The 284,751-nt window shown below is 34.8% G+C and overlaps 29 protein-coding genes and 1 long non-coding RNA gene across 59 annotated transcripts; 16 read left to right on the forward strand and 14 right to left on the reverse strand.

Moving 5' to 3' along the window:
- Positions 1-11,023: 11,023 nt before the first annotated feature.
- LOC126757377 (little elongation complex subunit 1) lies at positions 11,024-16,867 on the forward strand. Its single transcript, XM_050471240.1, has 3 exons — positions 11,024-11,101; positions 11,164-12,970; positions 13,022-16,867. Exons 2-3 carry the CDS (start codon positions 11,269-11,271, stop codon positions 16,621-16,623), a joined length of 5,304 nt encoding a protein of 1,767 aa, XP_050327197.1. The 5' UTR covers positions 11,024-11,101; positions 11,164-11,268; the 3' UTR covers positions 16,624-16,867.
- Positions 16,868-17,335: 468 nt separating this feature from the next.
- Positions 17,336-24,182, reverse strand: LOC126757378 (myosin-11). Of its 2 annotated transcripts, XR_007666729.1 has the most exons (9): positions 23,979-24,182; positions 23,651-23,747; positions 23,422-23,594; positions 23,156-23,359; positions 18,709-22,836; positions 18,567-18,638; positions 18,207-18,329; positions 18,041-18,142; positions 17,336-17,983 (listed from the first exon to the last, which is right to left on the reverse strand). XR_007666729.1 is itself a non-coding variant. In XM_050471241.1 (8 exons), exons 1-8 carry the CDS (start codon positions 24,048-24,050, stop codon positions 18,125-18,127), a joined length of 4,887 nt encoding a protein of 1,628 aa, XP_050327198.1. In that variant the 5' UTR covers positions 24,051-24,182; the 3' UTR covers positions 17,336-18,124. The 2 variants fall into 2 exon arrangements, 1 of the variants encoding a protein (XP_050327198.1); XM_050471241.1 differs by having other exon boundaries at positions 17,336-18,142.
- A 349-nt stretch (positions 24,183-24,531) lies between these two features.
- Positions 24,532-33,889, forward strand: LOC126754476 (pre-mRNA-processing-splicing factor 8). Its single transcript, XM_050466454.1, has 16 exons — positions 24,532-24,658; positions 24,833-25,518; positions 25,578-26,006; positions 26,074-26,199; positions 26,511-26,930; positions 26,993-27,210; positions 27,276-27,502; positions 27,570-28,394; positions 28,551-28,743; positions 29,023-29,596; positions 29,659-29,809; positions 29,873-30,049; positions 30,119-30,410; positions 30,486-32,101; positions 32,200-32,931; positions 33,028-33,889. Exons 2-16 carry the CDS (start codon positions 24,872-24,874, stop codon positions 33,622-33,624), a joined length of 7,224 nt encoding a protein of 2,407 aa, XP_050322411.1. The 5' UTR covers positions 24,532-24,658; positions 24,833-24,871; the 3' UTR covers positions 33,625-33,889.
- Positions 33,890-34,459: 570 nt separating this feature from the next.
- Positions 34,460-36,131, reverse strand: LOC126756307 (dynein axonemal light chain 4). The gene is made up of 3 exons (XM_050469282.1): positions 35,514-36,131; positions 35,292-35,375; positions 34,460-35,031 (listed from the first exon to the last, which is right to left on the reverse strand). The coding sequence occupies exons 1-3, from the start codon at positions 35,583-35,585 to the stop codon at positions 34,867-34,869; spliced, it is 321 nt and encodes a 106-aa protein (XP_050325239.1). The 5' UTR covers positions 35,586-36,131; the 3' UTR covers positions 34,460-34,866.
- A 269-nt stretch (positions 36,132-36,400) lies between these two features.
- Positions 36,401-45,429, reverse strand: LOC126756304 (small RNA 2'-O-methyltransferase). 2 transcript variants are annotated; one of them, XM_050469279.1, is made up of 4 exons: positions 45,187-45,429; positions 45,024-45,101; positions 37,417-37,586; positions 36,401-37,358 (listed from the first exon to the last, which is right to left on the reverse strand). In XM_050469279.1, exons 1-4 carry the CDS (start codon positions 45,340-45,342, stop codon positions 36,527-36,529), a joined length of 1,236 nt encoding a protein of 411 aa, XP_050325236.1. In that variant the 5' UTR covers positions 45,343-45,429; the 3' UTR covers positions 36,401-36,526. The 2 variants fall into 2 exon arrangements, with proteins under 2 accessions (XP_050325236.1, XP_050325237.1); XM_050469280.1 differs by lacking the exons at positions 45,024-45,101; positions 45,187-45,429 and adding an exon at positions 37,658-37,838 and having other exon boundaries at positions 36,402-37,358.
- Positions 37,949-43,505, forward strand: LOC126756295 (uncharacterized). 8 transcript variants are annotated; one of them, XM_050469256.1, is made up of 6 exons: positions 37,949-38,052; positions 39,071-39,939; positions 40,250-40,405; positions 40,471-41,129; positions 41,186-42,499; positions 42,560-43,505. In XM_050469256.1, exons 2-6 carry the CDS (start codon positions 39,561-39,563, stop codon positions 43,169-43,171), a joined length of 3,120 nt encoding a protein of 1,039 aa, XP_050325213.1. In that variant the 5' UTR covers positions 37,949-38,052; positions 39,071-39,560; the 3' UTR covers positions 43,172-43,505. The 8 variants fall into 8 exon arrangements, with proteins under 8 accessions (XP_050325213.1, XP_050325217.1, XP_050325212.1 ...); XM_050469260.1 differs by having other exon boundaries at positions 37,984-38,052; positions 39,393-39,939; XM_050469255.1 differs by having other exon boundaries at positions 37,990-38,088.
- Positions 45,430-45,777: 348 nt separating the features above from the next.
- LOC126756309 (uncharacterized) lies at positions 45,778-48,030 on the reverse strand. 3 transcript variants are annotated; one of them, XR_007666570.1, is made up of 5 exons: positions 46,822-46,936; positions 46,531-46,638; positions 46,303-46,359; positions 46,007-46,130; positions 45,778-45,842 (listed from the first exon to the last, which is right to left on the reverse strand). It is a non-coding gene; the product is annotated as an uncharacterized LOC126756309 (long non-coding RNA). The 3 variants fall into 3 exon arrangements; XR_007666572.1 differs by having other exon boundaries at positions 45,778-45,953; XR_007666571.1 differs by lacking the exon at positions 45,778-45,842 and adding an exon at positions 47,947-48,030 and having other exon boundaries at positions 45,960-46,130; positions 46,822-47,806.
- LOC126756306 (lysosomal aspartic protease) lies at positions 48,027-49,556 on the forward strand. The gene is made up of 2 exons (XM_050469281.1): positions 48,027-48,126; positions 48,226-49,556. Exon 2 carries the CDS (start codon positions 48,239-48,241, stop codon positions 49,397-49,399), a length of 1,161 nt encoding a protein of 386 aa, XP_050325238.1. The 5' UTR covers positions 48,027-48,126; positions 48,226-48,238; the 3' UTR covers positions 49,400-49,556.
- Positions 49,557-50,401: 845 nt separating this feature from the next.
- LOC126756303 ((Lyso)-N-acylphosphatidylethanolamine lipase) lies at positions 50,402-52,789 on the reverse strand. Of its 3 annotated transcripts, none has more exons than XM_050469277.1 (2): positions 52,507-52,789; positions 50,402-51,769 (listed from the first exon to the last, which is right to left on the reverse strand). In XM_050469277.1, exon 2 carries the CDS (start codon positions 51,701-51,703, stop codon positions 50,549-50,551), a length of 1,155 nt encoding a protein of 384 aa, XP_050325234.1. In that variant the 5' UTR covers positions 51,704-51,769; positions 52,507-52,789; the 3' UTR covers positions 50,402-50,548. The 3 variants fall into 3 exon arrangements, with proteins under 3 accessions (XP_050325234.1, XP_050325233.1, XP_050325235.1); XM_050469276.1 differs by having other exon boundaries at positions 52,164-52,789; XM_050469278.1 differs by lacking the exon at positions 52,507-52,789 and adding an exon at positions 51,856-52,133.
- A 778-nt stretch (positions 52,790-53,567) lies between these two features.
- Positions 53,568-57,092, reverse strand: LOC126756301 (activin receptor type-1). Of its 2 annotated transcripts, XM_050469273.1 has the most exons (11): positions 57,005-57,092; positions 56,632-56,755; positions 56,461-56,496; positions 56,120-56,195; positions 55,858-56,062; positions 55,577-55,803; positions 55,296-55,510; positions 55,008-55,230; positions 54,757-54,944; positions 54,471-54,696; positions 53,568-54,405 (listed from the first exon to the last, which is right to left on the reverse strand). In XM_050469273.1, exons 1-11 carry the CDS (start codon positions 57,063-57,065, stop codon positions 54,256-54,258), a joined length of 1,731 nt encoding a protein of 576 aa, XP_050325230.1. In that variant the 5' UTR covers positions 57,066-57,092; the 3' UTR covers positions 53,568-54,255. The 2 variants fall into 2 exon arrangements, with proteins under 2 accessions (XP_050325230.1, XP_050325231.1); XM_050469274.1 differs by lacking the exon at positions 56,461-56,496.
- A 403-nt stretch (positions 57,093-57,495) lies between these two features.
- LOC126756298 (mitochondrial intermediate peptidase) lies at positions 57,496-60,303 on the forward strand. The gene is made up of 6 exons (XM_050469269.1): positions 57,496-57,680; positions 57,765-57,887; positions 57,939-58,345; positions 58,415-58,721; positions 58,782-59,483; positions 59,549-60,303. The coding sequence occupies exons 1-6, from the start codon at positions 57,540-57,542 to the stop codon at positions 59,984-59,986; spliced, it is 2,118 nt and encodes a 705-aa protein (XP_050325226.1). The 5' UTR covers positions 57,496-57,539; the 3' UTR covers positions 59,987-60,303.
- Positions 60,057-60,580, reverse strand: LOC126756308 (uncharacterized). The gene is made up of 2 exons (XM_050469283.1): positions 60,423-60,580; positions 60,057-60,337 (listed from the first exon to the last, which is right to left on the reverse strand). Exons 1-2 carry the CDS (start codon positions 60,485-60,487, stop codon positions 60,241-60,243), a joined length of 162 nt encoding a protein of 53 aa, XP_050325240.1. The 5' UTR covers positions 60,488-60,580; the 3' UTR covers positions 60,057-60,240.
- A 403-nt stretch (positions 60,581-60,983) lies between these two features.
- LOC126756297 (calcium permeable stress-gated cation channel 1) lies at positions 60,984-66,466 on the forward strand. 4 transcript variants are annotated; one of them, XM_050469265.1, is made up of 3 exons: positions 60,984-61,215; positions 62,965-63,983; positions 64,203-66,466. In XM_050469265.1, the coding sequence occupies exons 2-3, from the start codon at positions 63,042-63,044 to the stop codon at positions 65,577-65,579; spliced, it is 2,319 nt and encodes a 772-aa protein (XP_050325222.1). In that variant the 5' UTR covers positions 60,984-61,215; positions 62,965-63,041; the 3' UTR covers positions 65,580-66,466. The 4 variants fall into 4 exon arrangements, with proteins under 4 accessions (XP_050325222.1, XP_050325223.1, XP_050325225.1 ...); XM_050469266.1 differs by lacking the exon at positions 60,984-61,215 and adding an exon at positions 61,266-61,409; XM_050469268.1 differs by lacking the exon at positions 60,984-61,215 and adding an exon at positions 61,587-61,780.
- On the reverse strand, positions 65,533-69,679 carry LOC126756300 (peptidylprolyl isomerase domain and WD repeat-containing protein 1). Its single transcript, XM_050469271.1, has 10 exons — positions 69,196-69,679; positions 68,937-69,120; positions 68,642-68,874; positions 68,376-68,589; positions 68,113-68,305; positions 67,945-68,054; positions 67,768-67,886; positions 67,479-67,599; positions 67,204-67,423; positions 65,533-67,138 (listed from the first exon to the last, which is right to left on the reverse strand). The coding sequence occupies exons 1-10, from the start codon at positions 69,560-69,562 to the stop codon at positions 66,992-66,994; spliced, it is 1,908 nt and encodes a 635-aa protein (XP_050325228.1). The 5' UTR covers positions 69,563-69,679; the 3' UTR covers positions 65,533-66,991.
- A 520-nt stretch (positions 69,680-70,199) lies between these two features.
- LOC126756296 (uncharacterized) lies at positions 70,200-74,554 on the forward strand. 2 transcript variants are annotated; one of them, XM_050469262.1, is made up of 8 exons: positions 70,200-70,673; positions 70,895-70,988; positions 71,542-71,978; positions 72,046-72,227; positions 72,739-73,404; positions 73,465-73,869; positions 73,930-74,121; positions 74,178-74,554. In XM_050469262.1, exons 1-8 carry the CDS (start codon positions 70,348-70,350, stop codon positions 74,315-74,317), a joined length of 2,442 nt encoding a protein of 813 aa, XP_050325219.1. In that variant the 5' UTR covers positions 70,200-70,347; the 3' UTR covers positions 74,318-74,554. The 2 variants fall into 2 exon arrangements, with proteins under 2 accessions (XP_050325219.1, XP_050325221.1); XM_050469264.1 differs by lacking the exons at positions 70,200-70,673; positions 70,895-70,988 and adding an exon at positions 71,030-71,219.
- A 41-nt stretch (positions 74,555-74,595) lies between these two features.
- On the reverse strand, positions 74,596-77,561 carry LOC126756299 (unconventional prefoldin RPB5 interactor-like protein). The gene is made up of 5 exons (XM_050469270.1): positions 77,393-77,561; positions 77,036-77,334; positions 75,544-76,978; positions 75,314-75,484; positions 74,596-74,773 (listed from the first exon to the last, which is right to left on the reverse strand). The coding sequence occupies exons 1-5, from the start codon at positions 77,420-77,422 to the stop codon at positions 74,639-74,641; spliced, it is 2,070 nt and encodes a 689-aa protein (XP_050325227.1). The 5' UTR covers positions 77,423-77,561; the 3' UTR covers positions 74,596-74,638.
- A 193-nt stretch (positions 77,562-77,754) lies between these two features.
- LOC126756302 (nuclear pore complex protein Nup50) lies at positions 77,755-79,568 on the reverse strand. Its single transcript, XM_050469275.1, has 3 exons — positions 79,255-79,568; positions 78,260-79,197; positions 77,755-78,200 (listed from the first exon to the last, which is right to left on the reverse strand). Exons 1-3 carry the CDS (start codon positions 79,466-79,468, stop codon positions 77,862-77,864), a joined length of 1,491 nt encoding a protein of 496 aa, XP_050325232.1. The 5' UTR covers positions 79,469-79,568; the 3' UTR covers positions 77,755-77,861.
- A 412-nt stretch (positions 79,569-79,980) lies between these two features.
- LOC126754437 (arfGAP with SH3 domain, ANK repeat and PH domain-containing protein) lies at positions 79,981-109,007 on the forward strand. 7 transcript variants are annotated; one of them, XM_050466391.1, is made up of 17 exons: positions 79,981-80,761; positions 81,088-81,347; positions 101,022-101,094; positions 101,176-101,321; positions 101,400-101,654; positions 101,795-101,880; positions 102,043-102,485; positions 103,109-103,268; positions 103,328-103,603; positions 103,669-104,152; positions 104,215-104,334; positions 104,406-104,778; positions 104,843-105,358; positions 105,415-105,494; positions 105,855-105,902; positions 106,218-106,463; positions 106,522-109,007. In XM_050466391.1, the coding sequence occupies exons 2-17, from the start codon at positions 81,216-81,218 to the stop codon at positions 106,717-106,719; spliced, it is 3,636 nt and encodes a 1,211-aa protein (XP_050322348.1). In that variant the 5' UTR covers positions 79,981-80,761; positions 81,088-81,215; the 3' UTR covers positions 106,720-109,007. The 7 variants fall into 7 exon arrangements, with proteins under 7 accessions (XP_050322348.1, XP_050322349.1, XP_050322350.1 ...); XM_050466392.1 differs by having other exon boundaries at positions 79,981-80,312; XM_050466393.1 differs by having other exon boundaries at positions 79,981-80,179; positions 81,069-81,347.
- A 605-nt stretch (positions 109,008-109,612) lies between these two features.
- On the forward strand, positions 109,613-114,331 carry LOC126755356 (cullin-4A). Its single transcript, XM_050467867.1, has 13 exons — positions 109,613-109,935; positions 110,087-110,616; positions 110,685-110,923; positions 110,990-111,114; positions 111,180-111,515; positions 111,576-111,762; positions 111,827-112,019; positions 112,098-112,234; positions 112,294-112,683; positions 112,744-112,851; positions 112,911-113,081; positions 113,148-113,300; positions 113,393-114,331. The coding sequence occupies exons 2-13, from the start codon at positions 110,226-110,228 to the stop codon at positions 113,486-113,488; spliced, it is 2,526 nt and encodes an 841-aa protein (XP_050323824.1). The 5' UTR covers positions 109,613-109,935; positions 110,087-110,225; the 3' UTR covers positions 113,489-114,331.
- A 638-nt stretch (positions 114,332-114,969) lies between these two features.
- Positions 114,970-117,362, forward strand: LOC126755018 (tubulin--tyrosine ligase-like protein 12). Its single transcript, XM_050467276.1, has 2 exons — positions 114,970-116,421; positions 116,486-117,362. Exons 1-2 carry the CDS (start codon positions 115,045-115,047, stop codon positions 117,032-117,034), a joined length of 1,926 nt encoding a protein of 641 aa, XP_050323233.1. The 5' UTR covers positions 114,970-115,044; the 3' UTR covers positions 117,035-117,362.
- A 57-nt stretch (positions 117,363-117,419) lies between these two features.
- Positions 117,420-123,850, forward strand: LOC126755019 (steroidogenic acute regulatory protein-like). Its single transcript, XM_050467277.1, has 12 exons — positions 117,420-117,589; positions 118,223-118,449; positions 118,631-118,779; positions 118,844-119,002; positions 119,768-119,821; positions 119,917-120,049; positions 120,125-120,261; positions 120,890-121,042; positions 121,739-121,843; positions 121,916-122,565; positions 122,668-122,791; positions 122,872-123,850. The coding sequence occupies exons 2-12, from the start codon at positions 118,329-118,331 to the stop codon at positions 122,962-122,964; spliced, it is 1,878 nt and encodes a 625-aa protein (XP_050323234.1). The 5' UTR covers positions 117,420-117,589; positions 118,223-118,328; the 3' UTR covers positions 122,965-123,850.
- A 1,948-nt stretch (positions 123,851-125,798) lies between these two features.
- Positions 125,799-126,424, reverse strand: LOC126755027 (neuropeptide SIFamide). Its single transcript, XM_050467293.1, has 2 exons — positions 126,180-126,424; positions 125,799-126,103 (listed from the first exon to the last, which is right to left on the reverse strand). Exons 1-2 carry the CDS (start codon positions 126,304-126,306, stop codon positions 126,015-126,017), a joined length of 216 nt encoding a protein of 71 aa, XP_050323250.1. The 5' UTR covers positions 126,307-126,424; the 3' UTR covers positions 125,799-126,014.
- Positions 126,425-129,124: 2,700 nt separating this feature from the next.
- Positions 129,125-130,965, forward strand: LOC126755279 (testis-expressed protein 9). The gene is made up of 2 exons (XM_050467728.1): positions 129,125-130,030; positions 130,100-130,965. Exons 1-2 carry the CDS (start codon positions 129,243-129,245, stop codon positions 130,692-130,694), a joined length of 1,383 nt encoding a protein of 460 aa, XP_050323685.1. The 5' UTR covers positions 129,125-129,242; the 3' UTR covers positions 130,695-130,965.
- A 13,949-nt stretch (positions 130,966-144,914) lies between these two features.
- Positions 144,915-237,937, forward strand: LOC126757426 (uncharacterized). Of its 4 annotated transcripts, none has more exons than XM_050471327.1 (10): positions 144,915-145,150; positions 148,529-148,878; positions 198,230-198,279; positions 200,834-200,882; positions 213,033-213,249; positions 213,397-213,463; positions 235,520-236,079; positions 237,196-237,355; positions 237,479-237,637; positions 237,734-237,937. In XM_050471327.1, exons 3-10 carry the CDS (start codon positions 198,235-198,237, stop codon positions 237,929-237,931), a joined length of 1,455 nt encoding a protein of 484 aa, XP_050327284.1. In that variant the 5' UTR covers positions 144,915-145,150; positions 148,529-148,878; positions 198,230-198,234; the 3' UTR covers positions 237,932-237,937. The 4 variants fall into 4 exon arrangements, with proteins under 4 accessions (XP_050327284.1, XP_050327285.1, XP_050327286.1 ...); XM_050471328.1 differs by having other exon boundaries at positions 148,729-148,878; XM_050471329.1 differs by lacking the exons at positions 144,915-145,150; positions 148,529-148,878 and adding an exon at positions 186,293-186,385.
- On the reverse strand, positions 210,536-211,671 carry LOC126757429 (apolipoprotein D-like). The gene is made up of 5 exons (XM_050471336.1): positions 211,611-211,671; positions 211,436-211,550; positions 211,238-211,368; positions 210,886-211,067; positions 210,536-210,829 (listed from the first exon to the last, which is right to left on the reverse strand). The coding sequence occupies exons 1-5, from the start codon at positions 211,616-211,618 to the stop codon at positions 210,669-210,671; spliced, it is 597 nt and encodes a 198-aa protein (XP_050327293.1). The 5' UTR covers positions 211,619-211,671; the 3' UTR covers positions 210,536-210,668.
- A 4,243-nt stretch (positions 237,938-242,180) lies between the features above and the next one.
- Positions 242,181-243,540, forward strand: LOC126757428 (uncharacterized). Of its 3 annotated transcripts, none has more exons than XM_050471333.1 (4): positions 242,181-242,435; positions 242,498-242,665; positions 242,725-243,073; positions 243,131-243,540. In XM_050471333.1, exons 1-4 carry the CDS (start codon positions 242,273-242,275, stop codon positions 243,294-243,296), a joined length of 846 nt encoding a protein of 281 aa, XP_050327290.1. In that variant the 5' UTR covers positions 242,181-242,272; the 3' UTR covers positions 243,297-243,540. The 3 variants fall into 3 exon arrangements, with proteins under 3 accessions (XP_050327290.1, XP_050327291.1, XP_050327292.1); XM_050471334.1 differs by having other exon boundaries at positions 242,181-242,441; positions 242,755-243,073; positions 243,131-243,496; XM_050471335.1 differs by having other exon boundaries at positions 242,181-242,441; positions 242,725-243,166.
- Positions 243,541-243,578: 38 nt separating this feature from the next.
- Positions 243,579-246,161, forward strand: LOC126757425 (nucleolar GTP-binding protein 1). Its single transcript, XM_050471326.1, has 4 exons — positions 243,579-243,730; positions 243,920-244,194; positions 244,280-244,610; positions 244,680-246,161. The coding sequence occupies exons 1-4, from the start codon at positions 243,683-243,685 to the stop codon at positions 245,979-245,981; spliced, it is 1,956 nt and encodes a 651-aa protein (XP_050327283.1). The 5' UTR covers positions 243,579-243,682; the 3' UTR covers positions 245,982-246,161.
- On the reverse strand, positions 246,078-248,139 carry LOC126757427 (putative odorant receptor 92a). Its single transcript, XM_050471332.1, has 4 exons — positions 247,356-248,139; positions 247,091-247,292; positions 246,295-246,450; positions 246,078-246,222 (listed from the first exon to the last, which is right to left on the reverse strand). Exons 1-4 carry the CDS (start codon positions 248,102-248,104, stop codon positions 246,175-246,177), a joined length of 1,155 nt encoding a protein of 384 aa, XP_050327289.1. The 5' UTR covers positions 248,105-248,139; the 3' UTR covers positions 246,078-246,174.
- Positions 248,140-250,244: 2,105 nt separating this feature from the next.
- On the forward strand, positions 250,245-251,125 carry LOC126757430 (dynein axonemal light chain 1). Its single transcript, XM_050471337.1, has 3 exons — positions 250,245-250,492; positions 250,556-250,667; positions 250,730-251,125. Exons 1-3 carry the CDS (start codon positions 250,341-250,343, stop codon positions 251,030-251,032), a joined length of 567 nt encoding a protein of 188 aa, XP_050327294.1. The 5' UTR covers positions 250,245-250,340; the 3' UTR covers positions 251,033-251,125.
- A 30,520-nt stretch (positions 251,126-281,645) lies between these two features.
- LOC126757626 (antichymotrypsin-2-like) lies at positions 281,646-283,300 on the reverse strand. The gene is made up of 4 exons (XM_050471674.1): positions 283,276-283,300; positions 282,127-283,208; positions 281,898-282,009; positions 281,646-281,782 (listed from the first exon to the last, which is right to left on the reverse strand). Exons 1-4 carry the CDS (start codon positions 283,298-283,300, stop codon positions 281,646-281,648), a joined length of 1,356 nt encoding a protein of 451 aa, XP_050327631.1.
- Between the last annotated feature and the right edge of the window lie 1,451 nt (positions 283,301-284,751).

A 284,751-nucleotide genomic window follows, 5' to 3' on the forward strand; every position in this document is an offset into this window, starting at 1 on the left:
GTGTGCGCGAAGATGGTCCCAAAACTGACGACCAGTGCACACCGCCTTTCTTGTGAACAGTTACCTAACCAAGACCAACGCTTCCGCAGCCGCCCTGCAGCCCAGATATGGCGCCCGGACTTTTATTGTTTCCTTGCCTGAAAAGGCCGATTAAAGGCAAGCATTTTCAGACGACAAAGGGGATCCAAGCAGCATGCACCCCGGCCCTCAAGGCTATTCCGGAGAATGCCTTCCGTGATGGCTTCAATGCTTGGAAATCGCGCTGCATCGACACAGAAGGAGCCTACTTTGAAAGTTTTACAAGAATTGTAACGATTGGTTCAATAAATTTTTTTAAATTGACTCAGTCCAATTACTTTCTGGACAACCCTGTACTGAACTACTACTGAACCGAAGCTAGAATATCTCTGAAACTATTTGCTGGATAAACTTCAAATTTTGAAAGAATATTCTCATATACATATATACATATGTGTATATTATTGAAAATTATTAATAACTGAATATTATATAACAATGGTTAATCATCCATTGTAGAATTGATTAAATTTATTTAATAAATTTTATACATTAAATTAAATATTATTATACCCTTTCAGCATGTATTGTTAATACATATCTACATATGGATACGACTAACTGCGCCTTGCATATAAAGTCCAGCACCGTTACATACTCGTCAGTGCACTTACATATATTTATTTGGCAATTTAAAAAGCTTTCAATAACGTTTCTTTTGCCTATAGTTATTTGCTCTGTGCAGACGTCGAGTAAAAGCCAATATTTTTTGGCGCAAAAGTTTTCCACTAGCTTTCATCACTTTACTAGCAGGGCTCCCACATCGACCTCCTCAATGCGTTTTTATTTGATTGCACCCCAGTTGGCATCTCGTCGAGTGTAATTGACTGCGACTCGTCTCGGGTCAGTTGGTTCGAGCAACGAAATGCAAAAATAATACAAATAACAACAACGACAACAATTACAATAAAAACTAAACGTACGTACGGTGTATGTACACATACATTTATATGCATGTAGAGTATGAGCTACATAAATATTGAGCCAAACTACAAAGAAATGAGTGTATGCAAGTATGTATAATAAATATGGATGCGTACTCGCGTGTATGTTTGTATATAAAGTATGTGTGTATTTATTGTGTTGGGAATTATTTATGCATGAAAAGGGCTTCTTTCGTCCATTTCATCGGCACATTCAAACAGCTTTTGACTGCATACGCAAGTGTTTTTGCTACACTTGCTATTGTATGTACATAAATATATAAAATTAAACATAATGTATATTGGTTGTGTATGTGCTTTTAATTTACGGACATTTTATGGAAAATAGTCTACAGTATTATGAAAAATAAACGATATGTGAAGCGAAAGCGCGTATAGTACCTGTATCTACTTGTTCTGTCTAATCAAAATTGACCCGGACTAACCTTTTTTCGTATTTTAAAACAAAACTTTATTGGCACCTTCAGCCAATTCAACCAACGCCAACGCTAATTCCAATTTTCCACACACTTGTTTTCAGTTTTGGTTCGACTGAATTTCACGCCCTACAGCGAAATTTGCTTTTTTCGGGCTCGACTCATTTTTGGAGCGACATTCGCTAGTCACCATTAACGATGCATTTGATGATATCCTTTACAATATTTACTCAACGACGTTTTTCCAGTCTAGCATTGACGCGATCATACCAAAATGTGGCAGCAACTGTGGCATACTTAATACAAATGACGATGGACCCACAGACTGATTCCGGACAAACATTCGGGGATAGATAGACAACATGGGGACCTGGATTTTCACCTGACCCAAATACTCAGTGGCCATGGGAGCTTTAGAAGCTACATATACAAATATCGTCAGTCCATATTGTCCGACGTGTACAGAGATTTTAGAAGAGGAGGAAGTCTCATGATGGAAAATTTGACTGCACTTTTGTATGTGCGAATCCTTTTTAAAATGGAAAGCTGTCAGTGGAGCAGCAGCTCTAATTATGACAGATTGAGACATTTACAATAGATTAGGCGTCAGTCATTCCGTACAATAGAGGAGACTTAAAAGTCTTCTTCTCTCCCATGAAGTAATACTGTATTCCTATGTGTTGGAAGAGACATGAGATGGGAAGTCCCGCACTCCGGCTTTCAATGCTTCCTTCCACCATGAAGAAACCCAGAACATTAACCAAATTGTGTCGATTTGATTCATAGAAATTTTGTGGTTCTTTGCTATCTCTCTAGTGCCAACGCGACGATTTTCAAACTCTGTTACTTTAACTTATTCGAAGCTATCGTCATTAACATGTATGGATAGACGACATGCCTGAAGCAAGTAGTCTCTCCATTGTTGAGATATCAATCTGAAATTTTGCACATGTCCCACTGTTATCACTTGTGAAAACCGCAGATATCAGGCATCTATAGCATATTGCTGGCATACAAACTGTACGATTGGAATCAAATGCTTACATGGAAAACTGTTTCATTTAACGGGATATCTTCACGAAATTTGACATGGATTATTATGGGGTACATGGGTTTACGGGTTTCAAAAAATCGATTTTTTTTATTGGCTTATTAAATTCTACAGCACCTCTAGAATATTGTCCAAAATTTTCAAATTGATCCGATTAAGAGTTTTGGAGATACAAGCTTGAGAACTTGTGCGCTCCTTAGTGCGCCGACTTTAAACACGTTTTTCTCGAAACTGTGTTTTAAGTCGGTTCGCAAAATTTCTCGAGAACTACACAAGCGATTTTCATGAAATTTTACACAGGTCTTTGCGATACAATACTTAAAAACTTAGACGAAGGTTTTTTCCGATTACAATTATTTGAAAAAAAAAATTGTCGCGAAATTTTAATTTTTTTGAAAAACTGTCTGCCAAAAATCCAATTTTGAGTTTTTTTTGCCTTTGTCCAAGTTCTAAGTTAAGGTTTGAACTAAAGCACGTATTTTTTCACTTTAGATGATCCTGTAAGGAGTTACCCTGCCAGCGCGGGCGCATTTTTTTTCGAGGGGTCAAATGGCGTCGCAATGGCCGAGTTTTTCAAGGGTAGAAATGTGATCTCCGAAGAAATTTTTCAGATCACATCACTATAACAAATAGCTGTCATACAAACTGAACGAACGGAATCAAGTGCTTGTAAGGGACCTTTTTTTGTGAAGGGTATTCTAGCTTCGGTTCAACAGAAGCTGCGAGCACCGCTCAGTCTTACTGCTATGAAACTCTCTATCTCTCGTAGACATTTTTGACATATGACTATGGAAAATAGCTCAGGTTTTTATTATTAATTTGCATGTTCATAAATGTAACTGATAAACATATTTACATGAATTGATTTATTGTAATAAGCCGCGACATTTTCATAAATTCAATGCAAATAAGGCTTTCAACAAAAACTCAGCCTATAAATAACTCGCAAACCTGCAAACATGTTCATTTATAACTGTATTGGGCTCAATATTTCGGCCGGCGTTGCATCAAAGTAGGCAACAACGGTAAATATACACTTATGTCAATCATTAATCATACAAAAATACATAAGTACGTACAAAGTACGCCGCGCCTCGGTGGAAAAGAGTCATAGCGAAAGCTGCAATTATTGTGGCAGTCAAGCACGGAGCGACGAGGTGCGCGCCGCTGCCAACAACTAAACATAACAGCACTTCCGCTATTGCGCTATGGTCACAGCAACGCGGTCGAACGGAAGGTCTAACAAGCGCGCAGACACGAACGCTTAGGGCATTTGAGCGACACGACGGAAATGAGACGACGACGACGTGCAACATTTCGCCTTTGCCTACCTCAACACCGGACGCGGCAAGTCTCCAGGAAATTCACTATTCCAGTCGTAATACTTTCACCGGCAGCGACCTAATTCACGAAAAACAAGCGACCGCAAAACATGCGCTCATATTACTTATATTTATTATTGTAAATTAGTGTACAACTGCTTAGTGGAAGGTTTAATCGTGGGTATATACTTATCCACATATATATGTATATGTATATATATATATATATATATATATTAATGTTTATGTTTGAGAATTGGTCTTTCGTAGGCGGCAAACTCGTGCTTTTGACCGTTATCCAATTACATATGAATATGGCTCTTCGCATAAGCTCCATTAGAGAGATTGCGCACCTCAGCCTTCATTGGCCAAATAGTTGCGGTAAACGGCGCTGTCATTTATATGCCCCGTTAACTCACTTGCAATGTACATATGTATGTGCTGTGGTGGTTGTTGTTGGCATTTCAGTTGTCACTACGCTCGGTTTTATCTTCGCCAGTTAGCATATTTGCTTCATGTGTATAAACTCTTGTGTATGTGGCTGCCACCAATGTTGACGATGACAATGACAGAGTCGCAATAACGCAGCACAACGTCAGAGCAAACGTCAGTTGAACATTAGCGCAACGGCCGTGTGCAGCCACAACCGCAGGTGGTACAGATGATAATATGATAGGTAGGGAGCACAGTGGCGCTCATAACTGACTGCTCCAAAATTTTTACTGACTCAATTAATGAATGAATGAAGAATAAATCGATGTGAACATTTACTATGTCAACGATTTTTTCAGTCCTCGAAACAATTTTCATAAGCACTTTTTGGGACGACCTACAGCTTTTTCAGCGAATTTTGTTTTATCTCTTCGATCGACTGAAAACGGGTTCCACGAAGCGGCAATTTCAGCTTGGGGAACAAGAAAAAATCACACGGGGACAAATCTGGTGAATCGATGGTATTTCATAAGTTCTGACTCAATGCGATGGTGCTTTACCGTCTCCACAATTCCGGATGTTCTCACGCATTCCTCTCAATCCGGCCAAATAGAACTTCATATTGACCGTCTGCTCCTCCGAAATAAATTCATGATGCACCAAAGCACAAATATCGGAAAAAACAATGAGAATCACCTTGATACTTGAGTGGTTTTGGCGTGGATTTGTCCCTTCATTCCTATGATTGTTGACTTGTTTGCATGTCAAGCTCATAAAATCATGTCTCATTGGCTCTTCATGAATATGGGATCGGAATACGCACGATCAAGCATGACCAAAAAGACATACATACCTCTTGAAAAAAATTCAGCTTTATCGAGACGAGTCGAGCCAGAACGTATTTCATACACAAAATAACCATCAAAATCATTCGAATGGACTGGCGAGAGATGTCGAGCTCTCTTTTTTTATCAGTTGAATAGGTCGTCCAGAACGAGACTTGTCTTCAACGATCTCTCGATCATCTTTGGAATCACCGTAATCCATTTCCAACATTCGCAACGATTCCGCATACGAATTTTGGTTAGAAATACAAAATTTGAGACAAATGCCTTGTTCCATATTTCTATTCATTGTTAAAACCGCAATGCACTACTGAGAAAATAATCTAGAGCCGCTAAATCACTTGATCTTGGCGGCCATTTGGCTGGACCATTTCACTAAGATAACGAGACGCCAATCATTGCATACAATGTGTCCATGTTTGGACATGAAAATGAGGCAGCACACCGCTTTGTTACAAATAGAGATCGTACGCGTCGAAGTCGAAAAAAATGTCGGTCAGCATCGTGTTGTAACGCTCGCTATTGATGGTAAGAGCATTTCCTGCCTCATTTCGAAGCATTTAAGGCGCGATGATGCTGGCATACCATAATCCGCACTAAACGCTCAATTTTTGGAAATACAATTGCATTACCAGCGTCCAATCGACAAAGCTACGGCGCTCAAAATGGTCTACCTTTTTCAATTCTTGTGCCAACACAATCTTATACGGGTGCACAGCCAAAACTAACTTCAAAATTTGACATATTGTCAGCGGATCCAACTGTACAAAACGACGTTGAACCGACGATAGAAGGAGACATATTTTCGTGGAGATTATTTGCATAATAGTCTTGGAAAATTTCAAAACGTTGTACCTAATTGGAACGTGACATGAGGAAATGGTAAACCTTATTAAACATACTGACAAAATTTGATACAAATCCGTGAAGAAACATGGCCCTCACGAGCTGTCAAATTCATGTCATCCCTATTGGTAGGCGCTGTACCTAAATATAGGTAGTTCTGTTTATACCCTGATTTATACTATATATTAAGTTTAGTACGAAGCGTCTAACACCCAGAAGAAAACGTCGGAGACCTTAAAAAGTTTATATGTAAGCGATTATCGTGACAAGCTGCGTCGATTAAGCCATGCCCGTCCGTCTGTTATTGATATGAATTTCGCACATTCACTCGAAAAGCTGCTGACTTATCATAATCGCCGATATCAGACCACTATTGTAGACGGCTGCCATACAAACGGACCGGCACAAATTAAGCCTTTGTATGGAAAAACTTGTATTTGGCAAATTATCTTCAAAAATTTGGCATTGAATTCTGTTAAAAGTAAAACTACAATCTCAAGAAGCACATTTTTTCAGATCGGACTACTAGAGAATACAACCACTATCAAACTGCCTATTGAACTTCTTCTTCTTCTTCTTAATTGGCGTAGACACCGCTTACGCGATTATAGCCGAGTTAACAACAGCGCGCCAGTCGTTTCTTCTTTTCGCTACGTGGCGCCAATTGGATATTCCAAGCGTAGCCAGGTCCTTCTCCACTTGGTCCTTCCAACGGAGTGGAGGTCTTCCTCTTCCTCTGCTTCCCCCAGCGGGTACTGCGTCGAATACTTTCAGAGCTGGAGTGTTTTCATTTCATCCGGACTTTTAATTCGCTGAACTATGTCAATGTCGTCGTATATCTCGTACAGCTCATCGTTCCATCGAATGCGATATTCGCCGCGGCCAATGCGCGAAGGACCATAAATCTTTCGCAGAAATTTTCTCTCGAAAACTCGTAACGTCGACTCATCGGTTGCTGTCATCGCCCAGGCCTCTGCACCATATAGCAGGACGGGAATTATGAGTGACTTAGAGTTTAGCTTCTGTTCGTCGAGAGAGGACAAACTGAGCTATTAAAATCAAGATAAAGATCTCTGTAAAATATATCTCTTCTTTATTCTACGTTTTCTTTCTTGGCGTAGATACCGCTTTCGCGGTTATAGCTGAGTTTAAAATAGCGCGCCAATCGTTCTTCCTCTTCACTTATGACCTCAATTGGAGATTCCAATTGTAGCCAGGTTCTTTTCCACCTTGTCTTTCAAACGAAGTGGAGATCTTCCTCTTCCTCTGCTTCCCCCGGCAGGTACTGCATCGGATGCTTTCAATGCCAATGCGACAAATTTTATTATGGTCCAAGCTTCCGCAGAATTTTTCTCTCGAAAACTCATAACGCCGACTCACCAGATGTTGACATCGTCCATCGTATATCAGGACGGAGATGATGAGTAACTTGAAGGGTTTGGTCTTTGTTCGGCTAGAGAGAACTTTACTTCTCAATTGCCTACTCAGTCCGAAGTAGAAGAAGTTGCTGTTGGTATTAAAAATTGTTTATATCGATCAACGAAAAGAACTAGCAAATAGTTTTTTTCTCGGATGAAAGGGTATATTGCTATCCTCAAAGAACTAACACTGCAAAAATCTACTGGACGATGTTGCTATAATAATGATCCTTGGCATAATAAGTGTCTGCAAATTGCTCGCAGAGTCGCTATCAACTGATCACAGTCAGAGAATTCGCGCATAGTTGTTTGCTTGTAGTATGCACTTGACTTTTCATTTGTTCCGCTTTCCTCTTCATTCCGCTCGGTCACCACTGTCAAGCAGCACTAGGTGCTATTGTCATGACCAATCGTAATGCAATTAAAGTGTGTCTCTATGATTGTGGCAGATACGTGATTGTGCTGACATTACACCAATATGCGGCATTACGGCAGCACAATCAAATGCGCAACGAATGCACCTTTTTTCTACTTCCCATCAACAGCAGGAGCATAAATTGCATTACTGATAAGAGCGAGTGTCAGTCACACAACTAGTGTGGGCATGACTCTAGTAACTTGTATATATGTTTATATGAATGTATGTCTGTAAGCCGCCTAACTTCCCAACACAGCTCACTTCACTTCGATTCACCAGTTTGCTGCGGCACTTTTCTTCCACACTTAACTGCATACACATTCGCACATATATTTCTCGGCGCAGGCTGTTGATGACATTTGCGGTTATATTGATAGATTGTTGTTGCACCCCACATAGTTGTGGCTGCGCTACACGCACACACACACACACACACACATAAATATATATGAGCGATGACATGCAACTGCGTTTATCGCTGTAACAGCAAGTGTGTTTACCACTGCAACTGTGACTCCGACTCCGGTGACTTTGCTTGCCTGAGTGCGAGTGAGTGCCACTGTGCTTTTGCTCATTTCAATTGTAGTCCAATTGCCGCACACAGATTGATTGCGTTGCCATTGTGAGCATTGCAAATTCTTGTGGAGACTCATCATCATCACATTGGAATTCAATGCCCTAGTGCAGCGAAAATATTTCACTATTTCATGACAAATTAGACTTGAATAGAGTCGACTATTAAGGGTCAGAGCCAACACACATACATATGTACGTGTACATGCATATGGCATGACCAACCGCAGTTCAAGTCAAAGTGTCAACTATGGCACCAACTACTTGTGAGGTTGTTGATCTACGTGGTGTGTTCACAATTTATAGTAATTAATATGTACCACAATGTCATTCCACGCGATTTATCATACCGAGAATCAGAAGAATTGAGTTTAATCTGCATTCAAAATCTGCATTGAGGTGGAACTTTATGAATGATTTGTGAGTATTATGTGTGCTTGGCTGTTAAACTCAAAACAGAATTCGTAGGTGAGTTTCGTGTCATATGATCTGATCTCGAATACGAAATACACATATACATACATATGTACATATGTACATACATATATGTATTTAGATTCAGTAAATGCCATCAAGAAATAGTATTATTAATATTTCGTGTTGTGATGTATGATCATATGATAGTGTACGATATGGACTTCCTCTATATAAGAAGACAAAACCAGCCGGGCAGGCAGGTTTAGTGTCGTCAAGTGGTGATGTTATGATTTTTTTTTTTTTTTTTTGTAATGTGATGTATGATCACATGACAGTGATAGTGCTAGTCGTTTAGGCAGGGTTAGTGCCGTGAAGAGGTGATGATATGATTTTTTTGTGATGTGATGTATGATCACATGACAGTGATAGTGCTAGCCGTTTAGGCAGATTTGGTGCCGCGCAGAGGCGATGTTATGATTTCTTTGTGTAGTGATGTATGATCATATGATAGTGATAAAGTACGATTTGGACTTGCTCTATATAAGAAGGGACAATACCAGCCGTCTAGACAGGGTTAGTGCCATCAAGTGGTGATGTTATATCTATATAAGAAGATAGAAACCGCTAGGCTTGGGTATCATATGATTTTTTTCTCAAAATATTAAAATCGACTTTATACTTTAGCTTTATAAACGGAGGTAGCAAAGCCAATTCGACAAATATAACAAAATATAAAAAATGTCTTAAATAATTAACATTAATTGTACTCCAAATCACAGACAGCTTTTATAACATGTTCAGACCGACACTTAATCACACGATTTCGGATGTTGAATGGATTATCCCACTAATCTTAAAAATTTATCAAGATTTCGCCATACAAAAATGACAGTTCCAAATCACTTCATTGAAATGATTTCAAACTGATCCACGCTAAATCTCTCTGTGCGACTCTGATTTTGCGCAATCTACTTGTCAGCACTGGAAATCTGTTACATTATCACAGCTGATTTAGACACTACAAAGGGAAAAAAATGTAAACAAACAATTTTTTTTTAAAGCAATGAATCTAATTTCATCTGAAAATCGACTTAACAAATGAAAAAATGCATCCATTATTTCTATTATATGGAAAATATTAAAAAAAAACCGTCTTTGTATTTCAAAATACTATATGACAATCTTTTCTTTTGATTAATATTAAGCGATGTGAACTCTTGAATGACAATAACAGCTGTTCAGACAGATCTTTCTAACGGCAGTGAGAACACTGTTGGGTTATGAAATGCTTAAATATAATCTAATCTTTTAAATTTTCGGTCTGAACATGGTATTAAAAAGCAATAACAAAATCAAAATAGCAACCGCCATTTTACATATACTCATTTTTTGACATTTGGATTTGATAACATAAGCATCAACTCAATATTTTATGTTATAGCTTCAACTTTAACTAACAATTAGTTTGTTGGTATAAACAAATCCATGACCATCCATGCAATAATAAATAAATATGTTTCAAGAAGGAAAGGTCAGAGAGCCTCTGAATTTCGCAAATAGCCCGTTGCCAAAGTCGGCAAAGACGGTTGTCTTTCAATATTCTCTAAACTCAGTAACTAATCAGCCGGAACTATTGAAAATAGTTAAATTATAATTTAATTGGTTGTTTTTGTTGTTCGTAAACATAATTTCTAGTATACATGGCTTTGCATGCAATAAAAGAGAAAAAATAAGATTTTAACTTACGCTCACTCGCCATTTTGCTGCAATGTGGTGCTGCCATGAATGCTTTGTATGTTTCACACAAAATCATTTGTTTTTTTCACAATGCATACTCAAAATTCGTTCAACATTACTTTCATTTAGAAAAATATCACTTTATATATTACATATATGCATTTAAATATTTACCAGACTCTTTTTAAAAACACTTTCTCTTCAGCCACCAATTAAAACTACCGAACAGACAACCGGAAACATGTCATTCAGTATGACATAATATCCTGGTATTCACAATTAGCTCTGTGAACTAAAAGTTAATTATACATGTTATGTATATTAAGGATAACAAGTTTTAGTAGAACAGTAAAAAACTGATTATTTCAAAAAGCGTTTTTTAATAATTGTATACGATGTATATGTATTTATTAAAATTGCATGGACATTACATTACATAAAACTAATATCTAAATTCTCGCCGCTGCATTGGTTGGCAACTCTTCCATGGCATACCCGTTCACAATAATATTTGTTAATGCTTCTTCTAACCGGCAAGTTTGACATTTATAAACATTGTGGTCAAACGTTTTCCTTCGTTGTTTTCTATTACTCGTGCTAATTGGTAATTTAACGTTATTTTTACTTTAAACCGAGGAATCATTGATAATTATGTGTATATTTCAGCATATTAGACGTGAATGACAACACACATTTTTCGTGTAATGTAGTTAAATTGTGTACTTTCAATAGTTTGCATTATCCATTGCGGCGCCCACTGCACACACAGCCATGGCCGACGAGGAGCATCCATTCAATTACGATGATTTAAACTTGGACTTTTTAGAGCTTTCACCACCAAATAAAAAAGAAGTCCAGAAATCCACGGCTACCACCAATACGGCTACTATTCGCGCCAATTCCTATAAAGCAAAAGATCTGGCGCAAAGAATTGCTCAATGTAATGAATTGGTTAATAAAATTAATTTGTTGAAAATGGAAAATTCGAATATACAGCTGAAGCTTAGAGATTTTCAAAAATCGGCAAATCAAATTCACAAACTTTATGTAAACGAAAAAAAGAAGTGCTTGGATTTGCAAACGCAGTACCAAACTGTGGAGCTCAAATCAAATAATCTGCACGAACATTGCACGCGATTGAAAAATGAAGTGGCAGAGAAACAAATGCAGTTGGAACAAGTAGAAGCTCAATTAGATAACACAAAAGGTCCCTTAAGCTTTACGGAATTAGCAATCAAATATCTGAAGTTAGTTCAAAAACTCAACGAGGATGAAAGAGTGAAATTATATGACAAACCACTTTTAGATGATTTAAGTAATTACTGTGAACAGAGGGGTATGAAAGTGCCTCTTATAAAAGTAAGGGCTAATAATAAACGTAAACTTAGAAAAGATAAAGATATCCAGTGTAACCTGCTGAACGCTTCAGATACATTTGTAACAAAGCAAGTCGCTGCACAATCCACACAGACATCAGTAATACAAAGCAATCATATGCACACACAAACAGTTGCCCCATTATCGAGAGATATGTGTGCACAAACATTGCACACAGAGGAAATCCTCACTAAGAGTACGCAGAATCAAGCGGTACAAACAAACTTAATTGAATTGCGTTCACAAGGAACACAACATATATCCACTACAACAACACGAGGCACATCAACTTCATGCTTTATCAAAAAACATAATGTCGGTACAATTTTTCCAGAACCAAAGATAATTCCATTAGAAGCGACATTGGTTGACAAATTCTTTGAAGTATGGAGCGTATCACCGCTTAGTCCAATATCCGATCCAATTCCGGAAACAACTTCTAATGAATTTGATTTATCAGAAGCTACCCCATTGCTGAGTTTGCCTAATAAATCTAAGTCTATAGGCACTTGCACTTATTTGTGTAATGTGCAACGCCAAATAGATTATATTCCAATTATGGAAACATTTAAACGTTCACAATCCAGTTCACCTTCGTTTATATATGATAATATGAAGTATGAAATCAACGCCACCCCATCATCTACGCCACCACCACCAGCACATCTATCTACAACACAACTTAATGAAAATACTGAAACTTCGGGTTTACCGACCAACAATAATTTACACAATATTAGTAATTTACAACCAATGATAAGTGCATTAACGAACCTTCCCGAAATGCATCCAGATGTATTTTCTACTGTTTGGCAAATGGCTGGCCAAATGTTTATGGGACTTCTATACTCGCCTACCAGTAACCACTTGCGACCGCAACAGTTTAATAGACCTAATGATTCACATACCTTGCAGCAGTTTAATAATTGGATACATACGTTATACGAATCTAGGCAAATTTCACAGCAACAACCAGCATCACCGTTACCAACACAATGTGAGCAACAAATAAATAGGAGGGAAAACACCTTTGACTTAAATAGAGAAAATAATACGAATATAACACAATCCAACGTTGTTTCAACACAATTTGAAGGTAATAAAAAGTTTTTGATGCATAAAATATATTTAAATCTGTATATTTCAGGTACACCGACAGAAATCGCTTATGATAGCAACATCAATCCAATGAGTGATCTTACCGACAATAATATTAGTACAGATGGGAGTACACAAACTCATGGTGAATGTGAGGATTTTGAAAAATGGATATTCAAAGAACCACTCGAAATACCAAAACGATCCGTCAAACAAGTGCGTGGCCAGAAAATTACCACAGAAGAACCAATAAGTACCAGGAAGCGGAAGAATAACAAAAAACTAATGAAACGGTATAAAACAAAAAGGGCAAAACTAGTCGCGACATCTATTATTAATAACGAAACAGATTCTAAATCCGATAATGGGGAAGTTACAGTAGACCAAAATGAAAAACTCTTTCTCACTGCTGTCGAATTTTGCGCCAATCTTTACAGCTCCAATGAAGATTACCAAATAGAAAACGGCAGAAATGTTGCGGTGTCGGAAAGTGTCTACTTAGCACACTTAGAAGATAATTTTGGTACTGAATCTGTAAATGTAAAGCATACTGAAGATGAAAAACTAAATAATACTATTAACGATCTAGATATTAATGCTGAAAAAGATAGACCCAACTCGTTATGTGCTAATGAAAACCAATTAAGATTATTACAAGATAAAAGCAGTGTGAATATGGTCATGTCTGAAGACATAAAAGTACCTGAACTGTACGACAGTGAAAGAAACAATTGTGATAGTTTCGAAATGACTGATGCTAGATGTTCAATTGAAAATCAACAGGAAGTATATGAGAAACAAAATAAATACAAACGTAATTTAGCATATAATATATTTGGAAGTGATTCAGATGATAGCGACGTTGATATTACACAAACAAATTGCTCGCTACAAGAACAACAAGATACAAATAGCCCTACACAATTCGATAATATATTTATCTCAAATGATGTGAATACTAAAATGTGTGCTGTTTTGAAGCAACCTGAAAAAAATATTGACCGTAAAGAGCGTTTAGAAAATGATAGGTTAGAGGAAACCAAAAACATTGAGATACTGACGGACATTTCAGAAAGTACCCATTACCAAGAAGAATTGAAAGAAAATGAAGCTGACGTCAGTAGTATGAAGTTCACAGATCCATTCCAGAAAATAAACAATAGTGCAGATATTTCCAAACCTCTTGAAGAAATACATAAATTCAAGCTTCCGAATATCCATCCGCCTAATACTAATGAGTTAACCAAAGGGACCGAAGGTACTAAGCTTGCCGACACTTATAAGCATCCGTTTTCAACGAAAGCAACAGAGTTCCAACAAAATGAAGCTATTTCATTAACAACAACAGCATCTATTCAACCCTTATACCATTCTCACAACGAAAATGAAGAAGTCGATGAACCCATACTTGTTTTAGTCGAAGGAACTCCTGAAAAAATATGTAAAACTAGAACCCACTCCGATTCAAGTGTAGACTATGATGCGGCATCCGATGATAAAATATTTCCGACATCCTCAAAAGATCTTTCTCCATCAAGTAGCAGTGATTCCGATATCTCTGCGCTACATACACAATCAGTTGTGGACGACTTATTGGGAATTTCACCAACAAAACAACTAGTCAATAGCATTTTTGAATCAGCAAATGAGCAAAAAGTGCCGTGTAAGCGTGGTCGTAAACGAAAAGGTTCAATGACCCCCGTTGTACCCTGTAAACGCTCAGCACGTTTGCGAGATAAACAAAAACGTGATAACCCATTAAGCAGCGATGAGAGTTTATCGTCGCCAACAAAGGACTCAAATGACCAGGAAAACTTGCCAGCCCAAAGCAATAATGACTATTCCTGTAAGGATAATGAACAAAATTTATCAAACTTAACTGGTCTGTGTCAAGCTAAAGACAAAATGTCCCACTCATCAACTAGCGAACATACTAACCATCAGTTTGAAATATCTACCGAAATGAAACAAAGGTCAAATAAAGGCGAAAATTATGAACCTCATAGTATTACCGATATACAAGTTAGTGGGAACGGTGCATTTGAAAATACCAGTGCTGTTGGCAACACTTCAAATGCAATGGTTAACAAGCCATTTTTTCGTCCTTTCGAGGAATTTGTGATTGTGACTAAAACTCCTGCGATATGCCATTCAGAGCACTTAACATCGCAAATTGTTCAAAGCGCTAGCACATCTCAATGCACCTTGGCATCCAGTTCAGAACTGAGCTTAGAAATCGATGTGCAAAATCCTGAGCTTGATTCAACGAATAATCTATTAAATTTAGAATCACCAAACTCACCTCCAACAGAGACAGTCAGTGAAAACTTATTAGTTGACTCACAAATAACTCCAACAATTCCTTTGGAAATGAACAGGAGCCATTATCCTTCCAGCCAAATAAATAGTGTACTGCAAAAGTTTATCAAGAAATATTCCTTTGAACTTTTTGCAACCATAACGGGAAAAAGGAAGGAAAATGAAGTAGAATCTAAAATCACACTTCAAATCGCAGACTTCCTGAACAAAACCCGTGACCAAGTGGATGTGACGGCTTCTACACTTGCCGCATCTCTGCTGGAGCAAATGTTAGATTGTGAAATGTTAGCCAGTCTGATAATTGAACAAATTTGCAAAGCACCGCGCCCAGAAATTGAGTTGAATTGTGAGTTAGCACGCGTTCCACCAAAATACATCGGTACACACTTGCGACTTATATTGATCATGTTGCGGCACCTACAGCAAAAACGCCCGGAGATCATCGCTGCGGTGCTGCAAAAAATTGAAAATAGACTGTTTAGTTACCTGTGGAATGAAAAGTTATCATTAAACACTATTTTGAATCTCACCCAATTGTACTTAATTGTTATACCTCTTCATAATGCTGCACACAATCCTGCGCGCCTATTCATTGCCAAAAGCTTATATTATCACAATAAGAGGGCATCACCAATGATCTACGAAGTACTTTGTTGGTATCCTACCACGCTTCCACACCGTGACGAATCTAATTATGATAAATCAGATGCACTAATCACCGTTATTCAACATTTGTTAATGTGTACAACATACAATATGGATACCAAGGATTTACGTCATAGAGAACTTCTATCAATGCTAAGATTCGAATATCACTTTGAGCCCTTCAAACCAAAAGCACCCGAAGTTTTGACGAATCTAGTGACAAAACTTAAGAGCGGAAAGCTAACAAATCTCATGTACGCCTTTGCCATCTTTTGCAAACGAAATCTTAAACTTGTAGATATTTTACTACAGCAACAATTATTGCCACTAGCCGAAGAATACTATACGCGTGTGCAGCATACGAACGAATATGATGAACGTATTGCTGTTTTAATGGACTGTATATCGGCTGTGGTGAAGCCGCTGCCTCTCACTACAGATGTCTCCGTTTACTTTTCGATATTCGAACGCTTCCTTTGCGCTGTTCAGCGACCGGTCGTGCAAGAAGCGGCTGTATTAGCCATATTGCGATTTCAACGATTTTGTCAAACACGCTGTTTTCATGCACTTGCTAACTTCAAACCTCATTATCCACTGCAAATGGTCACAACCAATGCGCTCAAAACTTTTGTACATAGAAAGCCGTTAAAATACTGGAATGGCTTAATGCCAACAATTTCTAATTAAAGCAAAGCTTTAGCTTATTTTCGAAAAGATTTTATCTTTTTTTTTTTATTTATATTTTGAATTTTTATGTTATGTCACATAAATTACAATATTCGCGTTTTTTAAATAACGTCTTAAGAAATATTTATTTTTATTTTTCGCTGTGTATAAGTTAGATGAATTAATGTCAAGAAGGAAATGTATGTATATTTTTCCATGAAAAATTACAGAAATAAATTTTATAAGATGAAATATAAAAAATATACTTTTCTTCATTTTCTTTTCAATACTGGTACAAAGTTAAAAAGGTTATGTTGTGTTATACTCGTATGGCTTATGCTCGCACCAAAAGTAACGAAGGATCCCACTTGGACAGCTGATCTTTTTTGATTCCCAAATAGACGAACGAAGCGCTTTAAACTTACCAAAAATTTATTAAGGCGGCTAATATCAACCCGAGATGTTTCAACCTCAGTTAGCATAAACTGGACAGTTGCGAAGAAATACTTTCACCTTGCCTGCCTCCATAGAGCTTTTATTTCCGGCAAGAAAACAAGTAATAATTTATGGTAATGTTGAGATATGTATCATAATTTCATTTTGGTACTCTGAGAAGATTGATATTGTAAATAGGTGGATTCACATCGTCGTCAACTAGGAAATGGATCCGAAGCACATGTAGATACAAATGTTTGTTCCGACACCCGCAAATTGAAAATAACAAATCGTAGTATTTATTTTTCAAAATTTTTGTTTATTTTAGTTTTATTATGTATATATATTTTTTACTTCAAACTAAAAACATTCGTAGGTTATTTGCAAAACTTACATTACAACAATATTTGATATATTTTGACTTATTTAATATTTTCAATATTTACGTTGGATGTGACTAAAAAAAAGCACATACAATTCCATTACAAGATTGCACAATTGATAACAGCTTAATGCCCTTTAAATACAAACGCAAACGAAATCGAACAAAATATCAGTAATACATTTGAACATTTTATATACATATATACATACATGTGTATATATACATGAATGTAAATTCTTAGCAAATCAATAACTATGTCTATACAAACGTTTTTAATTGGCATACAGTTTATATTTTATATTTTTTTGTTACAATTTACATATATTTAAACTGCATTACGCCCGTATGTCACAACATATTACGAACTGCCGATATACATACATATGTAGGTACTTATTTGAATTAGTCAGTTGAGAATATTTATACATCTAAAATGCGTTATCAATAGCTAAAATCGAAAACAAATCATTAACTGTTAATTACAATTAACTGTCAAATGCCTAATACGGATAAGAAGCTTAACCGGCACTCCTTAAGGATCTGTGTACGCGGTACATATGCCTGCAACCAATCAAGTGTATAGTGAACATTTAGTAGTTTTAATAATATTTACTATACATTAATAGATCAATATATTTTCGAGTTGGCAAAGCAATGTTATTGCTACCACCATTTAGCTTCGTAGGCTTGCTCCAATTCTTGCTATAGAATTTTGTTTATCTGAAATTCCATGAAAATATATGTACATTGTTTATCACAAATTTAAAGTTTACATTTATCTCACCAGTGAACGTCGCTGGTGCTCCTTTTCAAGTGCCACTTGGGTTTGTTGAGGTGAGAATTTCAGAACAGCTGATATCACTTTGACAAGCGTTTCGTTATTTCCATTGGCAGATCCCGTTAAATACTTAAATTAATATGAATTAAATAACGTTTAAAATAGTTTCTTCAAAATCTTTCAATTGTAATTTTATGCAAAAAAAATTGTTTTAAAGTCAGATTTTTTTAATGACAGACGACAATCAGTAATTATTGAAGTTGAACTTCTGAATGAAAAAGATGGCATAAAAATGGAAAAAAAACGACCACAAATGGATAATTTAAATGGCCTCTTGTTTGAGGGTAAAATATTTTTCTCTCTCACCTGAAACATAATATTCTTTAAGTACTCGAATTCTGTATTCGCTGTAATACCTTCATTGTGTTGCATTGACACCTGTACGGATCCAATAAAAAGTTAAAAATAATAAATTTACTATATAAATTATTTTAAAAAATATATATACCAATGTTTCGTCTAACTGACGTGACAGTTTGGCATTTTGCAGCTTCAAACGTTCGTTTGATTGTTCCAATATCAAATAGTTTTCGCATTGCTGCTCAAGGAATAGGTTACGTTCAGACACATCACGCACTTCATTCATAATTTCGCGTAGTTTCGCCGCCAACTCAGCCTTTTCTCGCTGCAACAGCTCCTCCGCTTTCAACTTAGATATTTCCCCGCCTGTGGCAATTTCACGAGTAGGGTTCAGAGATTCTTGGTCAGCATTCACGTTCGCCAACATTTGTTGTGTCGTCAAGGCGCTATGTAATTTTTCAACTTCTGCCAATTTTTCAGTCATATGTCTCGCATTACTTTGCATATCTTCAATCTCTTGTTGCAGCTCGGTGATTTCAGATGTTGATTTATGTTTTAAATCTTCCAATTCACGTTGTAAGGCTTCATTAATGCGTCGCAAATTCTCGGCATCACTAGCTAAAATTGATTTTTGTCCATTTTCGACAGTTGCCTGCGACAATGGAAGTTCTTTTAATTGATTATGTTCTGCCAGTTCGACACGCAAGGTGTCCAGCTCTTCCTGAAGTTGCGCCTTTGCATTGAGTTCAACTGTGATTTGTTGTAATTCGGAACGCAAGGAATCTATTTCTTTTGTTTTAATAACAATGTCTGCGGCATGTGTGGAGTTTACCGCTTCGAGTTCAGCTTTAATATCGTGCAATTGTTGTTCCGCCTCTGTTAATTGGTGTTGCTTGTGTAATAAATCACTTTGTATAGCATCATTTTGCTCAGTAATATACTTGGCATGCACTACTTGACGTTCCAACTCAGCGCGTTCATTCGTCAGCATTTCACGCAGTTGTGTACGTTCATTCTCAGCACTATCAATTACTTTTTGTTTCTCGGCAAGCTGTGCATCGTATTTTTCAGCATTTTCCCGTAGCACATAAAGTTCGCACTGTAGAGATTTTAATTTTTCCCGCTGGTCTTGAGCTTCTTGCAACTGACTAGACGCTTCTGTGCGTTTTGACGTGAGTTCGGTTTCCAATTGTTTTACATGTTTATTCAGATACTCGTTTTCAATTTGCATTTGTTCGAAATTAGCAAGTTTTTCGCCGTCAACTTTTTGGCTGGCAAACTGTTGCTGAAGTTTTTCATTGTGTTCTTTCAATTGTTGTATTGTTCCTTCCAAACTCTGCACTTGTAGCTCATTTTTGTTTTGTATCTTATCCATTTCCACTTGAATAGCGTCATTGCTCTCGTGCAATCGTTCAATATCGCTCTTGGCAGTGTGCAACTGATCTTCAAGCTCATGGATTTTTTGATTTGCCAATTCAGCATCGTTAGCAGCGTCGACGCGTAACTTCTTTTCTAATTCTCGCATTTTCTGTAGCTCTAACTCGGTATTTTCAAGTTTTTCATTTATTTCGCTTGAATTGTGCAAGTGCTGCCTTATTTCTTTCAATTCCAATGCCCTCTTTTGCGCTTCTTCAATATGCATTTTTGACTCCTCTTTCAATTTATTTATTTCATCTGTTAATGTTTTGTGTTCTTTTTCACTGATTTCCTTCTCTTGCTCCAATGTTTTCAACAGCGTCAACTGTCTCCCAAGTTCTTGGTTATCGTCCCGGCTTTGTTTCAGTTCTGTGTTCAAAATACACAAATCTCGATTTAGCTCTTCATTTTGCGATTTCAAAAGTAGAACTTCTTTCTTAGTGACTTCTAACTCCTCCCTACTTGCTTCCAATGTACCCAATTTTTCATTCAAATGTTTATTCTCTTTATCTACAATTTCAATATTCGCCTTCGCGGATTTTTCTCTATCAATCAATTCGTGTTCTAAATCTTCGATACGTCGTTTTTGTTCGCACATCAAATTGTGCAATTTCTCATCATCTGACTGTACAGCCCGAAGTTCATTTAATTCTGCACTCATTATTTGATTCTGGTTTTCCAAGCGTTCTCGAGCTATAACCATCTCCTTCAGTTCTTTTTCGATTGCTTCAGTATTCTTCTTTTGTTCTGCACATTTCTCTTCGGTTTGTTGAAGCTGCTCCACGGTTTCACGCAACTTGTTTTCCAATACTAACTTGTGTTCTCTCAGTTGTTCCAGTTCTTCTTGTAAACCTATTTGTACATCCTCTGCCATTAACTTCTCTTTTTCTAACGCATTAAATTTATCTTGTAAAGTCCGATAGTCGTGATCCATTAACTCTTGTGTATTGTGCAGACGAGAATTTTCATCCAGCACTTCGGACATTTTTTCGTTTAATTTACGCAAAGTCATCTCGTTGCTATCCAACTGCAAGCGAAGGTCATTTGCATTTGCCTCGCGCTCGGCTAATTGTTTTTCAAAACGATTGTTCTGCTCTTCTAGTAAGCAATTCCTTTCAGCTAATTGCGAGTTTTCAGTTTCTACTTTCTGCAACTTTAACTCTACAAGGCGCAGTTTGTCTTCAGTGCCAACCAATTGATCTCGCCAATGTTGAGTGTCGTCGCTTGTATCCTGTGCTTCCTGTTGCATATTTTCGATTCTTTGTTCAAGTTTCAACTTTTCCACTTCCAACTCATCGTGAGATTCCTTCACAATACGCATTTCATCTTGAATTTGCGTAATATCCTGTAATATAGATTGAACTTGGGCCTTTAATTTAGCTTTCTCCGCTTCGGATTCCTGTTCACGTGCTTGCGATTCATTCTGGAGATTAGTCAAATGTTGTTCATGTTTATTCAATTCAGTTCGTAGCATTTCAATTTCACCACTTTGATCGCGTACCCGACTTTGTTGGTTCTCAAATTGTTTCTTTTGTTTTGCTAATTTATTTGTACTTGACTTTAGTTCTTTTTCTTTACCAGCCAATTGATCTTTTAAAGTTTTTACCTTCCCCTCAAGCTCTTCGTTTGCCTTGTGTAATTCCGTTTTGAGTGCAGCAATCGTTTCGTTTTCATTATTCTGATTTCGTTCATTAGATATTTTCAATTCCGACTCTAACCGTTTTACTATTTGTCTTTGCACTTCATTATCCGCTTGCACTTCTTGCCACAACTTAGTTAATTCATCCTCTCGAGCATACATAAGTTTCCAACGATCTTCTTCGGCTGCCCGCTCTTTTTGATGACGTTCTAGTTGCTCCTTTTGGCTGCGTACTTCTTCTTCGAGTTCGTGTAGTTTTCGTTCATTCTCGCCAGTTGCTATTTTGAGGATGTCATTTTCGTTCTTCGTTCTATTCAATTCGTTATCGATCTCGGCAAGTGAAACTTCGTTTTGTTGATATCGCTGTAACATTTCATTCAATTGTACATTTTGCTGTCGCAACTCATCCAATTTCTGTTCGCTGTCCTTAAGCCCTTTTGACAATTTCTGTTCAAAAGCTTTGATTGCATTATCCTTTACAAGAAGCTGTTCTTTCATTTGTCCCAACATGTGTTCCGAAGCAATTAGTTTAGCATCAGTTTCTTGTTTGGCAATATGCAGATTCTTTAACTTCTCATGCAATTCATTTAGTTCACTCGCTTGAGCACTTAATTGTTTTTCTTTTTTTGCAGCGTCTTGCTCTTCCTTTTGCATTTCGTTAATTTTAATTGTTAGCCTTTTTACTTCGCTTTCCTTGTTTTCTAACTCCGAGTGAATAGCCTGCTTTGTTTGAGCCAATAACAACGCGTTTTCTTCTTCTTGCTTACGTAATTGTGATATGGTATCTTCGGCATTCGACATTTTAGCCATCAGCTCTTCGATTTTGCGTTCCCGATTATCCAACTCTTTCTTCAGTTGTTCTATTAGTGGAAAATCTTGTCCATTTTTCAAACTTTCAAAAGTATCCTCTGTGTTCTTTTCATTCAAATCTTCTGAATGTTCTATGTTGGTATTGCTATTGTTATCATCCAAATCTATAAGTGACGCTCCGCCAGTTGTATCATTGAATTCATTTGTTAGAAGTATTGCAGACACATTGTCGGGATTTTCACCAAGTAATTTCAGTTTAGTTTGATATGCTTGCATTTTACATTGCATATCATCCATTTCCATGCGCAAAGCCTCCTCGAGATGCGCCTTTGCTTGCTGCTCTAACGAACATTGTTCACGCAATTCACTGATGCGGCGTATAGCCTTCTCCTGGGTCTCCACAAGTACGGACTATCAAAAAAGAAATACTAACTGAGTAGTTATCTTATTATTATTGCTTTCATGCTTATTGAAATGATGTCATAAAATTGTATTTTACATATTTCAATTAAAATAACTTTTTTTTTAATTTTATTAAACAAGAAAAATCCAAAATGCCATTCCAACAAAAAAAATAGGTTAGTAAACTAAAATAAGGTGAGTAGGTATTATATCTTATCTTAAAGCTACATATCTGATAATGAGTTGTAATTCACAATAACAACATTAAATATATCGAATGCAAACTTTTATAGGAAGACATACATATGTTGATTACAGATGTACATACCCGAGCTTTGGTACTGTCACGTTCTAAATCCTTATATCTTTTAGCCAAATCAGTATATCGGCTTCGATATTTATGGTAACGATCCAACGATTTTTTATAAGCATCGTATAATTGTTCCTTAGTTACTACTTCCAGTTTTGCGGTAGAAGCTGTATCTTCCAGCTCACTACAATTAGACTCCAAATCTGATTGTAGATGGTACACCTAAAATTATACAAACATGATAGTTCTTAATGTTTTTTTTTTATTGTAAAAAATACTCTTACAGGTGGTGAATCATAGGAGGGCAAACGGAAGGAGACATCGCTGGCCATTGATGAGTTGGAGAGTTTTCGTGTACGTGGTATAGCACCGCCGATAGGTCCATTATGGTATGTTCGCCCGCTTACGGAACCAGGTGGTAGTTTCAGAGGTTTATACGGCGAATTTTGTGGTGTATCTAATTATGTACAATAAGTAAAAAATTATATTCCAGACTTTATTTGTGATACTCGCCTTCCTCTGTAATGCTAAAGAAATTTTCGTTAGTTGTCGTTGTCGTAGTTGATTCCGAACCACTTGGGGTTGTACTGGCCGATGACGAAACAGCAGCCTATTTCCATTTTTAGACACGGTAGTCAATATAACAATGATACACCAAAAAGTATATAATTAAAAATTAAATGTCTGCTTAAGAAAACATAAAAAATTGCAAACACCACCTCTAAATTATTTTATTTTGAACAGATAATAGTATAAATTTATTACTTAAGGTATTATTTCAGTGTTGAAAGGAATGATTTGTCGCCTTATGTTTTCCTTTTCTAATTTTGTTTTCAATTACCGCAAATTGTTGGAATTTCGACGGAGACGCCTTCACTTCTTCTATTAATTTGTTTTTCAAATTTGCAAACATGTTTTTTTTATTTGCGTACACTGTAAAACGAACTATTTTCACTAACAATTTAACAATATTTCAGCAGACTTTTTTAGATTTTACACTCCACATATCATAAAAACACTACGTGTAAATTGGCAAAATACAAGGAAAATAACTAGTATTGATAGCAACGTTGCTATTTGCTGGCTTAAGAATGAAATAAGCAAAACAAAGTTGTTTGGAATTTGCGAAACATAACATAGAAGATAAAAATGCAAGCAAAATCAATAATTTCTATATTAAACTAAATAACTAAGAAATTTCCATAATTTAATCACTTCATTTAATTTATAAGAAGTATTTTATTTAAGTATATTCTTAAATATATATCCTTTCGGTTATAAAATTATTAAAATATATATTATTTCATTTCCATTATAGTCCCTTAAACATTTCCAGAGAACGTACATTCTGTGTCAGCGGCTTGTGAATGTGTTCGATGATGTTGGCAACTCTTCGACCGCGATTCGATTAGAAAACGTTTTCACACATTTCTTCTGTAATTTTTTATTGTTCTGTTGAAAAATATTTGGTATTCAATTCTATAATAGTGTAAAAATAAAGCTTAATTTGCGAGACATTAGGTGAGTGTATCATTATAACGTTTTTTATTGATTTACACATAAATTGCTAGAAATGAAATTTGCCTACCAAGCGGTGATGTCTAGCAAGGGCTGCTTTCGTCGCGACACACTGTTTTGTGTATCCGTAGACTAGTTTTTCACATATTCATATTTGCCAATTTTTTGTACTTTCAGTTTTGTAAAAACATTTGTTTATAAAAAAGGCACGCGAAAATGTCGTTGCCACCATATATGATACCGCCCAATGCTTGGGCGGCACAAATTATGGCGCAGCAGCAGGCACAGGCATATGCTGCTGCAGCCCAAGTGCAGCAAGCTCAAATGCATGCACACCAAATGGCAAATCAAATACAACAAATTCCTCCTCCGGGTGCACCTTTACCGGTACCGATGACAAATGGAACTGTTGGTATGGCACAAAGTGGAATAGGTGGTAATAGTGTTGGTGGTATCAATCAAGCTCAACTGGGCCAAATACCAACACCCAAACCCGACATTATTACTGAGGAGAAGCTACAAGAAAAAGCACAGAAATGGCATCAATTGCAATCGAAAAGATTTGCAGAGAAACGAAAATTTGGTTTTGTCGATGCTCAAAAAGAAGATATGCCACCTGAGCACATACGCAAAATAATACGTGATCATGGTGATATGACCTCACGTAAATATCGGCATGATAAACGTGTATATTTGGGAGCATTGAAATATATGCCGCATGCAGTTTTAAAACTACTTGAAAACATGCCGATGCCCTGGGAGCAAATACGCGATGTACAAGTCCTGTATCACATAACAGGTGCGATAACTTTCGTAAATGAAATACCATGGGTTATTGAGCCAGTTTATATAGCACAATGGGGGTAAGTGCTACATATGCATGTTGGCGTATTTATAAGAAAATAATTTTTTTTTCTGTTAGAACCATGTGGATTATGATGCGTCGAGAAAAGCGCGATAGGCGTCATTTCAAACGTATGCGATTCCCTCCCTTTGATGATGAAGAACCGCCACTAGACTATGCAGACAATATTCTGGATGTTGAACCGTTGGAAGCCATCCAAATCGATTTAGATCAGGAAGAAGATGGACCCGTATATAAATGGTTCTACGAGCATAGACCACTCGTCGGTACTCCATACGTGAATGGATCCACTTATCGTAAATGGAATTTGACCTTGCCACAATTGGCAACGTTATATCGATTAGCCAATCAGTTGCTCACTGATTTAGTAGATGACAATTTTTTCTATCTTTTCGACCCCAAAAGTTTCTTTACCGCCAAAGCCCTTAATATGGCTATACCAGGTGGACCGAAATTCGAACCGCTCATAAAAGATCACAACGTTGGGTAAGCTCAAATAATGAACAAAATAAATTTTATTAATATATTTCAAAATTATATTGATTTTCAACAGCGATGAAGACTGGAATGAATTTAATGACATCAATAAGGTTATAATACGTCAACCAATTCGCACAGAATATCGAATTGCTTTTCCCTACCTTTACAATAATATGCCTCATTTCGTGCACCTTTCCTGGTAAGTAAATATCTCATCATAATCTAAATATTACATACCACCCGAAAACGCGGAAATTCAAAGCATTATTTTTGCACTTATTCAATGTTGGTGGTACAAAAAACAAAACTCATAAGAAAATTACTACTTTCAAGCGACTTTATTGTACAAAGTTTTTAGAGGTGCGATTTGCGTTGAAGCTGTAAGAGAAAGTTTACTCCCCTACAGCTGCTGACAGTTGCATACAGTTACATTTGAACATTAAGATATGAAAACATTAACAAATAAGCTGTAATCATATATTTATATAAACACTTTTATTTATCACATAGGTATCATACGCCTAATGTTGTGTACATTAAAACTGAAGATCCTGATTTGCCAGCATTTTACTTCGATCCGCTTATCAACCCGATTTCACATCGTCATGCTAATACCAAGGTTGCGGAGCCAATGCCGGATGATGACGAAGATTTCTCATTGCCAGATGAAGTACAACCTTTCCTACAAGACACACCGCTTTATACTGACAACACAGCCAACGGTATAGCACTGCTGTGGGCACCGCGGCCTTTTAACCTACGTTCGGGTCGTTCGCGTCGTGCTATAGACGTTCCGCTTGTTAAAAGTTGGTACAAAGAACACTGCCCACCAGGTCATCCTGTTAAAGTACGTGTGAGCTATCAGAAACTTTTGAAGTACTACGTATTAAATGCGCTAAAACATCGCAAACCAAAACCACAGAAAAAGAGGTTAGCCCAAAAAGCTGCGTTATAAAAATTTTAGTACAGTACCCTGTTTTTTTTTGGTTTAGGTATCTGTTTCGCTCGTTTAAAGCGACGAAATTTTTCCAAACCACCACCTTAGATTGGGTCGAAGCTGGCTTGCAAGTTTGCCGACAGGGATACAATATGCTTAATTTATTGATCCATCGTAAAAATCTAAACTATTTGCATCTTGATTATAACTTCAACTTAAAACCGGTGAAAACTCTAACCACAAAAGAACGTAAAAAATCACGTTTCGGCAATGGTTGGTATTCTAAAATGGCATCTGCATTTTTATAATTCAGCATAAACCTTCTTTTCAATTTGCAGCGTTCCATTTATGTCGTGAAATCCTGCATCTGACTAAATTGATCATTGACTCGCACGTCCAATATCGTCTTAATAATGTCGACGCTTTTCAACTGGCTGATGGACTGCAGTATATATTCGCACATGTTGGCCAGCTGTCTGGCATGTATCGCTACAAGTACAAATTAATGAGACAAATACGCATGTGCAAAGATTTAAAACATCTGATCTACTATCGCTTCAATACGGTAAATATGTGTGTTTCGAATAAATAAATATATATAGTCTAATATTTGTATATACTTTTTCTCGCAGGGTCCTGTTGGCAAAGGTCCAGGCTGTGGTTTCTGGGCGCCGGGTTGGCGTGTTTGGTTATTCTTTATGCGGGGAATAACTCCACTGTTAGAACGTTGGTTGGGCAATTTGTTGTCACGTCAATTTGAGGGCCGTCATTCAAAGGGTGTCGCGAAGACCGTCACAAAACAACGTGTCGAATCACATTTCGATTTGGAGTTACGTGCCTCAGTTATGCACGATATCGTTGATATGATGCCGGAAGGTATAAAGCAAAACAAAGCGCGTACCATTTTGCAACACTTATCGGAAGCTTGGCGTTGTTGGAAGGCGAATATTCCATGGAAAGTTCCGGGCCTGCCAATACCTATAGAAAACATGATATTGCGTTATGTCAAAATGAAGGCCGATTGGTGGACTAACACTGCACACTACAATCGCGAGCGCATACGTCGTGGTGCTACAGTTGACAAAACGGTTTGCAAGAAAAATTTAGGTCGTTTGACACGTCTATATTTAAAGGCAGAGCAAGAACGTCAACATAATTACTTAAAAGATGGTCCATACATATCACCCGAAGAAGCTGTAGCCATTTACACAACAACAGTGCATTGGTTGGAGTCACGACGCTTCGGTCCCATACCATTCCCACCGCTTTCATATAAACACGACACTAAATTACTAATTTTGGCTTTGGAGCGTCTAAAAGAAGCATACAGTGTAAAATCACGCCTTAATCAGAGCCAGCGTGAAGAATTGGGTCTCATTGAACAGGCCTATGATAATCCGCATGAGGCACTGTCGCGTATCAAACGTCATTTGCTAACTCAGCGTGCATTCAAAGAGGTATGTTAACTAAAACTAGGAAGAATTTTAACTTCGGCTGCACCGAAGCTAGAATGCCCTACACAAATAAAAAAGTTTCTATGCAAGATCTGAATTTTGATCGGTCCGTTTATGTGAAGATTTTCCTTATACATCTTCCCTTGTACAAATTTTTAGGTTGGTATTGAGTTTATGGATTTGTATAGCCATTTGATACCCGTCTACGATGTTGAACCACTAGAGAAAATAACGGATGCTTATTTGGATCAATATTTATGGTATGAAGCGGATAAGCGTCGACTATTCCCGCCATGGATAAAACCAAGCGACACTGAACCGCCACCACTGTTGGCGTATAAGTGGTGTCAAGGTGAGTGAATAGCTATAGCCGGTGTAAGGAACATTATAATTTTATAATTAGTGTTTTTTACAATAAGTGTGCATACGTAGACGTTTGTGTGTGTGATTTGTAGCAAAGTGATTTGCATTTGAAATCCCCTTGTTGCAAACCTCACGCATACGCGTTTCTACTTTTCAACCAGGGAAACTATAAATACTTTTTTATGAATTGTAAGTTAATATTTTCTTTCAAATACCAACTGTGCCATTCGTATATATTATACTGACTTTTATACCTTACAATCCAAAGGCATTAATAATCTGCAGGACGTTTGGGATGTGGGCGAGGGCGAATGCAATGTTCTGCTGGAATCGCGTTTCGAAAAACTATATGAAAAAATCGATTTGACACTGTTGAATCGTTTACTTCGCCTCATAGTTGATCACAATATTGCTGATTATATGACAGCTAAGAATAACGTCGTCATCAACTACAAAGATATGAATCATACCAACAGTTATGGCATTATTCGTGGACTCCAGTTCTCCTCTTTTATAACCCAGTACTATGGTCTGGTATTGGATTTGCTAATGCTTGGTTTGCATCGCGCTAGCGAGATGGCCGGTCCGCCACAAATGCCAAACGACTTCCTCACGTTCCAAGATACAGTTACCGAAACAGCACATCCAATACGTTTATATTGCCGTTATGTGGATCGCATTCATTTATTCTTCCGTTTTACCGCAGAGGAAGCACGTGATTTGATTCAGCGCTATCTCACCGAGCATCCAGATCCCAATAATGAAAATATTGTTGGTTACAACAATAAAAAATGTTGGCCCCGAGATGCACGCATGCGGTTGATGAAACATGACGTCAACTTGTAAGTTGCTTGCTGTCCTTTATTATTATTAAGTCTCAAAATATTTTTCAACATGCTTTTAGAGGCCGTGCGGTTTTCTGGGATATAAAGAATCGTTTACCTCGCTCCGTTACGACCATAAATTGGGAGAACACTTTCGTGTCGGTCTACTCGAAAGACAATCCAAATTTGTTATTTAATATGTGCGGTTTTGAATGTCGTATTCTGCCAAAGGTACTAAATTACGAAAATATTTTTAAATTACAATATAGTATATATTGATTATTTGCTTATCAGTGTCGGACACAAACTGAAGAATTCACACATCGCGATGGCGTGTGGAATTTGCAAAACGAGGTGACAAAGGAGCGCACAGCTCAGTGTTTCCTGCGTGTGGATGACGAGTCGTTGGGCCGATTCCATAATCGTGTGCGACAGATTCTAATGGCTTCTGGTTCCACAACATTCACCAAGGTGACACAAAATAATGTCATTCATACTATGAACTAGTTAATAAAATATTTTTTTTTTTGTATTCTACAGATTGTTAATAAATGGAATACTGCGCTTATTGGTCTTATGACGTATTTCCGCGAAGCTGTCGTAAACACACAAGAACTGCTCGACCTGTTGGTAAAGTGTGAAAATAAAATACAAACTCGTATAAAAATTGGTCTCAACTCAAAAATGCCTTCACGTTTCCCACCTGTGGTGTTCTACACACCAAAAGAGTTGGGTGGCTTGGGCATGTTAAGCATGGGTCACGTGCTTATTCCACAATCGGATTTGCGTTGGTCAAAGCAGACCGATGTCGGTATTACACATTTCCGCTCAGGTAAACGACGTTATAAATTAGTTACACATGCAATTAATTTATAAAAAAAAAAAACGTTTTTCTTTTTCTTAACAGGCATGTCACATGACGAAGATCAATTGATTCCGAATTTATATCGATATATCCAACCATGGGAAAGCGAATTTATCGATTCGCAACGTGTGTGGGCCGAATATGCATTGAAACGCCAAGAGGCGAATGCGCAAAATCGTCGTCTGACTTTAGAAGACTTGGAAGATAGCTGGGATCGCGGTATACCGCGTATAAATACACTCTTCCAAAAAGATCGCCACACACTCGCCTACGATAAGGGCTGGCGTATACGCACTGAATTCAAACAATATCAAGTGCTTAAACAAAATCCCTTCTGGTGGACGCATCAACGCCATGATGGTAAATTGTGGAATTTGAATAATTACCGTACGGACATGATACAAGCTTTAGGTGGCGTAGAGGGCATTCTAGAGCATACACTCTTCAAGGGTACATACTTCCCAACTTGGGAGGGTCTTTTCTGGGAAAAAGCATCTGGTTTTGAAGAGTCCATGAAGTACAAAAAACTGACAAATGCGCAACGTTCCGGTTTAAATCAGATTCCCAATCGTCGTTTCACACTATGGTGGTCACCAACGATCAATCGTGCCAATGTATACGTTGGTTTCCAAGTGCAACTCGATTTGACGGGTATCTTCATGCATGGTAAAATTCCAACATTGAAAATCTCCTTGATTCAGATATTCCGTGCTCACTTGTGGCAAAAAATACACGAGTCCATTGTTATGGATTTGTGTCAAGTGTTCGATCAGGAATTGGACGCACTCGAAATTGAGACTGTACAAAAAGAAACTATACATCCGCGTAAATCATATAAGATGAATTCGTCTTGTGCGGACATTTTGCTATTCCCCGCTTACAAATGGAATGTTTCACGACCGTCTTTACTGGCGGACACCAAAGATACAATGGACAACACAACAACACAAAAGTATTGGTTGGACATACAGTTACGTTGGGGTGATTACGATTCACACGATGTGGAACGTTATGCACGTGCCAAATTCCTTGATTACACCACTGACAACATGTCCATATATCCTTCGCCGACCGGTGTGCTAATCGCTATTGATTTGGCTTACAACTTACACTCTGCGTACGGTAACTGGTTCCCAGGTTGTAAGACACTGATACAGCAGGCTATGGCCAAAATAATGAAGGCCAATCCGGCATTGTATGTACTGCGTGAACGTATACGCAAAGCTCTACAACTTTACTCATCCGAGCCAACTGAACCGTATTTGAGCTCGCAGAATTATGGTGAATTGTTTTCAAATCAGATCATTTGGTTTGTTGACGACACGAATGTATATCGTGTAACAATACACAAAACATTCGAAGGCAATTTAACAACAAAACCAATTAACGGTGCAATTTTCATTTTCAATCCACGTACTGGCCAACTATTCTTGAAAATCATTCATACATCTGTGTGGGCGGGTCAAAAACGTTTGGGTCAGTTGGCGAAATGGAAGACCGCCGAAGAAGTAGCGGCTTTAATTCGTTCTCTACCGGTGGAAGAGCAACCTAAACAAATCATCGTGACACGTAAGGGTATGTTGGATCCGTTGGAAGTGCATTTGCTGGATTTCCCGAATATTGTGATCAAAGGCTCCGAACTGCAATTACCATTCCAGGTGTGTAGAAAACTAACGATTATTAATTAATAGTAATACAAAAAAAAAAAACATTTTTCTATTATTTAATTATAATCATAATTTCCCTTTTTAAACAGGCTTGCCTTAAAGTGGAGAAATTCGGTGATCTCATTCTGAAAGCCACTGAACCACAAATGGTGCTGTTTAATCTTTATGATGATTGGTTGAAGACCATCTCTTCGTATACAGCATTCAGTCGTCTGATTTTAATCTTACGTGCTTTGCACGTGAACACCGAACGTACGAAGATCATACTTAAACCTGATAAGACAACTATAACGGAGGCGCATCACATCTGGCCAACACTCACCGATGAAGAATGGATAAAGGTGGAAGTGCAACTTAAGGATCTGATTTTGGCCGATTATGGTAAAAAGAATAACGTAAACGTGGCCTCGCTAACGCAATCGGAAATTCGTGATATTATTTTGGGTATGGAAATTAGTGCACCATCTGCGCAGCGTCAACAAATTGCTGAAATTGAAAAACAAACAAAAGAACAGAACCAACTGACAGCCACAACAACGCGTACAACGAACAAACATGGCGATGAAATTATTACGTCTACCACATCGAATTATGAAACGCAAACGTTTAGTTCGAAAACCGAATGGCGTGTACGTGCCATATCAGCTACAAATCTGCATTTGCGTACGAATCACATTTATGTCAGTTCGGACGATATAAAAGAAACTGGTTATACGTATATTTTACCGAAGAATATACTGAAAAAGTTCGTCACAATCTCCGATTTACGCGCCCAAATCGCCGGCTACTTGTATGGCGTGAGCCCGCCGGATAATCCTCAGGTAATTTGTTGTAAATTATTATTATTGTGTTTAAGAATTTCAAAATTTAAACTAAATATTTAAATTGTTGTTTATTCATTGCATTGTATCGTTTAGGTCAAAGAAATCCGTTGCATTGTTATGCCACCACAATGGGGCACACATCAGACGCTGAACCTGCCCAACACTTTGCCTACGCATCAGTACCTCAAAGACATGGAACCACTCGGTTGGATACATACACAGCCGAATGAGTTGCCACAATTATCACCGCAAGATATCACCACGCACGCAAAGATTATGCAAGAAAATGCCTCGTGGGACGGAGAAAAGACCATTGTAATCACTTGTTCGTTCACCCCAGGATCCTGCTCACTTACTGCTTACAAATTGACGCCATCCGGTTTTGAATGGGGTTCTAAAAATACGGATAAGGGTAACAATCCGAAAGGTTACTTACCATCGCATTACGAACGCGTTCAAATGTTGCTATCGAACAAATTCCTCGGCTTTTTCATGGTGCCCTCGCAGGGCAGTTGGAACTATAACTTTATGGGCGTACGACACGATGCGAACATGAAGTATGAACTGCAATTATCGAATCCTAAGGAATTCTATCATGAAATACATCGACCTTCACACTTTTTATTATTCTCCAATTTGGAAGATGCCGGCGACGGCTCGGGCGCAGATCGTGAGGATGTTTATGCGTAGTTTGTCATAAAAGAGACTAGCAAAACCGCAATTAGTATATATGGTTCATTCTTTGTTTTATGTTTCCTGATTTACAGCTAACACAGCATATGTTTGAAGACTTCAAAAGAATTGTGCGGTACGTTTTATAGCAAACGAGCTGTGTAGGTATAACTATTATAATAATTACGCACGTTTTAGTGAAAACGAAAAAGTCAATATTTTCATAAATGTTATATAAAGCGGATACTACACAAATAAATTAATAATTTTACGAAAATAATAACTATGTTTTCCCATGTTCAATTAAATGTTTGTAAAAGAAGGGAATCAGTTCATTATTATATTTTTATTGCATTTTTTTTATTATTTATTTTTTGATTATTATTATTTTTTATTATTATTATTATTTTTTTTTATTATTTTTTTGATTATTTTTGATTATTTTTTTTTTTTTGATTATTCTTTATTTATTTTTTAATTATTTCTTTTTTATTAATTTGTTTTTATTTTTTTTATTAATTTGTTTTTTTTTTATTAATTTGTTTTTTTTTTATTAATTTGTTTTTTTTTTTTATTAATTTGTTCTTATTTTTTTATTAATCTTTTTTTATTAATTTTTTTTTTTTATTATAATTTTTTTTAATATTATTTATTTTTTTAATACTTTTTTCTATTATTTTTTTTTTGCAATAAAGACTTGAAATCAGGTGTACCAAATCAATATTGATAAAACGTGCACACTCTCTCACCCTGTAGCGTAATAATATGTATATCTTCAACTTCTATCACCATTCTTCTGTAAATCAAGTATCCATATACATATATGCAAATCTTACTAATTATAAAAACTATGTTTTAAATTACTTATAATTTATTTCTATATTATAAATTTCAATACATTAGTCGTATAAAAAATATTTACAATTATTGTATTGCATTTAGGTGATCACCAAGTTTCATATCATATTTTGTTTTGATTTTTTTTTATTAATATGTTCTTATTAATATTATAAGTTTTATTAAAATTTAGGTACGGGTATGTAAACCATTTGTTTTCTGTGGTATTTTACTAAATTTTATACACTTTCCCTATTTGTTCCCTAAATAGTCAAATTCTTCCAACTTTCGGACTGCACTGCAATTATTATAATATTTTCTTTACGTAATAGTATGTAATTTCGTTTTTAACTGATTTCTGCATAGTAACGTTTTTACATACACACACTCACACATGTATTTCAGTTTTTGTCTTTCTTGTTATTATGAACATTTCCATAGCAAAATTGCTAAATTTCCACCGAAGAAAAGGTATAAAATATTTTTGGTTTCGTAGGAAACTTCAAATCCAAAGCCTTCACCAACAACCACATGCCAATAAATACCGAACTTCTTATCCATGGTTTCCTTGATAACACGTGCCGCTTGCTATAAATATACATAAATAAGCGATATACATACTTGTATATATATAATTATACGTTGAAATGTAGGTCATTACTGTTAATACTTTTGAAGAATAAGTTTTGGTGTTTTTAGGTGTTTTCTTGTAAATACATATACATATGAACTAAAGTATAATTATTTAGGCCAGGCAGGTATTGACAAAACTCTCCTTATATATTTCCATTGGGAAAAATTTGGATTATATAAACAAACCAAAAAAACGATGCTTTTTTGAAACTTACCTCATAATTGCTCGAATATTTTTCACAAGCTGTAATACTCATCTCTATAGCTTCTGTGCGCATTTCTTCGTTCATATCTGAATGCTGAAAATATCGTTTTATTAATTCGGTTATATATGTTTATTCTTCCTTCAAATTATTATTATGATTCATTTTTTTTTTTCTGACGTCGAAGTTCTACTTCTGGTAGCTTTAATTTCATGACTGACAAATGGTGCATACCTTGACAAGCGGATATGTGTGCACGATTTTCTTTTCTGCTTCTTTTTCCGGATTCGCTCCCTCATCAGCCATGACGTTAGAGTTATGGAAATAGCAACTATTTTTGCTTTTGTAAAAATACACCAAAATATACAATTTCGAATGCTAAACGTTAGCTTATCGCAGTAAATATATATATTTTCGTAACGTAAGGTTTCGAATTTCAACCGAAACTACAAACAGGGAACTTCAAAATATTTACTTTCTCTAATACTAACTGTTGTGTGCTAACTTTTAAACAGTTTTTTTTTTCTATTGAAAAGTTTCTTCTATAATGGGATATATATGCTCTTCCTCCCATGCATAATGGCTGACTGATTTTTGCTTGTCTGCATTGGAGATTTACTGACATCAGTTGAATATTTCTTACTAAAGAAACTCCACTAATTTTGAAATGGCTTTCATCTCTCACTGTTGCAATGGCATTTGAGCGCATGCGTTGTTTTTATTGTCTATTCTGTTACAAATTAGTCGAAGATTGCAAATATTTGCAGCATGAAGTTGGGGTTCTAAATATCACATAGTGCGCGGAATTCAATCAACCCCACCGCCAATTGTAGTAGGCAGACCTTATTTTTCCGGTTTTCATAAATTTTAAGGGAGGAAATCGTAATCACAAGAAGAAGTAGAGATTTATAAATATATGTTTATATAAATTTTATACGAAGTTAGAGGGTTGCGTTCCGCATATGTTTACAAAGAAATTCTCTTTAAATATGCTCCATATATCCGTAAATATGTATGTACATTCGTGCATTATAGAGCAAGAGTTATACACTGTTAACTTGATGCTAGTTCATTTTCAATCTCTTTGATTAAATTAGGTATAAAAAATCTTTGCTTAAATAATATTTTGTATTTTTTTTTCATACATAGTATTTATCAACTTTATTTAATTTTATCATTTTCTTAGTACATATAATAATCACTTATTAATTGTGTTGTAACTAAATTAAACCCCTACTTGCTTTCTTTTAATCCCAATTTTCCTCAGCATCATAGTTGGTGTCTGCTTTAGTATGTGAATATCCACCGCATGCGCCGCGTTCGTCGTCATTTCCGGTCTCATCATATCCAGCATCATTCCACACTCCCAACTCCTCATCATAACAATCATCATATTGACGATAACTAAAATCATCCTCATCATATTCGGGTAATATGATGTGTTCTTCTTTTACCTCAATATCATTTTTCTTTAGAACAGCAAGCAATTCCTGCATTGTAGCGCCAATATTTTCAATATAGTCCCTTAAAACTATTAGAGGTACTTCATACACACGTAAATCGCAATTGAAATATCTATCAATACGTCGACAACGACTGATTTGGTAGCGCGCCTCATCCAAAATTTTTTGGTCTTTACTACGTTCATCAATATAAACTGGGAAGTCTACAGTAAATATTTCTTTGTATCGAACATCTGCTTCGGGACCACAATCTACTGCGACTTTGCTGGGAAGTAACTCATTATGAAGAGAAGGGTTCAGCAAATCACAACGTGCAAATATTGCCATTTGAGTTACGTTGCCAATATCTTTTCTATCTGGTGGCGCATCCCCAACACCCATAAAAGCAACCTTATAATTTGGATATTGTTGACAAATATTTAATGCCCAGTCCCGAAATTCAGATCGTTTCCATTCGAATTTGTGATCATCGTGTCGGAAACCATTTGCTAATAACGGCTCAAAAAGTACGTTAAATTCTGAATTTGGTGTCGAAAATATTGCTAGTTTAGGCTGCATAAAACCGAAAATATTTTTTGGAATATTCTCTAGTGTTTTTGGGTACAAGTGCTCAATTCTATTAAAGAATACAATATATTTATGTATTACTTATAATAAAATAGTTGCGAACTTACATTTCCAATGCGATAACTGCGTCTACATTCAACAATTGTTCAGCCGGCGTGTCAATACTTCCTTGTAATAAATCGATTCGCAAAGGAGTTTCACGTTTGTTCAAGTAGTCCGATACCAAGGGTTCTGCTCTCTGTTTATAGCTCCTTAATAAATTTTCATCAATGTCAACCTGACCAAATAAGAGTATAAAAGCTTTTTTAAAATATATATTAAATATCAAATGTATGGAGACTTAATAACCAAGTTCATATTCCATATTTGTGGGGTTATTTTAGCCAGGTGCTGTAAATAAATTAACCCGAGATAATGTAAACAAAGAAGAGATGCAAGTGACACGGTAATTAACCGTTCGTAATTTACTAAGCATAACAATAAATTTTGGATGACATGGAAACGGCATATGAAAGAAGAGAGCTAATTCATGGTAATGTAAACAAACTGTTACTAAATAAAGTTGTATTTTATTGTGAATTAATATAATTAAGAAGAAGTAAACACATATGCCGGAACGCGGCGAATAGGAATGAAACACACCGACAATGGAGCAGTTTTTCGACGGCGATTTCGTTGAGCTTGTGTTTGTAATGCAATTATCTAGTGTGTGGAATCGACGGATATCGGGAAAATTTAACTCAGTAGGTTTTGTAGCGAATTCTGCGACAATTACTAAAGTAATTAGACAAAATCATTTCCAAAATATAGCTCAATTTTTTCTGAATTAAAAGAATATAAAAATAAAGCATCGGATGTCGGATCATCGTGATAAAATCATTTTAAAAGTGTGTACAACAGTGAAAACTTTTAGCATTGAATAAGTTTTTTTTCTCTTGCTTCTGTCTTTCTGTCTTGAAATCGAAACAAGCGAAATAGAAAGAGAAAAAAAACGACCAAATTAGTCGGCCAACCAGCATTGAACCGAAATTTCTTATGTTTTTGACTTGAACAAAATTGTTGCTAAAATTTTAAATAATCGTTTGATATTGTGTATTAGGAAATATGTCTGTATGTCTGTATATTGAATATCTGATGGGTAATTCATAAAAGGTTTGTTCCATTCGTAACAGTCTCGCGTTGCATCTTGAAAGAAATTTTTTAGCGCTGCCGCTGCAACCGAGCCGTTTGTTCGGTTGACACCGCTGTTTTCATTTCATCCAGCACTTGTCTTGCCAAAATGTTTTATGTGTATTGCCGTGGGAACTCGGTTGTATAAAAATTGCGTTAGTGTAAACTTAAAAAAATATGGGTTTTTTTATTAGAATTGTTAAAAAAATTATATTCTGATTGTACATACTCTTATTTCGGAAATATATTTGAAGAAATTATAATAAAGATAGATGAGTGAAGACAGACAAAAAACAGTGAAACAGTGGAATTGATCGATTTTTAATCGCAAATAATCTGATTCTTCATTCAAAATGGGAGAGTGCAATATACATATTGAAGAAACGTTTATAGTAGCGAAGAATTTAAGCTAGTAGCATATATAATATCGGAGTACATAAATATATATATATATATACAGGAATATAGATGCCTGAGGGCATGTGCAATCGATTAATTTTTGCTCCTTTATCTGGTTTTGAATTGAGTTGTATGACTATTAACGTATTTTACATTCTTTCTTTACATAAATTTTCGTGGTACAAAACAAAGTATAATCACAACAAAAAAGAAATATCGTCTCTAAATACAATGAAAAGCAATCCGTAATTCAAAACACAAACACTAAAAAATCAACAAAGTCTACAACGATCAGCCAATTGTCAAAAAGTGGAAGCCAATTTATTGGAATGACATGAGCGCTTACATCGTCCAATAAAGTAATAGTAAAAATTAAAGCGGACAAAAAATAAACGTTGAACGTTCCTTCAGATAAAAATTAACAGAAGACAACAGTAGAGTTTATAGACTGATTTTGTATAATATTAAGTACGAGATTACACATTTTAGATAAAATAATACTTGCTTGATATAGGTGACTGGTGCGAAATAACAAATGAACAAATCTACGTTTTTTTAAGTTCAAGTGCATAGAATATAGTGCACAACAAGAAATCTTCATCAAATGTTTGAGACAACTAGCAGCCTAATCTTTCCATAGTACTATTCGATCAAATTAGGAGTGAGCATTTAGGAGCTAAAAATGGGCAAACGTATGGCAGTCGTCGAGGCGAAGCATTCATTGCAAGCCACTCGCACTATTCGCAAACGTAAGCGAAACTCTTCCGGAGCAGCAATTGATTCCGAAATGATCTCGACAACAGCCAAGGCAACGAGAGGAAGTCATAACTATTGGCACGAAAATGATGACGAAGATTCATCTTCAAATGAAGCCACACATGTAACACCAGTGATTAGAAATCCATCTACAAAGCATGCCAACAATTCGTCAATTCTTCTTAGCGCAAATACATCACTGAATGAATCCCCAAAACCAGTGTATACATTATTACCATCCATTGTTAATGGGACTATTATGTACGATCTAATGCAGAAACCTTGGCGGCTTGGTAAACCTATTGGTAAGTGACTAATCGTCAGTGAGTATAAAAAATCTTTTGCTTTTTATACATATATTGTGTTAATATTGGAACTGATGTCAGACCCAAAGATTAATTGGTACCAATTTTGAATTCTTAATTTTTGTATTGTTATAACTTGTATAATTTGGGTGCATGTACATATGTATACCCTCATGTAAATATACATGTATTCTTGGTTAATAAAAACTAATATTCACTAACCAAATGTAAATAATTTTATATACGTACATATATTAATTCATTGATTCTCTACTTAAAGAGATATTAATATATTCGTTCTTTCTCTTAGGCAAAGGAAATTTTGGAGAAATATTTTTAGCTTCAGATAATACTTCCATTCCGGTTACTAATGAAAATGCAAAGTTCGTTGTAAAAATTGAACCACATTCAAATGGACCCTTGTTTGTGGAAATTCATTGTTTGATGAACACTGCCAAAGACGAATGTAAGAAATTTGTTTATATCAGAAATATTAGTCTTATTAAAACACTTTATCTTTTTTGTTAACAGATAACCATATAAAAACCGAAACTGATAAAAATAATAGACAAGATTATACGGCGCCACTAATGCAGCACCTACCAACCGGTATACCTAAATATATTGCATCGGGCTCTCATTATTTTGGAGATGCACGTTACCGTTTCCTGGTTTTGCAGCGTTTTGATCGCGATTTGCATTCATTGATAAAAAATTGTCGTGTCCATCAGAAATGCGTGTTAACTCTAGCCATACAGATTGTGGATGTTTTAGAAAAACTGCACGACAAGGGCTACTGCCATAATGATGTAAAGGCACAAAATCTTATGATTTCCAAATGCAAGTATTATAAAAAACAAACTGCAACTGCTCCAGTTGCAACAGGCAAAAGCAAATCATCCCGTTCTTCAAATGTAAAGTCTTCAAGCTATGATGAACACTACGAAGAAAAGCAACAAACAACTGATAGTGGAAATAGTTCTGAGCAAGAAGCAAATGATGATGAAGAGGATGAAGATTTCATTATAAAACGAAATAAATTTGTTGACGAATATGAAGATGAGGACTTTGATGATGGCGCTACTACCAACAGTAATAACAGTAACAGTGTAGATCTTTATGAAACACCACTAAATCGTAATCGCAAACGTCGTCCACGAAATAATATTGAATTTAGTGGTTCCAATCCGGTATTTAAAAAACAAAAAAAAAATAATTTGTTAAAATAACGTTAAACTCATTTTAGGTACGCTCATGTCGCAGACAAAAAAGAAATTCCATATATGAAGAAATGGTGAAGTCTCATTATTTACGTCCTGCAAAACGTATTAGTTACTCAGAATTCTTTAATGAAGATACTACTTCCATAAAAGATGAACCATTGGAATCGAAGTCTGTGACAACAGATGATGATTTTGAAGAATTTTTACCGAGGTCTGCACGTCGTTCCGGTACAATAAAGAAATCGAGTCATGCTTCAAATTCCTGCTTACCAACAACACGGTTAACACGACGTCAAGAGAAAATTTTTAATAAGTTAAACGCTAATAAGCATTTACAAAAAACTAACTGCGATAATTCGCCATCCACAGCTGTCGCAGAATCGCTTGTAGTCGTTGAGGAAGAACGTATCTTCCTTATAGATTTCGGGTTGGCTTCCAAATTTATGGATAATGGGGTACATCGTCCATTCGTAATGGATCAACGCCGAGCACACGATGGTACTTTAGAATTTACATCACGAGACGCTCATATGGGTGCCCATTCCCGTCGTAGTGATCTAGAATGTTTAGGTTATAACTTAATGTTCTGGTCTCAAGGTTATTTGCCATGGAAGGATGCAGCAATTCAGCATCAACAGGAGAAGGTACATCGTGCAAAGGAATACTTAATGACCGATGTGCGCGAAATGTTGAAACAAATTTATGGCAAACAGGTTCCTAAATACTTGGGCGAATTTCTACATCAAGTTAGCCAATTAGCCTACCACGACCGACCAGATTATGGACGATACCGCCGTTTATTCCAACGTGAATTTCAGCAGCTTGGCTATTCACTTGCAGAATTGCACTTGGACAGCAAGGAAATAGTGCGCACTTGTGTACGTGTTAAAGAGGAAATTGAGAACAAAAACGATATATTCGAAATGAACAAACTCAACGGCAATGCAGTATGGAGTATTATGAGCAACCTTGCAGTGGGCACACCATTCCATGAGCGCACTCTCTCCAATAGGGTGTCGCCGAAAAACTTGAGGTCCAAATCTGACAAGAAATCTATGAAAAAGAAAAAGTTTTCATGGGCAGAAATTCTGTCACAAGATCCCGACCAGATTGCCCGCGAACGTGCCGAAAAAGAGTTCGATCGCGAAGAGGAACTTAGTGAAGTGCAACAACCAATAGTGCGTCGTTATGAAGGAAAACCAACATATGCTATATTAGAGATTGAAAATCGCCTAAGGTTAAGCGGCCGATTAACAGAAGATAATAGAGACTCACATCGAAGAGGCGCTGCTAATCAGACCGACGAAGAGGATGAAAATGATGAGGAACAGGATGAGGTAAATATTTTTGAATATATATAGACTGATACAGGTAATTTTCCTATAATTATTCAACAGGAAGAAATGGAAGTAGACGATACGGAGGATATGGAAGATAACGACAGAGATTGTGACGACGATGACGATGACGATGACATAGAAACGGACGCTACAGAAACCATGGACCACGCGCCTAATGGTGGACATAACACACGCGCACATAATACACGATCAACCAGAAAAAAAGATTATGTACAATTATTAGAAACAGATAGTCGAATTCAGTGTTCTACTAAGCAACGTACAATCAATTCGACAAAATCTGCCTTTAAAACAGCAGCAGCCACATCCAAATCGAGTCATGTTGCAAATAAAATGACTATAAAATCTAGTAGCAAACGGAGTAGTACCGCCGGTCGTAGTAATCGTAAAGGTTACATCAATGAAGGAACTCGAGTAAATAGCAGCAGTGTAGGTGGTACGGGAAGGCCGGAACGACGAACTCGTCGTTGCTTAATTGAGACTGAAACAGAGATGAATGATCTGATCGATCAACAGGAAAGTAATTCAAATTTTAATCCAGATGTTTGCAGTTTATTCAACGTTTGGAAAAAGATCAATAATGAAAACATCTACTATCGAGGCAACAACGCCGCAGCAGCGGCATCAACTCGGCAGTGTAAAAAGTGAAAAATGTAAACATGCAGAAGTTTCTACCGAAACTGTTCAATACTTCTAAATTTCACACCGCTTTCAATTATGTTAGTAAAATTTTTGCTAAACATTGCTTTGAAATGCATAAATAACGTAGAATAAAGTAGTGTAGTACAGCAAACCCGTTTGACAAGAGAAGAGAGTGAATAAATATTGTAAGTAGTGGTAATGTTTACATTTTTGTTATTTACCAACAACTCAATGTGCAAAGAAAATTGAAATGGAATGAGCAAAGTTAAAATTGTAAAAATCGTAAGAAGAGAACTCAAAAGAAAAATAAAATATGTGAGTAACATTAACATAAAAAACATGATGCAAAATAGTTAATTCTTATTAAAAATCATCTGTGTAATCATGTGAACAAATGATATTCATAATTGCAATTCTATTGGTAATGGATCGCGTACATATAAATATATATATATATATTTTTTTTTTTTGGTTAATTTACATATGTATATCGCTTTGAATCACTAAGAAGGAGAAACAAATCTTACATCTTTTATAAATGTTACATAAAATAAAAAATCGTTCATTTTAATCACGTGTAAAATTAAAATCACAATAACGCGATCCTCTACTGTAAATTTTGTATAAACTTTCCTAATACAACATACTTAAACTACTAGTAAGCAGATTTAGCTTAGATTTAATTAAATGAAATGGGAACGTTTCGCCGTGGTTTATGGAAAATGAGTACAGAAGCGCACACACTGAACTTACAAACAATATTTGCTTCCATGATTAATAATGGAAATCGCATCCTACAAACGTATCAACTAATGTCATTTAGACCTTGAATTTTATTGAGTACACATGTGCATTCTATTGTATCATACGTGACACCACGGTGCTGGCTATCAACCCATTCTCTTAACATATTTTAATTAGTTTGTAAGATTTACTTTTAATCTAGAAATTTAATTTACGTTCGTTTTACCTACAATTCTTAGCTTGTTTGCAATGAATACAAGCATTCTGGTTATTTAAATAGCAATTCCTTGTTATTTAACGTTGTATTTTCTGGCACTGTGTGCACCAACAAGGCACATATTTAATTCGACTTTACAAATTTGTGTTAATGAGCATTAGCGTTTTGTTTTAAAGTTAATATAGTAATATAATATTTGGTCACATACAATTCACCAAGACGTTGTTTTAAGCACACTATACAAAAAGTGAATTAGTATTTGTTTATTTCATTTTATTGTTTTTTTTTACCTAAATATTATTACTTTAGTTTTAAGTAAAATATCTAAATATATCCATTAATTAAAGGAATTAATTAAATACCATTAAACTTCATAAAATAAAATAAAAATAAACGTATTGAAATGAAAATATTTTATTTGCAGTTCGCCTATTACGAGTTCTTAAAATTTAAACTTGAATTCGTTGATTCTATAGGGTGAAGTGTTAAGGAAAATTAGGGGAATATTAAACTCTAGAAATTGGCTACCGAGAGCTGCACATTCAAATTTGGTGGCATATGTACGACAGTCGCGCCTAACTGAACGCAGTGAACGGCTACTGGTCTGGATATCACAGTTTTAATACCCGCAAAGAATAAAATTTTTAGAAAAATGCAGGTACAAATGCTGCACCAATCATAAGTTTACGATGGACACAACTACTTCACCATTACATGAGAAATTGATTTTATAACCAATCAAAGATTGCGGACTCCACTTAGTGATCAATATCAGACATTTAAGAATAGTAAAATATATATATATATTTCTATCCTTTAAGGACAACCTAATCTAGAATATCAACATAAAGATGTACTAATATGCTTAATTTATTTGCGGCACAAGTTCTGTCTTACCTCTAGAATATGTTCTATGCCTTCTGTACGGCGTAGCAATGACAATAATCGCATTTCAGCACATCCGAAATCTACCACCTGTGTAGAAAGAAACGCATTAAAAAAACGAAATACTATGTATATCTTGTATACAAATTGAAATTGAGTGGATAACCGGTCTCACTTTTTTAAATTTGTGCCCCCAATGTGAATCTTCCAATATGCGTATGGTTGTGGTATAACGCTGCTCATATACTGGCGGATCAAATTTAATTTCACCATTGGCATTAATGTAACAACGAGCGTGCAGACCGCCATTCGGTAATTTATAATTAAACATACTTTTACGTCCTGACTTTATATTATATTATGGCAAATTAACCGCTTTTTGTTTATAAGCTGTCGAGGACAGTGAAGAGGAATAAAACAATTTCTCCCATATTTTCAGTTCTCTTATGTTCCATTCTCACTGTTCCATGTTATAAAGTAGCATTCACAATAGTTTTGCCCTAAATCAAAATACAGCGGCATAGATTTCTAACATGTTTACTGGCAATAAGACGAGATGCTTAAAAACACGTATTTTTAGTTATGCATTAATTAGTTGTGGTTCTTGAGGACATACATTTATGTTAATGAAATGAACAGTGACCTCGATTGTAGAGAATGTTTAGACTAGCCTTTATAATTATAAATATATACACATTACTTTTTAGAATATATAACTTATATTTTCCTAATTTTTAAAAAGGATCCATAATAAAAACACACCATATTTAAAATCAATTCATTCTTTATTAATATTTGCTATATTACATTGTTTTTAATTTCCACAAAGACCTGAAAAAAGAAGAAAATTCATTAAATACTTATACGAATATAGTTTTAGTAATTACATAATAAATTATCAGTGTTTATTTATCATCAAGCTTGTCTTTATGACAGGGATAACTAAAAAAATCATCATTGGAGCGTGCATAACCACAAAAATAAAAGAAACTTACCTCGTGGAATGCCGTATCTAGTGCGTTATTCTCTTAAATTGTTGTTGTAACGGGTACCTAATCTCTTAAATTGTATTCCTTACTGCCCTCAGCGTACAACACCAAAATAGCCATTCGTAAATTCCTAATTAATAAAAAATATATATTTTAGAAAACCATGCTTAAAATTTTAACATATAATGATTATTATAACATTCAGACGAAAGTATTCAACATACGAAATTCTGTTATATGCTTGTCTACTTTTAATTATCATCACTCATACAAATTTTTTTAATATTAGTTGTTGTAAATACCTTGGCATTTAATGCACTGCTTATATCAGACACTGAATTACACGTGGTTAACAAGATCTGAAAATTGTAATATTCAGAATATTATAACAGTTTCTTTATGTTATATAGATTTTTTATAAGAAATAATTTCAGCAATTTTAACCAATCGTCACAATTAATCGGACTGGGGCGGTATTCGAAAACATCATGTACAATGATTAGTGACACGCATTTTTAACTTATAATTACCTTTGTGGATAGGAAAATATGGATAGTTCACAAATTTCAGCTCCTCATATAATTCATGTTCGGAACAATGACCTAGTCAAAAAATACATTGTAAGTCAACCATACCCACTGAAATAAATAAAATATGAATTAGTAATTTTCTTTATTTATATACTACATTTAGAGTTTGACTAATCAGTAACAATAGAACCAATCGACATTATCTTTCCGACTGGGGCGGTATAAATAAGCATCATTGAGAATTTATGAATAAAATGAAGCATGTATAAACTATGCTTTCTTTGCACTTACCTTTTACTATCTTCAAATTTATATAATTTATAAAGCGCAAATAAGTTGTACATCTTTACTAGAAGACAATCCGAAATGAAATGAACGCTTCCGCAGTGAATTTTTCAAAGATGGACGTCTAAGCTCACAGTATTACCAACTTAGTAGTTGTTGACGGAGACATCTATGGTAAAATCACAATAATGTGGAATAGTCTAGATAATTTTATTGCTTTTTAAATTGCGAATGGATGTTGCACAGTGCTTATGTTTGTCAATAGTTTTGTCTGAACAATTTGTTTGATAACTATGGCTGAAAATGAGATTTTAAGACCAATTCATATGCAACTTTTATCGCTTTGTGCAATAGTTTATACAAAAACAACGAGGCACAGAAAACAAAGGGTATGTCACAATGAATGCTTGGGTTCATTTTTTCTCTTTAATAAAAACAGAGGCTGTTGCTTGGCAAAGTGTAAAAAGATAAGGGTTACCCAACAAAATCTTTATACAATAGCTTCGAACTTTTTATCAATACAAATGTTTAACGTAAAGCGTAGCCAAAATTCTATTTGAATAATCCATGAGAGCGTGTTGCATAGTTCCTTTTTATGTTGGTCTGACATATTGCTTACAAGGAATTACCATTAATGTGGTAGAAGATTATGTATAATACCTACTATTAATATTTCTAAGCACAAATTTAAGAAAGGCGTTTCCTTCTCTTTTAGTAGTTATTAAAACCCAGTAATGTTGTTACTCAATATATTTCTATTTATTATAAAATATTCATGAATTAATTACGTTCCTTGTTTAAAATAAAATGATATTCGAATTAATTTTTTGGCTGTGAAGGAAATAAATATGTTTTTAAATAACGTAAATATTAATTTGAAACCGAATGCTATTGCAACCATGAGAAGAATTTCAAAAGTTTTGCCTCTCCTCGTTTTCCGCTCGCATAAAACCCGTTTTGGGCGACAAAAGAATTTGGGTGTAAGCTGGCACTTATACGGCACTGAACTGCAGCAGAAATTAGCAGTAGGACCCCACACTCTTAAGGAGCTGCTCCGCACGGAGGAGAGAGAGGATGCTCTAGGAGGATATAACCTCTCCAGGTTTAAGGAATTAATCTCCCCCACTATACGTTTTGGGCGACTGAACTGCAGCAGAAATTTGCTCTTCCCTTTTATTCACTTCTACATTGCTTTGTCATTATCAATTTTTCAAGATATTTGTAATTTGCAAAGATTTTTCCATTTAGTTATTTTTAAACCATTGAATTGCAATAATATAAAAATATAAAACCGGGTTTGAGCTGACTGTGGTGAGAGAACAAAGGATTTTACAATATTCTTATATTCTATTCTTATATTAATTTAATTAACGTTTTAAATTAATTTAATATATCTGCATTATCTTTTAGATCACAGCTATATATGATGTTTAAAGCACTCTTAATTGTATTCACGGTATTTAGCTTAGCTAATACTGAGCTATTACGAGTACCACTAAAAAAAATTAAAACTGCTAGACAACATTTTTCCGATGTGGGTACCGAATTGCAACAATTACGCATTAAATATGCCAATGGTGGCATCGCTCCTGAACCACTTTCAAATTATCTAGATGCGCAGTACTATGGCCCAATAACAATTGGATCTCCCCCACAAAGCTTTAAAGTGGTCTTTGATACTGGGTCCTCAAACCTTTGGGTGCCATCGAAAAAATGTCATTTGACCAACATCGCCTGTCTGATGCACAACAAATACGATGCTGCAAAGTCTAAAACTTATGAAAAGAACGGCACCGAATTCGCCATTCACTATGGTTCTGGAAGTTTATCTGGATATTTGTCTGCTGACACGGTGAATATCGGTGGATTAGATATTAAAAAACAAATTTTTGCCGAAGCAATGAGTGAGCCGGGTCTTGTATTTGTTGCGGCAAAATTTGACGGTATCCTCGGTTTGGCATACAGTTCAATATCTGTAGACGGCGTAAAACCACCATTTTATAATATGTATGAACAGGGCCTTATTCCTGCACCAGTATTTTCATTTTACTTAAACCGCGATCCCGCTGCACCTGAAGGTGGAGAAATTATTTTCGGTGGTTCAGATAAAGATCATTATGTCGGAGACTTTACATATCTACCGGTAACACGCAAAGCTTACTGGCAAATTAAAATGGACGGTGCTTCGGTCGGTGATTTGCAACTTTGCAAAGGGGGCTGCCAAGTAATTGCCGACACAGGTACTTCATTAATTGCAGGCCCTACCGAAGAAACAACGGCTATAAATCAAGCTATCGGTGGAACTCCAATTATGGGTGGTCAGTACATGGTCTCTTGCGATTTGATTCCAAAACTTCCGATAATTAAATTTATATTGGGTGGCAAAACATTCGAATTGGAAGGCAAGGACTATATTTTACGTATTGCTCAAATGGGCAAAACGATTTGCTTGTCTGGTTTCATGGGCATGGATATTCCACCACCAAATGGTCCTTTGTGGATCCTTGGTGATGTTTTTATCGGTAAATACTATACTGAATTCGATATGGGTAATGATCGAGTTGGCTTTGCCACAGCAAAATAAAACTATTAAAGAAAAAAACATGAATGTCTGAAAGGAGGGAGAAGTATGTAAAGACGGATAATTTAATCGAAAATATGCGTTACAACTGTTATTAAAAGTTAAGGTTTTGTGAGCTTTAAATGTATTTCAGACTATAAATAAATGCATTATAACAGTATTTAAAATAACTCTTTTATATATTATATACACTTATTAATACCGATAAAGACAAAGACTGAGCTTAAGGAGAGAATTGCTTGGTTTGTACTCGTAATCAAACGCATACATATATGCATGTGTATATATTTTTACAAGGCATTCATATGGCTTCTTAGCGAATTCAAAGGGCTTTACTGATAACATTTAACACTGGTGACACATTATGCATTCGAATTAGTTTGAAAAATATTTGATACAAAATAAAAGAATACAAAAGATTTAGCATATTTGACACAACTATATTTGTTTTTTTTTTCATTATTATTATTATATTGTAGACTTAAATTGCCAATTATTAGCCACGAATCGCACCGAGATCAATAAAATTGCATACATTGTTTCAACAAATTTCTGACATCGCTCTCGTGTCTTTGGTATTATCGCTTGTTGACATGTATGCACTATGTTCATATAATTTGTCAATGCATTGATAAGAAAATAATCGGGCTATAACTTATACAAATCACATTTTTTGCTCAACTCCTAAATGTTAATGTGTGAAAAAATTCTTTTGTTTTCCCAGAACTTTTATATTAAGTTTACCACGAATCTTTTGTATTTGTGAAGCTTCGATGCAACCGAGGTAAACGTTTTTTCTCGTTTTATAAATAATTTTACTTATAATAACCATACAATCCCACTATGTTAAATTCATATGTCCAGAAATGCATTTATCTACTAGAATCTTTCCAATCTTTTTAAAGAAACATATGTATTAAAAAAAACACATTGTTTTATATTATTTTCTTGTACATTTCAATACTTTTACTATTATTGGTGAGTTTAATCAAAAGTAGAACTGAATTAACAGTTTTGGGATGAGCACATTTAATATTTTAATTTCAATATTTTGGCTAATACTATGTGTTATATATTGACTAAAACATATCGACTAAAAAATTAAAACTGATTGCAGGTAGTAAGTGTGTGATAATTCTCCATCAATACACCTTATTGTTCTTTAAGGTTTGAGGCAACGTTATCTGTTTGTGGATCTTCAGACAAGATTTTATTTGTTTCTATATTTTCTTCTTTTTGCAGCTCGGACTGTTGTAATTTTTGTGCTTCAGCTTGCAATGCTTTATTGCTCAGTTCATCATCTGATTCTGTTCCGTCCCGTATAGCCGCTTCATTTTGATACGATTTATATAGTTCACAGGTTTCATTAACGTAACGATTAAAAACTTCCGGTTTGTCCGCATATACGTGATGTCCCGCACCGGTTACAATTTTAATATCCACTTTTGAATCGACCCGTTGCGCTTTTATTTTTTCTCCTGAAGACGAATCAATCCATGAACGCGAGCCATAAATAAATGTTATAGGAATGTCCGCCCGGACATTTTTAACTCTATGTATCATCGGATATTTCGCCCATCCAAACGAAGACATCATACTGTGGAAAGCCGATTCACCTGAAGGTGTTTGTGCGTTACATTGGTGAATATATTGTGGTAATAGGTTATTGTCTTCTTCCACTGCGGCTGCAAACTTGCGCGTAATATCTGGCCGAGTTTTTTCCACAACCCATTGGCCAAGGGGTCCAGCAGCACGTAACGCCCATAGAGGATTCAGAGGTGTTAGAGCATATGCTATAGCACGCACCCATAACGGAATTTGACGGTTGTTATTTACATCTGAAGGCTTTTCTGCAAATCCCCATGGATCTGCTAATATAAGATGATGAACTCTCTCGGGATATGACAATGCATAACTAGAAGCGATGAAACCTCCCATTGAATGGCCTAATAATACCATTCTATTAATATTCATTTCACGTCTCCACTCTTCTACTGACTTGACAAACTGTTTTTCACAAATAAGTGCATCATTAGAAAAACCGGGTCGTGAACTGCGACCAAAACCCAATACATCCATAGCGTATACAGGGCGATCTTTGGCAATGGAATCTAAATTCATTACCCACATAGCAACACCTGCACCTAGTCCATGTAGCAAAACCAAAGGTACCTCTTTAGATTCCGTGTTTAAGCTGATTGTCCATATTTTGTCAGCTTCACCTATGGCGGGTCCAATATCTACGAAGAAACCACGATACGGCGTTTTAAGAAAGGATAAAATCTTTTTTTCCACAGCCCGTAACATTATGGAAGAACTAGAAGTCCAATTAAATAATACTCTAAACAGCCAGAAGTTCGAGGATTTACGTTCCTAAAAAAAAAGATTTATTGCAATAATATTTGTTTTATAGAAATGCAAGTATGAAACTGAATAATTGTATATATAGCATTTTATACCGAACTATTTATAGTAGGCGTATCTTTTCCTCAATTACATATTTTGTACAAAATAATTTTTTTGTTAAAAAATTCATTGACAAATTAAGACTCATTGCACGATTATTTGCATAACGATATCAAAATCCGACGTCATATTTTCACTTATACAATCCCATACACTTCAAATAAATACGCCATTAGGTTCACTGACAAGCTATGATCTCACCGATCATGATAGTTTCGTTCTTTATTCTATTTACATATTTTTTGGTGTACCAAGAATGTCCCTGAAAACCTATAGGTTCAGCTATCATTTCCTCACTCACCTCTACGTCCATAGTGTTTTGATCTAATATGTAATTGCCGTCGCAATTTGACTGCGGCTGTTCCAAACTCGCCGTAGCCAAGGTCATTTTTCTAATCTCCTTTAAGCAAATCTTTACACAAGAATGACGTTGACATCAATTATTTGCTTTCCCGTTTTTTATATTATATTTTGTTTTAGTTAATGCAATACCAAAGGCAGAGATCGTTTTGCTATTTATAAAGTTTCTTGCATCTGTTACCAACCACTAAAAATTTAGGCGTCTATTCCGAACTTAACAATATAAATGAATATGGGTATACTAGTTTGTACTGACAATATAGATTGATTAGCAAACTATTTACATATGTATGTTGGCTTATGAATTTCAAGAAACTTCTATATGCCTTTACTAGGTTAATTTCACAACTCCGTACTATGTTTCGCGAACAATGTTTGTCGGAAAAATGCTAGTAGTCATGGATTTCAACTCGTTAGAACAGTAGAAATTAGTTCTATTGTAGATAGTAAGATAGTAGTGTCCGATTCTCGATTGATTGCCTTCGGGTGAGTTGCACTTATTTCAGGTATGTATGTGTATAATTTATAAAATGCATATGAGTGTATAATTTAGCAGCTTTGCTATTTAATCACTTGTAAATAAATTGTTCGCTACTTTGACCAGCAGTGTACGTTGTTATATATGTATATAGAAGATACAATCACGAATAATATACATATATGTAAGTATTTTTCTAAGCAGCTGCCTTTACGGCTTATGTTTTTGCATTTCTGTTTTCTTTCTATCAAATTATTGGTCATTCTCTTATTTACATACCCATATGTTTTATAATCGATAGTTTTTTTTTATCGCTACAGCATACATACTTTATTTAGAGATGCTAAAAATTCTAGTCCGAATTCGATTATATTTTGTATCATTGTCGAAATCGATTCACATTCCATTCTTATAAATAAAATTATATGAATGATGAACGGCAAAATTTCTCTAGATATCGAGTAGAGGTATTACACCCAGGCCGGTAGAGAAAACGAGCCCCCGTTTCATGATTGTAGTGAATTGATGAGGAAAAATCTACAAAATATTGTTGCAGAGCAGCGGGTCCCACTTAGAGCTCCAGGCCAGAGAGGAATTGTTCGCGATCAATCCCCCCTCCCTCCTTCAGTGATTACACCTTCCCCAAATTCATAAGAATTTATACTTTTTTTCTACTAAAATGTATTTTAATTTTAAACCATGGACTACTTTGTACAATAAATTTTCTTAAAACTGATCATACGTTTTTTATCGAAAGCATACACTTCCTATTATTTATAGACGTACCAGTTGAAAAAGTCATGCATAAAATATATATGTATATATATATATGTAAATGTAAATTAAAATTAATAAAAATTTCATTCATTTAATTATAAAAAGGCTGCACGCGTGCTTATATTAATTTAATTATTCTCCTTCATCTTCTCTATGCAGTTTTAGATTTTTAGATTAAATTCCAATACTTCTTATTAGTTTTATGAATGATACATAAGAATGGCACCAGATTAGAGTAAAAGTAATAAAAAGCCTAAATAAATAGCAGTTGAAGCATAAGGCAAATGAGGCTTCAAATATCAATACAATTCAAGGCACATAAAGATTTATAACAAAATGTGTGTGTAGAAATCTGTGTTAAGTCTTAAGAGTGTCTTTCATTTAATTTGCATTTGTATGCAGTTGTTAAAACGTACGCATAATTAAATGAAGATACTTATATATGTGCTTTGTTTGATTTGGTATCTAAATTTAATTCTAATATACCTAGTCTATCTAATACTACTATGGAAAGTTTACCTAAATCCACACACTTATATACATTTCAATCAAACAATCGCTCCTGTTCGTTCATTCCATTAAAGTAAATAATATAATTAAATATATGTATATATAATCCTTAATTATAACTTTAATACTTAAATACATTTGAAGAAGAAAAGTAATATTATATTTCTTAATACCATCTACCGTTTTTACTCTGCTATTAATGATAATTTTAAAATCTACTGCTTAAAATTATAAGAATACTAAATATTCATTTGTATAAACTAAACAACTAAACACAAACTTCATCATAATTAAGACGTATTTTTTCATCAGCGGAAGCTAGTTTGTGTATAGTTTTCCGTATTCTCAAGGCAGGTAAGCGCACATTCGGATTTTGATGCCAACATTCCTTCATTAACTTTGACATACCAGCGAGTAACTGTGGAATATAAACATTATTGACTTGTTCAATGTTAAATATAGTTTATCATTATATCAATATACCGGGTCAGAAGCCCAACGATTGGGAAAGGACGGTCTATAATTATCCACGCATACAACCTTTCTCATATCTTCAAAACTGGGATCCGATGGGACAACATCGTAAAAAGGCACTTTGTACTCTTCTGCAATGCCTCCTGAAATAGTGCGGCGACATACTTCCCACAGTACTAAACCAAGTGCGTAAATATCAGTGCGGCGCAATGCCTCAAAACATTGCATATTAATACTGTAACACATAAATATCTTGGTGAATAAAGTGTTAAACGTCATACATTTTGAAGTATACCTTTCATCCAAAACTTCAGGTGACATGTAACGTTTGGTGCCGACTTTAGGATTATTTCCTAAATCTAATTTGCCTGTGACATGAGAGTGTGTTACAGCTAATCCAAAATCTGCTATCACACAAGTTCCATCCGATTTAACAAGTATATTCTTCGACTTTAAATCACGATGTGCCATAGCAGGTTTACCCTATAAAAAATTTAAATATATTATTGTTTTTGCCACAATTGTATATTATTTTATTTATCTCACTTCCGTTCCCAATATTTCTGTATGCAAATGTACTAAGCCGTTAGCAATGGATAAACATATTAACACCATATCATTGTGACTTAGAGCATTCCGATTTAGATGATCGAAGAGAGAACCGTTTGGATAATAGTGCGTAAGTAACCATAGTTGTGTACAAAAATTACGTGAAGTCATGTCGGAACCAATATAACCCAAAATATTTTCATGACGTAGTAAAATTGTACTGCAAATAATTAATAAATACTATTTTATTATATTAATTCATAAAATACAAATTTTATATTTTACCTGTATATTTCTGTCTCTCGCTTCCACGACTTCTCATCCCGAGTAAGGAATATTTTTACAGCTATATTTTCACCATGCCACTGTCCCCGCCACACTTCACCATACTTTCCACGTCCAATACATTCTACTAACGTAACTTGCTTGGCAAGAGTACGTTGAACTAATAACGGTAATCCACTTCCAGAACCTGAAGTCATTGGATGTTGAAGATATTCCTAAAAATATTATCAATTAAAATCAGTATTTTTTATACTTATTTATTTTTAATTCGATCAACATACCCGTAACGTACTATCACCAGCACTTGTTGCTCGAAGTAATTCGTCGTTAACTAAATAAACATCTGGATCATTTTTAATACGTGACGCCATTATACTTTTGCGATGATGTCTTGTCATAAAATAGTAAACTAATGCTGCCATCAATCCAATGACGAAAACTGGACCTAATATCGCTAAGGTCATTTTGAACGTATTGCTTAAATCAGCACTTAGGCGCGTCACTTCATCTGTAATGCAATATATTGTTAATATTTTTCAAATAAAAAAATATAAATACATACCATTAACAATAGGAGGCAATTCAGGAAAATCTCCGTCATTACAGTAATCCTTGGAACAACAAATAATGTTTACATGCATTACGGCGCGTTTTCGAGGACCCAGAGTATTCTGGTTACATATTAATGGCAGTTGATCTGGAGAAGTGGTGCAACCTCGTGAAACTTTTTCTTCACCAAACGCACTGCGTGTCCGCGATTTCCAACACTAATATGTTATGGTAAGTATTTCAAATTTCTTAAAAATTAATTCAATTTGACTTACCTGAATAGCGTTCTGGCACATATGCGCATGTTGTGTAGCATTTTTGCAGGGTGGCTCGCATGCATAGCACTTGTATCTGTATTATATTATTAAAATTTAATTATCGGGGCATTTTTTATTTAAAAAGATAATACACTACTACTTTTACAATCATTAATAATGTAATTGAACAAAAGGAGCACACAAAAATTTGGATTTACATATATGTACATACATACGTTTATGTTAATTTTTTTAACAACGAAATATAAAGAATGTTAGAATATAAAAAAATTTCAATATTTTATAATTCAACATTCCTTGCTGCGCATTTTTTTTTGTTTCTAATCTCTTTTATTTACCTTCTCTTCATGCGACGTTTAGATTTTGTGTGCCTCCTTTGGAATGCGGAAGGGGGGAATTATTAACAAATATGTATAATTTTTATTACTTTCACTGGCTTTTATGTTGGATGATGTGTAGAAAATACAGTAACCTACGCTCTATAGATACATTGCTATTTTGAAACTTACCTGGGGTGTGATTGTATTGAATTCCGTGGAACAGGTGAATGTTCTTTTTCATTTATGTGCGACATTTCCAGATCCAAGTTTTCTTGTGTTTCGTCCAATAGACGACCACTTATTTCGGCAGCAGCTAAAACATTATTTTTTTTATTATTTATGTTACATTTGCACAAATAGTTTGCTTTATATTAAAATAAATTCCCATTATGACATTGCTAAATACATAACCGCAAGTGGTCTATAACGTTTAGCACTGCAGCACCAACTCAATGCTTTTCATGCTGCATACTTTTATTATATTCATAATTATATAATATTGTAAGCAAATATGATTTGGATACAATTACGAGCACATCCTATTTGCAATATTTTAAATTACCTTTAGTGTTTTGTAATGAAAATATTGAAATTAATAATAATAAAAATACAATGTCGGCCATTGTTGTAGCGCAGCAGCACAAAAACAAAATGGATAGCGAAATATGCTTGATGTGGATTTAACTTAACTAAGGCAGTGTTGCATTTAAAAACAATTCAGTTTTTCTCATGAAACCTTTTAATTAAACTTACTCAAAATAATTTCTTAAATATTACAGAAAAATTTAATTTACTTAACTTTTGTCTGACTTACTTTTTCTTATTCTAATAAATATTTTTAATAAATATTTGCAACGAGTTTTAATATACATAAGCCCATAATTTAATGTGAACGTACAAATGCATCGTAAGTAGGTTGATTGAAATCAAATTACGAGTAAATAATTTATTTTTGTTAATCTTAATTATTTAATTAATGAATTCGTTTAAAAGCATAAAAGAAGCGAGATGTGATGTGAACACATAATAAAAAGGGGTGGTGACAGATAAAGACATACTTATTTTTGTTTTTCAATTTTAATGTCAAGAAGCTGATAATGCTTAAGACGTGTAGAAATAAATCAGCAAAGTGCTTGCTTAATAAATTATACCGAAATGTTTCTACTTGGTCGACGCCTTTGGCAACGGCATTTAATTCGCCTCCATATAAAAAAATAAACTTTACGCGCAATGAATCGGTGAGTTTTTAACTAATCATACACCACTCAGTAATAATTTTCATGATAAGTTGATCAGAAACCTAACAGAAATATTGATTTCAGGGACTATTTCGTTTGTCGGAATTGCGTTCTTTTGAAGGTTTTTATCTCTTGCGTGACAATGTTGCAAATAAAACGGAAGACCTAATATCTGAAGCTATCTCAACAAATCGGGAAAGAAAAATGGTACATATATCCGGAAAAGTACCTTTATGTTCTGTAATTATTTTTGTTTAGGTTGAAATTTTTGATGAGCTCTCCGATTCCCTTTGTAAAGTAGCTGATCTAGCAGAATTTATTCGGATTGCGCATCCAAAGAACAAATACTGTCAAGCCGCTGAGGATGCCTGTATTACCATAAGTAGAATAGTTGAAAGTTTGAATACGCATAAACCTTTATATACAGCGTTACGCAATGTTGTTGATAATGGCGATATTCTGCCCACGAGCGATGTTGACAAACACGTATCCAAACTATTCCTCTTTGACTTTGAGCAATCAGGCATCCATTTAGAAGAAGGAGAGAGACAAAAAGTAGTTCGGCTTAACGAGTACATTTTACAATTAGGGCAAAAATTTATGGCCGGTGCGGTACAGCCTTCTATTATTCAGCGTATTGATGTTCCATCATCCGTTCGCAATTAGTATGTTGATTGCACAATTACATGATTGGAATATTTTTATTAACACTTACTATTTACATCGATATAAAGCTTTCCTGCGGAAGGAGATAGCGTTCTCGTTTCCGGTTTGTACACAAACTCCTCATCTGCTGAAGCACGTGAAACTGCTTATCGTCTATTTTTGCGGCCATCTGAACAACAGAATCAACTACTTACAGATTTACTTATGTGCCGCCATGAACTTGCTCGTACTTGTGGTTTCGAGACGTACGCACATCGCGCACTTAATGCAAGTACTGTCGAGCATCCGAAGATGGTTCAAGAGTTCCTGGATGAATTGTCACAAGGACTTTCTCCTCGTGCGAATGCTGATTTCAGAATAATGGAGAAAATGAAGGTTTTGTTATGAATATGCTCTTAAATGATGAAATTTTAACATTAAATTACATTTCCGCAGCGGCAAGATAGCGGAATAAATACAGCTCGCGTTGCTGCTTGGGACCCACCTTATTTCACTTCTCTGATGGAGAAGAAATCATTAAAAGCAAACACTAGTGAATTCTTGCCATACTTCAGTCTAGGTGGCTGTATGGAAGGGCTTGATAACATAATGCGTTCGTTGTATGGAATATCTTTGAAAAACACCGAAATGGAGCCGGGGGAAAGTTGGAATAACGATATTTATAAAATATCAGTTGTTCATGAGACCGAAGGTTTACTTGGCTACATTTATTGCGATTTTTTCGAACGTAGTGGTAAACCTAATCAGGATTGTCACTTCACAATACAGGGAGGAAAAGATCTACCCGACGGTAATTATCAACTGCCAATTGTTGTTGTAATGTTAAATTTGTCTCAACCTCATTGGACTGGCCCTGTACTGCTATCACCATCGCGGGTCGACAATCTTTTTCATGAAATGGGTCACGCAATGCATTCAATGCTTGCCCGAACGAAGTATCAACATGTAACCGGCACACGTTGTAGTACTGATTTTGCGGAGGTTCCGTCTGTATTAATGGAATATTTCGCTAACGATCCACGTGTTTTACGAACATTTGCCCGACATTTCCAGACACAAGAACCAATTTCCGAAGATATGCTGCGGCGATTATGCGCCTCGAAGAAGCTTTTTTCAGCTAGCGAAACACAACTGCAGGTAAATGATTGTTGTTTTTTTTATTATAATTATAAATTCTGTTAAATGTGGTACCGCATATTTAGGTATTCTATTCTGTACTTGATCAAGTTTACCATAGTGGACCAGTGTCACATAATAGAAGCACGACAGAAACGTTAATAGAAGTACAAAGAGAATACTATGGACTACCATATGTAGAAAATACGGCTTGGCAACTCCGTTTTTCTCATTTGGTTGGTTATGGAGCAAAGTATTATTCTTACTTAATATCGAAAACTATAGCTTCGTGGATATGGCAAAACTATTTTGATAACAACCCATTCAATCGGGAGTCAGGTGAGAAGTATCGTCGCGAAATATTGGCACATGGTGGAGGTGTACCTTCTAGGCAACTGGTTGCGAATTTTTTGAAAAGAGATATGACACCGCAAATCCTTGCACAAAGTTTACTGAATGAGATCGACACGAACAATGAAATTGTCCAAGATATAAGTAATAGTGTGCTTAATGCAGAAATGTGACAACTTGTCAAAAGCTAAAAAGATTATCCTTTTCATATAAGCATATATGAGTATGTACATAGTAAACAAATTTTGTATTATTTGACCTATTTATTAATGAAACTGTAACATTTTGAAATACATCAATTGATTAATAAAGTATAACATTATACTAGTGCGGTTAATCAACCAAATAAACGTTTTCATTCAAGCACTCTCTATTACAAAAGAATTATAAGAACAGTTTGTATGGAAAACTGAATGTCATTACTCTACTAGTGTTGGGCTATCGCTGGCATTATTTCCACTCCTACAAATTCCTTTGCGATGCGTACGCCTAAAAGGAATAGCCCCAAACTCTTCAACACGGACCTGAAAGAAATAATGTAGCGTAAATTACATACTTCTTGCTTTGGGGTTACGTCACTTGTGAAAGTAAATAAAACTATATTCTTACCACTGGAATTCATTTTGGTAAATACTTTTGAGTATGCTTACGGGATTAACGCTTTTTTGAACCATTTTATTAAATAAATTTATTTAGTGCACCGATATGAAAACGCAAAACTGATGTGAATGCCTAAGGTGAACAGTGCTGCCAAAACTGTAAAAGACATAACCACACATTTCTACAATAGATATCTTAAATTCAGCTCCCAGTAGAGAATGTATCGCGTACATTTATATTTGCAAGCCTTCAGGATGCACGCTTAAAAAGATTCCAACATATTGAAGTTACTCCAAAAGAAATATGATTTGTGAACCGTGCACTGAGACTAGTTTAAAAAATTTAAAATAGGAAAACATAAATAATGATTATTTAAAACAGATTTATAATTTTATTATTTTAATATTTGTTACATTGTATTACAATGTGTTTAGACCTTTAGTGCATCTGGTCAGTCGGGCAGCACTGGTGCAAACTCGTTTCAGAGAACGTATATATTATATTATACGTTCTCTGCTGCTCGTTTCTTTGCGTTTCTTCATTCATTAAATTTCTCTTCGTATATTTTCTTTTTTGTAGCTTCACATATGTTATTGTTTTTTGTGCAGTGGATATTGAAATCGTATTGGCTAATACAATTTAAAACGATTTAACAATTGACTTCCAGAAGTATTATTATTCAAAGAAAATACCGAAAAATTTATTATTTGAAACTTGTGAAAATATTTGTTCTATTTGTGAAGAGTTATAAAAGTCAGTTCTGTTAAAAGTATAAATGGTTACGGTGTGAGGAAAGAAACTGGTATGTTCCATACTTAAAGTTAATGTAGCAAATTGCTATAAAAGATTTCCAAATTTGCGATAAAAGGGTTTCAATATATTGTATAATAAATAGGATCTTTTTTTAAATACATATTGTGTGCTAAAGTTTGGTTGCTTTTACTTCATTAAATCGATTTTCCAAAAAATATAATGTCAATTGGATAAGAAGTTAAGGTATACACTTGCATACATAGATATGCACATTTCTTATTTGGTTCCTCATAATATGATGATTCATTTACGTGTTGTTGTTGTAATTTTCCCAATAAATCATTTTTTGAATGTTATTTATTGTAGAGTTGGCAAAAATGTTCGTAAACTAAGCATTTATGTATATATAAGTATACATATTTACTATCGTAAATGCAATTGGTTGTGTAGTGCTATTCCATAAGAGAAACTGTTGAGTGATCTGAGGCATAACTCACAATTACGCACTACCAGATTTTTGACAATCTAAAATATTTTAGTGTGCGCTTTATTTATTATAAAATTTAAAGATTTGTAAAGCATTTGTATTTTCTGCATAGAGCTCTTATAAAAATGTAATGTTTGTTAGTCGTTATCAGAGATTATAATATACACATACATATTATTTATATATTTGCATACGTACACATTAGCTTTTGAAATGGTGCATTTAGTTTCATAATATACATGGTTTAAAGCAATGCTACATGGAATTACGGCCGTACATACATATGTAGTTTGACTTGATAGTAATGAAAAGTTCATAAGGCATGTGAATAAATGACGATAGTTCTAATCAAAATTGAAGTAACTAGGGCTTAGGTTGCTACGATTAAAGTTTTTTTCTCTTATATACTTTATACCTCTGTAATAACGGATGGGCGTTTTTGCACAACAATCGGTGATGTTATCAATTATCTATTAAGTGAGTCAAAGTTATTTTTATATATTTTTGCCGTAATTTTGATACTATCGCGACATGTAAGGGAAATAGAGTAACATCTCGTATAACATTATAGAAGTAAAAGTTTAGCGGGTATTGGTAGAAATTTTACAGTGAAAATGCAGGAAACGACGAGGTTGGACCAAAGGGAATGGGGTCTTGCATGAAGTGACTCTTTTAACATACCGCTATCGGTAATATGTCTTGCTATTATAAACGTTTTAGCCTCTAGATATTAAGTATAACTTTCTCCTAATTCCGCATCGCTATTTGCCTGCACCAGGGCTTTACCGGAATTCCCGCCAATGTGAGAATATATGTATATATCTATACTTATATTTTTCTTAGCTGGTATTTTAAAAAGTTTGAATTTTCTGTTCCAACGGAATAAATATGAATATGGTCTTTATGTGGAACCGATTTTGTTTCTCATGAAATGTTTGTTCCACACAATTACATATAAGTATCATATTTACATATTTTTGTATGTAGGTACAAAAGAAATCATAATCGAATTTTGTATAACATGAAAATAATAAAATTAAAGTTTACGTATATATTTGCACACTTGAGGCTGTACATATTAGTGTTAGATAAATGTAATTTAAGTGTTTCCTTTTTATTTCAACAGAGAGTCAGAAATGTGTAGCATAATTGCCTACCACAATTGAATTTCAAACCCCTTTTTTCGAAATTCTTATTGTGTATTATCATATAATAGTTTCATTAAACTTATAATAACAGTCAATTTTTATTATGCATGTATATATATAATAAACATATTCATTTAACTAACTGAGATTCACATTTTTATAGTTTAAATTCAACCTGGAATCGTTTGTTGAAGATACGAAGATACGTTCGGTTATACCGTTCATTTAGTTTGGAAGAAAATGGACGTTTTTGAAAATATGTTTGTTGAAAGAGCCTGGAGTGATGAGTGTGAAAAACTACCAAATAAGAGCACAATTTTCACAAATGATTTCAATGGTATCCCGGAAACACTATTATTGAACGTTATTTCTTGGCTTCTATTAGTTGGTTTATTTACCGCTTTACGGCATCAAGCCGGAGACTATGGTCGCCTGGCGCTTGTTAACAGCCATGGTACCAGAAAACGCTGGACCGAAGTATTTTACTCGCGAGCAACAAGTACGGTTCTTACACCCACGCCCGAAGCATCTACCAGTCGTATGCAAAATGATGCCGAGGGTGGGCGAGGTAGTATAACATCGAACACATCAGAGCCGCCTTTATCTCCCATTCATTCGGACCAGGGATTTTTTGCTTGGATAAAAATTACCTGGAAACTGCAAAAGGAGCAAATAAAGACTCATACAGGGCCGGATGCCATTCATTATCTGTCTTTTCAGCAACACCTTATGACTGTAATGGCAATTGTAACACTAGTTTCAATAATAATTATATTGCCCGTAAACTTGTTCAATGGTTCTACTGAAGGTAGAACTGATTTGAATGCGTTTGGTCACACCACTATGGAAAATGTGTCTCCAGAATCGCCGTGGCGATGGGTACACGTTATCGTGACAATTATGTATGCTCCCCTCATAGTACTCATAATGCGACGTGCATCCGGTCGTAATGCATTTAAAACAGCTGCCACACGTACCATTATGATATCCAATATATCGGCGAGTGATCGTAATAAGACAATTATCCGTCACTATATACAAGAATTATTTCCTGACGTCAATATAGAGGACGTACAAATTGCATACAATATATCTAAATTGACAGTGCAAAGTGCGGAATATGAGAAGATATTGGATGCTCGCATGTACTGTGAACACCATAGGGATAAAGATACGCTACAGGTAATAGCTGAAATTCTTAAATTATTAAATATAAAATTTTTATTAAGTATCAAGTTTATAAAGCAGTAATACTCATATACTTATTACTACAACTATACTCACTTACTAATACTCTATAAGCTTGATTACATGATATAAATTTTCTCGTACTTTAAATACTTACGTATATATTAGATCCTTATGTATACGAATTTTTGGTAAAAATTCCCTTCTTTTTAGGTAACACCAAATCTGTGCTCCTGTGCTAAAGAAAATGCATACGCTTATTATCAACGTGAAGAGCGTAAACTCTCTGGAGATGTGGCACGTTTGAGAGCTGCTGCACTCAATGAACCACTCGCAATAGCTTTTATTACCGTGTCCACTGTACATGAAGCACAAAATATTGTCAGCCATTTTACACCAGGCACCTATCGAAAATGGAATTTGGAATTCGCACCTTCACCAGACGACCTCTTTTGGGAGAATTTGAATGTGAGCAAAAGCAATTGGTACTTCAAATGGGGTATTGTCAACTTCATACTATTTTTGACGCTATTCTTTCTCACAACCCCAGCAATTGTACTAAACTTTTTAAACGCTTATGCATTAGCTAAAGGTAATATATACCAAATTTCACCAGTAGTATCAGAATTTTTACCAACATTATTACTGTGGACGCTTGCGGCGCTGATGCCTGTAATTGTTGCATTCTCAGACAAATGGTTGGCTCACTATACACGTTCTCTTCAGAATTATTCAATTATGATTAAATGTTTTTGTTATTTACTATTAATGATCCTCATTCTGCCCTCACTGGGCCTAACGTCAGCACAGAAATTAATCGAATGGTCAATTAGTAATGACACTATTCGCTGGTACTGTGTCTTCATGCCGGATCGCGGTTCTTTCTATGTCAATTATGTAATTACCGCCGCTTTCATTGGTACGGCTTTGGAGCTGTTACGTTTTCCAGAACTTATTGTTTATATTTGGATGTTGTGTACGGCGAAATCGAAAGCTGAAACACCATACATCCGAAAATCTATATTGATCGAATTCCCATTTGGAATTCACTACGCCTGGACTGTGTTGGTGTTTACCATTTCTATAGTTTACAGTGTTTCTTGTCCACTTATAATGCCCTTTGCTATGATTTATATTTGTTTTAAACACTTCGTGGATCGCCACAATTTATTTTTTGCATATGGTCCTTCAAACATGATATCCAGGAATGGTGGGAAAATTCATTCGACTGCCGTTACAATGACTAAATCCGCAATTGTCATCCTGCTTGTAGTTATGGCGATGATTTCAGTTTTTCGTGAAAGAGGAAATGCTCGTGCTATTATACTTTTTATGACACTAGTATTAACGTTGGCATTGTTTGCATTAATGTCGCCCATTAAACGGTGTGCATCCGTGCCACGTCCCAGCGTGGTCGAGGTGGCAGGGCCAGCGCCGATTTATGTTCCCGATGTCTTGAGACCGCGTGCAACAGTTGCTTCGGGCACGTTAAATAATCACGCAGCGACTAATGGTGGTGGTGTCACTGGATATGGTTCGGATAGTGTTTCAGATTTTGACATTAGCTCACAATATAGTGTAGATGCCTAAATAAGAAAATTTTTTAGAAGCGAAAAAAGTATTGTTGGATATCAAAAATGCCTTGCAGTGAATCCTATTTGGAATATATTCATAAATTACATATACTTGGAAAAAGTCATAAGCTACGACGCGAAGAACTAAAATACGGAAATATAGACTCGCGAAATTTAATTTTGTATTAAAATATTTACATATATATTTAAAAAAATCTTATTACGGTACACAAACATACATACTTGCGAATTATTTTCTGATGATACATAATTAATAATAACTTAATTGTGAGCAACGTTAAAGTTTATATTACCTTTTCTTTTGCTCTTATTCTGGGCTTAACAATTTTATTTTTTTTTTAATTTCAATATCTGGTAAATATGAATGTATAAACAAATTTATATTGTAAGTTCATGCCGACTTACTTTCTTTAACGGTCCATATTTTATCAACTTAAACATTTAAAGATATTTTTCAAAGTTATTTAATTTTATTTATATATTAAGCTATAAATGATATGAAATGAGAATTATATGCGTATTAAAGACTTTCGAAATCTGTTAGAGGCCACAAAAATAACATTGCAATATTGTTTGTTTAAGGAGAAATGTGATAATATATTGAAAATGTAATAAAAGTTTTTTTATTTGTAAAATTGGCTTTAAACGTTTACAAATAAATGACTTTTTATGAGGAATTTTGTGTAATCGCAGCTAATACGGTATTATACTCAAATATAAAATTTTTTTTTGTTTTATTTATGCCTTCAAAAAAAAAAACTTTATACTTATTACGATTAGTACAGTTAAAATATTGTAAATATGTATTCATAGGTGTATGTTCAACGTACAGACGTAAGTTTATTTTGCAATACATTAATATACGATAACTTTAAAAAATAACACTTATTTGTTTATATTTAAATATAAATTTGGTGGTAAGTTTGAGGAGAACAAGAAAAAACGTTAGCTGCGGCTGCACCGAAACACTTTCACAAATAAAAAAGTTTTCCGAAGGACATTATTTTGATCGTTCAGTTTGTACAAGAATGCAGCAGGGATTTAATCTAAAAAGCTTGTTCGGAGATTGCACCGTTGACTTGGGTAATAATCCTTGTCAAATTTTATGCAAAAATCTTGCCAAATTCAAGTACTTGATTCTGACCGTTCAGTTTGTCGACAAATGAAATGCTTTTTGTGGAGAAACGAACGTGTGCAAAATTTCAGATCTATATCTCAAGAACTAAGGGACCAGTTCGTGTATATAAAGACAAAAAGGCAGGCGTTCCTTCTGGGTGTCACAAACTTCTTGGCAAACTTAACATAACTTGTTCAGCGTATAAATATCTATTAATAAACTACTTTAAAATAATTATAAGAATTGTGATTTTGCCATCATCTCAATGTAAAATTCGAATGTCGAAATTATTAATTACTCAATCGAATTGATATGATTTTGATGTCGTCATAAGGTTTATCTGTTTTTGGATTTGCTTTTGCATTGCAAATATTTTGTACAACTTCCATTCCACGAAACACCCGGCCAAACACCGTATGTTTGTTGTCTAGCCATGGCTAAAATTTAAAAACATTTTATTAATCACTTACTAAACTATTTAAAACAAAAATGAGTAAATTACCGTCGGCAAAACTGTAATGAAGAATTGACTGCCATTAGTGTTGGGACCAGCATTTGCCATACTAACAGTATAAGGACGATCGTGCTTGAGACTTGGAACGAACTCATCTTTGAAATCGTGTCCCCATATTGATTTGCCACCAGTTCCTGTGCCTGTAGGATCCCCGGTTTGCACCATGAAGCCTTTTATAACACGATGAAAGATGTGACCATTATAGTAGCTAAAAGAGGAATTGTTGCAGAGAGCTTACAGCAAATATCTATGAAATAATTTACCCATTTTTGGAATGAACACAAAAATTCTCAACTGTCTTAGGGCATTCTTTAAAGAATAGCTTCATATGTATGTCGCCCACTGTTGTGTGCAAAATAGCGTTTTCGTAAACACGTTGTGTACCTTCATAAAGGGATTAAAATATGTTTATTAATATTTGTTTAAGAAAACTAATTCAAATGAACCTTCATCTGCATTACAGATCGACAGTTTAGCGTGAAAGTTTTAAAACATTAGATATTTAGAATATATTTTATATATAGCACATGTGTAATGATTAATAATATTTACCTTGTCCTTCTGGCACTGCAATTATATCTTCTTTCGATGGTTTTTCATTAAATACATCCCGATCAACATCTTGTAAATCGGATGGCAATCGACGACTGTATAGATAAAAGCGTGATTTTCTGAAACAAACAGAAAATATTATTTCTGCAATTTCATTCATAAATATCATATATTTACTTATAGGCAGCACAAAACATCGTAGAATCATTAGCAATGGATTGCAAGGTAGGATTATCGCTAGCCTCCTGTTCCATAGTTATAGCTGCCTTAGATTTTTTCGCTTTTCCCTAAGTAATCGACTATTTATAATAAAAGAGTAATAATAAAAATATTACATTTAAGTACCTGAAATAAGGCTATATGTAATGGACGTATGTTATCCGTTTTCCCTAAAATAGAAACACATCTATTTGTGTCAATGTTAATTACTTTAATGCCTAACATGGTGGGATACATTATAAAATGTCCACTGACATCGAAGAGTATATTATTGTTTGTGCTAAACTCAGACTTATCCAAATCTCTTTCCACAGCCATCCTAATTGAAAAGGTAATAATAATTTCGTTCAGTTTAAATTAACAGCTCAAGTTGACATCCTATGACCTACCTTCTGCCAAACTCCATATTAGGTAATGCATGTGGAGTTTGCTGCATTTGTGTATATGTAGTTAATGCTTCATCAAATACGCGTATTAATTTGCCGGTGTTAAACTGAAACACTCTTACTTTTCGATCATTTGATATGGTAGAAAATCGACGGCCATCAGGCGATACCGCAAGACCAGTGACTAAGGCTTTGTTTTTTGCAAACTCGAATAAACCTGAAGGGGCACAATTTCATTAAAATATTTTATATAATATTTAATTACTTACTTGTGTCTAGCTTCGAATCAAACGCTACAAGTTTTTGTGGGAATTTATAGTCATGTTTAGAGTTTTGCCAATACTCTAGTATACCATTTTTGTCAACAGAAATTACAGTTTCAAACGGCAAGTTGTAACACATTGCCACTACAGGTGCAGAGTGAAGCTTTTCCAAAATTTTCAACACGTCGCCATTACCTTGGCCATCGTAAATAACAATCTTATTGCTATCTTTATCTGAACTATAAATTTAAAATACGATTGCATTATTACATTTATATATTATATTTTTTCTTATACATACACTGCCAAAGTATGAACGGCATCACCCGAAGAGTGTATCCATTCTGTGCATAGTGGGGTAAAACCCAACTTAATTATATTTATCATATCGAAATTTACCACATCGAATATTTTTGCACATTTGTCTGCAGAAGCTGAGCACAGTAGTGTACCACTTGCGTTGGTTGTTAAGGAGTGTATTGGCACTTTAAGGAAATAAAATCATACAAGATATGAGTAGTAGTACTAATAATTGAACTATCAGATATATTCTTTCTTACTCAAGTGACTTCGAAAATGTTTTACGAATTCGATACCCTCCTCCATTTTTTTCCAAAATTTAATGTGCCCATCATAGCTGCCAGTCACTATAAACTCCGTCTTGGTGCTCACCACATGTGTTATTACATCGCGGTGCATATAACTTTTTTCATAGCTTTCAGCATTGGGAAGGTTTTCCAAATACACTTTTTCATATGGTAATGTTTTGCGTTTCTTCGGTTTCGATGCAGCTGATTGCTCATCCGGCATAGGACCAATCCAAGCATCATCATCATCATCATTGTTATTGGCCACGACAATATCTTTGGGTTCACTTTGTTCGCGCTCTTCAGAGGCGCTACGCCTCTTATCACCTACGGCTGACATTTTTGAAAAGTACTTATTTGATGTCAAATATTCTTATTGTAATTATTTAAATTCAATTTAAAAAAATTATGTTTTCCTAGCATTCACTTTACACTGTCGCAACTGACATTAAAACTGCGAAATTATGCATGAGAACAGCTGTTGAAAAAATACCCATAACGAGTATAATATAAACATTTAATTTTTTTAATTGTTTAATGCAACTCCAACTGTAATAATTGTATTGTTTACAACTTCATAAGAGAAAAATATTGCTTTTATATTTATTAGTTCATTTTCGTTTGGGAAATTCTAATGGAAAGCTTTGCCGTACAGTATATGTATGTATGTAGGTGTCGCAAAATTAAAGCAAGATTTAAACAGTTGACGAAGTTAAAACACTATTTCGATCATATTTTGTGTGGAACTTTCGAACTGCGGCCGTCAAGCTTTCATTATTTTGAAATATTGTTCAATAATGAAGAGTCGTTGTTCCATCGTGTAATACTCCATTTATATTAAGCCTATTTTGACGGCTGTAGATTTGGGACACCCTTTGCAATTATTTCATACGTCACTGAACGTACCGTATTAATGCATTACAAAAAGGAAGTGGGAATCAAAACAACGAATTAGAGAACACTAATAAAACGCTAATAAATATTATAATTGGAGAAGGAAGTGTAGCAGACGCGAAAAAGGAAAGAATTGAAGAAAACAGCAAGGAACACAGAAAAAAGTGCGAAAAAGTAATTTCACGGTGTGTTGTAAAAATTTAAGTGAAATTATTTGCATTACGGAAAGAAATGAGTGCAATGGCGGATGGTAATAATGAATCGAGTGGCGAAAGTGTTAGCGGCAGTGCCGGTAGCATTACAATTACAGCACCAGCGGAGCACCCTATTCGAATCAATAAATGGCGCGTTCGCGAAGGCTTCCCCATAACATCGTCCCAAGTTATCTTATTATACGAAATCATTAGTGGCGGTAATGATGCAGAAGGCTCAACCGCTAAAATGATAGCATCTTCAGTTGTAGATTCAATCGATAAAACATTACACAAATTGAAAGCGAATCGTGTAGGCGTGGTAAAGAAACGTTTGTTTAAGGAAGGACAATTGGTACCGCAGGGGTAGGTGTGAACATTGCAGTGTTTATTCAATAGAAGAATAGTCAATTGTTAGTTTCAGTATAAGTACTGAGTGCTGGATAGTATATTGACAAATACAAGAAAGAGAACAATACATTATCAGCGTATTAAAATAATTTCTTGTATTAAATTTAATGTGGAAATAATTTTTCTTGCAAAAATAAGTTTATTATAATTAAGGATTCATATGTTCTCCGTTACAGAGCTACGATTTTGGAGTTGGCCGAATGCGCCCATACGACAGTGATAAAAGACATGTGTGCTGATTGCGGTGCGGATTTGCGCCAAAACGAAAATGTGAGTATACGATTATAAATGAATTCGGTAGGTGATGGAAGTGAAAAATTGAAACGGTTTTGCATTTAAGATGAATTGGTTGGAAGTAAAAAAGAAAGTGAAAGCATTAAAAAGAAATAAGCGGCCGATAAACAAAACAAAGTTTTATGCGAGTGCATTCTGTGCTACCGCGCTGAGTGATAAGTAAACAGGCTTGCCATGCTACTACACATTAAGAAAATTGATATCAATGTTGAAAAAAATGTTATATAAGAAAATTCAATATAAATACATACCTATGTATGTACTTATCTCCATATATATACATAGTAGCTTAATTCATGCCTATTTTTATGTATTTGTATACAATAATGCATTTAAGGAAAAATTATTATTTATTTTTTTTTGTTTATTTTAACGACTGAGTGACTTCAACTGAGTAGGTCGAGGGTTGTTGTCACGGTTCTGGTAAAGTATATTTAAATGAAGGAATCGACGGTTAAATTCAAGCTTATAAATATTTATGTATGCATTTTTTGAATTAATAATATCCTATTGTTCATTTTTAAAATAGGGAAACATATCGGAAGCATCTGTACCAATGGTGCATTCGGTTCCTGATCTTAAAGTTACACAAAAATTAGCACAAAAATTGGGACACGATGATACTCGTCGTTTATTACAAGACCGGAAACTTGTGCTCCTAGTCGATTTAGATCAAACTGTTATACACACAACCAACGATAACGTACCGATCAATATTAAATGTATTTATCATTTTCAACTCTACGGACCACACTCTCCCTGGTATCATACTCGCCTTCGTCCTGGTACGCAGCTTTTTCTTGATCGCATGTCAAAGTTCTACGAGCTACATATCTGCACTTTTGGCGCCCGAAATTATGCACATATGATTGCCCAATTACTTGATCCAGAAGGAAAGTATTTTTCACATCGTATACTTTCGCGAGACGAATGTTTCAATGCAACAAGTAAAACTGATAATTTAAAGTAAGTTAAATATAATTCTTATGTGATGTTGGAGTTAAATGTAACGTTTGCATCTTGTAATTTAAAGGGCACTTTTTCCGAATGGTGATTCTATGGTTTGTATAATTGACGATCGGGAAGATGTATGGAATATGGCATCCAATTTGATTCAAGTGAAACCATATCACTTTTTTCAACATACAGGGGATATAAATGCGCCGCCTGGCTTATCTAAGCATGAATTGGACGGGGAGGGCCTTGATTTCAAAGGTTTGTAAGCATAGTTACTGTAAAATAAAATGCATTGAATTCGGCTTTTGAACTAGTACTCATCATTACCAAAGCTCATTTATTTATAGATTTTCCTAATCCTTATTCATGTATGTATCACATACAGAGCTGTGTTGTACATGTAAATATCTTAATACTAATCTACTGTAAATAAAGACAATATGTACACATATCTTAATCATATGTGTGTGTTCTCAACGGCATAACGCAATTATTTCTTATCCCTTTATTACTTAAGGATCATTTGTGATCCTTTACATAGCCAGTGAAATATTGGTATTGCATACATTAAATACTAATCTCTATTCAATATACCCGAAATAAACATATGTATGTATATGTGCTGGCGATAATGCATATAAACAATTGTAATATTGTATGATATCTGTTTATAAAAATATCTTATTTCCAATTGTAGCCGTTAAGAATTGTTGAGAAATCTGAAATCTTACCTTTAACATTAAAGAAAATAATCAGCATTTTATTTTAGATCTAACACAACAAACGCTAAAAACGGATGAAACAAGCAAGGTTGATACAATAGAGGCAGATATTAAAGAAAAGTTACCCGATTCAGAATCTTCCGACGGCATCTCAGAGCGATCGGAAACAGATACAGAGAGTAAAAAGGATGAAACCATTGTAGATGTTGTTAAACATGATGCTCAAATCATAACTGAAGCCGCTAAATTAGCACACGTTAAACCGCCGGTATTCACTGAAGTCACTGAAAAAACAAATTCTAGTGCTGTCACAAATGAAAGTGATGATATCGCACCAGTAGCCCCCGAAACAAGCGAAAACAAATTAGACAATAAAGAAGGATTGCCGATGGAAACTGAAACAGAGGCCACACCTAAGATAAAATTACCTGCGGATCCGCATCAACAAATTGAAATCGATGATCCTGACGATTATCTAATGTATTTGGAAGAAATTTTGAAAAATATTCATACAAGATTTTATGCCATTTATGATGAGACACAGGAAATACCAGATTTAAAGATTATTGTACCCAAAATTAGATCGGAAGTACTTCGTGGAAAGACTTTAGTGTTTTCAGGCTTAGTACCCACTAATATGCAATTAGAGCAGTCACGTGCTTACTTTATTGCGAAAAGTTTGGGTGCCAATGTTTCACAAAGTATTGGGCTAGGTACACATAAAACTAAATATTAATATTGGCTTTGTTTCAAATCTTTTCTCTTAACTACAGAAACCACACATCTTGTCGCTGTCAATGCTGGTACATTTAAAGTGAATGCTGCGAAAAAGAATCCAAACATTAAGGTGGTTAATGCAAATTGGTTATGGACATGTGCTGAACGTTGGGAGCTTGTTGATGAGAGGTTGTTTCCCTTGGATCGTAAAACAAAAAATAGACAACGAAAACCGCCAGCACATTGCCATAGCCCAGAACATGTTGTTAACTATAGCGATAAGTCGGAAATATCACCATCGAGTAGCGCACAACAACAGCAGGCTAAAGCTCCCGAAAAATTCATAGACACAATCAATCCACTTTTGTCATTTTCAAATGCTGATTTGGCGGCCATGAATAAAGAGTTCGATCAGTTTTTTGAATCGGATTCATCCAGTGAGGACGAGCATATTAACATAGGTAGAAAAACAAACAAATAATAATATGGAAAGTGTATACTTATAAAAGCTTGTCTTGTAGAGAATCCACCAGTTGACAAAACTTTGCGTAAACGAAGACGTGAAGAAAAGGAGCAGGATCGGACAAGAGAATTCTTTACACGTGCATCGGACATAATCATAGGTTCTGCAACCAACGAAGACGCTGATAAAAGCTCAGACGGCGAGGACAATGATGATGATGATGAGTCCCCCAGCACAAAATTTCGACGGGGTAACGATAAATTTGTCAAATAAATTTTTTTTATTATAAATTTAATTTGTTGATAGGTGAGAAATTGCCATCCGATTTGGAAATGGGTTCCGATTCAGATGATGGGAGCCATGGTAACGAAGATAGTGGAGATGACGGAGAATGGAATATGATGGGTGCCGCGCTGGAGCGTGAATTTCTTGGACTTGATGATTAGCTTGTATTGTTTAAAATAAGACTAATTTATTTAAACTTTTTCACTTTTTGAACCCTTAGCCAGTTTTTAATTTGATCCTACTTTTCACATGTAGTCAGTACGCTTCTAAAGCTTTTAAATTGTAAAGAGTTATGCACATTTGTATAAGTATACATTTGCAGGCATGAACTGTTGTAAATTAAACTGAATGCAGTTTTAAATGAATAAACATTAAGGCGAAATCGCAAAACAATTTTATTTTAAGCTATTTTAATTTCTTATGCAATGAAACAAATAAATAAATTTTACAACTTAATTATTTATTTAAATTGAATACATTTATTAAATTTTTTCTGTTACTCTGCGATTTTGTTTGAAGTGACTTATTCGTTTTTTCGGAGTATGCGCATCAATATATTTACATTCCGGTAGAGGTTCCGGTTCAGTTAGAGGCTTTTCAATAACTTCGTTCATTACCTAAAACAAAAAATGGAAACAGGTTAACTTCGGTTGGACCGAAACTATAATTCACAAATACAAAAAGTTTCATATAAGAACTTGATTTTGATCGGTCAGTTTGTATGGCAGCTATAGTGATCCCATATGTATTGATCTTAGATTATCTTGATTATTGAATCCATGCCAAATTATCTTATCGAATAAAAAATAGATTTGTAGTGGTCTGATCTAAACAATTCCATCAAAATTTGTACCGTTGACTCACACAAGATAACTCGTCAAATAGAAAAGTAACAAGGACTTGATTTTGATAACGCAGTTTGTATGACAGTATAACCTCTCAGCTTCTTGAGAAAAAAATTGATGGGGAATATTTCGCGTATATACAGATAGACGAAGACGATTCGACTGAGCTTGTCATACTAATATTTTACATATGTACATATATATTTTAAAGGGTCACTGAAGTTTCCTTCTGGGTGTTACAAACTTCGTGGCAAACTTAATATACCCTGTTTAGGATATAAATATGTTAAATATAGTTCAACATTTACAAACCTTGTAATAAGCACTCATGTATTCCTCTTCATCAACTGGAATTGCCATCTTCCTTTTCGATTCTTTTTTATTAGATTTGGCTCTGTTTTTACGATCCAATTTATGTTGCTCTCTTTCAACTGCAGATTTATTTCTTAAAATTGACTTGGTCTCCGTAGTAGGCTTGCAGAACTACAAAGGTTAATAAAATTTACTATATAAAGTATTTTGCAATAAAAGTTAAAAAGTACCTCCATACGTTGATCCTCGTAAGACTGTAACCGATCTGCTTCTTTTAATAGAGGTACTTTAACTTTATCCTCACCATTATAAGCGTTAGCAAAAATTATCTGCTGTGTAGTAGATTTGTTTTTATCCTCACTTTGTTTTTCTTTATTTTTTAGATATGTTTGATATAAGTCGGCGGGTGTGCTAGGAATAGTGATGATTTCAGAGTTTTCACTATTTAATATTGTGTCGTTTTGCAAGTTTTCGGAATGTTGGAAATGTATGTGCAAGGTATAAACACCAGCTAAAGATGGTTCCAAAATTTTATCAACCAATTGAAAATCTCGTGTGCTTTGATTTTCTGCAATAAATCTTATATTTTGTTCCACTCTATCAATAATATTTTTTTTACGATCATTTATTTTTGTATCTGCATTAGTTTTAGAAATATTAGGGTTTAATTCATATTTATCATGCTTAATTACTTCCTTTAGCTTCTGTTGCGATTTGGGTAGCATTTGGGAAATTGTTTCGTTTTTCCGAAATTCGAGTGTCTCGTTTTGTAGAGCAAAAGAAATTCGCCGTTTGATTGGTTTTTCTTTGTTAGTTTCCTGTTTTGTAGTTGACATTTCTTCCAGATCTGAATCATTTTCTTTTGAAATGTTATCTTCTGCTTGATATTCAGCATTATCCTCAGCCATTTCAAGTAATTCTTCTAATGTCTCTAAAACATTTAAAGTATTCACCTTTTGATCGATATCCTCTTGAGTATTCAGTGGTAATGTTAAAAGTTTGTGACGCATTATTTTAATTTGATATTCATAAAAACCAATCTGATCTATGACAGGCAAAAACTTTGCCTGTTCTTTGATAATTTGTACCTCACGAGGTAGTTCCTCAAAATCAACATCTAAATCTTCCGTATTTATGTTTGCATCGATCATCTCTGGATTTGGTCTATGATTGTTATTTGTTCGGACTATATTCTTGTCTAAATCGGTCTTCTTTACAATCCGCTGAAGATCTTTTTCAAAATTATTGTCAGATTTTTCGCAATTTGCTTGTGTTTCGGTTTGTTTCTGAATTTTCGCCGAATGAGCCACACGTGGCTTTTCCGCTGGTAACTTCATTTCCCCGTTCATTAACTCCTTTATCGTGTCATTACTGATGTCATCTATTTCTAATCTTTCCAATTCATTCTCTAATTCCTCCATAAGTTCAGCCTCTTCAAGCATTTTAAAAACGTTTATGTCGGACGAATCTTTTGCTTTATTCGCATTTGGAACTTTTGAAATATTCGCTTGCCTTTCTTCTTTCTCTCGCTCTTTAGCTAGCTTTACGCGTACTTTATGTTGTTCTCGCCATATCATTTCTTTTTCCTCATCATAATTTTCAATTATTTCATAATCTTCTTTGCTTGGAAACACTCCTTCGGTATATGGTTTATCCAACTTATTCCTTCAACGAAAAGTAGACAATAAAATTTAGTAAAATTTAAAGTAAAATTTGACGTACTTCCATAAATTTGATTCAGTTTGCAATTTTTCCAAGTTTTCGTGTGCCATTTTAATCCGGTATTCACCAATTTCTTTTGCCTTATGTGCGGAACATTTAGAGAAATAGTTTTGATAGTGCCCTACAAGCACTTCATTTGTATGGATAAGCTGACCTGGCATATATGCCTTACGCCCTATTGGTACCATAACATCTACAGTGAGATTTTTACTAAATCTATCTAGGTTTTCAACTGCTGTACCATTTTCGTCTTTGTAATTCTTCCAGCGTGTTGTTTCTTCCTCATTCTTAGCAAGTGCCTAAACATATTCCGAATAACGTTAAATATTACACACATAAAAAATTTTAAAATTTTACCTCCCACAATGCTTCTTGGCGTTTTTCCATTATTTGTTTTGTAGAATTAGTATGGAATTAGTATTGTTGGTTCTAAGAGATGTACCCAGCTACACGTTGCAAGCATTTGGCTTTTTGAATTGTATATAACACCAAACAACAAACAATCAGCTGTAAAGAAAACACCTACAGCAGAGAACGTCATAATATAATATACGTTCTCTGCCTACAGCTATGCTCAGCTGATTGCTTAACCATATCGGTTTTTTGACGTATGGTAATGGGGATATTTTGAATCCATATTTATGATTATTAAAATCTCTATTTCATAATTAATCGAATGTTTGCTGAATAGCATTATATCCAATCATAAAATTTACAAATTTTTGTTCAAAAATTCATTTTATTGGTAGAATTCTTAAAATTTTGCATACGCATAAGAGTACAACCAAAGTTTATAACAATTTAAAAATAAAATAATTAAAACTTTTCATTTCTTGTGCTTCTCTAGTTCTGCCAATAGCTCGTCTGCCTCTTCTGCAGTTTTAACGCGTAACAGCATCGATGTTGCCTTTTCTACATCCGGCGTAGGAAGACACACCATCATCACGTTGTTTTTACCCATCCGTTGAGTAGGGATGCCGGCGCTTAAAATTAAGTTTACAAGAATGTTTCCGAGGTTTGTATCAGCGCGTACAAGTAGTTGTGTCTTTTCAGAGTCTTTTACTGGTTTCAAGTATAATGTGCCCACACCACGATCGGTAAACGCTCCATCTTTTTTAACGAAAACTTTACATTTCTTGGAGTACACCGCATCTTCTTCCACAACCTATTTCGGATTTATAAAATTATAAATATATGTTATTTATACATTATTATAGTTTAAACCTGTTTAAATTCAACTTTTGGTGGTTGATCTTCTTCATCATCAGCCCCATTAGCATCAGTAGAGGTTGAAGGTGTTGGATCAGTAGGTGGTTTTATATTACCGAAACTGAATGGGGTTGAACTAGGAGTAAAACTAAATGGGGACGATTTCTTTTCGCTCGAATCACCATTGGTGGCCGGTTTGCCGAATGTAAATGGCGTTGAAGTTGATGTTTTGTTATCTGTTTTAAGACCAAAACTAAATCCCTTAGACGGAGACGAAGTTTGACCGTCTGTTACATTAGTTTTGTTTTCCGTAGGTTTTATTCCAAAGCTAAATGTGCTCGGTTTGGTTGTTTCTGCAGGCTTAGATACGCTCGAAGAACTTGTTGGAGCAGCTGCGGATGAGGCCGGTGTTGAACTAAAAGAAAACAAAGCACCCGTGCTACTGGTCGAAACTGTGCTTGTAGCAGGTTTAGAAAATGCGGAAAATTTAAAATTCCCAAGTGTTGGTGCATCTGTAGGTGCATCTGATGAAGTCTTTTTAACACTTGCGCTGTCGTTACTTGTTTTCAATTGCTCCGTCTTTTGTTCTTCATCTTCTATTTCTTTGATATATTTATCATAGTCTTTGAAAATCGGTGTAAGAATACAAAGTGGATTTTTCTCTACGTGGGTTTTTATCCATTCGGTTACAGCCTCGTTTAAGCATTTGATTTTGCTTTGATAGCTAGTAGATTTACCCTTGCTCTCCTTGGCATTTTCTTTAACCACATTACCATTTCCGGCAGAATTTTTATCTTCCTTTTCAATAATTGGAGCCGCTTTAATAGTTGTACCAAATGAAAATGATGGTTTTGTTGTGGCTGCATTAGAAACATCAGCAGGCGACGTAGAGACTTTCGACAAAAATGAGAAGGGAGATGCTGATGGAGCAGCATTCGATGACTTGCCAAAACCTATAAAACTCAATATTAATTATTGTTTTAGGTTATATACAAGAGTCCGTCTTATACCTGCGAAACCACTAAAAACGCTTTTTGGCGCTCCGTCATCGGTAGCGTCTACACCGCTGTTGCCGGTAACAACTTTCCTACGCGCCTTCTTAATAACACGATTTTTTAATTCATCTTCCGAAGCTTTTCGAAACGTTCCGCGCTCTTCAGGCTCATCTTCCTGGTCCCAATTTTCATGATTTAAGTTAGATGTTGCCTGTCTTTTTCCGGCCATGATATAATAAATAAATTAATATTAATTATTTATATTGCTCGTGGATAGCAAAATTAAATAGTGTGTTTTATATTGCAGTGTTGTATTTTCAAATGCTTTGACACCATCAATGAACGATATGTAATCGATGATTAGCATATCAAAGTGAGCTTAGAATTAACTATTTATGTAGGTTCTACTATTATTAATATAAAACCGAATTAGTTTATTTATGAGATATTATAAATGTAATTTTTCAAGCTTTTCGACAAGAATTATTTGTTATTTTATTCCCAAAGCTTTAAATATATTATATTATAGTTATATTAAAATGCATATTTAGTTAAGTTCTAATATATGAATTGTATTAAAATTAAGTAATGATTATTTTGATTTAAAAATTTTATGAATTGATATAATTAGTTATAATGAAAATATAGTGTAGTCTATACGTTATTTCGATTTCACTGAATATACAATTGGTATTAATCGAAAATTTGTCATCTTTTTCTTGGAGTTTCCTTTTCATTAATTTTTACAAGTTTCGTCCATTGTATCTCAGCTATCGTGTTCGCCAGTAAAGTGGTCGAACAAATTATATATTTCATCAATAAACTGCAAATGATGCTTAAAAATATATAATTTTTCTTAAATTATAAAGAAAAAGTGGAAATTAAACAATTGTAAAAATGTGCGGCAATCTGTGAGTGATTTGTTGAGGCACTGGAACGGGTAAATTCAATAATGTCAAAGTGATTGTTGGGATATACGTATGATCTAAGAGCTGAAATGCCATCATAAATGAGACGGAGAAATGTACAGATACGATTTTGTTTGTCGACGTTTGCAAAAGCATACGAAATAGGTAGAAATAGCAAAACAAAGTAGGAATAGTAGTGCAAAAGAATTGAAAACCTAGAGAAAAATATTAACAAAGTGATCATTGATTTTGAAGGTTGAAGTGGCACTAGCAGTGGCGTCCGATTTATAGCGTTTATGATATAGCGTGCATAATCTGTTAAGTTTAGAAATACCCTCTTGATTAAATCTTCCACAACCCAAATGCTACTGAAAAAAAAAATAAAATGTGTACAGATGAGACTTGTGGAGAAGAGGAGAACGAGTGAAAATGGGTGTTAACTACTGCGACGCTATTCAATTTTCTCTATTCCTTTTTATATGTGAAACAGTTTGGGACTGCAAAGGATAATTGAAAAAGGAGTTTGTGAAATGCGAAATAAAGTCGTGAAATGATGCATACAATGTTGTTAAAGCACTACAGAATTTCTGCATTGAGCAGATATATCAATTTGTGTAAAATATGAAAATTAAATGATAAGCGATATATGTATAAGAGTGTAAATATTATATGTATATACATCAATATTTACCTACATGCCCTCAGATTTTAATACTGAAAAATAGTGCTAGTTCTGAAAAGGTGTACAAATACAATTTAATGATTATTTTAAAAGGATAATAAAAGAAGCTATACTAACCTTTGTGATGCTTCTATATTTTTGTTGATGTTATGTTAATGTTCATTTATGTAAATAATAGATTTTTAAATTTTTTCCTTTGAGAAAAATTGCTCTACTATTATACCAACACACCTACATAGTATGAATAAAAATTTTTAGCACCAACAGTTGGCGCTTACGTGAATGTGGAAGCAAATTTATTTTCAACAGTTGCTAAAACTTGCAAATTTCCAGCGCAAGTATATAAAAAATTTTGTTGATAAAATTCAAAACTTGAGTGACTGAAAATGCCGCCAGCAGCGTTAATTGGTATTGCAGAGTTTGTGGAGGAAACTCGCGATGATTATAATTCTCCAACAACATCCACATTTGCATCCAGAATGCCTGATTGCCGTCAAACTATGGCTGTACTAGAGGAGGTAAGATTTGCGCTAAGATTTAAAAATATTTATTTTTATCCTAAAAAAAGTATACACATTAGGCAAAATAATTGTTTTATGTAGATTTTCGATCATTCTATATATAACCTGTGCGAGCGTCCAGCGTTGGCTGATAATAGTATTTATTGAATAGGTTTTCGCGTGCCTTTTGAAAAAATTTGCACTTTTATAATACTGACATATGTATGTATGTATGTATTTGGATGTAGTTATGTACATTTGATTTCAACGTCTTTGAAACTATTACTTACTACATACATATGTACATACAAACCTACATGGCATGAACTTCATTTGACATACATACATACATACATATGTATGTATATACATATAGGTACACATCTTCTTTTTCGAAATACACAATACCTGATGGTGTTTTCCAATTATTATTTTTTAACTGATATTGTTTCAAAAGTATTGACGGAGAAAAACAACGATTGTCCACAGAAAATAGTTCTTTAGTTTATTGAGCTTATTGTACTACCGAAAGGAGGATTGTAAAGCAAACATTTCATTTCTACCTACGATCAACGCAGTGGACAGACGTAGTGGCTTGAAATCGTAATTATATGAAAAGACTATGTCGAGTATGCCCGATGTAAAAATCCCTTAGAGAGGTTGCAAAGTTCTAATGAAATCATAAATGCATTGTAGTTTTATAGCAGTTGTTTATGGTTTTTCCTTTTTAATATTTAAAACACATCCCAAAACTAAACGCAAAAACTCTGCCATCACACTGTTGCTTTCCTACGTTTTGCTTCGTTTCATAGGTTAGACGTTTACTATTCGTAGTTTAGATGGCTTGTAGGAAATTTAGCAAAACACTTACGAATATAAGCTTTGACGGGCGCAGAGAACGGATAATCCAGCCACATATTTCATGCCCACGAACAAATCAGCGGCCAACTAACGGCCAAAAATTGTCCAAATCCAACAAAAACTCTTCAAGACCCCAGTACCTATAGTTTATTTTTTACTGAAAATATACATCAATGTGTGAGATATATTTATAATTGAAATTTGGAGAGAATTATTTTTTGATAATAGAATCTCTGTATCATATACCTAATATAAAGTTTTTTGAATTTCCGGGTTACTCTATATTGTATACATCAGCCAATATGTTAGTTATCTTAATAAAATTAAGAGGGCGTATTTTTCTTTTAACGGTGTATATGTATTTGTTCTTAGAATGAATAAGACCGGGTTAAAATCCGGTTATACACGAATTTATGTAGCTCTTCCTTACTTGTTGTATGAAATATTTTACCAAATCCGTTATTTTAAACTCCAAACTACTAAATAGGAGGTATAAACTTTTGTTTAGAAAATTCAAAATAACATTATATCGATTTTCATTCTTTGTCTTGTAATTTTATAGCTAAAATGAATACCAATGATTAAAATCCTAACTGTGAAAGCCAGCCAGAATTTCTAAAACTCGTAACATATGGACAATAGAATTTATGATAATACTTGAAAGAATATGCAAATAATGTGGTATAGAAGGAGAGAAGAATATATATTAATGTTTTCGCTACAACATATGTCTAATTAAATCCTATTAATTTCTAAAATTATATTAGAATTTATATTGTATACACAGTAGACATGAAAAATAATGCATGTATTTACCTATACAATATGTCAAGCGTTGTGCTTTACGTATGTATATACATAATGTAAATATCTCAATAAATATAATTCAGCGGCAACTAGGTACATATGTACATATAATGGGTTGTCAAAAAAGTCTTGCGGTATTTTCGCTAGTTGGCGCTGAAAGCGCGTAGTTCTAGTTTTATTCGTCGCATCGGGTCTTGCTATACCTTTTTGGAAAGCTCATTTCACGCGCTACACGTGTTTGATTGATTGTCGTTTCTTTTAAGTCGTTCGAGAGTTATAGCGTCGCAAACATGTAGCAAAATAAAGAGAAAATACGGCATATTTTACAGTACTACTACGATAAAGGCAAAAATGCATCTCAAGCCGCCAATAAAATTTGTGCAGTTTATGGACCCGATACAGTTTCCATTTCCACCGCACAACGATGGTTTCAACGTTTTCGTTCTGGTGTAGAGGTGGTCGAAGATGCGCCACGCTCCGGAAGGCCTGTCGTCGAAAATTGCGATAAAATCGCTGAATTGGTCGAAAAAGACCGGCATAGTAGCAGCCGTAGCATCGGTCAAGAGCTGGGCATGAGTCATCAAAAATTCGTTTCAATTGACAACTCATATGTACATATGTACCTAGTTGCCGCTGAATTATATTTATTGAGATATTTACATTTAAAGTGCAGAAATTCAACTATTTAAAATGCGTGTTTCTTTGATTTTTAATGAATTTTACAAATATATTTTTAACTTTTATATCCACTAATACTTCACTAATTCGGTTCTACACATTGATTTTTCTACTCTTGCAACCATTTGCTACAGAGTATTATAGTTTTGTTCACCTAACGGTTGTACCTAAAACTAATCGAGATAGATATGTATAAGGTTATATATACATATATAAATCTTCAGGATGACGAGAAAAGTTGAAATCCCAATCAAACAAAACTGTTCATGACCCTAGGTACCGAATGTGTGGACCACAGTACCTATAGTTGATTTTTGTTCGAAAATATTGGTCAATGTCGATGGAGACTTCGACCACACGGATACTACCCTTGAATGTCAGAGGATAGTTATCCGGCCAGGCGATGTCGAGCTCGAAATAATTAATATAGACATACTCCGAGTTACATGTTGCCCTGCAGGATATCACCCGAATATATGTAGGTGCGCTATTTCGTGGTGAAAACCGTTTGGTACTAGGCGGCTTTAACGCGCACCATGATCTTTGACATTCCTGGCTGTCAAATGATCATGGTGGGATGGAGCTGGCGTAACAGATAGGCGATTCGACATTCTGCACAATAAATGATAAAGTCCCTTTCAGAATTATTGGCACCTGTCATAGCTCACCCGATATTACCATTGCTAGCGGTGGTCTGATAAATAGCATAACCTTGCAACTTATGCTACTGTCGCATCAAACTACCTGCCCCATATTATCTCGATCGAGAAACCTCCCGATTTTGTTTCGGCGGACAACCGCACCTTCGTTAACAAAGCTAACTGGGTTGGCTTCACAGAATTTACTGAGGAGACCTTCCCCGCTTTACCCATTTCTATAGACGTAACCTTTGGCGAATGTCGATTGCGCAAGGTGATCGCTGATGCTACCGCTCGCTTCATTCCAGCTGAAAGAATTGCGGAACTCCGCCCTAATTTCCTAGCCGAAGCAGCTGTTTTAGTTCGATGATTGGTAAATCAACACAAACGGAAGAAATTGATAGACCACTTGAAGTCCTGTAACCTCTCCACCGGTGTGAGTAAGCTTTGGTCTACTATCAAGGCTTTGTCTAATCCGAAGAGACATGATGACCGAGTTGAAATTCAATTCAAAGATCATTCCTCTTCGGACCGGATCAAGTGCGCAAGCTATTTTAGCGGGCAAATTACACTGCACTTTGGTAGACAAAACCAAACGATGTGTTACCCGACGGCAATATGCCAAAAGACTGCGCACCACTTACTTTCACTGATGAGTTCAGTGTGTCATCAGAATGTCATCAAGTCACCTCACCAAGATCCTCAACCTGTCGCTCACCACTCTTCAAATATCGGATGTGTGTAAAGTCGGAAGAGTTGTTCCACTACTGAAACCTGGAAACCCCGCCAGCAAAGTGGAGTCCTATTGTCCGATAACTCTCCTCTCTCTAGTTGTGAAGACACTTGATGGCTTGCTACTCACCACCTGAGCGTAGGAAACCACCAGCATGGCTTCCGAAAAGTGCACAGTACCAAAACAGCACTTAACGCCATAAACGCCCGGATAGGTCGTGGCTTTAACCAGAAACCGCCCTGTGAGAGAACGATTCTCGTAGCGTTGGGCTTGTCAAAAACCTTTGACACAGTCAGTTACGCAACGCTACTGCAGGACATCGAAAAACTACGCTCCCTCCAGGACTGAAGATGTGGACCATGAACTACCTGAAAGGTCGTCAATTATTCGTACTATTTCGAGGAAAAAATTCAAAACTGAGAAGAATTAAAAAAGGGGTTCCGCAGGATGGTGTCCTCTCCCCGCTATTGTGGGAGTTTCCTCTCCAGGCAATTCCTGCTGGGATGCTTTTGTAGAAATCATCATTGCATAGCGTACTCGGAGCCAAACCACTACCCATTGCAGACGAAGAGCTCGAGTTGCCGCGAGAAACGAGAGTGACCCCTGCTTCGTTCTGAATACTGTAGTGAATATGTACCTATCCAGAATAGGCCCCGACATATTCAACATATATTCTGCGTGCAATGAGTCTCCGCATGACACTGGCCATCTCTTTGCATGCCCCACTCGTCTGCCACCCCTCTCCCTTTGGTCCGATCCCATCGAAACAGCACGTTTCTTGGGCCTTCCGTTGGATGACGTCGACGACAACTTAGCTAATGCTTATCACCCGCTAAAACAACAAGAACAAAAACCTCCAATGCAGAAAGGAATTCTACGCGAAAAACTAATAAAGTTTATTTATTTCCCGTCATTGGGATATTATTTGTTGCTTTATTTCTTTTGGTTCCTTAGTAAAATATGTATATAAGTATATACATAAGTTAACACTGATTAATTGTTAGTAGATGTGAATGTAAGTGTAATAGCCATAATACAAGGTGCGTTCCAAAGTAAACAGGGCTTACAAAAAACAGAACAAATGGTTTTTTCGCAACATCAATTTATTTTATTCAAAATATTCTCCTTCTGCTTTAATACAGCTTTTTGCACGGTCCAAAAGCATGTCGAACGAGTGTTTTAGCTCGTTGGCCGGTATGGCCGCCTGTATGCCGGTGCAAGCCTTTTGAATGCCCTCTACGTCTGCATAACGCTTTCCTTTCATGGGCAAATGCATTTTTCCGAAAAGGAAGAAGTCGCACAGTACCATATCAGGTGAATACGGGGAGTAGTTAATGGTCAAAATGTGATTTTTGGTCAAATAATCGTCCTTTGTTGGATTCTGAGCAATTTTTGGTCGTCAGTCAATTTGTGCGGAACAGACCGTGCACACACCTTTCGTAAGCCCAAATGTTCGGTGAAAATGCGATAAATCAATGTTTTTGAGATGTTCAATTCCATTTCCATGAATTTCATTGATGATTTCGGCAGATTTTTGATGAATTCACGCACAGTTTCGATGGAATTTCCGGTGATCACGGATTTTGATTGGCCCAAATGTTGATAGTGATTTATGACCTCACGATCACTTCGAAAACGTTGAAACCACTCGTGCACTCTGCTACGGGATAGACAATCATCGCCATAAACTTGTTTCATCAATTGAAACGTTTCGGTAAAAGTTTTACCAATTTTAAAACAAAATTTAATGTTGGCTCTTTGTTCGAAGCTCATTTTCGCACCGATAACACAAACATACTTACACTTAAAACGCAATAACTTCACTTCCAATAGACGAAATGTCATGAAATTCTCACTGGACAATCGATAAAGATAGCAGATTCTAACGCACCAGTCGATGATGGCGCCACCAGAGGGCGCTAGTTTCAAAAAGTCCTATTTACTTTGGAATCCACCTTGGAAATCGGAGAATTTTGTTGGTAAATAATAAGTTTTGATCATAAATGATCTAAAAATAAATCGTGATAAAAATCGTGTTAAAAAATATAATTTTATTGATTATTTGTAGCGGCAGCAAACATTATTAATTTAATTTTGAGGAATACTGCCGAGTTGACAATACTAAATGTTCGAGTCAGCTTTGAATATATATTTATAGAATATGTATATTATCAGACTTTAGAATTTTCAATGCCCTAATAGGTGGTTTTGGCTTCATTTATTTTTCTTATGGCAGAGGCCTGCAAAAATGTTGTCAATAACGGTTTTATCAATAGATAACGGGGAGGCACTTTTTATATAATCTAAGAAAACTAACAGTGAAAAACAAGCAAATATTCACTTCAACTTCAATAATATGTGTTTGTTTCGTATAATTTGTAAGTGATTATTACGAAATTGTGATTACTCATCACCAAAGAAAAATGCATTAAAAACGCATACCTCAAGTATAGTATCTAAGTATGTAATATTAACTAATTAGCTATGTACGTTGTACATACTTCAATGAAATGAAAACATGTTTTCACTTACGGTATTTTTGGTCAGATTAAATAAATTGTAAATTTTCGACCCCTTACACACTACGTATATGCAATCTAACTCGCAAATACTTATGATTCATATTTTCAATTCTGCACCTCCGTTACGCTCGCTTGAATTTCTGGGATATCATCGTAAAATAGTCCTTTCATGTTAGTCTACAGTTTTGGAAATGGAAAATAGTCACATGGTAATAGATTAAGCAAATGGTTGATGAAAAAAATCATTTTTGTTTTCAAAAACTCGTTCATCTTTTTGGTCTTAATTTAATTTATGTGGAACAAAACTAGCAAGGACCTTTCTTTTACTAAAATCTTCGGTTAAAAACCTCCAAATAGTGTTTAATTCCTGAGCCAACATTCTCGAAGTAAAATTGGAGCCGATATTAAAATTTCATGGACATTTTCCACTTATTAAGCACGATTAGCAGCTTCTGGATGACCTGGTCGTTGGTCGTTATTTAAATCGTCACGACAATTTTTAAATTGTGTAAACCACGTCCAAACTTGAGTACGACAATACATTCATCATAAATGATTTTTTATTAACTAGTATGTCTAGCGATTTTTTTCAAATTTAACACAAAATTTTATATTTATTAGTATAATTTTATTGAAATGGCTGCAACATTAGCATGTGTCATATGTTTGACAAGTAGTTAGGTGGACAGCGGCTACGCTGGCTAGGTCATGTTGTCCGAATGGGCGAAAACACTCCAGCTCTGAAAGTATTCGACGCTGTACCCGCCGGGGGAAGCAGAGGAAGGGAAGACCTCCACTCCGTTGGAAGGACCAGGTGGAGAAGGACCTGGCTACGCTTGGAATATCCAATTGGCGCCATGTAGCGAAAAGAAGAAACGACTGGCGCGCTGTTGTTAACTCGGCTATAATCGCGTAAGCGGTGTCTACGCCAATTAAGAAGAAGAAGAAGTTAGGTGGATAAATATAACTTTATAATGCAAATAGATAACGCTGCATGCTGAATAATTAAAATATAAAGATCAGTTATTTTGGGATACATATTGTACTAGTATGGAATTCGACTCAAGAAAATCATATATATCGATCAGGGAATGCACCTGTTGCAATTAACGCAACGCTTCAAGTTTGAGTATATACACACAAGAAACAGTTTTGTTTACAAACAACGCAGATTACATTAGTTTTTAAACATTTCAAAACAATTTAAAATGTACGACAATCCGCGGTAACAAAATAATTTTAACTCTTTTTGTTTAACTATATAACTGTAAAAATATTCAAACTTCGTTTCTTTTTCTAACTGAATTAAGAGAGAGTCTGCCTTAGAGGCTTCAAAAAATCGATCAGGAGGGAAAGAAATAATTGATTAAAGCGAAATTTCTATAATTATAAATTTAAACACCATCCGCAAATTTTTTGGATACGAAATCTTTTATGTATATTTTGCCTTTGGGACGCAATTGCCCGACGCATCTCGCATGTGCATTTGCCGGTCAGCGGGCAGGATGTAGGTAGCAATTTCTATCTAAAAGAAAAAATATATCAATATCAAATATATATAAATATATCATATTTGTTAATAACTTATCTTCTAGTTAAACTAATTTTCAAAAATAGTGTAAAATCCCACAATTTTTTAAATATTGAAGAAAATGGTTTTTGACCAAGGGCTCCCCCCTTAAGTTTGCATTGATTGGACCATGTACTGAGCTTAATTTCTTCGCTGATTTTTTTACGAAAATAACTTTTTTGTTTTTAAATTGTAAGAAAGAAAGGAATGGCTACAAATAAATTCGGTGAAGCGCTGAGAGCACGTGTTATTAATGATTATAATAACTGAACATCTCAAAAATAAATTTCTCTGAAATACAAAATTCATAAGTCTTCAATTTCACGAATAATAAGAACTATATTAGAAACAAAACAGACGTACTAGTGCATGGTGAAGTTCGACCAAAAAATCGATGAAAAAACGTAATGTACGAGAGGTAAAAAAGTCTTCACTTTAAAGGTGTCTCTCCACAATTGGTAAAGGAGCTTGATGCTGATTTACGCAGTCACCGACCAGTTAGTAAACGTAACCAACTAAGACGATTGCAGTTCTCTAAAGATCATAAATAATTGATTCTATTAATGTGGCAACTGCTGATCAGTTTTTCTAAAGAGTCCTGGAGGCAGGAAGAAATATACCCCAAACGATAGTGGATAACCTTATAGCTTCAATGCGGCGACCATGCAAAGCCGTTATTGAGAGTAATGAGTTTGCCACAAAATACTAAGTTTTGTGGTATTGAATATATATGTTATAACTTTTTTTTTATTTGTATTAAAACAAGAAAAAACGTTAACTTCGGTGGCACCGAAGCTAAATACCCTTCACAGGTGCATTTCTGTTTGTAACTATGTGTTCAGTTTGTATGGAAGCTATATGCTATATTAATCCGTTCTAAACAAGTTTTCTAGAGATTACATTGTTGCCTTAAAAAATAACATATACCAAATTTCGTGAATATATCTTGTCAAATGTGAAAGTTGTCCATACAAGAACTTGATTCCGATCGTTCAGTTTGTATGGCAGCTATATGCTATAGTTAACCGATCTGAACAATTTCTTCGGAGATTACATTGTTGCCTTAAAAAATAACATATACCAAATTTCATGAATATATCTTGTCAAATGTGAAAGTTGTCCATACAAGAACTTGATTCCGATCGTTCAGTTTGTATGGCAGCTATATGCTATAGTTAACCGATCTGAACAATTTCTTCGGAGATTACATTGTTGCCTTAGAAAATAACATATATCAAATTTCGTGAATATATCTTGTCAAATGTGAAAGTTGTCCATACAAGAACTTGATCCCGATCGTTCAGTTTGTATGGCAGCTATATGCTATAGTTAACCGATCTGAACAATTTCTTCGGAGATTACATTGTTGCCTTAGAAAATAACATATACCAAATTTCGTGAATATATCTTGTCAAATGTGAAAGTTTTCCATACAAGCATTTGATTCCGATCGTTCAGTTTGTATAACAGCTATATGTTATAGTGGTCCGATATCGGCCGTTCCGACAAATGAGCAGCTTCGTGAAGAGAAAATGACGTTTGCAAAATTTCAAAACGATATCTTAAAAACTGAGAGACTGGTTCGTATATATACAGACAGACGGACAGACAGACAGACGGACATGGCTAAATCGAATCAGCTCGACATACTGATCATTTATATATATATACTTTATAGGGTCTCCGACGATTCCTTATGGGTGTTACAAACTTCGTGACAAACTTAATATACCCTGTTCAGGGTATAAATATTATGTTGTCAAAAAAGTCTTGCGGTATTTTCGCTAGTTGGCGCTGAAAGTGCATAGTTCTAGTTTTATTCGTCGCATCGGGTCATGCTATACCTTTTTGGAAAGCTCATTTCACCAACACGTGTTTGATTGATTGTCGTTTCTTTTAAGTCGTTCGTGATTTATAGCGTCGCAAACATGGAGCAAAATTAAGAGAAAATACGGCATATTTTACAGTACTACTACGATAAAGGCAAAAATACATCTCAAGCCGCCAATAAAATTTGTGTAGTTTATGGACCCGATACAGTTTCTATTTCCACCGCACAACGATGGTTTCAACGTTTTCGTTCTGGTGTAGAGGTGGTCGAAGATGCGCCACGCTCCGGAAGGCCTGTCGTCGAAAATTGCGATAAAATCGCTGAATTGGTCGAAAAAGACCGGCATAGTAGCAGCCGTAGCATCGGTCAAGAGCTGGGCATGAGTCATAAAAAATTCATTTCAATTTCAAAAAAAAAAAAAAAAATTCAATAAAAATACCGCAAGACTTTTTTGACAACCCATTATAAACCGTGAAATTTTAGTAAATTGGCTTTGTTTACTTCCATCAACATCTAATATTTAAAATAATATTAAAATAGAAGGTTTTTGCAATTACGGTCTATGTTATCGACATTATATTCATGATCGTATTTCAGTTGCAAATGTTTTGTGCGATACTGTAAATATTTGCAACATATTTTAATTATTTAACGTTAATGGTTTAAATATATAATTAAAATGCGATGTCGCTCTTAGTTTCTTCCTTGCAAGAAAAGTTATTGATGATTCGGTTTGTTGTCATAAAAATATTAGCTGATTGCTCACAAAATCTGTGCCAATATTTGTGACAACATGAAAATGCCAATTAATCCAGATCTGTCAATTTATCTCAATTTGCGACAGTTCATAATAAATATAATATTGAATTTTATGTGTACATATGTATGTATCTACACTAGCGGCCAATAAAAACGTACCACCACTTTTATAGACTCATCTTCAGCTATATAACTGTAAATTTGGAAATATTAATACTAGATCTAGTATGTACGGAGAAATTAACTATTTTTTGGGGGCTTATTGGGATGAACACTATTCAGTTATATTCGTGTTTTGGTTGTGTATTGTGCAAAATGCCAAATAATCAGAAGAAATTAAAGCGAGACCAAAGAATTCGCAAACTGGTATAAGATGAAGAAATGTGATCTTCTCGACAAATATCAGCTGAAATTGGTTGTAGCCATTCAGCTATTGTTTATGTTTTCTAAGAAACAAGAAAATAGTGACGTTTTGGAGCGTAAAAAAAAGGGATCAAATCGTCCTCGAAAGTTTATGCGACCGCTTTAAAAGTGTACTTTCTATAAGAGCGGATTTACAAAAATGCATTTAAGTCTGGCAAGCATACGTCGGCGATCAAAATGATTAACAACAGATTATGTGGTCTGGCAAAAGCTGACCCTTCAGGTAGTGAGGGGCTCCAAAATAAATGAGTGGTAAAGAAAATTAAGTTTCTGCAAAGACAAATGATATAAGTCTGTTTTTCATACCATGTTGTGGACCTCTACACCTTGTTGATGGAATAAATGGATGCAAAAAATTTTTTAGTACGCGCAATCGAAAAGCATTATTCTTATAAGGATTGCCTAATCTTCTAGGTTGCCTCAGCGCCATGCCATCGTAAAATATGCCTAAGTTTGGATTGGAAACAAATCTTTTATAAAGCATATATACAATATTGATGTACATAAATGATCCTATTCAGCTCGAATTTTTATTTGGTCAATACATTTAACGGTCAAAGAATTCAACTCTTGGAATGCCCCAGAAACTCGCCTTATTTAAATTCTATTGAGCACGTAATGAGTTGTGAAGTTGCTAATCATAAGCCAACAAATAAAAATCAATTGATAAAGATTTTAGAACTGGTTTGGTATGGTTTCATTATAAGGAAATCAATTGAGATCCTAGTGAATTCTACGCCTTCAAGAGCTAAAGAAGGAACGACTCGTTATTAGAAGAGTCTATTGTGATTGTTGTTTTTCTAAAGTTATTGGTGAAATTGATTTAGTCGCTTTAAATTAACTTCACATTGTTTTCTTTTAATTATCCAGAACTCCATGGAATCTATACTTTTGTTATAATTTTATACCCTGAACAGGGTATATTAAGTTTGTCATAAAGTATATACATATATAAATGATCAGTATGTTGAGCTGAGTCGATTTATCCATATCCGTCCGTCTGTCTGTCTGTCTGTCTGTATATATACGAACTAGCCCTCAGTTTTTAAGATATCATTTTGAAATTTTGTAAACGTCATTTTCTCTTCAAGAAGCTGCTCATTTGTCGGAACTGTCGATATCGGACCACTATAACATATAGCTGCCATACAAACTGAACGATCGGAATCAAGTTATTGTATGGAAAACTTTCACATTTGACAAGATATATTCACAAAATTTGGTATAGATTATTTTCTAAGGCAACAATGTAATCTCCGAAGAAATTGTTCAGATCGGTTAACTATAGCATATAGCTGCCATACAAACTGAATGATCCTAATCAAATGCTTGCATGTGAAACTTCCTCATTTGACGATATATCTTCACGAAATTTGGCATGAGTTATTGTTTATAGAAATATTGTAATATCGAAAGTAATTGTTCAGATCGGCTCACTATAGCATATAGCTGCCATACAAACTGAACCATCGGAAACAAGGGAAACGAAATTTGACATAGATTACTGCTTAAGGTAATAACATAATCTCCGAAAAAATTGTTCACATCGGATTACTATAGGATATAGCTTCCATACAAACTAGATGTGTATATATTTCTATATATTTACATATTTATGCGTTATCATATACAAATATTATAAGTATGTGTGCGTGTAAGTTCCCATATTTTGTCAAATACGCGTGATTTCCGGGGAGGAGTTAGTAGCCTTTGTTTCCACTAAAAATTAGGCGGATTTATGATTGAGAGACGTAAAGTAATAATTTTGCGCAACGATGAGGATAAAGCGACTGTAATGCTGCATATCATTTTTTGGTTTTATATTTTTATTACTAAATTCTCAAATATGTATGTACATATTATATATGTAGAAACGAGTTAGAACTTATCACAACCAAACGTTATACAGTAAAAATTGTAATGGCTTGTGTTTGTTTATCAGTAAAGTTGAAATAGAACAGTGCCATTATGAGCCATAGAATTGGAATTTTTAAAATGCCGAAAGAAAATGTATACAACTTTTGTGCATATAATATACATATTGTATGTACATATGTACATGTATGAGCAAGTAAAATAATAATAACGGCAAAGCCAGAACAAACGTACATACACATACAATCTATATTGAATACGCACTCGCAGCTATCTGTATAAATGGTATAATCACACTTATACCTTGTAAATACATATATTGTACATACATATATACACTTAGATACATAGATATACGCTGATTGTACTTGCATTCACGAATGCACATTTTTAGCAGCGTGACATGCCTGTATGTCGTTTGGAAAATGTTAATATTAACTCTGAATGATATGGTCAGTGACCAACGAATATAAACAATATGTATGAATGAAAAAAAAAAAACAAAGTTCAATACCACAACATATCATATAACGAGTTAATTTAACAAATTTGAACTTTACGTGTTTTTAAGTTTGTGTTACATTTTATATTAATTAAAATTGAACTGAAAGTTTCATTAGAGTTCAAATATATATATTTTTAAACTCTTATCTTATAAAATAAAATCAGAATACATACTTTATTAGAAATAATACAATCTGATTGAATATGACCCGGAATACATGTCTTTATTATCGCCTTCATAAAATACTTCCGATCCATTGCATGCTTGCTAATAGGAGAGAAGGACCTGGCTCCGCTTAGAATTTCCAATTGGCGCAACTTTGATAAAAGAAGAAACGACTGGCACGCTGTTGTTAACTCGTTATTGTTACTTGTTATTGTCTACGCCAATAACGAAGAAAAAGAAGAAGGTCTTTTAGAACGATGTTGTAAAAGGCCTCTGGTAATAATTGTTTGTCGCGAGCAAAGAGGATCGAGAAAACATTGACGACGAACTACATCCAGGACGGCCATCAACATCAACTGAAGATCAACAGTCCAAATAAAATAGAGGGATTAGTGCTTGAGAATCGGCGATTAACAGTCAGAGATCTTACTGACATTGTTGGAATATAGAAAGGATCAGTGAAAACCATTTTGGAATATAATTTGGGCCTAATAAAAGTGAAACCATGATTGGTTCCAAAATCAACAAATTTTTTCGAAAAACAGTGTAAACCATTGCTTTCCGAATACCAGGAAGTCATGAAACGTATTTTTACTGGCAATGAATCTTGCTTACCACTTGGAAACAGACGATCAATGGGCTGAATATCGTGGCAAAGGTGAGCCGAAGCCGAAAAAACCACGTTAAAGCTAGTGAAAAATCTAGGTCAGTTTTCTTCGGTTATCGAAGTGTGGTGCCCCCTGACCTCCTTCCGAACAGCCATACTTTCAAAAAGGAACACTATTTGAGTGTTATGCGCGATTTGCGCGAAGATATTCGTAAGAAGAGGCCGGAATTATGGGCAACTCTAAGGTTTTGCACCACGATAATGCATCGTGCCTGCCATATATCATTTTCAACCAATATAGTGCCGCAACCACCGCATTCGCCTGATTTAGCTCCCTGTGACTTCTGACTATTCAGCAATCTTAAGCGATCGTTTCGAAGAAAACGTTTAGAGTCAATTGAACACATTAAACGTATATCGCTATTCCGGAAATTGTCTTTAACCTGTTGGGGCCAAGGGGAATTATTTTGAGAGGGCGACATAGATTTTGCAGATTAAATCGAGAATTTTAAAATTATGCATAAAGTCTTACCATTTTTTGCTCATAGTAGTATGCATCTCTTCGAAATACTCAACTTATAACCACTCCCCATGGAAGACTACTTTCGTAGTTACTTCCTTAAATAGAGAATAACATATACATACATATATGGCATATGATATAAGGCTTTCATATACTCATACATAACATGTGTATTATTTTGTTTGTTTCTATTAAAGCGTAAGCAAAGTGGTTGAGTGGTGCAGTACTATGTCTTTTTATTCGATTAACATCAATGTTTTCGTATATAATTTATTTGTTATTTATGACTTCTGCTGATAAATAACACAACAGTAGTGTGCGCAATATAAGTGAATGTACATATGTATGTATTGGCATGTCAAGCAACGAAATAAAAATGTACTTACAATTAAGTAGTATGTGCATTCCTACACACACATTCAAATATACATACGAAATAAATGCATATGCACGCTAAACGGAATGGGTGAGCCACTGACTCGTTCACGCAAATTAAAAATGAACAAATTCAGTTTTTGTTTTATTTATTCTGAGTGCACAAATAAATGGGTTATTAAGTTTAATAACTGAGACGACCTTGTATCGTTTTCGAATCGGTGGCAGGCCACGGGTCGACCGTTCATTGTGCTCAGTTCCGTACAATTGTTTACTTAAATATTTTATAAAATGCAAAATCAAATTAAATCGCAATGAAATGTAATAAATTAGATCACCATTGCAGCAACAAGATGTGACAATACCCAAACAAAGATGTGCGTGCGCTCATAGTAATGCTATGAACAGGGCGTATGCACTAGTTAATAACTTCCTGTAGTCTTCTTCGATCAATCAATAATTAAATCATTGAAGAATAATTAGACTTAATTACAAAAAAAAAAAAAATAAAAAAGCCTAATCTAAGTACTTGCTCTAAATATAAGCTCCTTCGCTACATTGGTGCCTGTTGTGGTAGCAGTTATTCTGTAAATACTTTTTCTTGACCTATTTAATAAGTCATTGGTTCTTTTCCTGTCATATGTTGGCCATAATTGTTTAGTTATGACGCATTTTGTAATGTTTTTCCACCTGTTGTTTGCAATTTGTTGAAATTGTCTATTGATCTCTCCTTTTATCGATTCTAGCGGGCTTGGTATTAGCTCCGCCTCGGATTCATTGAGTAAAGCTTCTGCCTTTGCCAACTCGTCTGCTTTTTCGTTACCGAAAATGTTCCTTTGGCCGGGAACCCAGATCAGGTTTAGTTGGAGTTTTTATTTTATTGAGCTTAGTGCTCTCTTGCAGTTGTGAACTATACTGGAATTTGTCATGGGTGAAGCCAATGCCAGGAGGGCCGCCTGGCTGTCCGTAAATATAGTTGCTTTATGTATATTCCCGTGGTTTTCTAATAGAACTTCGCAGGCTTTTTCTATGCCTAGTACTTCTGCTTGGAAGATGCTAGCCGAGTTCGGTAGACGTATAGAGAGAGATATGCCTAGATCAGCGGAGAATAACCCCGTGCCTACTCCGCAGTCCATTTTGGACCCGTCGGTATAGACTGAGGTGGTATCTTCCTCTACTATTGAACCTTTTCTCCATTCTCGTCTAGATGGTATCCTCACCTGGAAGTGTCTATTGAAATCCAGCTTTGGGAGAATGTAGTCTGATTTGTTAATGGTGAACTTATTTAGAATTACACTATGTCCGTAGTTCTGCTGATTCTAACCTCCCAATTCTTTTCTTCTACGACCCACCTCGGCTGGGGTGACGTCAGTGCTTTTAGCGAATTTTGAGTTTTTCCGTCTTGGATCTCAATTTTTTTGTTAAGCATCTCTAAGCGATCTTCACTCGACATACTTTTAGGTATTATAAAAAATTACTTTTCGTACCATTATCCACAATCTGTTGAGTCGATCCATCAGAGATACTGAGATCCTCTGCCACTTCTCTGATGCCAATACTGAATGCTTTGTATCATTTAAATACTAATGTCTGTTCGGTAAATAAAGTAGACCCCCCAAAACTTGTTGTTCAAACCTTTTTATACTCTTGCAACATGTTACAGCGTATAATAGTTTAGTTCACCTAACGATTCTACGTATCACCTAAAATAAAGAGAGATATAGATATAGTGTTATACATATATGTATATGGATATGCATATATGATTAGGATGACGAGACGAGTTGAAGATACAGACAGAATGTATTTTACACATGGGATGGTAGAGAAGGCTTATTGAGAGCCGGGGTAAAAATTGGACGATGTGCGTGGCAGTTCGAAAATAGACGAAATCGGACAACAACCACGCCTACTTCCCATATAGCACAATTTTAAGTTCCACTTGATTCGTTCAGTTCCCAGGACAAAAATCAAGAAGAAATTAAAATAACGGGATAAAACTTTGCACGAATAATGCCTTTAGTGTATGCTACATTATGACCAAAAATTTCCAAATCCAAAGAAAACTGTTCAATCCCCCTGGGTAGATTAAGTGGACCCCAGTATCTATAGTTGACGTTTGACCGTAAATATCGGTCAATGTATCGGATAAACAATTGAAATTTAGAAAGAATCCGTTCCTGATAACATAATCTGTGTGTATCAAAATGAGTTGAATCGGGTTAATGCTTCCCCGAGCATCCATATACTTAATAATAATAATAATACCCAACGATTACCCTCCTCCCGCCCAACCGACGCGAGGGGCGCAATCCGCGAACGAGCGGAATTAGCCGAGTCATAAAAGGCAAGAGAGTTTTAAGCGTTGCGATCTTAAGCTGCTCAGCTACAGAAACAAAAATTTCAACAGCCAAAATTAAGAATTAGATTAAAGTTTATAATTATTAAATGTTACTTGTTAAGAGTAGATAAAATAATTTTTTTAATGGTAAAGAGTGAGTCTGTTAGATCAAATGTGCTGGAATGAAAATTGAAATCATGACATATACGGCGGAATGGTTCGTTTAACTCAAAATTTGTTCTAGAAAATTTTAAAAGTAAGTAAGGGTACTGCCTGGTAGGGCGAGCGGGAACGTTAAAATTAATATCAGATAAGAGAGATGGGCTACAGACTGACCCATTCATGAGTTTTACAAGAAATATTATACCAAGCATCTCCCTACGACTAGCGAGTGTCGGGAGATTTATAAGTTTTAAACGGTTAATGTAAGGGGGAAGATTTAAACTGGAATCCCAATGCAAATGATTTAAGGCAAAAAGTAAAAAATGTTTTTGAACGGACTCTAATTTATCCGAATGGACTTGGTAACTAGGGTTCCAAACCACAGAAGCATACTCCAATATAGGCCTCACCAGAGATGTAAAAAGAATTTTTGTGGTAAGCGGATCTCTAAATTCTTTAGACCAACGTTTAACAAAACTAAGAGCGCCTTTAGCTTTAAAAACCGTGGAAGATACGTGAAGATTAAAATTGAGTTTGGGGTCCATAGTTACTCCCAGATCAACAAAACTGCATACTTGCTCCAACCTAAAGTTTTGTATTGCGTATGAGGTAGGGTCTACAGCTCTACGTGAAAAGCACATCGTTTTACATTTTTTAAGGTTCAATGGCATGTCATTTCTATCACACCAAGAAACTAGGTTGTTTAAGTCTGTTTGCAACTGACATCTTTCGCTGTTTGAAGTATACGTTTTAAAAAGTTTTACATCGTCAGCATATAATAAAACTTTTGAAAACTTAACAACAGATGATATGTCGTTAATAAATAACAAGAACAGAATTGGACCAAGATGGCTACCTTGAGGAACGCCTGAAGGAACATTGATTATGTCAGAAAAAGTATCTTTAAATATGACTTGTTGAATTCTATTACTAAGATAAGAAGCAACCCATTTTAGAAATATTGGTTGAAAACCAAGAAGATCAAGTTTATTCAAAAGAATTGAATGGTTTACTTTATCAAAAGCTTTACTAAAATCTGTATATATAACATCAGTATTCTTATTCTCCCTAAAGCCCGTTGATACATGTGATACAAATTCAAGCAAATTAGTTGTGGTAGATTTCCCTTTACGAAAACCGTGCTGAGAACAAGAAATTAGTGGAGAGATCCGGAAGGTTATGTCGTCTGTTATAATTGCTTCAAAAAGTTTAGGTATTGCAGACAACTTTGCTATTCCCCTATAGTTTTCAATAGATGACCTAAATCCACTCTTATGTAAAGGAATTATAAATGACTTTTTCCATATGGATGGAAATAAGCCTTGCATAAGAGATGAGTTAAATAGTTTTGTTAGGGGTTGGTATATATATTTGGCACATTTCTTAAGAAAGCATAAGGGAATCATATCTGGGCCGTAATTGTATGATTGTTCTAACATATTTAACTGATTTAAGACGTCTGCTTCGGAAATGGTAGGTGCATTAATGACAGAAATCGGACATAACTTGTGCTGATGCGGAACATTTTGTGGAGATTTTGGAGAGTAATTGGACCTAAAGAATTCAGCGAACATATTAGAAATGATGTGATTGTCACTGGACATACTAGACTTATATTTCATAGCGGACGGAAAATTAGAAATCCTGCGTTTGGAGTTGACGAAACCATAAAACAATTTTGGATTACGTATAATATTATTTTTTACTTTATTTATATAATTACTATAACATATTTTGTTAAGTTCAGCAAATTGTATAAATATTTTCGAACATCCAGATGACTTTATACTCCAAATATCGGTCAATATATGAGTTATCTCAATGAGAGCGTGTTTTGCACATAACAATACATCTTTGTGCCAAAAATCATTAAAATTGAGCGAAAACTTGATCTTGCCTCCATATGATAAATATTAGGATTTTCGAACATCCGGCATATGATTGGTGTTTGTGTGTGAGTTACTACATATATGAAACACTGGGACATTTTTTTTACTATGTGGCTTGTTAATAGAATGTGGTATTGGCAAAAATAGATAAAAATCGGTTGGATACTACCCCGACTCCCATATACTACATATAATGATTTTCATTCATTGCTTGGATTTCGATCCTCTGGGTGACGTTTTACACCTTAAAGTATTTCCTTGGTATTGATTCTTCCTTCCTTACTTTTTCTACTTGTTTTCTACACTTTATATGAAGTACTAAGAACTTTCCAGTTCTAAATATAATTATATGCATATAGAAAATTATTGACAAATAATCCTCTTTTTGGCTTATGTTACTTAGAAAACTTTATAATTATTATTTACAGCGTCTCGAATTCGATCGAGAAGGTCTAACGAAATTGAAAAAAGCCGTGAAAGCGATACACAATTCCGGAAACAGTAAGTATTATATAGTATATTGCAGCTGTCATTTGAAGTGGCAGCGATTCATCATATTCAAATATTTTATTTTCAACACAGCACATGTGGACAATGAAATGTTTCTGGTGGGCGCTTTGGAGCGGCTTGGCGGCAAGGTGATTGATCAAGATGAGCCGGATATCGGTGCTGCATTTCTTAAGTTCTCCGTCGTCACAAAGGAGCTTAGCGCTTTAATGAAAACCCTGGTAGGTTTCTGAAAAAACGCGAATTTATTAATTTGCTTAATCGGTTCTTGCTGTTTCCGTTTAATTTTTGATGTACAGATGCAAAACATCAATAACATCATCATGTTTCCGGTGGATTCAATGCTGAAGAGCGAGCTGCGTGGTGTGAAGGGCGACATGAAACGACCTTTCGACAAGGCCGCAAAGGATTACGAAGCGAAATTCATAAAAATCGAAAAAGAGAAAAAGGCGCAAGCCAAAGAGGCAGGCATGGTGCGTACCGAAATCGATGCAGCTGTCGTTGCAGATGAAATGGAAAAGGAACGACGTCTCTATCAGTTGCAAACGTGTGAGGTAAGTGTATGCGTTTACTAGCTCGTGTAAGCATTTTTTCACATTTCTAATTGGTTGTGTATGTTTATTTTTATATTGTTTTGATGATTCCTTTTTATTGCATCGTATCGGATTGCTGCTTTGTGTCGACCACCTTGCAGTATTTATTGAAATATAAGGAAATTAAAACAAAAACTGGTATAGAGCTGCTGCAGCATTTCATCGAGTATTATCACGCGCTAAATAAGTAAGTCAATTGTAATTTATGTACAGTCAAATATGCGTTTGTGTACTGAGTAACGCGCATGCGCTTGTGTTTTGCATACTAATTCGTTTCAATTGTTAATTCATTTGATTGTAATCGTTACTAATTTTTTTTGTATTTTTTTTCATAAAAACTCTCCGCTAGTTACTTCAAGGATGGCTTACAAACGATCGAACACTTTGGCACGTACATTAGCGATTTAAGCGAGAAACTGCAATTGATCAAGCAAAAACAAGATGAAGATCGACGCAGTTTACTCGATTTGCGAACACTATTGCGCAGTACGCCCGATTTTGAGCGAGCGGATAATGCGCCACCGGAGAAGGGTGCCGCTAATGCTGGTGGTTATTCGCTGCACCAATTGCAGGGCGATAAGCATCACGGTGTGACACGCTCAGGTCATCTGTTGAAAAAGAGTGAAGGCAAAGTGCGACGAGTCTGGCAGAAGAGACGTTGTCGTGTAACAGCGGACGGTTTTCTGGACATTTGCCATGCGGATGAGTCGAAGCCGCCAACACGCGTCAATCTATTGACATGCCAAATTAAGCCCGTACCAGATGACAAGCGCGGCTTTGATCTAATCAGTTGTAAGTGCTCTTAAGTAATATGAAAATTACTTATTATTATTATTATTATTATCAGGTTTGCAAATAACAAATAAATTAATTAAATTAATAATTTCGAAATTTCTAATCCCATATACTGGATTTAAAAAATGAAATAAAAAATGTTAATACCAATTTTAATAAAAATTAATAAAAGAAAGACGCGTTTGCGTTCTTTTCCTTCTATCAATTGGTTTAACCTTTGAAAAGGAAAGCTTTTTAATAAAATTTCAACAGAGTTACGCAATTTTTGTCCTATATCCATTTAATTGCTTGTAATTACAGAGTTTCAGTTAGGATTAAATCTTTCCTTTTTTATTCCTTTTCTATCCAGCTTTTAATTTGTAAAATAACTTTTTTTTATTCATTACTCCAATTTGTATATTTAAAAAATATTTAAAAAAAATTGTATTTTAAAATTATTCCTAGATGATCAATAATTTAAAATCGGAATTAAAAATTTAAACATTTTGTTTTTGGTGGCAGAATTAAAAATTTAAATTCTAATTTGAGTTAAAAAACTCGCAACCCTCATTGTTATAGAGTATAAAATATAAATAGCAACAAAGAATTAGTTTTAATTTATATTTGTTGTTTTATTTTAGACAATCGTCCATACCATTTTCAAGCTGAAGATGAGGCAGACCAAAAAGCCTGGATGGCAGTTCTGGCTAACTGCAAAGAGAAGGCTTTAGCTAAAGCATTTCAACATGCGAATCCGCAAATGAGTCCAAGTCTAGTGGAACTTCAAAAGACTGTTATACGGTACATTTGTGTTTTTGAAATTTTATGCATAATTATTTTTAAACATTATTAATTTTCAGATACGTCCAAATGCTACCCGGTAATGATCAGTGTTGCGACTGTGGTTCCCGAAATGATGTCACCTGGATCAGTTTAAATTTCGGCATACTCGTTTGCATACAATGCTCGGGTGTGCATCGTGATCTAGGTGTACACCATTCCCGTATACAAAGCCTCACATTAGACAATTTGACCACAGCAAATCTATTGATTGCGCGCGCCATGGGTAATAGTACACTAAATGACATAATGGAAGCCACGTTGGGGAAGGGTAAACTCACACCAGATAGTACAATGTAGGTGTTTGCTATCACAGATACACAGATTTTTATTTAAACTATGTATTTTCCTTGTTTTTTAGGGAAGAGCGTTATGATTTCATACGCGCAAAATATGTTGCAAAACGTTATGTGATGCGCACGTGTGCAGACGACAATGAATTGCGTTGTGATCTCGAACAAGCTATTGTCAATGCAGATATTAGTCAACTCTTGCAGGTCTGGGCTGAAGGCGCTGACCTTACATGTTGCCTGCCATCGTCAGATGCGGGCGAGACAGCATTGCATTTGGCTGTGTTGCGTGAAATGATGGGTTCCACGTTGCATATTGTCGATTTTCTTATACAGAATATGCCACCAAAGGGTCTTAATAAGTCCACTAATCCGCCAAGTATTATTGACGAGATCGGCAAGAATACCGCATTACATTTGTGTGCGTTACACGATCGTCGTGAATGCATGAAATTGCTGTTACGTTCCGGTGCCGATTACGAACTGCGGAATTCTCAAAATAAAACACCACTCGACATTGCCAAAGAAATGGGTCATAATGCCTGCAAAGAGCTGGTTGGTATTTCAATCGAAATCAAATTTATGTGTTATTTATTTTTATTCTTATTTTGTTACAGATTGAGTGTGCCATGCGGCGCGAAAAGAGCGCCTTTGATCACATCAACACAGATTGGAATTTGCCAAACGAAGATGGATCTACCGATTTCTCTGATGATGACACAATGGTTGATGAGCGGGTAAAAATGAAATTGATCTGAAATATATAAAGACAAGCACTTATTATATATTTCCACTTTCACTTACACAGAAATCGCGTTCTCGTCCACCTAGCTTTGCTGGCGGCGATTCGCCGGTGTTGCGATCTCGTTCCTCAACTTGTGATTCAATACAAAGCAGTTCTAGTCCAATTGCCAACTGCCCAAGTCGACAGTTCACATTACCGTCCGGTGTACCCGCCTATCCACAATCGGCGGGCACTTCGCCAAAGCAACATGTAGCAATGGGTCAGTATTTAAGTGGTGGTGCCGTTATTGATAGCGTTGGACGTGGTTGCACCATCGCTGGAGGTGGTGGCGGTTCCAGTCCGAGTTCTGCCTCAAGTCAAAGTGGACGAATTTCTAGAAGCATTGCCAGCAGTGAGCTGGTGCACATACCAGGCGCTCGTAAGTCAACATCTGCAGGTAATAAAAACCTAGAACGAATTTATCAAAGGTATATATAATTTGTGTTTAATTATATACATAGCAAATATGAATTCGCTAAAAAAGCGCACAGCACCGGCTCCACCGCCTGGTGTGACATCAACTGCTAATACAACAACGACCAATTCTATGTATGGCACATTGCCTCATCCACCGCGACATTCTCAAAATTTTGATACAACCGATTTACGAAATCTAAATCATAAAAATCAGTCGATGGATGTGGTATATGGTACACTGCCGCATTTGCGTTCAGTGGATAGCAGCCCACGTATCAGCGGCAGTCATGGTGCCATGCATAGTTTTTACGATCGCTATGATAAGACACAAGTTGTGTCCCAAGATCCGAATGGCGGTAGTGGAGGTGGTGGTAATATAATACCAGTTCTCACAACATTCGGTCACAAACGCTCGCCTAGCGGTGAATCTGTGAATCGCAACATCCACTTGGCTGGCGCAAAATTGGTACTACCGCCTGCGGGTGAAATTCCTCAACTGAAGCACGTTGATAAATCTGCTTTAACACGTCCGAAAATTCCACCACCAGGACCGCCGCAAGGTAGGTGCACTATTTAAGAAAGTTAAAAAAATACTTACATATATGTTTTATCATAGAACGTGATATTTCTAATGGGCAATCAAATGAGAGTATTTGTTCTCTGGAGGATACAGGACCCATTGCGCCACCCAGAAAGGTAAGAAACTATGTTTATTTAGAATAAATTCTTAGCACATTTGTGCACTTTAAAAACTAAAAACTATTCATCCTGAGAACACCTGTAAGATTTTTTACATGAAATATCGTTATTGTTAAAATATAAAATATTTATATTGTCGAAAAAAAACAATTTACATTGTTCATAAGTATTTTTTGCATTAGAGAAACCAAACATTCGGAACATCGTCATTAACATTTTTTTTTTTAATAATTTTACGGTTAAAACTTCAAATCGTACATATCATAAAAATTCATTGCAAAAATTTACTAAACAGATATACATATTTTAAAATCTTCTGTAAAATTTACTGAATTAAAAATTATAATCAATTTACAGCGCAAAATAACAAATCTATTGAGAATATCCCAACCAAGTGAAGAGACGGTAAAGAGTTCACCATTTGTTTTAATTAATCTTTATGTCTGTTCTTTTGTTGTTCTTTTTAAAATTTGTGTATATTTTTGATAAAGTTTTGTCTTCTTGAAAGCGCCTCTCTAATGCCATCAATAATAACAATAAAAAAGCAAACGCAAACTTTTGCTCAGCTTGCGATGCAATAAATACCGTGCGAAAGTAATCCATCGCTAAACTCTTAAACTCATTCAGCTTGAAGGATATGCTTTGGTTCTACTAAATATTGTGTTTTAAAGCAAAAAAAGTTTCAAGTAACTAACTTTTTACCTATGTTTGTTTACACAGCTCATCAACCAATCAATGAATTATAGTGATTACGAGCCCTGGCATACAGAATTAGACTCCTCCGGTGTTGGCGGCGGCCATGGCGGTGGTGATGGCAACGGCCGTGGTGGCAGTGGCAGTAGCGGTGGTGGCTTAGATAACTCCGCCGACTCTAATCTGTCAAGTGATAATGATCGTATTAGTTCTTCGCCAGACAATCAATTAAAGAGCGGCTCAAGCAACAGCGGTGGTGGAAAATTCAATTATGTATGTAGAATTTTGGACATTATAAACTTGATATATTTCATAACTCTCTAACAAACAGAATGGACACCGTCGCTGTCGCGCTTTGTATGATTGCGCTGCTGATAATGATGATGAGCTAGAATTCAAGGAAGGGGAGATATTAATCGTGCTTAACGAACGCACAGATGATGAAAATTGGATGGAAGGTGTGATTGAGGGTGATCCCTCACGGCATGGCATGTTTCCAGTCAGTTTTGTGCATATGCTACCTGATTAAATGGCATAATAGGTATACAATGATGGCGATGGATAATATATCGCAAAGGAATGCCACGCATTATCCCAACGACTTACTCAGTGTAAAAGTGAAGCGAAAGGAAAAGCAAATTGCGGTAAACCTAAGTAATAATGACGCACAGACCAAAACGTATTATAACTGTATACTAAATGTAATATGAAAACAATGAAAAACTTTAAATATTTCTTTGCTAGATGATAAAGAAAATGCTACTACTACCATTTGCTTTATATACTATTGTCCTGGTGATATGCTAATAATAATAAATATATACTCATAGATTTATTCATGATGCAATAAGGAATGCATTATTTGCGATAGTGTTTACAGCTATAAAATATAAAATACCTATTAAAATTTCCATGATGGTGATGCAAGTGTTGATTATTGAATATATGTGCGGCTATTTATTCATGCATGCGACACATTTAATTTTGTCTTACGAAAGAATGCCTAAGAGCGAATTTGAAATAGTTGAATTAGTTATATATTTTTTAAATTGGTTAAAATTTTTAATTGAAGTTAAATAGAAATTCGTATTTACGACGAATTAGAAAAAATAATGCTCGATTTTCCAATAAATTTTAGACTCAAAACATATCGACATACTGAAAATCATGTATTAAAAGTCATTCAGTTTATCAGCAAGAATCTTGCAGTATTCATATTCGCAATTTTATTTCGTAAATATTTACATTATATGTGAAACATTAGAATATAAAAGTCGTGCATGTTTATAAGAAACATTTAACCAATATTTATACGTGTCAACAAAGAATTTTGAAATAAATGTTTAAAGATACTAAAAAGCAAATTTATTGCATCTGTTAGCATTCATGTTGATTCTTATTGTACATTGTCGCTGTTATCAAAGAAATGTATAAGCTTGTCTGCAGAGTGTCTAATATTATTGTGCTGCCATAGCAAGAAAAAAATTTATAATTAAAATAAAAATGATAAAAAAGTAATTTCATTGCTTAACAAAACAGGAGGAGTTAACACGTATTGCAAGTCCTCAATATAAATACAAGTTGGTATGACTTTTGCAGCCTAGTATCACATACTTCATTATTATAAAAATAAAATGTTTTAGTACTGCTTACACAACTAAATTAAATCAAAGGAATGCATATGTTAATAAAGTCAAAGCTTACAGAAAAGTTTATATAATTAATAAAAAAAAATAAAAACATTATGTATTCATAGTATATAACAAAGTTATTTCCAACGTTAAAACATGCAAAAGTAAAGGAAAATTTATCTTTAATTGTAAAGTATTAGCGATTAGAAACAAATACATATAAAAAATCAAATCAAAACTGTTGTACCTACAGTTGTGTATCGAAATTGTAAAGATATTTGTAGAAAACTATAGATTGTAAAATAATTATGATTTAGGTCCTATTTACATACATATGTATATTTATAATTTTTTATCTGCATAATGCATCTCATGTATATGATTTACCTTTATATGCTTTATATTTTTTTTATCTAAATGGTTTTGAAACAAAACTTTTGTACTATATTTTACTTAGGTTGTCAGCGTCGTTTTTAAGTTCTACTGGTTTTATGCGTTTTATTCTTCATAATTCATATTTTATCAACGCATATTTCCTTTTCATATTCCTTGCATTTGTAGGTACGTATGTATATGTACATATCGACAGAATGTGTTTTATACTTATACTCGCTTCAGTATTCATCAACTGTAATCATTACTATTAGCACTATTATATTATAGCGACTATCAAAAAATGAAATCTTCAAAGTTACTGTCTGTATACAAAACGATAAACTAAAAGTATCATTATATAATTATTTAATTTATATTTTAATAGATCAATAATATATTTATATATTTTACTAAGCAAAGCCTACACAATGACAACTAAGTACACTGTTTATTATGTCACAAAGATAATATTATAATTAAAGGTTGTTATTGTGTTGCCTGCATGTTTGTATATTTATCCCAAAGTCATACTCACACTATATTCAGTAATGTATTCTATATTTATTATCAGTTTTATTTTTTAATTATTGAATAAATGTAGAAGAAGTAAGTTGTTCGATGTCCAAAAAAATTGTTAGGAGGTTAAACCAACATTTAAGTGTACACATATATTTGTATATATTTTCCTTGCCCTTTGAATAGTTTCTAATAGTTACTAGCTGTGGTAAAGTTATATGAGAATAAAGTTAAAGTACACATGGATATGAACAAAAAATTAAATAAACAAATGGTTGAATTATCATGATCTGAATGAACTCGTGTTTTATTGCAAGTAGTGGGCTTAAGGGGGCATACCATTTAATAATTTATTACAAATTTGAAAATAATGTTTTGTTATTTATAAATTATAAAGTTCGCTTAAATGTTTTTTTTCGTATCTATATGATTTTTGGTTTAACAAATTACAACATAATATGCGATACTATTATGTATCGCATAATATATGAGATACTATTGATTAAAACTAATGAAACCATTAATTTATATTTTTTATAAACAAATAGCATTTTATAATTTGAATAAAAAAAAAACGTTTATCAGCACTATTAAAGAACGTCAGCTGAAAGGTGTCTGTAGTTAAGAAGAAGAAGAAGAACCAATGCCGCGCCACTCCAGTCATAAACATTATTATGCTGCCATCCAATTAGAATAATGAATTTTCCAATATGACCTTAACATTCAAACCGAAAAAGAATCAATCATTTTAAGTATAATGACATGTAGTACAATAAGCGGTAGTAGCACGCTTTAACAAATTATCTTCCATTTTAAATAAATTTTTATTTTCAAATGTCATTGCATGTATTACATAAAATTGAGTATTGTGCCTAGTTTTGTGGGTCTGGCAGCGATAGCATCGACATCAAAAGCAGCAGCAGCAGCACCAGCAGCGGTAGTGATTGAAAGAAAATAAAGACATATTTTACAATTGGATTTTCGGCATTATAATATAAATAATAGATGTTTTGTATATGGTTTAAATTAATCTGAAAGATTTTGAAGTGTGTTTACAGTATTCAGTGCGGTATTATAAAATTTTGCAGCACGTTTTGCATATGAAAAAAACTGTTAGGGTGGTAGTCCGTACGATATACGACGGCAATCAGGCATCCAGCTGAAGTACCACCATCCATTTGCGAACGTCAGAGTAGTAGTAGAAGCGTAAAGTTATATCGAAGGTGAGAAAAATTCGCCAATGCGGAAGCAAATGAAATAAAATTATTTGTAACCCAGGCAACTTTACATCGTTTCGATATGATGTAAAAATTGTTTATATTACATTTGATTTCATACTGTTTTTTTATTTATAATCTATAATAATATTTCCAGGTTTTTTTTTCGTGTCCAGAGCTTTATTTGACTTGTATTTAAAGTGGTGATAGTTTCTTGAATAAAGCAAACAGTAATAGTAGGGCTGTAAATACCGCCGTCACCATTAGCGCCGCTGGTGCAGTGCGGAGAGCGAACTATGAGCGCCGCTAAAAAATACAAACTTATGGACACAAATGACCAATTGCAGGATACTGAGAATTACACAAGCAATCGTTTAAGAAAACAAGGAGACAGTCATTTTTATAGTCCCTCCACGTCGGCTCGTTGTGCTTTGGGACAAAATTTGAATCAACCTTCGGCAACGTCAACTTCACAACTACCGTTCAACATGAACAATAGTAATAGCAATTATGGCATCGGTAACAATACAAATGGTGAAAGACGTGCCAATTTTTCGATGTTAGATGGGGCACATATGAACGATCACCGTTCAGCCACAACTACCTCAGCGTACTTCAATAAGATGGGCGCAAATAATGCCTCGAAACCGGGAGATGTTAAAAAAATTGTAATAAAAAACTTCAAAGGTAAGTTAATGAAAATTAAAAATATTTTGATGCTCATAAATACAAACTATTTTTGTTTATATAAATAGTGAAACCTACACTGCCGGACAATTATTCGGAACATACATGTGAAAAATTGCAGGAAGCAGTTGTTGCAATTCAACAATCAAAGCCAATTAGGTACTCATTGGAAGAACTTTATCAAGCTGTAGAAAATATGTGCAGCCATAGGATGGACGCGCAGTTATATGGAAAACTTAGAGAACTTACTGAAGCTCATGTGAAACGTAATGTCGAATCCTTTACAGGGGGAAGCATGGACAAATTGGTAAATATAGAATGTTATTATTAATTAAATTTTTTATTAATTTTTTGTAACATTTTGGCTTGTTAGGTATTCTTAAAAAAGATAAATGGTTGGTGGCTGTCGTTTTGTCAGCAAATGATTATGATGCGCAGTATATTTTTATATTTGGATCGGACATATGTTTTACAGAATCCTACCGTACATTCAATTTGGTGAGTTGCAAAATAAATTGAAAATTATTATGCATTTATAATTTCTTTATATTTCTGACCAATAGGGACATGGGTCTGGATCTTTTTCGTACTCATATAGCCATGAACGATCAAGTGCAAAAACGTACGGTGGAAGGTATACTTATGTTAATCGAAAAAGAGCGAACAGGCGATGCGATAGATAGGGGATTGCTCAAGAGTCTTGTTAGAATGTTATGTGATTTACAAATTTATATTAGCGCATTCGAAGATAAATTCCTGATTGCAACAAAACAATTATACCAAGCCGAGGGACAACGTAAAATGCAAGAACTTGATGTGCCCGAATATCTGCGCCATGTCGACAAACGATTAGCCGAGGAAAACGAACGTCTTTTGCACTATCTAGACTCTAGTACTAAGTAAATTGTGTGATTGTTTTTGAAAATGTTGAGCTTGATTTGTTATTGCAAATATTTCAGATATCCATTGATTTATACTGTAGAAAAGGAGTTACTCGCTGAACACCTCACACACATCTTACAAAAAGGTCTGGACACACTACTGGAGGAGAATAGACTGAGTGATCTCACGCTCTTGTACAGCCTTTTAAGTCGAGTCAAAAACGGTACCGCCGAACTGTGTGGCAACTTCAATGGCTTTATTAAGGTAGATCTTTAAATTATTAAAATTTTACAGTTGTCTATTAAATTGATACATTTGATTTTTGTAGAAAAAAGGACGCACTATTGTCATTGATCCAGAAAAGGATAAAAGTATGGTGCAGGATTTATTGGACTTTAAAGACAAGATGGATGTGATTGTGCGCAATTGCTTTGAACACAATGAAAAATTCACGAATTCCTTGCGAGAAGCTTTTGAGTTCTTCATAAATCAGCGCGCCAATAAACCAGCCGAATTAATAGGTATGTTTGAGGGCGATAATTATTTACAAGTAATAAAACTATAAATACCCACAATACTAATAATGCTACTAACATTAGCCAAATATGTGGATATGAAGCTGCGTGCTGGAAATAAAGAAGCCACCGAAGAAGAGTTGGAACAGATACTTGACAAAATCATGGTGCTATTTCGATTTATTCACGGCAAAGATGTATTCGAGGCATTTTATAAGAAGGTAAATAAACACAACCAACAAGGCTTATGGATTCCTTATTTTATTAATATAATTTTTAGGATTTGGCCAAACGCTTACTTGTGGGAAAGTCTGCATCGGTGGATGCGGAAAAGAGTATGTTGTCCAAATTGAAGCAAGAATGTGGTGGTGGATTCACTTCAAAATTGGAAGGCATGTTCAAGGATATGGAACTGAGCCGAGATATTAATATTGCTTTTAAGCAATATGTCGCAAATATGGATCGCGAAATAACAAGTATGGATTTGACTGTTAATATTCTTACCATGGGCTATTGGCCTACATACCCGCTAACAGAAGTCACTATGCCACCACAACTTGTGAAGCCGCAACAAGTTTTCAATAAATTTTACTTGGCTAAGCACAGTGGTAGAAAGCTGCAATGGCAGCCTACACTAGGCAATTGTGTGCTCAAAGCTCAGTTTGATGCGGTATGCGATGCTTTATTAAATGTGTAACAATAATTAGTTTTCTCTTTTCTGTTTAAAAAGGGGCCTAAAGAATTGCTGGTTTCATTGTTTCAAGGGCTTGTGCTGTTACTGTTCAATGACAAAAACGCATTAAGTTTCGAAGAGATCGTTGCTGCTACAAATATTGAGGTAACACTCACACATTTTTATTGTCTAGTGGAAGGTAAAATATGTTTTTCCTTTTAAAGGATGGCGAGCTACGTAGAACATTACAGTCATTAGCTTGCGGACGCGCGCGTGTTATTACTAAAACACCAAAGGGCCGTGAGGTTGAGAATAAAGATTTGTTCCAGTATAATAACGAATTTACCAATAAATTGTTCCGTATCAAAATTAATCAAATTCAAATGAAAGAAACGGTATGACAGATTTTTTATGTTTGATAAAACAATTATTTTGTTATTTATTGCTATTTTTAATTTTAGACGGAGGAGCAAAAAGCTACAGAGGAACGTGTATTCCAAGATCGACAGTACCAAATTGATGCAGCCATTGTGAGGATAATGAAAATGCGTAAAACGCTTAGTCATAACTTACTAATCGGTGAACTTTTCAATCAACTTACGTTTCCCGTTAAGGTAATAAGAAAACTTTCGGTTAAAATACTATTCATAGCTATTTGTCTATGACCACTTCTCAATAAATCTTTTTTATGTCTACATCTCTCCAGCCTGCTGATTTGAAGAAACGGATTGAATCACTTATAGATCGCGATTACATGGAGCGCGATAAAGATAATCAAAATCAATATAATTACGTTGCATAAATTATAATTTATAAGGCTACTTACAGCTGTTGGAAACGTTCAGAAGCACGCCCATTTTCCATGATACCCATTTTACGAGTATACTCTATTTCATTTGAAATTGAAAAAAAAAATCAAAGCATCAACATGAGCGTTTATACACATCATATTTTGCTTTACGAACAGTTCCAACCTCTTTGTTTACGTATAATGGAAGCATCTCCGTCTCCGGCCTAAATGAATTCAATATAACAATTTTCAATCGAGCTAGGTGTGCAACAAAGTTCTATGCTCTAGCTTAGTTTGGATCTGTGAGTAAGGACTGATTTGCACAATATACGAATATGCAGAAAAGAAGCGGAAGTTAAACCCCAAGAAGCAGTGTCCGTTCGACGTATAAATAATTGAATTACAAACATATATCTATTAGTTTTCTTTTATAACTTCTTGCATAATGCAACTGTGTTTGATATAAATATCGATTAAAATTAAGTAATTTCTTATGTATGTTCCCAGATAGACACATGTATACACCTGTTGCTATTGGCTTCTCTTGAAATCTAACTTTAGTGCAGTGCAGAGAAGTTGTAATTATACAAACGACATGCTAGAAAATTTGCGAAAAAAAGATATTTTTTAAAATTTTGAATGTGAAATAAGTGGGGGGAAGTAAGTAGATGCTTATGCGTAGATATGTTTAGTGTTAAATGAGTTAATATAATTCGAATGAACGCGTTGGTTGGCGAAACAAAAACTTGTTCTCTTTTTATAATTTAAATCGTAGTGTATTACATATAATAATAAATTCGAAGAAAAAACTATACATAAATGTAATTTTAATAATAAAAGATTTGAGAACGTGAATATTTGATTTATGCTAATGTATTTAGTTGAAGACTTAAAAGTGGAGCAGCTTTCGAGGAGGTGACTTACGATGAAATCCTTGTGTGGACAACTTTTTTATTTCACGAGGTACCTCCATGTTATTTGACAGGGATTATTGTTAAAGACAATGGTCCAATCTCCGAAGGAATTGCTCAGTTCGGACCACTGTATCATATAGCTGACATACAAACAGACTGATCAAATTCTAGTTTTTGTATGGAAAATTTTTTACTTGTGAAGGGTATTACAACTTCGGTGCAACTGAAGTTAACGTTTTTTTGTTATTAAGTTATTTTTATCACACTTTTCGTTAATATATTTATTTAAATTGTTGTGTTTTTTGCGTTACTGTAAGTAAAACTCCTAAATTGATATTTACTTCCTCCTTTAAAATCTTAAATTAACGTTCAGAAATAATAACTTTCAAATTAAAGTTTCAAAACCAACTCCTTTTAAGATATTTATGCATATTTAAGTATAAATGTACTATTCAATAATTCTTTATTTACAAAAAATTAATTGTTTAATTGTACAATTGTATTTAGTTTATCAATTTCACAGAAAACATGGCTGGTAACCTTAATATAACCTAACAAATTTCTTTTGATAACAGCATATACCACACTGGTCGCCGGTCAGTGAAATTCACGTACTACTGCTTACTATTATATTGTATATTATTGTAAATACAAATGGATGGTGTTAATTTGTTCACACAATTCGTGGCCCATCATAAACCACAATTGGAATCGTCTGGTGTGCCACAACATTTTTGGAAATCCTTGCATCGTAAATTAGTAAAGGAAATTTTTGATGCCGGCATATCGCTACAATTATTGTTGATTGATTACGATGGAGATGAAGAAAATGGCTCAGAAGCACCAGTTGTTAGTGCAAACAGCATTACAACGCCAGTCGCAGAGGAACCACGTCCAATGTTTGCCCTTACGGTAGCTCGTGAAGGTGGAATTAAGGCCGCGGATCCAGATGCTATATATCTCATTGATCACGCCTGGACATTCCGTATGAATATGGCTAGACAGCAACTAACACAACATGAACAGTTAACGGATCGTATGTGTGCCATAATGGGTGTCGATATTGATGACGAAGATCGCATTGATCAAGTCTTGGTTAAAATGTGGCGTTACTGTCTTTCATATACTATTGCCAGTAATGGTCTATCTGATGAAGAACGACTTCCTATTTGGTATGTGATGGATGAAGTTGGTTCCGCCGTAAGCCACTCGGATGATCCTAATTTTCGTGTAGTTCCGTTTCTATACCTAAATAACCAAACAACGTATAGCCTACTTTTTCCTATACGTGATTGTGCTTATGAAGAATATGTAACGCGTGATTTTGTAGAATATGTGAGCAGGGATAAAGCAGAACGCGAAGCTCTATTATTGCCATGGCGTGCTACTGATCTACGTGAAAACTCTTTTATGCAAGTTGAACCTGATTCAGAATACTTTTCCACTGGTCATATACCTGAAACGTTCCCTGAAGGAGACACTGCTCTATTAAAACCTCAAGTAAATCGTAATCAACCACTAAAGGTTTATAGTGAATATGAAGTGTTAAGCGCACATCTGACTGATCCTTGTTTTCAATTAGTTGGCAATCAATCCGAAGCTGATGTGCTTTGGTTGACACATCACTATAAGGACTTTGCGGAATTAGCCCTTAATACGCCGAACAAGTTTATAAATCAATTCCCTTATGAATATGTTCTGACAATCAAAGATTTACTGGCAATTACGGGGAGGCGTGCAGCACAGGAACATCACAATCCTTCTACATTGGAGACATATCCTCGCTGGCTGCCAACAACATTTAACCTAAAGACGGAATTGCTACAATTTGCATCATATTATCAACATCGTATTGCAAGGGGTCTTGATAATCACTGGATTGTGAAACCATGGAATTTAGCGCGTGGAATGGACACCGACATAACGGACAATATTGTACAAATTGTACGACTGCCGATAACTGGACCGAAAGTCGCCCAAAAATATATCGAACGGCCGGTATTATTTAAACGTACTGAACTAGACGCTGAGGTAAAATTGTATTGCATATAACTCAATTTCTTTACAAAACTGTTAACTTCCACATTTTTTAAAGGTTAAATTTGATATACGCTATGTGATATTGGTTAAGAGTTTTCAACCACTGGAAGCTTACATACATAGAAAATTCTTTCTACGATTTGCTAATAAGTCATTTAGTCTAAATAACTTCGATGACTATGAACAACACTTCACTGTAATGAATTATCATGAAGAGGCAGAGTTGCGACACATAAAATGTGAAGATTTCTTGGGTTATTGGAAGGAGCAGTATCCAAGACATGATTGGTCAACAATTCAAAAGGACATATGTTTGATGTTACATGAGATACTAACTTGTGCATCCAAGCGCCCGCCTCCATGTGGTATACCGCCTTGTCAGCAATCTCGTGCACTTTATGCCGCCGACATAATGCTTGAATGGGAAAAAACAGATGAAGATAAAACATGTCAAATGACACCCAAATTGTTGGAGATCAATTGGACACCGGATTGTAAGCGTGCATGTGATTACTATCCAGATTTCTTTAATGATATTTTCAAATTACTCTTCCTCGATGAGACTAATAATGAAAGTTTTCTGCAATTGGAAGCGAGCTCTTAGCTACGATTAATAAACTGCCTAAAGGTTCAAAGTATTTATAATAAATTCATTTAAATAAAAAATAAAGGGCAGCAAAATAAGTAAAAATAATTAAAAGTTTTATGAAGTAATATTGTGATATATTGAAAAATTTTAAACTCTGGTTTTCTGCATTAATATCATATATGTACATCATATACATTAATTATAATTTGTACTTTAAAGAAAATACAAAAAATTCTAAAAGGTGTTAATAAATATTTATTATTACTTATAAGGGTTAAGAAAGAAGGTAAATAAAAAAATGCAACTCAAAAGTGCATTTCAGCCTATTTTGCTGACTTTCACTGAACATACCTTTTAGACGTTTGAAGAGAATTTGCGAAAACGAGAAATTTGACATTTGTGCTTTTTCTTTGTTGGTATTAATTTATTTTGAGTGGTTGAAGTTGAAAGTTATTTTGTGAAATATTTGCAGATGTGCATATTAATTGATACTAGGTAACACATTCTAAGGAACAAAAGTTATATTATATTTATCCTAAAATATCTGCAGTTTTACCCGATAAATTGGTGGTAGGTAATCTCTTTTCCATAATATATGCAAATGAAATGTCACTGAAACTGTGCTCTATGTTTATTTTTCCACAATAGTGCTTATATATGTATGTATATATACTATGGTTTGGAATTTCTAAAGACACAATTGAATAAACAATTAATATATATACATTAGAGTGAAATAGGAGTATTACTTTGATCCATCTTTTTGACCTACTAGACTACACTCAAACAAATAAAAATGAGTCAGTTTCCTACTACGTCATGGAACATATGTATGTATGTATATGTCGGTGGCAAAATATAGTGAAATTATGCTTATCAGTGCTCGTACAGAAAAAAGTAAATAAAATAAACACATTGAGCAGGAAGGTACAATATAGCTATTAAATGCTTAACATTTCTTCAGCGTACTTAGCTGCATTAAATTTGTCATGATTGTTTATATTTGCATAAAATATGATATGTATGTATTGACCGAAATCGGCATTAAACAACTTCGTCCGCAATGAGGATTTGTATTTGTTCATATAATTCTTTATAGCGATTTTACTGGATTTAAAAAACTATAGCATTATACCAAATAGTATAAAAATATAAACAATAACTTATATTGCATCTTATAATTGCTTAAATTTGTATTTTCAGGAACAGTGAAGTATGTATCAAAAGTTATTATAGTTATTAATTTTTTACATACCCAATTCATATTGAAAATCACATACGGCTATATAAGCACTAGTAAATGTAGATTATGTCAGTTAGTGATGCCGATGAAATACGATCAGCTGCTGAATTGCTGATAACAAGCTCTAGACACCCTATGGCCTACCGCAGTACAATGAGTGGGCCAATGTCCCCCAATTATGATATGTGTAAGTATTTTAAAAATGTTTATTTTTAAACGTCTTAGGATTCAACTACAAAATTATTATCTGAAAAAATGAAGTCATTAAACATTTATTTTATAGTTGAGGTTTTTAATGGGATTTTCCATCAATATTATATTCTATTTGAAAAACTAAAAAAAGAATACTGAAGTTAATTTATTTCCAGCACGTACACATTCCATCAATTTGATCACCGAAGAATTTCTCGGCGGTTATATGCAGGATGGACGCATGTCCGTGGTACGTCGGTTTTTCTGTCTCTTCGTGCTGTTCGACTTGTTTTTCGTATCGTTACTGTGGTTAATATGCATAATGGTAAGATGGTTTATTAGAAATTAAGAAGATAAATAACCATTAATATCCATGTGCTTTATTTCAGATCAATGGAGACAATATATTTCAAGCATTTCAGAAACAAATCGTCCATTACACGTTTGGCACGTCGTTATTCGATGTAGTCGGAGCCGCCATATGCCGTTTTGTAGTACTCACATTTTTCTATGCGTTAATGTACATAAACCATTGGATTATAATTGCAGTGAGTAAACCTCAAAGTATACATATGTATGTATGTTATAGTATACATATGAATGTTATAGTTAAAGTTATACAATAATTGTATTTCCTAAATATTTTATTATTAACTTTTTTATATGAATTCAGTTGAATTTATTATAACGTCAGGAAAATTGGTTGTGTGGCTAAGCGCATAGGAAATTATATTTAAAGAACTACTTTGTATTAAAAGAAGTCACAGTTTAAGAAACTTGTTTCAATATACCCAGATCAGGGTATATTAAGTTTGCCACTAAGTAGTTCTTGGATGAAAACTCTTTTAATTGTTAAGATATCTTCAAGTAATCTTCTGAACAAATTGTTCAGTGGAGAGCCCTATAGCATATAGATGCCATATCGGCCAGTTTAAATTTCAATTTAGAACTTTTATGCTATAAGAAAAACACGGTAATATAGATTTAGTGCAACTAAAGTTATCGTTTTTTCTTGTGTTTTGTTTTTTAAATTTTTTTATTTACTGCGAGCGTGATTTTATTCACATTATAAAATATACACATACATAATAAAGTTGCTTTTTCTGATCACCCTACGAATGTACATACATACATACATACAAACATACATATGCATAACATCTAACATTTATCAGTATATAAATGCACTAAGGAAAAGGAATACATACAACCATACATACATCCAAGTGTATATGCACATCATAACGAGTATATCGCTAAGATATTTTCCATAATTCATTTAACTTGTAACTTATTTCACTTGTGTATTGCAGTTATCTACGAGTGGTTCATGCCTATTTTTAATCTCCAAAGTCTTCGTTTACGATGTGAGTCAAACATTCAGTTTTTGCGCATATTATATTTTATAACTGTAATTAATAAAATGAATATTAAATACTTACATGCATGCACACTTTTGCAGTGGGTTGATTCGCGCCAACAGGTTTTCGAGGTGATACTGATTATAACATCATTTGTATTGGCTTGGGGAGAGGCTTGGTTTCTGGATTGTCGCGTTATACCGCAAGAGCGCCACGCGCGCAGCTATTTTTCCTGTAAGTGCAAAAAATACATATTTTTATATATTTGTTATATAATAATTATACTAATTTTAATTTTTTTCGCTGCAGCAATAACAACTCCAGAACAGCGTTCGCCGATGATGGCACCATTTCTGGCTTCCCAACCGGGTCGCAATGTGCCGGAGAGTATTTTTTATTCACCACTAGAAACAGTGCACAACAGTGATGACGACGACGATGAACAGGTAAGTTTGTAAGACTTTGTGAGAGTTGTGTGGGCGTCGTATATTCTTACTATGCATATACTTTACATACACACATACATACATATGCCTAAAGTAAAATTTTAAATTCACTATCGAACTACTTGATAGTTCAATTGCTTCAAGGTCAATACCAGCATTGATGTTGACTGTAATAACGGCATCAATTAGCTCTTTGTTTTGCCCATCGGATTTGCATAGCTTGCACATATGTACACCGTACATATCGTTCTCTTTTCGCTTGTATAATTCTACTTCTTAGAATAGCAAAGTGCTCTGATTTATTCCAACTAATCAGTAAGCGACTATAAATTCCTAAAGTCAGGCATTAAAATTCAGTTGCATTTCAAATTAGGGATATTCAAATATAAAATTCGCATTGAAGTTGTGAACGCAGAAAATATTCAAATATTTACATTTTCAATTACATATAAAATGAAGTTTCTTTTTAAACCTACACCAAATGTCGTTTGTGGCTTTGGCATTGAAGTCATAAAACGACAATTTTCTCAAAACTCTGTTAACATGCAACAGGTTAACACTCTAAATCCAAAGTTGAAGATTATATTTTCATATCAGATTATAATTTCATAAAAATTTTCTCATACAGGATGAAGAATATCATCAAATGGCTTTGGATTGTGTGCGTAGAGCGTACGAACTTTTCGAATCGCCCGATTGGAAAGTGGAAAAGGTGACGAGCAAAGGTGATACCATACGTAGTACTCAACGTGAGAAGCTGGGAAAAATTTACCGACTCACAGTAAGTTTTTAGAACGAAATTTTAACTTTTTTTGTAGTTGCATAATGTAGTAATCAGGGTTATGCTAATAATAATTAAAATTTTTAATTACAATTTTGAAATTTTAATTTTTAGTCCTAACATACTTCAAATTTCTGAAAATTAACTTCTCAATCCAATTTTTAATCCAACAATTTTGTGATTAAATACTGAAAATTTAATTTTTTATTCAAAATGTTTGATATTAAAATGGAAAATTTGATTTTTTAATCTAATAATAAAAAAAAATTAATTTGATTAGAAATTGAGAAATTTTTTTCTTATTTAAAAATTGGAGTAACTTTCATATTGCAAAATGAAATGGAAAGGGAAAAAAGAAAGTAAAATTTTTTTACTGAAGTACTACAATTAAAAGCAATTAAATAAAAAATAACATAAAAAGCGTGTTTAAATTGAATTAATTTCGTTCTTTAATTAAATTTTTTTTTTGTTTTTAATTATAACGGAAATTGGCAATGCAAATATTTAATCAATTATTTGAAATTAAAAACTATTTTTAATTAAGATATGCGGGACTACAAATAAAAAAAAATCAAATGTTAATTTAATGATTTATTTAATGCATTTGTTGCAACCCTAATGGAAATACATTTATTATCATTCGTATTTTACCGCTATTTAATATATAAAATTATAATAATTTGAATATTTCTTAAGGGACGTATCAAGTATCCAGCCAAGGCACTGCTGGAAGAACTCTTCTATAGAATTGAAAGTGTGCCTAAGTGGAATCCGACTTTACTGGAATCGAAAATTGTGCATGTAAGTGTATTTCTATATTCTATACATAACTCGTATATACGATATAAACATAACAATAATTACTTTCTGCAGAAAATCAACTCCTACACAGATATTACATACCAAGCCAGTGTGGGCGGTGGCGGTGGTATGGTAAAGAGTCGCGATTTCATTAATTTGCGTTGTTGGCGACTCTTCCGTAATGGCAGAATGTGTGAGGAATCCGATAATGATGAAGAAGCCGACAGTGGCAGTGATACGGCTGGTCCGGCTAGTGTTTCCACCGTCTCCGATGATGACTCTGTAACGACTACACAACCCAGCAGTGTCGAAAGCAATCGTGCGAAATTCTCCAGCAGCGGCAGTGTAAAGGGGTTGCATGAAAGCGCTGGCGGTGATGAAGAAAATCGCAGTGGACGTGGTGGTCCTGCTTTTAAAACATTAAGTAAAAGTTTGGGTGCTAAAGATTTCAGCACGATTGTGCGTATTGATCCTGATGAACCGCCACCATTCGAAGAGGACACATTCGAGGATGCGCATGACAATGTTGATGATTTGACGCGTCTGGTGCAGAAAGAGGCACGTGCGGAAATGCAAACTGCACAACAGGAAAGTGGTGATACTGGCGATGGCGCAGCCGTAAGCGGTGCGCTGGGGGCGAAGGGCAGCAAAAATAAAGTATATTTAAGTGCGGCCATTAGTATTGATTATGCGCCAGTGCCGCCCACCACTAAGTATGTACGGTGAGTAAGAAAAAAATTTTAAAATGTTTTTTGTGATGAAAAAAAAATTTCCAAAATTACAATCCATTTTTATATTCTCTTGTAATTTTCGATCTATCAAAGTGGTGAAAATATTGTGGCCGGTTTTGCACTTCATGAGATTGCTGGTAAATCGGATGCTTGCATATTCGACTGGATTCTGTGCTTGGACTTAAAGGGTTACATACCACGTTATGTTTTAGACACTGTAAGTCTGCTAAACCTTTGAACTATTATCCATCTACACTATTATGTTGCATTTTAAAACCCTCCACTTATGCTTTGCAGGCCTACACTACTTTCATGAATGACTATATGAAATATCTGCGTAAATATGTAGCTGAATTACGCACAAAACGTAAACGTACGTCTAGAAAATAGCCGAAGTTAAATATGATCGCCAACAACAACATTGTCGATATATAGCTGCTAACGAAAGCGGGTATTATGTAATAGTAAATAAGTTTTTGTAGCTTTAGTTTCCATTATGTGTGTGTGGAATGTATTTTTTAACAATATAGTGCACAAACATTTTCATTTATACCCACAAAAAGAAAAACAAAAAAAAAAACAAAAACAAGAAAAAAGAAAACTAACCACATCCTAAAACTAATATAGTAATTTAAAATTGTTTAAAAAAAATCTAAAAAATAGGAAAATTATAGAACTGACATAGATCTTTATTATTGTAATAGCTTTACAAATTAACTGTTACTATTTGAAATTGTACAAGTTACAAAGCTACATATTTAATTGCTAATGATTGCTAAAAAAAAGTTTAAAACTGTTGCCCATAGCTTTGCAAACTATTTACTATAAAATTGAAAAGTTGAATATTTTTTTACACGATTGGGTTTGTCAATATAAGGAAAAAGTATAATTATGTACGTTCTCATCCGTACACATATATTTACATAGTTAGGTTAGAGCAAGTTTTCCAAGCTCCGCTATATTCATATAAAAATTCATTTCATTCAAATAACCGTGCGAGATTTCTTCGGCATTTTGTGTCTGTGTGGCATGTAAAAATTCATCGTTTTTTAATATTTCATGACATATTAAGTGATAGTATACAATTTGTAAACATTAAACAGTAAATATAATGTAACAAATATAACACAATAATCAAAATCAAAAGGACTGATGAATGATCAATTTCTGATGCTAATTAAAATGGCTGTTCTGTTATTGGTTTACATATATACGTACGTTTGTATGCTTTATGTTTTTACGGAAATAAATATACATATATATATCTGATTGAAAATGCTACCAAAATGATTTCGTTGAATCGGACAATGAAATCCGGTCTGTTCCAGTTACGAATATTCGTTTATTATGTTATGTATCACTGGAGGAGCTACGAATATTCGATTATTATGTTATTGTAGTAGTAGAAAACATTCCTGGAGGAGTTAAAAGTTCTTGGATGGACGTACACCCGATCGTTGGAATCTTAGATGCGCTGTCAAACCAACATAAAGCTTCGTCAGGTTTTCATTATTGGTTTTTTTGAGTGAAGTTCATTGCTACTTATTATAGCCTGTTGTAATATATGTACACCAAATAGCTTACTTAGCTGTCTTCGATTCTCCATTCCTCTACTCGCTTCTGCTCTCTTCCTCTCTTTTTACATGTAAAAACACAAACAAAGGTATAGAGTTGAACTCAATATATGAGTGTATTTCGCTATTCATTGTAACAAAAAAGCACCCCCACGACAATTCCCACGTACCTGAATTGGCCCGGATTTCATCCGGCTTTTGAAAAAAATACAAAAAGAAACAAAAAAGCACCCGGAAATTGCAACTAGATTCCCGGCTAAATGTTATTACAAAAAATGTATTTTGCTAAGTTGGTAGAACTATCCTTAATTACCATGCCAAATATGCTGCTTAAGTCGGTAAACCTCAGTAGTGTGTTGCGATTTTTACAATGGATAAAAATATCAAACAAACAATTTGTCTAAAATTTTCTATTTCTAATCAAATTCCGTGTGCTGAATCGATGCAAATGTTGGAAAAGGTGGTTCAGTTTTATAAAAACACAAGCCTACGAGTGGTACAAAGTCGTTCCGGACTACCTTCGACCTTTTCAACCGATGAAAATATTAAAAAAGTGAAGGATATGGTGCTTAAAAATCGTCAGGTAAGTGTTAGAGAGATGGCAAGAGAGCTCGACATTTCTCGCGAGTCCGTTCGAATGATTTTGGTGGATATTTTATCCATGAAACACGTTCTTGATCGACTCGTCCCGATAAAGCTAATTTTTTTCAAAAATAGTACCGTAAACAGGTCTCTTCGGACATGCTTGACTGTGCGAATTCTGATTCCACATTCATGGATACTATTATAACTGCCTGTGAGACACGGGTTTATGAATTTTACATGCAAACAAGTCAACAATAAGTGGAATGGAGGGGAAAATCCGAGCCGAAAGCAATAAAACCACGCCAAAGCCTTTTAAAAATCAAGGCATCATTGTCTATTTCGATATTCGTGTTTTGATGCATCATGAATTTGTTCCGGAGGGATAGACGGTTAATAAAGAGTTCTATTTGACAGCTGATTGTTTGCGACGCGAGAAGCTTGCCTCTGGCGATCATCACGGCTACGGAATCCTTAAAAATGCTGCGAAAATGTTTGGGGAGTCTACTTTATCACGAACAAAAATGTTTGAGAGGCATAAAGCATTCAGTGAAGGTCTTGAAATCATCGAAAACTCTTCTTTCAATTCGTCCTCTGTTAATGACGATAACATACATATGTACATATGTTAAAGAAAACATATGTTTGAAAATTGTCATGTTTTCATCAGAAAGATAGCAGCGGATCTCTATATCTCTTACGGATCAACTCAATGATTACGGCTAATGTTTTGTGTATGAAGTATGTCAATGCTAGACTTGTATCAAAAGAACAGAATCTTTTGCAAAAACGAAGTAAAGATAATAAAGATTGTATTAAAATACATGAAAAATTTGCTTGTCAACTCCAAACTTTTCCTAGCAAAACATCGCATGGTCGTTAGTCATTGCCATCTAGAGGATGAGATTCTTTCGCTTTTGAGTTCTTTTAAACATAAGTAGTCATAAACTGATATCGATTCCTTCACAAAGAACAACCCTAATGTAGAAAATCATAAAAACAAAGAGGATTCAGACTAACAACCATAACTTAGTAAAGAATACCACTTTCTCTAAATTTTGTTTCTGCTTTACGGAGCATTTGCTTTATTGAATAAATATTTTTTATAACATTATTACTGATATATATGTATGTAAATTATTTAATTTTTATGTACACATATGCGTATAAATATTTCAAAGCCACGTTTATAATAATTTTACTTAATTTTAGACATAAATATAGAATATCGTTAGTTTTCCGGCGCTTTATTTATAGCATGCGGTCCGCACCCCTGGAGTTGGCTTATTTGCTTTCGCCTTGTGGAAACCATGATTGACACGCTTCCAATGCAATTTCGCACATTGCAGTGACAGTTTTGGCATTATCATAATCTGAAGAATAGAAGACGAGGCAAAATTAAATAGCCTGAGAACAAAATGTAAATTCAGAGTCAAAAGCTTTACTTACCCAAGGAGTTGCGTTTGCCAAAGATGCTGCCATTGAATGGTGGCTTCCGGTAGGCCGCCTCGCCGAAGCTGCACATGCAGACGGCCAAGATCAAAGCTACGAAACATACAGTGCAGAATGAACGCATTTTATATGTAATAGTAGATGTAGTGGTGGTTGCTTAGGATCTTTTTGTGCTTTTGGCAGTGATGCGTTTGCTTTTAGTTTGCTTGCTGTGATGCTCGAATGCAACTGATGTCGATTGCTGACACAGTTGCCGCTTTTATACGATTTCAGTGAACACCTAGGGCATAAAGGACTGCTTGTTCTTACAGTTACATTTTCATAGCCTTATCAGCTAATAATTGCTTTGCTTTAGTTTCTAATTAATGTGTGAACTCCCTAAGGAGCTTGAGCGGTGGCAAGCTCTAGTCACATTGATTGAATATTAATTGAATACTCATATGAGCTCACATACCTAACATACATACATACTTGTACATATATCCATGTATTATCACAGCTAGGTGCACACTCCGCTTTAAGATAATAGCGATTTTGAAGTGTGTTATATCTTCGGTTATGCACAGTTGAGATTATCTTGTAACCAGGATTAACTTCCAAAATATTGATTTCAGGCTCGAGATTCATTGTTGAACCACGCTCGTAAATAAGTGGTACCTTGGTTGAAGTATTTTTCGACGTACCCACTTTATTCGTACAGTTTTATAGAAAAATACTTTTTTTTTTGGAGAAATCCCATTGAGTTATTGAATCCAGAGAATAATGTGAATATAGAGCAATTCGAGGTCCAGTTTATGTAAAAGTGACTTGCTGCATTGCTTTGATGAATATCGCATTTTTTCTTTCAGAAAGGATACTTTTCCGAGATTTCGAGTTTCCAATATTCCAAAAATGCTAAATAAAAAGTGATCCGTTTCAAGGTCCCATACTTTTTTAAAGAAAAAACTTGGCCGCGGCTACGTCTCAAATGGTCCACCTGTTGAATAAAATTTTCGATGACTCGCTTGAGCATTTCGATCAGTAACTGGCGAAAGACAAGCGCGATGGTTTGCTCCAAGGTCTGAATCTAAGCGGGATTGCTAGACTTTGCATAGACTTTGAACTTTACATATCCCCATAGGAAAAAGTTTAATGGTGTGATATCACACGTTCTTGGTGGCCAATCGACCGACCCAAAACCGATGTTTTTTTTTGGATGAAATGGCAGCTCTTGAATCTTTTCTTGTTGCTATTCGTTCCAAATGTGGCAATTTTGCTTATATTACATATCCATTGAGCCAGAAATGGGCCTCATCTCTGAACAAAATTTGGCTCGAAAACGTCGGATTTTATACACACATCCATCAGTCCGAGTTGCTGCGAACTGCGCCGAATCGACTCTCTACGGTCTTCGTGTACACTCTCAGCTACGGTTGCTATATTTTCATAAATGGGTACAGGACGTGGTCTTTTCGATCGAATATTATCCAATAATGAATGCTGGGTCTCAAGATGAGTGATGGTGCTCAGTAGGCCGTGAATTTAAATAAAGTTGAACGATTTGTAAACGCTGTTCAGACGTAAGTCTTTCCGTGATGAAATTCCAAACAATACTGAACAAAATTAACATGACAGCTTGATACGACTCATGCGTGATCTGTCTAAAAAGGCGATTGAAAAAAGCACCTCTACTTGGATCACTCGTAATAGTCGCTATTGATATCTTGCACGTTATAAAATTTAGACGCATCTATCTAAATTGAACCGGACTGTTCCATATTTACTACTCGCGCAAACTGAATTGATATACATACATACATATATATATTTTTTTTCTGAGGTTAGTACAACCTTGTTATGGTTTGATCTCAAAATGTCAATTAGTATGTGTTTTTGTGTTGTCTGTTGACGACGTGAGAGCTGTGTCTGGAGATAATATGGAATGGAATAATAAAATTGAACGAATTCGCTTTCGAAACGAATCGCGCCTACAGAGTTATTGACGAGTTTTGGGGAGCCTACTTTATCACAAAAACAATTGTATGAGTGGCAGAAAGCATTCAGTAAAGGTCCTGACTTCATCGAAAACTTGTCTCAAGCGTCCACACACATCTTTGATATAACGATGACAACATCGAAAAAGTTAAAGAAACAGAGCTTGAGAATCGTCGCGTTGGCTTAGCGATATATTACACTTGTATATTTATCCAAGAGTTCATTTCTAAATTAAAGAGTGAAATATTGCCTAATAAGTAAATGCATTGAGAAGTCAGCCACTATTAGAAATCACTTGTTCCATAAGTTTAGACTTCAGATGAAGATCGCAAAGTTTAACGCTTAGCCAACCTCAATACGAAAATGGTTTATAGCAAACAATATTGAAGGAAGAAAAAAATGGCTCTTCTCAATGCGTTTGCATGGAAATTTTTGTTTACATACCTACAAATATACTTGTATATTTGAGTGTCTTATATCTGAATTCTAAAAATTTTACTGGATCTTCCAATAAAAAATAATTACATATATGTACATACATACATGTAATTTGTCATACTCAGTTTATTTACTTACTACCAAAATAATGGTGCATAATTCAACAACCCCACAACCTAACCGAAATGTAAACAAATCACCCCCCTGTTTACCCACCGTTTACCATAACACCTCAAACATGAAGTAGCAACGATAGCGACAGTGACAACAAGTCGGTGTAATCAATGCGCGCCATCACCAAGAGCACCGTTCAAAATAATAAATAACAACTGGGACAACCTCACTTTTAGCCAGAGTATTTTACCCGCCCACGTCCCCTGAATTTTCTTCCTTTGAGTTTGTACGAGCGGCGTAAGGAGTTAGAGCCCACAATCACTTTGTAACTCCAGTAGCTGACCAAGAGTGTTGGAGTGCGGAAGCAAATTGTATATCTAAATCGTTTGCTATATCACTCAAAACTAAAAGTCAAAATCAAAACTGAAAATTGGCCTCATATGAAAAATTAAATGTTAAAAATTTTGATTTTAATGCAAAATTTCGCTTTTGTGTATTCGTTAAAAAATTTCTGTCAAAATTTTATAAGAGGCGATGGCCGAACTGCTATCGCGCGAAAAGGAATTCATTAAATTGAATCAAGAGTTGGACCAGCTAAACGTCACAGCATTGGATCAACAACTACAACAGCATCAAAAACAATTGCCGCATCAACATCCCAATTGTAATAGTGTGGGGAATAGTGGCAGTAGCGGTAGTGCCGCTGGTACGAACACTGGGAGCGCCATTTATAACGGCACATCCAAGTCAACGACTAACAAGACTGATCAACGATATTTCACCTATACAAAGTCCAAGGGCGCAAGTACTTTGCTCAAAAAACGTCTCAACAATGTTACGGCAGGTGGTGGGTTAAATGCTAATGGCGCTGGTGATGGTGCCTGCGATGTGCTCTCGGATTTACCCACCGAACGTAACCATACACATCGTACACATACGACACGTAAATCGACGCAACAATCATCCACCTCCAATACGCCCAGCATACGTCCGGATGGTGATAATGTTTTAACAGCACACTCAGAGACGCCGAAAACCAATCGCACGAGCAGTACATTGCATAGGAAGCAAATTAAGAGTCCGGAAAGTGGTACACGGCCGTATGGGCGTTCGAGTAATTGTAGTTCAAGGATCAAAGAGACCGCTTTCACAGTTAAATATCGCAATCCGAAATTCGTACAGAGTCCCTCTTTGGAAGTGCTAATACGTGATGAGAGCGCATCGATGCGTGCGAAGGCCAGCAGCGAAATTGACGATGGCTACTCTTCGCGACGTTCTCTTGAAACAGGCAGAAAGCATATTAGCTCCGATGGACTCATTAAGTATGCTGTGAAACATATACAAACTTTGCGCATATAACTTATTATTATTTTTTAAATTTATTTTCGCAGATTTCTCAAATCCAAAATAGCCATACTCGAAGAGGATCACGAACGCATTTCACAAGAGATGACACAACAAAAGGAGCTGCTCGAAAAGACATTGGAACGCAACAAGAAGATCGAACAGCAACGCGATCAGGCCTTCGCCAAACACAATGCAATTGCCGAACAATTGAGCAAGACGGAGACACAACTTGAGGAGGTGAATAGACGTTTGAAGGAACGTAATATTGAACAGGGTGGTCAGCAGAAGGAGCTCGAGACTGCACGCCGTGAGCTGAAAATGTTGTCTCAAACTAACACCAATCTCGAGAAGCGTTTGTATCGTGCCAATGAAGAGTTGGAGAATACGAAGAGCGCATTGGCGTTGTTAAAGAATACCGAACGTGAACTCAAAGAGTCGATGCGTGTCGATGGCGAGACTAAGGATAAACAGATTAAAAGCTTGAAGAAGCAACGTGCCGATCTACTTAATGCCTACAAGAAACAACTCTTTATTATCGACAATCTCAAGCGACAGAATATTTGTATGGAACAATCGAAGATGATTAGTTTCGGTGAAAAAGAATTCGCAAAAGTACTCGAGTGGAACACGAAGTTATAGGTGATGTATGAATGATATTTCTGTGATAAATGTATCACTTCGTCATTCATGCTATATGCCTAATTACTTAACTACTTGTATGTCCATGCATTGACATTAACCTGCTAAGTCCAACGATATCTAGTCCTTCCACATGCGTGTGAACATTTTAAAGAGATAATTTCATCATTATATATGGGTCAGAACCATTATTGTGGTATTTGTGAGTAAGTAATACTTATTAATAAAGGTTGCATTGCTAAAATGCTATTCGCCTTATAAATATCGAAAATGGAGTGTTTTAATGGCGTTAAGCCCAGCTTCAAATGTTCTTCACGATAGCTATTATAATCGCTGTGGTATGTATTATATTCATCATAGCCTGTTGTTTATGCATTCCTACCTTTACTTTTATCCACGCACTGTTGTTGATGAGCTGTTCTTCCTTAGATCGACAGTACAGATCCCCAAGTTGTTACCATTGCGACATGACTCTCACAGTTTGTACTCTATTTATTTTTCATCCTGATTCTGATTGTCGTCTGAGAGTTACTCGGTACTTATCGCAATTGTTTCGGTTTGTCAACCGGACTACTTTGAACTTGTGCTTAATATGTTTGTTGTCGTTTCCTACGAGAGTCTGATATGTGTCTGTTAGTAATGATAATCATGTTCGGGAGCATTTGTATTAGACCATATTCAGAGCAAGATATTCTGTTTTAGACACATTCGACATCTTCAACTTTACGGCAACGAATTCTAGAGCCAGATTACTACGTCAAGGAGAGAATTATTATTAGATGACTATTTTCCTTTTCAGCCTCTTAGTTAATTCAGGAGACAGGCATATGGAACTACAGATATACAAGTATAAGTAGGCATTCTACTCAATGAACTCAATGCTAGGGGAATCTGTAGCTGTTTGAAAAATGTAATAAAATATCTTCTTCTTCTTTACTGGCGTAGACACCGCTTCCGCGGTAATAATTGAGTTAACAACAGTGCGTCACTCGATTCTTCTTCTCGCAATGTGGCGCCAATTGGAGAATCCAATCCAAACCTGGTCCTTTTCCAATTGGTCATTAAACAGAGTGGAGGTCTTCCTCTTACTCTACTTCTCCCGGCGGGTACTGCGTCGGAAGCATTCAGAGATGGAGTGCTTTCGTCCATTCGGACAACATGACGTAGCCAGTGTAGCCGTTGGTCTCAACAACCGCGCCGTTAGTTCTGCTTTCTCCAGGATGGACGAAGAAAGCCGAACTAAGAAAGCGAAGTAAATGGGTCTGGTGGTGAACGAGGGCAAGACGAAATATCTCCTGTAACAAGCAGTCGTCGCACTTGCGACTAGGCTCTCACGTCATTGTTGACAGTCATAACTTCGAAGGCGTAGATAATTTCGTCTATCTTGGAACCAGTATTAACAGCAACAACAATGTCAGCCTCGAAATCCAACGCAGAATAACTCTTGCCCACAGGTGCTACAACGGAGTGAGTAGCGAATTGAGAAGTAAAGTATTCTCTCGACGAACAAAAACCAAACTCTATAAGTCGCTCATTATTCCCATTCTGCTGTATGGTGCAGAGGCATGGACCATGACAGCATCTGATGAGTCGACGTTACGAGTTTTCGAGAGAAAAATTCTGCGAAAGATTTATGGTCCTTTGCGCATTTTCCACGGCGAATATCGCATTCGATGGAACGATGAGCTGTACGAGATATGCGACGACATTGATATAATTCAGCGAATTAAAAGACAGCGGCTACGCTGGTAATTATAAAATATATGCTATTGAGAAATAAATCGGAATTCCACTTCATTATCTCAAGAGTTCAAGCCCATCCCTCAAAGTATGGAAGTACGCTCCTTTAATATTCAGTTCACTTTATTCTATTCGCATTAACTTTTACTCGGTTCCTTGTACATATACATAGTACCTACAATAGGTTAACACTACATAAACATATTATATGCGCTTACGGTAAAACATTATATTTCACTGCGTGTGGGATAACTCGCATACCAAATGTGTGGGTGCTACATCTAATCACATTTCATTGTCTATTACTAATTTTGATGCCTTACTTGTCGTATTTATCTAGGTATACATGTTCTTTTCACAACTTTACCCCCAACATATGGAAATGCTAATTTGTCAGCACGCACACGAGTTGCTTTATTGAATTATTCGCATTAAATTTGGCATAAATCTTTGAGAATTAAATGGAGAGACGTTGAAGAATGTGTCATGGATTGTAAGTGACCGAAAATCTTAATGATTCATAGCTTTATAAGTACGTCAGTGGTTCTATAATAAGTAAATTTTAATTTATGTACATACATATGTATGAATGAAATCTAATATATAAAATTCTCGTGACACGGTGTACGTTATTGAACTCCTCTGAAACCGCTCAACCGATTTTCGTGAATCTTAGCGTGCATATCGGCTAGGGTGGAGAATCGGACAACATCTATTTTTCATCCTCCTAAATGTTAAGGGAAATTGGAAAATTACCAAAAAGTAACATTTTTCCATACAAATTTTTTTTTTCAATTTTTGTTTGTTTTGTTTTTCAATATTTTTATTTGTCAAATATTTGAATCATTCAATTTCGGTCGCATGCTTTTTTTCTTCCGGCTATATACATACATATATATAAGAAAGTTGTGTTAGTTACACCATTTATAACTCAAGAACGGCTGAATCGATTTAACTGAAAATTGGTGCGAAGGTAGCTTAGAACCAGGCTAAGGACATAGGATACATTTTATCTCTTTTTGTCAAAATTTAATTCAACTCATAAATACAAAGATTATATTTCAAATCATTCTCCTTTCCTTGAATATATGCGTACAATTTTAAACAGATTCTTCCTCAAAACTAATACAATTGCTAAGTATTTGGAATAGTAGAAAAGAACTGCAACCAAATACGCAGTGAAATAGATTATAACTGGCTCAGTAATCCAGCCGATTTTTTCGTCTTTCCACGCCTGAAAACCGGTTCACCATGTGCAGTCCACTAGAGTGACTGTCGATTGAACTCCAGTGAGAAATGATGGAGCTATGTTTCTATTGTCACACACCGACGCAAAAATTCGGTTTTATTTCAATTCAATGATTCATTCTCAGAATCAGTTATTCGTTGTTCTGTTGGATTATGAACTTGCGAGGCAACCACTTTGTATAGAGCTTTCTCCTCTTTAGAGCATCATTGTCCTCGGTTCCCCAAAAAGCAATGCTTTATTATTACACGAAATGCTTTATGATCCATTTTTTTGTAAACTAACACAAGTTGCTTCAGAAAAATGCTATATCTCATTAACGAATAGTTATAATGCAACTAATAGAAATTGTATAGATGGTAGTAGTAGTATTATCTATGTATCAGCCACAGCGAAGCGTGGACGGGTCCTCTAGTTTCTATATAAAATATGTATATTTTTTATGTGCCTTATATGAATGAAGGTTCTTTTTTTTTGAAAGTTGTGCCTTGTCCCAAGTTTCTCACATTTTTTCAATACTTTTGACATATTTATGCATGTGTATAAGAATGCAAATTCTGGTTATAATCGCTTGGAAATATGAATAGTGTCTGATGAAGCAATATTTCTCACTATTCAACTATTCCTTCAAGTTAATGGGAAATAGATAACACAGAAGTATTTTAATCGATATTCAATCACATTAATGTTTTAGTATATGTATAGTATATTCGAGCGATAGCCAAAAATTCGGAAAAATGGTGTATGCGGGAAATGTTCTACTAAAACTGGTTTCGAGCCAGCGATTTTTTGGGTGAAGGCTTATTTTTCGGTATTAAAAATATTTCTTTGTCAGCTTTTGAGACGACCGAATGAAATTGCGTTGTGACATTCTATCGGTCTTTTGTCGAAAACACTGTATCTCTCATACAATCGACTATTCCATTCCATATGTGACGCTATTGATAATTTCGGTTGTTAAAATTTTTTTTTGCTTTATAAAAATATGCAATACATAATTATGTCTGAAACTTTTTTTGTATAAGAGTTCGTGATTAAAGTCGTATTTATTCTAGATTGCAGAATTTCATTAATAGTTGGCATATACCTTTTGTGTGACGTCAGCTTAGCAATCATGCGAGAGAATGCTCAACTTATGATCAGCATAATACTACTACGTACTATTTATAACACCATCATCAAGAACTGCAGCCGCTCGACCTTCCCAACTGGCATCGCTTTGCTCTATGCGCTTTTGAAAAGTTCCAAGAAGATCCGACGTTTTCCAGCCAAATTTTATTCAGCAATGCGGACCATTTCTGGCTCAATGGATATGTAAACAAGCAAAATTGCCGCATTTGGAACGAAGAGCATCCGGAAGATATTCAAGAGCTGATATTTTATCCAGAAAAAAAATTAATGGATTAATAGAGAGAAAACTTCGGTGATCAGATAATTTCACGATTTGGGCCAGTCGATTGCTCAATAAAATAGTATGTAGCATGCATAAGACATTATATGAGTTATCTTAATAATATTGCGAGTTTTTTTTTATAACGGTGCGTCTTTGTGCTTGGAATGAATAAAATCGGGTGAAAACTCGCCCTAGAGCCCATATAACTAAGAAGTATCTGAAATTATGCACCTGAAGGTACTTCCCTGGCTTTAATCCTTGCAAGTTGTAAGAGTAAAAAATGTTCGATTATAACCGAACTTCGCCTTTCCTTGCTTGTTTCATTTTACTTTTGTAAGAAGTTCTGCTGGCAACGCAGAGACACCTTTTTCCGAGGAATTGAAAAGGTATGATATTTTAGATATACTTTTTTCGAATACCTAGCTCTGCAAGTTCAAGCTTGCATCTGCAAATTCTTCATATTTGCAATGTTTGACTACGTATGGTGCCAGGAATGGACAGCTAACAGCGTTTCTTGAACATCAAATTTTTCTGCGTTTGGACGAAGGAGTACCACGACACATGACATAATAAAAGCATTGCCAATACCAACAAACAAGGCAACTAGTGTTGATAACAATTACACCAAACATGTTTTGTTTTACACAGACTCGAGCTTGGCATCTAACCCATAATTTTTCCCCATATACTAATCAGATAACAAAACTGCGAGAAATAAGAAAAGGGTGGAACTACAAGAAAATATTATGACAGCTCTAATTTTCCAAGTAAACTCAAACTAATTACGTGCACACAAGCACATACATTGGTATGTCGCTTACGTATCTTCATCAATGTTCATTGCGCGCATACGCCTGAATACATATTCACACGCACACACGATGTCTTCTTCACACAGCTACACAGAGCTCCACATGCCTTATATCCGCATTTACGCATAGCTGGCAGCCGCTTAGAGTCGATCGACCATCATCCTACTGTCAGTCCATTGGCCATGCCTGCGTTATTACATCGGTCCGTTGATTGGACCACCGTCCTTCATTGCTGCCACTGCAGCAGGTACACACGGCCGGGCCGTTACGGCTGCCAAACGCTTCACTTAGCCCAGCCCGGCTGCAAGTGTTGTTGGCTGCAACGGATGCTGCAGGTTGCACTGCCGTTGCCATTGTCGTGTCAGGCAGCCGACTTACTTACGCACATATATATGTACCTAAGAGCAGGCAGGACGGCCACTGATTTGTGCCGATGTGCGAATGCTTGGCGTTGGCTATTGACTTTGACGTTTCTATTTTTAAACGTGAGACAATAAATATTCTGTGTAAAATTTATGCGCTCGATGCACGTGAGCAGGGATTTAAAGAAATAACCATTACTGCCAAGTATTTACATCGTTCTTATTTACAGTACGATAGATTGGCTGAGCAAAATGCTATCTGTAAGCCATTGTGGAGTTATGTTAAATAATAGACAGCTATGACACAAACACTTATGACTGATGAATGAACGGCAATGGTAGAGGCATTGTGTGGCAGTTGGTAGACACCACTAAATGCTGGCATCACTTGAATAACTTAATCCTTTTTTACTTCGTTTATTGAGCGCAAATAATTAAAATCGCCTTGGCTTTTGTTGTTGGGTTGTTGGCTGGTCAAGTCAAACTGACAGGAGTTAACAATCCATGGATCATTCGACAGTGTAAATCTTATTTCAGAAGTGCACGAAGTTTTGCTCCGTTGTCGATATGTTTTTTTCATAGCCGCGCCGGCGCAGTGGTCATTACTGACACCCACATACACTTAAGTCGGTTTATATATTACTTAAAAGCTAAGTTTGAAATAATTATAACATATTTTTTGAAGTAATCTAAAACTAATACTTCGCATATGCAGTTTTTATAGGTGCCTCAAAAAAATTGTTAAGCTTTGTACACTAAAAACAAAAAACGAAAACAAACTGAGTCAAAATTTTATCCATTTATTTTCTTCTGATCTCTCAATTTTAATACCCGGAGTATGTTAAGTTTGGCACGAAGTTTGTAACAAGAAGAATTAAAGGTTGGATTCCTCTTTAAAATATGTATGTATATAAATGACCAGTGTGAAGACCTGAGTCAATTTTAGCTCAGATCACTATAGCATACATATAGTTGTCATACAAAGTAGATGTACCTTTTCAATAGCCTTTATTTGACAGATCGCGAGTGAGTCTTGTTAAGCTGTCATGTTATTTTTGTTCAATATTGTTTGGTATTTCAACATGGAAAAACTTACGCCTGAACAACTTTTACAAATCGTTCAACTTTACTACGAAAATTCACATTCTGCAAAGAATGTGTTTAGCGCGCTTTGTCCAACTTATGGTCAACATAATCGGCCTATTGAGCGTACTATTCGCAATGCTACCACTCATCTTGAGACCCAGCATATATGTTACATATTCCACGCTTTTCGCGTTGACATAAGGATTCTAAGAAGATTCGATTTCGGGCCAAATTTTATTCAGCGGACGGGCTCATTTCTGGCTCAATGAGTATATAAACAAGCAAAATTGCTGTATTTGGGACGAAGAGCAACATGAAGAGATTAAAGAGAAGCCATTTCATCCAGAAAAAGCAACGGTTTGGTGTCCGGTGGAATCATCGCTTCATATTTCTTCAAAAATGATGCCTGAAATTGAAGCTTGCGATCTCCGGGACATTTGGTTTCAACAAGCCTGCGCCACTTTCCACACATCGCATCAATAAATAAATTTCACGTTTTGGGTTGGACGATTGATAAATGATATCACCGTTAAACTTTTCTTGGGAAATATGTAAAGTCTAAAGTCTATCCGGACAATCCCGCTTCGATTCAGACCTTGGACCAAAACAGTACGTGTGTTATTACCCAGTTACTATTCGAAATGCTCGAATGAGTCATCGAAAATTGGGTTCATCGGATGGACCATCTGAGACGTTGTTGCGGCCAAAAAGATAATCTTTAAAATATAAATGCTAAAGAATTTGAAGTTTCTTTGTTTTTTCATTGTGTAGTACATTATTACAGTTAGTTTTGGTAGGTTTATTTTGATCGCTAATGGAAGCGTGTTAAACTAACTTTAATTCCATATTTAACCATGGTTGCAATTCATTTATTTATGCAATAACAAAATGCTTGCAGAAAAACAAAAAATAAGTTTTACTATTAAAAATTGTCCGAAAATATCAATATCGCTCTATAGTTCGATTCTAGTTTTCAAACTGAAAATCCCGCAGTGGAATCAAAGAGCGGTTGGACCATAAACTCTCCCTCTTCGATGACGACCGTCAAAAATTAGTTTACCGAGAGCCCACGTGATCGACCAACGGTTTTTGATGAACCACTCTCAGGTCCACCGAAAACTGCTACCTCGTGACAAAAAAATCTAGAAATATCTCATATTGATAGACTCCTGATCGAAGGAGCGCTAATAATATAGGTAGACCCCTGATCGAAGGAGCGCTAATAATATAGGCATCCCAAAAGACTATATATGGCTTATGCATTAAATATGGAGCATGAAATAGATTTAGGTGAGATGGTTGCATCTTCCGGACAACAAGCGCAAACGTAAAACAACTTCATAGTAGTGTTTTTCGCCATTTAGGCGCAAGACGAAGAAGTTTGAAACCAAAGCATACCAGGGATCAAGGCATAATAGACTTTACCGGGTGCCCCTGAACTGACGAATGCAGAGATATTTACCAGAAATGTAACGGTCACCGGTTTCGCAAGGTGTAATCTACATCGACTACCAAGAGAAGGAAAAACGGCCACAGGACTGCATTATGCCGAACTCTTGGATGGATTTGCCGAAAAAACAGTCCGGTGTGTCAAAGAAAAACTTGGCCTTCCTGCTGGTCAGAACTACGCCTTCGTAACGGTCAAATTCGTCGAATTATGTTACGAAGTGCTACCAGATTCATGTAAAGAATCCGAGCGAATGTCTTTGTTTCCAGACTTGAAAAAGTCACCTGCCGGGAAGAAATTTGGACTTTGCAGACTGTCAAAAATCGTATTTTAAAACGGGTTCAATAAAGTGAGTTAAAAATCGCTATTTTTCCAATATTTTCGTTTTACTTTTGTAAGCAATTACTTATCGTTCTCGGATTAAATATCAACTTTGAAATCTTGAATACAAGTATAAGACAATATATCTAGCACGCATATATGTAATGGAAGTAATACTATATCCAAAATTAAAGAATCAATGTGCCAGATATATTGTTATCCAACAGTAAATACGAATAGAGCGCGTGAAAACGGCGAAACAAGAAGACGACACGCATGATTGCAGTATAAATATGCAAAAGCGCCCACACAAGCACGTACGTAAGTCTGCTCAAATATACATACATACACGCGCATCAGTGAGTATGATTGCCATTGAAGAGCAGCAGCAGTAACAGCAAAGTTATGGCGGTAGCGGACACGGACGCGGACGCAGACGGAATTAATGCAAATTAAATGCCACCCATTCATTCAAATCGAGCACTCGCTCAATGACAAAATAAAAGCAAAAAACCGAGAAAAACATGGCTTAAACAACGCTAAGCGGCATTAAGTAGCTTTGGGCGTTTTGAATGCTGGGCGCCTTCGCTGTTGCTTTGCTTTGGTTCTGCTTCGGCTCGCAGCGATTATTTGCGACAGCGGTCTCGTCATTTTCGTCGTCGTCGTTGTCTGTCCACTGCTGTTTACTACTTAACCGCCTTTTTCTATTTTTACATAACATGTCAACTTGTTCGATTCTTTATCCGTAATTTCCAAGGTATTCTAGTTCAGCCCCCATAGAAGAAAAGTACCCAAAAACAAAAACAACAACATGATATTGTATACTCAAGTATAATGCCTCTTTGCTTTAGTGAGTAGGCTGTCGAGTTATTTTGTTGTCTACTATTTTTTTGTTTGATAACCAAGCGTTACATGTTGTGCTGAGGGTATTATGATTTTGTACACTTAATGAGCTTTTTGAAAGCGTGAGAGAATTGGGTTTGATATGGATTTGTGTCAATATGTACGAAGGCAATTTAGTTAGATATGTGGGTTATGATTTTGATTATATCAGGTTGTGTATAGCAAGGCATATAAGAAGTCGAAATTTCAACTCAATAGTTCATGATTTGTATAAATGGCAATCTTTCGAAGAGTTGTGAAAATTCGCTCTTTTAAGGTGTTACATGGATTTCCTCGGGTAAAAAACAACATTTTTTCAACAAATTTTTCTCATACAAAGAGTGAAATATTTTATGGGAATTTTTTATTGTTACAAACACTATTAGCAAAGAAATTCTGAAATTTTTGGAAACTAATATTTTAAGCTTGGACATTGCGACGCCATTTCTGGTGAGCCGTCGGTAAAAAGATGCGTACGCGTTGGCAGGATAACTCCTTAAAGGATCATCCAAAGCGAAAAAATACGTGTTTTAATTAAAACCTTAACTTAAGTCCAAGTCCTTAAGAATTGTATCTCAAAGACCTGTGTAAAATTTCATGAAGATCGGTTAAGTAGTACTAGTTCTCGAGAAATCTGACTAACCGACTTCAAAAACACAGTTTTGAGAAAAACGCGTTTAAAGACGGCGCACTTAGCCTAGCTAACCTCGAGCGCACAAGTTCTCAAGATTGTATTTCCAAAACTAATACTGGGATCAACTTGATAAGACAATAAAAAATTGTTTTTCGAAACCCGTAAGCCCATGTAACAACTTTATATATTCTGAATTAAGGCCTATATACATATGTGATCGCGATGATTAGGAAAGCGAAGAAGGGGAAATCGTTTAATATCTTCGCAGGATTTCGAGCATAAAATGGGTATGAGCTAATAGATGAAGCTCTCCAGATCGAGAATATATATATATAGTGCTTTTAAAGTTGTAATTTTCAACTACTTAAACAACGATTTTTTCGATTGCAAATTATCCCAGCGGATCACTACAGATCTTTTCATTTGAGATAATTCAATTCGCAATGAATTATGAAAAATCATCGCTTTCATTAGAACTTGACTTTTTGTACTACCTTCTTTTCTCGATTTATTGTTTACTAAGTACATGAAGCTTAACTGAGCGGATCATTTGAGTTTGCAACTACGTGGACATGTGGGATTCACAAATATATACGAAGGTAGTAGAAATCAATTATTGATATTGGGATATTGGAGTGGATACATATAGATATTGAGAGCTCGTTCTAAGTCTCTCAGATACGACAAATCCCCATAGAGTCCAAGAAAAATGCAATTTGTTTTGCGCATAAAGAGTAACAAACTTCAGACTCTTGTTAGTTCGTTGATTTTATAAGACTTTGCGCTCACCAATGAGTGTGTGAATATTTCTTTACTTGGAATGAGCGCGGGCATATTGATAAATGAATTGAAACTCACCCGGCGAGGTGTTATATCATTTTTTGTGTGCAAATATAATGCTTTTGGCTCTCACATTATAATATTTTCCTTGCAAATATAAGTCTTTTAGCTCTCATATGTATGTGAGTGCTTGGGTGCGTTAGTATTGAGTGTATTTGCATTTAGTTAAAGTCTAGTTTTTTAGAGCAGCTTAAACGAACGTCTACGTCGAAAGTATGATTCAGTGTTTGAATTAACTTACAATTTTACAACTTAGCTGAGAGATACTTGGAGAAATTACCTCTCAGTTACTTTGCAAAATATGTGAGCGTGTTCGCGAACACATGGGTATTTGTTTGCCTACATGGGTAGAGAGAATGTTTGAAGGACGGCAATGTGCATGATAATGAAATTAACGAAAATTAATTACGTCTTTTATTTCTAGTATATATGTATATATGTATATATATTTATTTCATTCCAACCATATATTTTTATATTATGGAATTCAAATCAAAATGATTTCAAGATATATTTCAAATGTAATCTATTAAGAGAACTCCTATGGTACTTAAAAATAATGAATTTTACCCAAAACTTTGGACGTTTTTGGTCTGGAAATTGAGCGGCAACTGAATCGGAAAAAAATGGCTAAAAAACATAAATGTTAATGATTCCGAACTGTTAAAAATATAGGGATATAGGATTTATACGGCAGTACATTGTGTTGCTTAAATGACTCGTTTGAGCATTTCGACTGGTGGTCGACGCTTAGACTTTTCATACTTCCACAGGAAAAAGTCTAATGTTGTTAGAATGTGAAATTATGTGCTCACCGAATGGTTCCCTCAATAAGTCCATTGATTAATGCGATGTGTGGGAAGTGGCGTCGTCTTATTGAAACCAAATGTCGCCGAGATCACCAGTCTTTTGACGGTTACGTTCTCACCGCCATCATTTTTGAAGAAATATGGACCGATGATTCCACCGGCCCACAAAATTTCTTGATGAAATGACAGCCCTTGAATCTCTTCAGTTTGGTCTTTGCCCCAAATGCGGCAATTTCGTTTGTTTACATAACCATTGAGCCAGAAATGGGCTTCATCGCTGAACCAAATTTGGCTCGAAAACGGTGGATCTTCTTGGAACTTTTCAAGAGCCCATAGAACGAAGCGATTTCGCTTGGAAAGTTTGAGCGGCATCCGTTTTTGCACTAGCTGTATTTTGTACGCTCTAAAATTTAAGATCTCGACGTAAAATGTCATTCGAATCGACTCTCCACGGTCTTGGGATACACTCACAGCTTCGGCTACTATATTTTCATCACGGCGTGCTGGATGTGATCTATTCTTTTAAATATTATCCAATAATGAATGTTGGGTCTCAAGATGCGTGATGGTGTTGCGAATAGTAAGTTCTCTGGGTCGATTATGTTGAACATAAGTTGAGCGAAGCGCGCGAAACAAATTTTTTACAGAAAGTGAATTTTCGTCATAAAGTTGAACAATTTGTAAACTTTGTTGAGGCGTAAGTCTTTCCATGATGAAATGCCAAACAATACTGAACGAAATGAGAAGCCATCTGATACGACTCACACGTGATCTGACAAAATAGGCTATTAAGAAAAGTACCTCTACAGTAGCTTTGTGTCCATCATTAAGGTCAATTGGATTTCAATTTTAACTGCACTCCAGTCAATAGAATTTCAATGGGTCTCCGGTCTTAAAGGTATAGAAACTAATGAAAAGCAATGAATGTTAGAGGATCCGATTATGGATTATGAGTAGGCTAAAATATTTATCGTAATAGGGACCTCAGTACAGAGTGATTGCATAAATGATCTCACTTAAAGAAACTAAATAAAATCGAATCAGCAGGACTTAGAGTTGATTTAGTTGATGATGACGAAATGTTAGAGCATTACCTTTTTGAATACCCATTCAGCGAGAGAGAGGAAATATCAACCAACGTCATCTCATTTAATAAATATTGTGAATGACTTAAGTCGTACGCGATTAATCATCTCCCGACATTTTTGAGAAATATGTAATTATTAGCATGAATACATATTTTTTGAAATTTTATGTTATTGATATTTTCATTTTCTTTGTAAGATAGAACGCTTATTAAATCGAAGGCTGTTAAACTATGTTAGAATATCCGTTCTAATTCGAGTTTTATTAAAATTCAGGAAGTGAAAAAATTATGTAGAAATGGAATACCACGAATTCTCAAAAGGTTTACACATCCCTAAACTATACACACACACATACAATACATAGATGTAGTTAGTAGCTTCCTCAACTGAATTTTCAGAAAAATGTACGAAAGCAAAATAAGATTCTTAGAACGTTCTGACCAGCAAGCTTAGAAAGATTGCAACACACATTAAATAAAACGAAATCAAACCAAGCATAACGGTCAAATAAAAAACTTAAAGCAAGAACTTAGCCAAGCGCTAAAAACGCTTGTATAAGGTGTATATTATGTATTATGTATATTTGTGTTTGTATTTGTAGGTATGCCCAAGTCTGTAAATAAATGAGCAAAGACGTTTATTGTTGTGCTGAAGATGATGTGATGGTGGCCCAGGCGTAACGCATCCGCGCCGCCGGTCGACGCAAACAAATCGTCGCCCAGTCGGCGGCCAAAAGTTGTTAACTTGCCAAAGGCCGAAACGGAAGAAAAAGAGGAAAAAGAAGAGAATTCGCGCAACCCACCAACGACGCATGGATCAACAAAGCATGACGAGGAAAGAGGGAAGTAGGTGTTGCATGTGTGTGTGTGTGTGCTTGAGCGTTTGTCTACTTAACACTTAACGCGTCGCAAAAAACCCAAGAAAGGAATAACAAAAAATGAGAAAATAAAAACTAAAGGCAAAAATCAATTGACTTTGCTCATTAACAAAGGCAAGAGAGCAATATCAGCAAATACAGCAGACAAGACAACAAATATTAAGCGCTTAAAGTGCCAAAGCCAAAGCCAAAGCAATAAAAGAACAAAAACAAAAAGCAGTTATTTGAAGAGAGCTGCCACTTATGGGTGTCGACGGAGAAGAATTGTGAGTTATAAGCCAAAGTTGGCGGAAACTTAAATTTTTTTCTTTGTGTTTTTGTAAGCGTCTCTACTCAGCTTTTGCGAATTCTCCGAAACTTGGTATGACCGGTTTAAGCCTTGCAACTATACAAGCACATATACACAAACACTTTGAATGCGAAGAAAATTGTCGGAGTGTGAGCCAGCTGTTTTATTATTTCGCTATTTTATTGCTGAGTGCAGAGCAGCTTTATAGACATTACGCTGAGCGCTAAGCATACTAACTTGCTTTGAAGACTTACGGTCTTCACGTGTGTGTGCATGAATTGTTTGTTTGCTTGCCTTTTAACTTATTGGCTTCTCAGCGACGCTGTGGCATTGGCTATCAACTTGCTCGTCGGCTTGCGATTCAGCTAGCCAGCTGTCTCACAGCTACCACTTCCAAATTCGACAGTCTTAGCCTGGTCGGTGTGACGAGTACAACACAAACGCTTTGAGGTACGGAACGCGTGCGCACGTTATCGTCGGACGTCGGTTAAAAAAGTTTTGTACTTTGCTTTGCTTGGAGTTTTGAGTGTGCGCGTATTTAGTGGTCTTGTACGAGTGTGTGTATGTTTGTGTGTGCATGTGCGTGAACACGAGTCGTAGACGAGTATACGAGCCTAAAATTGCGGAATGGTATGTAAACGAATAAGCAACGCAACGAGTGATAATATTTTTCAATTCAAAAATAAGCAGTCAAAATAGTTTTCTAAAGAAATTTAAATGTAAGAAATTGAAATACGTTGAAAAATGATTGTAAAACGGTATGTGACCAAGCATGGAATGTGAATTCTAAGTGCGATCGTGTTGGCATTGTACTAAGTTGTGGCTAAAGTGTAGTGGTGCGCGTCGTCGCATATATATTTGATAAATCACAGTTGGTTATAATTTTTGTAAGCCTCACGCGCGGCACGACAGGAAGTCTCACAAATGCGTGCAAAGACTTGTTGAAGTTCGAAAATCATTATTATTGCTGTTTATGAATGCGTGCGCATAGGTTTTGTGGCGTGTTTAGTGTTTTGCGGCGGCATTAATATTAGTGACTGCATAGCTATTCGTGCTATTGTTGTTGTTGTCGCCCTTGTGCGCACACAGAGCTGGAATATGAATACTTGAAATGCATGGAATTGCGCTATTTCATGGTGCATGTCTTTGCAGCAAACACGCTGTGCCTGTGTTTCAGCTTGCATGCTTAGTTAAGAGTTAATTCGAAGTAATTTATTTTATTATTTCATTTGTTGTTGTTGTTTTTGTCGTTTTGCGATCATTAGCGGCGGATGATGTCAGCAATATGTGTGTCAAGTGTGCAGCAAATACGGAAAAAACAACAATTTTAGCAGCCTTTCATCGCCCGCCTGTCGTTGTACAAAAGACTTAAGCAACGAACCCGTTTCGAAACTCATTGCAACTGCGCTGTGCACAAGTCTGAATAAAAAGCTGTAACCAGCAAAATGAGATTGCGCATATTTTGCAGAAAATTTTCAACTAACATCAAGTGTTACTAATTACAGTTATGTTTGTGCGTGCGTTGCGCGCATTTGTTTTAGTTCGCTACTGCAAAACACCCCTTAATCCCCTTAAACACCACAACACACATCCAAAAGCTGTTATGCTATGCTGCGTATCTCAAATGTTCAGTGTAAATAAATAAACAAAATTAATTTCACAAAGTTACATAGACAACAACAAAAAACTGAGTCACTTTGTGTATATGATTTCATAACTTTACGCTCACCACTTGCGGCATGCAATTGTGCGCCGCTCTTGACCAAATCCATAGCCATAATAACAATAATAATAATAACAGCAATAAGAAAAGCTAACAAATGTGGTGCTAAAAGCAGCAATAATAACAACAATAACACGCAGACAGCCAGCGTTGAACAATCGGCCGCCGCAAGCGTTGAGTGAATGAAGCGACGGCTCAACCTCAATAAGACGCTGAAATTTATGCAAAAAGAAGAAAAATAACAATCACCACAACAACAACAAGACATACTAAAATGAATTAATAAATAAAAGCACCCACAAAAGTTGAAGTTGAGAGTTGTCATACAAAACATACGCGTAAAGTATTTGAAAAAATTTGAGTTGAACCGAAGTAAATGGGTTACAAAGTTTTGTATGCAAAGAAATTACGTTTGTTTTTAAGTGTTGATTTGTCATACATGTGTATGGTGTGAAAAAACTTGTCAAAAAGGTGTAAAAAACCCAAATGGACTTACAAACAAATAAAATACAAATTAGCCGAAATAAGCAAAGAAACGAAACAGATACACAATCATTTTGCTGAAAATCCAGAAAATAAGTTTCGATTCAGTGAAAATTATGGTTATAAAAATTACAAAAAAAATTAAATAAAAATTTATAAACATATTTATAATTTTGAAGGCATTTAATTTGGAAACAAAATTTTATTTAAACAATGATATAAATAAATTTATTAATATGATATTTTAGCAAAAAAGTTAAGAAATATTTTTTTATGAAAGCAGTTTAATCATAACAAAGAAACATTAAATAGCTTTTTAATATTTTTAATGAATTTGTCAACCAAATTTTGAACAAAAAAATATATGTATATACATACATATGTATATACCTATAAATAGTGTTCCAAGGTTTTAGACTCTTTTTCGTAAAATTATTTTTTGTTTAGTCAAATTGAGTCAATTAACGTTTCACTCAGCCCCTAAATTGTCTCAATTAACGTTTTTGATAAAGTAATTGAAAAAGTTTGTATTTTTGCGCTATGACTAGAATAAAGACTAGCCATAACAATTGTTAGTTAAGGCTGAAAACAATTTACTTTGCCACGCCTATTTCATTCATTCATAAAATTAGGGCTTTTATCTATTCTCAAAGATATTAATATTACGAACATACATTTAACTTTGGAAAAAATATATAACTCTTTGTATCTTATCTTCTAAAATAAAACTTTTAGTATCTAAATTGCTAAACGCTATAACAAATAACTAAAATATAACAACTGACTACAAAATATTTCAACTTTTTCCATCTAAAATTTATGTATATTTCACTAAACGATTCGAAGCTCAAATCAAACATTTCTCAAAAATATTTTTTTGCTTCTAAAATTTGGAAATATTTTAAATAATTCTTTTTAAAAAAATGTTTTCATCCTCGAAATTTAGAAAATATTAATATAAATAATAGTTTTTTCCAAAAATATTTTTTCAAAAAAATTCGAAAAAATTGTTTAAAAAATATTTTTCCACTTTCGAAATTTTGAAAATGTTTTAAATATTTTTTTTTCCAAAAAGCGCTTTCCATTTTTGAAATTTATAAATTATATTAAATAATTTTTTTCAAAAAAATTTTTCAAAAATATTTTTCCACTTTTCAATTTTGAAAATGTTTTAAATTTTTTTCCAAAAATCATTTTTCACTTCCAAAATTTTTAAATTATATTAAAAAAATTTGCAAAACTATCTTTCTAATTTTGAAAATGTTTAAAATAAAATTGTTCAAAAAGATTTTTCAACATCCGAAATTTAAAAAATATTTAAAATGATTTTTTCAAATATATTTTTCTATTTCGACAATTTAGGAACAAATTTATCCATAAAGCATTATCCACTTTTAAAATTTTTAGATTATAAAAAATATTTTTTTTTTCCAAAAATACTATTTTTAAAAATTGATAATATTTTTAATACAATTTTTGAAAAATATTTTTTTACTTTCGAAATTTAAAAAAATATTTTAAAACTATTTTCCAACATAATGAACAAAATTTTAAAATTTTTTTGAAGTTAGGACAAAAAAATAATCGGAACACGAATATCCCGCTCTCTATTTAGTTAATTTACTGAATCAATTAATTATTAATTATCTTTCTGATTGACTTATTATGTAATTAAAAATACAATAATATTTAAAAAGCAGTTAAATCAGACACATATGTAAGTGAGGAGTGCAAAATACTCATAAATTATTTTACGAAGTATAAATTTCGATAGCACCGTTAAAAAGTATATTTCCTTATAGAGCTTTTGGCAGCACATTAAAGAAAAGCACTTAAATCGCCACACTAACGCCCGACAAGGAAGTGTAAAAGCAGAAATGTTGTAATAAATAAAAAAATGCACAAACAATGAAAGACACGCAACAATTGCAACAACAATATTAACTGCAATAAAATTCAAAAACTACAAAACTAATTTGTATTTGGCTAAAATTTAAATTAGATTACGCAAAAATCAAGCAGCCTGAACAAGAAAAGGAGCGGCTATTAAACATTGGACCCGCACAATATATTTGGCAAAACAAAATAATAAATACAAAAAACTGAAAAGTTAAAAAATTCAACGGGCTACGAGTCAAGCAAACACAGACTGGTAAGTTTATGTAATAAATTTACACGAATTGACATTAATTTGCCATTGCATACATATATATTTTTTAAAGTTTTTAAATGCTTGCTTACAATTTCATTAGATATTTTGCCTAAGGCTATCAACTTTCAAGCGTTTCTTTTGATTCCGCTTTTTTGATGCCCTGAACAGGAATTTCTAAGTTTGCCACGAAGTTTGTAACATCCAGAAAGAAACGTCGGATACCATATAAAGTGTATATATAATTGATCCTCTTGATGAGCTGAGTCTTTTTAGCCATGTTCATCCGTCTGTATCTAGGCGAACTAATGGCTAGCGAGATATCGAGCTGAAATTTTGTGTATGTCATTTTCTCCTCCAGTGGCTGATCATTTGTCGGAACTGTCAATATCAGACTACTATAGCATAAATCTTTCTAACAAACTGATTGATCAAGCTTAAGTCCTTGTATGAAATTCTTTTTTCTTTGAAAAGCCATCTTCATGAAGTTTGGCAGGGATTATTGATATAGAATTCGCTATAATCTCAGAAGAAATTGTGCATATCGGACAACTATAGCATATAGCTACCATACAAACTGATCAATTAAAATAAAGATATAGGTCCGTCAATACCCTTTTAAGCAAAAGAAATTCACCGGTGAAGGGTATTCCAGCTTCGGTGTAGTCGAAGTTAACGATATTTCTTGTTTTTATAATTTTTTCAGACTTTACGAGTACAACTCATTTGTCACTGTGCCTCTTAATAGCACTAGGCAGTGATTTGTATATATATATTTGTAGACACACATGTAAATCTGTATGTCAGTTCACTTTGTAAGTCACCTTACAAAGCACAAATACAGCTCGCTTGTCGTTGGTTTATCAGTCAATGTTAAATGTCACTCACGCCTACAAGCCGATGATGTTATTGCCTTTGCTAAGCGCTTGACTGCAAAAAAAGACGAGCTAAAAGGCAACTTGTCAGTATTATTAATTAATTTTTGCGCTAAACAGCCAGTGATTGCAAGCAATACGAGACACTCAGTATTAATTTAGTGTTACTAACATGTTGAGTATATGTGGGAGTAAGAGTTCAATGAAGTTCGTTGCTTAAGTCTTTTGAAATACAAGTGCCAAAGAACTATGTTGCGTGAATAAATCAACAAAATACATATGAAAACGCATAATTATATTGAGAAACTACAATAAAAATTATTTTAAATGCCAACTAAAAGCATTCTCTCAGCTGCTATCAATCAAAAGAACCCCCGCTGTGCCCCACAAATTGCATGAAAACGCGCAGCCGGTAGCGTATCAATTAACTAAGAAGCTTAAAAGATGCTGTAATTAGTAAATCTACAAGCTGACATGCACTCATATGTATATAACAGTGTATAAAAGTTCGCCTGTAGAGATACATTTATATGAGTTTATTCTTCAGAATTTAGCGCACAATGATTTAATGCAGAACGCGCTGTTAAATTAATGAAAAAATCCTATTCCATTCTCTCATTCGCCTACGAGTTACTGTAAACTGTATGTATATACATGTATGTACTTACATGGATTTATATATATATTGTTCTTAAGCATATTTGGCATACGCAATAAAATATTTTCAACGTGCTGGCAACAAGCGAACGAGTCAGTTCTTATAAGGCGCTACTTATTGGACGAGTGTGTGTGTGTGTATGCATGTTTGTTAAATCAAAAGTTTGTTGGTGAGCAAAAGATGACTTCATAAATTGAAGATCAGCTCCCCAGATAAATAATGAACGCATCTAAAGTAAACACATGTACTTGTGTGAGTGCAAGTAGGTGTGAATATCGTGTTTCGCATGAATTAACCACGTCGGAAACTTAATTTCAATTTTTCTTAATTTTTATTGGTAGATATTTTTAGAGAATTTTTAAGCAACTCAGTTTTTTAGCTCTAATATCTTAGCTTTTCGGGAGTAGCTTAAATAAACAGAAAATAATTTTTTTGAAGCTTCATAAATACAAAAGATTCCTTAGATGAACTTGACTCCCATTGTTGAGTTTGGCAGCTGTATGCTATAGATAAAAGATCTGAAGAAAAATTTTGGTGTATTGCATTATTGCTATAGACAATAACCTATGCCGAATTTCGCGAAGATATCTTGTAAAATAAAGAAGTTTTTCATAAAAACACTTGATTCCGAACATTTAGTCTGTATCGCAGTGGTTCGAAATCAACGAATTTGACAAATGAGCAGTCTTTTGAATATAAAACGACGTATGCAAAATTACATAACTATATCTCAAAAATTAGTGACTCGATAAGATGTTTTCTTTAAATTTTTTATATAATATGCGTATATACCTTTAAGGTTCTCCAGCGTTTTCTTCTAGGTATTACAAACCTCGTGGCACACTTCAGACACTGTTCAGTGTATAAACAACAGACTATGAAATTTTCTAATGTACATTATAGACTTAAGCCGGTCTCTTAGCGCCATCTAGCGGGCTCTATATGTTTTCGTAATTAATATATACCAAATTTAATTAATTCTTCCGACATTAAATCAAATGGGTCAATATTTTAAAGGATTTTAAAAAGATGCAGTTAGGTGAATTTAATAGATGATATAATCATTATTTTTTCTAATAAATCATACCCAAAAATTTCCTACTATGTTGTCTCTCGCTGGCTGTGACTGTGTCACAAAAAACCCTCGCCAAAAACCGGATTTCTGTCAGGCCAGCAACACCGCTGTGACGCAAAGTCAACGCAGCCAACGACAATCTCCACTGGTGGTTGCTGTGCGTTGCCGCAAAAGGCGTAAAAAAACTCAAATCAAAGCTAATTTTGCGGAGGTTTGCGGATTCACAGAAAAATGACGTCAAACATTGAAACGAAAAATGAAAAAATATATATTTTTGACTTTTCGAGTTATTTGCAAAGTGTGCTTTTGTAGTCGAGTCTTAGTTTACATCATCTAGTTTACCATATGCTTCGAAGAAACGCCTGCGAATTTCTTAAAAAAGCACTGCTCGCTAAAAGGAAATGTTACAGCACGCATAGCTGACGACATTACTTCACATTTGATACACAAATGTCCGAAAGTATTTCATTTATTTTATTGACTCGCTTATTTGTTTTGCTTTCTTTGCAGTTGTCTGCCTTACTTGTCGCACATATGGCGAGAAATTAACTAAAACGGCAGTTGTTTGGCTTCTTTTATATAAGCGTTAACCTGTTTTTCAAGGTTAAAGCGGAATAAAAACATTAACATTTTTGTTGTTTCTTGTTTTTGGTTGCTGTGTTTTCGTGCCTTCCTTTTTTTTATTCACCTCACTGTCACTTGCAAATTGGCGATTGCACAAAATACAACTGCCAGTTCGAAGATCGATATGAAACCGCATTGCTGTGGCATACAAGCCGTTGAGTGTAAATGATTTACCTTGATTGTTGGCAAAACGCAATAAATAATATAGCAAATCATACTAAAAAATTAAGCATTTTAAGGCAACGACGCATTATGGCCAATCACTGCGGCATTATTGGCTTAAAAGTCAATGTGTGAAAGTTGTTGTTGCATCATCAGTGAGTGGCATCTTCCATATTGACTGTCGTGCGCTATGACACTGTGGCCTTGAAAACGAAAAGGCACTTGTGTGCTTGTGTGTGTGTGTGAGCGCATATAAATTTCATATAAAATGACACCAAGTTGTGAAATGCGTCGCTTGCAATGGATTAAATGCAGTAGCATTACTTGCATGCCTCTTTTCCAGTGAAAATTTCTTCAGCTACAAAACGCGCGGCCGCAAAGAAATCTAAGAAACAATAAAAGCCATAAGCCATGGAGTAAAAAATTGCCGCTGTCAACACACCTCAAACCCTGTAACGATTGAAATTTCAGTTATGACTATCAAATGCAATAAAAGGATGTTGTTGTTTCTCTTCACTCTGCTGCTTTGGCTGCCATGCGTTTGACCAGTGTTTTTTTGATATTACACATTACAACAACCACACCTTCACCAGACAACTGAGCTCCCTTGCATTCAACACTTATTTGTGTTGTTCGCTTTGTTGTTTTTTTGCTGCTTCTGTTTGCTATCATCGCTTAGATCATCATTCGGTAGCGTCACTGTACACCGACGCTCATTTCATCTTCTAATACACCCAGCACGAGTGCTATCGCTTTATGCCCTGCACTCTATACCGGCAAGAGAGGCGGAAGTGTTTTTCACGGCGACACATTGAAAAATGTCTACTGCACGTTGTGTCATTGTGGTGATTGACCTATTGGTCGTGTATGAAGTTTTATGCGAACGGTGTCGGTGTGCTTGGCTGCATTGCAGTAGGGTGTGCTGCTGTTTTGTTGTAAACGAGTCATGAATGAAAATTAATTGGAAATATGCGTCAGTTTTTCAAGTGAAGGTAGTGTGGAAGGTACTATACTATATACGATGAATATAGTATGGGTATGCATGTAAGAATTCAAAAATAGAAAGAAGTTTAATATTAATAAGTTTTACGCAATTTATTTTCTAAAAAATCAGTTGAGTCTACAGTATCAAAATTTAGATTTTTAAAACTGAGGGAGAGTTAGATCTCTCTGTGATTGAAAATTTTTATAATCAACATGTTGTTTTAGAAACGGTGTAGAGTAAAAATCTATAAATTTCATTGATTAAATATATTAAAGATAATCTCTTCTTTGACTGAAGCATTATTATTATTATGAACAAGAAGCGTTTGGCACTTTTGTAAGGGAGAGCGTTACAGGATCCGGGTTCAAAATTGGACGATGAGCGTGACGCAGACCACTTTTGGATAAAATCACATATCTAGAGACCCGCCAACCGATTTCAACCAAATTTGGTACGTGACTCTGATATTCTTATATTATATTCTTCTATGAAGCATAACTGAGATCTTCAAAGGGAAGGATTTAAAGAAAAATAATTACTTACAATATTTAGTAAAAGAACCAGTTACTTCATTGGCAGGAGACTTTAGACTTTCTTTCAAAATTTTACATTTCAATCGAGTTAGCGTTTGTGTGAGCTTATGCCATTTCTTTAAACATTTAAATATTTTCACTTAAATATAGATGTTGAACCCTGCAAGTATTATCAGTTTGTTATAAATAATAATAGCTTCAGCTGATATTGTGGAATATAACTACTACAACAACGTGAGTATTATTTTGCTTGCCGCCAACTAGCTCACACATGATGATTACAATCATATTTACACGCACAAACTTGCCATAAAAATATGGTCATAAATTTTTTGCTTACAGCTGTTATTAACGAGCGCCTAGTTCATTAGACCACGTCTGGTTCTAAAACTTTCACTAAACTACTTGAAGAACAAGAACAAAGAACAATTGAGGAAATTGCTGAAAATTATACACTGAAGCATGACTGGAAGAAAACTTGTAAGCTGGCATATAAATATGAGTGCACATATGTTATTTATGTACATAAGTATATGCCTAAAAACTGTACCAAAGCATTTTGTTCTAGAGCTACCACTTGGCCGAGGATTTTATTAAATTTTCTAACCTTATTGCAGTGGCGATTTGAAAAACTTTCACCCATTGAAGGCAAGTTTAGGCAGAAAAACACCCATCACAATATAATTAAGTACATTTGAGCAGCAAAAAGTTCTTAAGCACAATTGCCAAAAGCAAATGGAAAGGGTGAAAAATTACATTTTGCAGTAAATAAATGAAAAACTATAAAATGAACACATGCTTGCAGAGAAACTCACTTCCGTTTCGGGGCTCTCATATACAAGCAGATAGTATATATTCATGCATGTTTGTATGCTTATGTGTAATTTTGCCTATAACTCTTGCCACATTACTTGCAATTGGCTTTACCAGAGATGCCTGTGAGCTCATCAATACCTAGCGGTAATCACGCTATTTTTCCAACGGTACAAAAATATAGGTAGCTATGAATATATTTGTGTGTCCGCCCAACAAACGCTAATTTGTGCTGACCGCAGCCGGAAGAAAGCAAAATTAAAGGTTCTAAATCAAAACGCGAAGAGGCTGCGGGCCTCAAAAGAAAAGAGTTATAAAATATACATATATATTTATAAATAGGTAGTTATGTGTATATTGGGAAATATTGATTGGCTGGGAAACTGCTTCTTTGAAAAAGAAAGATGCGCAATTGCCCAGTGGAAGTAGAAGTTGTTTGCCAGACCACGTCGCATATGCGTAGCTTCTAAAAGCTATATGCGTTGGCTAATTTCAAAGCGGGTTTGAGAAGGAAGTAGGCGAAACCGGCCACCAAGTCATGTACAAACATATAATTGGTAGCTTCAAGTATTAAACTTGGCTGAGAGACACCGAAAAAAAGATTTGAACTTGAAAGTATTTTTTTAAGAGTTATAAAAGTATGGTCGAATCGTAATTTCGATAAACTACTTTATAACTTCATCGTCCCATTTCACGACAAAACTGTGAAGCTAATGAACTAGCCAGAGCAGGCACCAGCCTACAACTAGAATCCAAAAAAGTGGATATTTAATCGATAGAAAGGTTATATATATAGCCGAGTCAAGGTAGAGTCAATTTCTAACTTGCTCGCTTAGTAAACAAATGTGTCATAAATGGAATATAGGCCCAACATGCTAACAATTAAAATTCAAAATAATGACATAAAAACTCTAGTAGGAATGCTTTAGGTCACTTCCCACTGGGAACGTCACATAATGACTATTGTACAAGCTGTCAAAAGGTAGAAGAAGAACTATAGAACATCTTCTATGCGAATACAAAGCTTTTTTCTCTTTTCACATAGAATCGGAACTATATTAGCCGAGAGCTTCTTGACGATATTTGGGAAGTTGTTCAAACAAAACTTTTTGCACTGATGAACTTCATCAATAGCACAGGGTGGTTCAGAGAACACATAATGGAGTGAAATACCTTCATGGTTTCACAATGACCTTCTTAAAGGCCCAAGGGCGTAGTCAGATATACACTCTATCTACTTACATTGTAACACCGAAAGAAAACGTTGGAAAGTCTTTAAAGTTTATATGTATATAAACTATGAACGTGACAAACCGACTCCAATTTGCCATACATTTCATTTGATCTGTCCGGCTGTCTGTAAATCTGTCTATATGCATCCTCATTTTTTAAGATATCGATCTGAAATTTTGCACATGTCATTTTCTCCTCAAGAAGTTTGTCGAATCGATGATAACGGACCACTATAGTGTATAGCTGTCATACAACTGAATGATCAAAAGCAAGTCCTTATATGAAATGCATCCCAACAAACTGTTCAGATCGGACCACTATAGCATATAGCTGCTATACCAACTGACCTATCAAGTTCAAGAGAAAGATCACTTTTAATATTCTTTAAGGAAAGCGCACTACCTAAAAATAAAAACAACATCAAGGATTTTCAACTACATTTGAAACAAAAAGATCTGTTCTTAAGTTGCATAACTTTGATCTCGATCTATTTTCAGCTGTTTGTTTAACACCATTGCTAGATACAGTATATATAATTTTTTACCCATTAGCTGTTTCAACTAGGTATAAAATAAGCTGGAGGCACTTCATTTCCATCGAAGTTTTCTGAATTATTTCACTACTAGTTTGACTACTACTTTGTGTGAGAAACTGCGGCAGATTAAAAAGTTTGTTCGTATTGTAAATCTTTGTCATTTTCTCAGGAGCTCAATTGCTTATGATATATGTATGTATCGTTGTTTACAGATTCCACAAAGTGACCGCAATTCACGCTTTATTGTTGTATTATGTTTTTTTCCTTGCTATTTGTGGGGGTTAACTAATTAACACGCGTTGCAGCAATGAAGGCGCCAAAAGCTAACCGAAAAGGGATAACTTGCTTACATAGATATACATATATGAATGTGTATGGCTGCTTGTACTCATCTACAATTATATGTGCTTCTAATTGCATTCTTCATTCTTCCAGCGGAGAAGAAAGCAATTATTTATGAATTCTCCGTGCGCATTGATTGCGTTTGCTGACGCCCAACAAAGAAAAGGAAGCAGAAAAAATATAATTATTGTAAATTTTTCTTTTGCTTGTTACTGTGCGCGCACAGTGCGCTTGCGCATTGGGAAAATTTTGATTGATTATCGCTCAACAAGCATTAACAAAGTGGTGGGTCGTGCAGGAAAAGAATAGAATTAGCCGTTTCAAGTGGCGGATGAGCGGTGTGCGCGGTGTCCGTGGACTTGCGGTATTGTAGTCGTGGCATTTTCCTCACTTAACGCAAATGGCTTTTGTGGTTGCCGGTGGTCTCTGCTTCTTCCGCTTCAAGCTATATTTCCAATTTCTTTTTCTTTAACATTCTATTTGTAACTGCTGCCACATTTGGGTTTAATGACTTTATAATTAACAATTATTTACCACAATTCTGTTTTCATTTCAAACAATTCGAAGGAATAAAAAACACCAAAGAATGGTTTGACAAATTGGCATTTAAAGAGCTAATATGTTGATTTGTTTACTCAACCATCAAAATATTTATTATAAGCAATTAATTTTGATGCAATAGCTCTGAAGTGTTACGGGATATTTGTAATTACAGAGTTGATTGCTGCTGCTGGGAATGTAAGTTGTCTTTTACAGTAAGTGACGTAAATGGGAATGTCTTAAGCTGAGGAAAAAGTTCCTTCTTCCTTACGGTAAAGTATTTTATCAATCTTGGCAGAGTAGCAACGACTCATATTATAGAGGGCGGTGTATAAAGGTATATGAGTATTAACATATGGAAAAATACTTTTCACATGGAACTATGATATTTCAGAAGCCTCCTTAGAAATATTTGACACATATATATGTATATTTTTATAAGCTGCAGAGTTTTTCTTCGCCTATACCCGGAAATGCAATGGATGTGTATAGTTTTGGATGAAATATTGAAATGAAATTTCGAGTATGATATTTCCGTGAGAGATTAGTCCATATGTATATCGATCATACGAGTTTTACCTTCTGGTTAATAAATATTGAATATATTGAATTAATTTACCAAGATTTCTCAACTTATTAAAAGATTTTGTTATTTTTAGTTCCGAAAACTAGTTTCATAATATAGATTAAAGTAGCTCACGATCTCATATACTACTTATATGAAGAATATACTGGTATAGGAACTCACGTTTGACTTCGAAGAATTAGGAAAAAGTATTCAAATTTTATAAATTCTTTTTTCTTTTCTCTCGCGAGTCCATTCGAATGACTTTGGTGGATATTTTGGGTATGAAACACGTTCTTGCTCGACTTGTTCTGATAAAGATGAATTTTTTGTTAAAAAGAGTACGAGTGTGAGCGAATTTAAAGCCAAAAGCGCAAAAACTAATATTGATCAATGATCCATATTCACCAGATTTGGCTCCGTGTGATTTTTTCTTGTTCCCCAAATTGAAATTGTCGCTCGGTGGAGCCCGTTTTTAGTGGATCGAAGAGATAAAAATAAATTAGCTGAAGGAGCTGAAGGCCATCGCAAAAAATCCTTATGAAAAGTATTTCTACGACTGGAAAAATCGTTGGCATAAGTATATTGCATCTGGTGGGGATCACTTTGAAGGAAACAAAATAGTAATTGATGAATAATTAGATGTTTTGCGTTTTATTTACAATTTTTGGGTATTAAATTTTACAAATATATGGCGATATTTAGGGAGAAGCATTTATAAATCATTAAAAATAGAGTAGTGAAACTTTTATTAAATATTATTAAACAATAAATTCGGTTAAACCCCCTGAAACATATAGTTAAAGCTCTCCATATTACAATAATTTGCAAAAGTATTTAAAGTCCAACTTAAAAAATTTAATCTCTTCGTTTCTTGTAATTTATGAAAGTGTGAGTATAACACGCCGGAAGTCCATTTGCTAATGGCTTGTGGTGAATATTACATACGCATTGGATGCTTATGGATTATACATATACATATATTTATTACGATGTCTTAAGCTTCAACAAAAACTATAAATGCGGATTCGAATGAACTTATAACGTTCAGCTGCAAAAAAAATTGAAATAAATTAATTTTCTATCAATATGTATTAGCAGTATTCAGCTAATGAAGTACAAACAAAACAATTTGGATAGCAGTAAGAAATGTAGATTATAATAAAAACCCACATAAATTTTATTAGCTCATAAAGTTTTCACTAAAACCAATCGTTATAAAATATTCACTTAACTAAAGCTTTTTGGAAACAAAAAAAACTTTGAAATAATTTATACTCTCTAAAAAAATCAGGTCACAAGTATGTGTATCGTACATATATAGTTTAGAGCGGGTTAAAAAAAAGTCTTTTGATTTTTTTCCTTAAGTACTGTGAAAATATAGTTTAATCGAAATATTTTGTGAAAAAATATACAAAAATTTGAAAAATATCGAATAACTTTTGAACTAGTAGACTTAGTAAAAAATCAGATTAGATTTTTTTGTGAACTTTAAATATATTACAAGGGTATGTTTTAGTTTTCACTATATAATAATTTTTTCCAATTTGTTAAAAATCCAAACAATTTAAAAACATTTTGGTGTTATTTATGCGGAAATAAAAAATCCCAATGCGCCACCTGTTATTACTTATATTAAGAGCAAAAACCTTGCCGAAAAAATTTTTTTAATTTTGGACCATATTTTTACGGTGTCTTAGGAAAAATATTAAAAAGTTTTTTTGTCCTACTCTAAGGTACTTTAAAAACTAAAATTTCGTTAAAACTTATCATATTCATGCGCTGACAGTTGGAAGGCTACTAAGTTGCTAATTATATTTTGTGTACTATCCACAAGAGAGTTGTTAATTTTTAGCGTAAATATTTATTGTGATTTTTACTTAAACGAAATTACCACAGAACTATTTAGAGAATAATTTTAAAAACCAGTTTTAATTGCTTTGCTATTTGTTTGTTATAATCAAATATGCGCGTTTTTGGCACCCACGCGAGTACAATTGGATAAATATATAATCAAGAAAGTTGACTGACTGCTTTGAGTGCTTATATTGCTGAATGAAGATAACGAATGGGCGGTTGATACATAAATATACATTAAATATGTATTTAATAGCTCAAATATATACACATAAATGTATGTATATGTATATATGTATATATTATATGCATTAAATTGAACAAATCTAAAACTCTTTGATAAATCGAAAACTAGATTTGTGTATATATTGACTAAACTTCATGAAGCATCTGTTTGTCTATATTCATAAATTTATATACATTTCTGACGCGTTATTTAAACAAAATCGGTATTAAGTTGTTTAATAAACAGTGAGAAAAATACTAAAAAAGTATATAAACATGTGTAGCTATGTATACTATGTGCCTTTAACTATACTTATGTATACGCCTCGGTTGTTTATTCTCCTATATAAACACGAGGCTTTTTCAAACTGTGCAATTGACCTTGAATAAATCAGCTATGAGGCAGCACAAGCAAAACTGCTCAAGTTTGATAAACAAAAGCTGTCATGGAGTAAAACTTTTATATGTGAAAAAGTACTTAACATGACTACAAATAAAGCAAAACCGGTATAAGGCTAGTTAAAACATGAATTATATTGTTAAAGAATTTGAATGCGAAAATAAATGCCTGTGTTTTTATTATATTGTATTATATATATATGTATATATGTTGATTTATATATATATAGTATGTTGATAAAAATACAGGAATCTTCTGTATATAAATATGTATATTTTTGACATTAAAATACTTGCAAAGAAACGTATTTGTTATTGGCAGCAAATTATACCGAGCATAGCGAGTTGCTCGCTTAAGTCTATTGTATAGGTCTTCAAATGAGGTAAGGATAATTAAGAGTAATTTTACGAGAGAACTAAGCTCTGTATTCTGCTAAATATTTAATCTTTGTGCTCAAATCTATTGAGCTTGACGTATAAAACCATCCATAATTTTATTGAAAGTATTAGTTTCTTCATAAAATGTGAAACACTTCGAAGCAACAATGGAGACCTAATATTTTAGCTCCATTTCACTCTAAGACTATATCAGAGCAAAACTTTTTCTTAAAATTCCAGTGTCCTAGAGAAACATAAAAGAATGTATAAATAAAAACCTGTGCTTATTTTAGTCTAAGGTTATAGAAATATTTTTCCAAGCAAGGAAAATGAAATTGGCAACAATTCAGCAATTTTCAATACTCATATTATGGCAAGTCTTCGTATCCCAAAGTTTTTATTTAAAATATGTGCTAATACTACACAGGAGGGTTGAATGTAGATCAGTATCATGAGACAATTCTATGCTCAGTAAATTTAACTAAAAAAAATCATATTTTCTAACCCTTTAACATTCTATAGCGTTCTTCTTTTACTTTTTAATGAAGAAACTTTTAAAAATTTGTTGACTCATCTGCTTTGCAGAACTTCACAGTTTTAAGTAATCGAGTAATTTCCAAGCGACTCAGCTACCGTATAGCAATTGAACATAACGGTAAACAAAATTGATTGCCAAAATTGAGAATGTTTACGCTAATCTTATAAGTAACAAGTCACCACTATGTTTAGAAAAATATACGTTCCGAAGTTGAAGTGCTCATTAAAAACGGGAAGCCGAAAGTAAAAGACGAAATAAAATATAGAAATAAATAAGAACGGAAAAACTTTAATTTTAGCTGCCACAAAACTGTAATACCCTTCACAGGGGCTTTTCTGATAACTTAAAAGTGTACAATCTTTTTGTTATTTGTCATTTGTTAGTTTGTGTGACAGCTATATGCTATAGTTGTCCGATCCATGCCAATATGCATAAAGATATATTGTCAAATAAAAAAAGTCTTGCATACAAGAACTTCATTGTGCCCAGTTTCTTGGAGAGAAAAGGATGTGTGACGAATTGCAGTTTGGTACCTCTCCATAACAGCACGATATATCCGAAAACTGACGGACCAGTTCGCGTCATGCCTAAATCGATTCAGCTTGTCACGCTGACCAACTTCGTGGCAAATTTTATTTACTCTGTTCAGGGTATAAATATACAAATAAATAAAATATTACTCGTAATACTTTAGTTTCGCTGCGCAGTAATTTGAAATTTACTTTGATTTAAAAAAAATACTAATAACATTTTGCCATTTTCAAGACACGAATGCTGTAAGTTGAACGAACTCTCCTCGAAAATGACTGCCAAAAAGGCATGCGTAAGACTTTGCCACTAATAACCGCTTGTAGCTTACAATTATAAGCCCGTGAGCACTTATACATACATACATATGTATGTTGGTGTGTGCGTGTGTGCTTATAAGATAACTCAAAGCCTACAAATAGAGTCAGTTCTGTACGCAGCAGTTTGATTCTTCATAATGCCAACAACCTTAAATGTGCTATAGCAGAAAAGTGGAGAAATAAAACTAAAACATGCAGAGACTACACGTTTTTGCCGCCCAATAATTTGTGTAATTAATCATCAATCGACCGACAACAAAGGCGCTTAACAGCCCACAGCGTCTACAGTTTGTTTGCTTACAGCGATTTTGAACTTCTCAGCTTATGCCATTCTGTTGTGGGGTTAACCACACCTACATGCAAACATGTGTATGTTCATACAAAGAAGAAATATGCAATATATACATATATACAAATAAACATACATACATACTATGTATAGGCAAACGAACAGCTAAGCCTACACCGTCGGCAACGTGCCGCATAGAAATGTGAGTTCACTTCCGCACGAAAAGTGAGGCTGTTGCCAACTTGTTGTTTTTGTTCAATTATTTTTTTTTTTAATTTTTGGTTTTTTAAGTGCATTGTCCGCACGAAATCGTATAGGAAAATCGACAAGCAAACAGCAAAGATCATCGAAGCGACGATCGCAACGCAGATCACGAAGATGCGGATGTCATTGGTGAGTGGTGGGATGATGGTCTTTGTCTCTGGGGTGCATGAAGTCAGCATTGTATTGGCATCGCTGTACCATCAGGCCATTGTCATTGGCTTCCGTCATGTTTTCTGTGCAGTAATAATATTTATCAATGTTGTTTTTATTGTTGCTACTGCTTTTGCTGCTACTTATTTGCCCAAATTGTGTATATTGACAGCTTTCATTTCACTGCCATCACTCTGGTGCCATGTTTTCAGTTATTTTATCAAATTATTTTGTTGTTGTAGCACATGTAAATTTCATTGTGTGGCATTAATACCAGATTTGTCTAACATAAGTCGGTTGCATGTGGCATGTGGCTACAATGTTGTTACAATTTTGATGTCTTGCCATTTGTCATGCATTTTGGAGTGTTGGATGTTATTTCCAATAGAGTCAGAGTATAACATTTATAATTACTTTTGCTTTTTGCTTCATATTGTCTTATTTTTTTTTCTTATACGCATTTAATACTATAAATTTATTTAAGAAAATATTGCACTCCAATTTAGTATACTTCAAGAGATGATTTATCTCTCCAACCACCTCAACATATTCATATATCTACTATGCTATAACTGCGTTAGAGGAAAACAGATTATTATTTGCAATTTTATTTATCTTTATTTTGATAAATTAATTTTGCAGCTTAAAACTATACTTTCCAAATTTGAATTAATAATTCTGTTATATTTATAATCAATATTGAATTTCGAACACATATAGAGGTCAATCAGTCGAACAAAAATCAACTGCTATTAATTTCTCTGCATATTCATGTTATCTACAAAAGACTTAAGCGACAAACTTGCACGAACAATTCCAAGTTTGCATATCCGCAACGCCTAAGTAAGCCACCACAGTCACTCTAAAATTGTCATTTAATTGGCGACATTAATCACTGCATGAGATTATAACAGCTGATAGCCTGTGCGCGTGTGTGTCTGCCAAAGCTTGTATGCAAGTAACATAAATGTTAACGCACAGAGCAAAGTAAGCGGCAATAAATGTGAATAATAAGTGAATGTTCAGAGCTTAAATATGTATGCGCCGTCTCAAAGCAGACATGCTATAAGCATATATATATATACATATATATATATATATATGAACATATGTGTTTCTATGAATTTTAAGTGAACCAAAGCAAACCAGTAGCGATTTCGGTGCTGTGCTTGAGTTTGAATGGCTTTGGTCTACTTACTGACTTGGATTATTGTGTTGCTTTGAAATTTAAGGAAAATATCTCGTTTGGGGATGAAACAAAAGATTTTAAAATTAGTATTAAAAATATTAAAAATATAAAAAAAATAAAATAAAAAAATAGTATCAAAAATAGCCATTTTCAACAATTGTTTTCTCTTATAAAAAATAAAATATTTTATTAAAATTTGTTATTGCTTCAAACATACACTATTAACAAAGAAATTCTGAAATTTTTGGAAAAAAATGTTTTAAACTCGGCCATTGCGGCGCCATTTCCTGTGATCTCTCGCAAAAAAGATGCGCCCGCGTTGGCAGGAGATATCCTTACAGGATCTTCTACAGGGAAAAAATACGTTTTTAGTTAAAATCTTATCTTAGAACTTGGACGAAGAAAAAAATCTGAAATTTGGATTATTTGGCAGACATTTTTAGAAAAAAAAAGAAAATTTCCGTGAACTTTTTTTTTTCAAATAATTGTAATCGAAAAAAATCCTTCGTCCAAGTCTTTGAGAATTGTATCTCAAAGACCTCTGTAAAATTTCTTGAAGATCGGTTAATCGGTTGAAGTTCTCAAGAAATCTTGCCAACCGACTTTGAAAATACAGTTTCGAGAAACACGCGTTTAAAGACGGCGCACTTAGTCCAGCTAGCCTCGAGCGCAAGGCTGTTCTCATGACTGTATCTCCGAAACTTTGACTCGGATCAAATTGAAAATTTAGAACGATTTTCTAGAGGTGTTGTAGAATTTAATACGACTATAGGAAAATTCGTTTTATTAGTATTAACTTAAAGATCCAAAAAGTCGGTTAAAAAGTTTTTCAGTCGATTTAGCTGTGTCCGTCTGGCTGTCCATCTCTCCCAGTCTAGTCCTTAGTTGATCAGACATCGATTTGAAATTTTATACAAGTCTTTTTCTCCTCAAACAGCTGCTAATTTTTTGGAACTGCCAATATCTCACCACTGTAGCATATAGCTGTTATACTACAATTCTATACGAAGTTTGGCATATATCATTTTCCAAGCCAGCGCTATAATCTCAGAACATATTGTTCGGATCGGACCACTATAGTATACAGCTGTCATACAAACTAACCGATAGGAATTAACATAAGTTTCTTTTGTACCCTTTCCTGCTATAAGAAATGACCGAATTTAACTTTTTTATTGATTTCAATTAAATATCTTTCATAATATTTCATAAAAGTTCATATAGGATTTGTACTTATGTCGAACACTATATATTTGCTAAATTGTTTGACTTAATCTAATATAGACATTTTTAAGAGTTAGTTAGATAATAATTAATAACTTTTATGAAACCAAGATACCACTTCAATGAAAAAAATCTGCAAATGCTTGGCACAACCTCCGCTTTTTTCAAAAATACTCTCAAAAAGCCAATAAAAAACTAATTTTCATATGAAACACTTATGAATTATTTATCGAAAGGTTAACAAAGACAAAGGCTACTAAAAATAGTTGGACAGTTTTAAGCTTTGGAATTGCGGATGTTGAGTTCAAAAAGTAAAAATCAAGACATAAAACAAAAAGTGCAAAAATGGCAATAAATATCTAGTAATTTCATTTGGGTGTCGCAGCTACAAGAAGGTGTGTCTAAGCTTATATGCGGCAAACAAACATGCACACATACATATACATATGTATACCGTTTTATATATATACATATACAAGCCTGGAACCACTGCATAATTAAATCCATTTACATGCCCGAGCGTGGGTCTTTAACAGCGTCAATTATGACTCATTGCGACAATTTTTTTATAAACTTTGTTAACAAAAGTAACGGTTGGCAAGATATCTGTGAACAAAAATAGCAATTCCAGCTTAAGTTTGCCTATTTCTTACATTATTTTCAGTACTCATTATCATTGAAAATCGATCGATTGTCGTTTATTTTCCTTCAATACAATTTATGACCGTTCTGACCTCCACTGCGCGACCAGCGTTTTTCGCCCGAAAGTCTGCACGAGTGACTGGCGCATTGGCGTTGTCTACAGTTCGCATCGGAAATTTAGCAATGGAAATGAAGTAAAAGAATAAAAATCGAGTAGTCATATATAGTGGGAGAATTAGATGAATGGCCGAAATGGCAAAAATCGCACGTTTGAATGTGGCGAGCTCGTGTTTTGACCGGTCAGTGCCGTAGGGAGTGGCTAATTGTGTTGTGCTTTGGTTAGCAACTTGCCGCCAACACTTTTGCTTCACTTTTTGTGTGCGACATTTGAACTGCTCATTTGTGCAAAGCAAGCTATTCAGCTGAATATTTTATGCGAAGAACTGTGACTAGATTTATCCCCTAGGGCGCGAGTAAATGTGTCTGCGCTTAGAGGTTATGATGGCTGCCAAGGAACATTGTTCGGCACTTTTAGTTGAACTAAAGTTTTTATTGATCATAGAAGTGGCAATGCCTTAATTTTTCAAAAGGAGGTAAAGATTAAAATAAAGTGCGCAATCTAAGGTTCTTTTGTCAGCATTTTAGTACTATGGTGAGAATGGTTAATTTGCTACTGAAATATTATGTAGTGCACTTATCAGTTCGACTTGATATACTGACATATATTATTCAAAATTTTAAAACATCAAAATGTTTCTAAAAATTGGATTATCCAGGTATGGTGAATACAAATATTTGCAGTGTAGGTACATTTTTAGGATTGTACTGGATGTTCCTACCAAAAATTTCCCATTCAGTATTGGAAATACAAAATATGCCTCTCGGAAGAAATAATTTTTGGACTTATTTACTTTTTGAAAACGGCAGTCAATACTTTCAAATACTAAATCATGATAGAAATCAGCCAACTTCGAGCGAGTGCGTGAATAATAACAGAAATATTTCAAGTAAATCACATTGCTACTATAAATAATTGGGTATACCTATGAGTAAAAAAATCAGTTTTTGCGTTTCATTTGCCCAAAGATGCACATGTATTGTCGTTTATATTAACCTGCAGGAAATTTAGCACAGTTTATTACTTTGTTTTTCAACATACAAAGTTGTAATAATAACAGAAAATTAACATAATAAAATGTGCCTTTAGTGGTTATCTGATAGTTATAACATACTCCAAAACCCACTAAGATTCCTGTTTTTATATCCGACAATTTAAAAAAAAAGATATTTGCTTTAGTTTTGCTATTTCCATTGACAATTGTAAGCGACCGGATATCAAATGACGAACAAGTTTGCTGCTTGAGTCTTTTGATTTGCCGTGCAAGCTGTTACGCTTCAGTTTACATAGACTTATTTCACACTTATAAACATATATGCCATAGACATATAGTGATTTTTTAGCATTATATATAGTAGAGTGAATTTTCATATAGAAGTAATGGAAATACTGTCTAATATGTGTGGCACAGCTCAAAAAATGTTATTATAAATCCAAGAAAATATTTTTAGTCCGGTAGGTGGAGAGGTATATAAAAAGTGATTTAGTTTTTTTTACAGGTGAAAATGAAACTTATGAAAATTTTAACTCTCTGATAGGTTTGTTCAGGTTGTTTCCGAGCGCTTGTAATCATTCCTGAATTTTAAAGAAAATTTTTATGACATTTTTCTTTAGAAATCATCATGCTAACGATATAATGAATTCAAATTGGCTATATTTTTATCAAAGATCGATTAAATTTTGAATGTGCTGTTACTACCTGAAATTTATATGCCTACTGAACATGGATAAACATTTTTAAATTTTTATAAAATTTTAGTAGCTTCAACAAATTTATTTTGCGGTTTTGCGGTTTATGACCAATATTTAGCTCTTCTTAATATCACAAAGGATGTATATTTATCACAAATAAAAAAGTCTCTATACAAGAACTTGATTTTGATCATTTAGTTTGTATGGCAGCTATATGCTATAGTAGCCCGATCCAGAAAAAATCTTAAGATACCGAAGCGTTGCCTTGGACTATAATTTATGAGAAATTTTGTAAAGATATCTTGCCAAATGAGCTACTTTTTCATACGAGAACTTGATTTTGATCGTTAATTTGTATGACAGCTATATGCTATGGTCGTCCGATCTGAACAATTTCCTCGAAAATTATGTTGTTACTTTTATCTATATTTCATGCCAAATATCGAGAATATATCTCGCCAAATAAAAAATTTGCTGTGCAATAACTTGAGTTTGATCGGTCACTTTGTATGTTCTAAATGCACAATAAACTCAGATATTGTAGCGTTGCCTTGGAAAATAATCTGTACTGAATTTCTTGGACATATCTCCTCAAATGAAAAAGTAATACGTACAAGCACTTGATTCCGATCGTTTAGTTTGTATGACAGCTATATGATATAATAGTTCGATTTCAGCGGTTACTACAAGGGAACAGGTTTTTGTGGAGAAAAGGACGTGTGAAAATTAACAGAGCGATATCTCAGAAAAATAAGGGATTAGTGTGCGAGTGTAGAGCTGGACAGACGGACTTGGCTAAATCACCTCAACTCATCACGCTGAAGTGTATTCTCTTACTCCAATGTTTCCTTCAGGGGGTTACCCTTATTTGTGAATGGTATTATGGCTCCGGTGTAATCGAAGCTAAGGATTTTTATTCTTTTATTTTTCTTAAGTATTGCTATTTGTAAACGTATGTAACCTTATATTGAAAAAAAGTAAAAACTTGTTAAGCCTTGCCACACCTTCACAAACTTTCGAAATCGTAACTAAAGCGACTTTAACTAACTGAAATGTATTTATTCGCAGATTTTTAATAAAAGCCAGCAAACACAGCAAACAAATCGTGCTTATTCTAATTGACATCAAGCGACTAGCAAATCAACGTTCTATCAACAGCCTTGAAAACAATGTTTGAACGGTCACAAACCATACCCAACAACTCCAAAAGCAACACACATGCAAACCAATTACACACGATTGAGTTATAAACAAACATATGCCTACATAGATATGTACACATGTATGCATGTATATGAGTTCATGTGAATATAAACAAAAGCAGCCCGCAAATATAACTAAATTTGATCCAGTCTATGACTAAGAAATATTTTTCGCCTACGAAAGACTTCCAGCCAGCAACAAACCCGTTTGCTCGCATAACGCATAAAATGCATAAAATGGAAAGTTGTTGTGGCCGGGCAGTCCTTGTGCAGAATATATGCACACACACACACACGCGCATATATTGTATATGTGGCACATTCACATGAACTGCATTGACAATGTGGCAAAAGCATTTGCGGGCGGCAAGAAACACAGCAGGCCGCTTAAAATATGTGCTAGTGTCGAGTGGTGGGCCAGAGGGGTAGTCTGGTTTAAACTGTTAAGTGACCGGGCGCTGTGCTGCCGTCTTTTCTCAGGCTCTTGTCTCACTTCAACTGTCCGCCTTCTGATTGCTACACATTTGTTGCATACATTTCACATGCAATTATTGCATATATTTAAACGTTGTTGTTGTAATTGTTGTTGCTATTGCACAGTTACACATGGCACGGTAGTCACGCCGGCGGTTTCAGCGCCAGTGCCAGCGCCAGCACCAACAGCAGCGCCAGCATTTATAAACATTCAATCAGCAAATAAATACCGTTTAACATTTAGCTCGCTGGCTGTGCGGCGCTGGTGGGGGCAGCGTTGATTGTTGGACTTTTGCACGTTTGGTCTTAATTTTAGATTTATTTTCTATTTTCTCAGCGCCGTTTTTCATTAGTGCTTGCAAAATTCTCACATATACTACCTTATATGTGTATGTGTGTGCGCATATCAATGTAATTTGTGTGTATATATGTGTGCGGCATTTATGTATTATGCATTAGCTGCTGTCTGCGGCATGTTGCAATAAGTTTTGTGGAAAATTGCTACCTTTTTCTGCACGCTAGTCCAGTGCCAGCGATTATCAACGAAATGGAGCAGTCAACAGCGTCAACATAATAAATGTGTGCCGTGCAAGCAATGATATATAGAAACGTCTGATGTTGTCAACATAGTCATACATACTTATGTATGTATGTGTAAGGAGTAATTTCGAAAATAATGTTATTATAACAACTTTTGATTTCCAAATTAAAAGTGCTTCTAACAAAGTCTTCATTAATTCTATAGTGATCGGTGCTAAGCAAATATGTATGTATGTTACTAATGCTTAAACTCAAGATCAAATTTGAGCCGGACAGATTCATATAAACTGCGGGTGTAAACCGCATCGATAAAAAAATTTTGATTAGTAAAACAATTGTTTGTTTGTATGAATATTAATCTCCATATGTCAATTGTGTGTGTTTGGCAGCTGTTTGTTTACGACGCCATAAGTTTGAAGGACGATTTTTATATATTTAATCAAATGGTGCATTTCCCGAAGCGGATATAGAATAGAAAAAAGTCATATGAAGTCAAGTCTATCGAATACGATGGCTCTGGTTTCGTTGGCCGAAAATTCAATCACAATCGTGTTTAGCATATTTGCATTAACACTTGTGTGTGTAGAGAATGTCTAGCATTAACGCTTTCATACCCAAAACATTACCAAAAATATGTTGAGTTCATCCATAAGAGATGTTGCGGTCCTCTGCTATTGCTCTGGTACCAAAACGATGGTTTTCAAGTATTATATATATATATTTTTTAATTTTTCTCGATATCTAGTAATAACACTTTCATGTCCAAAATATTAACTAAAATGTATTATATTGATCCATAAGAGATGTTGATGGACGACTCGCATGACGCAATTTTTTGATGACTTCACGACCTTTCTGCCACTCAAATACTTATGTTCATGATAAAGTAGACTTTTCAAAATAATTCTCAATATTTTCCACGATTCCATAGTGAAAATTCTAATGAGCGATTTCATTAGAATTACAAAAATTGAAGCAAACTCGTTCACCGTTTTTTTACATAGTAAAAATCGCCAGAGATTTTTTTCGCTTCTTTCGTTTTGCGGTTTAAAAAGAGAGCAAATCTGGTCAGGTAGTAATTTTCTTGGATCATTTGGGCTTTCCCCTCTATATATAGACGATAATGGTCTCTACATTTTGATTTTAAAATTTTCATAAGAATAAATTACCAGATATATATGCAGAAACTATCGAATTTTTAAATATAACTTATAAGGAGGACCACAGATTTTTTTCGAGGATCATATTAGTCTTGAGAACAATATCTTGTTATGCAAAATGTTGTTTTAAGTGACACTAACAGTTAAAAATCATCACTTCATATATTGTGGTATTTTTACTAAAGTCCATAAAGCATATATCTAATGCTTAATGCAGCATTTATGTTTTCACGATAGAGATATCAATAAAACTATTAAATTCTTTATGTTGAAGCACTATTTTTAATTACTAACAATTATTTATGCAATTTAAATGACCATGCGAACAATTTTGCGAGTATTGTTAAACGTTTACTGCCTTTGCAATTGTCCAGCCGACCTTCATTAATATACCTCTACAGGGTGTTATGAAAAATAATCACATCAACACTCACTATTTGAATATCAGCGCTAAATTGTAAAGATTGCTTAGTAAATACCTTGAAATACTTGCTACGCAATTAGTATACGTAATTAGCATAAACGTTAATGTTTAACAATAGGCGTTTTATGAGTTGGGTCAGGGGATAGAATGGCACCGGCAGCAGCAAGCTACTCATCACAGCAGACACTTTGGGAACATCAGCAGTTAGATGTGGCTATTGTGTGGCACAATTGCTAGCGAATTGCTGTTTTGTGATTTGTCTACTACTTTTATATAACCCCACACACTGGGCACCAGTTAACCTTGGCAAGCGCGAAAATCAATTGCAAACTGTGTGCTTTAGCTGCTACTAACTCACAAGCTGCTAGCGAAGCAACTAACAGCCATTTCCAGTTCCACTAGCAAGTGCTACTACTTAGCTGTGGGCTGTTTGCATTGTTGTTGTACACAAGTAGTAACATATTTTGATTTTTGCATGAGTGCAACGCTTCACTGGTCACCTCCATACGATCGAATTCTGAATTTTCTTTGTATTTTTACTTCGATGTACCCGATTGCTATGAAACTCGTGATATACCGAGTTATGTTCGCCGCTTGCTTGATGTGCTGGTAACGAGCAGTATGATGAGTTGGTGTTATTGCATATAGTTTTGAGTAGCTGTCTGCTGGTGTGTGGCATTCGCGTATTAAGTATGCAATCAGTCAAAGTAAATGTGATATGCAAATTAGTGTGTTTAACAATTTTACCTTCAACGCGTCTATTTTGCGTTGTACTCCATACTTAGGTATGTACTTTTGTACAGTTATAAATTGATGATACGTTATAGTGCTATTTGCAATATATGGACAGACATTTTGATATAAATGTTATGCTGGCAAAGGCAAAGAGACACCCAAAAATTTGTATACACATGAGAGTTATCAAAAAAAGAAAATTCGAAATTAGAAAGTCAAGCAGCTATAAATAAAATAATACTAAATTCTGAATGGGTTAATCCGAAAACCTTGAATACTGCTTTTTACATGCAAAACCCTTAATAGAAAATTCGGAATTCTGAACTAAAAATTCAAAATTCACATTTCAAATTAAAAAAGTCAATACTCAATACATAAAATTTATATTATCAATAAATTGTATAATACGAACTATTCCATTAACTAAAAAAAAATTCAAAACTCAAAGTTTGAAACTTAAAAATTTAAAAACACAAATTTCGAAATTCAAAGTTGAAAGTTCTGAGTTCAAAACAAAAATTCGCCGAATTTCGAAATTCGTAGTTAAGAGTTTCGTGCTCAAAACACATAATCCATTTTTATGATTTAACTATTTCATTAAAATTTAAGCCGAAAAATTTTTTCTGCATGCAAAAACTCCGGAAGAAAATTCGGAATTCAAAACTCATAATTGAAAACTGACTTTTGAAAATTTAAAACTGAATATTAAATATTTAAAATTTGAAATTCTCAATTCTATCATTACTTGGAAAAATGCATTTCGAAAATCTTAAAAATTCAAAATTCAATCTTAAAAACTGAAAAACTCAAATTTTTCTAAAATCTTAAAAATTCAATATTCAAAATTTGAAAATCGAATTTTTCTAAAGTATTCAAACTCAAAATTTATAATAAAAAGTAACGAATTCATAATTTACAATTCAAAAGTGTAGTATAAAAACTATTTAGATTCTTCTAATTCGGTAAATTCTTTCGTATACTTAAAAATCTTCAAAACTAAAAATTCAAATTTGAAAACTTTATACTACAATTATTTCATATTCAATATTCTAAAGTCCAAGTTTTCAAAGTTCAAATTCGAAATTCATTACTTGAACAAAATGTTTATTGAAAATCTCCAAAATTCAAAATTTAAACTTAAAATAAAAAATTTTCAAAATTTTCTAAAATATTAAAACTTCAATATTTAAAGTGTGAAAATAAAATTGTTCACAATATTTAAAACAAAAATTCATAGTACAAAGTAAAAAGTTAATTCAGAATCTTCAAAACCCAAAATTCAAAATGTTAAATTCTAAATTTTTCAAATACAGATTACAAAATCTTAAATTTTCAAGTTTGGAAGTCTAAAATTAGAAATCGAAGCTAAAATTATAAATTGAAAATTCTATATTTAATAATCATTATTATAAGTTCACGATTCTAAAAATCCAACTTAAAAAGAATTAATTCGAAAATTTTCTAAATTTAAAAATCAGAGTCGAAAATTCCAAATTGAAATTTTAAAAGCCAATATTTAAAATTTGTTCTTGAAAATGATATATTTAAAATTCAATATTCAAGATTTTCATTAACTTAAAATTAATTAAATTAAATTCGAAATCTTTAAAACTCAAAATTGAAAGTTCAATATTCAAGATTTTCATTCAATTCGAAAATCTTCAAAACTCGAAATTCAAAGTCCAAATTTCAAAATTGAAACTTTAAAAACTAAAATTTCGAAATTCAAGTTAAAGTTCAAAATTGCAAAAAAAAATTTAAAATTAGTTCGAAAATTTTCAAAACTCAAAATTTTCCTAATTAAAATTTCAATAATGAATTCTCGAGATCATTAATTTATCGTAAAATTTAAAACAAAAAGTTCGAAATTCAAAATTTAGAAATTCTAATTAACTTGATTTTTTACTAATACAAACAAATGTAGGGAGTGTCTAAAGCACAGCAGCTGCAAAATCAAGAAGAAGAACATGATTTTGTCCAACTGATGACAAAACAAGAAATTCCTCTGTAAAAAGTGTTAATAACCACTAAACGATAGTAAACTTCTTTTATGTATTAACGAAAAACAAGAACAGAAATGAGGTCAACCAATAGAAAAGAACTTAACATGTGGTCGAAAGAAGAAGACTGGGTCACCACACTTAATTACCATAATTAAGCGACAACAATAGCTAGATTATAACACTCAAGCATCGGCAGCATCACATACACACACATGTACAAATGAGTGTGGAGATGAGTAGCACAAGTGAAGAGACCTTAACGGTAATCTGTAAAAACATTAAAATTTTAATACCGCAGATAAGTTTACTTTCTTTCAACACATAGCACGGCAGAAGATGCAAAGTGCCAGACAAACAATTGAGAAAACTGAAAAGTACTTTCGAAATTCTTGAAAGTGAGAAAAGAACACAAGCCCGAACTAATGATGATTGATATAGTGGGAACTCGCACACACACATGCATACACATATGTATATGAAACGCAGTCTCTTCATATCATTCGTGGAGATGTTTGTGTGTTTGTATGTGTGTGATTTATTGTCTTATTAAAAAATTTCAAAAATTAGAAAAGTAAAAGCGTACGTGCAAAATAAAAAAAAAACAATATTGAAGTAGCATAAATACGCGCACAATTGAAAAGCAGGTCAATATCAAATATATCACTAAGACACAAAAGACTTAAGACACGAACTTTGCATATCTAAAAGACTGCCAAATAATTGCAAACCCTTCTCACTCTGCGGATTAATGCGAAAATCATAACGCACGATTTTCGAAAAAACCTATGACATTTGCTTTGAAGTATTTCTTGCATTATCCATTTATTATACATGTTTATAAGTAAACAATAGTATATGTATGTATGTGTGCACTTTTTGTATCGCCTGCAGAGTTTACTTTATATTTTGACTACTAATGAGCAATTTCGATTGCTTGCTGATATGATTTGCGCTAATTTACCAAATGTTGAAATACGAAATTGAAAAAATAATCGAAACTGAAGACAGTTGCGAAGAGTAGCGCCGTTGTGAATGAAAAAGCTGCAAAATAAAAGATAAAGAAATGCGCAAAAGGCCACAAAATGAGGTCATTTATGTCAGAGCTATGATTCCAGATACACACCTCTCGCTTCGCATCGTTTCGGCCGCGCTTTATGCTACTTCTAACTTTTCAGGCATACGTAAGTCTCACATATGTATATGCACATATGGGTGTGTACCGCACACAAAAACATACAAACACATATACACTTGGAGCATACTTAAGATTGGTCTGCGCCCAAGCCGCATAGTGTCATGGTGGAGAAAGAGGAAAATTAATTATCGCATAAAAATGGGTTGCCTACTTACCGCCGTCTGCTGCGCTGTCTGTTTGTGTCTGACATTTTGTATAGCAAATAGGTTGGCACGCTCGCACACATACATACATACACACATATATTAAAATATAAGTGCAGACATTGAATTATGCTAATTTGTATATCTTACTGTATGTATCAGCTACTTGTAAGTAGTTTTTGCTCTTCTTCCTCCCATTACTTCGTTTATCTGTTGCCTTAATGTTGCGCATGCGCAAATATTTTTTATCTGTGCCATGCAAAAGCTCAACTTATTAATGCCGGAAATGGTGTTGAATTTGCATACCGAAGGCATCCATCAAGACTGCAATGGTGTGTATACAGTTCTTGTTTCTGGGGAGCTGTTCATCCTCTTAATATTGATATATTTTATAAAGTGCCCAGTTTGTTTTGGTTATTTTTATTTTTATTTTTATTTTGGAAATATATACAAATTATGAAATTTTAATTAAATTAAAAACAAGAAATAACGTAAACTTCGGTTACACGGAAGCTTTAATACCCAAATATAAAAGTTATCTTACAAGAACTTGATTCCGATTGATCAGTTTGGATGGCAGCTATATGCTATAGTGCTCTTACCTTAACAATATCTACGGAGATTGCATTATTGCAGTAGGCAATAAGCCGTGCAAAATTTTGTGGAGATATCTCATCAAATGAACAAGTTTTTCAAACAAGCACTTGATTCCGATCGTTTAGTTTGTTTTATGCCATAGTCGTTCTATATCAACATATAAGAGAGAGAGATCTATGCTGTCTATCTAACTATCACACAGAGTATATTTCAACGGAGAATAAGTTGTTCACATTTTCTTGGGAACACTATAAAATGAATGGTATGAAAAGGTATTGAAAATTACATTCAAGGGTTGATTTTTTTCACTTAAAAAATATCAAAATAGTAAACAAATATCAAAAGCTGATAATAAAAGCCGCTTCATTTGGTTTGCCTGAGCTAAGGAGCACACCTGGTGTGAAATTTTGAGAAAATGAATATATTATTTTTCGCATATTTCGATAGCTCATACCTTTAAAAATACCATATTAAAATTTGAAAGGAATACTTCAAATATATTCATACACCCGATATTGTATGAAAGGGTTTTATGGCAGTTGGAGTAAAAATTGGACAATTGGCTTGGCACTACGCACTTTTAGGCAAAATCAAATATTTCGAGACCCGACCTATCGATTTTGACTAAATTTGACATTATTCTCACATTCTTATGTCACAGTACGAAAATGATCGAAAGCAGACATGCACCTCCACCTACTTCTCATATAGCACAATATTAAATTTCACTTCATTCTTTCACTTTACAGTGCACACATCAAGAAGTAATTGATATAATGGGATAACATTTTGCACTAATAATTCCTTTAAAGAAGGGCACTTTGTGACCAAAAACTGTCCAAATCCTACTAAAACTATTCAAGCCCCTAATACCGGAAATGTGAACTTCAATATCAATAGTTGACTTTTGATCGAAAATATCGGTCAACGCATGGGATATATAATAAAAATTGAGAGGAAATTATCTCCTGATAATAGTATATTTGTGTATTAAAATTGGGTGGAATGGTTCAATATTTTTCTGAGCCCCCATATACCTAATATAAAGATTTTCGAACTTCCGGATGACTTTATACCGCATATAGCGGCCAACATGTAAGTTATCTCAATGAAAATGATAGAGTGTATATTACTCGCAGCAGGGTATCTTTGTGCCTGAAATACCTAAAATTGGGCAGAATTTTAACCTAGCCCTTATACAACTAATATTAGAATTTTCGATCATTCGGCTGACTTTGCTCCATGTGACTGTTGATTGTATGTGAGATTCGTTAATGAAACCCTGGGAACATTTCTTTAGGATGGGGCATGTTAATAATATGTGTTACTGGCAAAAATAGATAAAACCAATACAAATCAATACTACCCCCAAATCCCATATTTTGCTAAGGGAATTTCTCGGACATTGATTCTTGCCAGTTGCAGGAGTATATTTTTAGCCCTCATTACTTGCTTTGTAGAGATTTTCGAAATCACTGAGGAGAACCTTCTTTTTTCAGCGCCGTCAGAGATAGCTTGTAATTCTGAAAATATTTAATTTGCAACCTGTTGCTACAGAGTATCCTAGTTTTTCTCAAAAATTTTACTGTATATATTTAAAATATGTATAAATATACTTTTAAAACTTCAAATCAATGGTTACAGTAGTTTTTTTATCTTTATTCCCGAAAATCTCCTATTTGTAGGCTTTTACACTAGGTGGGTCACTTAAAGATAAATTTTTTTAAAACAACTTCATTGGCAGTGTTTCAAAGAGAGTGAGAATGCACATGGATAGCTCCCTGGTTCGTCAGAGTTGCAATGATTTCCGACATCCTAGTTATCACTTTTTTCTTTATTTTTGTTACAATCTGTCTTTTCTTTTGATCTAATTGATCATTGATGGAACTACGGCTACTTTATATCAACTGATATATTTTCTCTGCTTTTTGAGATTTAAAATGATGACGAAAAGATTTCCACTTTCCTATATCTACTGTCTTAATTTTTTTAATAAAAATAAAATGGTTTTTTTATACAAATTTATTTCGCCAATGAATTTGCTTCCTCTTCTATAATTTTATGCTTTTCCGCTGCAATTATTAATAACTAATTACTCAATGTCACATTGAACTTCATGAAAATTAAATAATTAATAAAATTATAAAACCTACACATACTATAATCAACCGCAACGCCACTCAACAGTGCATAGATAATTGCTTCAAGTACGTCGCTTAAGTCTTTAGCTAATATGCGTGGCATAAATATGTATATGTATGTATATATGAATGCTTATTTAAGGTGACGCCCGTTTTAGTTGAACATAACTGTGAGCGCACTCTTATTTAGCATGAAATATATTAGTATGTGTATATGTGTATATGGCAGCATAGGCATTTGTTTATTATTATTTGCTAAATACAACGAAATATGTTTAATTGTCGTTTTGGTCGCACCTAATTAGCGCATAATTGTTTTTTTGCCGCATGCCATATTTTCCGCCCAATTGCTTCGCTATTTACCGTAAAAATGTGTCATAAATAGGTAATTTATAATGGCGATGGAGGCGCATAGCGTGCAGAAAACACGCAGCGCCTTGTGAATGGGTGTCAATGCAGGTGGATATACATATATATAGAAATGTTTGTGTGTAAATATAACACATGCATGTGCTTATATGTATATACAGAGTAAGAGAACTTATATATACATACGAATGAAGGTGCATTCTAGTGCAAATATAGCTCAAGTGTGCTAAAAAATATTTAGTTGGTCACAATTTTAAAAATGGTTTTTGGAAAATTTCTTTACTTTTTAGCATTTTATGTATATATATAACATTTTTGTTCATACATTTTTTGAATTTTTTCACTTATATTAAGCATGTTTATAATATCCACAAGAAACCCGTCTGTCTCTATATACGCGAACTAGTCACTCAGTTTTTGAGATACCGATCTGAAATTTTCCACACCTCTCTTTCTTTCCAAAGTGCTCTATATTTGCTGAAAATTGTTGATATCAGATCACTATAGCATATAGTTGCTATACAAACTGATCAATCAAAATCGAGTTTTCGTATGGAAAACTTTTTTATTTGGCAAGTTATCTTTACGAAATTTGGCAGAGATTATTGTATAAGGCAACGCTACAAAATGCGCACATTTTGTTCAAATCGGATCACTGTAGCATACGGCTGCCATACAAATTGACTGATGGAAATCAAGACGAAGATATATGTATACCCTTCTATACTGTAAAAAAGGCACCTGTGAAGGGTATTACAGCTTCTCTGTTAACGTTTTTTCTTATTTTCACTTTTTTGTTGTTTTTCTTTATAGATTTTGTTATTCGAGCGTGAAGTTTGAACAATTTTGTGTTAATTTTATTGCTTAATACTCCAAATGTGCATGACTGCTGGCTATACAATGCCTTATAAGTGTTAAATACATATATAATCACATAGGTATATGCCTTTTAGCATGTGTTGCTCCACATATCACACAGTAGCACCCACAATTTAAGTGGCAATAGTGCAAAGTGAGGCCGCGCGCTTCGCTACAATTGCTACGCAAGCGTTTATTTTTCTATTCTAGGCAGCTGTGTTTGTTCAACTGTCCGCATGAATTGTTGTTTCAACTTTTTTCTCGTAAACTAATGTTTGTATGTATATACTGTTAAATAATTTATGCATTTGCACGCTTCACTACGCAATCGCCTACAATTTTGTATGTAATGCACTCATGTATCTGTGTATATGTATGTTTCCATGTAATCACATCGGTTTTTATGTGTCACACGTTTAAGTGTCACATCGGCCGCATTCGTTGCATTGGTTCAGTGATTCGGTCAGTTGGTCATTTCCATTCCATTGTTGTTGTTTTTTTCACCTTACATATATATATATACAAATCATTTCTGTTGTTTTTCAATTACCGCTATATTAGCCGTCACAAACGAGTGACTCTCCATCATGTACATATATACATACATACATACATATGTACATACTAATGTGCTGACAGCGCGTCGCCACTCTCGCACGTCGCACTGCCATAAAAATCGCATTTCAAATCAAATCAAATTAATTTTCGAATTCTCAAAGTAATAGAAGTGATCAAAAGGAATGCCTCACGGGTGGCGTAGAGTGAAAATGCAATGCTTGGTAGGCGAGTGGGCACAGCTGCGCCAGAAATCAAGCATTTGACTCTTAACATATGCATATTAGTGTATGCGTATGTCTGTATGTATGTGTGCGCTAATAGCGCTTTGTACGCATTTAACTGCCGCGGCCATAAACCTCATTTGGGTGTTGTTTGTGCATTTGTATACAAGTAATTAGTGTTGACCTCAAATTAGGATGATCTATCAATCAAAGTAATGAAAGAATCTGTCTCGATTTACTAAACTAGTTAAAAAGGAATGTTACTACTTCGAGCATTTAGAATCTTTTATATCTTTTTTTGAAATTGGTATGTTCTCCAGAAAAATAGAAACTGTGTCTATGACTGTATTTGTACGTTTTTTCAAACGGTTTTTTAGAAAAGCCTGTGCAATGGCATCATTCAATGTATTGCCAATCTGAAGCTGTACCATTTTCCTATCTCTGTGGCAACTTACTGCTTCTATACCAAAAGAGCTGTGCCGGCTTGCTGGAAAAGGTGGATCAAGCCAATTTTGTATATCCTCTTCGGCTGTGAACCATATCCTAGTGAGGATGTGCTGCATCGATCGAAAGAAGTGGAAGTTAAAGAGCAGAGGATTGGACTGTAAGGCAAAACTTTCTAGCTGCTGTTTTCACATAGGTTTTAACCGGCCGTAATTTCGAGGAATGGTAGTCCTTGGCCGGATAAAAATCCGGATCCGTTCCCATTACTTAGACCCGATTGTCGTGGGAATGAACACCGTTCATTGGTTTGCCTCAGAAGTTTTGAGGCAATGAAATATATCGATGGTAACTCTCTAAGAACTTTGGAGCCGTCGAAGTTTACGATAAATGATTGGGTGGATCTACTTAAGAAATATAGAGATCTAGAAATAATCAACATTGTATTAATATGAAATCATACAGAGGATTTGTGGCTTCGATTAAATAATAACCAAATTTCCACTGATAATGAAAATTGACATGTAAAAGCTGAAAATCAAAAGTTGACAATCAGTTGACAAATTATGAGTTGAGTCTTTCGACTGCTTAAGACTAGGTTTAAGTACAGACGTGGTGTGATCAATTCTCTATGATGTACGGTGTTTGCGGCACAATATTGGTTGAACATTTGGCAAAAAACTCACGAAGAATCAATGCAGTATGCGATGGTGCGAAAACCAAGAGTTGTCGGCTCATAATTCTGAACTCTTTTTAAGAATAGCTTGGCGAAAATAGTATTCCTTGTTGACTGTTTGGCCGGTCGGAAGGAATTCTGAGGGCACTACACCTCGATAATCGAAGAAACTTGTCAACATAACCTTGATTTTTGAATTGTTTTGATGTTGCTTTCTTGGCTTCGGCTTACCTTTGCCATGATATTCGGTCGTTTGATCGTCTGCTTCTACGTCGAAAGAATAGATTCATCGTCAGTAGTAATACGTTTCATGACATCCTGGTAGTCGAAAAGCAGTGTTTCACAGACGTTAACCCGACGCTGTTTTTTGAAAAAATTTAGAGATTTTGGAATCAATTGTGCTTTCACTTTTCTTAGGCTCAAGGGATCTTTCAAAATGGTTTTCACTGATCTTTCCGATATTCCAACGATGCCAGTAAGATCTCTGACTGTTACTCATGAGTTGGTGTTGATGGCTCTCCTGGACGTGGTTCGTCCTCAGCGCATTCTTGAAACCCTTTGAATAATGTGTAACAATCAAAAAGACTTGTTCGGTACAAACAATTATCAGCGAAGGCTTTTTCCAACATTCTGAATATTTCGGCACCAGAAATTGAATTCCGCATACAAAATTTAATGGAACTTCTTTGTGGAATAATTTTACTCATCGTTAAAATCATTGAATGCCCTTTATGTATTTCAGAAAGACAAGATATTATTTTGATGTGATATTTGGCACAGATGTCACTAAGAGTTATATCAACATAGAAAAAAAATCGATTAAACGAAATTTAAATAAAAAGGCCCAAAAAAAATCTTATGTATACAATAAATAAACATATAAAGGGTATAATATCCAAGTATCAATAATAAACCACTTCTGAAGAGACTTCCACATATTGACCTTCACTCTTAAGTCTCACTCCAAAGATTTCTTAGTCTTGACAGTTTAAAGTGTTCTTTAGAGCAGCAAGTCAAGTGTCCGCAGTCTCTTCAATCTGAAATATAGGTCAGGAGCGTGAAACTGATCTCAATTGAAACAGCGCACAAAGCAGCATAACAACATAAAAAAAGAAATAATAATAATAAATATGTAGTAGGAATGCAGTTGAATATGGAAAACTAAACAACAACAAATTTATGGGTTACAAGCTTAACAAGCAGCGATAAATATACGTAACAACTGCAACAAGTGCTCAAAATTGAGGCCTACATCAGCAATTAATGCAACAACACAGTGAGTGCTGCATCTCAACCAAATCACTTGGCTTCCACGCTGCCGCCGCCGCTGCACCAAAACCCACTGATTGCGCTACAAATTCGTGCTTGCATTTTTTGAATGTTAAACGTTGATTTCGCATAAAATCAGCGCTTACACAACCGCTTAACGGACGCAGCGGTGGAGGCGGTGGCAACAAGTGAATTGACCAACTCGAACACTAACACATGCGCATATACTTTATATAGATCGTACCTATGTGCGTATGCCGGTTTACAGCCGTTACATTGTTAGGCAAGCGGCATAGCCGTGGTTAGCGGTAATCAGTTGCAATCAGTAATTATGCCGCACGGCAATTGCTGTTGTTGGCGGTGGAGGGGCAACAAAAAAAAAATTTCAAAGTAAACAAAAACCATCTTGCACTTAAAACTACACCGCTTTAAATTACAGTTTGGTCAGTTTTTGTTTTTTAATATCGTTTGCAACAACAACATTGCGTCGTTGATAAGGCACGCAGCGCAGGAACTCCAAAAGTATATTTAATAATACGTAAAATATGTAATTTATTTTTGTTTTTGTTTAATTTTCGACATTTTGCTTTGTGTAGCATCAAAATAATGCTAGTGCCTAGCCACTAGCCGCCACCCTTTCGACTGAGTAATGGTGTGTTGTGCAAAAGTGGGTGTTTGCGCCGCTCTTTTATTTGTTGTTTTTATTTTCAAATGAGAATGCAAAACAAAAGCAACACTAATTGCAATTTTTGAACTCGTTTTTCTATTTTTTTATTTTCATTTTGAATTGTTTAGCGTGTTGTTACTTCATATGTTTGTATGTCAGTGTGTATGGAGATTGTGCTGTGCCGGTTTCATTATCGCATTGCTGTGCTGAGGTCATCTTCGCTTAGATAAATGAGTTTGACAGCGATTTGTTGGCAAAAATAAAGTGGAGCAACAAATAGCTTGTTTTCAATTAAGACGATGCTGTATTGCAAATTATTGCAGATACTATTAATTACTCGAAGAATGATGAAGATGTGTGTATGTAAAGCAAAATATTTGTCAAAAATCAAATAAAAGATTATAACAAAAACTTTTTTTAATTTTGATCGGTCAGTCTAAAAGGTAGCTGCAAGGTGTTTTCCAAAGTAAACAAGATTAAAAAAAAACAAACAAATGGTTTTTTCGGCAAAATCAATTTATTTTATTCAAAATAGTCTCCTTATGCTTCAATACAACTTTTTTTGCACGGTCCAAAAGCATGTTGAACGAGTGTTTTAGCTCGTTGGCGGGTATGGCCGCCAGTATGCCGGTGCAAGCATTTTGAATGGCTTCTAAGTCTGCATAACGCTTTCCTTTCATGGGCAAATGCATTTTTCCGAAAAGGAAGAAGTCGCACGGTGCCATATCAGGTGAATACGGGGAGTAGTTAATGGTTAAAATGTAGTTTTTGGTCAAATAATCTGTCACAAGTGTCCTTCAAATGTTGGATTCTGAGTAATTTTTGGTTGTCAGTCAATTTGTGGGGAACAAACCGTGCACACACCTTTCGTAAGCCCAAATGTTTGGTCAAAATGCGATAAATCGATTTTTTGGAGATGTTCAATTCCATTTCCATGAATTTCAATGATGATTTCGACTGATTTTTGATGAATCAGCAATCATCACATGTTTAGAGAGAATACTTGGCTTTAAAATTAAGAAAAAAAAAACTTTATCGATTGTTTTGAAATTTCAGGATATAGTTATAGATACTAGAATAGGCAGTGAAATTAAAAAAAAATAATATTTTTGTAGTTATACGAGGTCCTCGGCGAAGTTAAAAAAGATCCTTCACTGCTGTAGTACTTGCGGCATCAAAACGTTAAAATTTTAGCCCAAATTCGATTTTTCATCACACCAAAAAGTCGATATGTTATTTCAAAATTTCTTATTGCTTGTGCCTCTTAATATATTGTGATTTGATATCAAATATGGATGAATTCCTTCTATAACTCAAATACACATACATATTATTAAATGGATTCTTGACTACACAGTGCTATTTTTCTTCTTCTTCTTTATTGACGTGGACTCCGCCTACGCGGTTATAGCCGAGCTTACAACAGCGGCTATTTTCTTCCTTTCATTGGGTTATATTTAAGTGTCGGGTTCCAAACCCAGCGCTCAACCTTAGGGAGGGATGTTTCGCCTTCTCTATTTAGCTCGCCTTCAAACGAATGTTTTTTGGCTAACCAGAGGATACTTGGTTCAAGAATGGAAGTCGTGAGCAGCTTGAGCCAAATGTAAAAAATTGTTTCTGACCCCTCCCAAGTGAATGGCACTCAGAGAACTTTCCTCACTTGCGTGAACTTCTACACATGACTCCTTATATTATACTCATACTCGAAATATATTTTACCAAACACTGTTTTGTGGTAGATGGGTAGAATAAAAACTCTTTTAGTTACCTACAAGCTTGTTTCAGATCATTACACTTTTCGTTATTACAAAATCATTTAACATGTAGTGATTAGTTTCTCAAAACCGGAGTATTGCAGACGATTTAGCTTTTAATCGGTCGAATGGGAGAATATTAATCTTTTAATTTTTTGGTATGTACAGTAATATGTGAAAAGACTTCTCTTAGACTAATTTATCCAGGTGATAGACAAACCCATTTTTCCTTAGCTAAATGCGGAAAATTTAAAACTTTTATAAACAATAAGAGATTCATTGATAGTGTAGAAAAAAAGCTTAAGGGGTCACTCAAAACATATTACCGACGACAGAGGCTTCCAAGTCTGCCTAATGCAAATGAACAAATATTTCTTCAGAATGGAAGTAATATTTATACTCTTCTTGTAGACATAAAGAAAAATGTAAATACCTAGTTGAAGTGATGACGTTATATTTTTACTCAATAATCAATAATTCAAATGAACATATCATTAAAGCGCAATTATTTATAAATAAGTTTCTACATGACCTTGTCTACAAATATTTATCATTATAAAAATTATTGTTTATTCCCAGTTAATTGCACATTTTACCTTAACTCATCTCTCAATGCCACAACTCCCCACTCCACAACCCCCTCACACCGCTACTCCTGCAATGATTTGCACGCGAGTGCAGGCGCTAGAACATGGCGAGCTCACCTTCACACTTTTGTTGTACTTTTTTCCAACTTAATTGCAGCACTCGCTGCTCATTTAAACTTTTTCCATGATTGCATTTGCGAAAAAAGTATACAAACGTCAGCTCGCCATATGTTCGACTGTATTTGCACACTCAAATATTACGTCATTTGTCTAATTTTAGTTAAAACATTTAATTCGCTGCATTGTTTGGCTAAGCTTCGCTTGCTGCTGCCACTCGAGCTGCTGTTGCTCGTGCTGCTGAGCTGGCGTTGAGTTTTGTAGTTTGCATTTTTCGCTTTTTGCACTTTTATCACTGCTTTTTTGTGCACTATTCACCAGTTTTTTATTGCAAATTTTTTGTTGGCGCATTTTGTTGCATATCTAGTTGTAAAAACAAAGCTCAACTCAGCTAGCTAGAGTTATCTGCTTCCATATTCATACATACATATGCACATGTGTTTGTAAATAAGTAGGTATTTGTATGTATGTGTTGCTGATTGCAAGCCTCGTATTAGATTTTGTAAACATTAGATGAGTCGAGTGAATTTATTTGAAATTTTTGCATTCGCCTATCGACAGCAATCAGTTTTGCAATCGCCGGTCGTGTTGTAGCGTCGCTGTGTGCAAGCTTTGCTTTCGACAAAGTGAGTTAATTATCTAATAAAAACAAGGTTTAGTAAAAATATTGAATAACTAAGGCACTGAATTGTTTTTAAGACATGTTCGCAACAAATGCAACAGATGAAAATTTACTTTCAATTTGAAGTGTTCGGAGAAATTACTAAAAAATTATAAATATGAGGAAACTTAGAATTTAGCGGAAGGCCTTAAATATGGTAAAGTTGAAAAAACTCTGAACTGGAAATTAAAAGTCGAAATGTGAAATTATCGAAAAGTTGTAGGTTGTTTAAAAACCTCTTGAAACAATAGAATCTTTGCCATTGCATCAAATTATTTTCATATTTTGTAGGTGCATTTCTAAAAACAATTTAGTTGACCACATATCAAGTATTAAAAAAATATGCAGAAAAATTATTAAAAGAAAATTTTAAGAAAATTAATAAAAAAAAATCTTTAAATAAATTTCTAGAGAAAATATTTTTAAATTACTTTTTCTAAAGTAAGTTCTTCAAAAAAAAAAGTACTTCAATTCCACTTGTTTTTCATTGTCGAAGTAGAAAAAATGTATTGCTATTTACATAAATATCCTAATGTTTATTCTTAAATTCCACCAATTCTGCTTTAAGGGGGTGTTCTAGTCTAGAGATATAAATTACAGGTGTTTTTTGAAGTAGTGTCGAAAAAAGGCAATTCATATTTTTGCTATAAATATTTTACTAATTATTTATTAAAATTACGAGCAAACAGAAAAAAAATTAAAAGCAGAGAAAAGTTAAAAATTTCAACAAAATGAAGTGGGGAGTATCAAAAAATTGGCAAGTGAGCCACGATTTCAACCCTCATAGCAATCTGACAACACAAAACAAAAACTAATCTAGAATAATGTGAAATAATGCTGGCTGTCTAAAAAAAAAAATTTTGTACCACTTTCTTGAACTGTTTATAACTTTTAAGAACAGAAAAATTTAAACTTGAGGCTTAGTTCCAGATAGAGACTATCCTATAATGAAGACTCTCTAAATTTTTTAGGTAAATTCGTTCAGTAGAACCTTAGAAATCGTGGGTATCGTTTTGAAAAAAGCGGTTTCGAGAAAAACGAGTTTAAAGTTTCAGTTCCTGTCTATACAGTTTGGATGCAGTGACACAAAAGTAATTGTAAATAAAACGGAAATTTTTGGTTTCGGCTTGTTTTTTCCCTCCATTCCGATAATTGTTGACTTGTTTCCATGTCAAACTCATAAACTCATGTCTCATCGGCAGTTATAATGCTCTCCATGAATGTGGGATCAGAATTCGTACTATCAAGCATGTCCAAAGACACTTGTTTACGATATTCTCTAAAAAAAAATCAGCTTTATCGGGACGAGTGGAGCAAGAACGAGTTTCATACCCAAAATATCCACCAAAATCATTTTAATATTTTTATCATTTGAAGGAATAGAAAGTCGTCCAGAAAGAGGTACATATGCCTTCACCGATCTTTCGACCGTCTATGAAGCTTTTTTACCATTCGTAGGTACATTGTTTCTGAAAAAATCGGAATAATTTTTTCTAAAAAATTTTTAACAAGTCATTTTAAAAGTAAATATTTAAAATAACAAAGTGAGTACTGAAGTATTGAAATATTTGATAAAATAAATATAAAATAATTAACAATGTTTTTAATAAAATTTTTTTTAATACTGATTTAACTTGAAATTTTTGTATAAATTTCTTATAAACTGTATTAGCAAAATATAAGTATCCTTTTAAGAAATATTTACCTATAAACAAATACAAAAATATATATTTGAACAATTTTTTTTTAGTTTTAGTAAGCGAATAATAAGTACGTTAAAATGATTTCTACATATTTTTTTAATTTTTTTAAATACCTAGGATTAGCCAAAGAAAACTGAAGCACGAAATAGAACTTAGTCAATTACATTTCACCTCCAATTAAATCGGATTCTCGTAAATAAACAAAAAAGGACTGCATAGTAAAAAAAAAGTTTAATAAAAACTAATTGTATTTAACCTGTTACATCAAATAACTATAAATCTGTAAGAGCATTGATTCCTAAGTCCAAACAAAATCATTGTTAACGATTAAACGCCCAAAACGGGGCTTTATTTTCTTTATGATTTGTAATTTTCTCCAGCTATTGTACTAGATCTACGAAATTCAATAAAATGCGCTCAATGCTTGCGTAACGCTTTCAGCAACAACAAACATAAAGTGTTAGTGTGTGGTTGGTAGTTGTTGGTATTTCCATGTAATTATCGGGCGATACGAGATTCTCACGAACATAAGAATATTTTCAACGGTAAAGCGTGAATAAGCATCACTGCAACAAAGTAAAACTAAAGAAAAATAAAAATAAAAAACAAAAGCAATAACAAAACCAATTCTCCCATGCGGTAATGAATATTGTAAATTACAGTTAAGTGCAAACCACAATTTGAATGTTAGAAGTTCGACACCGGTTTCGTTGTTGCTGCATTGTAGTTGTTGTTATGACTTTGTAATTGATATACTTATGTACATGGTGTAAGCCAAACAAATGATGAAGCTCACTCAATGCAGGTGATGTTCACATTCTCAACTATTTGTGTCCAATTCGAAGGCATCTTCAGTTAACTGTAAATTTACATATATGTACATACACAGTATATGATCTAGTATCTACAAGTATGTACAAATAAATTTATTTAAGTGAAATGGGTCACCCACATTTATTTCACAATGTGCCCGATAGTCGAAATGAAGTAAAGTATCAGCTTATCTGGCAATCCTCAAGGCTTGTGGAAGTTTTTTGCTACTCAAACTACCAAACTTAATGTAAGTGACAGATGAAGTGAATATTATAAGATATGATTTAACGTTCCTTTGAAGAATTTTTCTTAATTCCTCTGCATTCAGTACATACTCGTCCTAGAAAGGAAAATTGGAACTACTTTGGAGTTTTAGGCTGACATTATTATTGATTATAATACCGGTTGGGATAGAGATGACTAAGTTTCGGCATCGATCCCGCAAAATTTTATTCGTAATTGTCACCCATTGGCATACATTGAGAAAAATTAAAGCTTTAAAAAACCTTTTCCTAAAATCAATAAGCTATCCGTAGACTTTCAGCTCCATGAAATCATAAAAGTGAACTTTTGGTGAAAATGTTAAAAACAGTGAAAGTCAGAAGGACAGGTGGATTTGATAAAAAAAACGCAAGTCAGCTAAAATGTAATGTTATTATTGATCTTTTGAGGAATTAAAATACATTTTTTTGATTGAAAAATTTGCTCCATATCATCCTATTTACATGTGAATATGTGTGTATTGCCATGGCTACTAATTTTGGCATTACAGGGTGCAAGTGAAAGAAGCAATTAAAAGCTTTCAAATTAATCTGTTTTAAATGCATGTCATTGTACTTTTTAAGGCGTTTTTTGGTGAAATAATTTTTTTGATGAAATATTTTGCATAAAAGATTTATTAGAAACCAAGGCAAAAAAAAATTTTGATGAGCTTTGAGTTTAAGCTTTAAGGTTTGGGAAATTTTTTTTAAACTCCATTTGTTCCTAAGTCTCATAAAAATACTTTATTGATTGCAAAGTTATTTACAGAGAGCTTAAAGCTTGTATGAAAAACTTTTGTTCGGCTTTGAATTTGGGAATATTTTTAAACTGGATTTGTTCCTAAGGCTTATCAAAATGCTTTTGTGAGTTCAAAAGCTTTTTAGAGAGAGCTTAAAGCTTGTATAGTTTTTCATAAGAAACTTTACAAGCTGAGTAAAGAATCTCATTTCAGTATCCGAAGTAATAAATAATGACTGAATAAATTTTTATCAAATCATATTCAAAGCTCATAATATTACAAAAAAAGCCACTATTTTAAGCATGATTATTCTAGTCGTTATTACTATCATTACTACTATCAACGTTATGAGCCGCACGTGTTTTTGTCAATGAGAAGGGTTTTTTGTTCCGCTTGTAATACTGTTGTTGTTGTTTTTTGTATTTTTTCTGCTTCAAATGCACACCAAGTACCCGATTGGTAACAGTAATAGTTTACATGATTTTTATAACCAAATGCATCGCATGTTTAGACACGTACTATTATTTCCACATTTTCATGCCACAATTAAGCGTGCAGCGCTCAATGTGCCACGCACTTAGCGGTCAGTGCATGACACGAAAAGTGTAAAGGATGACTTGCGCATTTCCAGCCCTTCGAATTTTTCATTTCAGTTACATTTCTAATAGCCAACTAACGATATAATTGTGTATGTGTGTGTGTGTTTAAGGTCAAATAGAACGAAGTGAATGTCTAAGAGTATCAAAGCTTTACACACATTCTATGACAGCCCATAACACATATCATACACCGATGCAATTATACTTGTACTTAAGTTTTGTCTGTCTGTTTGTAACTGATACCGGAAATTAAGTTTACGCTGGAATAAAATATTTAATTGCATTGCTGATACACAGTGGGTTGGCAGTCATTGTGATCGCTATTCAAGAAAGCAGAAAGGTCATTGTTGGAAGGTCACAAGCACTTGCTGCATACAAACTATATGTACTCGTACATGTTTATGTGAACATAAGTTTATGAAGCGACATACATACCTGTATGCCATATGTGTACTTCTGGTGTACTTCTGTGTATATATGTATGTATATATAACGCTTATGTGTGTTTCTTAAGTTCATTTAGCTTCTGTTGTTATTTCTGTGGCTTTATGCGCCAGGTTGGGCACTATTTGGCTTTTCTGTTTTCATTCATGTGGCTACCGTGTAAATTGAAGTTTCCGGCAAGGGCGCATTGATTACGCTGCTATTGATAAATAGTAAACTTATGGGCGTGAATATGCAATATACACCTAAAAGTCTGTATGTACATTTGTAAAAAAAATGTAACAAAAAATAATAAACAAAAAATTTCAAACTTGAAAAAATAATATTAAAAATTAAAAATAATTAAAAATTGGCTCAATTCTGATAAGCACACTTTCCAAATAAATTATAAATTAAAAAAATTAAAAGAAATTTTAACTTCTGCTGCACCGAAGCTATCATAGTTCATAGTCTTCATAGATGCATTTCTTAATAAATCTTCATTTTAATCAGACAATCGAAGATTCGGAGTCAGTGGCCTTAAATTTAAGAGCGCTACGTCCAATTTATGGTCGTTATAATCATCCTGTAAGTACAACAATTAAGCTTCTGGTGGAAAAATTTAAATCAATATTCACAGCACAAATTGTTCTTGTACAAGTGAGACAATGAAGTGCCCGTAGTGACGCTAGCGCATCAATTTAGGAAGACCCAAATCAGTCTCTCACACGTCGTTCTCAAGCATTGGGCATCTCTGTGATATCGTTATGGCGAATTTTGGGAAAAGATTTTGACCTACATCCTTTCAAGGTCAAATTGACGCAAGATCTGAAACCACTTGACTACCAGAATCGTCGTATGTTCGTGAATTGGGCTGAGCAACAACTTGAAAATGATTCGGATTTTCATCAAAAAATCATCTTCAGCGATGAGGCTCATTTCTGGCTGAATGGCTTCGTCAATAAGCAAAATATGCGTTATTGGTCAGGCAGCAATCCACACGTACTCCATGAATCACCATTGCATCCCGAAAAAATTACGGTTTGGTGCGGTTGTCATTTGTCCGTACTTTTTCCTTAATGATCAAGACCGGCACGTCACTGTGAATAGGAATCGCTACCGCTCAATGATAACCGAATATTTTTGGTCCGAATTGGATGATATGGACTTGGACAATATGTGGTTTCAACAGGACAACGCCACAAGCCACACAGTGAATGTCACTATCGATTTATTGAAAACCAAGTTTAGTGAACGTGTTATCTCACGAAATAGACCAGTCAATTGGCCCCTCGTTCGTACCTTTACACTATTTCCTCTGAGGCTAAATCAAGTCTATGGTCTATGCCAATAAGACACCGAACGTGAAATTGCGTATATTTGATAACCGTCCAAAATTGGGTTCAGCTTCTGGACTCCTGCAAGCGAATGTACTTTTACAGGAACCAAGAATATTACTACCAATCTCAAACCTATCCCAAACCGTGTTTTTATTTAAGAACATTTTTGTAGCGCTCTTATTAAAAAACCCATTACTATATGATCTGACCATGACACTATAACTCTTGGATAAAAATATGTTGCAAATTTTGTGACGATATCTTGTCAAATAAGAAAGTTTTCCATACAAGAACTTGATTTTAGCCGTTGAGTTTGTATGGCTGCTACACTTTATAGTTGCCCGATCTAAATAATATATACGGAGATTGTCCTTGCCCTAGAAAATAGTCTACGCTGAATTTTGTGAATAAAATTTCTCAAATAAAAAAGTTTTCCATACAAGAACTTCATATTGAACGGTCAGTTTGCATGGCAGCTATATGCTATAATGGTCCGATATCGGTGGTTCCGATAAATAGGTTTCTTAAATAGGCAAGAGAGTATGCGAAATTTCAATTCAATATTTCAAAAACTATGGTACTAGTTCGCCTAGTACCATTATAAAGCAGTTTCATCAAGTATAATCTGTTGATGTACATACATACATAGTAACAAGAAAAAATATTTTCACACCTCAAACTGACTGCTAACAAATTGGTAATTGGAATAAAAATTGTCCAAACAAACCTAAATATTAGTTTCTACCATTCCAAGCACTTCCAGCCTATGCTGCTCCCGATAAATTTTTCTTGTAAAAATAGAGCAAACCATAAAAGGTAATGTAAGTGACAAGAATACACACAAGAACAGAGCACAGGGGCACATGCAACAATTGTCGACAGCCAATGGCTTCAAAAAAGGGTCGCCATGCACACACAGACATTTACACAAAAATATAGTACAATACAAGCGCTTTAAGTTACCAAGAAAACTTGCTGCTTTGCATAGGCATCAGCAGACATAACAAAAAAATAGAAAAGAAAGAAGCAGAAACACCAAAGTTCAAGCGCTAACTGCAGTGACAACTGCCACCAGCTACTACTGTGTGTCTGTCTGCTCGGCGCCGCATCGTGGCTTTCTCCATGCGCGCGCACATACCGGTAGGTGAAGTAGCAGCAAGAATGAAATGAGATTCATTGGCCATTGAAATATTCTTTATTGCCAATACACAAAGGAATATGAACATTTTCTACATTTCTGCCATTATTTTTAGACTCTGGCGTTATTGTGTTTTCTCTTCTAAACTATTTAATATGCAAATTTCGTATTATCCATCATAGAAGAAGGAGGTGAAGAGTGAGCCGATTGCTTCAGTGTAGTGGCTGTTTGGTGTTGATAAGCCAACCGACTTAGCCGAGTCGCATGATCGGTGCGGTCAAATTCGTGCTCTATGCTACAAAATAAACCAAGAAACTCGATTTGCTTTTTATGTGCCACTCTTTTGCATGTGTGAGTGTGCATTTGTGTTTGATCTTTTGTTGGCCACGGCATCGGGGTGAAGAAAGTTTGAGTTTTACATAGAATTTGTGCGCGAGTAAGCCGATTTTAATATGGTCATGTCTGTATTGCATGTGATTGTTATTCTTTTTGCTGTTGTTAAACGAAAAGAGAAATTTTCATATTTCATATTGTGTTGCCACTATATCAACAGTAGTTTAAAGTTTCTTCAGTACAGAAATATTTGCATAAACGTGCGTCAGGCTGCTAATACTTATCTTAATGTTAAAATTGGCGACCGTTTGAACTAAGGGCATCTTATATAATATGTAGAGTGAGAGGAGTGATGTTTTTTGTTGTTATATTATTTATTTTTTTTTTTATTAATAATGAACTTTAATGAACCAAATATGTACCATTTTAGTCAACCAATTTTTACCATTTTTCCACAAGAGACATTACTTCAACAGTGCAAAACTTTTCTGGTTTCTCGGCAAAAAACAGTGATAAGTAATTTTCGCAGGCTTCTCTTGCAGAAAACTTTACTCCATTAAGGGAGTTCTGCATTGACCGAAACAAATGGTGGTACGATGGTGCAAGGTCAGCGCTATATGGTGAATGCATCAAAACTTCCCTGCCAAGCTCTCGCAGTGTTTCCGAGTCATCAAAGATGTGTGTTTTCTGGCGTTGTCTTGATGGAAGACGAAGTTTTTTCTGTTGATCAGTTCTGACCGTTTTTTTCGATTGCTTGCTTCAATCTCATCAGTTGTTGACAGTGAAACGTAGAATCAATCGTTTGACCAGGCTGGAGCAGCTCACAGAGGATGATTCCTTTCCAATCCCACAAACTACTCAGCATAACCTTTCGAGGCATCCATCTTGGCTTTGCGACCATTTGTTGAGCTTCACCACACTTGGGCCATGATCTTTTTCGCACATTATTGAACCAATTTTCGTCTTTTGTTGTTCACTTCAGAAATGGTTCGATTTCATTTTGTTTCAGCAAAGAATCGTAGATGTTAATTGGGTCCATTAAATTTTTCACAGACAATTCATGTGCAGCCGAAGTTAACGTTTTTTCATGTTTTTAGTTAAATATGCTTAAAATCTCACCTTTCCAATACTATATGGTATGACAAAATATGATTGTCAGCACTGGAGATATACGACTGCAACGACATCTATTGACAAAATACGAAAAGATTTTTTCGACTACCATATATGTATATGGAGCACAAACTAGAGCCAATACTATATTATGTGCAGGATTTATAACCCCGTGACTTTTTACATTCCTGCTGATAGTTATAACAAGTGCTACTATTAGCTGGAAAATACTTTATCTTATATTAAAGACTTGAACTTGCATATTGAAACCTCGCCACATTCTATCAACGATTTCGATCGTTTATAGAAAAAAAGTAGTGGAAGAAGAAAAAAATAATATAAGCCACTGTAACCCAAAATCTTCTAAAAATGTGCAGCCTGTCTTATTTCAAAGTCAAAGTTGCAAAGCGAACTTTAACCTTAGTGAAGCTTATGAATGAGTTTTTCTCATAATCATGTTTTTTGAGTTGGTGTAATTCCTACAGAGCCCTAAAATTTAGCCATAGGCATATCATTTTTTACACCCACTTGTCGCTATTGCTCGATACCCCTTAACTACTTTACTTGGATCACCAAAAAAAAAATGAAAATGTGTGAAAAATTCATCCTTTTACCTATTATACATAACCGAAAAAAAATCCCAAAATAACAGTAAGTTTTCTAGCCAACAAGGCTCTTAAATAACTACTTCTGGTTATGAAAATTATTTATTATTAAAAAGTATGGGCGAAAAGCTTCTTTATTGCCAAATATCTATCTTAAATGTCTGAAATATGTCAAAATTACCTCTTTAGGGGTTTCAGCTGCGATATAACTTAGGTTTTTTCCGTACAGCTATAATTATAGTTTTAATTTAGCTAAACACACATTAGTCACCACCATGTAAACATTTAGATTATGTAAATGCATGTCAATACTGAGTCATAAATCCTTCAAACCGACAACAGAATTTAAATAAATTACTACATGCATTTAATGGCGATAATATAACTTAATTATTTAAGTGCTTTCTATGCACGATTAAAAAATTTAATGATTTTTCCATTCATTATGCTTAAATTTATTGCATAACTGAAGTCTATTGATTTCGTTAAAATCTTTATAAAAAAAACTTTGTTCAAAATTGTAAAATTTCTACAGCGATTTATCATCGTTAATGCATTTATTTCCACAGACGGAGTCACAGACGGTTAATTAAGATTTAAAAATAGTCGCAGCTAATGTTGCAATCACTGGTGGCGGACATTGCGGACCTAGACCAACACTTTGACAACGTCGCTCGTGTTTTAGTGCAGCGATTTACTTTATGTTGTATTTTTTTCTTTAGTCTCTTAGATAATGCTTGTATTTTACTCTGGTGACATTTTCGGTGTAATTAAGACGTGACAAATATCGCATGTGAGAAAATTGTTTGTATGTGCTATATGTAGATGTACAACTGCTTAAAATATATGAAACATTGCGCACCACTTTAGTTTGCCCGAAAATGCTTGTGCTTTTAGCCGGCAGTCATTTTTGCATGCAACCCATTGACAAAGTTTGCTCCTTCGATGTGGCATATTTGCCATGTATCATTTGCGGTCTGTGTTTCATGTTGGCATTGCTGGTCAATTGTTATTTCTTCTTTTCGCTTTGCTGTCATCTACTGGCCTTTGGGCAATTTCGCGCAGTTGCTTCGTTGGTTTATTGCACTTTTTTTCTGCCTCTATTGTGCTATTCATGAATTTTGGTGGTATTTTTTTGTTGTTTTGTCTATTACCTTCGATTTGGGTCAATTGCTTTTGCGCTAATTTATCACCGAACCACAGAAATTAAAAAAAGGCTTTGAATATTTTTGCTAACCAAAAGATTTGATATCAGCAGGCTTTGGTTGCCGATTGCAAATACAATTGTTTGCATGTATGCATGTGTGCTTGTATGTGTTGTGTGTTTCGTTTAATTCAAAAATTGTGTTGTTGTTGTTTTTTTTTTAGAAAATAAATGATAGAGGTTGTTTGTTGATTGAATTTTGACAATTTCAAACGGCGACCGATAATGAGCAGAGTATCGCGGTATGTACAAAAGACTGAAGCAACGAACTTTTACCCTTAACATACATATTTCATAATTTGAGTAATTTCTAGTTAAAGCTTCAATAAGATCTGATAATTAATAATATCTGAGTATATATTAAGATATCTGTGTATGTAATTGTATTTTAATTAATAGTATATAGTATTATACAAGAAAATTAATTATTGGCATTTTAAAGATTTTAGCTTAAATGGGATTTAGGTTTTATATTTTATTTATTTTATTATCATTTTACATTTCATATTTTATGTTTAATTTTTTTATATTTTATGTTTTATTTTTAATATCTTATTTTTTATTTTTTACTTTTTATTTTTTATATTTTTTATTTTAATTTTTTTTTTTATATTTTATTTTATTTTTATTTTTTTATATTTTATGTTTTATTTTTAATATTTTATTTTTTATTTTTTATATTTTATTTTTTATTTATTATATTATTATTATTTTATATTATCTTTTATTTTATTTTTCATACTTAATGGTTTTTATTTAAAATTTTCCATTCTACAATTTATTTTTTGCATTTTATTACACCTTAAAAAAACTTCTTTACCACTAATATAATTTTTAGCAACAATAAGCTTAGTAATTACTTATACATTGTCCAAAAAATGGCGGAAAGATTTAATTTACGCTCAACCAAGCTAAGAAATTAAAAATACATTAACTGCTGAACCACACCCTTCATGCTTAAGACGACTTCTCGTGCCGAAATGCGATTATTTTTAAAGTACTTCGCTTCAAACGCTTCTGCGATATTTTTTTCTTGTTTCTATTCTTATTTTTGGTTTTTCTTTTTTTACTCCGTCGGTGTGCCATGCATGAGCTGCCAATTAATTTCGGCTAATGCCACAACCACAAAAAGTGTTAATGAGCGGAGGGGAAGACTTGTCTTTGATGTACATATGTATAGCATCTGGTTCAAAATTATATATCGCTGTGTTACTGTCTTTGGTTTGCGTCTGCTGGCCATGAAACGGTTATTCGCGGAGCATTGAAATAATGCCAAAATTTGGTTTGAGCTGGGGTGATGAGAAAATGGTTTGCAAAAAGCCATTTTGTAACAGAAATCCAATACTCTAAGGTTAAATAATAGTTTACTTTGATTTTTTTTCTGTTGTACAACTTTTTAGTTTAGCAATTGAGAGGAAATATTTTCCTCATATTGAATTATGATACCCAAATTATTTTTAAAAATAAAAAAATTTATATTAAAAAATATTTTAATAAATTTGTGTTAATATTAATCTTTATCTCTTCTTTTTTTGCAGCAAATATGAAGCCATTCACACAACTTGTCTATGCGGCACTGCAAATAATCGTGAGTATTTACCTTAAGATCTATTCTCGCTTAAACAAGAAAACTTTTTGAAATTAGTTTTATAATTTAATCCGATATGAAAATAATAAATAAAGTAAAAAAGCTTAGAACTATAAGCATTTACAGGAAAAATATATGATCTTAAACAAAAAATCATAAAAACTTGGCCTTTAGCTTCTATCTTTTTGACCTCAAATAACCATAACATAACCAGTGACCCGCAAACAAATTCAAAATCGTCTAATAAAAATATTCAGCACACAAAATTTTTTTCTTGTTTATTGCAAATAAGTTTTTATGTGTGTAAATTGCCATACGGCAACATCATGCGGTATCATGAAGTTCGCTAGCCAGTTCTGCTTGCATTGACCTCAGAGGGTTAATTGATATGTGCCACATATTCCTTCAGATTACCAGCATTATAAAATTTCGCCACCTTCTGTGCAGTTGCAACATTGCATCCATTCAAATTATCTGTAAGCTAGCCATGCACACACTCACACACACTTGCATGTGGGAATCCACACAGAAGCGATATTTTGCGAAACCCTGCACTCACCACACATATCACATGTATGTTTGTATGTGTGTATGCAGAACTTTGTTGCAAGAAAAGCTAATTTCAGTAGATTGCAGTAATTTTGGCGAAAGTGCCTATACCGTTAGTTAGCAACGTGGGAATGCAATTTTACACATCTTCCTTATTGCGAATATTCATTTTGGTGGTTAATGGTTTTAACTGAAGATTTGCAATTTTTACTTCACTTGCTTGTGCTGTGCATTGCGATATTCTTTCCGAAATTCCTGCGGTTTTTAACTTGCGGTAAAAATAGAAAATTAATTAGCTAATTTTCGGTCAACACGTTGAGTTTATTTAATGACTAGTTTTTAGGTGAGGAGTACTCATGGGAGTTGAAAATCACTTCTCAGCGAATATTGAGTTAACAATAATATTAATTCATGATTAACTAGTGTAAAACTAGTGCTAAAGTGGTACATATGGCTATTTTCAAAAAAAAGAAAGGTTTTCGGCTAGAAAATTTTATTTTTAATTATTTTTCGACCTTAGTTTTATTATTGAAGAAGACAAATATTTCTGCGGTTATAAAGAGTGATCCAAGTCAAGGCTCCCTACTTTATTAGTGAAAAACTTCAAATTTAATTGGGAATGTTTATTATCATTCGAAAGAACATTCTTTGGCATTTATGTTTTGAAGATTATCTCTTTCAAATATTGGTCGCGGCTACGTCTCAGATGGTCCATCCGTTGAGATTGTCTTTACAGTCTTTACACTTTACATATCCGAACAAGAAAACGTTTAACGGTGTGATATTCCACTATCTTGGTGGCCAAATGGAAAATTATCTGTTTAAGTTAAGTTTGTTATAAGATTACAGTATCATAAGTTGGTAGCAGCATGAGAGTATACAAGGTACGTTCCAAAGTAAACAGGACTTTTTGAATCTAGCGCCCCCTCGTGGCGCCATCTGTATGTCGACTGGTGCGTTAGACTCTGCTATCATTATCGATTGTCCAGTGACATTTCATGACATTTCATCTATTGGAAGTAAAGTTATTGCGTTTTAAGTGTCAGTATGTTTGTGTTATCGGTGCGAAAATGAGCTTCGAACAAAGAGCAAACATTAAATTTTATTTTAAAATTGGTAAAACTTTTACCGAAACGTTTCAGTTGATGAAACAAGTTTATGATGATGATTGCCTATCCCGCAGCAGAATGTAGAGTGGTTTCAACGTTTTCGAAGTGGTCGTGAGGACATGAATGACGATCACCATGTGGACCAATCAGAATCCGTGGTCACCGGAAATTCCATCGAAACTGTGCGTGAATTCATCAAAAATCAGTCGAAATCATCATTGAAATTCATGGAAATGAAATTGAATATCTGCAAACCATCGATTTATCGCATTTTCACCGAACATTTGGGCTTACGAAAGGTGTGTGCACGGTTTGTTCCGCACAAATTGACTGACGACCAAAAATTGCTCAGAATCCAACAAAGGACGATTATTTGACCAAAAATCACATTTTAACTATTAACCACTCCCCGTATTCACCTGATATGGCACCGTGCGACTTCTTCCTTTTCGGAAAAATGCATTTGCCCACGAAAGGAAAGCATTATGCAGACGCAGAGGCCATTCAAAATGCTTGCACCGGCATACTGGAGGCCATACCGGACAACGAGTTAAAACGCTCGTTCGACATGCTTTTGGACTGTGAAAAAATGTTGCATTGAAGCATAAGGAGACTATTTTGAATAAAATAAATTGATTTTGCCGAAAATTCCATTTGTTCTGTTTTTTTTAAAGTCCTATTTACTTTGGAACGCACCTTGTACATAAAAAATTCCATTCCAAATGATGTTTACTTTAAAGTATTCATTATTACACTTTAAAAGTAACCATAACATTATAGTAAGAAATAAAAAGCTTATGCAAATATTAATTTGTTGCTTTCATTCATCATTTACTTACATATAGACTATACATACAAACATTGTAATAATTATTTATATTTTCTCTAATTTCTAGACAATCGCCACTTTGGTTACACATGGCGCACAAATACCAACAGCAACGAGTAAGTGAATTATTTTAGAAATGCAAATGATAATTGTACAATATGAATAACGCAGAAAAAATAACAATAAGTGAAGTGAACCAATTGATTAACTACTAATTCAGATTGAAAGGAGAATTGGTATAAGAGTGCTCTATGGTAAAGAGGTTTGTAGTACAAACAAACACATACATAAATTATATTACATTTTTCTTTCGATTGGATTAATATAGAAAATATTAGATTTGTTGAAAAATAGTTAGAGGAAATGAAAGGCGAACTGCTTAGTGCCTTACTTAAATGCTTGTTTATCTAGAAAGTAAGGCACGTTGATTGAATGGATTTCATCGATAAATAATTTCTAGAACAATTAACAAACATGTATGATAATTCAAACTGTTTTTCTCTTTAAAAAATAAATTTAAGTAAGAATTGTAGAAGTTTAAATTTTGAAAAAGGCCTTATTGTCGTAGACACCGCGTACGGGGTTATAGCCGAGTTTGCAACAGCGCGCCAGTTTTTTTTTCTATTTGGCTGTTTAGCGCCAAATGGAAATTCCCAGTGTAGCAAGGCTCTTCTCCACCTGGCCTTTCCAAGGGAGTGGATGTCTTCCTCTTCCTTAGTCGAATACTCTCAGAGCTGGTGTATTTTCATCCTTTCGAGTGTGTAGCCGCTGTCTCTTAATTCGCTGTCTATCAAAGTCGTCGTAGTAGCAGGACGGGAATATGGCAATGAAGAACTTATAGAATGTGGTAGAATGATATCAATATCATTGGTGTACGCCAACAGCTGTACACACTTATAGAAGATTGTACGTGCTCGATTCAGCTCTGCAGCTCGAATTATTTTCTTCAGAAGTATATTGAAGAAGCCGCATGATAGGGTGTCGTCTTGTCTGAAACCTCGTTTGATATCGAACGGTTCGGCGAGGTCCTTTCCGATCCTGACAGAGCTTTTGGTATTGCGCAACGTCAGTTTACACAGCCGTATTAATGTTGCAAGGATAGCAAATTCAGGCATAGCGTTATTTAGTGCTGAAAAATGCTCATACGCAATAAGATAATAAGGGTAAGCATTTTCTTTTGCCATGACAAATAATACTCTGACGGTTACTTTACTTTCGAAAGGCAAAGGCAAAACTAAAGCTTACTGAAAATTATTTATTGAAAATGTGAACATCCCCTACAACTCAATTAGTGACAAAACTTATGAAGGTGAAACTGGAATAAACTGACAGCAGAATATCAATTTAGTTTTAGTCCAAGTTAATATTCTAAAATCTGGTGATGAAAACAGTTTTCTTTCAAAATTCTCTCAGTTATCATTCCTCGTTAGAAGAAAATGTTGCCGAAACAGACAGGTTTTCTGAAATCACATTTTCTTTCGATTTTTACTCATCAGATCTGTTGTCTTAAATTTTCCAAAACCAAATTATGTATATAATTTTTGGTTGATCGAGGTTCGAGTATATCAGTGTTGCACAAAAGTATTTCCCAAAGTAACTACAAAAGTTTGTGGATTAACAACAAACGAAGTCGTTAAGATTTAAAGGCTCATAATGTTAAAATACAGAAAAATAAGAAAATAAAGAGAGAGAGAGAGAGATAATTATAAAAGCAGGTAAGACGAAGCTGATAGAATTTTTTCATCCGAAAACTTCTTTGGAAAGGTGCATATTGCGTGAGGTTTGGAAAAAGTTGGGAAGTTTCTAAGTTGGTGCCACTTCTTGTCCCTTTATTGAGCTTTAGTGAGACGTAATAAGTGGAATACATATTAAATTTTTCAAAAACGTTCTCACTTACTCTATTCATTCAATTTAAGATAGTTGCGACTAAAGTATTTAAGTATATTTTAGATAAATTTAGGTCAGATTTGATATTGATATCACGTCGTAAAAGTACGTGGCTGCAGGTACTGACTAAGCTGGTATTCATCTCAATTTAGTTTGAAAGGAAATGTATTTGACAAAAAAGAATCAGTAATTGATTATTTTAGGCTTGATAATTTGATTTGCCAATGTATTTAAGTATATTTTAGATAAATTTAGGTCAGATAATAAATTTTTTTCTGGCTAATTTTAAAAACATTAGTTAATCACTCGGTAAAAGACTGAAATTGCAATACAAAAAGGATTAAAAAATCGCAAAAAATATGCACCAAACAGAGTTCATATTAGTTGTTGTTGCATTTGCAAATAAAATTACAGCAATAACGAGCGTAAAAATGCGCATAGCTGACTCCAGCCGGCGTGAATGTACGAGCGCTCTGGTTGCGGCGCATGAAAGTGAATGTGTGGACGGCGCAACAAAAAGCCAGCGAAAAGCAAAAACAATTCAAAACTTGTTAAACAAAAAATTTATTCGAAATACAAGGCAATTGTATGTGGAGTAGACACAAATGCATGTCTAACGGTAGCGGTTGCTTACAAGTATGGCTGTGTAATGAGTTATGTGAAAAAAATGCAAACACATTTTTTTGTACTTTTTTCTACATTTTTTCCAAATTTTTCGCTTACCCCATTGCATACTTTTTAAACTTTTTATATTTTGTGAATATTTTTCATATTTTTGAAATAAAATTTTGTTTGTCTTTGCCGACTACGCCTTAATTTTATTTCAATTACAAGTATGCTCTGCAGGCAGCTTTTGTTTTCGGTGTTTTCGGGGTGTTTTGCTTTGTCACCCACACATTCGCTGTTTTCGCATACTCCCGCTGGGTCATGTTACACCCAAAAAATTTATTCGCCTTTGTGGCTTTCACTATTTTGCAATAACGCTTTGTTGTCATTATTTGACCGCCGTCACACACAATAACATGCCACTGCAATATGCTCGCACATGCGCCGCTGCTTGTGTGCTGATTTACTTGTTGGCATTAGCAAATTGTCGCAAATTTCAATTTCGTAAAGAAAATAATTTGGAAACGAGTTGTTGTTAGTTGAGTTGTTGCTATTGCACAGTGGCGATAACAATTGTCAAATTGCTGTCCAAATGACAAACGCTTTGTTGCGAACGGTTGGTGAGTAAACAAACACTTTCAATAAGTTGGTGGAATATTGTTTATTGTAGATAAGAAATGAGATTAGCAATGCTCTGTAAGTGGGTCAAGATAATGAGGTGCACTACCAATGTAGTATGTATGTATGGATAAGCTTGTAATAAACGAAGATATACACTTTAATTGCAACCCTTCAGCGTCGAATAATATATTAAAAAGATCATTCGAGAATATTGAATCAGTAAATACTGAAGTGCCCATTAAATTTTTCACTACTGACTATCTTACAACCTTTGCAGTGAAAAAATCAAAAAATTTCTTAAACGTTATTTTCTTGTTGATGGGTCTTTTTATCACGAGAATGGAGAATACAATACATATCTTTTGCAAAAAAGTACTTTGTATAGTAAATTCAAAAGTTAGTGGAAAAAAACTAAGTATTTGGAGCTTAAAAGCTTCTATAATTGTGCAATTAAATTAGGAAGAGATAGTGAGAGGGAACTAGAAGAAAAAGTGAGGATTAGAACTTCATTTAGTACCCGTAAATTGTAAATGAAACGTAAATAATTTAATTATTCATCAATATTTATTTTGTTGCCTTCAAAGTAGCGGTGGTGCATTATCCTCGGGTAAAATCCATTAATTGTTCTTCCACAATTTCGGCCGTTTTCGATAGATGTTCTCACGAAAACTCCTCAATACTGCCAAATAAATCTTCTTATTGACCGTTTGTCTCTTCGGAACCTATTTATGATACACCAAAGCACGAATATCGACAAAAACAATGAGCACAACTTTGATTTTTGAGCGGCTTTGGCGTGTTTTTTTTGGTTACGGCTCGTTTTCCCTCCATTCCCATAATTTATGACATACAGTATTTAGCAGTTTTAATGCTCTCTCATGAATGTGGGATCGGACTTTGTACGATCAAGCATGTCCAAAGGGACTTGTTTACCGTACTCTTATCGAAAAAAAATTCAGCTTTATCAGGACGAGTCGAGCAAGAACGTTTTATACGCAAAATATCCACCAAAATCATTCGACTGGACTCGCGAGAGAAGTCAAGCTCTCTTGCCATCTCTCTAAGGCTTGTCTGACAATTTTCATGAACAATATTCTTCACTACAACTGAATCATCGTAAGCCTTTTTCAACATTCGAACCGATTCTGCTCACGAAATTTGGTTAGAAATACAAAAATTGAGACAAATTCTTTGTTCGATATTTTTATCCTATTAAAAATTTAAAAAATGTGGAACAAAAATATATTCCAAAAGCGTGGAGAGCCTGGTAACTGTGAAGCACTTGATCCAGCTAGAAAAGCAACACCCTACAGTGAGACTCCGAAAAAGAGGAAATTTATATGCCTCCGGCCACTTGTAGGTACGGATATTTAAACGACGAAAATGTTATATTGTTAGCTGCGTTTCTGTGGTGTTAATCCCTGACTTGCTCATTAAGCAAGCAAATGTTGCATGGATGGAATATGGGTCGCACATGTCAATTACAATTTAAATTAATGACATAAAACTCTAGTAAGAGTAGCTGACTAATTGGCTGACATCCCAGCTGACAAAAACTCCATATAATGACTATTGTAGAAGCTGTCAGGAGAAGAAGAAGATGAGATTATACTATAAATCATCTTCTATGCAAATGTCGAACGTATTGTACTAAAGAACTTTATCAGAAGCACAGGGTGGTTCAAAGAGGAAGCAATTGAGTTAGAGGGTTTTAGTACCTGTGGTTTCACAATGGGCCTCCTAAAGTGCTAGGTGTGTAGTCAGACAGTCATACTACCAACTTGCCTACCCAAAAATGAGTGTTTTGTATTTCAGCTTGAACACAAATAATTAAGTGGAAAAGGAAACACTACTTGAAAATCGTCGTGCTTGCAACAGCGAAATAGCAGAGGATCTCAATATCTATTATAGATCTACTCAACGAATTTTGGTGAATTTTTGGGTGGGAAGTGGGTTAATTCGAATAAGAGCGAATGGCGCTCCAAAAATGTGTCGCAATCGAAAAAAAACCAAAATTCGCTGCAGGCACTGAAGACCATTTCAGCTCTTTAAGGTCAAAATATATGCCTTGACAAGTGTAAAGAAAATTGGGTTAATCGTTTGAATGCTTGTATTGACCCCAAAAAGCCTATATAACCTACAAACTAGGTTTTGTATTAAGACACGTGAAAATTTGGTTTTTTTACTTAAGTAGATAACCAAAAAATTTTTTTTAATATCATATTTAAATTATTCCATTTATTACTTTTCTTAATACTTTATAAGTAATTAAGTTAAGACAGATAATCTTGTGCTACATAGTACGAATGTATATAGGAACCCCTTCAACTCTTTCTATAGAGGCTTACGCTGTCAAATAACACTAAACTTTTATATATACGTACATATATAGTCTTAACTGCAATAGTCTCCGATGAAACTTAAGCCTAACTACCTAACTCAACCTAACCTCAACTTTAAGCTTTACATTGTTGATTAGCATGAAATTATAAAATCTTTTGCAACTAATACTTTTAGCAACAGGATTTAGATACCAAAAGAATGGTAAGAGAAATTCCAATTTTATAAACACACAACTATACATACCATATAGTGTCTGCAAATACACTAAGCTAGTGGTGTGTAAAAAGTCGTGTGTGAGAAGCCTTTATTCAGCAAATACTAAAAATTCGCTTTGGTCATCGGATTAAGCGGAGTTAAATTTATGTTGCCATGAGCTTAGAGAAACATACATATGTATATATATACGTGGAGCTATGTGTATAGTACATATGGTACATACACAAGTACTTGACATATACACGCACACGTTAATGCGCTTGCAGCTTCGGCTGCGGTTATGGTTAATAAACTTAATCAGTCTAAAGAAATTGCAGAATTATAAAGTGGATAGCTGAAAAAAGTATAACATGTGGCATGCAACTTGCTGAGTTGCCGCACATATAATTTTAAAGTCATGTAATACCACAAATTCAACGCGTTCAACAAGCTGCTGGCAAATGTTGCGGCACTGTGTACTATGAGGCTATGAGCGTAGAAGCAGCTGGGCGGCGAACATAGAAGGCGCTTGCCTGCGCCGGGATGCTGTGTTGCCATTTTTATGACATCACAAAAAACTTGCTGACGGCTGCAAATGCAACTGCCACAGCGCCTGCGTCGTCGTCTGCTCCTTCGTTTGCTTTGTCTGCGCCTCAGTCGGTGTCTCGCCGCAAAGCAGTGCCGTGTGTGCGGATAAAGCAATTGGTTAGGGCGTGCGCATGAAAAAAGCGCTAGAAAAGCAGTTATGTCGGTTAGAAACTAGAAAACTGGCGATCATGAGGGGCATGAACTTGCCATCATAGAATAGTTTTAACTTCTAGCGTCACCTCCGGTGTGGCTAGGCGGGGGAAAATGCAACAAAGCAGCTACGCGCAGAATTCGCAATAGAAGATGTAGCAGTAGGCTGGCTCGGTTACTCGCCACAGCGGCAGTGGCAGCTGTGTACGCCAGCTGTGGCCTGCACATAGAAGCGCTTAAAAGACATTGCACTTTGGGTGCAAAAATAAAAAGGGTTCAGTGAACTTGACAACGGCATTTGTGGCAGCAATGCTGAAATATGGGCACACATACATACATATTTACGTAGGCTATTCGATTGCACGGCATACGGACTGTGACTGCATCAGGCCGGAAGCATTAGTGGCGCAGTCAGCGGTTTGTAGTTTATTTGAATCGGTGGCAATAAGCGATCTGTGTTGCGTTGTCTTCACAGTGCAACGATATTGACCAGCAGTAAAGCTATGTATATATGTAAGTGTATTAGGCAAATGGTGATGTCTGTCTAATGGTTGTAGTTATTTATGTGACTTCTAAATTACCACTTTTATTGATCGTTAGTATGAAAATTGTTTACAATTTGTCTTGTTGCATGTTTGGATGGTTTGTAGTGCGAAAACTGCTATCTGCATATAATATTTTTATGATGTTTGAAAATTTATTTAAATTATTTTTCATAAGTTACAAAATTTTTTTGTTTTTATGTTTTTTTCAGGGTCTTTTTTATTTAATTTACTAGTTTTTAGTATCAGAGGCTAAAAGACACTAAAAATTAGGGATGGGGGAATACAGAGTTGGTTAATATCCGGAAAAAATATAAGTTCAATGTTCGGATGTTTAAGCTTTGATCTTTTTCCGAGCTTTCGGCCAAGTTTCAGATGCTGAAAATTAGCGATTGTCGAAAACCAATTTGGAAAATACGCAGAAAAAGACATAAGTGCGAAGTTTTTCGGTTTTTAAACTTTTCAGAGCTTTTGTTTAAGCCTCAGATATTAAAAATTAGGGATGGTCGAATACCGAGTTGGTCGATATCTGGAAAAAAATATGAGTAATTATGATTTTCGAATATCAAGCTTTGAGCTTATTCAGAGCTTTCGGGCAAGTTTTAGATATTAAAATTTAGGGATTGTTGAAAACCAAAATGAGATAAGTGCGAAGTTTTTCGGTTTTTAAACTTTTCAGAGCTTTCGTTTAAGCCTCAGATATTAAAAATTAGGCTTGGTCAAATGCTGAGTTGGTCGATATCTGGGAAATAGTATAAGTGCGATTTTCGGATGTTTATGTTTTGAGCTTTTTCAGAGCTTTCGCCCAAGTTTTAGACTAAAAATTAGGAATTGCCGAAAAACAATGCGCTAATTATGCAGGAAAAGAGATAAGTGCGAAGTTTTTCCGTTTTTAAGCTTTAAGCTTTTTAAAGCTTTATATGTCAAGTTTTTAATTTTTTTTTTGTGTTAAAATTTGAGCTTTTTCAAATTTTTAGTATGTGTTACTTTCTAAATCGAATATAAAACTCTTAAGAGTTCCAATAATATTAAATTAATAAATAATCCAGAGTCTTTTCAAGTCTAAAAGTTTAGTTGGTCTTTAGTTCGTGATCTACACTATGCTAAAAACTTCTGTGAACAAATTTATAACACACAATTGTTTTATTACGCAATTTCATATAGATGAACTAATATTTCGTATTTGTGGAACCTTAACCAAGCCAAAGGTGTTGGGCAAAGGCGGCACGTCGCTACCACGATAATCGACGAACCGCAACGGCTGTGCGACCGGCTGCGCGACTCAAATGTTGTGCAACAGGAAATCAGCATTGACTTAACCGCAGTTGCAACCAATCAAAAGGTTCTTACTTCTGGCACCATAGCGCTGCACGAGTGGGTTCAAAGAACTTTCTTGGCCCACACAGTTATGCCATTTGTGGCATGCCACAGCGCATGATACCTTTTCGTGAGCAAAATGTTGATGCGACAGTGTTTGTTATTGTTGTGTTTGCAAGTACGAGTAGACTTTTTTCTACTTGCGGCAAGCTCAACAAACATGCATATTTTCCTGGCAACTCACCTTTGGTTGCTTCTATATGCTTGTCTCTGGCGGCTTCGGTATTTGTTTCTGTCGCATCTTACAAACGCTAATCTCGGTGATCTTTTGCCATAGCAAGTCTGGCTGTGGTCTTTTTTGTGTGCTGGCTGTGTACCTTAAATTGCCACAATGTGTCGCAGTTGGCATGCCATAACAAGTTCAGCTGCTTCTCAGTTAGGCTGCTTCTCAGTTAAACTTCTTCTTAGTTAGTCTTCTTCTTCTTGTTTCTCTAACATGTACTCCAGTCTTATTTGCTTCCGCGTTTTTGTATGCGCAATTCTTAGCTTCTCGAGTTCCTTCAACTTGTGCCTCTGGCATTGGCTTGTCTCAATGTCATGAACGCTGTGCGCGTCGCCAGCCGTGGATGCACCTCTAATTTTTGCATAGCTACATACACATACGTACTGTCATATATATTTGCAGAAAAACTCGCATGCTTTAATTAGGTGTCTGCGAGTGACTTTTTAATGCATTATATATGTTTCTGCAGTTGTCACATACTATGAGTCAGAGAGTTGACGTATTGAGGTTAGGTTCAAGTTTAATGAACAAACAAAACAATTTTTTAAGTAAATAAATATTTGGAGGTAGTCGTGTTGGCATTTTGTTAGACTATGCTCTTCGTGATTGAAGCGAAATAGTTGAGAGCGTCAATAATTACTCCTGTATATAATTTATTTGCCGATTAGAGATGGTACAATATGGCTCTGGTAGTGAACGAGAGCAAGACCAAATATCTCCGGCCATCAAACAAACAGTCGTCATATTCGCCATTTGGCTCCCAAGTCACTGTTGGCAGTTCTAACTTTGAAGTCGTAGATAATTTGGTCTATCTTGGAACCAGCATTAACACCAACAACAACGTCAGCCTCGAAATCCAACTCAGAATAACTCTTGCCAAAAGGCTCTTCTTCGGACTGAGTAGACAATTGAAAATTAAAGTCCTCTCTTTACGAACAAAGACCAAATGCTACAAGTCACTCATCATGGACGATGAAAATATCTAATAAGTCGACGTTAGGGGGTTCGAAAGAAAGGTTCTGCGGAAGACGTATGGTTATTTGCGCGTTGGCAAGGGCGAGTATGGCATTCGATGGCATTCGACTTGGCTATACTTGGAATTTTCAATTGGCGCCAAACAGCGAAAAGGAAGAACGACTGGCGCGGTGTTATAAACTCGGCTATAATAGCGTAAGCGGTGTCTACGCCAATAAGGAAGAAGAATAATATTCTTACTATATTAAAAAGTACAAACCAATTTATATTCGAATTTCATTGCTTCGATTTATTTGACTGACATTTTGTATACATAAAATAATGCCAAAATAATACTACACGTTCGAAATTTTAGACACATTTGATTGTCACATAAAGTCACATTCTCCAGGCCTTTACGCGCAACCGTCACCATCGGCTGCAGCAGCTTGACATCCGCTTTGGTCGGTGACAACCAATGGGCTAAGGGAAACACCGTTGGAAGTCAGGACATCTTTAGCTTTCGCGATAAGTTCGGCAGATGGGTTTTGCTCACGGGTCAAGATCCAAACAACAACTGTGAATAAAAGAATATAAATATATTTTGAAGAAACTAAATCTAGTAGTACATACGGCTATGTGAGTCGTCTTGTGTCGGTTGACAAGAGTAAACAACGCTGTAATTGGTGTAATCGGTGGACAAAACCCAATAATTGCTTGATACATTGTAGGCAGGACTAACCGGGAAGGTAACTAGCAACTTAGCATTCTCGACCACCACAGCATAGCCAACAATGTCAGAGGTTTGGTCGGTGCTAAATAAAAGGGAAATTTAAGAAATAAGTATGAAATCAGTACATATGTGCCATGTAGGCAAAATAGATGCAATTTAGGTACAAATTGGGTACAAAATCTATACCTAAATAGGTTCAAATAATTTTCATAATTACATATGAAACATTTATTACAAAATTATGTTACTCACGTTGCCTCGATCATGCTGTTCACCACACCCACTTGACCATTGTCCTTGAGCGTATATTCAGCCTTTACACATTTACCGTTAGCCTCGAAGTATACAGGATATTTGGCATATTCATACCAGGAGCCCAAGTACTGTAATATCCATTGAAGAAAATAAAATAATTTTTCTAATAAATTTTTACTACAAGTCACTACTTACCGCAGCCACATCGAAATCTGGTTGTACCTGCACATTGCAGGGACAAGCACCGCTAAATTGCACTTGTGCTTGAGCGATGCCGAAGAGCGCCAAGGCTACGATTGCTAGAATAGTTCTGAAAATATGCAAAATTAAATAGTAATGGTTTTATCTTCGAATGTTCTTCGCCACTTACTTTTGCATACTGACAACTTTTGTGTTCTCTTTACAATGTGAGAATAATGTTTAGTTTGCACTAACACTAGCTTTTTATAGGAAATGGAATGACTTTTTTCTCATAGCTAACGATGTTTGTTTGCATGTTGACGAAGCACAGTGTGCTATGGTGGGCAAAATTTTGTTGTTAGAATTAATTGTTTTTTAAGTTTATTTTAGTATGGTTAATATATACATAGGAGAAGTTTATGTATACATTTTTCGGTGTTTAAGCTTTGAGCTTTCAGAGCTTTCAGTTAAATTTATGATAGTAAAAGTTAAAATTTTTTGAAGATCGATATGGCCGAAGTGAGGGAAGAATAAATGGATTTTTTTTAGATCTTAAGCTTTCAGCTTTTCTGAAACTTTCAGGCAAGCTTTTCATATTAAAAATTAGAAGTTGTAGATCAATATGGGTGAAGTGAAGGAAAAACAAATGATTTTTTTTGGATCTTAAGGATTTAGAACTTCAGGAGCTTTCAGTCAAGCTTTTTATATCAAAAATTTGTAGTTGAGGATCGATATGGACGAAATGAGCGAAAAATAAGTGCGCTTTTTTAGAATTTAAGCTTTGATCTTTCCGGAGCTTTTATTCAAGCTTTTGATATTAAAAATTAATAGTTGAAGATCGATATGTGCGAAGTCGGCGAAAAATAAGTGCACATTTTTTTTAATCTTAAGCTTCACGCTTTTTCGAAGCTTTTAGTCAAGCTTTTGATATTAAAAACTAGTGGTTGAAGATCGATATGGACGAAGTGAGGAAAAAATAAGTGTGCTTTTTAAATCTTAAGCTTTAAGCTTTTTCGAAGCTTTCAGTCAAGCTACTGATTCTAAAAGTTAGGGATTATTAAGGACCTATAATTTAATATTTTTTTATTAGTTTTTCTTGTGTAATGTTAATCATTACTTACTATATTTTCTGATTAATATTTAGACTCACTAAACAAATATCATGCCCACTGTATATGCACTCTTTACAACTTATCTCTATTATTATTTATTGTACTTTCACCCAATTACTCTCGATAACCAAAGCCATTGTTCGAATGTTCGAAAATATTTGTTTTTAAAACTAACATACCGTTGCTTGTAAAATTTTCGATTTTTGCACTGGAGTTTTCTGATAGTACACATAGTTTATGTGTTACGCTTATAATAATTTTATAATTAATTAATAATAATTATTATTTTAATAAATTTAATAATTAATTATAAAATTATATTGTTATCAAAAGTTTAAAAAAAAATATAATACTTCAAAAAATTCTTAGGTTCAATAAAAATTTTTTAGAAAATTTATTGCAAGCTATGTGAATTTTTTTTGTATTTTTTTTTAACTATTTCAAATTATAATATTTACACCCGCTCCTAAAATATTATAATTTTTTTCAATTTCTTACAGAAGAAGCCCTGTCTGAATTGGATGCCGCCGCTGAAGCGTCCGATTCCATCTCCACATCGAAATCCAGCATTGAGCCCACAGTGCGAATAAAGTGTTTGAGCGGTTCCATGTTGATAACCATCAAAGATGCACCGTTAAATCATGAGACTGGCCTATTTAGTGGCATGATTTATCCTAAGGGGCTGTCGAAGAATTCGACATGTCTTACCGAGTACAGGTGAGTAAAGTGTTCTCAGAATTTCAGAATATGCGTAGCTAAACTGGTTTTTCGTTAAAAAAGTTTAAATATGTTGAAAAAGTGTAATGAATATGAAAAAGAACACTACAAAATGTCAGTTCTTTAAGAAATTATTTCTAATTTTAGGGATCATGATGGCCCATTGAGATACAAGTTACCGTTACGCAGTTGTAATACCATGCCACAAGAAACGGTAAGTGAAGAATGCTGAATAAAATATATGTGAATAATAAAATTAGTGGATAGTGGCGAAAAAGCGTTGCCACATTAATTTTTTTTATAAATTTGAAATATTCAGTTTTGATGAAATTTAATTTTTTTTATTTAATTCTTCTTCTTCTATATTTAATATTGAATTTTCGTTACGGGTTACCATATCTTAGGAAAAATAGTCTTTTAATTAGCAGAAAACGGCTTACTTTAGTAGTGTTACTCATATATGTATGAGCATTAAAATTTGAATAAGGAAACCTATGAAAATTATCACAAAAAAAATTTATTTGTTTTATATTCGTTAATCTAGATAAAAATCTTTATCACTCTAATTGTATTTTAATAATTTTTAATAACAAATTATGTAATTTATTGATAATGAAATACCATTATTATGGTGCCTTGCAGAACGATTATTGCTTTGTCAGCGTGTTATATTCGTTATCTTATCAAATGCGCGAGCCACATGCGCTGTTTGTTTGTTTATAAAATGCTTGTTTGTTTTCATTTTCATTTTGCTACTTTCTCTGAACATAACACTGTAATTATATTTACTTGAATTGCCACAAACAACAATTGTAGATACAAAGGAAGTGTCTAGTGAATAGTTTATCTTTGATTTCGATTTTTCATATTTGTTTTTACACTTACCTAATTGCCGATAAGACACTATTTCCTTTCACTTGAACTTTGCTGCACTCGAGAATACTGTCTGCCATGCGTGCTTATGTACTTAAATTTGAAACTACGCGATTGTTATTCACTTAGTTGTATCTTCAAGTAGACATGACTTTGCAATTTTCAGTACAAACATATGTAGATGAAGATATTTTAATTAAAAAAGATATGGTAGAAGATTCGAGACATTTAGTCACCTATTTATTTTTAATTTTCAGCATTTTAATTTTTAGAACTCCAAACAACATTCCTTGAAGTTTTAGGATTTCGAAATAATTAATTTTTTTTGTTTATTTACAACTTTTTATACATTTACTGTGCAATCACTCTAATTTTCGCATTCACTATTTTGGGATCCCGAATCGATGACATTTTTTTAGTTCATTTGAGATGTTTTTCGCATTAAATGTTTCGGGATCACAACTTAATGACATTCCGTCATGTTTTAGGATTCCGATATAATTAAATTTTTTTGTTGATTTAAAAAAAATTTCGTGGTCAATGCTCCGGGAGCCCGAGGGGATGATATCTTTTAGTTGATTTTTGCATTAAATATTTCGGAATTCTGAACTAAGGAAATTTTTTTCTTAATTTAAGACATTTTTCGAATTCAATGTCTCGGGATCCCGATTTAATGTCACGTATTTTCGGGATTCTGAACTAATGACATTCCTTCATGTTTTGGGATACCAAAATAATTAATTTTTTTGTTAATTTAAGATACATTTCGCATTCAATGATTCGGTATCCCCACATTTATTGTTGTGCGATCATGATTTAATGACTTTTTTTATTGACTTAAGATATTTTTCGCATTCAATTTTTCGGGATCCCGAATGAATGACATTTTTTGGATGGCAATTAGTTTTCTCATTCAATGTCACGGGATCCCGATATAATGTAAAGTATTTTCGGGATCCCGAAAATCCGGATATGTCGCTTTTAGTCTTTTAGTAGGGTGTTATGAAATTTTCTAATAGTTTTGAAGGCTTCAAGCCTAACACTCGACCAAAGTCAGCGTATTCATTATATAAGGTCTATATGAAGATATGAGGCCAAATCACTACTTGAAATTTTAACTAATTTTATTGAGGTATCTCGTTCTTCAGTCAGATGTATGTGTATGAAATAAAGTAAGCTGACTCTACTTATTTTTTTCACGAAATGAGAGAAATATATTATTGGTCAGATGAGAATTACCACCGTTTGTACTAAATTTTTAAAATTTTAATTAAAACTGGACCTGTGTAAGAGACCTATTTGTTTGAAAAACTCATTAGACATTTTTACGAGTATATTAGTCCTCAAAACATATTTAAAACGTGGCTATTAGAAACTATTAGTACAAAAAATCAAAAATAACCCTCAGTATTCCATTTTTTTTGTAATTGTTTGTGCCATTGACCCCTTTGTATATTTCTATGCTGTAATGTTTATATTTTTTTCTTATGAATGTCATTCAAAACTATGCCATGATTATAGCAAACTACATATTATGCACCCACTGTACATATTTTATACATACATATGTATATAGTATAAGCATAAGTGAGCTCTTTATGACTAACAGAGCTTCAAAATAATGACTTAATTGTCCACATGTTCTATTGTGTATATATGTATGTGCTCAGTGGGACAAACAGTGATGCGACATTTACAGTGTCAGTGACTTTGACCTTCATTGATTAAACTTGAACTCTTTGTCATACAGAGATCGAGAGAGAGAGACATATAAAGAGAGTTCACAGAACGTTAAGAGCAATAGGGGCCACACATTGACTAACAAATTGTAATTAAATGTGGGAAAGATTTAATGTCAACAATGGAATAGAGTGGTGTGTGTGCGTGTGTTTACATACAAACATATTAAAATAAATTGACTTGGCTTTTGTGTAGAGAAAGATGTAAATCTCAAATTGCAGCGTCCTCGGCCATCTGTGAATTAATGTGAGTATTATATACTTGTATGTGTGTCTTCCGTAGTTACAACAGCACATGTTTACCGTAATTAAATTGTAATTATAGTAAGCATGCGAAAAGTCTCAAGCTGCGACTGTTGACTATAGTTAGTGTTGATAACAACAACAACAGCTGCAACAACGTTAGATAACGTTAAAAACAATAGATAACATTAACAAAATCTAACATGGCGAAAACAATAACTAACGGCACACCATGAACTTGATGGCAAGTGTCAGCACCTTCGCATGCGCCTGCGCCGCTTCGCCAACTCATTGACTCCGCTGACTTGCGTTGACTTGATGCTGACAAGGAAGTTAACTTGACTTTTGTGACGCCGTAAGCATAGCTATGTAAAACCGTGCAAAATTTGATTACTTTCAACTACGAAATACTTAAAATAATAGTGTGTGGAAGGTGAAAAATAGAGGGGATACAGAAAGAGAGGAAGAGGTAGAGGAGATCGCTTTAAGTTTACTTAGCTCTTTAATATGCGTTGTACATATGTATAACGTGTGTTCCAAGTATAGGTACTTTTTCAATAGCTTTCGCGCTTCGCTCAACTTATCGTCAACATAATCGGCCTACTGAGCATACTATTCGCAATACCTTCACCCATTTTGAGACCTAGCATTCATTATTGTATAATATTCGATCGAATAGATCACTTCCAGCACGCAGTGAAGAAAATATAACAGCCGTACCTGAGAGTGTATACAAAGACCGTGGAGAGTCGATTCGGCGCCGAACGCAGCACCGCGGACAGACGCATGGAACGGCTTGGCGCATTTTAGGTCGATATCTCAAATTGAAAGCGTAGAAAATACAGCTTGTGGACTAACTGAAACCGTTCGACCTTGCCAAGTGACATCGCTTTGCTCTATGGGCCCTTAAAAAGTTCCAAGAAGATCAGACGTTTTCGAGCCAAATTTTGTTCAACGATGAGACCTATTGCTGGCTCAAAATGTATGTAAGCAATCAAAATTGCCGCATTTGCGATGAGTCATTGGATTTATTGAGAGAACACTTCGGTGAGCAGATAATTTTACGTTTTAGGCCGATCGATTGGCCTCCAAGACCGTGTGATATCACACCACATATTATAGTGATAATGATCCAATTTAGGTCAAACATGGACAGCTTTGCTTGATAACTTCTTATCCCCTATCGTAAATAGTGGAGTGGAGCAATCGATTTTCACAATCATCTCATCATGCGAATTTTTCACCTCCATTATTAGGAACAGACAATAATCACTCTGTTCGAGATCCGGACTTTATGGTGGATACGTAAGAACCTCCCAAACAAGATAACGGATCTTCAGGCCACCTACTATGAATATGTCCTGCCTGGCCTGATGGAAAACAATGCTTCTCCTTTAGGCAAAGTTGGTCTCTACCGGTTCATTGCTCTTTCAGACGGACGGTACAGGTCCGAATTAAGAGGTTCGCTAAAGAGCTGCCGCTCATAGTGTGTGATTCCTTGACGATCGCATCAAAAACATCCCAAATCTACTTGACCGTCAATCTTGGCTTGATCATCATTTGCACCGGTACACCGCGATTTGACCATGATCGTTTGCCGTTGACGTTTCGTACGTGACCCACTTTTCATCACCAATGACCATTCGCTTCAGAAATTGATCAATTTTGTTGGTTTTCAGCAGCAATTCGCGGATGAAAGTTTGGTCTATGCGTTTTCTTTTTGTATTCAGCTTTATTTCAAAAGATTTTTTCTTCTATGTTTAACTCATGGGTAATCGAAATAGTGCCTACAATACGGTGGGTCTTAAGGATATCCATTATTTCAACGATTTTGTCGACAATCGGTTTCCCAGAGCGCGTTGCATCTTTGATGTCAAAATTATCGGACAGAAATCCACGAAACCAAAATTTCTCATCCCTTACAGTATCATTTTTCACATTTTCGAAGAAAAAATTTAAAATATGTATGGCGTACTTTCTCTTTGCTGGTCCTCATCTTTGACGGCCATTTCCAACGTGATATATCGTAAGTGTTGATATGATACTGATGACGGTGTCCTTTAGTGTACCGATCTTTGTACATACATAAGGTAGCTTGAAACTTAGTGACTCTATCTGTTGAGAAGTTTTCAGCTTCTTGAAGTGCTTTGAGAAAAAATACTGCTAGAGAGTTTTAATAGGTTCTGAAATGCCATTAGTAAAGACCGTACTAAAAATTATTTTTGAGTCGTTGGGCAAAAAACACGATTAGCTTCAGAAAGCATTTACCTTTGATATAGTTTTTCGGAAAATAAATAGTGCTGGACCGATAAAATTTAGAGTATATGCCGAGGATTATGAAATATTTTATATAATCTAACTGTAAAATAACAGTTATGTGATATTAAAATATATAAAATTTGGCATATGCGCGGCATAATGAGTCAGTCAGGTAGTCAGCCAGCTAAGTTAGATCGTAAGAAAGCAAATTACACTGACGGCACTTTATATCTACACTAAATTTAATGATGAGCTCATCAACAATGGACAGTCACTCGAGTGTGTCGCCGCCTCTTTCTAGCTATTTCATTAGGCGAAGTAAAGCTTAAGTCTACGGCGTCGGCGACCCAAATGACCAAAGCAAAAAAGGCAATAACAAAAAGACATATAGCCACAACAGCACAAAAAATGCGAAAAATAGCAAGCAACAACAAAATTTGATGTGACATGACACCTTTTGAGGCGCAAGCTAAGCTTAGCAGCGGACACACTCGCCAATACTTATTAGCGCAAATATGGCTAATTGATTTTTCCTGAATTTTTACCGTCACGCTGTCAACTTCAATGAGTTGTGTGCCAAAAAAATGCATAAAACAACAATAACAATGATTGCTTGCCAGCTATCGGCTCTAATGCATTGTGACTTTTGTTGCGCATGCGCATTAGCTGCAAGTGAGTACGCAAATATTTGCGTGCCGCGCACATTTCCTGCATGAAAAGTGTGGTAAACAAAACGAAGAGCTACGAATTTATTGATTTTTTCTACTTCTTCGTTTTTTCTTCCCCGTCGGTTATTCTTACGCGCCGGTTTCACCTTCATGTTTCTTGCTCACATGCAATAAAATTTGTAGAGAAGTACATCAATATGTGTATATTTACATATTCTTATTGCTGTGTTTATTTTTTTGGCATGTTGGCCCGAAACTTCGGAAAAAAAATGAAAAATTTTTAAGTGCAATAAGTATGCAAGGCGGCGAGCAAAGTAAATATTTAGCATCTCAGTGCTGTTTGGCAAACACATCGTGTGTCATTCAAGTGTGAAGGACGCTATAAATTATTTGCTTTGGCCATCGCGAGGGAAAAAATACCAAAAAAATTATAAAAAAATGAGTAAAAATTGATTTTAATCGAAAGCGATTGAACGTGAACGCGTGTTTGTGCATTTTGATTATATTTCGGTATTTTCATGCGGATATGAGAAATAATCTCGTGCTTTGGATTACCTACAAGGTTTTGCATGCGAAATAAGTTTCAAAATTATATAACTAAAAAATTAAAAATGTTGATCGAACAAAGATATCTTGCGATCATGTGTTCATACTATATGTATGATCAAGTTTGACCCGGATTGATAGATAACACTACGCCTACCAGTATTTTAATACAAATCTCTATTTTCGTCTTCAAAATATACTCCGTTTGAGGGAATAAAAGAATGCCAACGATGTATCCAATTTTTGAAAACCCAAAGCTTACAGGCTGGAACGATCTTAAGTGCCTTCAGCGAATTTCGTTTTTTTTTTTCAGTTTCTACTCAGTTTTGGATTTTTAGATTTTTGCGCAGTTTTGACGTTATGTTCATAAAACCATGTCTCACCATCAGTAAGATAGGTTTGCAGGATCTTCAACTTTATCTGCAAATATCCCTCTTGTGACCTCTACTCGACACGATTTTGGCAAAAGATTCAGAGTTTTTGGTACGAGTTTAGCATTTACACATTACTCAGAAGCCAAAACGTGAACCAAAATACTTGTATATTGAGTCGACTTACAAGATATGTTGAAGTCGTTTGTTATCGCTTTGTTCCTAACATGAAAATTGTCAAGCACTTTCGGCTTAACTTTTTCGATATTCGTCATTAATAGAGATGAATGGATGATTGTCGTGTGAGAAGATTTCGATGACTTCTCGATACTCACTCAAATACTTAGATTCGTGTCACTGTGATTCTACCAGCAATACAAAATACCAAGCAAACTCAACCTCAAACAATCTTTTTGCATACTAAACAAGCAACTGCCAAAACATACTAATAGGCTGAAGTAGAGAAATCAAACTTTTACGAATATAAGAAATGTTGTACCAACCTAGGAAAGGTTTTTATCGATTTAGTTTACGCGAGTATTTTAAATGGACCAGTCCGAGTCAATTTTGATCACATGACATTTGTCTTTTCTTGAAGTAAGTTTGATAAAAGTGTTTGAAAAACTCGTTTGGACTAAGGCTAATGCAATAGAAATGTAAGAGTAAAGTTTATACTGCAAAGTGAATGCATGATGATATAATAATAAAGGGTAGTCGAAAAAGTCTTTTCGTGCTTCTAATCAAACTTCAACTTATTTTTTTTATATTTATAATAAACTTTAATGAATCAAATATGTACCATTTTGGTCGACCACTTTTTGCCAGAGACATTATTCCATTAGTGTAAAACTTTTCTGGTTTCTCGGCGAAAACTGCAACCTCCTGACTTCATCACGCTTGGACCATGAGTTTTTTCACACATTATTGTTGTATGTTGTAACCATTCGCTTCAGAAATGGTTCGATTTCATTTCGTTTCAGCAAAGAATCGTAGCTGTTAATTCGGTCCGTTAAATTTTTTCCAGAAAATTCATCTGGTACTCAAACATCGAGCTTCTTTTTGTAGCCAGCCTTTTTTAAATTGTTCAAAACCATTTGATGATGAATATTAAGTTCCTTAGCGATGCCATGGCTGCTCATGTGACGATTCCGGTCAATCTTTTCCATAATTTCATCGACTTTTTCAACGATAGGTCGACCAGAGCGAGCTGCATCTTTCACATGGACATTTTCCGAACGAAAGCGAGCGAACCATTGTTGTGCTACACGAACTGATACAGCACCGTCTCTGTAAACTTCACAAATGTCATTGGTGGTTTACATGGCATTATTCCTGTTTTTATAAAAAATTTTCAAAATATAGCCAATTTGTTCATTATTTTCATTCATTTTTGAACAACTGTAACTTTTTTTCAATTTCCCCGAATTTATTTTTTTGGTTAAATGAAGCTTAGAGTCTCACCTTTCCAACACTTGACAAAAGAAAGACTTTTTCGACTACTCAATTTTTCACTTAGATCAATTGCTTGTTCGATTTGCCATTCTCTAAACCCTCACTTTCAGTGCAATTAGTTCCCATAAATAGCGATTTTGTTTTATTTTACTTTGAAATTACTTTTGCTGCTATAGAAACGCTAACGTTTGCTACAATTACCTCCGTAAAAACAGTAAAAATAAAAACTGTTTCCTTATAGTTATCTGGCAGTTCACTTGAAGACTTAATAAAATTGTAACAGTAAAAATCGATTCGTTTCGTTTCTTTTATATCCCATTTCATGCTAAATTTCGATAGGCTGCATCGAACAGAAATAAAGTGCCTTAGTCCCAGGTGTTGGTATATATTTATAGACACATAAATAGGAGTATAAATATATATTCACACAAAAAATTCTTTAACGCCTTCATAGATAGCGCACAAAATTTAAAGTTAATAAACGTGTGAAAGCAAAGTGTCTTCTCTCACTCTCAAATCAAAAAAAAAAAAAAAACAAAATGAATGGATGACGAAGAGTGCCAAGAAAGCAGCATGATGCAATGGTGTGACAGCGCAGCGTGCAGTCCATAAGCGAAAGGGTCGACAAAGCCGCTATATGGCATTATGCATATGTACGACTATATACATATGTATGTATAAATGTTTATGTTGCTGCATGTGTAGAAAAATTACTAAAATATATGGCACAGGTGTGTTGTATGAGTTTATGAGCATGTTTTTTCCGTTTTCCCTTGTGTTTTTGCCGACTTTGGTGACAACGATGTGCCGATGTAACCGTTTGACCGTGAAAACTGCCGAAAAAAGGCAGCTGAGGTAATAACAATGAATGCTGAAGGCTAAATAATTAACACCTACACGCAAAAGTGATGCACGGTTATGTAAGGAATGCGCGTAGAGTCTTGCATGAGTCTTCTTCTGTTAGTTTTTTTAACTTTTTTCTTTCGAGTTATATTTTGAGAATACCTATTCATTTGCATTTGTGTGCACTTGCTATTAGTATTTGTCAAGCTTATTAATGTGGGCGATAGCACTTATATAGATTTGCTTTGGAATTCAACGGTTAAGTAAGAATAAATGTTTGCTGATAAATTTAATATGCTGATAAATAAAATAAAATTTTTGAATTGTTGCTTTTGTTGTTTTTTGAATTCATTTCTTAAGTGGAATAATTTTTCATGCCTTCGGCACTTTTTTAAATCCTATGGGGACACAAGTATTTTTAACTTTTTGGTTGCAGCAAAAGTTTGTAGCTTAAGTCTTTTGAATTATGTTATGCTGCTTGATATCTTTGCTGGTACAGTGCATCTTAAAAGTAGTGGAGATAAAAATAGACTTTGTAAGCAAATATGAATGTATAAGTGTTACAAAAAAATATTTCAAAAAAAGAATAATAACGATAATAAATTGAGAGATCGAAAAGGTGGCAACATTTATTTTACAAATTTTGGAAATTCTGGAAGCGAAATTTTTTTTGTAAGAAAGATATAAAAATTTTTTATGTAAAAAATAAATTTTATATATATTCTAGGTAAACAATATTTTAGAAAAAAATTAATTTTTTAAATATTTTAAACAAAAAAATTAAGAAAACAATTTATTTAGTTGGCCAGCATACATATATGAAAAAGAAAATATTTTTCCTTTTTTTCTCACTAGAAAAGTTTAGCTTTTTAAATGCAGATTCCAGCGTTTTTTTTAAAGTAAAGAATAACATTTCTGTATAAAATATAGATGGCAACCCTAATTAAAAGGTTTAGAGAATTTGAAATTTCATTAGCAAGTTACGTGGTTTTTCTCGGGTAAAAATCAGTATTTTTTCAACAATTTTTTTCTCATATAAAAAATTAAATATTTTATTAGAATTTTTTATTGTTATAAACATACACTACTATAAAAAGAAATTATGAAATTTTTGTAAAAAAATATTTTAAAATCGGTCATTGCGATGCCATTTCCGGTGATCGCCCGTGTTTACAGGGTAACTATTTACAGGATCATCTAAAGTGAAAAAATACGTGTTTTAGGTAAGACCTTAACTTAGAACTTAGACGAAGGAAAAAAACTGAAAATTGGATTTTTGGCAGACATTTTTACAAAAAAATGGAAATTTCGAGAAATTTTTGTTATTCAAATAGTTGTAATCGAAAAAAAAATCCTTCGCCCAAGTCTTTAAGAATTGTATCTCAAAGACCTGTGACAAATTTCATGAAGATCGGTTGAGCAGTTCTCGAGAAATCTTGCCAATCGACTGCAAAAACTCAGTTCCGAAAAAAACGCTTTTAAAGACGGCGCACTTAGCCTAGCTAGCCTCGAGCGCATAAGTTCTCCGAAACTATTGCTCGGATCAACTTTAAGATTTAGGATATTATTCTAGAGGTGCTAAAGAATTTAATAAGATAATAAAAAAGATCAATTTTTTTAAACTCGTAAACCCATGTAACCCTTAGGAAGCTACAAAGAATAGTTTAAAATAAATATCTTCAAAAAGGTCTTTTTTATGAACAAAAAATTTAAAAACTATACTCCTTGTTATAAGCCAACGCGTCAACTTGACTTAAATAATTTTATTAAAGTACCCAGTACTAACACTTAAAATTTTTTTAAATTGTACGAATATTTTCAGTACCGACTGGGCGCTAAAACATAATTAAACGATATTAATTTCAAAACAAACTGACAATGCTACCCTGTCTGCTTTATTAACTTCCTACAAATATTCTTAAACGTTTCTATGTATGTAAGTACACACTTAGGCAGAAAATTCTTGGTACCAAAATATACTTATAAGTCTACGCGAGTTCGTAGATAAGTACGCTTGAGTGGCATAAACGTTTACATTTACCTGATGCACACCAGGCCATAATTAGCATAATCAACTTTTAACTTATCATTAGCGTATGCCTTACACACACACATACAAACAAACAACTGATTGTAAAGTTGGCTTAGACTTATAGAAAAACGTATAAAAATGAAGAAGATGTGGCAAAGCGGCGGTCAAAGCAGTCGAAGAAGTGTCGGCGAGTGCGTAATAACTTAAAGGAACACGCATTTATGTCGGCTACTGTGTGCGGAGCAGTGACAGGTTACATTACCATGCCGCGGCTATGCCTGAGGCTACGATAGGCCATATCATATAGCTTTAGAAGCGGATTCATTTTTATATATAACACAATAATAATAACAAACAGTTCTTGCAGTCAGTTCAACATCTTCACACAGCAGCAAATACACACACTGGTGTAAACCTGTGCTTCGGTTCATGGGAAAAATGCTGCACGAAGCCTGAAAAATCACAACAACATAAAGCAATGTAGTAGACGGTGTGGAGAAAGAAAGCAAAGCAAATAAAATGAAAATGAGCCATAAGAAAAATAAAGTGTCATATAATGATATAATGATGCCGCAACCGTTATGTCAACTTGATGCGCTTAAATGTCATTTTGTTATTACAACTTGGCATTGGATACGATACTTTATAACTGGGCAGCGTTAGAATCGGCGCTGCCGCTCTTATAGACTTCCGTTGTAATGGCTTTAGAATATTTCTGAAGCAAATATTTACTTGACCCCTTCTCTCCGCCACCTCACACACACTGTTTCTCAGCATAAGTTGCGGTTGTCGTTGTTAAGCATTTCCCCGATAACTGCTGTTGAGCATTCTGACAATCTTTGATTTGCTACTTTGGTTGTTAGTTTTGTTTTTGTACTTGTTATTAACGCTACCGCTGCTTTAACTGGTTGCTACCTTGCACTCAACTGATTAGCGGCTATTTATATTATTTTTGTAGCTGTTGTTGTCATTAAATTTCTGCAGTAACTTCATGTCTTTTTAAATGGACTTAATTAGCAGAATTCTCCAGCTCACTTCTTAGTGGCTAAATTACACTTAATTTATTGTTTTTATGATTCTAATTAGAATTTATAAAATTTCTCGCTCTTGTCGGTATTTATATATACTTTTGTGCTTGGAGCTAGGCACTCTTCTTTGTTACGGTATTTTTCATTTCCGTTTCATTGTGGAATGGCTTGAGGATTTCTTTTTGTGCTTTTGAATTAATCAAACGGAATTTTTCACTTCCGTGCTGGTTTCTTTAGAACCGCCGGCAATCAGTTGAAATGTGGTTATTATGACCGTTATATTGACGCAATTTACTTATATTATATTAACCGCACTTTTCATTTGGATTTGTTAATTGCGTGTGACTGAGCTAAGTCCCAGCAAAGTTGGTTGGAAGTACATGTTTGCGGCTTGCGAATTTCAGTTAGATCATTAGAACTTAAGGTTTTCGTATAATGATATCATAGCGTGTTTTCCAAAGCAAGTCTCTCAGTTTCGAAAACAGAAAAGAGATACGGAGAGCCAAATCTAGTAAATATATTGGCACTCTCGTTTTGTGTTTGGCCGAAAAGTTAATCAGACTCTTCCTAGACTATGACGGCGTATTATCCTGCTATAAAATCCATGAATTTTCTTCCCACAAATCAAGTCGTTTACAATATAGGTGCCTCAAACGGCCAAGTAGAATTTGCTATTGACAGTTTGATCACGTGAAATGAATTCATGGTCGACCACATCTCAGTAAATAAACAAAGCGATGAGCATCACCTTGATTTTTTACCGACTTAACGTTGTTTTCTCCACTTTGGGCAATTTTTACAGCATGGCTCTGTAGAGTTCTGGACAGTTTCGATGTCACAATCATAAACCCACATCTTGTCACCAGTATTGGCGCGTTCAAAGAATTTAGGTTCTCAGCTACGTTTTCAAGCATCTCTTTGTGTCTCTACTCAACGCCGTTTTTCCAACAAGTGATGTAGTTTGGTACCCTTCATATCCAAAATATTAGCCAAAATGTGTTGAGTCGATCTGCACATAAGAGATTTTGAGATCCTTTGCAATCTTTTGATGGAGATAGAAATTTGCAAAGACTATTTCTTTGAATTTTATTCCTCTGATAATTCCCCAAACAAAGAACTTGTTTTGGTTCAACTTTTCACACACTAATTTGCATATGGAAATCAAACTTCAAACGAACATAAAGAAGGTTGGGCGAACTAGGAAAAATGTTTGTATCGATTCGATTTTGGAATTTTTGGTATCGAAATTTGATCAGATGGCTTAAACATATGAAGGGTAAAGGTTTACTTGAAACTTTAAGGGAGTGTAATAATTTATAAAAATTGGACTTATGGAATGATTTATTCTATACTCCGAACACTTGTGAAAAAATACTACCAATAGGTGGCGCTAGACAAAAAATGTGTTTAATAGTTGAAATCGTTCAAATTTATTATCAGATATTTGTTTGTAGTCCGTATTATTTCATTGTACTAGGTCTTGAGTGAACTATGTTAGACTTGAAAATCTGTGTCAAATTTGATTAAAATAAAATAAATGCATCAAAGCTTATTTATAGAAAAGTTTTTCCTCCTCACTCCACTATGTATTAAGGGATTAAGGGTGGTCAGAATTTTCAAAAAATTCATTTTTTTTGCTTTTTCGTTAAGTGTAATATCTTAAAAATATTCTCTGAAAATTTCACGTTGATCCGATAATTAGTTTTTTAGTTATTCGACAAATAACAAAGAGAGCTCGGGCACTTCAAAGCGCTAGTGTGAAACTTTAAACGCGTGTTTCTCAAAACTTTGTTTTTTGAACTGGTGGCAACTGTAACTCGAAAACCGCTCAGTAGATTTTAATGAAATTTATGCAACTTTTGGAATACATAATAAAGTCGGGCCCGATCGAGGATTTTTTTTTTCAAAAATTTCGATTTTTTAAGACCAATTAACTGTTGATTTTTTCCCAAAAATTTAGACAAAAATTTCCTGCTGCCGCCTTTTTGTTAATTTTTGAAAAAAAAAAAATCCTTCGATCAGGCCTGAGTTTATCTATTTATAAAACTATTTTTTTTATCCGATTGATTTTAGATGAATCTCCAAGGACTTATGGTTGTCGCTTCAAGTACCTTTTTTTGGAACTGGGTCAAAACAAACAACTATAACTTTGGAAATTAATTTTTTTTTGAAATTTTCGTGACTTCATATCAACACATTCTATAATAATGCCATATTACTACTTTTGTAAAATAATACGATTTAATAGCAAATAAAAATACTGAAGTATATAGTATTTTTGTGCATTAAAAATATTTTACCCCAAAAAAGTCAAAATTTTGCCCAAAGACATTCTTCCGCACTAATATTTCCGTGTTCTGAAAGCATGACTAAACATATTTAGAATGCTGGTGCATGTTATATTAAATAGGCCTATGCGCTCATATTCTAAAATTTACAAGAACTGCCCTCAATGGGCGCTGAAAAGAAAATAACCCAACGGCGAGTGAAAATTGGCACAAACCATGCCTGCAGAGCACAACAATGGCCACAGAGTACATAGCACGAATATATATGTGTGTGTGAGTTCTCTATAAGAGGTGAAGGTAATAAATATTTTATGTAAGCACCATATATAAATAGTAAGTATGTTTATAGAGCTCTATGCCTTGCAAGTAACACAAAGGTAGCAAATATATTTATGCTTCATAGATACATATGTACCCATAAGAGAACATAAGTCCATGAAAACGCATAGAAGGTGGATATACATTTTTATTCCTGTATGTGTGTGTCGCAGCGCGAAATGCGTGTTGCACGCCAGCACGAACAAATCGTTCATATATGTATGTATATAGTATATATATATGTGTATATGTATGTGTGCACGCAATTTACGCTGATTCAATGCGCATTAATAAAACGGAGCACGTAATTGTTGTTGGCGAAGTTGTGGGTTCTCTCAAGAGTCTCTTCTTTACTTGGCTGTTGGCCAACGGCAGTTCGTTCGACTTTGCGCACATTGTCCCATTGAACAGGGAAGAGCTCTTGCTTGGTGAAATTCGCTGCCCCTCTTGTAATTTGTAATTTGTTGTTATTACTTTAGCTTTTTTGTTGAGGCATCGTGCAATTGGTGTCTTTATAAAAATAGCACGTCAAATACATATATAAATATTTTATATTATGCATAATTTATGCATTGAACTTAAATGAAGTTTGTGGCTTGAGTCTTTTGTTGTTGATAGCATGCCAGTGGCTCATTTGGTATATACAGTTATACATATACATTATATATATAGATGCCCTAACTTCTAAAAAAGTGAAAAAATGTTATTTTCCGAGAAGCCTTATTATTTTTAGCACACCCACACGATAAATTTTCTTGTCTTCTGAGGAACATTATGAATGCTTACAGATTTTTCACTGGAATATCATACTTTTTATTTAATAATTATAAGTAAATTGTATATACGATATTAGACCCAAGGAGTGCTGAACTTACTTTGGACTTTTGGAGGATTTCCAGGACAAGTAAAGTGTTATGAATGACCTAATGCTTGATCTCTATATAACATTAATACTCCAGACCTGGACGGAATTGCCGTCGATCTCTCTATCTAAACAATTTGTTTGGAGATTGCCTTGGATAATAATCCATACGAAAATTCATGAAAATATCTTGGTAAACGATAATAATTCCATACAAGAAGAGGTTACATGGGTTTCCTCGGGTAAAACAACACTGTTTTTCAAAAATTTTTTTCTCAAATAAAAAATTTAAATATTAAAATTGTTTATTGTTACAAACATACACTATTAACATAGAAATTATGGAATTTTTGAAAAAAATATTTTGAAGTTCCGGTGACCCTCGGAAAAAAGACGTGCCCATGTTGGCAGGATAAATCCTTACAGGATCATCTAAAGTAAAAAAAATATGTACTTAGTTAAAGTGTAACTTAGAACTTGAACGAAGGAAAAAACTGAAAATTGGAATTTTGGCAGATATTTTTAGGAAAAATTAAAATTTCGCGACATTTTTTTTCCAAATAGTTGTAATCGAAAAAAAATCCTTCGTCCAAATCTTTAAGAATTATTTCTGAAAAACCTTTCTTGAAGATTCAGTTGAGTGGTTCTTGAGAAATCTTGCCAACAAAAACTTCAAAAACACAGTTTCGAGAAAAACTCGTTTAAAAACGGCACACTCAGCTTAGCAAGCCTCGAGCGCACAAGTTTTCAAGGCTGTATCTCCGAAACTATTACTCGGATCAACTTGAAAGTTTAGGACAATATTGTAGAGGTGTTGTCGAATTTAATAAGTTAAAAAAAAATATTCGACTTTTTGAAAGCACTCAACTCATATAACCCCTTGAATGAGAAACTGACTTAAGATTCGAAGATAAACTTAGTTAGCTTGCATAAGATAAAAGTTTTGACATAAGATTTCAATTATAGTATGCAAAAGTCAAAAAATCCTCTCAACCGCTGAAAAATACCCCAAAGTGGGAAAATTGCAAATTTCTTTCCTCTAATTAAATTAAATTCACCGCAAAATCTTAATGAGCAGCGGAAATGCTTATTATATCATCATTATTTTCAGTACTAGAAAAGCAAGACAAGCAATAGCAACACATGCTCAGTACATCAGCTTCATTAGTGAGTGGAAATGTTCAACATTCACTCTTATATAAGTAGCGAGGTACTTAGAGATAGAAGCAGCTGTTAATTTGTTGCAAATAAAAGAGAAACACATACAAATATAACTTTGCAGCATGCTTAGCTTGTTATATATGTATGTACATACATATTTGCTTAAATATTGCAAAGAAGTAAAAATAATAATAATAGCACACATAAAAAAATATGGAAAAGGAAATAATCAAGTAAAGTATCTCGCTGCGTTCTCAAAGCTAACAACGCCAGCGAAACAGCAACGGCAGGCAACAAGCGTCACACTAAGCTAAGCATAAAATTCTTATTTTTTTTTTACAAAAATGACCACATGAAACCCTTTATAGTAACGATGTTAGAACATATATTCACATATATGTATGTATCTGTGTATATAGATGAAGAACGCGAGATCATGCTGTGTAGCAAATTGTTAGATTAGAATACAATTTTTAGCTTTGCTGGGACTCTCATTGTTATGTCTATATGTAGTTAGATGTATATATGTGTATATACGAGTGTTTATCTATACATGTCTATATATATATATATATATTGTTGCCTATAGACAAATATGTAATAAAACTCTAGCTAACTAAGTACTATGCTAACTTAACGTGCAAACAACATAAATGGCAAAGTATTTATATATTTTTATAAGTATGTGTGTGCAGTGAGTGCTTTTGAGGCGTTTTAGTTGTTGCACTGTTTTCCAGGAAGTGCTAAGTTCGCCTAAGTCTATGTAGTTTGAGTACCTTCCAGCTCGATTTGTTGAATGATTTATGCTTTTTATTAAAATCTTGAAAATACACATAAATTAATGAAGTTATTTTCAAAAAAACGTTGCCTTCTAACTGTTTATTTTTGGGAGAACGTTAAAATTGCGAATTATTGTCAAAAACCGCATTTTTTTATCCATTTGTAGTGGAATTATTATTCCAAAGATACGATTTTTATCCAACAACCGATTAGTGAGTTAGATTAAAAAGAGTTTTTTTCTATGAAAATATTTTCAATACAAAAATATTTTTTTAATACAAAAATATTTTTTTAATACAAAAATATTTTTTTTAATACAAAAATATTTTTTTAATACAAAAATATTTTTTTCAATATTTTCAATACAAAAATATTTTTCAATACAAAATTTCACGAAAATATTTTCAATACAAAAATATTTTCAAAACTTAAGCATATTCAAAAGAAAAATATTTTTTCAAAAATAATAATAAAAATATTTCTCCATGAAAATATTTTAAAAACTAAAAATAAAAATATTTTTTTTCACGAAAATATTTTCAAAACTTAAGCAAAATAATCTGAAACGCCAAATTTTGGCAAGAAAACTATAATTTTTTCAATCAAAAACAAAAATATTTTCAAAACTAAAATTTTTTTTTCCATGAAAATATAATATAAGCATATTCAAAAGAAAAATATTTTTTCAAAACTAAAAATAAAAAATTTTTTCCATGAAAATAATTTCAAAACTAAAAATAAAATTTTTTTTTTCACGAAAATATTTTCAAAACTTAAGCAAAATTCTTTTTTTTTTTTTAAATCATAATCTTTCAAGCACAAATACTTTTCATAAAGCAATTTATGATATTGAATTAAACAACACATTGAATATATTGAAATTGACATTGCATAAACTAAATTGCATCTCAATTTTAAGACCTTTTCTTCATTTCAGTATAATAAACTCTAATAAAGTTATAAAAATATATGAAATATATTATATATGCAAATTTGAATTATTTAAGTACTGTGTGTTCGTGTCTCAAGTCTTTTGTTTACAATCAGTATGTTAATAGCAAGCACCGTTATTTTAATGGCATTATCTGACGTGGGCAAGACATTCTACCGTATGTATTCTTTATAATTTCTACTCTTCTACGCGGCCAAGCACAGTAATGAAGATGAATGCGAAAATAAATGCAAATTACATATGAGTGCTGACAGCCAAGGCACAAATAACACATACATATATACAAGTAGATATACACACACACATATACATAAGCGTGGTTGTTGGTTATTTGTATGTGAAAAGCGGTGCATTTGCATGCAATAAGGAAGTAGAAGTGTATAACCGTTATTGTGCAAATTGGTACTTGTAGTTGACGGCAACAACAACAATAGCAAAAATAATATATGTGAAGAATATGAAAGCATCAACTGTCGGCGGCTGTTTCTTTTTTATAGCAATTCTTTAATATAATAATTACATAATAATTGAAGTGGTAAATTATTATTTTTTAATAATGATAGTTGTTGCATTTTATACTATGACCACTTTTGAGTGCAGCTTTTAACAGAACAATAAGTAAAGATACATACGAGTATGTGTCTGAAAGCTTTTTTTAAGGGAGTATATGTAATCTGAGCTTAATTAATGATTTTCAACTCAGATATATAATTTTATTTAATACATTTTAAGATACTGAACTTCTTTTACTCCGTATGCTAAAAAAAAAAGAAAAAACGTAAACTTCGGTTTTAACCGAAGCTATAATAACTTTCGTAACTACAAAATATCCCTTACAAGAACTTTAATCAGTCAATTTACATGGCACTGCATCCATAGTGACTCGATCTGAACATTTTCTTCGAAGATTCTATTTAAAATACCCTTTTCAGAACATTAAAGTTATTGGGAACGGAAAAGAGGTGCTAAAAAGTTCTAGAGCTAAACTTATATGGTATAGAACTTGCCTAGTTTTCATTTATCAGTCGATTTGCCAGTTTTCCTCACAATCGTTACTCAAAAACCAGCCCATTTGAGGGATTTTTCAATCATTTTGTCCTATAAACTTAATTAGTGTAGGCATTTCGAGGCATAAAAAACACTAGTTTTTATTAGATTCATCAATGGAAATCAAGGCTCCCATATTGGTGGACCTACCTTACTATTAAAGTATCAGAAAAAATTTATTTAGCATACTTTTTGGGGCCCACATTCTAAGGCGATAGCTAGCACTTTTAGTCGCCTTCAAAGAATCCCCACCAGATGTAATACACTTATGCCAACGATTTTTCCAGTTCTTGAAACACTTTTCATAAGCACTTTTTGGGATTGCTAGCTTCTTCAAGGAATTTTATTTTAACCCTTTCATCGACAAAAAACAAGTTCCACGGAGCGGCAATTTCAGTTTGGGAACAAGAAAAAAACACACAGAGCCAAATGTGGTGAATATGGTGGTTGATAGATAAATTCGCTCACAATCGTGGTTCGAATGAATTGTTCTTCCACAATTCCGACTGTTCTCACGTAAAAGCCTCAATACGGCCAATTAGAACTCCTTATTGACCATCTGTCCCTCCGCAACAATTTCGTGATGCACCAAACCTCGAGTATCATCTTGATTTTTGAGCGGCTTTGGCTTGGTGTTTTTGGTTTCGGCTCGTTTTATCTGTCCATTGCAATGATTGTTGACTTGTTTGCAAGTCAAACTCATAAACTTATGTTTCATTGGTAGTTATAATGCTCCCCATGAATGTGGGATCGGGAACGATGTCCAAAGAGACCTGTTCCCGGTACTCTTTTTGAAGAAAATTCAGCTTTATTGCGACGATTCGAGTAAGAACACGTTTCATACTCAAAATATCCACCAAAATCATTCCAATGAACAACGAAAGATGTCGAGCTCTCTTTCCATCCCTCTAACACTTGTCTGACGATTTTCAACCACCATATTCTTCACTTTGTTTAATATTTTCATCAGTTGAAGAGGTTCAAAATCGACCAGAACGAGGCACGTCTTCAACGATCTCTCGACCGTCTTTGAAGGCTTTATACCACTCGTAGGCTTATGTTTTGATAAAACTGAATCACTGTAAGTCTTTTCAAACATTTGCAATAATTCCGCACACGAAATTTGGTTAGAAATACAAAATTTGAGAACAATTTTATGTTCGATATTTTTATCCATTGTAAAAATTGCCACGCACTACTGAGGTGTACCGACTTTAGCAGCTGTGTATACAAACTGGTTGAGAGATCGTGCTCATATTTGGCATTGTGTTCAAGGACAGTCCTACCAACTTAGCAAAATACAATTTCTGGACACTTTTTTGTCACAATTAAAATTGATATATAAGTTTCCCAAGAAGTTTGTAACATCCAGAAGAAAACGTCGGTGACCCTATAAAATATATGTATATATAAATTATCAGCATTGTGAGCTGAGTCGATTAGTTTCTCAGTTTTTGAAATATCAATCTGCAAGATCGAAGATTGATCCACAAGCAGCTGCTCATTTGTTTAAACCACCGATATGGGATCACTATAGCAAATAGCTGCCTTACAGTGTAAAAGTTAAAAATAAAGTCACATAACCAAAATTTAATACGGTTAGGTTAATTGGTTTTATACAATCTACTTGGAACATAAATCAAGATATCAATGCAAAAATAGCCATTAATATTCATTATTATATATAACACATAAAAAATGGAAGAGGCGGTACATTACATTCCTTTCTTCACATAAACCGAATATGAAGATGTCCTTGCTTCCCAAACTTCCAGTTAATTTTACTTATACCTTATGTATCGGTAAGTAAAAGAATTTCAAGAAAGGTCTGTATAAGCCGTTCATCAAAAAAATAGCATCAGCGAAAAAGAGAAAAGCCTTTTTAAATGTGGTCATCCAACGGCAGTCAATATCAATATTTAAGTGTATTTGAAGAGAAATTCTTATAATATTGGGTAGTCGAAAAAGTCTTTTCGTATTTCTAATCACACTTTAACTTGCTCCATCAATCATCTAGTAGAGAAATAAGCGCTAATTAAGCCCTTTTGTACTAAAATTAGGCAAAGGCGTTAAAAATAAAAAAATTATATTTGAGAAATATTTAAATCATCAACACTATTGTGTAAACAGACACCGGTACCCGCTTAATTATCGCAAAAAATAGTTAAAAATTGTTGCAACATACTTGTGAAAGTTGGGGTACGAAATTTTGATAGCACAAAATAAATATTTCAAATAAAAATGCTTACAAACATTTAACAACTTCAAGCAGAAGATTGATTGCCCATTTGGATAGGGAAATGCTCAGACGATAGAGTTTACTGAACGAACTGCGGTGGAGAGCATTCAAAAGCGGCATCCTCCTTTCATTATGAAAAAAATATATATGAAAAGAGAAAAATATATATAAAAACAAAAAAAAACTAAATAAAAAAAACCTACAACAAAATCTTTCGAAAGCCATGCTTAGATATTAATCAAAACTGTAAGTGTTAGCTACGGTAGAGAGAAAAGGCAGCGACGAGTTATTGCACAGACATCAAAAACTTATACGAAAATGCAAATTTGCGGAATATGTAAATATGTTTAAGTTATTAGCTTACACAACGCGTTACAAATGCGCTATCTACGAATTACTTAAGCAAAGTGAGAAAACTGTTTTTTTCTTTGCTCATTAAACATAAAAGTATTTTTTCTCCTCATTGTAAGCAATAAAAAAGTTCAGAAATCAGAATTATTTAACCTTTCATTTTATATATTTTTTTATATTAAAATAAACATTCTTTCTCCCTCCCTCTTTACTTCCAGGATGACGGCGGCATTGAGTTCTTCAATACCATTGTCCTGCAACCACATTTGAAACTCATCACCGACGCCGGTCGTGGCTATCATGTGCGCTGCTCGTATAAGAGTCGCGATGCGGCCACCAGTACGCCAAAGAAGAAGCATGGGCAACGCCGCAAAGCGAACAGTGGCAAGCATGCGCAAAAGCCACAAGCCTTTCGTAGCGCTGAAACGGCAGCTGTGGGGGTGGGTAGCGATCGTCGCGATTATGGACGCTCGTTGGATAAGTATCGTGCCGCAGGCGATGACTTCGATCAGGAAGACGTCTATGACGGTGACGACAGCGATGATGCTGTGGATGCGGGCAACCAAGAGGACGATAGTCTCAACGAGATACCGATGCCCGGTTGCCATATGAAAATCTACAATTCCGAGCATAAAATTGCTGATGATGTGAAAATTGGTGATCCGCTGACGATTGTCATCAGTATTGACAAACAGGAGCTGTACGGTCTGCATGTGGCCGATTGTATTGTGCGCGACGGTTTAGGTTGGGGTGAGCAGCGGCTATTGGGCGATGATGGGTGAGTAATAGGAAATGCTTGAAGATATTGGAGAGCAGTTTTGAGCATAGGAAAGTTAGATTTTTTCTGGTGTAGAAAAAAATCGATAAAATGTTGAAAATGAAAATGAATTTGAATTATGAGTTAGGTGGATAATTTACCTCTGACACTAAAAAAAATATTGAAAAGTTTATTTGGTATGGTTTTGTGATTGCTACTGGAGTTAGACTACGCTTATATGTATTTTTTTGTAATTTGAGTATCAAACAGTAGTTTAATGTTTGTTTGAATTTATTATTACAATTTAAAAATATTTGTGTGCTCCTAAAAGTATGCAACTTTTATCGTATGGACATCAATTTACTTAAAATGCATTTTTACTGAAAAATATTAAACAATTTAGTAACAAATATTTTGGAAACAATAATTTTTGTGTTTTGAGGCAAAAATTTGAATCTGCGGAAATTTTTCGTTTTTGAAAATTTTTATTTTTTAAAAATTTTTAATCTAAAACTTTTAGTTTTTAAAAAATAATTTTTAATTTTAAAACATTTTGAATCTTAACTTTTTTTAATATTTTTATATTTTTTTGAACATTTTATTTTGAATTCATTTTTTCTTTTTTGAACACTTTAATTTTTGAAATTTTTCGTTTTTGAAAACTTTTATTTATTATAAATTATCGTAAAAGTTATAAAAAATAATTTTATACAAGAAAAGTTGCTTAAAATATTATTTTGTATTATGTTCGTTAGAAAAACAGTCACAATATCTAAAATAATATATTTTAAAAAAATCAAAATTTCTAAAATGCTTCAAAAATATTTTTATTAGAAATTTATTTAAATTAAAAAATCTGAAAGCAATTTTTACTTGCAAAATAAATTAAAAATTATCGAAAAAGTTGTAAAAAATAAATTTGTGTAAATAAAGTGCTTAAAATATTTATTTTCTATTGTTTTCGTCACAATATTGAAAGTATTATTCTTTAAAAAAAATTCGAAAATGCTTAGAGAAACCATCACAGTGTTGAAAATAGATTAAATTAGATTTCGAAAATGCTTCAAAATTTTTTTATTAAAAATATAAAAATAATTAAAAATCTGTAATATAATTTTTGCAAACATTTTTACACAGTTGCCCAATGGACAATGAAATTATGGGCCAATTCAACTACACCAGCGATCACTTGGCGGCCAATGTTACCTTCCCGGCACACAAGTTCCCCTACACCACATCCGTGTACTATCAGTGCAATGTGCATTTGTGCGCCCTGCAGGATCCCGAGTGCCAAATGGTGAGTGCTGCCCCATATTCTTACCATAATACATTCTATTTGCAATTCTAATTGAATTTGCGCTACATTACTGCAATGGTATCGAATTGACTTTATATTGTTCTTGTTGTTGTTGCCTTTTAGCCTCCTACGTGCAGCGGCAAACGACCGAAACGACAAACTAACAACGATAACAAAGACGAAGACGGTCAACCGGCCACCATCGAAGTCTACTCCGGTCTGTATGTGAACGAGAATGTGGATGTGTCCGAAGGCGATGATGATACAGTGCTCAAGGAGCGGGTAAATAAATATTAATATATACCACAATTTTATCGCACTTGAATATTTTAATTGTGTTTTTGTTTTTGTTTTTGTTCTTGTTGTTTGTTTGCGCAGACACTTGAGGATGCGTTGTGCGTGTCGCAGCGCACCTTCGCCATTGCCATAGCAGTCGCCGGTCTCATATTGATGTTGGCCGTCGTTGCCGCCGTACTCTGCATTATGGCCCGAAGGAGCACGAAGAGTGTGTCGAATTCGGGCAGCTCCATTTACAGTGGTCCCTATACGAATACAGCGTTCTCGCATAGCAGTTAAATGTAATACGCATACATACATCTATATGTAGTTAGATTGCAAATGTGAACACACAAACACACATACACACATTTAAAATGAGATTTAGAAATTTTCGTTTGAAGTATTTTTTTACATTTCTTTCTTGCAGAATTTTATTTTTACTTTCCGAAATTGGAATTTTTATTTTTTAATTGATTCTTTTAATTTATTTTAATATTTGCAATTTTTTAGTTTTTGAAAATTTTTAATTTTTGGAAATAATTTAGTTTTTGAACATTTTTAATTTCTGAAAACTTTTCGTTTTTGAGCTGTTTTAATATTTGAAAATTTTTGGTTTCTGAAAATTATTAATTTTTGAACAATCTTAATTTCTGAAAACTTTTCGTTTAAAAAATTTTGTTTTTTGAAAATTTTTAATTTTTTAAATATAATTTTTAATTTTAAAACTTTTTGATTTATTTTAATGTTAGAAAATTATTAATTTTTGAACAATCTTAATTTCTGAAAACTTTTCGTTTAAAAAATTTTGTTTTTTGAAAATTTTTAATTTTTTACATATAATTTTTAATTTTAAAACTTTTTGAATTATTTTAATGTTAGAAAATTTTTAATTTTTGAAGATTTTTATTTTTAAATATTGACGTAAGAGAAGTTAATTTTTTTAATTTTTGAAAATTTTTAGTTTTTGAATTTTGTATTAATATTTCAAAATTTTTAGTTTTTGAAATTTTTAATTTCTGAAAACTTTTCGTTTTTGAAATTTTTTTTTGTTAAAATGTTTAATTTTTAAAATATAATTTTTAGTTTTAAAACTTTCAGAATTATTTTAATGTTTGAAAATTGTCATTTTTTGAAAATTTTTAATTTTAAAACAGTTTGAATTTTTCCTTTTTTTATATTTTTTCGAAAATTTTCTTTAAAATTTGTTTTTTCTTTCTGTTTACACACACACACAGTCCCACACATGAACACTAAAAGTGTTTTAAAACAAAACGAAAATATTGACGTAAGAGAAGTTGAAAATTTCTTTGTACACTGCCGCTGCAAATAAGCGCAGTCTATAGTAGTCATTGTGTTTAGTTGTTAAGGTCACAAATAATGATTAGCGACGACGAATAAGTGAAGCTAAAAAAGTAAACAATAGTTTTTTCTCGTATAAATGTGTAAGGCGCAGAGCAAAAGTGGAGCAGTGAATAAAAGAAAAGAAAAATAAATTTCCTAATTTTTCCGGCTGCACTTTGCTCCGTGCCAACTCGAGCTGCCCATAAATATGCAATTAATTAATTAATGTATTAATTAAAATAATGAATGTATTAACTTTAAGTTTATAGTAAGCCACGGCACACGCTTCCTAGCAGAGCAAGTCTTTACATTTATTATAAAATATTGTATACCCAATACCATATACACTCACGCACACACAAGCACACTTCAATACAGTCAGTATATGTATGTAGACAGCGCAGATATTACTGGGCAATCAAAATTAAATGGTAAAGTTAGAAGAAAACAAAAACAAACAGAAAAAAAAGAAACAAAAATGTTTTAAAAAAGCAAAATATGTAAGCTTAGAATGATTGCCCTTTAATATCGCAAAGGTATAACACCTAAAAGTATGCAACGCATGCGCGCAGGCGCCTTTGTTCAGCTGCTACAAGTAAAAGTACTCATAGAAAACTTGAATTTTTTTGGTGGTGGTCAATTTGTTTACACTTAATCTTAACGCTTGGTTGGCGCGCCGCAGCAAAAATGTCAAATATTACAACAAAAACGTGCCTCACGGTTTTTGTGTAATTTGTATGTACAACGAATGCGCACAACCTGCTCAGGTGATACTATTAACTATTAATTCTAAATATAATGTATGAATATTTAAATTATTAACCTATTCTCCTCTACATTGAAATTGTTTTTGTACAATTCGAAAATACAGAAGTTTCAAGATTTGGAAGAAGAAAAAATTTTAGAAAAATAACATTTTTTAACCTAAAAATATTAACTTTTCGTATTGGCATTTAACACGAAGCCACAAATTTAAGATTTGAATTAAAAAAAAAAAACAACAAAAACTGTGAAGAAATGAGAAGAATATTGTGTATACTACGTACTATCTTGTCATTACAACTTAAATCTTAATATTTTAACTTTAATATTTTTTTTTACTATTTAACTAAACTGTCAAATCAGATTTAAATCGAACTAATTTATTTGTTAAATCAAATTATGTAGTATGAGAGGAAGAAGAAGACGATGTAACCTAAAAAAGTATGCGTTTAAAATTTATAAAATGTAAAGTGTGTCGTTATGGCGTGAAAATGAAATAAAAATGTACTTATAAAAATTATGAAAATAATAAAGGCCCTTAAATTGAAACGTCCAGAAAACTGTTTGTAGTATATATGGTAAATGGGTGGATCTTTTGGAACTGGAAAAGAAGTAAGTTAAATAAAAAATATTTTTAGGAATATGAGAGCTCTTACCTAGGATTATGTGATAAATAGGGTTCTAAGGCGAGAGATTTGCGTTTTTGGGCTTTTGAAACTATATTTATGAAGATGCTATTGCTGTTATGATAAAATAAAATACTTCCCAAATAGTTATACGGACAGCTGATGAACTAAGCCTTTGGCTATTTGCCAGTTCCTAACTATTGAGGGGACCATTTCATTTAGTGGATGAGTACTTAGTACTACGTTCTTTATTTATATCATGCCATTGAGGATATGAACTTCACTTAAAAGAATAAAGGAGCCTCATAAGTATGGCCCCACCCTCAAACACCACCGTTTGAGTGACAAGGTTCAAGAAAGTTGTCATCGAAATCATCTAACGGGATACCAAGGACACGTGTTCTTTCGACTAGGCTGGACTATTGGGAGGTGTGATTTATTGGACATGTAAAGAGATGGTTAGAGTCATGCGGATACGGGTACGTATTTAGTGTGGCGGACTTTTCTGGAAAATTAAGAGTTTAACCTGCTATAATATTCCGACCAAAGTCGCGCGAATGTCTCTCGATATTCCTGAGGCATGTGATTTGATTGGACATGTAAGAGAGATGGTTAGAGTAATGCGGGTATGGGTATCTATCTGAAGTTAGTTGCATCCGTAGACTGATCTGTGTAATGATCTATATCGTCAACATAATCAAGTAATTATCCAGGGTGATTTTTACGAAAGCATCTCTCAGTAACTGCTGGGAGAGGAGTGGATTCTCTTCCTTAAATGGAAGCAGGCAGAACTCACTTTGCATGTGTTCAATGGGAGACAGTCAAATGCATTCTGTTATTATATAGAGTGCAATATTCTGACACATCTGAAGCTTACTCGCTTACGTTCTAAATATCGGTGCTGCATTCTATATGATTGAACGGTCGCCTTTTAAGTTGCCAACAAGGCCAGCATTCTCGGCTAGCGACTAGAGGATTTTGTTGCGGCTTTGTATTTTGCCAATAATGGCGGTCGTATGTGGAGCGAAAAAATACCAACTGTGGAGTGGAGCACCTAACATCATAGTGTTGTTAATAGTCGAAATGTTAACATCATCGACTGTGATATTACAAACCAGTCTCTACTCCTTCATCCAGTTTGTCCAGTAAATATAGTCCTTGTGGATTTAGTGGAAGAGAGTGTTCGACTTCTTGCATAAAATAAGCGAGAAAGATCGGTGATACGTATATAACTGTTTGCATCATCATCTGTTTTAATACAAGCCATCAATTCCATTACTTGACGTCAATATCGTATAATCATAAGCGTATGAGCAGACTTAGTGAGTCAGCGTAGATTGTTTGATGTCCTCTAGTAGCGTTGTATAGAATAATTTTGTCAAAAGCTTTTGGCAAGTCCAATGCTACTAATGTTCTCAATTGATATCTTTCTATAGATGTAAAAAAAATAACAAATTGAAAATTTTTTATACAACTTTTCAAGAAGAATAATTATAAAAAAATTTGGACTCACTTGTCATAGCATGATAACTAAATTAGCTTCTAGTAACGTTCCTAAGTCGCTTGCTATCCATACACCTAATTACTACGCAGGCATACACAGAATAACATTTCCAACAAGTTGAATGCTAATGAAAAGGTTGACAGTTGAGCGACAGAAGAACTATTATAACCTTTTCTTGATGACTTGATTGACACACATGCAACATGTGTCACCTTCAAATCACTCTAGGCGCCACCCGCACAGGCATAGTTCGTAACAGTCTGCAACAGAATGCCAACAGCACGAGTACTAACGCAGCTACTTCTGTTCACAATTGGTATTTCACACAACAAGGCGATATGTCCGCGCGGCACACATTTGGATAAATTGAAATTTAGTCTCGTACGCACGTGTCAACGCTCAGATATGCCGGCAATCGCCTATAAGAATGCATTTACCTTGGAGGATTGTGTACGTGAGGCGAAATCAGCGCGCGGCTTAGCTTTGAATTTTGGCACGCGCTTAAGAAGCAAGCAGATGGGGGCGGGTAGTGATGCTTTTGCAATACTGCTAACGAGGTTGCAACAAAGTATGAGTATGAGCGTTAATTTTAGTTTAAACTTTTAAATAAAAGTAATTTTTACTTCAAAGTCACGCGTCCCAACTCGACACACAATAAAGAAAATCGGCAAAGCGTCTGGCAGCAGCCACAACACCACTTCAATTGTCACATACTCGCTTGCCCCGAGAACAACACAATGCGTAGTCTGGTGAATGACAGTCGCTACGATTACTATAGCTTATATGGCGAGTCAATCGGTGGGTGTCTGCCAATAAATTCAAAATAAATTTTATATTTTTGCCATTTTTTAATTTAGCAACACGCAATTACACCTGCGTACCACAAGTGGGCTTGTTTCAGTTGCAGGTGAGGTCGGCGAGTTTCGTTAATGCCACACGGTATTGCCGCAATGCAACAGATATTGGTGGCGTGGCCATGTTGGCGCATGTTGCGTCAGCATTACGCACGAATGCGTTTGCGGCGCTGCTACGTAACTATAATGAGGCAGCGAGGCAACAGCGGGAACGTCAGCACACCTTGGCTTATGTGGGCCTGCATTTCAATCGCTCCTACAGCAGTGAAGCTATTGAGTATAGAAATATTGAACAGGAACCCTTACATTGCTTTCAATACGCAGCGTGGGCGCCGGGTCATCCTCGCACCGGGTAATTGTTGACGGAACGTTTTTTCTGTAAGTTTTGTTAGAAAGTTGCTAATTTCAGGGAAATGCTTGCGAATGTAAGCTGCGTTGCAGTGAGCAGCGAGAACACCTGGCTGACGGTAGATTGTGAGCGTGAATTACCTTCCATATGCGAGATTTATACGTCGAGAAGTGTTTTGAATGAAACGTTTATTATTGAAGGCACATGTGCACTCAAAACTTCATAATATTTTAGACTTATTTTACTTTACTTTAAGAGCTTGTATCTTAAAGAAAAAAATAAGTACTAACGCGAAAAGAAATAATAATAATAAAATGCGAATACCTCCCGCAATAAATGTTTTCTGTAAATACAGTTACATTTCCGAACGGAAGCTCTTCCACAATCCAATTACAACTCAGCTATACTGCAATAGGTGGCGCCACATAGCAATAAAAACCACCAAAATGAACATAGTTGGCAACGCGTCGCGCAACAGCTGACACCTCTGTTTTGCGGCATTGCCATTCATTCCCTTTTCATTTTGCATTGCACCGCGTGTGTTTGATACGCAACGCAATCGCATTTAAATTTAATTTTTTATTGTGAAAAGAAGTTGATTTTCACAACAAAATGAGTTTGTACAACTTCAAAAAGATTATGGTGGTTCCGCCAGCAAAGGTATGTAAAAATATCACTTTTACTTTTTATCAAAATAAAAATAAAATGAGTGTGCTTTGAACTTGTTGCGGAGCACCTCCCACATAACCTCACTCTCATTCGCTTTTGTTGTCTGTTTACAAACTATTGTGAAATTTCATATTTGCTAATATTTACGTACATTTGTTTATTTTATAACAACAATGGCAGGACTTCATCGATATTATGCTCTCAAAGACACAGCGCAAGACACCGACTGTTGTGCACAAGGGCTATAAGATTTCGCGTATTCGTGCCTTCTACACACGCAAAGTCAAGTACACGCAGCAGAATTTCCACGATCGTCTGTCACAGATTATACAGGATTTTCCGAAACTAGATGACGTACATCCATTCTACGCCGATTTGATGAATGTGCTGTACGATAAGGACCATTACAAATTGGCTTTGGGTCAGCTGAACACAGCTAGGCACTTAATTGACAAGTGAGTTTATTTTTTGTTGACATTTAGCCACGTGCAAATTATTTATTTATTTAAAGTTTAAATTTTAAACAAATCCAATTTTCAGTGTTGCCAAAGATTATGTGCGTTTGTTGAAATATGGTGATTCGCTTTATCGTTGCAAGCAACTCAAAAAAGCAGCGCTTGGTCGTATGGCTACAATTTTAAAGAAGCAAGCTTCAAATCTCACATATTTGGAGCAAGTTCGTCAACATTTATCACGTTTGCCTACCATTGATCCCTATTCACGTACCATTATCATTTGTGGTTTCCCCAATGTGGGGAAGTCATCGTTTATCAATAAAATTACACGCGCCGATGTAGAAGTGCAGCCATATGCTTTCACCACCAAGTCATTATATGTGGGACACACAGATTACAAGTATTTGCGCTGGCAGGTGAGTTAACGTACTATATTAAAATCTGTTGGTTCACGTTTAACTTATTCGTTGTGCCGTGTATTTTAGGTTATCGACACACCTGGTATTTTAGATCATCCCCTGGAGGAACGTAACGTCATCGAAATGCAAGCCATTACCGCCTTGGCGCATTTGCGTTCTTGTGTGCTCTACTTCATGGATATCTCTGAACAATGCGGTCATTCAATAGAAGAACAAGTGCAATTGTTCGAGAGCATCAAGCCGCTATTCACAAACAAGCCACTGATTTTGGCGGTCAATAAAATCGATATTATTGGTCTTGAAGATCTATCAGAGGACAAACGTGAAATCATCACCAAATTGCAAGAAGATAAAAATGTGCCCGTTATGTTCACATCCACAGTCAGTGAAGAGGGTGTTATGGAAGTGAAAAGTGAAGCTTGTGAGCGTCTGCTTTCGTACCGTGTCGAGCAAAAGATGCGCACAAAGAAGGTAGATAATATACTAAATCGTCTGCATGTAGCAGAACCCAAACCGCGCGACGATAAGGTACGTGCTCCATGCATACCCGAGCAAGCGTTGGCACGTCTCGAAATGAAAGCAGAAAAAGCGGAACGTAAACGCAAACTCGAACGTGATATCGAGGAGGAAATGGGCGATGATTACACTTTGGATCTGCAAAAGAACTACACTGAAATACCCGAAGAGGAGCGCTACGATGCTATACCCGAATTTTGGGATGGTCACAATATTGCCGACTACATTGATCCCGATATCTTCTCCAAATTGGAAGAACTCGAACGCGAAGAGGGTATACGCGAAGAAGGCGGTGTATACGCTCTACCTGATATGACCATGGATGAAACACTCAAGGAGATACGCGAAATGGCGAAACAAATACGCGGCAAACGCTTCGAGCTGCGCGATGACCGTCGTCTGGCATCGAAAAAGAACAAGCCAGCAATTCCACGTCACAAGCAACCCAAGGTGCGTGATCGTTCGGTCGCTAAGCTGCGTGAAACCATGCAGAATCTGGGTGTCGACATGTCCGGCACCGAAAATGCCAACTTCACTAAATCCGTTGTGGATCTGCGACGCGGTGTGGTGGCTGTTGGCACTAAAGAGTTGAAGAAACCACTGCTGGACAAGGAATCGTCAGCGATAGTGAAGCGCACAGGACAGCCATTGAAACGTGCGCCAGCGCGTGATACAATGGGTGTCAAGAACGTGGCGATGAAGAAGAAGGCACAACTGATGGCGAAACGCGACATTGCTAAGAAGGTGACACGACTGGGATTGAAGGGCGAAGCCGATCGCTTTATCGGCACCAAGATGCCTAAGCATTTGTACTCGGGCAAACGAGGTACGGGCAAAACGGACAGACGTTAAGCGTGTAGCAAGTGAGCGGCGGGGCTGCTGTTGGGCGGGCAAAATGTTGAAACCTTTAGCTTTTATTTTTTTTGAATTATAACAAACTCAATAATGTACTTTTACATTGTGCTATGAAACAATTTGTGTATTTAACTAATAAATATGTGAATTTGGATTGCATTTCATAACAACAACAAACTATGCTTGTCATTTATGTTGTTTTCAAAACGGTGAAAATTTGATAAGCAGTGCTCAGAACCTGCAAGTATTTTAAAAAACGCAATTTCAGTTATTTTTATATTCTGATAAAACAAGCAAATTGTTGCTTTACCTGTTTGAGTGTGATTAGCGAAACGTCTGATATGCCAGCTACGTTTAAAGCGATTGGCCGATAAGTGCGTAATAACATAAACAAAACGAGACGCTTATAAACCGGCGAGCCATCAGTCCAATTGTGTGCGTAAACAGCGGTAAAGAGATTCGCACTCTGTCAACGGTAAAAAAAACGAACCAAGAAAACGTTAACTTTGCCTGCAATGAAGCTGTAATACCCTTCACAGGGTAGAAAAGCTCTTATTTTGATTTTGATCAGTCAGTTTGTATGGCAGCTTCATCATACGAGTATAGCGGTATAATCTGAATATTATGTTCGGAGATTTAAGCGCTGCCTTCGACAATAATCTGTGTTACAATTTCGTGAAGATTTCTAGTCAAATCAATAACTGTTCGACACAAGAATTTGATTTGGATCGGTCAGTTTGTATTGGAGCTATATGCTATAGTACTACAATCTGTACAAAATCTTCGGAGATTGTAGCGTTACCTTGGATAATAAATACTCTATGCTGAATTTCGTTAAAATATATCTTGTCAAATAAGAAAGCTTTCCTTACAAAGGCTTGGTTCGATAACGTCGGTTCCGACAAATGACAAGCTTCTTGGGGAAAAAAGGAAGTGTGTAGAATATCAGATCAAACACTGAGGATTAGTTCGCAAATATGTATATAGAAAGACGGATGGACATAGACTCCGACGTTTCCTTCTGGGTTCTAAAAACTTCCTGTCAAACTTAATATACCCTGTTCGGCGTAAAAAAAAGCTTGACAATTTGTAATCGCGGCACTTACGTTATCCATGAGTTTGTCACCATAGTAGCATGTAATGACCACTTGTTTCATTTCGTAGACGAGTAAAAGAAACACTTTCAAAGCAAAAATGAAGGAAACATCATCGAGTAGTTGATAGGCGCTAAAGCAAAGTATGAACGATGAAGAGGCTAAGCTGAAAAGTATTGACGGCGCAAAAATGCTATTCACATCCTTCGCGATTCTAAGAAAAAATACTACAAAACGTTACACAACTCTTAGTTCCACATTATCTAACGTCACTCACGTCAAAATCTTCTGATGATACTCAATGATCGCTTTCAGCGCACTTAAACTACCCTCCTCGGTCGGTTGTAGCTCTTTAATGCGCTGCGCCAACAAATCCAAGTGCAACATCAACTGCGATACCGAACTGAAGAGACACAAATCGGCGCTTAATATAATTAAGCCGGCACAAAAGCTGCAAAAACACGCGAATAACAAGTAGACGATATAAACGAACAGGGACTGCTCCAATGGCACGGGATACCAAAATAGTGTAGGCATGATATATGAGTAGACGCCGCTGGACCATAGGTCGTAGAACGATTGCACTATGGGATATGTTAAGTACACAATCACAATGTACTTGAAGAAGTTATAGAGCAGCGTCTGAACGTGCGCATAAATGCGTAGATAATTCTCCAATTTGTAGTGGCGCTCCACTTCCGCACTCGGGTACAGCGCTGCTAGTTGGCAGTGACTGTTCAGTAGCAGGCGGCGATTGTAGACGAGAAAGAGTATCTTGCCGCCGCTAACGGTGGTGTAGTTGAGCAGCCCCGCGGCGGCAGATTGCTCGGCAAAAGTGCGTCCTGGCTCCAGTATATAGCCGATCTGATGCAGAAACATTAGCGCAATGCTGACCACAATCAGTATGCGTTGATATTTGGTATGCGGCATTTCCGGTTGTTGCAACAGAATGCCCAAAAATTTGAGATACCTAACTGGGCCGGCGGTGAAGCGTGTGAAATTCGTATTGTGTTCGATGGCGTTCATGGCGCGATATTTAAAATGAGGTCGCACACGGATATTGCACTGTGTGGGGTAAAGCTCGTGTTACGGCTTTTATATTAATTTTTATGCGCGTAAAATTTATTTTCTTGACGAGTTGCTAACATCTGGTATTAACGGTAAATTGGCTTGACACATTTTTTATCCCATGCAATTTTGAACCTGTAACCGCAGAAACGCCTTTTTGCCATTTTTTAAATATCAAATCAGTTTCTTTAAAAGTTCTTGCAACAATTTGTCATATTTAATGATGTATTTGCTTCCTGGCGCTATAATCAACGCTAATGTCAAGGTCAAATTGTACAAGAAAAATGCTTTCAGAACTTGTTTTGCAGTAATAATTTATTTATGGGCAATAAAAGTGTTATTTTGTGTTGTGTTAATCTTTTTTCTTCTTTATTAGCGTAGACACCACTTAGGGGGTTAGAGCCGAGTTAACAACAGGGCGCCAACCATTTTTTCTTTTCGCTGTTCGGCGCCAATTTAAGATTCCAAGTGTAGCCAGGTCCTCTCCACCTGGTCTTTTCAACGGAGTGGAGGTCTCCTTCTTCTGCTTCCCTTGGCGGGTACTGCGTCGAATACTCTTAGAGCTGGAGTGTTTTCATCCATTCCATCGACTGTGGAATTCACCATTATGCAAAAGACCATAAATGTTGGCAAGAGTTATTTTGTGATGGATTTCGAGGCTGACGTTATTGTTGGTGTGAATAATGGTTCCAAGATAGACGAAACTATCTACGACTTCGAAGTTATGACTGTCAACCGAGACATGGGAGCCAAGTCGGGAGTGCGACGACTGTCTGTTTGATGACAGGAGATATTTAATCTTGCCCTCGTTCACCACCAGACCTATTTGCTTCGCTTCCTTATCCATTCTGGAAAAAGCAGAACTAACGGCGCCGTTGTTGAGGCCGATGATATCGATGTCATCGGCGTACGGCAGCAGTTCCCAACTCTTATAGAAGATAGTACCTGTACCTGCCCTATTTAGTTCTGCAGCTCGAATTATTTGCTCAAGCAGTAGATTGAAGAGATCGCACGATAGGGAGTCGCCTTCTCTCAAACCTCGTGTGGTATCGAGCGTCTCGAAGAGGTCCTTCCCGATCTTGATGAACTTTTGGTATTGCTTAACGTCAGTTTACACAGACATAGCGACATAGCGGCAGCTCCTTTTCGTGCTGTCAAAAGCAGCTTTGAAATTGACGAAGAGGTGATGTGTATCGATTCTCTTTTCATGGTCGATTGTAGATCTTCCAGGCCTAAAGCCACATTGATAAGGTTCAATGAGTTTGTTGACGGTGGGCTTTATTTTTTCATACAATACGCTCGATAGAACCTTATATGCCATGCTGAGCAGGCGAGCAGGCTTTTCCCACGGTAGTCGGCGCAGATTGTGGGGTCCGCCTTTTTGTGGATTGGGCAGAGCACACTTAAATTCCAATCGTCAGGTATGCGAAGGTAGAATATCCTTCACAAATAAAGAAGTTTTCATATAAGAACTTGACTTTAAACTTAATATTCTCTGGTCAGGGATAAAAAACATTTCTTAAATATTTCTGTGGAAAGTAGGTGTTTAGTCTGTCCGTAGGTCCGACTGAATTAGGGTTTCCTCGCTGGTAAGTTCATGAAAAGTAGTGTTTCGATCGTAAGTCGATCCGAGAGATGTTAGATTAAAAGGTTTATGGGAATTTACCAGATCAAATTTAAATAAGACTGTACTTTCGCTCATCTAAACTTGTTTACATTCCTAGATCCGTGAATAATATTACTTCTACGGTGAAAGTCTAGTCAAAAATTTGATGCAAGAGGAAGATTGCTTAGAAAAGGTGAAATTTTGGAAATATTGCTCCCAATTCTTCCCTCTTTATCAACACAAATGCATATAACAACGAGGACTAAGACTGCTGAGTTTAGCAGTGAAGTTGTTTTATGTCAATATGAAATTGTACAGTTATGGTCAATACTGGTGGAGTAACAGTAACAGTACTCGAGCGGCTATAAGTTCATATCATATCCCTTTCAAAACGAGACTTAATCCAACTATTTTACCACGAGCGGAAATATTTTTCCACGTGAACTTCACCTCCTTTTGCTTAGCAAGTCGCTGTAGTCATAACAACCGAAATGTTTGATTAATTAACAACACTACTAGAAAAATATTTTTTCCAATTAATGCCACACTTTATGCAAGTTTTTGAGCACTAAATTTCAATTTAAAACAATGTCAAAAGCCACAACAATCAAGGAAGCACTGAAACGTTGGGAAGAACGTGAACAACAAAGCGCCGTCGAGTCCAAAGTGATCGAGTTGCAATTTCAGTGGCCGCCAATCGAGAAAATGGACAACACGCTCAGCAACTTGGTTAATTGTGAGTAAGTGTGGTAGCTTGTAATCTATTACAAATTATATAAACTAACTTACTAACCACTTAATAGACGGCTGAGTCTCTCTACTAATATGATCGAGAAGATTTTCGGCTTGAATGGCATGAAAAACTTGCGTGTGCTCTCTTTATCGCGAAATTATATTAAAAATGTTTCAGGATTGGTACGTTCTGCTTGCAAAATAAATATTAAAAACTCGCTGATTGTTTGTGCATTTCTTCACAGGAAGCCGTCGCCGACACACTCATCGAGCTGTGGCTGAGTTATAATTTAATTGAAAAGCTGAAGGGCCTCTCTGCATTGAAAGCTTTAAAAATTCTTTATATTAGCAATAATTTGATCAAAGATTGGAGTGAGTTTACACGGCTGCAAGAGCTCGAAGCGCTGGAAGATCTGGTGGTGGTAGGAAACCCATTATCCGAAGGCATGGATGAGGCAACATGGCGCGCTGAGTGTATCAAACGTTTGCCCACAATACGGAAGTTGGATGGCGAACCGGTGGTCTTGAATGAAGAACCAGTTTTATAAATGTGAAGTAATTTAGTAATATAAGTTTTTAGGGTTAGCATGATAGTTTTTGAAAATGAATAACAACAAAGATTCAGCAAAATTTTTGTTGAATTTAGGATATACTGACTTTAAAAATACTATTTGCATATGAATGTGGACTATCCAATCAAGATTTTTAGTAAGTGTAGTCTTTTCGAACGCCTATCACCAGCTGAATACACCTACGACTACCATAGAACATTATTGCCTTTACTACGGTTTCATAGAGTCAAAATACTACCTTTGGTGAGTGTCCACACAATTTCCGTAAGACGTAAGCCCCGAAAGAGAAGAGCGGCATGTTTGGGATCTTATATTTCTTAATAAATAAAACCATTTCAGTTTTACTTCGGTTGAGGGCTAGGCCGCCTCTATTCGCCCAGTTGGATATCACGATGAGGTACTCTCGGTTTGGTCGTAGACGATATTTAGGAATTTTCCTTTAACTATAAGGAACAACATCATCACCGTAGGTGATATTGATATCATTGGCCTCAATATCCGCGCCGTTAGTTCTGCTTTCTCCAGAATGGATAAGGAAGCGAAGCAGATGGGTCGTCGTCGCACTCGCGACTTGGCTACCACGGTACTGCGGGCAGTCCATAACTTTGAAGTCGCTGATAATTTCAACTATCTTGGAACCAGTATCAGCACCAACAACAATGTCAGCCTCGAAATGCGACGCAGAATAACTCTTGCCAACGGGTGTTACTTCGGAATAAGTAGGCAATTGAGAAGTAAAGTCCTCTCTCGACGAAAAAAACCAAACTCTATAAGTCACCCATTATTCCCGTCCTGCTATATGGTGCAGAGGCATGGACGATGACAACATCTGATGAGTCGACGTTACGAGTTTTCGAGAGAAAGGTTCTGCGGAAGATTTATGGTCCTTTACGCATTGGCCATGGCGAATAACGCATTCGGTCATCTGGTTTCGCCTGGAATCTCTAATAGGCGCCACATAGGGAAAAGGAGAAACGACTAGCGCGCTGTTGTTAACTCGGATATAACCGCGTAAGCGGTGTCTACGCCAGTCAAGAAAAAGAAGACACGACGCACGCGGGATCAGTCAAAAAAGGCTATTGAAAAATGTACCTATACTTGGATCATCCTTCTTCTTCATCTTTATATAGACATATGTATGTATATATCATCCGAGCAAATATGATTCGGAGAAATCGAATTTCCAAAGAAATCACGGCTACATAATCGTTGAAAATGTTGCCGAGGTGTTTTGGATAGTCTAATTTCTAATAAACGCAAGAATTTGAGCGAGAGAAGGCATTCAGTAAAGGTCATTAAGCCATAGAAAATTTGATTTGCAGAAAATTCATGGATTTTTCACCACGATAATGGCCCGTCACATTCTAGCTTGATTGTGACTCATAATGGTCATCGCTCAGCTACCGTATTCACCAGTTTTGGCAACCCTGGGACGTTTTTGATTTCGAAACAGAAAAATACGGTTCGGTGAACCCGCCAAAAGTATATTGAAGCCATTAAAAGTCATTCACTGGCGGTACTCATCCTAGCCGAGGCTTTTAAAAAGTTATGAAAAAGTGGATTAAGCATTGGCATACCTGTATTGGCTAAAAAGGAGCTTATTTAGAAGGCGATAATAAAGATTTGTATAAAAATACTTGAAAATGATTTTTTAATGTCAGTTCGGGTCAAATTTGATCAAATGGTATGCGTATATGAGAAGAAAGGTCAAATCCAAGTACGACCAACTGATAGCAAATAAAAGTACTAAAAATGAATTGCGAAACTAATCAAGCTCGCAAAAGCTCTCATTATCCAGCCATTATGACGCTAAATGAAAAATGCAAAATGCAATATTATTGCGCATTTTATGGAGGATGCAATATTATGGAGTCACTCGAAAATTCATCACAGTGAAATGACCAACAATTCGAGTAACAATCGTCAATGTAGAAGGGCAAATGAAAACTGAAAATAGTATTTGCAATTTTGTGCATATTGGACTATGCAAACTGCATGAAATGTAAAATTCAACCACAAAAGAGCAAATTGCAAAAAGCAAAGTGAATGAGAAAAAAGAAATATATGCGTGATTGTGGTCATTTTAAATGACATTAATTTTTGGTTTAGAATACTGCAGTTTTTGTTGTGAATTTGATGTGCATGGTTTTTTTTTTAGTTATTTGGTCTTGTTGTTGTTGCTGTAGAAACATCAGTGATGACAGACAGCGCATTGCCAATGAAGTTAAGGACACACACAAACATATGTATAATATTAACTGTAAAAAAAGCGAATGCATTATGAGTGTTGACTGGGATTTGTTGGTGAAAGCTGGTAATTTGAAAAGAAAAAGGATGTTGCCAGTGCGATTATCTGCGTGCGCTTTATAACTGCTGAACTCAAAGGCGCACCCACACATGCACATATAAATACAACCACAAATTGCATTTATAAGTTGCCATGCAAACCAAAGTCTTGCCGGCTGCTAAGCTGTCACAAGAGTAAAGTACCTTTGGACCATTTTAATGATGTGAAAATGCCATGGAACCAGTTGCCTGCATTTGTTTTTGTTTTTTGTGCGTTTTATCGGTGTAAAATGAAGACTTTGCGTGTATTAATTCGCAAGTTCTTTGCAATCTAAACTACCTTGATTATTTCCTTGTTTATTTATTAAGTTGTGGCAAAAGCTGATAAGTTCGACTTTGTATCTGTATTTGTTTGCTCAGCTGTTTGTGTTATTGGCAACGTAATTTACTAGCGAATTTATCAAATAAACAATTATGACGAGCAAAATCAACAGCAACATAAATAATTAAATGCCTCGTATTGCTCGAAAACATTGAAAACAAGCGTAAATTGCAATACCCAGCAGGAAATTGAACGGCTTGGGGGTACGAGGAGCTGTTTCTGTGATTAATTCTGAACTATGCGTTGTTTTAGCCCCCACTGTATAGTTCATGCGACTAGGACAGCGTATAATCTAAAATTAAACTGAAACATATAAAAACGAGCTAAATTTGAGTGTAACCTAACTTTTTTTTTTACATGCACAATGTGCAATGCTCAAAAACAAAGAAATAATCTCAGGTATTGACAAAACTTTATTGGAAGAAACGATCGGAAATCAGTATATTAGCGATATGAGGTACAGACTTTGAACCTTTCGTTCATATTCAGCGCTAAAATACCTTTACATATACACGATATTAAACGGTTTAAAGTTGGGTGGAAAGTCCGGAATCCTTATTTTGGGGTTGCCGATTACTTTAAAATGTCCGAGTCGATTCGAGGCATGGACGATGACAACATCTAATGAGTAGGCCTTACGAGTATTCGAGAGAAAGGTTCTGCGGAAGATATGTATATGGTCCATTTGCAACGGTGAATACCGCAGTCGATGGAAGGATGTAGTGAAGTAAGAAACAGCGGCTATGCTGGCTAGGTCATGTCGTCCGAATGGGTCAAAACACTCCAGATTTGAGAATATTCGATGCAGTACCCGCCAAGGCCTGCAGAGGAAGACCTCCACTCCATGGAAGAGATCAGGTGGAGAAGGACCTGGCTTCGCTTGGAATCTCCGATTGCCGTCTAGAACGACTGGCGCGCTGTTGTAAACTCGGCTATGGCCCGGTAGCGGTGTCTACGTCACTAAAGAAGAAGAAAATACTCGATAACATGCTTTTACGCATTTTTTAAAGATAATTCACACTCTGTTTGACATACTGGGCATCTGTTAGACTAACGAGAATCATTATATATGTATATTATATGGAAGCTGTGCTAATTTGACCGATTTCACACATTTTCGGCATTAATAATGTGGTTTTATTTCGGCTTAGACACCAAATTTGGCTAAAATTGGTTGAGTAGTTCTTGAGACTTAGGATTTCACCTAAATAAGGGCGGTGCCGCGCTTTGATATAGGATCTATTCTACCCTCTTCTTTATCTCATATGGTCACAAAGGTCCACCACTCTGAACAATTCCAGGAGCTTGCTGGCTCGATGAAGGTGATGTGATCCCTGTCCATGTAGATGGATCCAAGGCCTTGAGCCGACAAGGAGACGGAATTTGTCTCGGGGGAGGTTGATCATATCTCCAAACCTTGCTACGTTGTAGCCTCCTTTTAACACTAGCTTTAGGTGTTTGTGAGATATGTACATTAAACTTTTTTGGGCATCGGGCCACCCTAAACTTCTTCCGCTACCAAGGAACAAATGTACCAAGTTCTGTCGAGATATATCCATATTACAGCTTGTACGGATGGATGGACCGGCAATCAACCGAAATTAAAACGTCTCGACATTCTCCATATATATGATTTTTAGGTGTTACAAACAACCGTTAGCTGGGCAAAAATGTTATTGCAGAGCATAGAGTGACACGTTGTGAAAGTATGAAAAGAAAATCGTAAATTCCAGAAATTTCCAACTCTGCTGCTCAATTTCCAGCTGGGCCATAAAGTTGTCATACTATTTTGTATTCATGGCGCCTCTTCATAGATACAACAGTACACTATATTAACAGAGTGCGAATATTTCAATTAATTCTCGCACAAATTGAATTGGTTGCCATTGGGCAAATGGTAAGTTTACTCGTCTATTTTGCAATTAATTTTAGACTTTACATCAAATGCATTGAATTTCGTGCACACAGCCAGAGAGACAGACTGATAGACGACATTATATGTTTGTGCGGTTGTTTGTTTTTCATGTTTACTACTAATTTACATGTACTTGCATTATCTGTTGCCCAAATAACTGCAAAGTAGTCGTGTATTTATAATAATTCGTTGTAATTTGTTTTATACGGTAAATATGGTAAATGTGGACTGGTCATAAATATGTGCAGAAAAGTATAATTTAAAATTTCACTAAAGAAAAATGTAAAGTTGGTTGCTGAGCATAATTTTTTTATTAAATATTTTTTAAAAAAATTTTAATTATTATTTTTATTATACATTTTATTTTATTTTTAATTTTTGGTTTTACAACTGAATTAAAATTCTTAATAACTGTCAAAAGAATACTTCAAATATGAATATTTATTTTTATACCGTTATTAAGTTTGCATGTTGATTAAAATATTCCAAGAATAACCGCACCTTTACCACATTATTTATATTCACCTTATGTTCTGCCATTGCCACATTACCATCACACTTGGCTTTCTGCACGAAATCTGATAGCATGTTTGCTTAGTTCATTTAACCGTTATTGTAACCAGCAGAGTAAATTGACTGACAAACTAATTTAATACATTTCATCTTCAGTTTTAAGTTGCTGCTCTTCTCATCGCCGTTATATTCGGTTATAATCGTGTGTGCGTATATATGTATGTGTGTGTAAGTAAATATAATATTTCATTTAATTAAATATTATTTGATTTATTTGTGCGAAAAGCAGCGGAAATGAAAATCAGTTTAATTAATTTCATATATTAAAATGAAAAATAAGAATAATATTTAAAATTAATAAATTATTGACTCAGTAAATATTTCATAATGTATTGACAGAGGATTTATTTGCCTGTAGAGTCTTTGTGCCGCACTATTTATTTAACATTTAAATGCAATAATTTTGTCTCATTATTAATTTGACTTCTTGTTGATTGCTTGGTCATTATTCAAAATTAATGTGAAGCCTAGAAAGCGCTTTGGAAACTCAAGCTTATTATTAATAAGTACATTCGTGTCCATGAGGTGTTTCTGAGGGCCACACTTAATTACTATCTATTGATATTGGCAGATAATTAATGTGATATCTCAATATACTTGTGGATTATTTGGTGTAGTTAATTAATGTTTGTGTATGGAATTTTTAATCTAAATTGAAGATAAGGCGTATGGTTAGGTGTAAAATACTTCATTTTGACCTTTGTAATAAGCTAGATTCTCTAATATATCACATTGCAATGGTTAAGCTTTGATCTGATTTTACTAATCTTCTTCTTTATTGGCGTAGGCCACACTTATGTGGTTATAGCCGAACTAATACTTGGTTTAAATCGTGAGAGTAACATACATATAACAGATCAATTGAAAAGTATTCGGCTTGTCACATAGATGGCGCTACTAGAATTAAATCCAAATGAGTTTCAGTTAGCCCTATCCTTCAAATGGCGCGTGTGTAAATTTGACTGTTGTCGGATCAATAGTTAGTGGGTGCTACGCGAGCTCACTTTTCAAAAACCTTGACGAGTTGATGATTCGGAGCAATGTTTGGATGTGTTCAAGCATAAGAAACCAGAGTTTTTGGACAATATGTGACAGTGGATGGTATATGGCTTCATCATTTCACTCCGAAGTCCCAATAGAGAAGAGGGTTTCTACGACAGTGAAATTAGCTTTAGATTACTAACAAGTCATCAAACAATGTACCGTTTGGTGCTAAATATATACATATTATAACGGGTGATTCAAGCAGAGGTATTTTTTTCAATAGCCGTTTTTACAAGATCACGCGTGAGTGGTGTCAAGCTTTCATGTTTTGTTCAGTACAGACAACGTTTACAAATCCTTCAACTTTATTACGATCTGTAACGAATGTGTTTCGCGTGCTTCGCTCAACTTATGGTCAACATAATCGGCCTACTGAGTTTACGATTCGCAACATCATTGATTCGGTGCCGTTCACAGCAACTCGGATTGACATAAGGAAAGACTTGGAGAAATCTAATTTTGAAAGTGTACAAAAAGCTTGTGCAAGAACTGAAGACGCACGACCTTCCCAAGAGGCATCGCTTTGTTCTATGAGCTCTTGAAAAGTTCCAAGAAGATTCGACGTTTTCGAGCTAAATTTTGTTCAGCGATGAGTCCTATTTCTAGCTCAATGGGTGTGTAAAGAAGTAAAATTGCCGCATTTGGAACGAAGAGCAACCTAAAGATATTCATGAGCTGTCATTTCATCCAGAAAAATAACGATTTGGTGTGGCTTGTCGGCCTATATAATCATCGGTCTATAATTCTTCAAAGATGATGCCGGTGAGAACGTACCCGTCAATGGTGACCGATATCGCGCCATAATAACCAATTATTTGGTGCCTGAAATTGAATTTATTGAGAGAACACTTCGGTGAGCAGATAATATCACGTTTTGGATCGGCCGATTGGCCACCAAGATCGTGTGGTATCACACCGTTGGACTTTGAAGACAATCCCACATCGATCCAGTCACCAAAAGTAAGACTCAACGAATGAACTATCTGAGACGTAGCCGCGGCCAACATTTGAAAGAGATAATCTTCAAGAAATAAAAAGAATGTTCTTTCGAATGATAATAAATATTCCCCATTAATTTGAAGCTTCTGTATTTTTTCTTTAAATTTTTTTAAATTGTATTTACTCTTTAAAAAAATAGGGAACCTCGAAACGAATTACTCTTAAAGATAGATACTGCTTATTTATCCATATCCTGACTATTGTTTTACAGATCACAACTCTTAAGCGAGAAAAAAGCTTTTAGCCTCATACTTATTCAATGTAAATCTGTTGTTTTTACATATGTACAAATATTGTATTACACCACAAAAATGATTATTTGCAAATTTTGAAAAGCATTTGAATGACTGCCATTCTAATTAACCAAATTAAGCTAAAAACTTGTAAGCCTTTGCACTTTAAAAGTCACTCATAATGCTAAATAGCAAGTGTGAGCAAAAGTAAATAAATTCACTTATACGCACACGCACACGCGCACAAATATACATATTTATGGGCACAAATGCTAAACTATATATGTACACATGCATAAGATATATTATCTCTTGCCTAACACAATGTTCACACTGAAAAATCAATTATCCGCTTAACAGCAAATAAATTTGAAATTTCATAAGCTGCAATAAAAGCAAACACACGCCCGACCACAAAACGAAAGAAACGGCAAGCGGGTAACAATAAGGATTACAATGCAATATGCAGATTTTATATGAAAAGTTTGCACAAACTTTTTAAACATTGCGGAATGTCTAAATCAGATTGGCCGTAAACGCCACATGGGACTCACATGGAACTGCCAAAGCCAGCGAGTATGTGGAATATTTCCGGTACATTTATAATAACAAAATATTTGTGTAGATATAAAAACAAAAATCACAAAATAAAAAAAGAAAAGAACAAAATAATTTGAATTTTGAGGCAACTTAAATATTTTAACGGAGAATTGGCTGCACATATGACTGCCGCTGTAAGTAAGGGCGTACGAAGCTGTGTGCGCACACATATGCATTGCAACTTTGACACCTAAATCCCAATCTCAATATTAGTTAAGCCACACTTGGGCACTTGTGCACTTGAGCACATATTGAATGAATGAAGCAGCACACTCGAGTGAGAAGTGTAAAAATTCATAATTTTAATTTAAAAAGTTTTACATGAACTTTTCAAATCGTTCAGTTGCACACACCAATATGTATATATGTATATGTATGTATGTAGATGTATGAATGTGAAAAAATCTAATCATATATGTGTGTATGTAACGCCAATGTACCTGCGTTACCGCACAAGTCGGAACTTTTCGCTTTGATCCTACTCAACCGCTGCACACACACACACACATACACATATTGGTGCTTCAGAACTTTCCCCACAAGCGCTGGCTTTGTCGACCACCAAGAGCGAGGGCCCAAACTTTACGTCGTCATTCACACACACACACACACAACCAACAGCGGCCAGGAACGCCGCAAATCCTCAATCCGGCTGTTTTGGTTCGGTTAACTCGATTATCACGTGACTTTAGCTGCAGTAAAACAAAGCGCTAGCTAGTTTGAGCTGGTTTGCCGACCATCGGTGTAAATTTGCCAAAATGTCTTGTCTATCCTTTCGGGCGCACATTTTGCTTGCACTATGCATTCATTATTTCACGTTCACACAGGGTTGCTCAAACCAGCTAATTTTGTTTGTTGGCTTTAGTGTGCTGTAATACCGAGTTTCCTTCAGTTCGCAGGTGATAGTAGTTGGCGGTGGGTGGCAGTAGCCGGCACCTTTGGTCTTTCGCGTTAATTTCAAATTGAATTTTCAAATACTTTCAGTCTGTTAGGCGCAGGAGTAACTGCATAATGGCGGCAAATTAGGCAAATTTCAACGTAACAATGTGTGTGTTGGGTGGTTGGGAGGCGGCAAAATAATACAGCTAATTTAAATTGAAATAAATTGCAGTCAGAGGGTAAAAGAAAATTACGAAAAACTTTTTCAATGCAATCAAAGAGTATGCTGGAAGCGTCAGCGTAGGGTTAAAAGCACGAAAGAGAATTTTATTATTTTCCATGCAAACAAAGTTGGTCTGCAATTCAATTATCATATTCTTTGAATGCTTTGATTAGCGTGGATTTTTTGTGGACTTCTCCTGTAAAATTTAAGGGGAAGACCTTGAATTTAATCGGCATAAGGAGCCGACCACAATCAGGTGTAATTGTTAATATTAATTGCTTTGCATTGAGATAAAAACTTGTGGAATTAATATTAATGAGCCACAAAAATTAAAAAAAAAATCCATTTTTTTAGAACAAAAATATGGTACGAATAGGGTTTTTCAATAGGGCACACAAAAGTAGACTGATAGGGACAACAAACAACGCATTATTTTTCCCACTTTTTTGACATTTCCCTTCAGTAAGGTTTGTTATTTTATCATGGAAAGATATACGATCCAACAACGAGTCGAAATTATTAAAATTTACTACCGAAATTCGGGTTTTCAATAAGAGCGTTACAAAAGTTTTTTCTTAATAAAACAAAAAGGTCCGTCGGCGTCATTGCGTTGTACTTCTTCCGAGATGATCAAGATGGGCACGTTATTGTGAATGGGAATCGCTATCGCTCAATGATAACCGAATATTTTTGGCTCGAATTGAATGACATGGACTTGGACAATATGTGGTTCCAACAGGACGGCGCCACAAGACACACAGCTAATGTCACAATCGATTTAAAAGAAAACCAAGTTGAGTGAACGTATTAATTCACGAAATGGCCCAGTCAATTGGCCGCCTCGGTGGTGCGATTTGACGCCGTTAGACTATTTCCTGGGGGCTACGTCAAGTCTATGGTTTATGAGTTTCATACGAATATCGAACGTGAAATTGCAGCAGTATCGGCCGATTCATGCTTGAAAACCGTCGATAATTGCGTTCAGCAAGCGTGCCCGTAGTGGCCAAAAGAAATCGAGTTCCATTCCAATTGATATCGAATGTACTTTCACAGGTATAAAGTATTTGATGATACTCCAAACTGTTTTTGTTTTATTTAAGAAAAATTTTGTAGCACTCTTATTGAAAACCCCTTTATAAATAATTGAATGAGATGATCGAATAAATTATATTGGGTTTATAACTACAAGTATATCGTGGTGTGTGTCAAGAGTTGCCGTAGCTTGATTAATATTTCAATTTTTGAATATTCCGAACATACGTTAAGGGGCTACTGTCCTTGTGCCTTTTTTTCGGTATACATACATATGTCATTTACCAGGAATTGTTTGCATGATTTAAAAGTCGTTATTTTGACTTAGAAGACGAAGAATGTCCCAGTGGATCGCTACAAAAAGAATCCGATGAAGGATCCATCAGGATAACCCCAAAAATCATATGTGAAACCTAGCGGGCCTGCCGAAATAACAGAAGAATATTGAAGACTTTTCTTGTTCTATATTTCTTGGGATAAGAAAAACTTGATGTATTCTGAGCTTCTAAAACCGCTTAAAGCAATTAATGGGGAATGCTACCGACAGCAACTCATCAAATTGAAGCGAGTGATTGCCGAAAAATGCCTGGCATTAATAACACATACTATACATAAGTCATACATTTTACATCATGACAGCATTCAGCTTGATATTTTAAGATCTGTTAGAAACTACTTAGAAGCAGCAGTTGGAAAATTTTGCCCCACCCGTCTTATAGCCCAGTCTTTGACCTTTTTGACTGCCATCAAAAATGGTCTTGATTCATTCTTAGCCGGCGCAGTTCTTTTCGGATGAAATTCGCAAATTGTCAGAAAGATGGAAAAATATCACAGTCTCAACTGGGCAATATTTTTAAAAAGTTTTAATTTGGAAAAAAAAACACGAACAAATATAGTAAAAAACCAAATATTGCAATAAATGTAAAATTAAATAATTCACCAATAAATTATAGCAAAACTTACTCACCAGATGTGAAATTTTTAGGGTTGAAGATTTATTTCAATAATTAATTCCACTAAGTCTTTGGATTCGGCCGAACAGCTGAGTATAAAACACACTATATATTGAAATTGCGCATTGTTGTTCTTGATTTTTCTTCGTTCTAGACACTTAGAAAAAAAAACACATTTACACCAAACACTTTTAACATAATACTAAGAGCTTTCACTTCATAAATTTTAACACCTAAATGCATATAAGAATATTCTATGTACATACATATATTCATACGCTAACATACACACATACAAATATATGTATATATGTATACATTTTATATTGTAGTTTCGCAGAATCTCCAAGCATCGTTGGCTATCCTGCCATTGGTGCTCAAATTATTCTCGGAGGCAAAAAATTAGCCCTAGAACATTTAGTATTCACCAAGTACTTATTCCAACTAATTTACTATCAAATTAATTGATTGCTACAGAATTTTATCCAAATATGCACATTTTACTTTAAATCAAAGCAATTAGCAAATACACGGAATTTTAGAACTTTCTAGAATCTGACATTTGCACATTTTTGTTGCTGTTCGCTGTGTAATGGCCGTCGGCGCATGCACATTTTGTTGCTCTGAATTATTATGATGAAATTCATTGTACACTTTTAAACCAAAACAATATTAAGCTATTCCGAAACCTATTTTCACAATAAAATTTGTTACTTAACACGATTTTAAACCAAATATCACAAATTTGCACTTTCTGCTATTTAGCAGTCGACACACTCGTTGAAAGATCGCGGACACTAATGTGAATAAAAGAATATGGGAAGCGGAAGTAGGGTTGCACTTATATTGGAAATTATCTTAAATGTTTTAAATAACTTAATAAATTAATTCCTTAAAAAATTTAATTGTAAGTAATAATTATTTAATACATTTAATATTTGATTGATATGTAAGTAATTTTTGTTTTTATTATATGATATTTCACTTCAAAGTAATGCTGTATAAAAGTGTGTTATATGAATTTAAAATTTTTAATTTGGACAAAATGGTTATGTGTAGTGTTTATTCCTTCAATTTCTTAAACACTAGTTAAATATATGTTAATAAACAGTATATAACATTATTTAATCTAAATTTATTTTAATTTTATTGAACGAGTAATATTGCATTATTATGCTGTGCCTAACCCTAATTGGTTTGTGACTTTACTTCCGTTTCCCATGTTTTCCAGTTCCTGTCAGTATCGGTCTCTTCGTTAATGAGTAGGCAAGTTCGTCATATACGGTTACTAAAATTGTAATAATTCGTGTAAAATTGTGTGTTTAATTGAAAACTTGATTAACTGAATATCTGTATTCTGTCCTGTATCGGTGAATGTTAAAACATTGATGGTTGATTGGTGATTAATTTATATTTATCTGAGATGAAAAACATGCATGCGCCAGCGACTCATTAATAACAACAACAATTGCACAACATTCCAGTAGAGCAAATATGAAGGTTTCTCAAGGCCAGTAGGGTAATTCAGGATAGTATATGTTTATGGCACAATATTTACACATATTCAAAGGGAAAATTTGAACATTTTTATGGTTTTTACTTTTTTTTCATAAATAATTGTATAGGGGTTTTCAGTAGGGCTCTATAAAAGTAGACTGATGGGGGCAGCCAACGACGCCATATTTTTTCCACTTCTTTTGACATTTCTACCCAGTAAGATTTGCCATATTATTATGGAAAGAATACGATTCAACAACGAGTCGAAATTATTAAAGCTTACTACTGACACTCAGAGTCAGTGACCTCAACTTTAAGAGCGGGGTTTTCAATAAGTGGAATAAAGAATTTCATTGACATCCCAAATCGTTTTTATTTTATTAAAAAAAAAAAACTTGTGTAGCGCTCTTATTGAAAAGCCCGTTATATTTAAAGTGACTTTAAACAGTCCATTATACATTTTTAATACATATATCTTTTATTTTTTTTTTAATTTTCGAAAAGTATCAAATTAATCTTTTCAAAAGTAAGTACTTTGACTAGTGAATTCCCATAGTTGTTTAATATTCCACAACACAGCCACTAGTGACTGTGATTTCTTTTGAAAAGCGGAAGTAGAGTTGCATTTGCACTGGAAAGAGTTTTAAATCTTATTTTGAGTTATATATATTTTTTTAATTCTAATAATTTTCCTAAACTTTAATTCTACTAATTTCTTTACATTCATTATACATATTATAACAATTATTTGAATAAAAATTATCAAAGATGTGTAAGAAAAAGCTAGATTCTGATCGATTTTGTATTAAATATAAAGTTTGATAAAAGGTTATTAGAGTTATATCGATACCACAATTTAAAATTTATCATTGCTTTGATATATTAATTTTAGAATAATTAAAAGTTTATTTATATTTTATATATGCCAATTAAATTACATTTAATATATATCGCCTATGAATTGTTCAAATATTGTATTATCCTGTGCACAATCCTAATGGGTTTGCAACCCCACTTCCGTTTCCCAAGCTTTCGAGTTAAACGTCAGTTTTGGGTTTTTTCCGCCAGCGAGTAAGTCAGCTGTTCAAAAGCAGCAAACAAATTATTGAAATTCATATTCATATTGTTTGGTAAATTTAAAAGTTTTATGAATAAATGGGTAGAATAATGATTTTATGTTGTGGACCGCTGAAATTATGAACATTGTCGGTGATTTAATTATAATTATGAGAATTACGAAGTGTATATGCGCTAGCAGCCATTTCGTGGCGAAAGGCAACAACAAACGCGCAGCTGCCAAGTGAGACAAATTTGAACATTTCATGAATTAATATATTTTAAGATGAATTTTTATACTGTGAATGTTTTAAAAGAAATTTAATATTGGGAAAAGTTAAGCAAGTGGTAATATTAAAGGGTTTGAGTGTGAAAATAGTTGAAATTGTTGGGGATGTTAGGGAAAAATTGTTGTTAAGTGCTCGGAGTCACGACTACTCAAAAATGCAAACCATGGTACTTCGCGTTAATAAGCATAAATACATATGTACATATGTATGAACTCACTTAGTTTCGTGTCACAGTCGTGTGAGGGTAAACCAAATTAAATTTACTACCATTCTTTTGCTATAATTATAAAGGGTGTTCAAATACATATTATTTAATTGTGTGATAAAGCGAAAAAGTGAAAAGTGCTTGAAAAATTAAAAAAAAAAAATAAATTTAATTAGAAAAAAAAACGTGTGTTTTAGTATATTCGTAATATAATATTCTTAGTGAATTAAATAAGTTAAAGAATGAGAATGCGGAAAAATTGAGCGAAAATCACTATGAAATAATGGTAAGTGTTTTTAAGATAAAATTCATTATTTCGAACTTTTGCTTAGAAAATTATATTATTTTGGATAGAGAACATCTAATAATTGTGTATCATGTTATAACATCAAGCAAAAATTGCTGCTTACATATTATAAAATTAATAAAAGCTGCGATAATAAATATTAAATGAAAAAAATCAAATTACCAAAGGCAATAAGCAAAAGAAATAATTTTATACTAAAATTCGCAAAAATATGATATTTAATATTCCACCTGAAAGCCTACATTCGGTAAAGTGCAATTTTTTGATATTGTGCTTGGAAGCAAAAAATGCAAGCGTCTTCTCAGTGGCAAGCGGTCAACGCACATCAAAGTGTCCTTTTTATAGATGAAAAAATTACTGTTCTGAAACAAGGTTGTGAGTTTTCAAATTAGATATTTTGTATTTAGGCTTAAATTTTAACTCTAATTTTGAAATTGAATATTTAAATTTAAAATTTAAAAAATTATTTTTGAAATAAAAATTTGAGACGAAATAAATGTTAGTAACGCCTAGAAGCTAGAAACCTTATACAATTACCTAAATGATCAGCGTGACGAGTCGATTATGCTAAGTTTTGAGATATTGATCTCAAATTTTGCCCACTTCCTTTTCTTCCCAAGAAGCTGCTCAATTTGCGGAGTCCCCGATATCGGACTACTATAGCAGATTGGTGCCATACAAACCGATCCAAATCAAGATAAATTTATTTTTTCTTATTAAGTAACCTTAATTCCTCTTGAAGATTTGTGTTTTCAAACAACGTTGCAAAAAAGAACTAGCATCACGCTTCGGTATGAGAACCATTACGTATCCGCATTTGGTTATACTTCTACATAAATTTTTACAAAAAAAAAGGTTCTAGAAATTGTAATTAAAAACCCTGGGTAAACGATATTTTATTAAAATATGAGCGCTGTGAGTCAAATTACTATTCTAAATATGACTCATTTTTATCAAAAACACAAGGCTACGAATGGTACAAAGTCTCTAAAGACGGTCGAGATATCGTTGTAGACATGCCTCGTTCTGGACGACCTTCGACCTTTTTAATTGATGAAAATATTAAAAAGTGATATGGTGGTTGAAATTCATTAGACAAGAGTTAGCGGGATGGCAAGTGAGCTCGACATCTCTCGCAAATCCGTTCGAATGATTTTGGTGGACATTTTGGGGATGAAATGCGTTCTCGTCCCGATAAAGCTGAATTTTTTTTCAAAAAATTCGTAGAATCCGTTTTCAGTCAATCGAAGATATAAAACAAACTTCACTGAAGGAGCTGAAAGATATCCCACAAAGTGCTTATAAAAAGTGTTTCGAGACTGGAAAAATCGTTGACATATGTAAGTGTATTTGGTAGGGATTACTATGAAGGTGACAAAATAAATATTGATGAATAATTAAACATTTTGCGTTTTATTTACAATTTCCGGGTACTTTTTTGTCAAAATATATGTGTGTAAGAAATGTACCTCTGAAGAGTATTGTAGCTTCGGAACAGCCAAAGTTGACGTTTCTTCTTGTTTCATTTTAAAATTTTCATTTTTACTTTATATTTATAAATTGATTTATAACACCGGTCAAAAAAAAAATATATTTTTTTGGGGGTTTCTGTTCTCTTGCTTGAATTCTGATTCTAGACATTGAAAACACTTAAATATTAATCTTTAGTTCTTTAAGTTTGCTTTGGGCTGATCTACATCGATAAGTATATTTGGGGTTTAATACGAGAGAGCTCATATGAGCATAAAAGAAATACAAAAAATATTCACTTTTAGACAGTAATTTCTTGTTATTTTACATTTATATATTATTGTTTATCACACATCTTGAATAAAAACGACTCTTGTATCTAAAAAAAAAAAGTTTTCTAATTATAATCTATAGTGAAATTGTAGAAAAAATATAAAAATCAACGAAAAACTGGTCTAATTTCTACGAAAGCAAACTTTAACCGGAAAAAAAATTTTTCCTTATTTTTGTCATAGGAGAAACTAAAATTTACCATGTAGATGTCAGACCCAAAAATCGTGTTGACCGGTGTAATTAAGCCAATTCAGTATTTTGGAAACACAAATGGCTTACATGTTAATTCAATTGTATTTGTAAAGCATTGTTGTTGTTAAGTTTCTAAAAAAATTGTAATAGGATATTTTTTGGATAGAATTTTTCTACCTTTAATTTGAAAACGTTTATGACAAAAGTTCTCTTGAAATTGACTACCATTGAAGGGCTCAATTTAAAACATTTAACTTAGTTTTGAATGTTTTCGCCATAAAAATCAACAAATTAACTAGTTCTTAAATATAAAATCCAATCCGAACTTTAATAGTTCGAACTTTTGCGATAAGATGAATGATATTGGGAGATGAGATAAGCTTCGCAAATTGCGCTGAATTTCACATCTTTCCGAAAATCCCTTACCATTTCCATTTCACTTGCTAACGAAACCGAAGAGCTGGTGCCTTTCATGACATGATTTATGTAGTACGTTTTCACTTACCCGCCTCTTTCATTACGGATGCGTTACCCCAACCAACGCTTCGAGCATTAAAAACACCGCCGAATCCTTTCACAGGCACCTGGTATTTTGGTTGCTTTTACGCGAAAATACGACTATCTCCAGCTATTGTTTTATCTATGGAATCTGCGCTGTGGCATGGCACTGGCATGCAAGTGCAGATAGTGCAAACAAGTGAAATGCATACATACAAACAAGCAGGCAACAACAACAATAATAAGAGCCACTGGCAAAAACATGCAGCAGACTCATTTGTTACGTAAAGCCAGTCGCTGAAATTTATTGCTATGCAACAATAAAGTGAGTAGCGTTGGCATACATGTGTATGTGCGTATGTTCTGTGCGAAACCGTTGGTCGTACAAAAACAATGGAAAACCACACGTTTGCACCGATTAAGATTTGGACTTTGTGAATGCTGCATATTTAGCATTGCGCGTGGGGAGCACTGGCATTGATAATAAACAAGCGAAACCATTTGCAACAACAACAACAAGAGCCTCGACATAACACATTGCTGAAACAGCTGCAGTGGAAAACAAACGTGAGATTTTAGCTTCAGTGAGAATTCTACATTTACCAAGAAATTCCCGTTTCCTTTCGGTTGCGCGAGTAATTAAACCGAACAACAACAGCAATGCGATAGCAACTGCCGCCGTGGTCGTAAAACGCGTGAAAGCTGGAAAAGCTGATCTCCCTTTTGTTATTGTATTTACATACTTTTACCGTTATAGAGTGTAGGTGTAATATAGTATACACACATACATACTTAGCCGCAGATATATTTATAAATGAAGGTGCCGACTGAATTACGCTCCTGGCGGTGCGTTTGTCCGTATTGCAACGGCAGGATTAATCAGTGGCTTAAAATTTATTGCGCTGCTTGAGAATATTAATTACAATGGTAACGGCAGTTGCAAAACGAACAAAAATCGCCTTAAAAGTAAGCGCGCCAAAAAATACAAGTATAAATAAAAAATCAAGCCGCCGCGTTACTTTGACGGCCGGCGTTGCTGTGACCACAATAACCGCTATGGGCTAAAGCGCTGCCAAGCAAAAGAACTCAATTCAAGCTATAAACAAAAATTCTCCTACTTCCTTCCTTTGCAGGATTCGGAAAAAAGAAACAGTGGGGGAGTCGATGGCTTTTGGGGCTTTCGGTTTTGCGAACACTCACATTTTTCATGGAGGCTAGGATCAAAAAAGGTGCAGATTTAGTGGGAATATACGGTACAGGGTCAGTTGTTGGAAAAGAGTGAAATCGCAAATATGCTGCTGCTAAAGGCCCTGATTCATATATCCAGTCTTTATCAAATTTGACATTCAAGTTAAATATAACTTAAGTTCAAAATATAAGTCGTTCTCAATAAAAATAAAACTTACTCGTATTAATTTTTACGTAAGTAATTACATGGGTCTATAAATAAATTCATGTGCTTTGTTTCAGTCCCAACTGTTTCGACCATGTCAGACCATAGGGTGAAGGAAGTTAGATTAGTGGGGTTCGTTGGCCATGTTGGGTTTGTCTTCATGCGGGGACTCATCGCCTGTTGAACATATATTTGGTACGTCGGGGTCTAATCTGAATAAGTAGAAGTTTAGCTTACTACAGTATCCAGAACGAAGTTGTGCAAGGCCCACTCTAGATTCTCGTGACAAGTCGGGCTCTTCGTCCGCAATGTGTAGTAGTTCGTCTACAAGTACGCTATTTAGTAAGAGGAGTTGGTAAAAATGTTAAAGGCTCCATTGTCACTAGCGGTAAGTTGCGTGCGAGGTTTAGTCGGCGTACTGAACGATGTTCGTCGACGTAGTCAAGAAAGTACATCTTGATGGCTCTAGAAGGCGGCTCCGCTTTAAGCATACGACTGCAAGGATAGTTTCTGAAAAACATTCCGGCAGAAACCGCTTAGAGAGGCTAGTCATGTTCCTTAATCAGGACCTCGCTATGCCAGTGTTCAAAGGGAGACTTCAAGAGGCATTCGGTATTCTAACACACTTGAAGCTTCTTCATTTGCGTTTCATTACATCCAGGCGACCATATCTGTGTGTTTTAGTTTATGATTTGCCAGCCAATTGCCTTGTATGTTGCCAAAAATGTTTCTTCGTCTTTTCCCAATGAACTGCTGGTCAGCGACTTGAGGATTATGTTACGGCTCCGTATTTTGGCAATTATCGCGGTTGTATGAGGAGTGAAGGAGCACATGCTGCCGAATTTTACACTTAAATTATTGACAGTCGGATTTTAATACCATTATTAAAGTTCAGTTCGTTGTGGATTTAGAGGGTTGAAAACTTTTGAACGCTTTTAAACTGCTATTAGACTGCTTGAGTGAGTTCCAAAGCCCTGCTCTTGAGTTTGGTAGCAATTTTTATCGTGTACTACTTCCAGTTCCTCAACCTTTTTAAATCCTGTAAACCACTTTTGGTAGGTTTGCCTTGTTAGAACAGGTTCACCATAAAATCCATAATCAATCCATAAAATTGCATCAAAATACGTATAGTTTCCGCTAAGGGTTTTTTCATTTCAGAGTAACAAAGAAAAGCTCTCCGCAAAAACTCTCTTTCAGCCACAAAGTTTAAAAGAACCTACAGAATTTGAAGAATCTAGATTTTTAAAAAAATTTCAGCTGGATATCTCCTTGTTAAATATCCAGATTTTTAATGAATAATACATTTTTATATTGTTTATTAAATATTCTTTAATTTTGTCCTTTTGCTGTACGAACACGCCCCTGCATTGCAGAACTTTAAGTACACAAGGCGCTATCATGGATTACTTCGGACTTTCCTTCACTAATTTTGCTCTCTCATCCTTCGCTGACTCCCGAACTTCCATCGTGGCGAGCACTGTTATTCTTATCCTTTACTTTTACGTCTGGGTGTGTTAAGTTTTTGATATCTGCCCACCACTATTTAAAATATCTGTAGCATTATTATTCTTGCAGTTACAAATACTTTTAATACGTTCAATTCAGCAAATGCATAAATTCTTATTTTTTCTCACCAGCCATTTCCATATGCTGTTGCAACTTAATCTCGCCATTCACATTGCTCAATCCGCCATGAACAACCTTTTGCCGCATCCCGTGGAATATACTGAAATATTGTCTGCTGCCAGGTGAATACAGTTACATGCAGCTTTGGCTTACACGCGGAACAACAGCAACAATAACGGGAGCGTTGTAAATGTACGAATGGCTGTGTGGGTTTGTGTGTTTTTAGCTGTGAGCTGTGTTTCAGCTGTGCTTGTGTTAGTTGGTTTTTCCAGCTATTTTGCATGTTTGTTTTTCTCAATGTTGCTTCCAACTAACGGGTTTGGTTCACTTCTTTCCCAGAATGCCCTTAGCATTGTGTTGATTGTGATTTTTCGTTGTTGTTGTTGTTTTATTTTTCACTATTGCACTTTGCATTCTAGCTGCTTTCTGACCGTTGCTGCTGTTATTGTTGTTGTTGTTGCAGCTGTCTTTCGTACTCGCGCACTGTTGGCTAGTAGTTGTTGATGCCATTGCCGATGCAGATGGACGTCTGCTTATTTCCAGTACATAAATTTCATCAATTCAGTGAACTGCACCGACTAGCGGTTATAGTTCGCCTCCTTTGCTGCCAATCTTCTCGGCGGTTTCTTCTATCCGCTGTTATTTCGCGCAAAACTCTGCGTACTTCAATAATTTGAAAAAATTTAAGCCACACTTTGCATTGACTTGAGGAGGACTTCTGGTGCTGAAGCTACGAAGTTTTGCTTGGCAGCTGACCGCTTGAAGCAATTTTTAAGTCAAACCTTTCAATTTGCTAAAGTTTTAGTTTTGTGATAATTGATTTTCTTTTACTGTGTAATTGATACAGCTAGTACTTTAGTATAAAATGTAATTTATTTTCTAAGAGGATAGATGGGATGTTGTCTAAGACAATGGTTCAGCCTTCGAAGAAAATGTTCGAAAAATGCCGTTGCAACCGAAGTTAACGTTCGTTTCTTGTTATACCCTGAACAGGGTATATTAAGTTTGTCACGAAGTTTGTAACACCCAGAAGGAAGCGTCGGAGACCCTATAAAGTGTATATATAAATGATCAGTATGTTGAGCTGAGTCGATTTAGCCACGTCCGTCTGTCCATCTGAACGTCCGTCTGTCTGTATATATACGAACTAGTCCCTCAGTTTTTAAGATATCGTTTTGCAAACGTCATTTTCTCTTCAAGAAGCTGCTCATTTGTCGGAACTGCCGATATCGGACTACTATAACATATAGCTGCCATACAAACTGAAAGATCGGAATCAAATGCTGGTATGGAAAACTTTTGCATTTGACAAGATATATTCACGAAATTGGGTATAGATTATTTTCTAAGGCAACAATGTAATCTCAGGAAAAATTTTTCGGATCGTATTACTATAGCATATAGCTTCCATACAAACTGAACACATAGTTACTAAAAGAAATGCACCTGTGAAGGATATATTAGCTTCGATGCAGCTGAAGTTAACGTTTTTTCTTGTTTTTGCATTTATATAAGAACCCTTCCTATTGGTGTTAAAACTTTATATTGAGCATTATTCTATGCCTATGATATACTTTCTATTGGGAAATATGGCTCAAGGATCATTCGTGTTAATCTGGTACCGAATAATATTCTTGTGGATGAAATAAACCTTGCGTTAAACTACGAAATGAAAAATTTTTGCGGCCAATTCGTTGAAATTCCTTAAAGATCTATATATCTACTAGCCTCGACGAATATAAAGGATTATTAATACACGTAAAGAAGGGCTAAGTTCGGGTGTAACCGAACATTTTATACTATTACAACTTGTGAGAATCAAAGCCAATGCCTTAAGATGTATAACGTCAACAAGAAGATCGGAATCTAAGCAATTTTATTAACTCTATATACTTATAACTCATTGACCGACATATTCAACATAAGGTTTGTTAGAAAAACGAAAACCATTATATTTAATATACGGGAGTTAGGGGACCCGATTTTATCTACTAACAATTATCTTACCACATAGTAAAAAATGTTCCTTGGGTTTCATTAAGGTACTTCAAATACAATCACCAATCATATGAAGTAAGTTCAGCCTGAGTTTCGAAAATCCTGGTATTGGTTAGATTTATCCATTTTGGGCACAAAGATACACATTGGGATAACTCACATATTTGTCAATATATCCAGCATAAAGTCACATGGAAGTTCAAAACTCTTTATATAATATTAGGTATATGGGGACTGAGGGAAGTATTGATCCGATTCACCCCTTTTTGACATGCAGACATACCATTATAAGATAAGGATTATCCCTTAATTTCAGTTATATATATCACACATTGACCGACATTTGCCATCAAAAGTCAACTATAGATACTGGGGTCTAAATATTTGGTACATAGGGACTTGAACAGTTTTTATTGGACTTAAACAATTTTTGGTCACAAGGTGGCACACACTAAAGACCCTATTCGAAATCAATTATCAAAGTTCTATTCCGTTATATTTTGTAATTGCTTCTTGATTTGTGTACTGGAAACTGAACGGATCAAGTGGAATTTTCAATTATTACCCCAGCTCCCACAAGGCTCTCTCATACCATCTCGGTGCTAAAATTTAATGCCTCTGGAGTATTTAGTTATTGATTTATCACGCTTTTAGTAGTTTTTAACAGTACCGTTATAGGGGGAGTGAGCGATTTCATCCATTTTTAGACAGCCGGTAGAAGTTTTTTTAAGATTTGTGTTAAACAAATTTGGTTGTATTAGAGTAGCTACAGCGTTTCTTGTAGAAAAGGAACAGAGTGGGGAACATAGCGACTCTTATCTTTAAACGCGTTTTTCTCAGAATGGTGTTTCTAGTTCCATTTTGGAGAGGATATTTTGAATGTCATTCACTATCGCGCTATGGAAGCTTTTATTTTTTTTTTAAATCTTCCAATTTTTTCTACGAAAAACTGTCGGAGAAAAGGGAAAAATTCGATACGTTTTGTTCAAACCGCCTCCATTTTGTCAAATTTAAAAAAAATAATAATAAAAACAAAAAACTTCAATCGTGGATATCGATAGCAGAACTTTTTTTTTAAGCGTCATTTCAACAATTTATAATCTATTATACACCCAATAAATAAACATATAAAAATTATTTTGAAAGTTTTGTTTTAGACAAAAATTGCGACTGCAATCGTGGACATCGTACAGAACGTTTTTTTTAAGTGTCATTTCAACAATTTATTTAATTATTATATACCCAATAAATAAACATAAAAAAATTATTTTGCATTCGTCATGAGAGTATTTATTTAGTTAATAGGTGAACAAAACTTTAAAAATTGCAAAATCAGAGTATTTTTCGAAACGATCTACCTGTAAACTTTTTATGCTAGCCTATAGGCGCTACAAGGCAAATAAGAAGCATATCCTTGTCCTATCATTTCCGTCTTATTATACGGCGCAGAAACATGGACGATGGCGCATCGAGATGAGAAAGCATTTGGAGCATCAGAGAGAGCTCCGCAAGATCTTCGGAGTCGTCCGCGTGAATGATGAGTGCCGAAAAAGATAGTACCACGAACTATATGAGCTCTACGTAAATATGGATACAGATAACCACATAGAACTCTAATACATTGGTCAGGCCATGTCGAAACAACCTGAGAAGTCACTTAGAGCATAAGAGAGTTCTCGTCAAGGTCTTTGGAGTAAGAAATAGTTGGTGGCGGACATGGATATAGTTAAACGCATAAAAATCCTGCGAATGCGCTTATTAGGTCATGTCGCACACATGGAAGACGATGTCTCTTCGATTCTAGATCCATGGGTGTGCAAAGGATGTAAGAGCGTCAACGCATCCAATAAAAGGACAAAGCGCATGGAAACCTGTTTGCCCTTCGGATGTACAACTCGAGTGACGTCGTAAAGTACTGAGGCAAATGGAAAGTTTTTGTATTCTCACCTGGTTCGGAAATTACTTTTTCGATGTCCTTTTTAAATTTTCTACAATCTACTTTATTTAGTTTTTGAGCTTTACAAAGCTATAAGAAGGTCTTTTAAAGGATAAATGAAAGAACTGATCACCTCACTATTGCTCAGCTTTTACTACTAAATTATCACTTAGTTCGTCATAAAGTTTTCTAGCAGAGCAAATTGTTCACTTAGTCTTCACATTTAATCATGATAACCGAAAAAAATATTCAACATTTTCACTTTTGCAAAGGTTCGTTCTTCGCATAAATGTTCCCATTCAACCCTTAAGTAGTTTTGCTTAACAACGCATTAGCATCCAGTATCACTTGCAAAGTGGAAACTGAAAATCAGCGCTATAATCTTAACCCGCTTTACGTTACTTCCGCTATGTGCTGTTGTTGGTGCGTACATTTTCGCACTTCCGTCCTATCCTAGTATTAATAGCCCAGCTTAAGCACAGACTTACGCGAATACGATTATTATTGCTGCTGTTGCTACTAGTCGCCATGCTGTTTTTGTTGTTATTGCCAGTGTTGTCATTGCCATCAAAGGAAGTACATCATTAAGCGCATCCTAATGATGTCTATAACAACCAATAAGCGCACAAACCGTCAACCATTTCAATCGTTGCAAGCGCTATTCGCACTTAACCTCACTATATTGACGTCGCTTGGGCGACTTAGTAAGTGCAAGTAGACGCTGAGTCTATGTGAGTGAGGTATATGTGTGGTGATCATTATCAAAAGAGTGCACATTAGTGAAATAGTATTTAGCATAAGTACAGACCAGATAGCTCAAAGCTTAGGTGTGGAGGATGACGGAGCGAATGCAAGGAAAAAATGGGCATGGCTTTGAAGAGATAAAGGAAGCAAAGAGTAGAGTTGCCCGTCTGAAGTGCACCTGCGCTTACACACATACATACAGAATATGGTAAAAATTCGACAAGTGTCGACTGTTCACTTTGGCATTCAAGGTGCTCGCTCGCTCTGTCACTTCAACAATTTCGCCACTTAAATGCTTTACTGATGCCTTGCTGCCACGACACTTACCCAGCGCCACTTCAGTGCGCTTAAAGGCTAAGATTGAATGAACCAAACTGAATTTCGTGATGAAGGTGAAGGTTAAAGAAAATCAATTTGGCTTTGCTTCGATATATGTGGGCTTGTGTATGTGTGCGCAAGCACTTGTGTAGTTGCTAAAGATTTGTGTGAAGTGAAAGGCGATTATTTTTCCACTCAAAGACACTAAATTTGGTTCGGCAGTCAATGGCTGTCGACGACTGCTTGAGCGTTAGAGCAGCGCCGCATGCAGATATATATACAATACTGTACAAAGGAAGCTATTTCCAACTTTTGGTGATTTGGTTTTCACTTTGTTGTGCATTTCTTTGCCGACATGCTTCTTTCTCTCACCTTTATTTTTCTTTTTTATAGTATTTTATCTGCTGCTGTTGCCCCTTCGCTTCCCTGGCAGCATTTTTATTGACTTCCGGCTTTCATTAGTCGGAAGTTAAGTGAAAAGCACGTGCAATGCTTGCGTGAATTTGTCGAAAACGTGCGACTTACTGAAAGATTTATTATTTACCGTTAGTAAATTATTTATTTTATAGCTGGTGGAATGCGCTGTGAGAGAATTTTGAATAAAACATACGTTTGTGCTATTTAGTGTATGACATTCATAAAAAACGAGTGCAGATTTTATGAGCAGGAATGGAGTTTCTTTTACTTTGCGCCTTGTGATATGCTTTGAAATTAAATTTAAACGTTGATATAACTAAGCAAAGTTGAAAAAAGCATAAAGTAAATGTTTTTAAAGATTATATAAACTAAAGTCAACAAAAAGAAATTTTTATAGTTAAAAAAATTAAAAAATAAAAATAAAATTAAAAATAAAAAAATTAGAAGAACAAATAATAAATTAAAGTAAAGATATTCACCCCAGTTTTATCCATATACCGTATTTATATAAGTTTTTGTTTTTTACCACAATTCTTGTTTATTTTAGGTGAAGAACTTTTAACCACTCGCAACATAAGTGCAAACTCATTATTCTGTGGTGCAAGTATGTGGACTACAACTAGGAGCATGTATGCATATGAGCACCCCTCCGTACCTACATATGTATATGTACTCAGAACACTACTTATTTACAAAACGTCAAACGCCATATGGTGAATTGCGAATCCTGGTGCTTTCTTGGTGGACGCATATTTTTCTTTCACTTGTAAAATTATTTTTTCTCAGATTTTCGCAAGCTACTCCCATGAGCTTGAATTTTGTTGTAAGCTTTGATGACAATGCAAATTACATTTGCCACACTAGCGTGCCACATATGCTTACGCGCCCTCAATAACAGCTATGGATGAACCCACATATATTTCTGATAAAAAGAAAGTATAGGAAAAGAACGAATACCATCTGCTTTGTGAAGCGACCCTGTAGGAAAACAAATTTACAGAGTTACTGAAAGTAACCCATACATATATTCGGTTCAAGGTTCACTCACAAAAATATTACAAAAATTTAATATTGGCTTCCAAATAGGATTCTGAGTCAATACAAGCCAACGCTTAACCTAATCCCTGTTAGGTGCGTAAGTATTAGATAAGATCCACGTCATCCAACAGTAGGTCCAGAAAACGTGATGTTTCGACGGGGTCGGACCAAAGGGGAAGAGTGTCAGATGAGTAGGGTTAGTAGGGCATGCAAAGAGGTGGCCAGTGTCATGAGGGAATTCATTGCACGCTGGAAAGATATTTGATATGTCAGAGTATTTTCTGGATAAGTAGGAGTTTAACCTACTATTTCGGAGATCTAAGCCCGTTTACATCGGTGAGTCATAGTCTTCATCTTTATATGTATAAGCCTCGTCTGGGACGGCCTTCAGTGCTTTTAGTGAATTTTGGGTTTTTCGGCTTGGCTCCATTTTTGGAGCGACATTCCCTAGATTGTTGGAAAGTTTCGATGATATATTCATAAACCCACTTCAAGTCACCAGTAATGATGAGTTTGATGAATGTAGAAACCTCAGCTAAGTCTAGCATCTCTTTTGCGAGCACAACTCATGTCGGTTTTGCAAAAGATTTAGGTCTTTTGATTCAAGTGTAGCATTGGCACGCTTCATATCCAAAACATTAACCAAAATTTGTTTAGTTAATCCATAAGAGAAGCTGGGATCCTATGCTATCTCCTTGATTCAAACACGACGATTTTTAAGCACTGCTTATTCAACTTTTCGTTAAAACTTCACGAACATAAAAGTAGGTTGTACGAAGCTGGGTAAAGATAATTTATTGATTACGTTTTCGCAATTTAACTGAACCAGTCTGGATCAATTTTGATCAAATCTTCTTGAAGTATCTCTATTTTCAGGAAGATGTTCGGATGCCATGGGGTATTTGTTCTCAAGCCAACAGCTTACTATGCCAATGAACTTTTACCAAAAATGAATCTACGTAGACCAGCGTTCTTGGAAATGTAAAGCGATTTGCCCCCAATGAGAAACCCACCAGCATATTTTTCCTACTGTGCCCCTTAATATCAGTACATATAGTATGTACGTAGCTGTCGCAGCAGCTCGAGAAAAGTCAACGTGTCACACATTTATGACGTACGAAACCTTTTCAAAAGCGTCCAATGATGACAGCAAAATACTTCTGCACCCACACACAACCACAAAAGCAAACAAACATATAATATTATGTGAGGGGTTTGCAAATAGGTGCTGTTATTTTTTGCGGTTGTGTAGTTAATGCAATATGTGCACATATACAAATATATAGTTTATATTATATATGTACATATGTATATGGGCAATGTGAAAAAGCATAAATATTTGGTATTTGTATGAGTGAGAGGTATGAAATGAATTGGCTGTCGCCCATTGCTGTCAAGCTGCGATTTCTGCTGAGATTTTCATGTTGACGTAGGATGACAGTAAAATGGCATTGTTGTTGTTATTGCGTGTGTTGAATTCTTGCTGTTTAGCTGCTGTTTGCTTGGATTGCTGTGCTTCTTCCTGTAGAGAGCCCCAGCAATGCGCTCACATCAGCAAACGCAAAGTCGAATTTGTGGTTTAAATTTTTTGAGTTTTAATCTTTTACTTTATTTCAAGTATTTTCATTGTAAATGTGCACTCGTATTGGTGTATGTAAATGCTTTCTGTAAATAATAAATAACGCTGCTCAAATAGTGTTGGGAGTTAATGATGTACGTACATAGTTTTGCTAGAGTCATTACCATTATATCTCGGAGATGGGCACTACCACAAATTTTAAATATAACTTCTATCCGTTTTTGTGTGGATAAATAGCTTAGTAAAGTAAAATATATGTACTAAACTGCGGTTCGCAGGAAATAAATCTTATTCGGTTTTTTGCTTATGCTTTCAGGTGATCTTATTCCAAGGTCGGTATAAAAATTATGATCTTGGCCTTTATATTCGAACAAACAGAACAAATTCGAACTAGAAACTTTTCCAGAGACAGTTTAGTGAACGCTTGACTCAGCATGGCTTCAGTATGCGTCAAAGATGGAGACCAGCTATGAGAAAATGTGCCATATTTTATAGCTTTTCTTCAATAAATGCGAAAACGGAAGCCAAACGGTTGAAAATGTGAATAGTGTTCACGGTCCTGATACTGTAACAGCTAATCGCGTGAACTTTTAGTTTTGTCGCTTCTGCCTATATCGTATATCGTATACCGTCGTATATCGATACATTGGTGCCACTGAGTTAATGTCATGAGAAAACGATTGTGGTCGAATAGCGGTGAGTCGGCGCAAAAGACGCCTTAGCTAGAATTGACATCAGGAAGGTTTTATTAAGTCTTTGGTGAAATTGGTAGAGAATCATTTTTCTGAGCTGCTGCCCTAGACCAAACTCTTAATTCGCAGCTGCAATGTTGACTATTGAACTGTTTGAAGAAAGTAATCGCTCAGAAGCGTCAATAGAGAGAAATTGTGTCTCATATAGATTCGCTACTCGTAGAAGCTTCGAAAGATTAGTGGAAGGTTCCTTTGCAGCCATCTTATATTCCGGACCTGACACCAAGTGATTGCTACCTTTTATCGCTCACTGCTAACGCCTCAAGAAAAGTTCAGAAATTCGTATGTGTCAAGTTTTTTTGCTAATAGGGTCGGGGGTTTCAGATTTCAGATTATGACAACACCTTCAAAATGGCAACAAGTAATCAAACGAAGCGTCATTTTTTGACCTAATTAGAGTCTTTATTTCAATGCAAAAATAATAGATTTATTTCTATTGATCCTTAAACATAATTTTTTATCTCAAAACCGTTCTGAAACCTCGATAATTTTTCATTTTCGCTTTCACTATCTAAAGCGGTCTAGTGAAATAAATGCTTTTCAAAGTTTTCTGTCGATAAAAACGACATCTACGTTGAGAACCATTAGCATTATTATTATTATTATGAAAATTTGATTTTCGAATACGTTTAAGCGTTTATAGACATATTTCATTTTTGTTGTTTATGGAATGGTGGTCAAAGTTTTAAGGTTACATATATTTCATTATGAAGTCAAAGGTCAATGAAGAACTTTGAACAATTCTGAAGCAGTCCGGAAAACTTTTCGAATATTTGTATATTCAAAATAATTAGTGTAAAGTCAGAATTATAGTCGAAGGTTTTAATAAGCTGATTAGAGGCTGCTGATTTACCAAATTTTCATTGCTATGAAGTTTGTAACTCCCAGAAAGAAACGTCGGATACCCTATAAAGTATATATCATATGAATTATCAGTGTGCCGAGCTAAGTCACTCAGTTTTTGAAGTACTGATTTGGAAATGTCCATGCCATTCTTTCTAATTTTCCTGTTTTCTCCAAAGGAGCTGCTCATTTTTCGGAACTGCCGTTATCGGACCACTGTAGGATATAGCTGCCATACAAAACGAACGATCAAATTTAAGTTCTTGTAAGGAAAACTTTTTTATTTGACAATACGTATGTATATCTTCTCGAAATTTCGCATGGATTACCACTCAAACCAAAGCTATAACATATGAAGAAATTGTTTAGATCGGATTATTAGATCATATAGCTGCGGTATAAACTGAGCGATCAAACTCAAGTCCTTGCTTAGAATACTTTTTAATTGGCAAGCTATCTTCGCGACACTGGGCGCATAATATAGCCTAAAAGATCGCTACAATATCCGAACAAATTGTTTGGATCGGACCGCTATAGCATATAGCTGCCATACAAACTGGCCTATCAAAATCAAATTCTTGTATTAAAAAAGATTTTATTTAACAAGATATCCTCAAGAAATTTGGTATGAATTAGTAACCAAGGCAACGGTATCATCTCCGGACAAATTCTTTAGATCGAACAATTATAGCAAAATCAAGTTCTTGTATGGAAGACTTTTTCATTTTTCAAGGGTGTTATAGCTATAGTGCAAACGAAAACACATTTTTTCCTGCTTTTTTTTAATTTTATAACAAAATCGCTGATTTAGATGACATTGTAGTAAAAAAATTACAAACTTATTATTTACAAGCAATTTTTATTGCTTTTATATAAAAGGTAATTTGTTTACTACGTACTGCGTGCATATGTAACTATAATATATACAAGTAGTAGTAGATATTCATTGAACTCGCGATACACTGCAGCGACGTTGCATCATTCGTGCAGTTGTGCCAAATGTCCCAACAACTGTATGCCCCTGCGATTGTATACGATGAAGAAGAACGGATGATCGACACAGAACATCAATGGCTTAGAGCGCAACGACGAAAAGGCGTTCCAGAACAATACCACTACAAATGAGAGTACACAAATTAAGCTTACAAATACGCCCGTGTCAGACATAAAACGGTTCATGCATGCATTCAATCAATGTTTCAGGTAATTAAATTGAAATTCATTGCTTACTCGATTCCTCCAGCTCACCGATGCCGTCCTCACTAACGGCGAAATGGGCCTCCTGTGTCACCTGCCAGGCGCTGGGCCAATGTAGATCCACATTTGCTGTGGCATTTAGTAGCTGAAATTAATCGAAGCTCTCAAAATGTATGTGATTGCACAATAGCCCCAGTACAACACAAACACCACAAGCATATACAAGAAGCTGGTGTTGCTTGTGTTGTTGTGTGGTACTAACCTGCTTAAAAGCGCTGTCCAAGTTAGTGCGTTGTGCGAATTTAAATTGTGGCAAGAAAACGCGCACCAAAGTCGACTCCAAACGGCCGCGTAGGTGGTCTGCAGCGCCTGTTGTAGCCGCCCGCTGTTGCTGCTGCTGCTGCGCATCGCCTGAGTCCTCCGTGTCGCCTGTCAGGCCACACAAGTCATCGAGCAATGTCACATTGGCACTTAGACGCCGCAGCAGTTGTGGCAAGCCATGCTTTGCTTGCGGCAATATGATGAGCATTTTCAATTGCTGCCGCTGTAAGGATAGCTCCAAGGCGCTGGCATTCAATTGCGGCAATTCGCCATAAAGGAAGATGTCGTCTTTGCGCATGGCGTTTAGGTAGGCGTGTGTGTGCGTATGTGGCATGTAGAATTGGCGTTTGTGTGTGTCGCGCTTTTGGAAGTTGTGCGCCCAGCGTGAATTTATGCGCACTACATTGATTAGTTCGTTGCGTTTGCTGCTCTCTAGGTCTCTGTTGTTGTTACTATTGTGCTTGTTTTTGTTGTGCTTGTTACTGCTGTTAGGCGTCTGGCTGTTACTTGCCAGTGCCGCATCATTATTATCGATTTTGCGGCCTTTGTTGCCGCCATCTTCAATGCTGGTGTTGTCCGAGCTTTTGTTATGCTCCTCGCTCTCCTCTTCGTCACTCTCGTCGTGCAGCACAAATTGCAGATTTTTCAATTTCCGTGTGAACCTTTGTGCATTGTAGACATCGGCATATAGCGTGTTGTTCACCAGAATCGGACTGCCTGTGATGTGGAAGAACTCTTCGAACTCCTGCATGCCGCTGTCATTGGCGCTGGTGACATCATTGCTTGTGGCACCGTGCTGTGTGGCGGCTGCAGTGGCGATTTCTTTGTCCGTGCCATGCAGTTGCAGGTACAATTCCAGCATTTCCTGTGGTGCAATCACAAAATTCCTTGCTGCATCCGCCTCGGCCAGTATGTGTGCCAACAGCAAATGCATTAAATCGGTGGCGTTGGCACTGCTGGCCGTTGTAGTGGCGGCTAAGGCCGGAGCTAGCTTTGAACTGCATAAGAGCCAGAGTGTAAAGCCTGTAAATAGCAATTTTTTGCTTTCTTTGATACTTTAAATTTTAAATTCTGTATTTTCGGCACTTACATGTGGAAAGCGTGTTGCCAAACATATTTTTACTTTCAACACATTTCACTACTAAATATTTAGAAATGTACAATAATTCAAGAGCAGACGATATTGGAGCGCAAATTTAGAAACCCATTAGGGTGGTTCCTTTTTTAACCAGCACGCGATGTTAAATTCTCTAGAAATCATCGTCTTAAACAAGCAAAATACTGGAGCGATCTCGTACCCACCGCCTCTCTAATCGTCGTGCCTTGAAACCGAAAAACTATACCAACCTAATATTCGAGCATATATACATATTATAAGCGCTTATCATATTTAAATGCTTATCAATTCTAGCGGATTTTTGGCTGTGAAGCGTGCTTCAAGCATTTATTCAAAATTCGAACTTGATTTTTGCTATAATTAAACATCTCATGTGTAAAGCTCATATTTTAAGTGACAAAATGTTTATAATGTACAAATATAAAGGGTGATTCAAGTAGAGGTACTTATTTCAATACCCTTCTTTTGACAGATCACGCGTTAGTCGTGTCAAGCTTTTATGTTATTTTTGTTCAGTATTGTTTGGCATTTCATCATGGAAAAACTTATGCCTGAACAACGTTTACAAATCGTTCAACTTTATTGCGAAAATTCACATTCATCACTGAACTTATGGTCAACATAATCGGCCTAGCATACTGTTCGCAACACCATCAGTCATCTTGAGACCCAGCATTCATTATAGGAAGGGGAGAAAACATAACAGCCGTAGCTGAGAGTGTACACGAAGATCGTGGATCGTTCACAGCAACTCGGACTGACGTCTTGAAGGACTTGGCGCATTTTACGTCGAGATCGTGTACTAGAAGTCTACAAAATACAGCTTGTGTAAGAAGCCATTCGAGCTTCCTAAGCGACATCGCTTTGCTCTATGGCTCTTAAAAAGTTCCAAGAAGATCTGATGTTTTCGAGTCACATTTTGTTCAGCGCTAAGCAACATTGCAGTATTTTGGACAAAGAAGAACCTGAAGAGATTCAAGAGCTGCCATTTTATCCAGACGAACAATGGTTTGGTGTATTTTGTGGGCGAGTGAGAACGTAACCGTCAAATACCGCCGTTAATGTGCCGTGATGACCGACTATTTGATGCCCGAAATTGGAGCTTGTGACCTCGGCGGCAATCATCGCATTAGTCAATGAATTTATAAAGAGAACACTTCGGTGAGTAGATAATTTCACGTCTTGGGACAGTCGATAGGCCGGCAAGATCATGTGATAGCACACCGTTGGACTTTTTCCTGTGAGGATAAGTAAAGTCTAAAGTCTATGGTCAATGCCGCTTCAAAGCAGGCCATGGAGCAATTCCAGTTGAAATGATCGAACGAGTCATCGAAAATTGAACTCAACGGATGGACCATCTGAGGCATAGCCGCGGCCAACATTTGAAAAAGATATTCTTCAAAAAATAAAAATGTTCTTTCGAGTGATAATGTTTATTATTCCGTATTA

Source organism: Bactrocera neohumeralis, chromosome 4, assembly GCF_024586455.1.
Source record: "Bactrocera neohumeralis isolate Rockhampton chromosome 4, APGP_CSIRO_Bneo_wtdbg2-racon-allhic-juicebox.fasta_v2, whole genome shotgun sequence".
NCBI lineage: Eukaryota > Metazoa > Arthropoda > Insecta > Diptera > Tephritidae > Bactrocera > Bactrocera neohumeralis.

What these genes read in the sequence shown, in the direction of transcription:
- LOC126757377 (XM_050471240.1), top strand. Translation starts at nt 11,269, where the DNA reads ATGGCCGACGAGGAGCATCCATTCAATTACGATGATTTAAACTTGGAC. An exon ending in TGTTTCAACACAATTTGAAG is followed by an intron (nt 12,971 to 13,021) that starts GTAATAAAAAGT and finishes TGTATATTTCAG; the next exon opens with GTACACCGACAGAAATCGCT.
- LOC126757378 (XM_050471241.1), bottom strand. Translation starts at nt 24,050, where the DNA reads ATGTTTGCAAATTTGAAAAACAAATTAATAGAAGAAGTGAAGGCGTCT. An exon ending in CCTCCTATGATTCACCACCT is followed by an intron (nt 23,360 to 23,421) that starts GTAAGAGTATTT and finishes GTATAATTTTAG; the next exon opens with GTGTACCATCTACAATCAGA. An exon ending in TAAAGAATATTATGTTTCAG is followed by an intron (nt 18,330 to 18,566) that starts GTGAGAGAGAAA and finishes TATTAATTTAAG; the next exon opens with TATTTAACGGGATCTGCCAA.
- LOC126754476 (XM_050466454.1), top strand. Translation starts at nt 24,872, where the DNA reads ATGTCGTTGCCACCATATATGATACCGCCCAATGCTTGGGCGGCACAA. An exon ending in GTTTATATAGCACAATGGGG is followed by an intron (nt 25,519 to 25,577) that starts GTAAGTGCTACA and finishes TTTTTCTGTTAG; the next exon opens with AACCATGTGGATTATGATGC. An exon ending in GCCCGCCGGATAATCCTCAG is followed by an intron (nt 32,932 to 33,027) that starts GTAATTTGTTGT and finishes TGTATCGTTTAG; the next exon opens with GTCAAAGAAATCCGTTGCAT.
- LOC126756307 (XM_050469282.1), bottom strand. Translation starts at nt 35,585, where the DNA reads ATGGCTGATGAGGGAGCGAATCCGGAAAAAGAAGCAGAAAAGAAAATC. An exon ending in ACACATATCCGCTTGTCAAG is followed by an intron (nt 35,376 to 35,513) that starts GTATGCACCATT and finishes CGATATTTTCAG; the next exon opens with CATTCAGATATGAACGAAGA. An exon ending in AATATTCGAGCAATTATGAG is followed by an intron (nt 35,032 to 35,291) that starts GTAAGTTTCAAA and finishes GTATATTTATAG; the next exon opens with CAAGCGGCACGTGTTATCAA.
- LOC126756295 (XM_050469256.1), top strand. Translation starts at nt 39,561, where the DNA reads ATGGGCAAACGTATGGCAGTCGTCGAGGCGAAGCATTCATTGCAAGCC. An exon ending in GAACACTGCCAAAGACGAAT is followed by an intron (nt 40,406 to 40,470) that starts GTAAGAAATTTG and finishes TTTTGTTAACAG; the next exon opens with ATAACCATATAAAAACCGAA. An exon ending in ATGATGAGGAACAGGATGAG is followed by an intron (nt 42,500 to 42,559) that starts GTAAATATTTTT and finishes ATTATTCAACAG; the next exon opens with GAAGAAATGGAAGTAGACGA.
- LOC126756304 (XM_050469279.1), bottom strand. Translation starts at nt 45,342, where the DNA reads ATGTTTAATTATAAATTACCGAATGGCGGTCTGCACGCTCGTTGTTAC. An exon ending in GGGGGCACAAATTTAAAAAA is followed by an intron (nt 45,102 to 45,186) that starts GTGAGACCGGTT and finishes CTTTCTACACAG; the next exon opens with GTGGTAGATTTCGGATGTGC. An exon ending in GCATAGAACATATTCTAGAG is followed by an intron (nt 37,587 to 45,023) that starts GTAAGACAGAAC and finishes TTATTTGGTCAG; the next exon opens with GTTGACATTGATGAAAATTT.
- LOC126756306 (XM_050469281.1), top strand. Translation starts at nt 48,239, where the DNA reads ATGATGTTTAAAGCACTCTTAATTGTATTCACGGTATTTAGCTTAGCT.
- LOC126756303 (XM_050469276.1), bottom strand. Translation starts at nt 52,250, where the DNA reads ATGACCTTGGCTACGGCGAGTTTGGAACAGCCGCAGTCAAATTGCGAC. An exon ending in AAAACACTATGGACGTAGAG is followed by an intron (nt 51,770 to 52,163) that starts GTGAGTGAGGAA and finishes CTTTTTTTTTAG; the next exon opens with GAACGTAAATCCTCGAACTT.
- LOC126756301 (XM_050469273.1), bottom strand. Translation starts at nt 57,065, where the DNA reads ATGGCCGACATTGTATTTTTATTATTATTAATTTCAATATTTTCATTA. An exon ending in AAACGTCGCATGAAGAGAAG is followed by an intron (nt 56,196 to 56,460) that starts GTAAATAAAAGA and finishes AATATAATACAG; the next exon opens with ATACAAGTGCTATGCATGCG. An exon ending in CCTGAAGTTTTGGATGAAAG is followed by an intron (nt 54,697 to 54,756) that starts GTATACTTCAAA and finishes TATGTGTTACAG; the next exon opens with TATTAATATGCAATGTTTTG.
- LOC126756298 (XM_050469269.1), top strand. Translation starts at nt 57,540, where the DNA reads ATGCTTAAGACGTGTAGAAATAAATCAGCAAAGTGCTTGCTTAATAAA. An exon ending in GAATAATGGAGAAAATGAAG is followed by an intron (nt 58,722 to 58,781) that starts GTTTTGTTATGA and finishes ACATTTCCGCAG; the next exon opens with CGGCAAGATAGCGGAATAAA. An exon ending in CTAGCGAAACACAACTGCAG is followed by an intron (nt 59,484 to 59,548) that starts GTAAATGATTGT and finishes CCGCATATTTAG; the next exon opens with GTATTCTATTCTGTACTTGA.
- LOC126756308 (XM_050469283.1), bottom strand. Translation starts at nt 60,487, where the DNA reads ATGGTTCAAAAAAGCGTTAATCCCGTAAGCATACTCAAAAGTATTTAC. An exon ending in TACCAAAATGAATTCCAGTG is followed by an intron (nt 60,338 to 60,422) that starts GTAAGAATATAG and finishes TATTTCTTTCAG; the next exon opens with GTCCGTGTTGAAGAGTTTGG.
- LOC126756297 (XM_050469265.1), top strand. Translation starts at nt 63,042, where the DNA reads ATGGACGTTTTTGAAAATATGTTTGTTGAAAGAGCCTGGAGTGATGAG. An exon ending in GGGATAAAGATACGCTACAG is followed by an intron (nt 63,984 to 64,202) that starts GTAATAGCTGAA and finishes CCTTCTTTTTAG; the next exon opens with GTAACACCAAATCTGTGCTC.
- LOC126756300 (XM_050469271.1), bottom strand. Translation starts at nt 69,562, where the DNA reads ATGTCAGCCGTAGGTGATAAGAGGCGTAGCGCCTCTGAAGAGCGCGAA. An exon ending in TGCAGTGCCAGAAGGACAAG is followed by an intron (nt 67,600 to 67,767) that starts GTAAATATTATT and finishes CCCTTTATGAAG; the next exon opens with GTACACAACGTGTTTACGAA. An exon ending in TCATTACAGTTTTGCCGACG is followed by an intron (nt 67,139 to 67,203) that starts GTAATTTACTCA and finishes TTTAAATTTTAG; the next exon opens with CCATGGCTAGACAACAAACA.
- LOC126756296 (XM_050469262.1), top strand. Translation starts at nt 70,348, where the DNA reads ATGAGTGCAATGGCGGATGGTAATAATGAATCGAGTGGCGAAAGTGTT. An exon ending in GGACAATTGGTACCGCAGGG is followed by an intron (nt 70,674 to 70,894) that starts GTAGGTGTGAAC and finishes TCTCCGTTACAG; the next exon opens with AGCTACGATTTTGGAGTTGG. An exon ending in GGAGGGCCTTGATTTCAAAG is followed by an intron (nt 72,228 to 72,738) that starts GTTTGTAAGCAT and finishes ATTTTATTTTAG; the next exon opens with ATCTAACACAACAAACGCTA.
- LOC126756299 (XM_050469270.1), bottom strand. Translation starts at nt 77,422, where the DNA reads ATGGAAAAACGCCAAGAAGCATTGTGGGAG. An exon ending in GCCAAGAAGCATTGTGGGAG is followed by an intron (nt 77,335 to 77,392) that starts GTAAAATTTTAA and finishes GAATATGTTTAG; the next exon opens with GCACTTGCTAAGAATGAGGA. An exon ending in ACGAGGATCAACGTATGGAG is followed by an intron (nt 75,485 to 75,543) that starts GTACTTTTTAAC and finishes TAACCTTTGTAG; the next exon opens with TTCTGCAAGCCTACTACGGA.
- LOC126756302 (XM_050469275.1), bottom strand. Translation starts at nt 79,468, where the DNA reads ATGGCCGGAAAAAGACAGGCAACATCTAACTTAAATCATGAAAATTGG. An exon ending in CGTTTTTAGTGGTTTCGCAG is followed by an intron (nt 79,198 to 79,254) that starts GTATAAGACGGA and finishes TGAGTTTTATAG; the next exon opens with GTTTTGGCAAGTCATCGAAT. An exon ending in CAAAAGTTGAATTTAAACAG is followed by an intron (nt 78,201 to 78,259) that starts GTTTAAACTATA and finishes AATCCGAAATAG; the next exon opens with GTTGTGGAAGAAGATGCGGT.
- LOC126754437 (XM_050466389.1), top strand. Translation starts at nt 81,216, where the DNA reads ATGCCGCCAGCAGCGTTAATTGGTATTGCAGAGTTTGTGGAGGAAACT. An exon ending in ACACAATGGTTGATGAGCGG is followed by an intron (nt 104,335 to 104,405) that starts GTAAAAATGAAA and finishes TCACTTACACAG; the next exon opens with AAATCGCGTTCTCGTCCACC. An exon ending in GTGGTGGAAAATTCAATTAT is followed by an intron (nt 106,464 to 106,521) that starts GTATGTAGAATT and finishes TCTAACAAACAG; the next exon opens with AATGGACACCGTCGCTGTCG.
- LOC126755356 (XM_050467867.1), top strand. Translation starts at nt 110,226, where the DNA reads ATGAGCGCCGCTAAAAAATACAAACTTATGGACACAAATGACCAATTG. An exon ending in TAAACCAGCCGAATTAATAG is followed by an intron (nt 112,020 to 112,097) that starts GTATGTTTGAGG and finishes TACTAACATTAG; the next exon opens with CCAAATATGTGGATATGAAG. An exon ending in AAATTCAAATGAAAGAAACG is followed by an intron (nt 113,082 to 113,147) that starts GTATGACAGATT and finishes TTTTAATTTTAG; the next exon opens with ACGGAGGAGCAAAAAGCTAC.
- LOC126755018 (XM_050467276.1), top strand. Translation starts at nt 115,045, where the DNA reads ATGGATGGTGTTAATTTGTTCACACAATTCGTGGCCCATCATAAACCA. An exon ending in GTACTGAACTAGACGCTGAG is followed by an intron (nt 116,422 to 116,485) that starts GTAAAATTGTAT and finishes CATTTTTTAAAG; the next exon opens with GTTAAATTTGATATACGCTA.
- LOC126755019 (XM_050467277.1), top strand. Translation starts at nt 118,329, where the DNA reads ATGTCAGTTAGTGATGCCGATGAAATACGATCAGCTGCTGAATTGCTG. An exon ending in ATGACGACGACGATGAACAG is followed by an intron (nt 120,262 to 120,889) that starts GTAAGTTTGTAA and finishes TTTCTCATACAG; the next exon opens with GATGAAGAATATCATCAAAT. An exon ending in GAAAAATTTACCGACTCACA is followed by an intron (nt 121,043 to 121,738) that starts GTAAGTTTTTAG and finishes ATATTTCTTAAG; the next exon opens with GGACGTATCAAGTATCCAGC.
- LOC126755027 (XM_050467293.1), bottom strand. Translation starts at nt 126,306, where the DNA reads ATGCGTTCATTCTGCACTGTATGTTTCGTAGCTTTGATCTTGGCCGTC. An exon ending in TGGCAAACGCAACTCCTTGG is followed by an intron (nt 126,104 to 126,179) that starts GTAAGTAAAGCT and finishes TCTATTCTTCAG; the next exon opens with ATTATGATAATGCCAAAACT.
- LOC126755279 (XM_050467728.1), top strand. Translation starts at nt 129,243, where the DNA reads ATGGCCGAACTGCTATCGCGCGAAAAGGAATTCATTAAATTGAATCAA. An exon ending in AGCTCCGATGGACTCATTAA is followed by an intron (nt 130,031 to 130,099) that starts GTATGCTGTGAA and finishes TTATTTTCGCAG; the next exon opens with ATTTCTCAAATCCAAAATAG.
- LOC126757426 (XM_050471327.1), top strand. Translation starts at nt 198,235, where the DNA reads ATGAAGCCATTCACACAACTTGTCTATGCGGCACTGCAAATAATC. An exon ending in ATACCATGCCACAAGAAACG is followed by an intron (nt 213,464 to 235,519) that starts GTAAGTGAAGAA and finishes CTTTACTTCCAG; the next exon opens with GATGACGGCGGCATTGAGTT. An exon ending in ATACAGTGCTCAAGGAGCGG is followed by an intron (nt 237,638 to 237,733) that starts GTAAATAAATAT and finishes TTGTTTGCGCAG; the next exon opens with ACACTTGAGGATGCGTTGTG.
- LOC126757429 (XM_050471336.1), bottom strand. An exon ending in CAGATTTCGATGTGGCTGCG is followed by an intron (nt 211,369 to 211,435) that starts GTAAGTAGTGAC and finishes TGGATATTACAG; the next exon opens with TACTTGGGCTCCTGGTATGA. An exon ending in AACAGCATGATCGAGGCAAC is followed by an intron (nt 211,068 to 211,237) that starts GTGAGTAACATA and finishes CCTTTTATTTAG; the next exon opens with CACCGACCAAACCTCTGACA.
- LOC126757428 (XM_050471333.1), top strand. Translation starts at nt 242,273, where the DNA reads ATGCCGGCAATCGCCTATAAGAATGCATTTACCTTGGAGGATTGTGTA. An exon ending in CTTATATGGCGAGTCAATCG is followed by an intron (nt 242,666 to 242,724) that starts GTGGGTGTCTGC and finishes TTTTTAATTTAG; the next exon opens with CAACACGCAATTACACCTGC. An exon ending in CCGGGTCATCCTCGCACCGG is followed by an intron (nt 243,074 to 243,130) that starts GTAATTGTTGAC and finishes TGCTAATTTCAG; the next exon opens with GGAAATGCTTGCGAATGTAA.
- LOC126757425 (XM_050471326.1), top strand. Translation starts at nt 243,683, where the DNA reads ATGAGTTTGTACAACTTCAAAAAGATTATGGTGGTTCCGCCAGCAAAG. An exon ending in TGGTGGTTCCGCCAGCAAAG is followed by an intron (nt 243,731 to 243,919) that starts GTATGTAAAAAT and finishes CAACAATGGCAG; the next exon opens with GACTTCATCGATATTATGCT. An exon ending in ACAAGTATTTGCGCTGGCAG is followed by an intron (nt 244,611 to 244,679) that starts GTGAGTTAACGT and finishes CGTGTATTTTAG; the next exon opens with GTTATCGACACACCTGGTAT.
- LOC126757427 (XM_050471332.1), bottom strand. Translation starts at nt 248,104, where the DNA reads ATGAACGCCATCGAACACAATACGAATTTCACACGCTTCACCGCCGGC. An exon ending in TATCATCAGAAGATTTTGAC is followed by an intron (nt 247,293 to 247,355) that starts GTGAGTGACGTT and finishes ATTTTTTCTTAG; the next exon opens with AATCGCGAAGGATGTGAATA. An exon ending in GTGACAAACTCATGGATAAC is followed by an intron (nt 246,451 to 247,090) that starts GTAAGTGCCGCG and finishes TACCGTTGACAG; the next exon opens with AGTGCGAATCTCTTTACCGC.
- LOC126757430 (XM_050471337.1), top strand. Translation starts at nt 250,341, where the DNA reads ATGTCAAAAGCCACAACAATCAAGGAAGCACTGAAACGTTGGGAAGAA. An exon ending in AGCAACTTGGTTAATTGTGA is followed by an intron (nt 250,493 to 250,555) that starts GTAAGTGTGGTA and finishes ACCACTTAATAG; the next exon opens with ACGGCTGAGTCTCTCTACTA. An exon ending in TTAAAAATGTTTCAGGATTG is followed by an intron (nt 250,668 to 250,729) that starts GTACGTTCTGCT and finishes ATTTCTTCACAG; the next exon opens with GAAGCCGTCGCCGACACACT.
- LOC126757626 (XM_050471674.1), bottom strand. Translation starts at nt 283,300, where the DNA reads ATGTTTGGCAACACGCTTTCCACAT. An exon ending in TGGCAACACGCTTTCCACAT is followed by an intron (nt 283,209 to 283,275) that starts GTAAGTGCCGAA and finishes TGCTATTTACAG; the next exon opens with GCTTTACACTCTGGCTCTTA. An exon ending in CGGTGAGCTGGAGGAATCGA is followed by an intron (nt 281,783 to 281,897) that starts GTAAGCAATGAA and finishes TCTCATTTGTAG; the next exon opens with TGGTATTGTTCTGGAACGCC.